Source organism: Hermetia illucens, chromosome 4 (genome assembly GCF_905115235.1).
Source record: "Hermetia illucens chromosome 4, iHerIll2.2.curated.20191125, whole genome shotgun sequence".
NCBI lineage: Eukaryota > Metazoa > Arthropoda > Insecta > Diptera > Stratiomyidae > Hermetia > Hermetia illucens.
Window position 1 is genome coordinate 118,955,445 of NC_051852.1, and position 281,417 is coordinate 119,236,861.

General features: G+C 41.5%; 12 protein-coding genes and 1 long non-coding RNA gene across 18 annotated transcripts in view; 8 read left to right on the forward strand and 5 right to left on the reverse strand.

Annotated features, from left to right (window-relative positions):
* Positions 1-7,592, forward strand: part of LOC119655276 (procathepsin L-like) — a 14,535-nt gene extending 6,943 nt beyond the window's left edge. The window contains exons 2-4 of the mRNA XM_038061092.1: positions 747-952; positions 1,004-1,125; positions 6,966-7,592. Of these exons, the coding sequence (XP_037917020.1) occupies positions 747-952; positions 1,004-1,125; positions 6,966-7,588 (951 nt within the window). The 3' untranslated portion in view covers positions 7,589-7,592. The remainder of the gene's footprint in view (positions 1-746; positions 953-1,003; positions 1,126-6,965) is intronic.
* A 44,295-nt stretch (positions 7,593-51,887) lies between these two features.
* LOC119653456 (glycerol-3-phosphate acyltransferase 3-like) lies at positions 51,888-142,771 on the forward strand. 3 transcript variants are annotated; one of them, XM_038058065.1, is made up of 7 exons: positions 51,888-52,797; positions 121,745-122,056; positions 128,689-128,934; positions 129,113-129,349; positions 130,574-130,807; positions 141,551-141,807; positions 141,956-142,771. In XM_038058065.1, the coding sequence occupies exons 1-7, from the start codon at positions 52,681-52,683 to the stop codon at positions 142,251-142,253; spliced, it is 1,701 nt and encodes a 566-aa protein (XP_037913993.1). In that variant the 5' UTR covers positions 51,888-52,680; the 3' UTR covers positions 142,254-142,771. The 3 variants fall into 3 exon arrangements, with proteins under 3 accessions (XP_037913993.1, XP_037913995.1, XP_037913996.1); XM_038058067.1 differs by lacking the exon at positions 130,574-130,807; XM_038058068.1 differs by lacking the exon at positions 129,113-129,349.
* Positions 107,351-112,145, reverse strand: LOC119653457. Its single transcript, XR_005249699.1, has 3 exons — positions 112,033-112,145; positions 111,734-111,945; positions 107,351-107,826 (listed from the first exon to the last, which is right to left on the reverse strand). It is a non-coding gene; the product is annotated as an uncharacterized LOC119653457 (long non-coding RNA).
* Positions 142,772-149,733: 6,962 nt separating the features above from the next.
* On the reverse strand, positions 149,734-150,708 carry LOC119655193 (39S ribosomal protein L43, mitochondrial). The gene is made up of 3 exons (XM_038060962.1): positions 150,457-150,708; positions 150,293-150,399; positions 149,734-150,131 (listed from the first exon to the last, which is right to left on the reverse strand). The coding sequence occupies exons 1-3, from the start codon at positions 150,591-150,593 to the stop codon at positions 149,812-149,814; spliced, it is 564 nt and encodes a 187-aa protein (XP_037916890.1). The 5' UTR covers positions 150,594-150,708; the 3' UTR covers positions 149,734-149,811.
* Positions 150,709-150,759: 51 nt separating this feature from the next.
* Positions 150,760-162,825, forward strand: LOC119655192 (eukaryotic translation initiation factor 2-alpha kinase 1-like). Its single transcript, XM_038060961.1, has 5 exons — positions 150,760-150,983; positions 160,462-160,911; positions 160,987-161,870; positions 161,976-162,121; positions 162,292-162,825. Exons 1-5 carry the CDS (start codon positions 150,911-150,913, stop codon positions 162,626-162,628), a joined length of 1,890 nt encoding a protein of 629 aa, XP_037916889.1. The 5' UTR covers positions 150,760-150,910; the 3' UTR covers positions 162,629-162,825.
* Positions 162,826-172,435: 9,610 nt separating this feature from the next.
* On the forward strand, positions 172,436-179,879 carry LOC119654592 (probable oligoribonuclease). Of its 2 annotated transcripts, none has more exons than XM_038060055.1 (3): positions 172,436-172,643; positions 178,781-178,995; positions 179,054-179,877. In XM_038060055.1, the coding sequence occupies exons 1-3, from the start codon at positions 172,583-172,585 to the stop codon at positions 179,420-179,422; spliced, it is 645 nt and encodes a 214-aa protein (XP_037915983.1). In that variant the 5' UTR covers positions 172,436-172,582; the 3' UTR covers positions 179,423-179,877. The 2 variants fall into 2 exon arrangements, with proteins under 2 accessions (XP_037915983.1, XP_037915984.1); XM_038060056.1 differs by having other exon boundaries at positions 172,514-172,643; positions 178,748-178,995; positions 179,054-179,879.
* A 5,155-nt stretch (positions 179,880-185,034) lies between these two features.
* LOC119654198 (E3 ubiquitin-protein ligase RMND5A) lies at positions 185,035-203,235 on the forward strand. 3 transcript variants are annotated; one of them, XM_038059400.1, is made up of 6 exons: positions 185,035-185,426; positions 192,449-192,732; positions 192,798-192,995; positions 193,055-193,411; positions 202,476-202,630; positions 202,698-203,235. In XM_038059400.1, the coding sequence occupies exons 1-6, from the start codon at positions 185,291-185,293 to the stop codon at positions 202,765-202,767; spliced, it is 1,200 nt and encodes a 399-aa protein (XP_037915328.1). In that variant the 5' UTR covers positions 185,035-185,290; the 3' UTR covers positions 202,768-203,235. The 3 variants fall into 3 exon arrangements, with proteins under 3 accessions (XP_037915328.1, XP_037915331.1, XP_037915330.1); XM_038059403.1 differs by having other exon boundaries at positions 185,036-185,426; positions 202,704-203,235; XM_038059402.1 differs by lacking the exons at positions 202,476-202,630; positions 202,698-203,235 and adding exons at positions 200,886-201,040; positions 201,114-201,643 and having other exon boundaries at positions 185,040-185,426.
* Positions 203,236-210,145: 6,910 nt separating this feature from the next.
* Positions 210,146-216,413, reverse strand: LOC119654541 (eukaryotic translation initiation factor 2D). The gene is made up of 2 exons (XM_038059986.1): positions 215,943-216,413; positions 210,146-211,575 (listed from the first exon to the last, which is right to left on the reverse strand). The coding sequence occupies exons 1-2, from the start codon at positions 216,289-216,291 to the stop codon at positions 210,209-210,211; spliced, it is 1,716 nt and encodes a 571-aa protein (XP_037915914.1). The 5' UTR covers positions 216,292-216,413; the 3' UTR covers positions 210,146-210,208.
* An 80-nt stretch (positions 216,414-216,493) lies between these two features.
* On the forward strand, positions 216,494-223,292 carry LOC119654542 (succinate dehydrogenase cytochrome b560 subunit, mitochondrial-like). Its single transcript, XM_038059987.1, has 3 exons — positions 216,494-216,649; positions 222,525-222,748; positions 222,808-223,292. The coding sequence occupies exons 1-3, from the start codon at positions 216,630-216,632 to the stop codon at positions 223,092-223,094; spliced, it is 531 nt and encodes a 176-aa protein (XP_037915915.1). The 5' UTR covers positions 216,494-216,629; the 3' UTR covers positions 223,095-223,292.
* A 7,653-nt stretch (positions 223,293-230,945) lies between these two features.
* On the forward strand, positions 230,946-240,774 carry LOC119654804 (NHL repeat-containing protein 2). The gene is made up of 3 exons (XM_038060358.1): positions 230,946-231,273; positions 238,465-239,702; positions 239,767-240,774. Exons 1-3 carry the CDS (start codon positions 231,069-231,071, stop codon positions 240,514-240,516), a joined length of 2,193 nt encoding a protein of 730 aa, XP_037916286.1. The 5' UTR covers positions 230,946-231,068; the 3' UTR covers positions 240,517-240,774.
* An 18,737-nt stretch (positions 240,775-259,511) lies between these two features.
* Positions 259,512-261,780, forward strand: LOC119653821 (tubulin alpha-1 chain). The gene is made up of 2 exons (XM_038058855.1): positions 259,512-259,682; positions 260,328-261,780. The coding sequence occupies exons 1-2, from the start codon at positions 259,680-259,682 to the stop codon at positions 261,675-261,677; spliced, it is 1,353 nt and encodes a 450-aa protein (XP_037914783.1). The 5' UTR covers positions 259,512-259,679; the 3' UTR covers positions 261,678-261,780.
* An 8,897-nt stretch (positions 261,781-270,677) lies between these two features.
* Positions 270,678-271,329, reverse strand: LOC119654868 (ATP synthase subunit e, mitochondrial). The gene is made up of 3 exons (XM_038060463.1): positions 271,169-271,329; positions 270,871-271,027; positions 270,678-270,802 (listed from the first exon to the last, which is right to left on the reverse strand). The coding sequence occupies exons 1-3, from the start codon at positions 271,211-271,213 to the stop codon at positions 270,756-270,758; spliced, it is 249 nt and encodes an 82-aa protein (XP_037916391.1). The 5' UTR covers positions 271,214-271,329; the 3' UTR covers positions 270,678-270,755.
* A 3,998-nt stretch (positions 271,330-275,327) lies between these two features.
* LOC119655371 (succinate dehydrogenase cytochrome b560 subunit, mitochondrial-like) lies at positions 275,328-276,181 on the reverse strand. Its single transcript, XM_038061235.1, has 3 exons — positions 276,042-276,181; positions 275,741-275,970; positions 275,328-275,684 (listed from the first exon to the last, which is right to left on the reverse strand). Exons 1-3 carry the CDS (start codon positions 276,053-276,055, stop codon positions 275,374-275,376), a joined length of 555 nt encoding a protein of 184 aa, XP_037917163.1. The 5' UTR covers positions 276,056-276,181; the 3' UTR covers positions 275,328-275,373.
* Positions 276,182-281,417: the final 5,236 nt, after the last annotated feature.

The window sequence follows — 281,417 nt, forward strand, 5'->3', positions numbered from 1 at the left end:
CCAACCTACCCGACTTCGCATCCTCAATCTCCCTTTCTTGTAACATCACCGCATCTTCATTGATATGTGTACCCTTTTCAAACTCTATATTTCCCTGATGGACTGCTCTGCCTCCTGGGATATTATATTCTCCAATTCCTCTCAAAGTACATGTAGTGCGGACATTTTCAAAGTTCTCTTAGCGGAGCCCGACATTTACATTTTCCCCCTTAGTTTTAATCGTAAGTTAAGGCACCTCCTTCTGAGGCCAAAATCGTTTCCTCTTCTTCCTCAGCCTCCCTAGTAAGCTTTCCAGGTCCCCCTTCTTAATATGGACATTAGAAATGCCACTCTAGACAGCTCGGGCTTTTTCACAAAGATCCTCATAACTAGGCCTCTTCATTTCAAGCGTTGTTTGAGTGGCTCGGTACCTACATCAGGCATGTTTTGTTCAGTTGGCCAAGTTTCAGCGGCTACTACTGACAGCTCCACGTCATCTTACTATTGAGTGCTAATAACACTGCCTTTTTATCGCAACAAATTCGAATGATGCAACTCCGCCATTCTTGTCGCAAGCATATGGTGAATTTTCCGGAAACACCCCTAAACGATCCCACGACTGACCCATCTAAGAAGATTATGAGACTTGTAATCCCAGAAGGCCAGAGGCAGTGTCCTCCTGGCGCTGATATAGGACAGCCATCACGCTATCTAGTTTCTACTGATTTCATAATGACACAGATTCACAATTTAGGTCTTCATTCCAGCAAATCCACCGACCCCACTATGAGAGTCCAAAAATCGAAGCGATTCGCAAACAAATCTTCAAAAATAACTTAGCAAAAATTGTTCAGCATAATAAGGAATACGAACTAGGACTTCATACATATCGAAAAGGGGTCAACCAATTCTCCGACATGACCGAAGATGAAGCGCTGAAATTCGCATCCTGTTTTCAGACACCATCAGTGGAGTATGAACTGCAGCATCCTTCTAAGCAATTTTAAATCGGCTTTGATTTCAGGGAACTGGTGAAGATGACCGAGATGATACCAGCAAACGATTTCAAGTTTTCAAATGCTGCAAAGGTGCCAGATGCAATTGATTACAGGGATCAAGGAGCGGTGACTAGAGTGAAAAATCAAGGTAAGTATTACATACCTAATTGGTCATAGTGCTCGGTTGTTCCTCAACTCACTGAAACTGGCTGTGTAGCATTCCTGGTTGGGCAGTCTAGAGGGAGAAGGGGCCAACCTTGAAGAAAGGTCATTCTCATAAAGTCGAACGAAGGTATATCTTTCGCAGAAGTTGCTCGAGAAATCAACAACAACGTCAAACTAGAAGATGCTGGGGTGGGCGTCAACCTATCCAGCCGAGTCAAACTAGCGGCATACTTGTATAATTTACTTCGAACACTGTCAACAAGGATACGTTCTCCATGGCAGTCTAGAGTGCTCTAGGCGAACTAAAAAAAACTAAAAAGAGGTGAAGGAAGCAATTAAAAGTAATTACCCAGACGTGAGTAATCCCAAGTTGAAAGTTACATCTGTCAACTCCAGAGAATAAACATTGGTAATTGGTCGTCGGTTCAAATCTCACTGGTGGCAGTGGAATTTGCATCGTGATTTGACGTCGGATACCAGTCGACTCAGCTGTGAATGAGTACCTGAGTCAAATCAGGGTAATAATCTCGGGCGAGCGCAATGCTGACCACATTGCCTCCTAGTGTACCGTTACGGTCTTGAATGAAGTGCTCTAACACACTTCAAGGCCCTGATCCAATATGGATTGTTGCGCCAACGATTATTATTATAATTGGTCGTCCGTGAGAAGACAGTTAAGCCCGTAGTAGAGCGGGCAGCCTATTTGTTCCCGAACATTCTTAATAATCGGTGTGGGAACGCCGATAGTAAAGAAAGATCCCGGCCTATCGACTAGCAGCCCCCAGGTGATGGTGTTAATATTATTTTGGAAACCAAGTTGTTACATAATCTCAGCATCATTACGCTCCTTTTCTAAAAACCAGAGAAAACACTCTTGCCCCAGACGCCCTATTTCGTTCGATCTTGGCTTAACCGGAGGGGTCCTAGAGGTGGCAGTTATGGTGTGTATCAGGAGCCAGCCCCTTCGGCACCCTGGCCGAGTAGTGTACATTGAACCGTTATTAGTAAACCGTGCTCCCCCGGGCGAGCGATGAGCGTCCGTAAGTTCCGGGATCAGCTACGCGTTGGTCAGACCTGAGGGAACTAGTGTAGGACCTTTGTTCCCGAGTGAATACTCGTCCCTGAATATTGTGGTCCGCCCCTTTCCGCACGATGCGCTAGTAAAAACTCTGATGAAGAACAAAAACAACGTAAATAGTGAGACAATGGAAATGGGTCGCCCCAGCGTCCAGCAAAGGTGGCAGCAAGGGCTGAAATACCCCACGAGACATTAAAATGCGCGAATAAAAAATAAAACAAGCAAACTGATGCGGCACCTGGAACGGAGACTATACCATGCAGTGCTGTTGTTGCGGAAAGAGGCACAGTAGAATCTACTTCTAATATAAGCCAAATGTAAACGCAGTCGATCTTTCTTCTTGCAGAAGCGCATCAGCAATAGCGTAGGAAGGCTGGTGGAGCTGAAGAAACCCCTTAATGTATTCTCATACTACAGGCAGTCATGGAGACCAAAAGAAGATGCGCAAAAAGCAGAAACCACCGCGGTCCCTGGCTGAGAATACTACCAGCGCCAAACGGTTCACAGTTAGCCCATTGCGGAGCGAACTGAAAAAAACACAAAGAAGAAGGAGTATCTGAAGGAGACTTCACTCAGGTTCTTTGCAGGGCTCGAAAGAGGAAGGCGAAAAGGGAGAAGAGGCAACAAAACGTCGCATCGTCAGAAAAACCGCTGCCTAAAATTAAAAGTGGGGAGACGAAGAAGGACTTGAATGCAGCGGAATCCGTTATAGGAAGATAGCGAAGCGGAAGTGTCTTCTATCCGGAAAACGATGGGATGGTGGAGTCCTAGTCAAATTAGGACGCATTAGGACAACGTCCTGTTAAGCGATCTAGGGGCTACTAGGAAACAAAACTTCGGTTTCTAACCAAGGACCCAGGTGCTCTCTGGAAATTCGAGATCTTGACTGCCTCACAGAAAACTCACTCACTAGAAGAGGCCATCAAGTCGAATATTCAGAGGTAGTCAATCCCCGAATTGGTATCATCTTTACCAACTGTTGAGGTCAAAAATTTGCTGTGCAAGAAGCGAAGAAACTTCTTAACAACGGGAAATTGAAATTGGATGGATAATATGTAGGATACAAATCCAGACCGCCTAACCAAATATTAAAGATGTTTAGTTTATGGCCATAAGGCTGCAACCTGCCTGGTACATAACAGGAGGGCAGCATAGAGTGAATACCTTCAACGATACGTAGAGTTACGTTCTATACAGCGAGCGTTGCGCACACTACAGACTCGGGACGGTGTCCAGTTTTAAAAGCAGAACTGGGAAGCGCTAAGATGCAGTTAACATAATTCGCATCCTACGGATCAATACGCACCGGAATGCAACCGCTCATGAGTTGCTAGCGGAGATCAAAACTGATCTAGTTCTCATCAGTGAACAATACCAAAACAAGGACCCAGCTTCATGGCACCCCGATGCATTAGGTATAGTTGCCATCTGGGTTCGGGACGGCAGCAGCCCAAGGCCGAGAGGGCAGCTTTTTCCGGATTCGATGTTTAGAAATGAGAGGATGCCAGACTTACGGCACAGGCTTGATGATCTAGAGGACGCTATCTTGGGCACGGAAGGACAGGTACTGCTCGGGGGTGATGTCACTGCCAGGGCACTTAAATGGGGCGTGCCGCACCCAGACTCCAAGCGAAACGAATTCTCGAAATGGCAGTGAGAACTCGTAGCTTTAAGCACCGAATCCACCCCAATGTTCTAGCGCCCACACCGCGAAGGAAGCATTCTTGGTTTAATCTTCGAGTCGAAATCACTGGTGCTGCTGGTGGACAGTTGACGAGTTCTGGAAGACTTTTCGTTTGACACAACCTCTCGGTATACGCGACCGCTGTTCACTTAAGACCGAACTATCATTATCCCGTACGAGCAGGGCAATTTCCCTTCTCGTTGAAAGATGGCGAGGATTGCGCTGGTCAGTAAAAGGAATACCAACCGTGAGCTGCCGTTTCATACCAACCACTTTGTATACTTGACGCTGCCAGGAAAGTGCTCAAAACGTCATTAAAAATAGAATCACTGACGCAATACGTGGTGCCGGGGACTTATTGCCACGGCAGCTGAATGATTCACAGTTGATGGTGTCATGCAAGTCGTAGCTGCCGTTCGCCGAGCGGAGACACACAGCTGCCGAGCTTGACAGATGGTGCTTCTCGTAACGCTTTACGTCAAAAATGCCTTTAATTGCAGAGAATGCAAAGACATTCTAGGCACAATGTACAATACTTTCCACGTTCCAAGCTATCTCTGACCCTTCTATATGAGACACTAGAGGGACAGAGGAACATGGAGGTCAGGTTGGGGGTAGCGCAGGGTTCCATCATCGGGCGGGACCTCTAGAACGCTTCCTATGATAGTCTGCTTAGACATGCCAGAAGAATCGCATCTGTTTGGTTGTGCAGATGAAGTTGCAGCACTTGTTGCCGGACGCAGTGTTGAACAGACGAAAAACAAACTTTGCCTATTCATGCGACGGGAAATCGGATGGATGATTGCGCATGATTTCGACCTTGCACTGGTAAAATTCGAAGTAGCCATCCTGACTAAAAAGAGAGTCCCGACCCTGCGTACCATATCAATCAACGAGTCGAAAATCGCGTCAAAGCTAACGGTTAGGTACCTTAAGGCGACATCTCCTGATGAGTTCAATGTAGTCTGCTCTACGATGCTGTTGTGTGCACTGACTCTTTTGGCAAGGAGATATATTGTAAGCGACAGGCGCAAGTACGAAGACGATGAGCTTGGTGTACTATACTGTCTCTGAACTGGCGGTGATGATTGCAGGAGCGATTCTCTTTGCTCCTCTTGCTAAGGAGCGTAAATCTATATACAATATAAGCACAAAAGAGAAGAGCCAAGAGTGGTGGATATTCGCAAAAAATTGCAACGTACACTAAATGAGTGACAACCTTCTTGGCAAAATGAGACAAAAAGCAGATGGACTGTGCAGCTCATTGGCAACTTAGGTGCGTGGCTGAATCGGAAACATGGAGAGACTGACGACATCCTGACGCAGCTCCCAAGTAGGCAAGATTGGAAAGGCACGATTTCCGGGTTGTGTGTTTTGCAATGGAGTTGTGGACGACGGTCATCACACTTTTTTTCCTTACGGAAAGTGGGAGGGGATTCGCCAGCAACTCTCTCTCTAGACAACCTTGCCAAGGAGTGCTGACAGAAGGAACGGTGTTGCGCATTATATTAGAGTTCTTCTCGTTACAAAGAAAATAGAACTTGAAAGGTGGAAGAGGCGAATGGCGGGAGGTTGCTTGAACTAACAGTTCCTTTCTTCTTTTCCGCTCCCGTCGGTGAAAGACATTCCCTGATTTGAAGGCTCGCCGAGGCGAAAGAGCTCGAAGGCTAGCCCCAAGTTATGTGACAAACAGTTTCAAGCTAGCTCTGTGACGGTTGAGAGGTCTTTAGTTGGTAGTCCGATGGCGTACCCTCGCGGGAGTGCAATACAGACACAACGCGCCTGTTTCGCCTCTTCCGTTACGGGATCCCAGTTGGATTGATTCCCACTTGGATAAGTGGAGAGTCTGTATCTAGACCACACTGTCAAGTTGGTTACGACACGGACAATGAGGCAGGCCAGGCCTTCTGGATAATTAAAAATTCTTGGAGGGAGATGTACAAGGAGAATTGAAATGGCCAGGAATCATGATAATAATTGCAATATTGCTGCAATGATTATTTGACCAATCTTACCACAGTGGTTTTCCTGAAATATGGAGATTTTTATAAGAAACTAATAAAGTGATTACAAATATTTATATATAGCATGTAGATAAGGTAAACCCTACTGTAAACACCAAGGTTAAGGAAAAAACTTCAGTGTTGGATTAAGTGCAGTTCCGGGAATACGTGTCGGCTTCTCTGATTATCTAGACGTTGCAGTTACCCCAGAATAAGGTGAGGTATGAGCGGCAACCAACGGCTCTGTAGTGAAGATTGTAACATGGTTCCACTAGTTTTCCTTAAGGTGTACACTGCCGCCAAATGCAGTGTTTGGCCCTCCCTCATGACGTCTACATTTGACCACATAAACTGACAAATGTATCTTTCCCGGCCCTTGCAATGAATGTTCTTAGCACCTTTAAATCACCTGCTTTTCATAGTGAGTATCTAGTCGACAACCATTCTTATCAACATGTGGGCGTTTTTTTCACCTTCCCGGCCTACACATAACTTTGGCAGATGCATGTATGCGCTGGTTCATACACCGAGGATTCGGTTATCCGCATGAAGGGACTCGATTTCCATATCAACGAAGATTGATTGTCTACCTGTCTGTTACACACAATTATATCTATTATCAGAAAGTTTAGTGTACTGTAACATCACACGGATAAAGTAGGTGGAATGAGATTGCGGGGAGCGTAAGAACGGGGGTTCCCAATGTAAGCGCAAACGGGATATATACTTTTTTCTCCGAATATAATCGTTAGAGATCCCAAATGAAAGGTACTTTATCAAAAAGGTAATAAGTTTGGTATCAGTTGCAAAAGGTAAAATTTAGACCAACCGAATCTCACCCCGAACTCTGCCCGATGCTGGAAAGTTTGATGGAAATCGCATTATTAGTAACAAAGCTGTATTAAATAAAATTTATGTCTTTACTGTGAATCCACTGCAGCCTAAACTGTAAATTGTCAATATTACATTAAAGTGGAACAGTCATGCATCCCAAAATTGTTGCATAAGAAAAATATACACAAAAACTTGAAAATAATAAAGAACGTTTCAACTTACAGGTAAATGCGGTTCCTGCTGGGCATTCGCAACTACAGGAGTCCTAGAATCACATCATTTCCTTAAAAAAAAGAAACTCTTGGAACTCTCTGAACAGCAATTGATCGATTGTTCAGAGCGAAACCGCGGCTGCAATGGTGGCCACCCGTATCTAGCAATGAAATATGTTAAAAAGAACGGTATTTCAACTGCGGAATCCTACCCATATATGATGATGCAGTCCTCTTGTCAATACAAGCCCAGCATGAAAGTACCGTCTCTAAAAGTTGTGACATTCACATATACTTCTCCATCCGACGGTTTTCCACCCGACGAACACTATTTGAAGCAACTTGTCGGATACTTTGGACCTATGGTCGTTGCTATTGAAGTAGGAAAGGACTTCATTAATTATTCAGAAGGAATTTTTTTTAGTGATGATTGCAAAAAAAGTTCCTCGGCTATTAACCACGCCGTGCTTGTTGTTGGTTACGGCACGGATAAAAAAACAGGCCAGGACTTCTGGATAGTTAAAAACTCTTGGGGAGAGGAGTACGGGGAGAAGGGTTATATACGAATGGCCAGGAATCGCAATAACAATTGCAATATTGCTTCAATAATTGTTCGCCCAGTCTTACAAAATTAATTTTCCTGAATTATAAATCTTTGTATGAGAAACTAATAAAGTGATTATAAATACGAAAATCAGAGTCAAGGTAAGGTAAAACCCTGCTCCAAACGACGAGGTTCAGGATGGTGTTTCCACCACAGTTATTTTCAAGGTGATGTAAACTGAACTAATATTGAGATAAATATAATTCAAAATTTTGGACCTAGTATTAAAGACAGTTGGTAATGCGTCAAACTACATCTTAGACTTAGACATAGATTTGACCCTTTTTGTGTTTGGGCACTGAGTGTTGGATACGCGTAACGATAAGGTTTGGGGCCAAGCAGTGAACTGCTGGAAAGACTGATTCTGGGAGCCAACCCATTTTTCTCTAAGATTGATATGTGGCTCCCCGGCAGACAAACCTCTTGTCTTCCAAGACCATTAATGGATAGTGACCACATCCTTAACCCGGGGACCTTACTATTAATAAAATGCTGCGGAGAGTATTATTCGAACCGTTCCCATTGGATAGTTTGCAGTTGGAGGTAACTGACTGTATTCGAAAGTGCCTCACTGATACCTGGTCACCTCATTGAATGAGCCTGACCTTACCGTGCTACGGAGGGCAATCGTACGACGGACCTCCTAACCCCCATACTCGTAGGATTCAAATAAATGCAAAAAATAAACACACAAAAAACACATATAATAAACTAGCGGCACCCCCATACCGCACACAAACTGGCCCATCAGGAGGAGGCAAATCTCCACAACATTGAGAAACTGGTGACTACATCCAAGAAGGGAGAAATTGCAGCAGAGCGATATTAACGTTGGACTAGTGTGAAGACTGCAACCTACAAAGACACAGGTGCTAAATGGTATCCTTGCTATCTAAAAGAAGGTCTAAAACCAGAAGAGGCCCTCAAGAAGGTTCAGAACAGACCTAAGCTTTCAGTATCAGAGTCAATAAAGCAAGGAGCAGCGAAAATCAGCCCGCAAAAGAGAAATGCTCCCAAAAAAACCTAAATTCGAACCCAAGATTTCGAGGCGATCAGGGTTTAAAACAGGAGAGCCAGGAGTCCCGCCGTTAGCTATGCTAATGCGGTAAAGAGTATTCGACTAACCATTCTGCCGAAAGTTTTCCCGGAGCAGCTACTCGTAATGAGCAGGAAATAATTGAGAACCTCATCGTCATAGAGGTGTGTGACGAATGGAACAAGAAGCTTGTGTTTACCAACACACGCTTTCGACCAGGTCTTATACTGGTAGACTGCATGCAGGATTACAGTTCCTAAATTACCAGGATGGAAGGAAGCGGAAATATCAACATGTACTGCTCACGATTGAAATAGAAAACCGACCCCTGCAGGCAATTAAACATCGTAACTTTCTGCGCACTTGCACAGGGAGAAACAAAGGAGAGATACTTCGGAGAACACATCGGGTGAAAATCCTACCAAGGTCCCCGAAGGAATCGATGAGGCCATAGAGGCTGAAAGGGCGGGACCGAGGAAGACGAAGAGGAGAAGCTGTACGACCTTGATCTAGACCTAGGGCTCAAGTCGGACCGCGAAACACAAGAAAGTGACATCTCGAAGGAGAAAAACAATACTCCAACATTGGAGAAAAGCTCCAAGCACAACCGGAGGCGATGGCCAGCACTAAAATAGCGAAGGTAAACTCCCACCATGCAAAAACTGGATATGCGGTAATTGCAAAAGTAAGTTCCCAGAACAATACGGGGCATGTTCGCCGTCTTCAAGGGGAAAGTATGCAGGTAATTTGGGATTCCTTTTTTGAAAAACCAAGACCTCGTACCATTCTCAAAAGAGACTTAAGATATATATACCTTTCAGAGTTTCTAACAGGAGACCTCATTGCTGTCCAAGTCCCAGTGGAATCCGAGAGATGAACTCGAGAGATAATCGTAGCATCAAGAAACTTTCCTGGAGACGACACCCAAATCCAACCGGAATTAGTGACTACACCGGCAAAGTTCTGCAAAGGCAGACGCTACCACTTCTTATCGGTTGCGCTGCCAATGTTCACCATCAGGTCTGGGGAAGCAGCGATATTAATCGAAAAATGAATACCTTCTGGAGTTCATCAGCAACAAATTCGAAATGCATAACGTGGGGAACACTGAAACATTCATGACCAGCACTAGGCAAGAGGTACTAGACATAACTCTAGAGAACTCTCTGAAGAGCGGCTTGGTCAAGAATTGGGGGATGTCGGATGAGCCTTCTGTATCGGATCGCAAACCAGATTTGACACTTACAGCAACTCGGAAATAAAAAGAAAAAGAATAAGGGATCCCACAATAACAGATTCCTATGTAACGCGCCTAAGTGACAAGTAGACGAGCCACAGATGAGCTGTAAAATCAGGGGCGAAATAGAGCTAGAAACAGTAATTGAAGGCCTCGACAAAGTCATCCAACTTAGACAATCAAGTCATCAAGGGACGTACCCTGGTGTAACAAGAACCTTACCAGAATAAGGACACACATCCAAAAGCCCTAGGGATATCTAATTGGTGGACCTCGGCGCAAAACCGGGATGTCTGGAGTTCCGTTTTAAGGCAGGCCTAGACCAGATACCGGTTATTGCGCCGTTGATGATGATGATCCAAAAGCCCTTCATCCAGGCACTATGCCACCAGGACTGACAGAGGTTCAAAAAACCACTGACGACGTACAGCAACGTGATCAGGGAAGCTAAACGAAACAACTTTAGAGAATTCTGTGAAGGGATCGACCAAACCACAGAAGCAGTAGCCAAGGACAAGATAATATCTTATGTCTGTCTGAAAAACGAGGATGGAACATTTACCCAGAATAAGAAGGACAAAATTCATCTGCTCCTCACAACTCATTTCCAGGGGTCCTATCCCACAGCGGAAGGCGATAGCATTCTGCGTGACACCCTAACAGGGAACAAAAGCGAAGAAAGGAAAACTGAAAACTAGCGAAAGAGGTATGCTCGAAAGTTAAAGTAAGATCGGTTGTGGCAAATTTTAAGCCACTGAAATCGCCGACGTAGACGCCATTTTCCCAGCACTACACCAAAGGGGCCCTCAAATAATCTTAAAATCTCTCCTAAAAGTGGCAAGGGGCAGAATAGCTTTGGGATATATAATATACCAAAGGCATGGAGACGGGCAAGAGTAATCTTTCTTCCGAAAGCAGGTAAAAAGGATCGTTTTCAACCTAAATTTTTCATACAAATTTCCCTGACATCGTTCGTACTTAAAACGGTGGAGCAGATCGTAGACAATTATATTAGAATTATGGGTCGAATGCGTAATTCCCTACATCCACGTAAGAACGCTTACCGAGCAGGACGGTCAATCGAAACTGTGCTGCATCAGCTGACAGATGTAGTACGGGATGCCATAGAAATAAAGGAAATAGCACTGTGTGCGTTTTTTGCACATCGAAGCAGCGTTCGATAACACAGAGATACAGATACCCATACAGAGATACAGATACCCTAATCCCTAAATGAGTGGGAAATACTCTGGCCTTCTAGATGGGCAGAATGTTAGATAGCAGAGAAATGGAAATGCCGGGGGGCATGGGGGCAAATATGAGGATACCCCATGTGACAGATTCCAAACAGGGCTGCGAATCACTAGTAGCTGATGTATGAAGGCAGGGCTGCGAATCAATCCAGCCAAGGCGAATATCGTACTACTCACTAGCAAACGTAAGCTTGATCGCCTAAAAACTATTAGATTACATAGCATGGAGGTGAAACGAGTAAAAGAGGTCAAATATTTGGGAGTCTCTAGACCAAAAACCACTCTGGAAGATACATGTTAAAAGGATATGTCGGAAAGCCACAAGGGCTCAAAAGACTTTCAGGTCCATAGCAGGGGAAAAACGGAAATGCACCCCGAGAATGCTGCACTGGATATACACGGCAATAATAAGGCCAATGATTACCTATGGGGCGATAATCTGGGCAGGTAAAACAGAAGACAACCACCACGGAGTCACCAAAACTTCAAAGACTGGCTTGCGTGTGTATCAATGCGGCAATTAGGACCTGCCCAACAGAATCCCTAGAGGTCCCTTCTGGGATTGACTCTTCTCCATCTGCACATACAGATGGAGTCAAGAAGGACCATCTTCAGAATGTCCAGCAATGAAGAGTGAGGCAGAGAGCTGCCTAAATCGAAGGAAAATTGATATTGTTTCGAAGCGGCATCCCAAATTACTGACACAAAGGGATAGCATGGCACGTTTCACTTCAGTAAAAAGTTTGAAACACGTTAGAGAAACAGACAAACTGGGAAAACGTGGCATTGACATATGACTTAAACCAGCAACTGATTACCTGGTACACTGATGGATCCCTTACAGTAGAGGTAGCAGGTGCCGAGGTCATTGATCCAAGGAAAACACACTTTGAACCAATGCGTAACACACCAGAATATTGCAGTTGGAAATATACGCCATAGACAGATGTGCCTACTTCAAAATGAACTATAGGAGCAGAACATTGCTATTGCAGCCAAGAACCAAGTGGCTATCAAGGCACTTAGGTCTTATCAGGAGAATTCCAAACTGGTATGGGAATGCCTGAACAAACTGAATATGGTCGACTGTTTCAATAAGGGCTGGATATGGCAATGAGGCAGCGGATTAGCTGGCTAGGAAAGGAACAACGACACTCCTATACGGGCCAGAGCCATTCTGTGGAGTCGGAAGTGCGTTCGCGACAACGGCATTGAAAAACGAAGAGAAACGGCTAAGGGAACTTTACTTCGTGAACTTTCCAGGAATGGAACAGTCCAAGGTGCTCATGGGGGCTAAACTATAACCTGGGAAAGCTACTGTCTGTAGATTTTGCGTGGAGAGTGATGAAACCTCCACAGATGTTCAGGGACAATGTTCGGTGCTTGTTTAAAGTAGTTTCCGGCACGTGACACAATATTTGATACCAGATACCAGGTTGGAATAATTGTAAGTAGGGAACATAATAAAACTTCTGTCGGTTATAGGTTTAAACGATATACTTTAATTTATAGGTACACTATAACCAGTAAAGTGGCACAATAGTTGTTTTAGGACGTAGGGCGATTTCCCTTGACAATATTATTATTATTATAACGATAAGTCTTCGAGTACCATTAAACACTTTCCGCCTTCAGCCTTCAGGTTATTCCTCCTGCTCTCCCACCCCAGATTTGCCACTTATTCAAATATTGAGCCAATATTGTAAATGGAAATAAAATCTTGCAGTTTCTCTAACAAGTTGAATTGGAACCATCCAATCGCAAACAGAAAGCTCAGGAAACGCACCAAATTTACAATCTACGTTATTTTCTCCATCGAAAAATTACTATCGAAGTACCTCGGAAAAATAGGCCCACCCCAGTGTCAACATTACCAGGAGTTCGGCGACACAAAAACTTATTGCAAACTGCCAAGCGTTTGCGTGATCAGCGGCCATTTGCACTCAACATCAAGCTGTATAACGAGGAAAGATGAAGCAAGCATAAAGAAAGGTAGAAACTGTGATGGAAAACATAATGCCAACTATCGGGGATGTCCAGTATACGCAATAGTGAAACAAAAAAGCAATTTACCCAATCAATCTCGAGCTACATATCCAAAGGTATTAAAATCAAACTTTCAAAAAGAAGATTACGACAATAAATAGCAGCAGGATGAGGTACTGAAGGTAAGGCTCATGGTGGTACATGCATGTCTCAAGCATTATGTCTTTGGAAACTATTGTACCCATAGGATATCTATTCGAGTAACAGAGATATCTGATGGAATAACTACATATATATCATCAATTTACTGCCCTCCAAAATTCAAGATTAGCTCCAAACAATTTCGCTACTTTTTCTCGACTCCGGGTGATAGATTCAACGCGAAATATCCACACTGGGGCTCCGGACTAATCAATCCAAAAGGTAAGTATTCTAAAATGTTCTGAGCGGTACAAAGAAATACCAATTCGTTTCATCTGGCAATCCAACTCATTGGCCGATCGACAGCCGCAAAAGACCCGATCTCATCGATGTCGGAATTAGGAAAAATATTCGTGGGGAAACGATTTCAGTTCAACTATATTATCAACTCTCATCCGATCACTCACATGAGTAAAACAAAAATAAAATGCTGAGATCAAGGAAAGAGATAAATAAAGTATAGTTGGAGTTATTCCACTATGTTAAATCCTACCTGATCTCTCTTGGTCTCGCAATAGGCTGACCAAGAAAATGCATCCAATGTTGCTAGAAACAACATGATCGGATCGAGTAACAAGCCTCGGAAAAATGCCACCGCGTCCACTTCAGTCGACGGAGCAGGACGGGCCCAGGTTCTGTCGAGAAATGGGCAAGGGTTCTTTATGAATGGATGGCGTCAGGACGTAAGTAAGTTAGCCCGAGCAAAACAAATACGTGCCTGCACGTTTAATATTGGCACCCTAACTGGAAAAACCGAGGAACTCGCAAGAGCCTTTCGGAAAAGGCCCATTAATATCTGCGCTCTACAGAAAACTGGACGGTCTGGTGCCAAAAGCTGCGAGATAGAAAGCGAACGCTGTAAAAATAGCTGTAAACTTCTCTATTTTAGTAGCCCACACACTCAATACGGTGTTGGCATCGCCATCTCAGAGGAATTCCGTGATGCCATTAAAGAAGTCGAACGATTTGACTGATCGGCTGATGAAGCTCATCATTATATCAGCTGATCACACTATTCACTTCTTCACCGTGTATGCACCACAATCACACCACAAATCAACTATGTTCTCATAAAACACCGACATTTTACCACCGTCACTGATTTCAAAGACGTTCCCTATGAAACCATCGCGGTTCAACATCGGTCGTTGATTGCCGTGCTGCGAATTAACCCACCGAGAAAACAACGTGAGGAATGCACTGGCCCGCCACACATTAAATGGGGGCGATTTCGTGAGAGAAGGGAAGAAATGACCTCACTTACCCGATTACCAACCATTACAAATGTGGAAGAATCGTGGAATCAAATGAAAGACATGATTCACAACGCGGCCTCTTCGACCCTCGAGGTCACCAAGCCAGGTAAGCGGTACATCAACCGCGATACTTGGCTTTGGAATGATGATGAAATGAAGTTCGGTGGAAAGTAACCCCTCTACCACAAGTTTCTCGACGATAAATCGCCGGCCAATTGGCTAATTTATAAGAATATCAACCGGGAAGCAATGAAAGCAATCGCTGTCAGCCGAGCGCCCCATTACAAAAACCTTTACGGTAAATTCGACATTCGGGATGGCGAGAGACATCTGTATCGACTTGTCAAAAGCCGAAATGAACGCACGCAAAATATCGACCACTTCTGTGGTGTTCATGACAAGAACGGTACTTTGCTTATAACCATCGAGTCGCAACAAATAGATAGCGAATATATTTGGAATATTTCGAGCAGATTTCAGCTGAAGAATTCGCTCATCCTCCACTTCCACAATCATTGCCAACATTTGGACCAGTTCCATCCATCAGCGCAACTGAAGTCGAGGTAGCCATAAAACGAATCAAGTGGGGGAAAGCAACTGGACCTGACGACATCGCATCTGAACTCTGGAAGGCGAAGAGCAAGGACGCAACAGCGGAATGTTCAAATTACTGTCCGGTCCGGCCACTTTCCCGAACCATGAAAATTTTTGAACACATTCTTAACAATCGTATTCGAGAAATCGTTGAAATAACCGAATCCAGTCGGATTTGTCAAGAACTACGGAACTATTGACGCAATACACGCTGCGCAGTTACTTACGGAGAAACACCGTGTGAAGCATCGTCTTCTTTACATTGCGTTTCTGGATCTGAAGAAACCGTTTGACCGTGTGCAACACGAACTCATCTGGTATGCTCTACGACAAAATCTAGTGCCAGAAGAACTCGTTCGCTGAGTTCAATTGCTCTACCACGCTCCGAAAAGTAAAGTTCGAAGTGTGTCGGGTGTATCAAAACTGCTTCTTGTCTCTGTTGGTGTTCATCAAAGAAGCACCCTCTCACCACTCCTCTTTGTTCTTGTTATGGACACTGTCACACGGGACATCTAGCGTCCTACACACTGCTTTATGCAGATGATGTTTTCCTAGGATCTAATAACAAAAATGATCTCGAGCAACTTGTTCAAAAATTGAATAATCGTCTCATGCAACACGATCTCAAATTGAATTTGAAAAGAACTGAATTTTTGACGACCGATCCCCATGAAGCAGGCACAATCACTATCAGCGGCAGTGACCTGCCCAGAACTGAGCGATTTAAACACCTCGGGTCAACGCTATCAGCCAGTGGAGAACTGCGCTCTGAAATTGCTTCACGCATTAACGCAACCTGGAACGAACGTCTCAATTCTGAAATTTACCGCAATGTCGTCTGTCCTATCGCTCCCTATGGTTCTGGGTGTTGGATGGCTATAAAAGACAATGAACGCCGTCTTGCGGGAATGGAAACGTGACGTGGCGTTAGGTTGGCATTGGGTGGGGCTGACAACCCTGCACAGAAAACTGACATTACGAAGCCACAAAAGGAGCTTTGAATATACTGGAGTTTACAACGACGAGCTCAGGAACTCAGGACAACGGAATAACGATTTGTGTATTTTCTCACGGAACGTGTGCTCCCTGTACAGACCGAATACTGCTCAGCAGCAAGCCGATACCCTGTCCCAATATAAGGCTGATGTAAAAGCGTTTCAAGAGATACGCTGCACACGGACCGGCTTCCTGGACAAGAGCCACTACACCATGTATTAGCGGCCATTCAATAAACAATGTGCTCGGAGTAGGTTTCTTAGTCAGCCAAAAAATGAGACGTCCTGTTATCGGCTTTGAAAACATAAGCGAAAGCCTATGCACTCTGCGTTTGCGAGGCAAATTTAGAAATATAAGCCTCATTAACGTTCACGGCCCTACAGAGGTGACTGCAGAGTTGGAGAAGGACACCTTTTACGAGAAGGTGACCCTCGAAGCCTGTCCCAAGTATGATATAAAAATCAAACTTGGAGATTTCGAATCAGCAACAGATCAAATTTTCTCTCTGCGGCAAGTGATGGAAAAACTGTTGGAATGTGGATATCAGTTGCACCATCTTTTGGTCGAGTTGAAAACCGCACATGATAGCATAGCCAGGGTAAAACTGCATACGGCCATGTGAGAATTCGGTATCCCGACGATTTATGAAACTGATTGGGCTGACAATAGCCAATTTAAAGGGCCAGATAAAAGAAGCAGGATCCCACTCGAGGCCATTCGACATCAACAACAGGCTCAGACAAGGGAATGCCCTATCAAGCGTACTTTTTAAAGTGGCCCTGGAGAAAGTGATCCGTGATGCAAATGTCAATGCAAGAGGCCCCACCCTCTTCAAGTCCACACAATTACTGGCCTGACGATATCGACGTTATGGGAAGAACAACCCGAGATATACAGTCTACCTTCATCCAGAACGAGCAGGCGGCGTGAGATCTTGGGCTGCACATTAATGAAGGCAAGATGAAATACACGGTGGCAACGTCAGCGCCAAAACCAACCGAAAGAACGAACAACATCCAATCGCACTGGTCAAACGAAAGGAATGAAGATAGGAAAAACCTTTGAAAATTTCTCCTATCTAGGGTCGAAAATCATAACCGATAACAGCTACGATGATGAAATCCGCGCACGGTTGTTGGCAACCAACGGAGACTATTTCAGCTTACAAAAACTGTTCCGCTCGAAACACCTGAGGGGGAGCGATGGCGTAGGCCAGAACGCCAGATAACTTTTAGGGATATCTAACTGGTGGACCTCGGCGCAAAACCGGGATATCTGGAGTTCCTATATTGAGGCAGATGTAGACCGGATACCGGTTATTGCGCCGTTGATGATGATGAAACCTTTCATACCGAAAGTGTCCAGCTTGCGGTTTCGCCACTTGTTATTCTTATGTCTAAAATGCAAATGAATTCGAACAGTGAACAGTGCTAAGACTATCCTTTCCTGTTCCGTACTTAAAAAGGAGTAGCAGTACTTTGTCGAAAAGAGCCTAGCCAAATTTTAAACTGTAAGGGATTTCATTTCTTTCAAGTATTTGCTCGGAACAATTCTAATTCTTGAATGCTGACAAACTTTCCGAAAAGTACAATTAGTTTTTCGCTCATAAAAAGAGTCATAGTTCTTCTATAAACTCATGGAGCTCATATGTCCTGACGAAACAATTTCGAAACATAATTCCATCCAAAACAACTCACCTGTCCATTACTAACCATCTTCAAGTTCACTCGTAAACTTTTCAACATCAAATTTCCCTTTCATGAATCAATTTGAATTTCCAACCATCTATGGACTCTTTTGACTTCTTAAAAGATCATAAAATAGAAGTCCTGCATGACTTCCAAATGTGTCACTAAAACTTGTAACTCTTTCGTCTCAATTCATCCATACCAACCCCATTTTGAGTGTTGCATAACGAAAACAACATACTTATGGATACAAAGCCCTGTAAAAACGTTTTCAAGTCTCCATACGTTTTCTCTACCTTCCACCCGCATCCTTTCATGTAACACACCTGAACACAAACAGGCTTGCAACGTACTCCTACATTTGAATCAGGAGGACATTCAGCTGGATGGAAATGTGGAAAAGAAGAGAAACCATAAAGAACCCCCATTTTACTCTTTTTTGTCTATTCAGGCCCCAGACGAAAGTTATTCCTGCATTAATGGAAGAACTACTGTTGGCTCCCTGAACAACGATATTAAAGTGAGGCCCTGGCTAAGTGCATGACTATGTGGAGCACATGGTTCTAGGATAAGTAGAAAAACATATAGCAAACGTGGTCCTCATGTAAAGTGCAGGACAATATAGTGTCTGTGCCGTATCTGTGCCAAGTTCTGTGCTTTTTGTCCTGAATATGTTTACATTGTTCTATGACGAAAAGTCTGTGTCTATTTCAGTAAGTTCCTAGAGAAAAGATTGTGAATTGAAACACTTTTTGTATAAAAAGTTGGCAGAAGGATGCAGGTCTGAATACCTCATTTAAATTCAACGAGAAAGGGTAGGTTTGTATTTATGCTCTAAAAAGTTCAGTGGCAGTTACAGGAACCTTGAACTTTTTTGAAAAGGGAACGGTCGTATTTGCATGTCACGTATCTGTTGCCCAAATAAAATTGCGCTTTTCTTGTTATTTGGAGCGGAACAAGTGCTTGCAAAAATAGAATGCCTTCGGTTAGTGAAGAAGTTCTACATGCTTAATGGAAAAAGGACGTGAGCACCAAAAATTCACATCAGATTAAAGTTCGTTTCCTCAATTTGTCCTTTGGTTCACATGATTGCAAACCAAGCTGCTAAGGATATGTCCTATGAAAATTTTTACGTATTGTAACTTTGTTAATAATAGAAAGATTTGTAACAAACTTTCCAGTATAGTATTCCACACCAAGGGCTATAATATTATTTTATTATTATCGTATATATATAATTGCAGTGCCAACGGTTTTCGCGTCCAACACCAAGGTTTCTGTATCCCATTCGACCGCGTATAATATCTAGTTGTCCGCTGGCGTTTGAAGCCCAGGAGCTTTCCGAGCTCCGTGCAAAGAGCAAATTCTGCATTCCCTGGTCTATAACGATCACTCTCTCAGAGTATCAGCATGGAAACTGTTCAATGATCGTAAGCTAATACTTGTAGCCGTGTAAGTCTCACAAAGGGCCTATAATGTCGAGGTTTGATGCCGTTTTTTCGACTTAGGGAATACTCCTAGTTCCTCTCTAACATGCCTAGTGACCTTACACTGGGGAAGGGGAGAATTAATGTCCTTGTTCGTTCATCATCATCAACAGCGCAACAACCGGTATCTGGTCTAGACCTGTCTTAGTAATGAATTCCAGACACCCCGGTTTTACGCCAAAAGCTGTCTGGCGTCCTAACCTACGCCGTCCCTCTATCTCAAGCAGGGTCTGCCCCGTCTTCTTTTTCGATCATAGATATTGCCCTTATTGACTTTTCGGGTGGGATCTTCCTCATCCATACGGATTAAGTGACCCGCCCACCGTAACCTGTTGAGCCGGATTTTATCCACAACCAGACGGTCGTGGTATCGCTCATAGATTTCGTCGCTATGTAGGCTGCGGATTCGTCCATCCTCTTGTAGAGGACCAAAAATTCTTCAGTGGATTCTTCTCTCGAACGCGCCCGTCCTTTTTCATTAACGGCCAAAAATACTTACTTGCTAGCCGGTTCGTTGTTCGAATGTCGGGGCACCTTCTGGACTATACAGCCTCCCGCAACTCCTTCGTTTTAGGACCACATTCTATCTTCATCGGATGCTAGAGAAATCTGCATTTTTCAATGTTGAGAACTAGGCTGTTGTCAAGGAGGCATTCAAAAGTGCACTCTAAATGTGGCAAATGTTCGACCTCAGTGAAAAAAGCAACTGGAAGATCATCCAAGCATACGAAATCCAAGCTTCGTAGTACGGTCATCCGTGTGAACCCGAAGAGTCCGAAAAGTGTGCAAATTGCTGTCTATTCAATATCTTCGGGAACTACAAGGATTTACTGATAAGCAAAGCCTTACATGAGAGAAATGAAGTATCGATCCGGAATCGTCTGGGCATTCAAGCGTCTGTAGTCTCCAAAAAGTCGCCTTTCGCCATTAAGCCTGGTGACCAGATGGAGTGCAGATGGCCAACTGCTGTTGGAAAACCTACATATACTCTGCAAAAGTAAATTTTGTAACTCGCGCAACAGCAGACTTCTGAGGTGGCAAAAGATGCACCTTCGAGATGATTACATTCTTTAGTAATATTGCAGTATTTTTGAAGGAGTGCGCTAATACGTAGATTGGCCGTATCCTTAAAAATAATGGAAAGGGCGTTGTTGTTCGAATAGGTTGAAATGTTTCCTGGAGACCGAATGCGCACCGCAGCGTGCGACTATCCAGCCAACCATTTCTTGAGGTGGATGTCGAACATGTTTTAATACGTCCTCTCAAATACATGGCATTCACCGCTGATGTCAGCAATCACGGGGGATGCATACAGCTCGTGTGTTTTATCGGCTTTCACTGCTAACTCCTCCAGGGAGCTACCATCAGCACACACTAGTACGGCCTGCTGGTCCTCCGGCAGTCGCCACAAAGACTTTAGAAGATCCGTGTCAACCTTACCCCCACCCAGCTGCTCCATTTCTCACGGCTGGCTGGTGGGTACGCTGGTCAAGCGTCAAATCCCTCAGGGAGTAATTCAGCTTTCCTGTTTCACTTACCACCAGGCGCTTGATAAGCTGCTCTTTGAGGGCATGGTTGACTCTTCATCTAGGTCGACGAGCAGTGGTTGTATCTGGTGGCGTCCGTAGTGGTCTTTATTTGGCAGAATCAGCCCTTCAGACTCCACCGCCAGCACGGTGACACCATTACTGCAAGGACAGTTATGGACGCAGGAGGTCCCGAGGTATCCCTTCTACCTTGAGACATTTCTTAATAAAATATTATATATTTATATTATACTTCAGGTATCGCTCCTCCACTCCGGTATGATCAGAAAAAATTAGACGGACATTTTTTGGAGGTAGCATGATTTAAACAATCATTGTGAGTTGAGGCTTAGAACATATTCAAAATCTCTCTCAAAGAGGTGACAAAAAGGAATAGAAATTTGTGAATTCGCAACCTGTAAATTTTGAAATTATATTGCTACCGAAACTTCAACAACGTTTCAGATAGAGATTTACCTCACGCCAAAGACCTTTGCCTATCGGATTATGATTGATTTCTGGAATATGCGTACGCTTCTCGACAATAGTAGCGAGGGTCCTCCGAATGCTTCTCCAACTCGAGCGTAAATTCCAACGATATAAGCTGAATATCTTGGGTCTAAATAAGATAGTGGGTCCCTGGGGAGTACTCCTCTCCCCATTGCCACACTAATGGCAATGTGCTTTTGTACTCTGGAACGCGAATCGGATTGTTTCTGACAGCTACCCCAAGGCCCACTCTCATTTCTGACAGTAAGATTCCGGTCCAATTTAAGGAACATCTACAGTGCCATGCACTACCCAACAAGTTATCACACAGTTTAGGGAAGGCTTCCTAAAAGTTACATTCTGATCGTGATTGCTGTTCTGAATGCTAAGATGGGATCTGACGACACCTTGCTCTGAAATGTGATGGGCAAGCATGGTATTGGCGGCCTCAACGATAATGGTGGGAGGTTCGTGGATTTCTGCAGCTTCCACCGCCTCATCATTGGTGGCACATTGTTCGAGCGAAAAGAATGCCATAGGACCAGTTGGGTTTCAACTAACCGATACCGTATGAGCAATCAGATTGACCACTTCGCGACCAGCAGTAGATTTAGGAATTGTCTCTTGGATGTGCATAATAAGTGAGGCACCGACGTCGGCATCGAAAGGGATCACCATCTAATGGTCGCTTAGATGTTGCTTCTGCCCCTTCTCGCAGGGTTGGAGAAGCGCCATCCCCCAGTTCAATATCGATCGTTTATATGATGCACCTGACAACAGTGGGAAACTATCTTGCCGATCGAACAGCAGATATACTGAGTAACCCGCCTGAGCATTGGGCTGCCATCAAAAATGCTCCTTTCTCGGGTTCTGGACATATCACGAAAGGGCGTCATAAGATCTACCTGACTGCAGAATCATGCAAGCGGATCGATTAAGGCAAAAGGTTGAAGGCTCTGTTGACTGCTCCGAATGATGGCGGGCGTGATACGCTCGAACTCCGATACCGAACGAAATCCCCAGAAGTTCAATGTAGCGTACGCCGTGACAAAAGGGAACTTATTATTGCGCTGGACGGGTACGCGGAAGATATCATAAAATGCTATGATTTCAGACTTGCATACCGCATTACAAAAGAGTTTGTTTGTGGTCCCAAATTTTCCGATAATCTTGCAAAGGACGCTAACGGTCGACTTCTCATCCACGATGACGACTAACTGAGGAGGTGGAAAGAACACTTCACAGCGCTTCTTAACCATACTACATCCAGTGAGGTTCCTCCTCTCGTGAATAAAATGGCTAATCATTATTATTCCCCCAAGCAGAAGGGAGATCATTTCGGCCATCAATGCACTCACACTTAATAAAATCTCAGGGCTTGCCAGTCTCCCCGCAGAGTTCTTCTTCTTTTACTAATCCGTAATTCCTGGAAATCTGAGATCTTTCCCAAAGAGTGGGAGAAGGAGATTATTGATGAGGTTTTTAGATACTACCGGCCATGACAAACTCATGGAACGTATCAAAGAACACCTGAAAAGCTTGATCGACAGGGGACGGACCGGTTTACACTTCGGATTCCCCTGCAATGACCACATCAAAACCCGCTCCGTTTCACCTGTGTAACTGGAATTCTCCGCGCACGATGAACACTCCGAACTATATATGATTCACGTTGTCTTATAGGGAGGAGGTGGAGGAGTTCAGTGGAAGATATACAGGGTGCGGCAGCATAACTTCCTTTTTTCAAAACTCAATAAAAACTATTGTATGCATCGGAGCATATTTATTTATTTTTTATAATGTAGGTACATGTCTAAAGTTTTTATATATTTTTATTTTATTTGAAGATCAAATCTGTTAGGTGACGTCCCCCATTCTCCATACATTGCGTAAACCGATTTCTGGCGTTTGTCATGACTCTTGTTAGCATAACAGGTGTTATGTTGGCAATTTCTTCTTTAATGTTGGCCTTCAAATCTTGTAGGCTTCTCGGATGGTTCACATAAACAGGGGATTTCAAAAAACCCCATAGAAAAAAATCACAAGGGGGCAGATCGGGAGAGCGTGCCGGCCATTCCAAATCGCCTCTAATTGAGATAAGGCGCTCTGGGAAGTGTTCCCTCAAAACAGCCATCGATGCTCTTGAAGTGTGTGCTGTTGCACCGTCTTGTTGGAACCAAGTGTCCCCCAAATCCAAATTTTCCAGCCGTGGGAAAAAAAAATTCTGTAGCATGTTTACATACGAGTCCGAATTCACTGTCACTGTAACCGCATTTTCCTCAAATGCTGCTTCAATGTCCTCAGGTGATCTAACAGGCCGAGGGACTCCAGTTCTTCCTTTTGTCGCACTTGCAGTTTGTCTGAATATAGTGACCCATGTAGCAATTGATTTGCGGTCTGGGACGGTAGCCAACGGGGTTAAATTAAAGCGATTCCGAAATGCACGCTGTGTTGCAATAACCGAACATCCGCTTGAAAAGTAAACCTTCACGGCAAAGGCACGCTCCTCACTATTCCAACGCATGATGGCGACTGAACCGTGTCGGGACAAAACTTTACAATATCCCCTCTTGAACGAGACCACTAGCGCTCCGCTATGACATCAACTAACTGAGTGGCGCGCATTTTAAAAAAGGAAGTTATGCTGCCGCTCCCTGTATTTCTCCAAACATGAAACATGCTGATGACATTCACTTGGCTCTGATGTTATACAAAAACTGCACATGGAGAGTGGCCGCTTCGTTAATATCCATTTCCGCCGTTTCAGCGGTGTACTCTTCGTCAACAATTTCAAACGAAGAGCCATGTTGGCGCGCGGGCTAGGTCCCAGGGAATATGTTGAATAGGAAGCGGAGGTTGCAATTGGTGGGTAACACTTTAAGAAAGGGTTATCTATCCACTATCTTAGAGAAGCTAGCGAATTGTCCCAGAAACACATAGCGCAGAACACTAAAGCAAGAACGTAGATTTCTCGGGAAATTTCGACGAACCGAGAACGTATTGCGTATTCGTAATAGTCGCGCTATTTCCCATTTAAAGGATATTGCAATCATATATTTGAAGTCTGCCACTTTTCTGACAATCTGACAATGAGTGAATTAAATTTTATTGCTTGCTTCCTCTGATCATGTAGTCCGTCTAATTAACAAAATTGGTTCCCGGAGGAAGCAGCCTTACAGGACACTACAATACTCAGGTTTTAAGTGGAGTATGCTCAGAAAATGTTCAACATATAGTCAACGCCTCAGCTGAGTAACACTAATCTTTAGAAAAATTAAATATTTAGATCTGACATCCAATGGTCAAGGAATTGCGTCTTCTTGGCAGCTTCGCTATCAATCGAATGCGGATCCTTTTTTTAAGTAATTTTGGGCCCCTTTTCTGCTATAATAAAACTTATTAAAAGTTCATAAGGAAGAACTTTCATAACATATTACCTATGCTAACCAATCATCAACGAAACCAATTGAAATCTATGAAGAGGCAATCTCAGCGAGAAGCTTAAGTACCCTCTTTTCAAACTGAGAGGGCTAATTATTGATACTCGTTCATATAAGATTGCCACCACGTGCCTCAGATTTAGGCATTCATATCGCAAATAACTCCCAAACAACCATCCCGAATTCAATCCCCGCTCGAATACAATTCCTTTCACCCTCACCAGCTGTTTCCCAGTGACAACCGATTGTACATACGATTTCCAATTGACAACAAAATTTCAATAAATTCGAGTCCCTTCGACAGCAAGGATCCACTTATTGCTCACCCTCACGCTATTTATTCTGCCAGTCAATTACTCATGGAAACCGAGAAATGAAATTCCCCGAGCAGTAAAAAACGCGATTGTCAATTCAATTAACATTCGTACAATCCTAACAAATTGAATGTCAAGGAAATGCCTGTCGTTTCATATTGGACGCTCAAAGATACACACAAGTATGTTTGTACTAGTGCCCACATATCCTCCCCTAGCACTTGATTCACAATCAATTTCTCAATAGATGACGAAAGTAAAAGCATAAGACCTTTGCCAGGATATTTCGAGTCGAGATCCTTTAAATCAAGTTACAAATTTGCAGCACGTTCAAGAGCTTTAACTTTTGCCCACACCTCCCTCATCGGCAGCTTGGAATTCGTATGAGACAAAAATATGCAGGATTACAGGAGTCCATCGCTCCTGTGGAAAAAAGGACCCACCTCCAATGGCTCCGTAGCTCCGTTTGTATACGGATTCCTGCCGTATTATTGTCATGATAGACTTCTGATTCCACTTTCACTTTACTTATGGGAAAGTATGTGCATGTCCCAGGTCCGGGTTCAGGCCACAATGGAAGCACAGGCGGAGGCGAAAGAATCCCCTAAAGTAAAGAGAAGACGAGCTTACAGCGAATAATATCATGACAAGTTATCACCCCAATCGACATTGATTCAAATGCGATCGGAATGTTAACGTATTTCGATTATTTTTGGAGAGGCATTATCTGCAGGCTGATGGCATTGTGTTATATATAGAGAAGAGCTACCATTCCTGTTCGGGACTCGGAAGAGATTATGGAAATATTTCCAGGAATTTTATCCGGAAAGGTTTTTGTCCTAAAAGCAGGAGATTTGTTTTCTGAATAATGTGTGTCAATGAGATTCACCTGACCGTATGAGAAGGTTTTTTAGCTTAGTGGCAGGAGACGGGTGAACTTACCCCCCTACTCATCCCATAATAGAAAGGAAATAATATGGACGTGGGTCTAATATGATGAAACATTCAATTTTCGGAAGTTTGGCTACTTCGAATTTGTGCATCAAAACACATCACCGAATACAGAAAGATTCAAGGGGCTAAACTTGCTACTTTCTCCTTCTTCTGGGGCAATATTTAACTGGATTATCTCCATTTATGGTCCTCCCCCCCGGCAACGTAGTTGCCGGCGGACTCCGCTTTCATCATCATCATCATCAACGGTGCAACAACCGGTATCTGGTCTACATCTGCCTTAATAAGGAACTCTAATCATCCCGGTTTTACGTCGAGGTTCACCAATTCGATATACCTAAAAGCCTACGCCATCACTCCATCTCAGGCAGGGTATGCCTCATCTTAATTTTCTACCATAGATATTGCCCTTATAGACTTTCCGGGTTGGATCATCCTCATCCATACGGATTAATTGACCCGCCCACCGTAACCTAATGAGCCGGATTTTATCCACAACCGGACGGTCATGGTATCGCTCATAGATTTCTTCGTTATGTAGGCTACAGAATCGTCCATCCTCATGTACGGGGCCAAAAATTCTTCGTAGGATTCTTCTCTCGAACGCGACCAAGACTTCGCTATGTTTCTTGCTAAGAACCCAAGTTTCCGAGGAATACTTGAGGACTGGCAAGATCATTGTCTTTTACAATAAGAGCTTTGTTCCTATGGTGAGACGTTTCGAGCGTTTGTGTAAGCTGAAATAGGCTCTGTTGGCAGCCAACAACCGTGCGCGAATTTCGGTTGTGATTTTCGACCCTAGATAGGAGAAATTATCAACGGTCTCAAAGTTGTATTCTCCTATTTTTATTCTTCCCGTTTAACCAGTGCGGTTTGATGTTGTTGGTTGGTTGGTTTTCGGTGCTGAAATTGCCACAATGTACTTCGTCTTGCCTTCATTGATGTGCAGCCCAAGATCTCGAGCCGCCAGCTCGATCTGAATGAAGGCAGTTTGTACGTCTCGGGCCGTTCTTCCCATGATGTCAATATAGTCAGCATAAGCCAGTAGTTGGATGGACTTAAAGAGGCTATCCGGCCTAGTAAGGTGGATGGTACTCAGCAACGTTATACCTCTATAATTGTTGCACTGGGTGATATCTCCCTTTTTATATATGAGACAGATAACGCCTCTTTGCCAGTTGTCAGGCATTGATTCGCTGTCTCACACCATGAACGGTGTAATTGGTCGCCTCCATATTTAACCAATTCGGCTATAATTCCAACGGTTCCTGGTGACTTATGATTTTTAAGCCGATGAATTGCACGGACTGTTTCTTCTATACGTTGTGGTGGAGGTTTTTGTCCGTCGTCTTCAGTTGGCGGACCTCCAACTCACCGATATTTTGGTTGTTGAGCAGTTCCTCGAAGAACTCAACCCATCACTCCAATATGCCCATTCTTTCGGAAATCAGATTTCCCACTTTGTCTCGGCAGGATAAACATCGAGTTGTGTAAGGTTTCATCCCTCTGACTTGTTAGTAAAACTTCCACGCCTGGTGCGGTTGCTCCCTGTACTTTTCGAGTTCACCGACCTGTTTGGTTCTCCTAGGCTTTCTTTTCCGTCTGTCAAGTCGCTTCTCCGCTCGCTGAAGTTCGTGATAAGCCTCCGTGCGTGCCCGCATCCTTCGAGAATGCAACATTAGTTGGTATGCAGCATTCTTCCGTTCCGTTGCTAGCTTATATTCATTGTCAAACCAGCCGTTCCGACTCTTTTTACGGCTGAGGCCAAGTATGTTTGTGGCCGTATTTATAATAAGGTTCTTCAGATAATTTGATAAAATGATCCTCGATTGTTGATGCTTCATCTCCAGGATCTCTGTTGGCTGCAGTTATTGCGGCATCCGTTTCGCCCCTATAAGTGTTATGGAGGGCTGTGCTGTGGATGGCTACAGTATTAACTCTGACCTGATTGTTAGAGAGAAATTCTGGGTAGCGTTGTTATCCGAGCCCGGAACACCATGCTAACGATATAGTGATCCGAGTCTATATTGGCTCCCCTTATACATTCTAACATTCATCAAGGCTGAGAGGTGGCGGCGTTCTATCAACACGTGGTAAATTTGTTTAAAAGTGGTCCCGTCTTGAGGGGCCCATGTATGGTGGTGGACCACTTACCGTGCAAATCAGGTACTTCCAACAACCATTCCGTGTGACACTGCTAACTGAATAATCTTCAGTTCGTTATCATTTGTATTTTGATGTAAGCTGTGGGAGCCAACGTATCGCCTGAATACGGGCTCCGTCCCTACTTGGCTGTTAAAATCCCCAAGTATGATTTTGATATCATATCTGGGACAGGCTTCGAAAGTTCGTTCTACTGCCTCGTAGAAGGTATCCTTCTCCGACTCTGCAGTCTCCCATGTAGAGCTGTGAACGCTTATGAGGTTTATAATTGTAAATTTGCCTCGCTAGGGCAGAATGCATAGCCATTGGCTTATGTTTTCAAAGACGATAACAGCAGGTTTCATTTTTTGGCTGACTGAGAAACCTACTCCCACCACATGACTTACTGGATGGCCACTACAATATATGGTGTAGTGGTTCTTCTCCAGGAAACCGATCCATGTCCAACACATCTCCTGTAACAATGTTAGAATAGGGTATCGGCTTGCTGCTTGGCAGCTCCTTCTCTGTAAAGGAGAGCACGTTCCATGAGAAAATGAGCAAATCATTATTCCGTTTTCGTTGCCGCGTTCATCATTGTGTTATCAGTCCAGTCCGAGGCTTTTTTTATGGCTTCCTCATGAGTTGTTTTCCATGTAGGGTTGTTAGCCGTAACCAATCCCCAACCTGGGGGACCAGTTGGAACAATTTGTCCCATTTTTAGACGCTGGAGACTCACCTTCATCCTTCCCTGTCTGCAGTTTTTCATTAAGAAAGAACTCCCAACGGTCACCACGTGGAGGTAGAGATAGAGTTTGGTAGGAGGGCTGTTGGTGTCGATTCAACAGTCTTTTCCTAGGTTTTATGCTTCATCGTATATACCAATCCACATTTCGCCCTGGGACCTATACTATCCTTTGACCAACCCCCATTCAGCATTATTCCTGGCACAAAAAACGATAGCTAAGAAAGAAATCGGAGAAGTGTAGATTTGAGTATCGGAATTTGGAAGACCTGGAGGCCAGCTCAAAACTTTAGACTTACATGTTCGAAGTTGTTATCCATATTCGCAAACGTGAGTACGTCTTTTCCCGCAACATTACTAATATGGCCCGATAAATTCTAATGAAACCCTAAGATCAAATCAAATCATGAAGATGAGATGTGTATCACCTTTAAAAAACAGACAGACAAACAGTTGGACAGACAAATAGACAGACAGGTCAAACAAATTTTCAGTGAATACCTACCAGAATGGCGTAGCTTCACGGCTCATTAAAATGTTTATTATTGGGAAGGGGAGACATTCACGCGCGCCCTTCCATCTTAATGTCAAGTATAGACTTGACATTCATACAAGTGAGCTATACCGTCTTTAGGACCAGCACCCAGTTGAAAAGAAACGCTACTCCACGCCGAATTCAATGAGCTCTCCTCCGCGATTCACGGTACCAACAACGCAAACACCAAAATCCCATAAGGGGTCAAAAGCTAACAACCGAACTGAAAGGGACTTTCCACAAAGAGAGAGAGCTACCGCAGTGCTCATGCTACCAAATCAAGCTTCTGGTCAGGCATCAATCGGAGTAGGTACTCTTCAAAGACTTCCCTGGAATTGGTCATGACATTTTTCGACCAATGGGAACCCCTTTGTGGCCAAATGCACAGCGTTTCCCAACTTTACACCGAACTCTCCTCTGGTCACGTAGAACTCACTCAGTAAACAAGATTATTGTCCAATCCACTACTTCACTACCTTTAAGTACCAAGCAGCCATAGTCTTGATTATCTAATGACTCAATCAAACATCTCTGTTGACGTAGAGAATCCACTCTTCATCGTTCATCTCAATATAACTAAGGAACAGTCCTTTTTTGCAAAAGAAGAACTGGAAAAAAATGCAAAAACCCCTTTACCTATTATTTTTCGACCAGCCCTTGCGACATCTACTTCGCCCATACTGGCCGATGACCTGACAGGTGCCACCGATTAGGACACTAACGGGTAGAGGGTACAAAACATCTAAATGACTGTCGGATTGACTGGGCTGCCTGTGGTGAATGCCATATGGCGCTGATACATTTTTAGGACATATGATGCCAGCAAGTCCCTTCCAAAGAAAGGATAGGGGTGTGTACTACCTGCCTCATCACCCAGTCTTAAAAAAGGAAGTGCCACGAAAGTGATTGATGATTCAATGAAGGATTCATCCAGAATTAGTTTGAATGACCGACTTCATACGATTATCACGAGATGGAGGATGGACAGGTATGCATTTTCATCGGATGTCTAAAACGTGTCCCACATTATTAACATGCAACCAGGTCATTGGGATTTTCAGTGGGTACTGTATAGACCAACAAAGATTACGCCAGTTCAGGAGTTTATCCTCACGACAGTTACATTTGGTAAAACTCCTGCCACAGTCCTCTCTGTTAAGACATTGTAACTGCTGACAATAAATGACAGGAATAGGTTCCCTATTACAGCGGAGAAGTTAAAGAAAGTTTTTTGGTTGATAATTTATTAAACGGAGCTGCGAAAACGTCTGAAGCAGCCATGCTTATCAAATAAATGAATGCAGGCGGGTTTAATCTGAGAAAGTAACCTGCGCATGACTCAGAATTGCTACAAATCGAAGGAATTTGGACTGCATGAGATAATGAGATACTGAACCATTGCCAAACTACGATTACTGTGGAAGCCACTGATGAATAACCTCAGATTCTTGTCTTCACGTCCTGCCCGGCAGATGCTCTCAATGTACTCCTGCATCTCCTCCCCCTTGACCTCCACATCAAATATGTTGCAGCGTGCAGTGCCGTCAGACTACGTGAGTCCGGATGCTGGACAGCGAAGTCCTACGGCCACAGCAACATTCTAGATGAAATACCTCGAGAAATTTGGGCATCCCCCACGGACTATGTCACACGCAAGCTGAACTTCACGAGAAACTTTGCTGTGGACCTTCCAACCAGGGCAAAGTGGTCAGTCGGTAAGATATAGTCCTGCTGAAAGCCTAACCGAGCGGAAAATATAACTGAGATTTATGATTCATTATAATTTCTTGTACCAATCACGATAGAAATGAAAACCCTCATGCAGACGATTTAGCAATCAAAAGTTGCCTGGGACGACTCTCCGCCGGAAGATATTTTGACGCACTGGCGCGGTATGAGATCGGGGCTCCAGAGCTGGAATCTGTTTCGATGCCGTTTCATGGTTTTTGTGATGCCTCGCAAGCAGCCTATGCGGCGGTCACCTATATCAAAGTAGAAGATAGTTATGATAAAATGTCTATATCCTTGCTACGTACGAAGGCTCGTGTGAAACCATTGAAAAGGAAGTTTGCCCTTCCAAGGTTAGAGTTGATAAAAAGGGTAATTTCTACAAACAGTGGATTGCTGGTGCAATTCAACGACAGCTTTGGATTGAATTTAAAAGAATCCGGAAAAGCTGGATAGTGATGTCAAAAAAGGAAGTGACCCAGTTACAAGCTCTCAACTTCCTTCCAGAGGTATAAATTCTCGCCGTTCGGTGAATCAAAGGAAAGGAGATCACTCAGGTGGTTGTCAGTTTCATTACTGTCAATGCCGACTTTGATTTGTTGTAACGATTCTCAAGTTTGTCGATGCTGATTAGGGTTGTAGCTTAAGCTCTTCGGTTCAATACCCAACTGAGAACTCGAATTTCTCCCAAAGAATATAAACAGAGTTGACTTCGGGTTATCTGATTGGTACTAAAGAACTCGAAGATATCATACCGTAGAATTTCAATTCCACACAAAAGAGGGTACGAAACTTGCATCCGTTCATCCGCGAACAAAGATTGCTAAGATTCGGAGGTAGACTGTGAAATGCTGTCGCCATGAATGGCCACAAGCACCAAATCGGGCAAAACAACTGCCGAATTATTCGAGAATGCGGTATTCGATGCTGAACGATCAAAAGATGATTCGAAGCGAACTCCACCATTGTTTGATAAGTGTTAGTATGCGAACCTGCGAACTCAACAACTGATGAGGGATATTTGTGTGCTTTGCATGATCCCAAACCCACCGTTTTCAGATCGCAGAGTAGGCTAAGGAGGTTCATTCAGGACACAGATATCCAAGGGCCGGTCTCCTCTCCTAAAGGGATATGTTTGTCTTTTCATATACATGATGTCCGAAGCTTGCCTGAACTGCAGACCTGTGATTCCAATCTTGCACAATCCTGACGAATTCGAAACCTTGATGCGAGGCCATTTTCTGGTGCAACGATCATTAATGGCTGTTGCAGGGGTTGATAAGACTCATCAGAGTCTGTTCGAGCGATAGCAGCAATTGAAAGTGAAACATCAGATGTTTTGGGGGAGGTGGACTCGAGAATATCTACATCATTTACAGGCCAGAACAAAGCGGATTGTTGAGGCTCCTAATGCAAAAATCGGAGAGCTTCTACGAGAATGCGATACCTTGCCGACAAAGTAGTCATTGGCAAGAATCCTGAAGATCCATCCAGGAGATGACAAGAGAGCTCGAACCATCATTGTCCGTTAGTATGGTTGCCAGAAGCAATGGGTTGGCTTTATTAATCTTTGTCTTTTGCTGATCGAGCTTGCAAGTGATCCGGGAATCATCCTGGCGTCAAAGGAAACGGATGCTGAAGCAGCAAAGGCGATTGCTGGTGCCATCATGTACATCACACCAAGCTATCGAGGTACCGAGATTGCAATCTGATGCTGGTACAAATGGTCCAACAAGGTATAGGTGGCTCCATAGATTAAGCTGCATAATTCGGCAAGTCCTCACACCACCTTCTCGCGGTGGGGGTGGACGGGGGAGTGTGTAGGGACGGGCTGGGACCTGGCGGGGGAATGAGAGATCGTCCTCGCCGCACTGGAGAAGATGCCAACAGTACCCCAAGCCAAGGTGGACTGCATACGATTAGGGCTGCCAAGCTAATATGGAGATTGGTCTTTAGTATGCGAGCTCTGAATATCTTGAGCACCTTTACTTTCAAATAAGACCCTTACCCTCATGCTGGGCACATTCTTCCCAGACTGCTTGTGGAACAAGGCCTGGATTCAAATAAGAAACGCAAAAAACAGACGTTAAAAGAAGAGGTGGTGATACCAGGCGCATCATCGGAGCACGAGCTGCTGGTATCCAGCCAGGAGACAGTAGCCATCGAGGAGAATACAATCGATGCCATCCGTATCGTTGCTGTGTTGAAACCAACCACAGGGACCTTCCAGAGCGAGTTGGCCGACAGACTACTGGTTTCCAGCTTGTAATCCACTACTGTCGACCTGTGTGTAGCGAGTACCAGCTATAGTACTCCTAACCAGAAACCGTCAGCGTCAGAGGCCCCCTCAAAAGGAACGGCTGACAAAAATGTTAATCATCGGCAACCGGCTGAGAGGCGGAAGTCTACTTGAGTCCTACTCAAGAGTCAGAACCAGAAGACCGTACACATTCTGAGCAAGATTGCGAATAATAAAGAGGCTGGTTGTATCGACGAGCGGGATGAAAAGGACTTCGTTAAATTCCAGCCGAAAAATATAATAACAAATGCCTGAGAGATGAGCAGAAGGGTAAGTCCACTGCTTTCAAACGCAATCGATTTCAAGACGAGGTCGAACAAAAACACAAGGGCTTGGCCACTAAGCAACCTCTGGAAACAAGTAAGCAGCAACAGTCGACCAAAGAACTCCGAACTGCGAAAGCCTTCAGCGACGTGCCTCGGAGTCACTGACATGTGACACTGACGGATGGCAATTCCGCTGGCGGCAAACTAGCGTCACAGGTGTGGAGCAGGCTGTCCAAGATGGCGAACACACGGGATTCGTCCCCTACTTCGAGTACTCTCAGGTGGTCTGTGGATTCCAAGCTCAAAATCATCCCCAACGAGATCCCCAGGAGACTGATCTAGTTGCCAAAGATCCGCATGAAGGAGGCCATTCTTGTCCAATCCATGCGACTGCAAAATCACAGGATTCTGCTCCATATAATCGGAGAGCGAAAAAGGCAGACTACTAAGTATTGTTCGGAATGGGGAGCGCAAAGCTGAAAGTATTCCGCTCTATGAAATCGGACGTCGACCCGGATCCAGTCTACGCCGGCAACAAGCTGTTGGAGGAAATGCAGCAGGGGCGATCAGAGTTTCAGCGGCCAAGTCGTGGTCAAACTGGAACAATTGGGAATGGAAAACGTATATATTTTCTTATCTTACATGACTCACGACAGATCAACTCCGCAAGAAGAACTCCAACATTTAACGTCCACAATAGCAGCAAAGAACGCGAGCCTGTTGATAGGCTGCGATGCCCATGCAAGACATATGCTTTGGGGCAGCTCGGAAATCAACGAAAGCGGTGAGTCATTCTTTGATTTTACCATTAGCACCAATCTATCTGTGTGTAACAGGGGCAGCTTACTCGCCTTCCAATTTCCGAGCTCGGAGAACTGTGAGGGTTGGGAAATGTACTTGACATAACCTTACTAACCAATAATGGGATTCTTCTCTCAGATCACAGTTGGATACTTTTCCTTTCGGAGACCCCAAGAGGTTTGACTGGGGATGTTTGGTCAATTTATCATCAACAAACTCTGGGATGCTCAAACTGGCAAGCTTGGCATGACAGATAGACAGAGTGAAAAGTTGAGGCTCTGGAAAAAGCATTCGAAACCCTCTTTGAAGTCTCGTACCCTAATAAATACAGCTAGAAAACATTGCTACCGTTGTGGAATGAAGACCTGTCCATCCTCAGGAAGCTGACCAGCGAGATCTTCAACATCAATTGCAGCCAAACATTGGCAGTCATAAAAGGACAACCTAAAGAAGTGCAAGTCGGCCATCCAGACTACCAAGAGGCGATCCTAGTTGGAATATTGTCAGAAAACAACAACGAATCTGCGATACTCAACAAGATTCTGTCCAAGGAACAGGCTACTGGGCGGAATCTTCTGGTGAAACCCTGGAGCTGCTGTGCCAGACGCATTTCCCCGCCAACAAGGAGCACTGTGAATCAGAGCCTTGTTTGGAGGGCATGCTACCCTAGTTGTGCGAGTCTATCAAATCGGTAATTACCGAGGAGAAAATCGGCTAGGCTAAAAACATATATAGTAAATCTTCAAACCCAGATGGCATAATAGCAATCATACAACAGAAGCACCAAGAAAGGATTGTGCCGTGGTTTGTCGAGATTTACCGAATCTGTACATCTTTGGGATAGTTATCACAGTCTTGAAAACGCGCACGATCGGTTTGCATACCGAAAGCAGCCAGGCGCAGCCATGAGTCCGCGACCAATCAGCCATCTTTCGTGTTAAAGACCCTAGAGCGCGTTCTGGACATCCACTTAAAAACGATTATGAAGAGAACACTTTTCTGTAAGTTTCAGCACGCCTACCTTAAAGGAAAATCCACAGAAACCAAGACCAAGCCATCAAGCTAGCCTTGACCAGTATTGGAGTGGAGGGGTATCTTACAGAGTGGATAATATACATGCCAAGAACAAGGATAATCCAGTCGGATCTGCGAGGTAGCCACTTAACCAGAGCTGTGAGCAAAGGCACGTTCCAGGGTGGCACCATCTCTCCGATGCTCTAATTAATAGTGATAAACGAAATTTTACGGATATTGGTGATATTGGTATCAGGGATGTTTTCCTCCATTATTAGTGACATCATGGAAGGAGCGTTAAGAAAAGTGTGCTTGTGGGCCGTAAGATACAGACGCGGCATTAATCCAACCAAAACGGAACTGGTACTACTGACCACCAAGACAAGGGTATCCGAATTCCACCTCCCGCGAATTAATGAGCGAGAACTCTTGTGCCAGACGCGTGCAAGTGTATACATTCTATGGCCCCAGACGCCGCATACCCTTTAGTTCGCATTGCGAAAGCTGCGGAGAAGAGGGGAACCCTTGGGCATTTCCTTTGCGATTGCCCAAATTTAGCTGGAGCCAGGCAGGGTGGGAGAGCTGCTTTCATTCGTGAGTGCTACGGGCTGGCTCTGAACATCTGAGCCGGTAGGATTCTGCCTCCTTGCTCTTATGATAGTAATCATGGTCATAGGAGTTTGTGGCATCAAAGCGGCGCACCAAAGTGCTAATACCTACTTACCTCCCTGATCCGAGCTAATCCGAGATTGCAGGTAAACTTTACAGTTGTGGCTACGTTGAATACGTTGCCATAGCTTTGTTAAGCATCACCTTCAAGCTTATGTTTTACCATAAACAAACCACATCGACCTTGGGTCTCGTAATAACTCAAGGTACTCTGGTGTCTTTCCGAGAATAGACCATCTAGGAATGGAATTTATAACCAATCATTTCTAGGAAGCTCTTTTTACAGATGTTTGAGGCTCAAGATCAATTTTTTTCTAAAAAAAATCTTGGATATTATGGAATTGCATAAAGAAGTGATTTCAGGACAGTACATTAAATCCATGATTATTGACCAAAATATTGTATTTCAAGGTCTTCCCTGTTTGAAGGATACTTGCCTTTATTTTCACTTTAAGGACACAATTTGAGTCTTTTGATTTCATAAATGAATTAACAGCAAAAAACTTGAACAAGGTTTTCCTAGAAATTTCACTGGCAATTTCAGATCTTCTTTTGAAACTCCTTGGGCTTTCTGTTTTTCAGATTTTTGTAAATTGTTACAATAAATTCATCACATCGCCAACTCTGCTCTTGATTCCATATTTTCCCTTATCAATTCATCAAGCCAAATACTAGGATCCTGGCCCTCAAATGTCAGAAGCATTTGAAATTCCATTTTGATCCTGAAATGCTCTGCGGATTCTTTTGCTCGTACAGGCCGAGAGCAAGATTTGATGGACCGAATGATTAGCTATATGGCCCCGGAATGGTTCCTATGATTATTGCGAGCATTGTGACGTGATTATCGGTAAATAAGTTCGGCGGCCAGGAAGAGGGGGTGAGCCAGCAAATCAAAATTGCCAAGGGAGACCGAAGCAAAATGGAGCAGACGATGAAGATAAGAATGATAAAATGGGCGCAATATCTTGGGAGAACTGCACAGCATTATCAGATATCAAGAAGATGGTGTGAACTCCTAAGGACCAAGAGACGAGTCTCTTAATGGACTAGGCTGTGGGAAAATCGCTGCGTTTCCCTTCATCCTGTTCATGAATTTCCTATGAAGATGTTGTCGTCATCCAAGACATTATCGACGAGGGGATGCAAGGCATCCCGTTATGGATGTGGAGACCTTAATCAGCACTAAGAGCCGTTTTTAGCGTCGATAATAAATCCAATTTATGTCCCATTACTTTCGCAGAAAACACTTCACTTGTACTCTCCCGTAACACTTCACTTTATCCCTCAACCATCCATAATTCCCATTGTATCCTAATGGAAGCAGAACGTGCTGTGATTTAATTTTAATTTGAAGGAGAAAGAATTTCGGTGAGAAGTGAGAGCTTATCGCATTTGCGGAGTTATTTGCCATACATATTAATTACGGCGATGTTTTGATAAGGGATGGAAAATAAATTTTTTCGCCAGCTGGAAGTGATTGAGAAGGATTGAAGCGATGTGCTTAGTCCTTAATGTAATTTCACGTAAATTTCAAAGCCAGATTAGTACCGAGCATAAGGTCTGGATAACGAGTGCTTCTCCCTTAACGAAATTTCCCAGAGATTTATTCAAAGGCAAAGATAACATTTAGGCAGGTGGAGATTTTTCATATTTTCCTCAAGCTTGAATGAGATGTTTCAATGAGAAATAATTTTTCAAATATGTTTATACGAAACAATTATTAAATGCAAAGGAATCAAAATAAAAATCATTAGGAACAAAAAAGCTGGTAATCAGTTGTAACTAACCCACCCTTATAAACCTCCCACTAAATCAGGTATATCAATAATCACTGGGCAATTTTTGGAGCAGCATCCTGAATAACACTTTCAAAAGAACTATCTCTCGGTTCTCCCAAAACTGGGTTAGGTTGCGGCTATAAAAGAACCCTTTACAAGTACGGTAGTGCAATACCATAATAACTACCATATGTATACAGTTGTCACATAATTCTTAGTGGGAATAGCGCCTCAACACCACCTACGCGCCGTCGTTCGCGGTTACTTTTAATGCGCTTCATCTTCCCCCATGATTTCCCGAGATCCCTACACTCCTTCTCTACTGTTCTGCGTTCTGTTCCTTAGGGCGACCCATCCGTCTGCCATCTTAGGAGAGTGGATTCCACTGCATGGCGCAGCCATCAACTCAATTGCCGCCCTGCTTGTATGACCTATCCACTGCCACTACAGCCTTCCAATCACAGTGCGTACGAGTGCTTGACCCGTACGCCGACCAAGTTCTTCGTTAGTGACAATATCACGCCAACGTACTCGGATGATACGATTCAGACAGACATTAACGAATGCTTGGAACAATAGAGATCACTTTCCAAATGCTACTCCCATATAACAACATGAGATAACTGTATTTCCAGATTTTAGACAAAACAGCAAAAGTGGATATAACGCTGTTAATACGTCGGGTAACATCCAGTTCGGTGCCACCGCCGCGTCGGCAAAAATCACGCTTTCTTGATATTCAAATAGATCACCGCCTTCGATACCCTGCCCATTAATGCAGACAGGGAGAGTGCGATGACCCGTCAGACTAAGATCCTTGGCTTTGTTGGTGTTTATCTTTAGTCCAACTCTACTTGAGTCTCCTTGCAAATAAAGAGCCATTTGGTCAAGGTCCATTACCCAATGAAAAAGACAAACGCAGATGGCATTTTGATCTGTGTAGTGGAGGTATTTCAGAAAAGATGTCGTAGTCCATTGAACTCCTCCACGTCCTTCGGATAAAGCAACATGAAGAACTTCACCGATAGCAAGAAGAAATAATATAGGGGAGAAGATGCAACCCTGGCGCACTCCGCTTTGGACTTCAAAATCCTCTGAGATTTTACTTCGGAGCAACACCGGACAGGGGGTCAAGCAGTGCACTGCAGGATAGACTGATGCGGAACATAGCTCCCTGAGGCCAACCTATCTCTTTCTAGGGATGAGTTGTCTCTCCTCTGGGACGGTGTGTGCCTTTTCAGGGGCCAAGCCTCTCGTCTGCCAAGACCGTTAGTGAGTGGTGATAGCCACACCCTGTACAAGGTGACCCTAATATTAACAAAAGGCTACGGATTTAGACTGGGGAGTCGAAAAACACCTCCCCCAATCCAGGGTGTCAAGCGAACCGTGCCCCTTGGATAGTTTGCAGTCGGGGGTAATTGACTGTATTCGAACGGAGCCTCACTGATACCTGGTCGCCTCAGTGAGTAAGTTAAACCTTACCGTGCTACGGGGGGCTATGGCACGGCGGACCTCTTAACCCCCATACTCGTGGGAATCAAATGAGTACAAAAAAAGAAAAGAAAACAAGAACCAAAAAAGCGGGGCCCCGTACCGCACCAAAACTGGTTAATCAGGCGGAGGCACGTCTCCGAATTACTGAGAGCCAGGTGACTACACCCAAGAAGGGAGAAGTTGGGACGTCAAGCAGTGGATCCAAGGTAAGCATTGGTATACTGCGTGGACTACAGCCAACGAACACCACTGCTTAAAGAGCAGGGACCAGCAAAAGCACGTCTGAGATAAATATAACAGACGTCAGGACGGAGACAGGTCTCAGTGGCGCCGGGGTTAAATGGTACTTGCGCTATCTGAAGGAAGTCCTGAAATCAGAAGAGGCCCTTAAGAAGGCTCAGGACAGACCTAAGCCATCTCTACCGGAGCCGAGAAAGCGGGGAGCAGCAGAGATCAGCCCGCATGAAGGGAATGCTCCCAAAAAATCCAGACCTGAACCCACGGGAGGAGAAAACCCGGGCAGGTCAGGAGTGAAGGCAGGACCCAGGAAGCCCACCATTAGCTATGCTAGTGCGATCAAGGGCATTCGACTGGCCATACTGCCAAAAGGGTTTCCCGGGCAAATACTCACTCGGGAGGAACAGAAAATCATTGAGGAACTTGTCGTCAAGCAGATGATCAAGGGTTGGACGTCGAAATTGGTGTTCACCGGGATACGCTTTCGACCATGCCTTATACTGGTGGACTGCGCGACGGAAGGCACCGCAGAATGGGATAGAACCATAATTCCTAGATTGCGAGGCTGGGAAGGGGTAGAACTGTCAATATGTGCTGGGGATGATATACCAGGAACCCACATGGTGACAGTTTTTCTGCCAAAGGCCGCGGCAATAGAAACAGAAGACCTTATGAGACTCCTAATTGCTCAGAATGAAGATCTCCATACTCGACTATGGAGAGTCTTCAGAAGCAAGGTGGAGGGAAAGAGTAAACTCCTCACGATCACGATCCTCACGGGTAGAGGACCGATCCCTGGAGGCAATTAAACGTTGGAGTTGTCATATCAACTACCGATTTGGCAACATACCTGTGCATGTGCACAATGGCCAGCACTAGGATAGCCCAGATAAACCTCCACCATGCGAGAGCTGCACCTGCAGTGATTGCAAGGGCAAATTCTAAGCAGAACATAGGAATAGTGCTGGCTCAGGAGCCCTGGGTGTACCGGGAGCAGATTCGCGGTCTGCAAGGAGGAGACATGCAGGTAATTTGGGACTCCTCTTGTGAAAAACCAAGAGCTTGCATAATGCTCAAACGTAATTTAAAATACATATGTCTTTCCGAGTTCTTAACCAGGGACCTTGTGGCTATCCAAGTCTCATTGGAAGCCGGGAGGAGCACTCGAGAGGCAGTTACTTCCCAGGAGACGAGAGCCGGGCTCCACCGGAACAAGTCGCAAAGCTGACGGAGTATTGCGAGGAGAGGGGGTTACCACTTCTTCTCGGCTGCGATGCCAACGCCCACCACGAAGTGTGGGAAAGCAGCGACACTAATCGTAGAGGTGAGTACCTTCTCGAATTTATTCTTAGTAATAAGTTAGAAATATACAACGTAGGGAACACTCCAACATTTGTGACCAGCACCAGACAAGAGGTACTAGATATAACTCTAGGAAATACCCTAATGAACGGGATGGTCAGGAATTGGAGGGTGTCGGATGAACCCTCAATGTCTGATCACAGGATAATCAGATTCGCCATTGAGGGTAACTCCGAAATAAAAAGAATAATAAGGAATCCCCAGAGAACGGATTGGGAATCCTACACAACGCACCTGAGCAAGAACATTTCCCACCTTCAAGGGGGCGGTGACATCAGGAGCGAAGTGGAATTGGAAACGGTGGTGGAAAACCTCAACACAATCGTCATTGACACATATGAGGCCAGCTGTCCGGCCAAGACAGTCAAGTCATCAAGGGATGTACCATGGTGGAACAAGAACCTAGCCAGAATGAGAACGGAGGTACGAAAACTCTTTAACCGGGCAAAACAAACCGGGGACTGACGGAGGTATAAAAATGCACTGACTGCGTATAGCAACGCGATCAGGGAAGCGAAACGGAACAGCTTTAGGGAATTCTGTGAAGGGATTGAACAGATCACAGAAGCAACCAGGCTGTACAAGGCTGTAGCCAAAGACTCTGTCTGCTTGAAAAAGGAAGATGGGACATTCACCGAGAATGAGGAGGACAGGGTACACCTGCTTCTCAGAACTCATTTCCCGGGGTCCTACTTCTCGGCGGCAGGCGACAACAATCTGCCTGACACCCCAACAACGAATAAAAGGGGAAGGAAAGAGAGCTGGAAACTAGCAAAAGAGGTATGCTCAGAAGTTAGGCTAAGATGGGCAATGGGAACTTTTAAACCAATGAAATCTCCCGGAGTAGATGGCATTTTCCCAGCACTTATCCAGAGAGGCCTAGGAATTATCTTAGAGTCTCTTCTGAGGGTGGTAAGGGGGAGCATAGCACTGGGTTACATACCAAGGGCATGGAGACAGGCAAAAGTGGTCTTTATTCCGAAAGCGGGTAAAAAGGATCCTTTTCACCCTAAATCTTTCAGACCAATCTGCCTAACATCATTCGTACTCAAAACGGTGGAGAAGGTCATAGACAATTATATTAGAACTAACGTTCTAAAGCGTAATCCCCTACATCACTGCCAACACGCTTACCGGGCAGGACGGTCAACTGAAACTACTCTGTATCAGCTAACAGAGGTACTACGGGACGCCATCGAAACAAAAGAAATTGCACTGTACGCGTTTTTGGATATCGAAGGAGCATTCGACAACACATCGCACACAGAGATACAGGATGCCCTGAGCCGCAAAGGAGTGGGAAACACCCTGGCACTCTGGATGGGCAAAATGCTAGAAAGCAGACAAATAGAGGTACAAACAAGTACAAATTCTATTATCATGAACACCACTCAAGGCTGTCCACAGGGTGGAGTACTATCGCCGCTGATGTGGAGTATGGTAGTGGATGAACTCCTGGACGTGTTAACTAATACTGGAATACAAGTCCAGGGCTACGCGGACGACACTGTTCTAATCTGTAGGGACAAATATGAAGAAACCCTATGTGATAGAACCCAAACTGGATTAAGGGTTACTAGTGCCTGGTGCAGGAAGATGGGACTACGGATCAACCCAACCAAAACCACCATAGTACCATTCACTAGGAGGCGTAAGCTGGATCACCTGAAAGCCATAACATTACATGATATGGAGGTGAAACGAGAAACAGAGGTCAAATATTTGGGAATCACGCTAGACCAAAAATTACTCTGGAAGACACATGTCGGAAACACTTGTCGGAAAGCCACGAGGACTCTGATGACTTGCAGATCCATAGCAGGAAAAAAATGGGGTTGCAGCCCGAAGATACTACTTTGGATATATACTGCAATAGTAAGGCCAATGATTACCTATGGAGCGGTAATCTGGGCAGAAAGAACCCAACTCAGCACACAAGCCAGGGAATTACATAACCTCCAAAGGCTGGCTTGCGTGTGTATCAGTGGGTCAATGAGGACATGCCCAACGGCATCCCTGGAGGTCCTTCTGGGATTAACCCCTCTCCATCTGCACATACAGATGCAGGCAATATTCAGGATGGCCGGTAGTATGAGTGAGGCGGGGAGCTGCCTAAATCGAAGGAAGATTGATATCCTTTCTAGGCGGTATCCCGAATTACTGATACCGAGGGACAACATGACAACGAGGTTTCACTTCGATAAGAAGTTTGAAACATGTTGGAGTAACAAGGCAAACTGGGAGAGCGTGGCTGCGACATACGGCTTAAACCAGCAACTGATTACTTGGTACACTGACGGATCCCTCACAGCAGAGGGAGCGGGTGCCGATGTCATTGGTCCAAGGAAAATGTACTTTGAGCCAATGGGCAAGTACACTAGCATATTCCAGGCGGAAATCTACGCCATAGACAAATGTGCCTCCTTTAATCTGCAAAGGAACTACAGGGGGCAGAACATAGCTATTCTCACCGATAGCCAAGCAGCGATCAAGGCACTTAGGTCCAACCAGGTGAACTCTAAACTGGTATGGGAATGCCTTGAGAGACTGAAGAGACTCGGCTCGTCCAACAAGGTCTGGATACTTTGGGTTCCAGGCCATGCTGGGTTGGAAGGCAATGAGGCAGCGGATGAACTAGCCAAGAAGGGAGCAGGGATGCCTTTACACGGGCCAGAACCCTTCTGTGGAATCGGAAACGGTTTCATGGCTATGAATCTATGAAACGAAGAAAAACGGTTGAGGGAACTATATTGGGCGGGCCTACCAGGGATGGAGCAATCCAGGGTGCTTATCGGGGGATACGAACCCATGCGTACAGAGGATTGCTTAAACCTCACCAAAAAGAACCTCCGAATCATAGTGGGAATTCTCACTGGTCATTGCCGGCTGGACTATCACCTTGGGAAGCTAGGGATATCTACGGACACTGCCTGCAGGTTCTGTGAGGAGGAGGACGAAACCTCTATGCACGTTCTGGGACAGTGTCCGGCACTTGTGCAAAGTAGGTCGATACATCTGGGAGAACACTTAATACCAGATGCAAAGCTGAAACTGCTGGAAGTGGGGAACATACTCAAGTTCCTAACGGTTGAGATACTATGATCAACAGGTACGCTATAACCAGTAAAAGGGGCACAATAGTTCTTCAAGGACGCGGTGCGACTTTCCCTTAACAGAATAATAATAACACCGGACATTTTGCACCATCATATGTAGTTCTGGTAATAGCTGTTAGTTTTCTGGAATGCTCCCCCTGCGTCGACCACGCCAGATACACTCTCTGTTCACACTACCGAAAGCTTTCTCGAAATCGATGAAGAACAGGTACAGCGAAGGTCTAAACTCCGTGCACTGTTCCACAATGATCCGTAGGGTGTTGATGTGCTCAACGCAACAGGATCCGGAGCTGAAACCAGTCTGCTCTCTGTCCATTAAGCTTTCGAGATGTTATTTATTACTTTCCAGATTTATTTTATCGATAATCTTTGCAACAGCAGGAAGCACGAAATACCCCTCCAATTGTTAGGGTGACCTCCTTCGGAATCTTTACTATCATCCCCTTCTTCCAATCTCTGGGAAAGGTCTCAGATTCCCAAGATTTCCTCATTAGTGGAAAGAGGAGGAGCAGGTCTGCAGTAACTGTAGGAGCGACGGTAAATAAATCTGCGGGGAACTATCAAGTCCAGCAGCTTTACTCGGGTTGAGTACAATGATGCCCGAATTGACTTTTCTTCTGCTTGAAAAAACAATTCATATCCATATATTACGGCGAAAAGCTATTCCATCCAAGAGAGAAGGGAGCTCCCCATATGTGATACGGTTAGGAACCGTAGTGAATTGTTCTTTCCACCTCTATCATCGTGGATGATAAATGGACCGTTAATGCAAGCTATTTAATATTGTGGTATACATGTCTGAAATCATCTTCCGTTCCCTGACCAGCGCAATAACAAATTCCCTTTTGTCACGGCGCACACTACGTTGAACCTCTCGGAGTTTCGCTTAGTATCGGAGTTCGAGTTCGTCACGCCCACCATCAATCGAGGCGGTCAATAAAGTTTTCAACCCCTTCCATTCGTTGATCCGCTCCAAGATTCTGCAATCAGGTAGATCTTATGACGTCCCTTCGGGACATGATCGACAACCTGTGCAGCATTTTTTATGGCGGTCCAATCTACATCGAGATTCTCAAGCGAATTACTCAGTGCAACTGCCGTTCGATCAGCGAGATAGCTCTCCCACTGTCGAGCGACAGCTGGATCATAAAAGTAGTAGATGTTGAACTTGGACGTTCACAGCTCCCCAACCCTGCGAGAAGTGGTAGACACAACAGTCAAGCAAACGTAAACGACCATCAGTTGATGATCCCTTTCGAGGCCATTCAGGAGACAACTCCTAAATCTACTGCTGATGGCGAAGTGGTCAATCTGATTGCTCGTACACTGTCAGTCAGTTGAAACCCAACTATCCTTATGGCAGGTTCTGTGCTTGAACAATGTGCCACCAATGCCGAGTCAGGAGAAGTTGCAGAAATCCACCAATCCATTCCACCACTATCGTTACTTCCCCATCACATGTCCGAGCAAAGTGCTGTTATAGCCCACCGTGTCACCTTTAGGGAGCCTGCCTTGAACTACATGTAACCGCTCGTAGAAGACATCCTTCTCCACTATATAGGAAGTCTACTTTGATTCACAGCAGAATTGTGATAGTTCTAAGCCTAGACCGGAATCTTACAGATAAAAGTCTGGTTGAAAACCGGCTCCGAAGTCAAGAAATCACGCCTTGCGATAGCCGTCAGAAACAACCCGACACCGGAATCGCCTCTGCTACCACTTGGCTTTCCAGAGTACAAATGCCATTGTCATCAGTGGAACAATAAAGAAAGGAGTACTCTCTAGACTCCCACTCCGCTCGAGTTGGAGAAAGCGAACATTCTGAGGACCCTCACTACTGTCCTCGAGGAGCGTCCGCACATTCGAGAAACAAATCATAGTCCGTTTTCAAGGTCAATTCGACGCGTTGGTGTTGACGTTTCGATAGCAATAACGTTTCAAAATTAGTAGGTTCCTAACCCACAAATGTCTATCCCTCTTAGTCGTCTCTTACGACAAACAGAAAAGACTTTGTATTCTAAAACCCCAACTCAGAACAAATGCACAGAGGGATAACGGTGGGCGTCAAAAGCCGTAATGACACCAACTGCATCCAAGCGTAAGGGGATAGGGAAGGCTCCTCAAGGTCGGGAGCTGGATCCATTTGCGAGAAGCTCAACGATTATGAGATCTCCTCCAACATCCAAGGCGTCCCAAAGTTTACAAAAAAAGAATGAAGATTACTCTGGAGAAAAAGGCCGATGAACGGAAGTTCGACCTGGAATCCTTTACTTTACTTGAAGCGAAAAATACTGAGTTGTCGAAATTTATCAAAGACAAACACGTACACAGCGTATGGTGAGAGCCATCAGGGTTCTACACAACAAATCGCAGGAAATTGCAAATTCGAAAAAATTAAGGAAACCAGCAGATTCCGAAAAAAAAACAAATAGGTGTACCGCGTACTTCGAGAATGGAGCCTAAAACCTCGGTAGAAAGGAAAATAGTGCATAAAACACTAATGCCGCCAAGGAAATGTCTGATCAAAAAGTACGCGACGGGTAGACTAAAGCCTAAAAAGCAGACGGAGAGAATGAGGATCAGTCTTGAAGTGATCATCATTTCAAGCAAGGGTATTATGTCCTACGCAGCCATACTAAACCAAGTGAAAGCTAATCTCAAAGACTTGGAGGGAAAATGTAAGCAGGGCCCGTAGGAACCAAAAGAGAGATCTCATGCTGTAGTTGAAAAGGGTCCGAAAAGAGCAAAGCCGAAGGCTTCCACAGTCACGTCAAAATTTTACTTGAGGAAAGTGCTGCGATGGATATTCCAAAGCATGAGGTCGCTATACAGTGCAAGGGCGTAGACGGTGTTAGTTCTAAGCAGAAATCCACCCTGCCTTAGTAGAGCAATTCAAGCTGCATGACTTGCAGGAAGCATCTTTTGTAGGCCTCAGAAAGGCGTATGGAGACACACAGAGAGCGAGCATTCGGCTACCAGCAGAAGCAACGCGTAAGTTGTTGGCTGTCGGGAAGGTCTGTTTTGGATTGGTAGTCTCTCACCTTACAGAGTAAATCTCTTTGAAGATATCAGGTGTCTCTTGCCTGACCGATACAAACATCGTTGTGAAACGGGTCACATTGCCCGGGTATGTAACAAGGATCCCAAATACATCTTTCGCGATGAAAAGGCGGGCCTGGACAATGAGCATATTGCCAGAAGCAACAAGTACCCTGAGTTCAAAAAGGCATTAAATGGAGTAAATAAATGTGGCTGATTTAAATCAACTTCAATCACTGTAGGGTGGCTCAAGCCCACTTATAGATATTCTAACAATCATCTCTGCCTTCCAATTCCTTGCAACAACCTCTCCCACTCTACTCACTTCTTTTATGAACACTTGTTCTGCCCTGAATTTTAACACCACCACAAACTTCTTTTACCACACTCTCGATCTTTTCTCTTCCAAACACCCCGAAAGTCACCACTCTTGATTTTCTTACATATCCCCGTATGTCAAAATTGAAGCGGAGCTTCCCTGTTCAAAGTCCAAAACTGCACTTAGCTCTACTAAGTTCAACTTCCCCTAAGCCAACTTTGACGGTCTCAACTCAGCCTCGGCTTCAATCAACTGAGATCACATATTATTAAACTCAACTTTGGATCAAGCTCTTAACCCCTTTTACAATATCTTGTCCGATCTCCTCGCCTATTATATCCCTTCTTCTCCTACTTGTCTGCGTTCTTACCACAGAGATCCTTAATAACATCCGCTTGAAACATGCATTGCGGAAGGAGTTTCCGGCTCCTAGGAATGATCTCGACGTTGCTTCCCTTGCCTTCTCTGCTCTTACTTCTCTTCCAAGTTTATTCCCTCAACCGCTTCGCCCTTTACGCCTCTTCTAGATGCAGACTGCTCGAAATATCTCGAAATCCACGCTCCAAAATCCACGAAAGATACGTCAACGGCTGACCGCGCATTTCAGTCACCTCGTTGTCAAAGGGCACCCTGATTTCGTGAAATATCGATCTCTAATCTTTACCAATTTCGTTACTAAATGTTTTAATTCACGTCGGGAGGTACACGCTATTTGTACTGATTTCTCCGAGGCCGTAGATACCATTGACCACAATATTCTCCTCTCCGATCCCTCTCTCTACGCAACTCCCCCCCCCCCCTTTCTTCTATGGTTACACACTCCGTTCCTTCTGACCTGCTCAATCAAGAATAAGCAGAGCGTCAGGTTGGTTTACAGAAGCTATTTACGAGCGAATATCCATAGATGTGTGGTTGGACCAGGACACTATACCAAGACGTTAAACTTTCTCCTGTTGTAGGCCCAACTGATGGAGGAAAAGTGAACTGTCTGATCTTCCGTCGGCGTGTCATCGGGCTCAGCCTAAAAAGCAGGAAATGAAGCAGGCTGTTTAGAAGGAAGCTCGAACAAACCTGTAGCTTGCTATACAGCAAAGCAAGAGGGACTGATTCAAAACACTCTGCACAGAGACAGAAATAGACCTATGGTTAAGCACCTATAGAGTTGTAACGGGAATCGCTCCATCTTAGGCAGGGTCTGCCTCGTCTTCTTTTTCTACCATAAATATTGCCCTTATAGACTGTCCGGGTGGGATAATCCTCATCCATACGGATTAAGTGACCCGCCCACCGTAACCTATTGAGCCGGATTTTATCCACAACCGGACGATCATGGTATCGCTCTCCTTCCTCATGTGGGGGGCCAAAAATTCTTCGGAGGATTCTTCTCTCGAACGCGGCCAAGAGCTCGCAATTTTTCTTGCTAAGAATCCAAATCTCCGAGGAATACATAAGGACTGGCAAGATCATAGTCTTGTACAGTAAGAGCTTTGACCCTATGGTGAGACGTTTCGAGCGGAACAGTTTTTGTAAGCTGAAATAGGCTCTGTTGGCTAACAACAACCGTGCGCGGATTTCATCATCGTAGCTGTTATCGGTTGTGATTTTCGACCCTAGATAGGAGAAATTGTCAACGGTCTCAAAGTTGTATTCTCCTATCCTTATTCTTCCTGTTTGACCAGTGCAGTTTGATGTTGTTGGTTAGTTCGTCTTCGATGCTGACGTTGCCCCCATATGTTTGGTCTTGCCTTCATTGATGTGCAGCCCAAGATCTCGCGCCGCCTACTCGATCTGGATGAAGGCAGTTTGTACGTCTCAGGTGGTTCTTCCCATGATGTCGATATCGTCAGCATAGGCCAGTAGTTGGGTGGACTTGAAGAGGATCGTACCTCTTGCATTTACTCAGCATCACGGATCACTTTCTCGAGGGTCATGTTAAAGAGGACGCATCCCCTTGTCGTAGACCGTTGTTGATGTCGAATGGCCTTGAAAGTGATCCTGCTGCGTTTATCTGGCCTCGAACATTGGTCAGGGTCAGCCTTGTCAGTCTTATTAGTTTCGACGGGATACCGAATTCTCTCATGGCCGTGTACAGTTTTACCCTGGCTATGCTATCATAGGCGGCTTTAAAGTCGATGAAGAGATGGTGCAACTGATGTCCATATTCCAACAGTTTTTCCATCGCTTGCCGCAGAGAGAAACTCTGATCTGTTGCTGATTTGCCTGGAGTGAAGCCTCTTTGGTATGGGCTAATGATGTTCTGGGCCTATGGGGCTATCCGGCCTAGCAAGATAGCGGAAAATATTTTATAGATGGTACTGAGCAACGTGATACCTCTATAATTGCTGCACTGCGTCATATTTCCCTTTTTATGTATGAGACAGATAATGCCTCTTTACTAGTCGTCAGGCATTGATTCGTTGTCCCATACCTTGAGCACAAGTTGATGAACCACGTGGTGTAATTGGCCGCCTCCATATTTAACCAATTCGGTTGTAATTCCATCGGCTTCTGGCGACTTATGATTTTTAAGCCGATGAATTGCACGGACTGTTTCTTTTACACTTGGTATTTGTCCGTCGTCTTCCGTTGGCGGGACCTCCAACTCGCCGATGTTCTGGTTGTTCAGTAGTTCATCAGGGATTCTGGGTGGTGTTGTTATTCGAACTCGGAGCATCATGCCAACGAGATAGTGATTCGAGTCTATATTGGCCCCCTCATTCATCAAGGCTGAGAGGCGGGGGCGTTCGATCAACACGTGGTCAATTTGGTTGAAAGTGGTCCCGTCTGGAGAGGCCCACGTTTATTTGTGGATCGCTTTCCGCGCAAACCAGGTACTTCCAACAACCATTTCGTGTGACACTCCTAATTGAATAATCCGCAGTCCGTTATTATTTGTATTTTTATGTAAACTGTTGGAGCCAACGTATCGCCTGAATACAGGATCCGTCCCTTCTTGACTGTTAAAATCCCCAAGTATGATTTTGATATCATATCTGGAACAGGCTTCGAGGGTTCGTTCTACTGCTTCGTAGTAGGTATCCTTCTCCGACTCTGCAGTCTCCACTGTAAGGGCGTGAACGTTAATGAGGCTTATGTTTCTAAACTTGCCTCACAAGCGCAGAGTGCATAGCCGTTCGCTTATGTTTTCAAAGCCGATAACAGAAGGTTTCATTTTTTGGCTGACTAAGAAACCTACCCCGAGCACATGGTTTACTGGATGGCCACTATAACATATGGTGTAGCGGCTCTTCTCCAGGAAACTGGTCCCTGTCCAACGCATCTCTTGTAGCCCTGTTACATCAGCCCTATATTGGGACATGGTATCGGCTCAGCATTTGTTTTCAGCAATTGTTTTCCCTGTAGGTTTATCAGCCCTACCCAACATCTAACCTGGAGGACCAGTTGGTATAATTCGTTTCGTTTTTAGGCACGGGAGACTCGCCTTCATCCTTCTCCGTCTGCAGCTTTTCGTTAAAAAAGAGCTCCCGGAGGTCTCCACGTGGAGGTGAAGATAAGGTTTGGTAGTAGAGCTGTTGGTATTGGTTCAGCAGGCGTTTCCCATGTTTTGTGCTCCATCGTGAGTATCAATTCACGTTTCGCCCTGGGACCTATACTACGCTCTGAGCACTGTCTATGCTATCCCGGAATAGATTCGTCGGCTGATAGAGGACAGTTTCGGTTGACTTTCCCGCTCGGTGAGCGTGTTAACTGCTGGCAAAATGCCATCTACTGCGCAAAACGCAGAAATCCCAGTCTTTATCTAACTAAAGCCTTTTTGTTGTGAGAACAAACGCACTGATGATAACCACGAATTTTCAAAAGAACTAAACATCCCAAAGAGTTGATCAGGCGAAAGTTGTGTACATGAAATGCAACTACGCAATAGAAGACATTAAGTGCATATCCCAACTGAGTAAACAATCGATCACAAGTAGAAAAGAACAGACATTGGCCTTTATCAGTTTCCACGAATCACTATACTTCCAATTATCAAGGATTTTTTAACTTTACTACAGGAAATTCTGAGAAGGAAGAGAAAAGTTCAAACTGTCCATGACATCGAATTATCGAGTTTCGAATATGGTTGAATTTTTGAATATTGAAATTAAACTATTTTGAGAAACTGTGTGAATATGGTGAGTATCTCTACTGGAAGAATTTCCTAATACCAAAACCATGGATAATATTTCCCAAATAAAGGCATTATTAACGGTACTATATAGCCATCTCGATCTCTCCAACGCAATCAGACCAAAATACGTCATAAATATTTTATCTATCTCAAATTCTCTCGCCACTGGCAGCTGCTATGGACAAATGTCATCGCACGCTGTCATTTCGCAGGTTGAGAAGGACGGGGACGGCTCGTTGTGCGTTGTCTCGTCGAGGAATTTTGGTGTTATCCGGATTTTCATTGGCTTTACTGAGCCACCGTCATCAGAACAGTGTAACGGTAGACATAGTGCTCCCAACTATACACGAAACGCGCAAGAAAAGCTCCAGACAATAAGATCTAAACCGTCTGGAAAACCATCTATGCACCTGCGGGTTCGCGTTCAATGAGAAATTCCCATTCCCTTGCAATTCCTACGACCCGCGACGTTGAAACGCAATAAGAACGGCGACAACAGACAGAAAAGTTAAAACTCGGATTGGCTGGAACGTGAACGCGGCGTGAAGGTGTTGCGCGAAAGGTGTCTGATCGCTTGAGCGGGGCCAGTTGGCTCACCGCGGAAAGTTTTTCTCGTGTAACCGTTCGTGGTGTTACGTCGACAGAATATTGTGTGTCAATCAATTATTGAAGGCGGTTGAACGGCGAGCAGACTCACGTGTCTACTCGCGGATGGTCCGCGGGGCATGACTGCTTGTTTGTACACAAGAATCGTTTGTGTCTCGTACGGGCGACAGTGAAAATTTACGGCTTTCCGTGTCCTGGCACGGTATTGCGTTGCTGGCTAACAACTGACACCCCTGACAACCGGGTTCGCCGCGCACTACCCTCGGCAGCAAAGAAGTTATTCCACGTCAAGGACGACGACTGGGAAACGCACTCCCACCCCGACCCAATCCAACTGGAATTGCGTGTGACTGCCTCGTACGCTTCCTTTGACTGGAACTCATCATGGCCATCCTCACCTTATTCTTGTGTTTCCTGTTCTCGGTCGTCATGTTGGCCGGAATAAACAAATCGGTCGGCGTACGACGAGCCTACGTTAAACTCCTGTTGAAGATTTTCGAGGTAAGTGCCTGCAATCAATATTTCATACAAAGAAACTTGTGTGTCATTTACACCCTCAATCCTTTATGAAATAAGGACTGAGTGGGAAATCCGAATAGATCAGATGAAACTGGCAGACCATGTGCACGCAGCCACGCCGGCTGGACTGACTTCTTTATTCCATTCCCGTTATTGAAATCGATACGAATTCAGCATGAGACCGGCCTTCGTTGCCCCATTCGCTCTAAGTTGGCCATAGTCGGGCACTGCGCTAACCGGTTCCAAGTTCCCTGCCTGCAACTTGCCGTTCGCATTGTGGTCCCAAGTGCATGTGCGACTCGAGTGCAATAGACCCCGATGGAGCCGCATTCACAGAAGTGACTGCAAATGCGCTTCGGTGCATGATTTGCACTCGCGACGTGTGTGCGTTGCCCTTGAGGCCTTGCCCTTCCTATTCCGGTCAGATGTTGCGAAGACAGATATTCACTCGCGTGAGTGGTATTGAATGGAGATTAGAAGTTATTTTGCTAATTTCACGCATGGCTGGCGTCAGCAAGAGGTCTTTTGGTTGTATTGATGTTCGAAGTTCGGATTAGTTGGGTATTGGGCGGTGACCGCAAATTGCTATTGATTCTGGTAAATTAGTTCACATGAACTCTACTATTAAAGCTGAAATAATTGCGTCGATAATAATTGCACTATGGTACCTCATTTTGATACCACAAACTCCCTAAGAGCGTAATTGCTGTGGGAAGAACATGTGGAGCAGAATTTAGTCGGCTAAGACCAGAGCCAGTCCTTAGTGTTCACGAAGGATAGCAGCTCCCTCACCCTATAACCAGAGATATCTTTGAGGTCGCCAGAGAATTGTTTGTTTAATATGCGGCTCTAATTATAGGTGGTATCCCGAGTCTGGCGGCACGCTGACCTATAGACCAGTGCTCGTGCAAACCGCCCTGATCTTGTACGCATTTGGTAGATATCCTATGCACATTTGCGTGTGTCTGGCCTAAAAGTTCTCTTGTTCGTCTATTGTTTTAGGAGTGCCAGACCTTCCTCCACTTAGCGCACCTTGTCAACCAGACGGTTCTGCGCGTCTCTACACTGCCCCACCAACCTAGGGGATGTCGCTACTGAGTACAATGCCTTGATCTGGATGAAAGCAGTTTGTACGTCTCGGGTGGTTCTTTCCATGATGTCGATATCGTCAGCATAGGCCAGTAGTAGGGTGGACTTAAAGAGGATCGTACCTCTTGCATTTACATCAGCATCACGAATCACTTTCTCGAGGGCCGGGTTAAAGAGGACGCATGATAGGGCATCCCCTTGTCGTAGACCGTTGCTGATGTCGAATGGTCTTGAGAGTGATCCTGCTGCTTTTATCTGGCCTCGCACATTGGTCAGGGTCAGTCTAGTCAGTCTTATTAATTTCGTCGGGATACCGAATTCTCTCATGGCCGTGTACAGGTTTACCTTGGCTATGCTATCATAGGCGGCTTTAAAGTCGATGAAGAGATGGTGCAACTCTTGTCCATACTCCAACAGTTTTTCCATCGCTTGCCGCAGAGAGAAACTCTGATCTGTTGCTGATTTGCCTGGAGTGAAGCCTCTTTGGTATGGGCCAATGATGTTCTGGGCGTATGGGGCTATCCGGCCTAGCACGATAGCGGAGAATATCTTATAGATTGTACTCAGCAACGTGATACCTCTATAATTGCTACACTGTGTGATATCTCCCTTTTTATGTATGAGACAGATAATGCCTCGTTGCCAATCGTCTGCGCGTGCCCGCATTCTTTGAGAATGCAACATTACTCGGTTTGCGGCATTCTTCCGTTCCGTTGCTAGCTTACATTCATCGTCAAACCAGGCGTTCCGACTCTTTTTGTGACTGGGGCCAAGTATGTTTGTGGCCGTATCCATGATAACGTTCTTCAGGTGGTTGTGAAGATCATTTGTTGATGCTTCATCTCCAGGTCCTCTGTTGACTGCAGTTATTGCGGCATCCATTTCCCTCTTATAGGTGTCGCGGAGGGCTGTGTTATGGATGGCTTCAGTGTTAACTCTGACCTGATTGTCAGAGGGGATTCTAGGTGGTATTGTTATTCGAGCTCAGAGCACCATGCCAACGAGATAGTGATCCGAGTCTATATTGGCCCCCCTATATGTTCTGACATTCATCAAGACTGGGAGATGGCGGCGTTCGATCAACACGTGGTCAATTTGGTTGAAAGTGGTCCCGTCTGGAGAGGCCCACGTATGTTTTTGGACCGCTTTCCTTGCAAACCAGATACTTGCAACAACCATTTCGTGTGACCCTGCTAATTGAATAATTTGCAGTCCGTTATCATTTGTGTTTTCGTGTAAGCTATGAGAGCCAACGTATCGCCTGAATACGGGTTCCTTCTCTACTTGGCTGTTAAAATCCCCAAGTATGATTTTGATATCATATCTGGGACAGGCTTTGAGGGTTCGTTCTACTGCCTCGTAGAAGGTATCCTTCTCCGACTCTGCAGTCTCCTCTGTAGGGGCGTGAACATTAATGAGGCTTATATTTCTAAACTTGCCTCGGAAGTGCAGAGTGCATAGCCGTTCGCTTATGTTTTCAAAGCCGATAACAGCAGGTTTCATTTTTTGGCTGACTAAGAAACCTACTCCGAGCACATGGTTTACTGGATGGCCACTATAATATATGGTGTAGCGGCTCTTCTCCAGGAAACCGGTCCCTGTCCAACGCATCTCCTGTAACGCTGTTACATCAGCCCTATATTGGGACAGGGTATCGGCTAGCTGCTTATCAGCTTCATCTCTGTACAGAGAGCGCACGTTCCATGAGAAAATGCGCAAATCGTTATTCCGTTGTCGTTGCCGGGTTCATCGTTGTATAATCCGTCCAGTCCGAGGCTCCTGTTGTGGCTTCGTAACAAGTTGTTTTCCATGTAGGGTTGTCAACCCTACCCAACCCCCAACCTGGAGGACCAGTTGGTACAATTTGCCCCGTTTTTAGGCGCGGGAGACTCGCCTTCATCCTTCTCCGTCTGCAGCTTTTCGTTAAGAAAGAGCTCCCAGCGGTCACCACGTGGAGGTGGAGATACGGTTTGGTAGTAGAGCTGTTGGTGTTGGTTCAGCAGGCATTTCCCAGGTTTTATGCTCCATCATGGGTACCAATCCACGTTTCGTCCTGGGATCTATACTACCCTTTGACCACCATGTTCCGTTTGGGGCTCGAAATTTTCCCCAGCTATCGATAGGCTCTCAGTATCACGAAGTATTTCGTCTTGGATATTACTATCCGGACTGAGAGGGCCTGGCAGTTATGAAATTCTGATATTCTTGCTTTGGTGGTATATGACATCAGCTGTTTCGATTGGATTTATTCTGAGTCCTCATCTTGCAGACCAAAGATACATCTGACCCAGCATGCATACCCGTTGCGTTAGATGCCCTTCTAATCCTATTTTGGCTAGAACTTTGTTGACGCCCACGTTGTTTAATGCTTCCTCTATATCCAGGAAAGCCGCTAAGGTATGCTGTTTACAATGTAACAACCATGCTTATCACCCCGTCAAGACCGGTCTAAGTGAATTTACCTTTCAGGTGGGTATACTAAAGGAGGATAAAAGAAAAGCCAAATTATTTACCAAACTAGCGGCGGCATGTATGTCAGAAAATTATTTTCGAAATAAATTTTATAAGAGACCAAAGGGATAGCGATGGGTAACCCCTTATCCCCACTATTAAGTGACATTTTCATGACAAGCCTAGAAAAATTCACGATGGAAAAGGAATCAAAAGGTGGCATCCCCTTCCTCAACATTAAAGTGTTAAAGAGGAATAACGGCCTCGAATTCGATATATATAGGAAGCCACCGAGTACACAATGTACCATTGTCAGGACGTCTAATCACTCACATCAGGATAAAGTGGCCGCATACCGATCCATGGTGCACAGACTTTTGTCTATACCACTTACTAAAGAAAGGTTCGAAAAATAAAAGGCATACATTGTATATTGTTCGAACAAGGGAGGATGAAGATGGACACAACGAGCCAGCATAACATACTGAACGGAAATGTTCCCAGCTTTGCAACGAATCTTGGCCAAAGAAGGCATCAAAGCAGAAGGATCAAGCAGGATTCACACGCTCAAAACGCCATTAGGCAAGGAAAAAGACTCGAAGAAGGAAAAGCAAAAAGCCGCATTTACAGGTTGTCTTGTCAAGATTACCCTTGTACATACGTGGGGAAAACTAAACGACTAGTCAACACTCGGGTCAAGGAACATTTAAAATAAGCTGAGCTAATAAAACGAGGCAGAAAAACACATAATAATTCTGCAGTCGCCCTGCATATTGTAGAACATGACCATAGAATGGATAGGGTAATGGTGCTGAAAGAGGTCAAGCGCAACAAGTTGGACCCTTACGAGAGGTTTTTCATTGGAAGAGAGCCTATTGAGGAGAGGATATTGTTGTTGTTGAAATATGTATTCGGGGAAATAAACTAAACTAAAATCATTGACAAAAAGGAAAGTAGAATTACTTTGTTTGCTCGGACATGAATTCGGTCAATGTAAATAGGCCGGGCCAATACCAATGGGTATACTAACATTTGGAGAAAGACAACCTCTCCATAATCGTGCTTAAGTAGCTGTCTAGGACGCACTATAAGATCTTCAATACGAAAGAAGTGAGGCTAATTGGCAGAAAGTCCTTCACGAATCCATGACCGCCTCTGCCCATTTTCGTTTGAAAATCATACACACGTCTCCAGTGATGCGATACATCTCCAAACGAAATACAGCTCCGATAAATCTATGCAAGCCACAGAACAGTTCTTTCTTCTTTCTGGAGACTGGGATTATACTGTCTAAGTTCGACTGTTTATATGTAGAAGCATCGTTTATATCCCAACTGATTTGAAGTGCGTCCGGACTAGCAATTCCAGGGCTTTACCAAACTATTCTGCCAGCAGTCCTCCGATTTTGCAAAGAAAGGATGGGTTTCTATACCCCTTGGGCCAAGTCTTACTATCTATTTTCGATGTTCTCGACAATATTCCACCCAAGAGCCGAATTCCCGCGTTCCTCTACTGTCCGGTGTCAGTGCTCTTGGGGCGACCCACCCGTTGGTCATCTTCGGACAGCAGGTTCCACTACATACCGTTCCCAACAATGTCGCCCCCTCTTAAAGTGTGACCTATCCACCACTTCTGCCTTCCGATCGCATTGCATAAGGGTGACAGGAATGTGCGCCCATCGAGTCCTACATTTCAAATAATATCAGACCATCGTACTCCGATACATATATCACATACAGGTGTTCAGGCAGGTTTGGAGCATTCGAATGACAGTGGGGATAATTTTCTATGCACTACTCGCAGTCTCAATTGGATCTTAGTGTTAAGACAATTGCATTTCTTTCGTTCCCTGAGAAAGGTCTCAGATCCCCATGATTTCCGTACGAGTGGAAGTAGCAAATATGCAGAAACTGGAGATGGAACGATAAATAAGTCTGCTGAAAGATCGTAGAGCTTAGCGGCTTTACTCCGTATGAGTGTATTGATGGCCAAGATAATTTCTTTTCTGCTTGGAGGAACAATCTGTATCCGTATGTTACAGTGACTGAGGATGGGATACGGTTAAGACCCGTGAAGTGGCTTTTCCACCTCTTCTGTTGCTCATCATCGTGGATGAGAAGTCAACCGTTGACGTCCTTCACAGGACTATCGAAAGATTTACGACCACATGCAAGCTCTTTAGTGATGCGTAGTACCCGAGAAAAGAACATTTTTGATAATAGCCCAATGCTCATCGATACTCAGGTGAGTCACTGACTGCATCTCCCATCCAATCAGGAAGATAGCTCTCCCACTGATTAACGAAAGCTACATCATACAAGCGGCCGATGTTAAACTTGGGGGTTGCAGCTCTCCAACGCTGCGAGAGGTGGCGGGCACAACACGTAAACGAACGCAAGAGGCCGGTGTCAACACCTCTCTTGTTACGCACATCCAGGAAACAAATCTAGTGCTGCTCGCAAAGTGATCAATCTGATTGCTCGTACGATGTCGGTCAGTTGAAACCAAACTGACGTTATGACAAGCCCTGTGCTCGAACAATGTGCCAATGTGAGGCTGCAAAAATCCACAAACATCCCATCATCATCGTTATGATTGATAATAGCTTACTCCCCATCACATACTCCACAGCAAAATTTCGTCAGAACCCACTTTGGCATTCGGATCACCCATCATGATCACAATGTCACCTTTGGGAAGCCTACCGTTGTCGAAGAACGTCCCCCGTCCCAAAAACCAATCATAGTCCGTTCTCGATATTCAAAGGTCTTTCGCGTAAGGTCAATCCCTAGCCGAGGCATGGAAGTTGCTAGACCACAAATTTGGCAATGCGAGTTGTAGGGTACGCCGAGTCTGGCGCCATGGTCCTCTGTAGGTCAGTATCCCGTGCAAATCGCCGAAATCTTATATAGAGTTACGTGCGTCCTACCCAAAAGCTCTCGCTATCAAGTTACGTTCTAGAAGGATCAAGTGCTCCTTAACTGAGTGAAGGTGGTGAGCCTTCGCCACTTGAAGTCAGCGACTATCAATACAATTAAATGCCATCCTTCAAAATCACCAGCGAAACGCAGACTGAGCCCACCGAGAGACTATCATGATCATTGCTCTCTGTGTTCCTATGATAGAGAATCCAGGGAAGAGTAACTTTGAGCGCCGCCAAGACTCTTCAACTTCTCTTGATGTTGCACCACTTGCTCGGAGGATGTTGCCGCTAAGTACGGACATGACGACAACCTGGGTCAATGACTATGTTATGTTTGGAGCTCGGATCATGCCCCAGGTATTGATAGGCCTCCTGTGTTTCCGCCTGCAATACACTGGTGTATCTTGGAAAGCCGTACGACTCGACTACACTGTGCATATCTAAGAATACTCCCGTTTCGTCCTGCACTCTGCTCTGGTTGGAAAGACCACCGACTAATTTCTCTATAAGCTGCGTTTGTAACGCCTAGAGTTCCGGAAATATTTCGTCGTGACCTTGGCTGCCCACTATCAGAACTAACGCCAATATTGCAAAGCCCCAGAAATAGATGCGGTTCTTTGTATCTTATTAAACTTGGTCCTATTGCATTTCCTGCGCTGCGCCGGCCACCACCCAATAGAGCCCTACGTTAGAACCGAATCGACGATGGCTCTGTACATCCCAAGAACTATCTTCGGAGGGAAACCTCATGTTCTCAGTAAGATCTTAAAGGCATTGAAGGTTATACAAACCTTCTTAATCCTCAATTCTATATTTAGCCTCTAATTAAAACCCAGGATTCTGGATCACACCCAGATACTTTACATTGGAGGAAAATGACAATTCTCGTCCATTTAGCCAGGATAATTGAAATTCTGGTATCCTTTTCTTAGTGGTAAATATTATAGCCTCAGCTTCGTTTTTGTTGGATTTATTTCTCATGCAAAGCATCCCTGACTCCAATGTCACCAAATCGACAGCATACGTTTTTACCTCACCCTTGTCCAATATTTCGTAGAATTTCGTCAAACACTTTTAACCAGAGCATCAAATTGATGATGCTTTCCTGAGGCATTCCTCTGCCCACAGTTTTTATCAAGTGGCTACCTCTCCGATTAGACCACAGTTAGATACTAGACAGCTACCTCACTCCCCCTTGCCCCTCAAGGGGGGAAATCAGTGCGAGTACACACGATTTCAAATAGTTTTGCCCTTGAGCATGAGCGAGATGTATCGAAAATCCGATCAGCTGTGTTTGACATACCGCCCGGACTTGCCAATGTATTGGTGAGATTGGCAAGTTTTTGCTTATATATAAGTGAATACGTGAAACAACTTTTTGCTATATGGGTGAGCACGCCGTAGTACCAGAATAGCAAAAGCTCACCGATCTCTCTCTTACCAATACGATTTGACGAAGATTATGCCTTTTCCTTGTTTAGCGTCTCTGATGTGTACAGATAAGCTTCTGCACGAACATTCGCAAGTGGGGTCATTTTTGTAAGGGTACTGCCTATAATAGATCTACTGTGGATTAGACTAGATTATCGTGATTCTTAACATGGATACCATCCGTTGCGAAAGGCACGCCTCAAATCCTATTCTGGTCAGAAGTTTTGCTTCCCACGTTGTAGAAAGCTTCTTTCATATATATGGAAGAAAGCAATTGTAAGCCAATTAGCTTCACTTGTTTCGTGTTGAAGACCCTAGATAGCGTCACGGGCGCCATCTAGGGTCTGAAGCTATTTGGCCGGAAAACCTCAATCGCACTTTGGTGTAAAAACCACGAACGCACGTTTCCGGAGAAGCCGTTTATAGCTCGGCTAATTCTATCCTCAATGGTAATCGATTCAATATTCCCCAACCAACGGAGTAACATAAATTCCACGCGAGTTTTTCTTCGGCCGCTTGGTTTTGGTTTGGCCGACAGACTGGCTGCCCCGTCTGCCTCCTCACCACCGCTGAGCACCCATCCACGAGAGGCGCAACTTCACGGATGTGAAATGATTGTAATCACCATGGCTTATTGCTATCTATTGTTTCTACGGTGTTTCCGTCAGTGGCTATTAAAAACCGAAGCGATCATCCTTTGCTTAATTAGCAGCTCAGAAAGACAATGACATAAACTTACTTATCATTATCCTGGAAGTATACCACCCGTGATAGAAGTGGCAGGGGGAGAGTTGACGGTTTTTCAACCCCTTCAACATGCAACTGCTGCAAGGGGAAAACGGTTGTTACCCATGAAAACGTGAGAGCTGCCATGCTGTCCTTTGAACATTTCAAAGCACCTGGCATGGATGGCATCTATCCGGCAATGCTAAAGGAGGGTATGGAGCACTTAGAGCAACCTCTAAGAAATATTTTTCGAGGATGTCTTGCACTGGGCTTCCTCTTGACAAAAGGTTAAGGTTATCTTCATACCGAAACCTGGGAAAGATTACTATTCTAATCCAAAAAACTTCAGACAGATCAACTTGACTTCATTCTTGCTAAAAGGTTCGGAGGGACTGGTGGAGCCTCACATTGGTGGAAACACACTTAGGTCGCAAATATACAACGTGCCGTTGATTTGATAGAGAGCTGGTGCCTCAGGCATGACCTTTCAGTTAATCCAAATAAAACCACAATGGTATTATTCACAAAAAGGAGAAAACTGGATGGGCAAAGTCCATGATATGAGGGGAACTATCCTTCAACTCTCCGAAGAAGTGAAATATTTGGGAGTCACTCTAGATATGGGGACTCAGGCCTCATGTGGTAATGTGAATATACGTTGCCATCATTAGGCCGATGTTCGTTTATGCATCCGTAGTGTGGTGGGTTAAGCTGAGACAAAAATGTTTTCACCGTAAACTAGCCGCACTGCAAAGAACTGTGGGGCTGGATATCATTGGTGCCATGAGCACGACATCCGGCGCAGCGCTAACTGCACTACTCAATTTGCAGCCCCTGGATATATTTATTCAAAGCACTGCAATCATAGCAGTTAAGAGTCTAATTCGATTAGATCTATGGGGAAACAACGAATGTAGGGGGCACAGAGCATTGGAAGAGTTACTGGGAGTACTGAATCCAGTTCTTACAATGCCTTCCGATTCTCGTATCCCCATACATCATCCCAGAGGAATGCGTGGCGGGATATGTGGAAGTCTTCTACACCGATGGCTCAAAAACAGAACAGGGTTCGGGAGCCGGAGTCTACCTCTCGAATAAAAACGAGAAGTGAGCTTTTGCTTTGGGACAATATGCAACGGTTTTTCAAGCCAAAGTTTAAGGGCGGCAAACTGGGTGATTGAGGCGTATCACAATCTGCAGTGATAGCCAAGCTGCATTGAGGGCGTTGAGTAGTCCTTTGATCACCTCGTTCAGGAGTGCAGAAACCGTTTGAACTCTTACCTCTAGATTCAATACGGTGGAACTACTCTGGGTATCTGCTCATTGTGGCGTAGAGGGAAATGAAATCTCGGATGCTTTAGCGAAAGAGGGATCAATCTTCCCGATGACGGGACCGCAACCAGCAATAGGAGTATCAGTAGCATTGGCTGTCTGTCTTCAAAAACTGGGAACAAGCTTCCCACAATGACAGGTGGCAGAGCATAAATGCTGCTTTCCCTGCCAGAACCAGGCATGTGTACCGCAAAGTTTATCCTGTCGAATAACAGGAGGACTTGCAGGAGTATTGTGGAGATTCAGACAGGTCACAACTTACTATCTGGCCATATGTTCAGAATAGGAATTATTTAAGCTGATACGTGTCCCTCCTGTAATAAGGAAGCGGAATCCACGGAGCATTTCCTATGTGAATGCCCCGCCTATGGACGCATCAGGCATCAGATCTTTGGTGCCGATGTTCTCCAGTTGGGACGGGTAGCATCACCTCCACTAACGAAAAACCTGCGATACGTTAACGAATCCGAAATATTCCGTTAGATGGGGGTGGCGAGTACAATGGGCCAACACGGCCTGAGTGCTCAGAAGCTGTAGCTTCTCCCCCACCACACACACATAGCAGTGGATCTGGCGGCCAGTAGTCTCAAATAAATGTTCACCCAATGCTTTAGGATCCTACATCGGGTGAGGTTGGTAGAAGCGTATGATGGTAAGACATTGAGATGCCTTTCTTTGAACAATGTGTGGTTATAACGTGTAAGCAGTAGTTCAAGCGAAAGTATAATATTCCAGAGGATTTTGTACGCGGAAAAGTTTGGGAGCAAAATATTTTTTGTTATGGTCGTTTTGGTGTAAGGCAAAGCTTGTCTGTCTGTTCGAAATAAGCTTATGGCGATAATGAAAATTAATTTCATATATGAATGCTATTTGCTCATAAAAGAAGAGCTCAAACTCGTCTGTACTACCTCGATCGTGGTTGAATGTTAGTTCATTGACCACTGCATGAAACATCTGCACGGTTGTCTGACGATTTGACACTCCTTTTTATTTTTAAAACAAGTCGGGAAACCGAAAGCTTGACGCTTCAGGTATAAAAGGTTTTGTGTTTCCCTATGTGAGGAGCATAACGTAGTTCTCCATTGGCTTATAGCATTGACCCGAGATATTGAAATCGCTCAGTTCTGGGCAGGTTACTGCCATTGCCAGAACTGACCGATTTAAATATCTCGAGTCAATGCTATCAGCCAATGGAGAACTGCGTAATGAAATTGTTTCACGCATTAATGCAACCTGGATGAACTGGCATTCCCCAACTGGTGTTCTTTGTGATCGACGTATCAGCGCACGTCTCAAATCTAAAATTTACTGCAATGTCGTCCGTCTGCCGCTCTCTATAGTTCTGAGTGTTGGCCGACTAAAAAGAACAATGAACGGCGTCTTGCGGTAATGGGGACGAAGATGTTGCATTGCACTGGTGGCGTGACACGTTTTGATTACGTATGAAATGAGAATATCCGCGATCGATATGGGTTTGCACCGATCGTGGAAAAACTGCAAGAGAGACGTTTTCGATGGTGTGGTTACTTAATTCACGCTAACGAGAATTCAACAACCAGTATTGGTCAGAACATCGAAAGCAATGGTAAGCAACCCAAAAGTCGGCCAAAACAATGGGGGCTTGGATGAGGATTTAAAGGTCTCGAGATTACATCCTGATCAGGCATTTGATAAAATAAAATGACGAAACCGATCACCACGAGCCGACTCCGCTTGTGAACTGAAGGCTGAAGAAAAAAAAAAGATGTAAGGAGCGACGAGTGCATGACACCTCCCTGTAATATAGCTAAAAATTCCATTGCCCTCTATTTTCTAGAAAGCGATTTAAATAAATCATTTAATGAGGGCAATATCTGGTAGAAAAAGAAGACTAGGCAGACCCTGCCTAAGATGGAGCGATGGCGTAGGTCAGGACGCCAGACAGCTTTTAGGGGTATCGAATTAGTGGACCTCGGCGCAAAACCGGGATGTCTGGAGTTCCTCATTAAGACAGGCCTAGACCGGATACCGGTTGTTGCGCCGTTGATGACGATGATGATGATTTGATGGAAAGCCTTGTGTTGATAATGGTCAACCTCATACGCTTCACACTCTGAATTTAATATTATTAGCAAATGCCAACAATTTAACCAACATCAAATATAAACAAGTCGGGAAACCGGAAGCTGGACGCTTCAGGTACGAAAGGTTTTGTGTATTTCTTAGTACGTAGCAGGTGATATATGCATATATTATGTGAGAATATCCACTTTCGGATGATATTGACATTCATAGTCTTGAATTTGCGAAGAAGCCACAACTTTGACGTATTATAACTTTGTTAGTAATGGTACGATTTCCACCAAACTTAAGGTAAGGTCATGCTCTATATTGTTGTGAAATTTCGTCGTGCTAGCATGAACTTAAGGGGGGTTTTGCAGTCAATTACTAAAAATTATAGTAATATACTATTATTAACTTTATTTGTACAGATATCACTATGGAAGGTATTTCGGAGCCCAGGCACCATATAGTGGCAGCCTTCAGATTTTTTTCAGATTTTTCGGTTGGGTAGTTTCTGAGAATGGCCCCCTTAAAGGAATGATCACTTTCAACCCCCCGCACTCCCCACCTTTCCAGCAAATGTGAAAACTAAGGCCAGCTTCGAAAAGTACTAACCGAGACCTTTAATTTGATACCCCACATGACTATATTTGATAAAAAAAAATTTACACCCCTTTTTTGCATGTATGGGGACCCCCCCTTAAATTCGTCGTAAAAGGATGTAACTCACTGTATGCGTGAGCGTTCACAGTTCCCACCTTTCTACCAAATTTAGTGTCAATCGCTACAACCATCTCCGAGAAAAATGCGTGTGACGGACAGACAGACAGACAGTAAACCGATTTTAATAACCTTAACAAGTCGGGAAACCGGAAGCTGGACGCTTCAGGTACGAAAGGTTTTGTGTATTTCTTAGTACGTAGCAGGTGATATATGCATATATTACGTGAGAATATCCACTTTCGGATGATATTGACATTCACAGTCTTGAATTTGCAAAGAAGCGACAACTTTGATGTATTATAACTTTGTTAGTAATAGTGTGATTTCCACCAAACTTGGTAAGATTATGCTCTATGTTATACTCTATATTGCTGCGAAATTTCGTGGTCCTAGTATGAACTTAAGGGGGGTTTTGAAGCGAATTACTGAAAATTATAGTAATATACTATTATTAACTTTATTTGTACAGATATCAGTGTGGAAGGTATTTCGGAGCCCAGGCACCATATAGTGGCAGCCTCTTGATTTTTTTCAGATTTTTCAGTTGGGTGGTTTCTGAGAATGGCCCCCGTAAAGGAATGGTCACTTTCAACCCCCCGCACTCTCCACCTTTCCAACAAATGTCAAAACTAAGACCAGCTTCGAAAAGTACTAACCGAGACCTTTAATTTGATACCCCACATGACTATATTTGATGAAAAAAAAATTTACACCCCTCTTTTGCATGTATGGGGACCCCCCCTTAAATTCGTTGTAAAAGGATGTAATTCACTGTATGCGTGAGCGTTCACAGTTCCCACCTTTCCACCAAATTTGATGTCAATCGCTGCAACCGTCTCCGAGAAAAATGCGTGTGACGGACAGACAGACAGACATCTCCGCATCTTCTGCTCGATATCGTGACGGCGCTCTTCCCCCCGGATAAAGGGGAGCGCAAACAACACAAGCGAGCACTCGACGTCTACACCATACCTGCGGTAACTGAGGAGGAACTTATGCAAATTTGCCGGAGAATTGGTGATAACAAAGCACCCGGTCTGGATGCTGTTCCCAATAGAGCCCTTAAACTCGCTGTTAAGACCAGACCCGACTGGTTTATCAGCGTGTTTGAGACATGCATGATAGAAGGAATTTTCCCCGATCGGTGGAAGAGGCAAAAACTAGTTTTGCTCCCGAAGCCGAATAAACACCCAGGACACCCTTCATCATACCGACCGATTTGCCTTATCGACACGGCAGAAAAGATGCTCGAAAGGGTCATCTACAACAGACTGCTCCCTATCATCGAATACAAGGATGGACTATCGGAGCGACAATTTGGATTTCGTCAAGCCCACTCAACGATCGACGCCGTAGACGTTGTTTTGAAGCTGGCTCGAGACGCGATGTCGTCTAAAAAATGCTGTGCCGTAGTGACATTGGACATCAAAAATGCGTTCAATTCCGCAAGCTGGGAGTGGATAAAAAGTTCACTGGCTAACACGGGTGTCCCTAGTTACTTGACTAAGCTCCTCAACAGTTACCTTTCGGAGAGGACACTTTGGTACGACACGGATGAGGGATCCAAGCAGTACACCGTCACCGCAGGAGTACCACAGGGCTCAGTGTTGGGTCCTCTCCTGTGGAACGTCATGTACAATGGGGTCCTTGTCCTTCCCGTGCCAAAGGAGGCCACGATAATCGGTTTCGCAGATGATCTAGCTGTGGTTGTCGTCGCGAAAGAACCTGAAGACGTCGAAATGTACGCTAACGAAACCATTAGCGCCATAAAAGCGTGGCTGGAGATGGTTCAGCTTGACCTTGCGGAACAAAAGACGGAGGCGGTCTTGATTACCAATCGTAGGAAGAGAAATACGATTAATATTCGCGTTGGTGGTCACGTCATCACTTCGAAGCCGGTTATCAAATACCTGGGGGTGATGATTGACGCTAAGATCAATTTCAGGGGACATCTGGACTATGCCTGTGAGAAAGCGGCAAATACCAGCGTATCATTAGCGCGGATGATGCCTAACATTGGAGGTCCAAGGTATAGTCGCAGATTACTTGTGGCCGGAGTGGTTCGCTCCACACTATTATACGCGGCACCAGTTTGGGAGGAAGCATTAGCGTGTGAGAGTAATCGTAGGAGAGTAAATATGACTTACCGCTTAGTGGCGCTAAGGGTGTGCAGCGCCTTCAGAACAATATCAGGCGAGGCAGCGTGTGTTATTGCGGGAATGATCCCGATAGACATTCTGGCAAATGAGACACGCTGCCTGTACAAGACAAGGAAAATGAATCCTCTTGAAAAGGATGCAGAACGCCGAAAGGCGGCAAGGCGAGAGTCGCTGGAAAAGTGGCAGAAACGGTGGGATGACTCGCAGAGGGGTCGCTGGACCCACGCTTTGATTCCCCGTATTGAAGAGTGGATCCAGCGACGACACGGTGAGATTAACTACCATCTGACGCAATTCCTGTCAGGACATGGCGGTTACAGGAAGTACCTGCACCAATTCAGGCTGGATGATTCTCCCTTGTGTCCTGAATGTGGTTGCACACCTGAGGACCCGGAGCATGTTATGTTCCACTGTCCACGATTTCTCTCAGAAAGGAGGAGTCTGGAAGACTCCCTGAAAACCACTCTAAGCCCGCAGAACATCGTCGGGGAAATGTTGAAATCGGAGGAAAACTGGTGTGCGGTGAACACCGCCATCAAACGAATACAAGAGGAACTGGCAAGAGCGGAGCCCGCAAGGAGGACGCGAAGAACGGAAGGCGTGGTCGCGTAAAGCACAGTCCACCCCGCGAAGTAATGCTTTGCGGCGGTCCCGCGGGGAAGGAAAAAGGAGAAAGTGGGGGTGGTTTTAGTGGGTGAGAATCCCACACGCTGCTGCAACCTGGCGCGGCAGTGTCTTTCTAAGATTTCCACCTCCATCCATAAAAAAAAAAAAAAAAAAAAAAAGACAGACAGTAAACCGATTTTAATAAGGTTTTGTGTTTACACAAAACCTTAAAAAGGGCTAGGGAGAATTAGATTCTTCTTGAATGGAATTTTAATATTTCACTGGAATTTCAATTATTCTCGTTAATTATGACGTCAGCATCTTATTTGTATGGCTTAGGATGCTGTTAATTAGCACGAAATTGATAAGTTTGAACTTCTATAACTTTGACACTTATAGTTGGATTTTCATGGAACTTGGCATGTGTATGGGCGAGACTGTCCTCTATGTCGGTGCAACTAGGATGAACTTAAGGGGAGTTTTTTTGCCAATTTCTAAAAGTTGATAATATACTCTTAGTAAATTTATTTGAGCACATACCGGAATGGGACATCTCTCGAAGATTAGATTTCACATAAGTGTTTTACACAAAACCTTAAAAAAGGCTGCAGATAAATAGATTCTTCATAAATGCGACTTTAATATTTCACGCGAATGTCAATTATTCCGGGTAATTATGACTTCAGCATCTGATTTGCATGGCTTTGGAAGCGGTAAATTCGTGCGAAATTGCTAAGTTTGAACTGCTATAACTTTGGTGTTAATGGCCAGATTTCCACGAAATTTAGGACGTATATACGAAATATCCTCTATGCTGATACAAAATTCGGAAGTCCTAGGATGAATTTAAGGGGGGTTTTTCAGTAAATTTCTAAAAAGGAGTAATATATTAGTTTATTTGAGCAGATATCGGAATGGGACATATTTTGAAGCCTTCATCTAGGCGCACCACCCTGACTTTTTTCGGATTTTTAGGTTGGGTAGTTTCCGAAAATGAGTCCTGTCTCACTTCAAGTGCGTACATTTTGACTCCTTACTCACGCACTTTGCGATTTATGCCAAAACTAATGTCAGTTTCGGAAAGTACAAATCGAGACCTTTCATTTTATACCCTACACAACTATATCCGGTGAAAAAAATTTTTGAATCACCCCTTTGCATGTATGGGGAGCCCCCCTTTAAACTCCACCTAAATTTATGCCACTCGCTGTATGCGTGGGATTTCATAGCTCCCATCTGTCCACCAAATTTCGTTCGGATGGGTTTAGCCGTTTTGGAGAAAAATCCGTGTGACAGACAGGCAGACAGACATTGAATCGATTTTAATAAGGTTGTGTTTTACACTAAACCTTAAAAACCAATAGCTCTGATTCTAATGGCTCATCCAGTCTCCTTAATCACAGCACGTGGTTTTCATGGTGACTTTCAATGGTGTTATCTAATCTAGTTTCATGAAATACTTTCAGTTCTTCTCACTTATCAATATGTGAAATTCCTTCTAAACGTGGAAAAGTTAGGGTCGAACTCTCCTTCGGAGTCTAAACGAACCTAAGCATCCAAGCGCAGTCACTTCATCAAGTGATGAATGCTGATAGGTTCTAAATTTTTATTACATGAATAATCATCTTTTCCACGCATGATCTCTACTTACAACATTCGCGAAGGGTTACCCACTAGTACAAAAAAATATATGCCAACAATTTAACGTCGTTTTATATATAATAATAAGGTCAATCATATCATTTCAATGCTAACAAAAATCCCGAGCTATTTCAAATTTTGAAGTTTGTGTGAAAAGCTGATGTAATCATTGAATTCCTCTGAATGAGTATTAACATTCTCTGGAAGGTCGCAAACTATGCTTCCGAACTGATCTACACGTATCAGTCATTTCTTATGAAAAGCAACTTCAACTTTGTTGCATTGTCACTATGAGATTGTTTTATTGGTAAAGTATGAAGTCCAAACTATAACTTGTCCGGGGACTTTGAACCATTCTCAAGTTGCACTTATAAAAGGCAGAATTCAAGTCAAAAACATTCTCATTTTAGCAATCGCCTCCAATAATATGTAGGACTGAGTGCACAACGCATTTAGAACGACAATTTTGCACCTCGACGTAACCATACGCTCATGAGCAACTCATCTGCGTCCACAATTCCATTGATGGTCGTCAAGCTATCGATGATTCAGCAGCTAACGACTGTGCTAATTACAACTGAATGGAGTCGAGAAAAAAAGATACATTGATTATTCCATAAATGTCGAACATCGCGTGGTTGGGTCATTGCCGCAAGCTCTAAGCCACTCTTAAGGCACTTGGGACCATTCCTAATCTTAGAAATAGTCATACTACATACTGGGACATGTGTGTCTAATTTACTTCAATCTTTATCACCGTTTTCGGGATAGGTTTTCAAAGTTGCGGAACCCATTCATAGCCTGGTCCCATTACAATTGTTTTGATGGAAGAACACGTTTCTATTGATCCACCTGAAATATAATGATAATTTGCGAGATATACGGCGTTGGGCGAACCGGAATTAATCGTAGCACTCGACACCATTATATCCTTGAAATAAAGTCCGGAATGAATGCAACGCAAAACGCTGATATCTAGCAATTCAGAGAGCTCGGAACAGATGATCCAATGCAATCATTTAATATTCTATAGATGAACTCCGCTGCATTCTCCATGAGCTCATGGGCTATTCTCATAGTCACAGAGCTTTGCAGTTTATTTATAAATGCCAAGGTGTAGAGATATATATATATAAACTTTGTAATAGGTAACAGAAATCTATTCAGTATTTAAATGCGTTTATTAACACCTGATCTTTTTAGAAAAGATTCTATCAATTAGCAATAATCGTTAAATTAGCTGCTGTTTCTATATAAATTTCTCTACTACTCGTTTGAGAGTTTTTCTGGGCTTATTAGGCTGCTGTAAGCTGCCAGCACATTTTCGTGATATTCTTATTTCTGTCGTTTAAATCGTCAAAAACTAATCTTCATGATCACGACTTTTGTTAAGATGTTGGAAAGCAGATTTTTTACTGCATCTGTATGAACTAGATCGTCCGAACAGGTACACAATCTTCTGTAACTGAATATGTTTCCATCATATACTAATATGCATAGATCTGTTATGATCCGAACACCGAAGTTATTGATCAATTCTGCCAAGTTTTGCCGAATGATAAATACGTAAAGTTGCTGCTTCATCCGGACCCGGAATTTCTTTAGGAATCTTAAAAATATTGATATTGAATAATAATTACAATTATCACTGGGGGTCCGGAATTTTTCTCTACGATTCTGATTGCCGGTCTACGTGAGAGTAAACATTTATGGCTGCCATTTACTCTTAGGTGGGGAGTAATGTATCAACCACACCTACGCGCCATTGCTCGCGCTTACCTGAAATCCGCTTCAGCTCCCCGTCGAGACGACCGCACCTCCATTTCTACTGCTCGGTGTCAAGTTCTCTTTGGGAAACCCATTCGTCGGCTATCTTGGGAGAGTGGATTCCATTGCATGGCGCAACCAGCAATGTAATTGTCACCCCTCCTTAATGGGTGACTACTTCCGTCTCCGGAACACATTGATCACATTGCATACGGGTGCCAGGCCTGTGCGTCGACCAAGTTTCTTCGTTTGTAATAGTACCAGGCCAGCGTACTCCGATGAAACGCCGCAGACAGATGTTGACAAAGCTTGAAGCCTTCGAGTAACAGTAAAGGTCACTTTCTATGTGCTACTCCCATATAGCAACACAGAAAGAATGCTAGCACCGAACAGTCTGAACTTGATCTTGGTATTGAGATAGCTAATAATACGTCTCAGAACATCCACCTCGGTGCCAACGGTGCCAGAAACCACGCTGGCGGTAAAAAAATAACAGTGCGACATTACACTTTACTTTCCTCTCAACATAATTTCTTATAATCAATTTTTTTTTTTGGTGGTAAAAATAATAGCATTGGGGAGTTTAACACATTTTTTTAAGATTTTGTTTGCGAAACTCCCTCCTCAGCAGATTGTGGATCGCCTTCATTAATTTTTCCACCGCCCTCCAAGATGTTTCAGAGGCTAGCATGTGGTCCATAATATTCTCGGGTGTTAACCGTGCCCCGGCATCAATTTCCGCTTCCGCTCTGTGTACGGTTAACCGCGGGCAGTTAAAAAAAACATGCTCCGCATCCTCCGGAATCATCACCAATGTCGGGCAATACGCGGAGTATCGCCCGAAGCGATAAAGGTATGCACGGTACCCTCCGCGTCCGCTTAGGAATTGAGTTAGGTGGTAACTAACCTCACCGTGCCTTTGTTTCATCCATTTAGAGACATTGTAATGAACTTAAGTGGGTAGGATGATCAGAGCGATCATCCTAAGTGGCCGACAACGACCTAGAGGGCGGAGCTATCGCAGAAACCTAAAAAAATTGGCGAAGTTGACCGTGAAGGTCCGCTCGCAAAGATTGAAGCTCCATCAAAGTGTTCGGTCGACACGTTCTTGCACGCCTCTGTGCTAGCCAGGCTCGGGAATGTGGGGGGGGGGGGGGGGGGGGGTTCTTTGAGCGGTTTGATCCCTCACGTCACGTGTCTATTCCGATGCGTGGGTCCGCACCGGATTCAAGACAATACTAGGGAATTCGCGACGGCCTATCGAATAACAACCAGAACGCGAACTAAAATTGAAAAATAAAAAAAAAAATAATTTTCTACTGTTAATATTAATTTAAACCACGACACGGCTAGTTTTCGAAGTAGTGCCGGAGGTTTGTTTTGTTTGGAACGAAGACGATAAAGGGTTTGCGCTGTTTACGTCCTTTATTTTTCAACTTTCCCTGATTCGACTGTCTTTACAAATATTAATTGATTCCTCGCAACGGTTCCGCTCCAATTCACGCTGCCAAAATCACCCGCCAAAAATCAAATAAAACTCCACTCTTCAGAAATTCCTCCTCCATAAAAAATATCCAGCTCGAATCCATGCTGCCAAAATCAAACTTCACTCATCACTCATGCTATCCAAGAAAAAACCATCTCCCAACTCTCCGGCATCTCCCGCCAAAAAATACTGTCATCCCATCCCTACCCCTCTTTGGACTGTAGTAAAAGTTCCTGTAAGGCGATTCCCCTTGAAAGGTGTCAAAAGCTATTAGACTCGATGAAACATCGTCGCGAAGCACTTATTAAGATCAAAGGACACACAACCGAACATCTAAACTTCACGCACTGTTCCAAAACGATCCGTAGGATGTTGAAAGCGGAAATCAGCCTGCTCTGTGGCGATCAAGCTTATGAGATGTTCCTTGATGCGTTCCAGGATTATTTAAGCTATTATCTTTGCGAAGGCAGGAAACACGCAGATACCCCTCCAATTGTCACACTCAAAACCGGTGCTTTTCTTTAGGAGCTTAACGATCATCCTCTTCTTCCATTTTTTGCTCGTTATCGTGGACGAGTAGTGAACCGTTAACGTCCATCACAGGAACATTCCTGAAATCACTGCAATCTGCGACATCTTCCGCTTCCCTAAACGCAGCAGTCAATATAGCTAAGTTTCAAAATTGGCAAGTTTCTAGTTCAAAAATGTATATCCCTTTTAGTCGCTACTTACGACAAGTAGGGGAGATTTTGAGTGTGTCAGCATAGATTTCGGGAAATCTCGGTAAACAGATTTTTGCCCTGTAATCGATCACGGCAAAGAACTCAGCTGGCACCATCTAATTATTAATATAAAAGGAAAATAAATTGGATAATTAGCTACTTGTTGACGTGACCGCAACAGGGGGAATAATCCAAATATTCCTCCTAGTCGCCCTTCCCGACTCGATGTCAATGATGAAGACGAATAAATTGAAAGTTAACTTCTCTGCCATAATCGGGTGGAGAGCGTTTAGTTATGAAAGATAAAAAAGCCCTATCCCATACCCCATCGTTGTGCTGATTGATTTTTATCTATTAAATCTGCTGCTGATTCAACTCAGCGCATGCACGGCAAGGATATTTGCTCCTGCTAGGAAATTACCTAAAATTCTGACAATTCGGAAGGTGCCACACAGAATCTAGTGTTACCCTCCAACATTGCATCAGTTTTCTAGTGAAAGATGTAACCTATGTGTTACATAGGATTTGATAGATTATGCACATCAATAAACGTAAGTATGAATTATAGGCATTAAGTCCTGGTAGTGAGTACCTGCGATGTAGACTTAACGCCACGTTTTTCTACTACGACGACACGGATTAATTTTATGCCTGGTACCCGTTTATACTACATGCTGGATGCAAGACCTATCCAAATCCCTACCGAACTAAGAAATAACGACATCTGAGTAGAATCACAACTCCACGTTTGAAGCCTGAAGGTCTCTTATCCGCTTGGACGTAACTACATCCCCCATAATACTCCCAGAAGGGGGCCAACCACAAACAACCGGGCTGAAAGTACATAAACCAGAAATTCTCCTGAGACATGTAAATTCAGTTCCCATGATACCGGTATACCCCTGATGAAGTTTCGTTGCCGAAGCCGCCTCTAACAAGTCCCCGTGTAGACTCGGATCTAATCGCCAATATAAGTTTTAAAGCATTCGCCTACTGCAACTCATCAGACGCTACCTAACTTCTGCCCTGGGAACAACGTGATCAACAGTGGTAACCACTCTTTTGTACTTGATGATGAACTGGGCCAATTGGGAAGAAATTTTCTGGCACCAGTTTTGCTCCGGGGATCACTATGTTTTGGGCTAGGATCCTATTTTCGATTGCCCTTGCCCTATTTATTCCCCAACGTGGTGACTCTACTCTAACTATACACTATCTCCCTATTTCACTCCTCTCCTTTCAAAATCCTCAAGATATATGTGAACGACCGGTTCGCTGCGCACTTCCACCATCTCATAGCGGCAGATCAGCGCGACTTCGGGAAGCGTTGGTCTACTGCCTTCAACCTCGAATAGATTAGAAGCTTTATCATCTTTGTCGCTAACGTCTTAATTAACGGCAAGATTTACGCGTTATTTGGTTCGCTGATGCTATGTAAGCGAATTAACATTAAACGCCAGTGAATAGCCCGCGACGTGTTACCCTTTTCAAGTTCTTCTTTACAAATAGCCTTGAATATTGCTTTGGTCTATTTGTCACAATTCTGATTTCCTCGCTTTTCAAACTGTACAAAGCAAATTCATCCGATTCTCGCTTCTTAGGAAGGAACTTTTTCCTTGCAGACTACCTTTTCCAAACCCCTTAATCTCCCTTACCTATAGCAACCCCGAATCTATACTAATTCTAATTGTACATTTTTTTGACATAGCGATGGCACCTATAAGCAAGTCAAAATTAATTCCAGTCATATTGATCCAAATTCCCCTATAAACCTTTTGTTCTTTGTACCAATTTATCCTTTAATTATTGAGTGACCCTCGCATGTTATTATGTAAGAAAACCACACTATTTTCATCAGAGTTGCTCCCAACTTCTGGTCTCCGAGTTTTCGTCTGCCATGTTTCTTACAAATTTCTTAAAGTAATGCAAACACCTGGTTCAAGGTTTGACCTTATTTTCGTAACGAAATTGACTCCTCTATATACATCCAACTGCAAGTATTCCCGAAAAATTATAGGGGCGCAAAAACAATGACGTTTATTCAGAGAAATTTAATTTCAAACGAGGAGCTTTCATGTTTAAATTCGATGTGTTATGCACATACATACGTTAAGTGACGCGTTATTGTTCCTACCAATTCTATTTTTAGGTGACCGTGAACTGGGTTTTATTTATCACTCAATTGGAAAAATGGCTATTAGCGTCGTGATCTTCTATTAATTTGTATTTTTATATCGTAACGAATAATTCGTGCTTTATTAACACCGACAGCGTTTTATAACTTAATTTTCCTTATAAGCTTATATGTACAGGTCTACAATATCTACTAAATATGCATCGAATAAACTCGAGTGACGCAAATTCGCCTAAACAAAATATTAAACGTTTTGAGAATGAAGGGGGTCCTAAGTCCGCATCAACTTAATGCAGGACCGGACCAATTGAGGAGCAACTTACTCCTTCTTTTCTGGTCCACGGACCCCTCGCTAGGGCTTGCACCCAAACTTTTTTAAAAAAAGTCAAGCGACGACGGCTTTAGCAGGCATTCTGCTACTAAAAGGACCTGTGTGTGTGTGTGTGGATGGTGGGGAAGAAGCTTCTGAGCACTCAGACAGTGTTGGCTCATTGTACTCGCCGCTCCCGTCTAACGGAATATTCCGGATTCGTTAACGTATTGTAGGATTTCCGTTAGTGGATGTGATGCTACCCGTCGCAACTGGAGAACATCGGCACCAAAAATCTGATGCCTAATGCGTCCATAGGCGGAGCATTCACATAGGAAATGCTCCGTGGATTCCGCTTCCTCATTACAGAGGGGACACGTATCATCTTGAGTAATTCCTATTCTGAACATATGTCCAGCTAGTTAATTATGACCTATCAGAATGCCCACAATACACCTGCAAGTCCTCCTGCTTTTCGGTACGTATGTTCGGTTCTGGCAGGAAAAGTTTGTTGTGTCGAGCAGCATTTAGGCTCTGCCACCTGTCATTGTGGAAAGCTTGTTCTCAGTTTTTGAAAACAGGCTTAGCCAATGCATAGGGGAGATTGACCCTTCTTTCACTAAAGCATCCGAGATTTCATTTCCCTCTACGCCACAGTGACCAGGTACCCAGAGTAGTTCCACCGTATTGAATCTAGAGATAGAGTTCAAACGGTTTCTGCATTCCTGAACGATTTTCGAGGTAATGAAAGGACTATTCAACGCCCTCAATGCACCTTGGCTATTACTGCAGATTGCGATGCGCCTGCCCTTCAACCGCTCGTCAATCACCCAGTTGGCCGGCTTGGAAACCCGTTGCATATTGTAACAAAGGAAAAGCCCACTTCTGGTTTTTATTTGAAAAGTAGACTCCGGCTCTAGAACCCTCTTCTGTTTTTGAGCCATCGGTGTAGAAGACTTCCGTACATCCCGCCACGCATTTCTCTGGGATTTCCCAGTTCTCTCTACGCTTCAGGATAACTTCATATCTTATACCAAACAGATGTACGGAGACAAGAGAATCGGAAGGCATTGTAAGAAATGGATTCAGTCCTCCCAGTAACTTTTCCAATACTCCGTGCCTCCCAAACCGTTGTTTCCCCATAGATCTAATCGAATTAGTCTATGAGCTGCGCAGTGCTTTGAATAAATAGGGCTGCAAATTGAGTAGTGCATTTAGAGCTGCGCCGGATGTCGTGCTCATGGCGCCAGTGATACCCAGACACACAGTTCCTTACAGTGCGGCTAGTTTACGGTGAAAACCTCTTTGTCCCAGCTTAACCCACCACACTACGGATGCATATACGAACATCGGCCTAATGATGGCAACGTATATCCACATTACCACATGAGGCCTGAGTCCCCATGTCGCGGTAAAGGTCCGTCTGCACAGCCCATAAGCTGTGAGAGCTCGTTTCATCTTTACCTCTACATGTTTGTGCCAAAGAAGTTTTTTATCTAGAGTGATTCCCAGATATTTCACTTCTTCGGAGAGTTGAAGGGTAGTACCCCTCACCTCAGGGAGGCAAAGTCCATCCAGTTTTCTCCTTTTTGGAATAATATCATTGTGGTTTTATTTGGATTAACTGAAAGACCATGCCTGAGGGACCAGCTGTCTATCAAATCAACGGCACGTTGTATATTCCTACACACCGTTCCAAGATCCCGATCAACAGCAAGCACACGTGGCTGAATAAGCTTGAGCGTGTATCGGCAAATTTTGCAGTTCGCATAGTAGTGAGTCGATCAGCATACTCCACAGAAGTGACGAAAGCATACCTCCTTGGAGGCAGCCCTTCGTTGCTTCTGCAGTCAGATAGCGATCGGCACCCACCTCAGCGCACAGCAATCTCTCCGTTAGCATAGCATGGATCCACTTAATTAAAGCATCATCAACACCATGCGCTCTGGCGACATCACAAAGTTTTTGAAAAGGCGCACAGTCAAAAGCCCCTTCAATGTCCACAAACACCCCATCGCGTTCTCACCATTCAAAGTTGCATCCTCTATCTTTGTGACTAAAGAATGAAGAGCAGACTCACAGGACTTCCCACGCTGGTAAGCATGTTGTTAAGTGGGTGCGACCTAAGTGCATTTTCACGAATGTGAGGCTCCACCAGTGTCTCCAAACCTTTCAGCAAGAATGAAGTCAAGCTGATCTGTCTGAAGTTCTTTGGATTAGAATAGTCATCTTTCCCAGGTTTCGGTATGAAGACAACCTTAACCTTTAAAGGACTTACTAGCAAGTAAAGTTAACCATTTTAATAAAGTATGTCCATAACCTACACGTCGTCGATCCTGGGATAATGGGTTCCTTTGTATGGTACAATGGGATTATCGCCTTTTGCCAATGCCATTACCTCATGCAATGGAACCCATTATAACAGGACGGGCGATGTGTAGGCTACCATAGAGCACCACATTGCGTAGAAAAGTGGAGGAAGAATGCAAATTTCCCAAAGATCGGAAGGGGGAGGGAGCGGCTGAAGCACATTTCCAGAAGCCGTCAACAACGGCGCATAGACGTGATTGACGCGATATGCCTAATAAAGGGGGGTTTTTAGTAACTATAGGCAATTTGGAGCAATTAAGATGGGTCCAAACTGGAGTAATGTAAAACAAGTCGAGACACCGAAAGCTAGAACCTTCAAGTATTAAAGGTTTTGCGTTTCCATATGTGAGGACGATGACTGCATGAGAGTTCCGTGTGTTATAGTTAAGAACTCTATTTCCCTCTATTTTTAAAAAAGCCATTTACACAAATAATTTGATTTAGAAAGCACTGCATTGATAACAGTCAACCTAATACGCTTCACACTAGGAGTTCAATATTATTAGCAAATGTGAAGAAGTTAACCTACAACAGATACAAAGAAGTCGAAATACCGTAAAGATGTAAGGGTTTTGTATTCTTCTTGCGTAAGAAATTTCTCATTCGCATACCGGTACCAATTCAAAATATTCCTTGATATACATATGTATTCCCAAACTTCAACTGAATTGAGTTTATTTTATATGATGATGACGTCATACACGTCTCAGAATACGATAAGTTCAAGTGAAATACGCAATTTTGGCTTTCCATAACTGTTCCAAAATTATGCATTATGTTATTGCTTATAATCGTACTCAATTTTATACTTTTGCGATAAACTTAAAGGGGATTTTCGGGTAAATTTTTTAAAATATGATATTGACTTTATTTAAAGGGGTCATCCTTCGCTTTTTTTAGAAATCCGTTCACATGTATGGGAAGCCCTCCGTAAACCCAGTGCAAAACCATGCCACCCGCTCTATGTAAAGGGATTCACAGCCCACAAGCTCTCATCAAATTTCGTGACAATTGATTTAGCCGTTTCGAAGTAATTCGGGTGTGACAGACAGACAGACATCGAATCGATTCTAATAAGGATTTGTTTTACACAAAACAACCTAAGGTAGCAGAATGCAGTGGTATTATTCACTCTGAAATATGATGCAAATTTCATCATGAAATGTTGATGTTGATGTTGTACTTATGAAACGCACTTTATATAAATGAATGCACTTCAAATTAAATGCATCTAATCTGCATAAAATTCTCCTCTATATTCCTTTGGGGGTATATTTTCAATATTTTCAATGTAAATTATCAGTCACGCAATCAGTTCCACATTCAGCTACATAATTCCAAAGATTGCCCAATATGAAAAATAGTTATTTATAATAGACATGCTGATCTCGCTTGGCGGCAGGCCCCGCAACAGATCTACTGAGAAAATGTATTCAATGGACTTAAAAACAAAAATTATGGGGTTGAATTCAAAGTCTCGGAGAAATGCTAGGTCGTTCACTTCAGCAGGACGGGCCCCGGTCCTTTCGAGAAATGGACAAAGATTCTTGACGCGTGGGCGACGTCAAAACGTAAGTAAATTAGTCCGAGCGAAACAAATACGTATCAGGACGCTAAATATTAATACCCTCTCTGGAAAGACGGAGGAACTCGCAAGAGCCCTTCAGAAAAGGCGAATCGATATTTACGCTCTACAAGATACTCGATGGTGTGGTGCCGAAAGCTGCGACATAGAACGCGAACGCGGTAACAGTGGGTAACATATATGTTAAGCTTCTCTATTCTGGTAACCCATATGGTGTTAGCATTGCGATCTATGAGGGTTTCCGTGTTGCCATTAAAGAAGTCGAGTGATTTGATGACCGGCTATTGAAGCTGTCGATTATATCAGTTGATTGCACGATTCACTTCTTCACCTCATATGCACGCAGAAAAATACCTGGCCGATTGGCAAATTTACAAGAATGTCAACTAGGAAGTAAAGAAAGCGATCGCTTTTTTTATTACAAATATCTATACGATAAGCTGGACACTCGGGATGACGACAGAGATATGTATCGATTTGTCAAAAGCCGACATCAACGCATACAGGATATTGAACATTTCTGTAACGTAAATAGCAAGAACGGTACTTTGCTGACCGATCGACAAGCGGCGACGGTTAGATGGGGGAAATATTTCAGGCAGATTTCAATAGAAGGATTTGTCCATCCTTCACTTCCACACTGCCGACATTTGAAGTAGTTCCACCTGTCAGTGGTACAAGTCGAGGAAGCATAGAATCTGGAAAGAGGACATGCCGTCATCGCAGCTGAGTCCTGGAATATAAAATGCTGGGACCCAATACTGGATCAATTGGGTTATTGATCAATCGGGTTATTCTAGCAGTGGCGCAACACGTCATAATCACATCCGAAATAAGGAATATCAAGTTAGATGAGGCCGTCCGAACCAACGGTGGCTTGATACGCTGGATATTGATTTAATAGCCCCGCGTCTACCTCTAGATCAATCATTTGATCGAGCAAAATGGCGCAATCGGTTAAGACGAGCCAACCCCGCTTCAAAACGACACAAAAGCTGAAGAAAAAGAAGATGTTTATTTCATGATCATCGACGGTGTAGCGATCGGTATTAGGTCTAGGCCTGCCATAATAAGAAACTCCAGACATCCCGGTTTCAAGCCGAGGTCCACCAATTCGATATCCCTAAACGCTGTCTGGCGTCCTGACCTACGCCATCGCTCCATCTTAGGCAGGGTCTGCCTCGTTTTCTTTTTCTACCATAGATATTGCCCTTATAGACTTTCCGAGCTGGATCATCCTTATCCTTATGTGATCCGCCCACCATAACCTATCGAGCCGGATTTTATCCACAACCTGACGGTCATGGTATCGCTCATAGATTTCGTCGTTATGTAGGCCACGGAATCGTCCATCCTCATGTAGGCGGCCAAAAATTCTTCGGAGGATTCTTCTCTCAAACGCGGTCAAGAATTCGCATTTTTTCTTGCTAAGAACCCAAGTCTCCGAGGAATACATGAGCACTGGCAAGATCATTCTCTCGTACATTAAGAGCTTTGGCCCTATGGTGAGACGTTTCGAGCGGAACAGTTTTTGTTAGCTGAAATAGGCTCTGTTGGCTGCGAACAACCTTGCGCGGATTTCATCATCGTAGTTGTTATCGGTTGTGATTTTCGACCCTAGGTCGGAAAAATTATCAACGGTCTCAAAGTTGTATTCTCCTATCTTTATTCTTCCCGTTTGACCAGTGCGGTTTGATGTTGTTGGTTAGTTGGTTTTCGGTGCTGACGTTGCCATCATATACTTTGTCTTCATTGGTGTACAGCCCAAGATCTCGCGACGCCAGCTCGATGTGGTGGAAGGCAGTTTGTGCTTCTCGGGTCGTTCATCCCATGATATCGATATCTTCAGCATAGGCCAGTAGCTGGGGGGACTTAAAGAAGATCGTACCTCTTGCATTTATCTCAGCATCACGGATCACTTTCTCGAGGGCCAGGTTAAAGAGGACGCATGATAGCGCATCCCCTTTTCGTAGACCGTTGTTGATGTCGAATGGTCTGCCCTCACAACGGTCAGGGTCAGCCTAGTAAGCCTTATCAATTTCGTCGGGATACCGAATTCTCTACAGTTTTACCCTGACTATGCTATCATAGGCAGCTTTAAAGTCGATGAAGAGATGGTGCAACTGATGTCCATATTCCAACAGTTTTTTCATCGCTTGCTGCACAGAGAAAATCTCATCTGCTGTGAAGCTTCTTTGGTATGGACCGATGATGTTCTGGGCGTATGGGGCTATCCGGCCTAGGAAGATAACGGAGAATATAGAGAAGATAACGGAGAAAATATTTTATAGATGGTACTCAGCAACGTGATACCTCTATAATTGCTGCACTGTGTGATATCTCCCTTTTTATGTATGAGACAGATAACGCCTCGTTGCCAATCGTCAGTAGTCGGCGGTTATGTTTAATTGCTTGGTTTTTTATAACTTTACTAACCAACTGTACTTTCAGTTCCCTATGCAGATTCTCATTACGAATGAACCAGGGAGCATCTACTATGTTTCTAAGCACTTTATTTTGGAAATTAGCAGCGATGACCAGCTGGGAATTCCTCCCCAGTACCCAGTACATCTGTCTGGATCTGGCAGTTAGGTCGTCCTTCTTTCTTCGAAAGTGTCTTTTCTAGTTGAACTGTGTCATACCTAAATGTTCGACGTCACTCGCCTGTGGTACATCGTTTCCATTTCTTGGTTCATTTTACAATGTTGTCAATAGCTGTTTGGGACTTTATTTTTGCTTCTTCCATAGTTACCCCTGGTAAGGTTAGCAGCCAAAGAACAAAGAATGAACAACATCGAATCACACTGGTCAAACGAAAACAATAAAGGTAGGACAATAAAACTTTGAGACCGTTGAAAATTTCTCCTATCTAAGGTCCAAAATCACAACCGATACCAGCTATGACGAAGAAATCCGCGCACGGTTGTTGGCTGCCAACAGAGCCTATTTCAGCCTACAAGTCTGTTTCACAAGAAACGTCTACTACTATTTTGCCAGTCTTATGTATTCCTCGGAAACCTGGGTTCTTAGCGAGAAAAATTACGAACTCTTGGCCGCGTTCAAGGGAAGAATCCTCCGAAGAATTGTTGGCCCCCTACATGCGGATTTACGATTTCGTAACCTACATAACAACGAAATTTATGAGCGATACAACGACCCTCTAGTTGTGGATAAAGTTCGGCTCAACAGGCTGTGGTGAGTGGGTCACCTAATATATGGATGAGGATGATCCAGCCCGGAAAGTCTATAAGGGTAATATCTATTGTAGAAAAAGAATATGAGGCCTGAGATAGAGCGATGGGGCAGTTCAGGACACCAGACAACTTTTAGGGATATCGAATTGGTGAACCTCGACCCAAAAACGGGGTGTCTGGAGTTCCTTACTAACGCAGGCCTAGACCAACTATCGGCTATTGCGCCGTTAATCATGATGAAGGATAGCAGTGCCGTCCGCAAATGTCACTATTTTGGCTTCTTTACAGCAAGGTATATCATTGGTGTACAGGAGAAACAGTGCTGGGCCCTGCGGTACACCAGCTACAATTTTTTTCAGTTCAGAGTAGGTCCCTTCGTATTTCATTCAGGTATGATTTTAAGATACCTAAAAATTCTTCCGAGAGGTCCCTATGCAATTGATACAACATACCTTGATCCACATCATATCAAACGCCTGGGTGACATCGAGAAAAATGATACCTGCTTTTTTTCCATTGCATTTTCCATCCGATTCGTGATCCTGCGCACCTCTTGTATTTTGGAATGCTTTTCGCGGAAACCCAATTAGTGAGGTGGTAGTAGATATCGATCCAAATGGCTTGGCTGTAGTAGGGAGTAGCGATATTGGTCGATACAGTTCGACCCTACTTGAGTCCTTCCCTAGTTTTATAACTTCGGCCACTTTCCATTGTCGAGTAATGGTCCACTTTACTGACTGGGGTTAAACCTGTAGACGCTTGTTTATCCAGAGGCTGGATACTTTCTAGATGCTTTGCGAACAGATCCTGTGCAGAACGAACCCGTTGCCGGTTTTCCTGTTTAATAGGTGGAATTTGTTGTCTGGGTCTTTTTAGATATTTCGCGGCCTGCCACAGAGAAGAGCCTGTGTCTTTTTATGCTGGTATCCAGACAGATAACCGCGAAAAAGTGCCCATAGGCGTTTTTCACGTCTTTAAAATTTCCATATATTGGGCTGGGGAAAAATAAATGTCGTATTTTGTCTATAGATTACGACACTTAAACATATCTTGTGTTATACTTATCGCATCGGGTCACACTATACAGTGATTTGAAGACAACAATCTGTGCTGCAAGTCTCTCTTTGACAATGTTCTGATCGTTCAGTCTCAAGTTATAACGCGTCAAAGATGGAGTTCACCAAGCAAGAAATTCATCATATTTTACGTTTTTACTACCTGAGAGGTAAAAATGGATCGAAGGCGGCCGAAAAAATTTGTGAAGTTTATTGGCCCGTTACTGTAACAATTCGCATAGGACAGCGTTGGTTCGATCGATTTCATTCTGGTGTAGTGGATGTCGAAGGTACACCCCGTACTGGTAGGTAGAAACCGATAAAATCATCGAAATCATCCAAGTGGACCGGCATGTGAGCATTTGCTCGATTGGCCAGGAACTGGGTATAGACCATAAAACCGTTTGGAACCATTTGCAGAAGATTGGATTCCAAAAAAAGCTGGATGTTTGGGTGCCGCACGAGTTGACGCAAAAAATCTCTTGGACGGAATCAACGCCTCGGATGTACTACTGAAATGGAACGAATTCGACCCATTTTTGAAGCGGATGGTGAATGGTGATGAAAAGTGAATCACGTACGATAACGTCAAGTGAAAAAGATCATGGTCGAAGCGCGACGAGCTGGCCCAAACCATCGCCAACCCCGGATTGAGGGCCAGGCAGGTTTTTCTGTGTGTTTGGTGGGATTCGAAGGGAATCATCCACTATGAGCTGCTCATCTATGGCCAGACCCTCAATTCGGTCCTCTACTGTGAGCAACTCGACCGTTTGAAGCAGGCGATTAACCAGAAGCGGCCAGAATGGTCTTGTGTTCCACCAGGACAACGCTTGGCCTCACACATTTTTGATGACTCGCCAGAAGCTACGGGAGCTCAGATGACATATCCTATCGCACCTGCCGTATAGTCCGGGCCGGACCGGAAGTGATTACCATCTCTTCCGGTCCATGCAAAACGCTCTTGGTGCTACTAAGTTGGCCTCAAAAGAGGCTTGAGAAAACTGGCTGTCTGAGTTTTTTGCAAATAAGGAGGGGGGGTTTTATAAGAGGGGATAATGAGGTTGCCTTCTAAATGGCAACAAGTTTGCGAACAAAACGGCGCATATTTGATTTAAATCGGATAATTCTACGTATGTTAAATAAAGCGTCAAATTTCGATCACAAATACGACATTTCTTTTTCCCCAACTCAATATATATGCATATATAGTATCTATTACGCTATCCGCTCCATAATCGTGGAGATTAAATTCTCGAAAAAAAATTGGAATGTTGAATTTGTATTAGATACCGCGAATACCGAAATGAATGTTCCAAGATGCTTTTATTCTAGATGTTTTATGGGGCATCTTTTCTTCACATTCTGGTTCACTGTGAAACTGTCAACTATTAAATTTTTTTCTGCGCAAGGCCTTACGTAATTTGACACTCACAACATAGGAACCATGTATGATCTATCATCTCCACCGGAAGCCTAATCAATTTATTAATGAGCACAGCTAAAATGCATTCGTTGCATTAGGAATATTAGGAAAAGAAAAGTGAATGAATTGACTCCAACAAACAAGCAAGGCAAATTCCAGTGAAGCTCTACGTAACGTAAATGCAGTCTAAAACGCCGTTCCGTGTAGCTTATTTCACAACTGAAAATAAGACTCAAATTCAATAATGCACAGCTAATTGGCACAAGGTTTCCTCTATATGTGTAATTCTCAACAACTTCATACCATCTTTGTGGTACAATTCACAACTGAAAATCACAAAAAAAGATATTACAATAGAGAAAAAGTCGGCTCCGAGGTAATTTCTCATACATTATCTCAACTTTTTCCTTTCACTAATCGCTTTTGGAGCTAGAAGTACTAAATCTGAGCATCAAGATTGGAATGCAATAAAGCAATGATCGGTTAGATGGAAAAGAAAAAAGATACATACATAAACGCTTACGTGCTAGTAGTTGCAATTTGCAAATGAGTTACCAAACTTACAACATAGTTTGGACGAACTAATTTGTTTCAGTGGTTCCCTTTCTCTGAGGGTTGGGTCGAAAGTACTCTCGGAGCTCAAGCCAAAAGGTCGTGTTAGTGCCATCCGTCTTTAGTTTACGGTGTAAACATACATCTGAATTACATAAATGTTATAATGGAAAAGCCCCATCACTTAAAGTCATTTGAAACTGCATTTCGCCGCAATTTTCAATATAACAATATTATGTGATAGACAATTGACGCCAGTAGTTTGCTCTTGATAGTGAAGATAGGAGTTCATATACCACGGACTCCTTATCTACGTGTGTGAGCATTTTACACCACCTCATTACACAAATAAAACTTTGTGGCCCTATTTACGAATGTACATTTGCATACTAGACTCAGGGTCATACCTACTCTGCACTTGCTGCTCCCCTTTCGGGTTGGAATCGTTTCACTTTAATTTGAAAGTTAAAATAATGAATAACATTCGCTTGCATGAAAGTAATTTATTTAGAAATGGACGCGCATGTTAGTAAACAAAAATTGAGAGCAAAGCATTTAGTAATGGAATGGTTAGTCATCAAATCGAATCATATTGTTTGAAGAAAAAAATGGAAAATATATTTTATTCAAAAGCGTACTTATAGCTAATATCACAAGAGCGTGTGCGCTGGGAAAGATAACCGAACTACTATGACAAATTGATTTTTCTTTTATTAGCTTATATAACGGTGAGACGAATTCACGTTATACTAATAGCAAATTCCCATCGCCACTGTTTTAACGCAACAGCTTTTCGCCCAATGTCGCTAGGAGCCCTTTCCAAATACGATATCCACAGCACCGAAACGTGGTGGGTACAAAAAAAGATTGGATAATGCAGAGAACAACAAAAAATTCATAAAAACGCATATTATTTACATCTACGTGTTTATTAACAAAGTATGCACTTACTAACTTACCTATATAAAGGGAAAATTAGGCAAAATCTTATAAAAAAAATTTGTGTTGGCAGATACATCCTTCCATTTTTTAATGCACAGCGTATCCATCGGCATTACGTTTGCTCGGTGTATCTCATTGCAATTTCAGAAGCCGCCGGAAATATTCCCTTAAACATGCACGCTTCGAACAACTCAACGAACAGCTCCGATTTGAATTTCATAACAAACTTAAAGATCGTATTCGGTAAGCCATTCAAACCAGGGGCTCTGCTGGCACCTACTCTATTGCGAATCTCCAGCAGCTCATCTCTTTTGAAATTGCTGTCCCATTCAGAGGTCAATGGAAGTTGTCAGTGCCCTTCCCTTGCTGGGGAAATAACCCCTGAATGATTTTTAACAAGAGGGTAGGGGACGTAATCGTCGAGATGAATAACCTCTGGATCGTTCCATCACGATTGTCTTTTCGGCTCCACCTCACCCTAGTAATTGGTCCTGCCTGGCGCGTTTTGAGTAGTTCGTATGGCTCGCTGGCAGACTTCAATCAGCCTGGCCAGTTTCCTATTCCAGCAATAGTTGAGTCTTCTACTGGGGAATGATCACCTCCTAACCATCTCATCTCATACTTTGGAGATGCGTGTAGTGCTCTGCAATGTAGCCCCACAGATAGCTGAAAGAAGATTTTCCGGGGATCCGGGGATCTCTGGCGAACTAGAACATACTAGTGCAGGACTGAAGAAGGTATGAAAAACGATTTAGCCGCACCGTCCTTTCCGAAAGATGTTAACATCAACTTGGTTGGCCAGAAGAACTATATCCAACTACCCAAAAGCATCTAATAGGCTGCGCCCCTTTGCATTTATTTCTCTGGTACCCCACTCAAGGACCCGAGCATCGAAGTCATCGACAATCATCTTTGGACTACATTCCCATACTTCGAGCACAAGATTGACAAAGATTTCTTCGAATTCAGACAGTGTCGGACTTGGTGGGGCATAGCAGCTGTTGTAACTGTGAACCATCACACATGCGGTGATAAACCTACCTAAAAAAAGGTGCGATATACTCATGTGGGGTACTAAATGAAAGGAGTCGAAGCAAATATTAGTTTAAACATCGGTTTTAAAGGAAAGGACTGCGAGTGTCCGAAAGGAGTCAATTGATTCCAGGAGCTATTTGTAGAAACTATCTAACCGAAGAAAAGTATGGTGGTGCATGCACATGGTATCTAGGCCTCAAAAATACCCTACGTTATGATATCTGGTTATTATATTTTAAAAATTTACTGCGAACCCCCTTAAGTTCATCCTAGGTCCTCAAAATTATGAAGCATGGACTGGAAACCTTGGTGGAAAATTGTTAACGAAGTTATAGTTAGTCAAAGTTGCCTCTTTTGTATGAAATTACTTTTCCCTAACAGATAAAATGTCAGCATCACATCGAATTGAATATCCGGAATGTTCAACGTATATACACTACGGGCTATATATAAATGGGACCCTCATATACCCAAATGTTCTTACATAAAAAATCAGTACAAAGCCAACTTTGTACTGATGAAAGGGGTAAGTTGCTCCCGAAATATATATCTACACTGTAAAATAAAAACTGGTCTGTCAATTTTAGGCTTGACTACAAAGAGAAGACAATATCTAACCTCCCATAAAAAATCAAGAAAACCTTTCATACCCGAAACGCCGAACATCCGGTTTCCGACTTGTTACTATTGCGTGTTGCTAATAAGGCAATTGTTGTTTGATTCGCTGGAAAACGTGATCGCTAAGCGACTGTAGAGCGGTTGGCAGTCAAAGATCAAGGATAAGTGAGATAATTATTCGCTTCCACAAGCCGAAACCTGCTTTCATGGGTCGTTCGCAAAATCCAGAGCAAACAGTTGCCTGCAGTTGACCAACGGCTTCAAGTGCGAAATAAATCGGTTAATTTTTCGGTTATTCAAATCGCATTGCTGTTTCTTCACGGTTGCAGTAGATTCAGGGTTTTGAGATTCAGAGACAGGGACGGATACTTCTGTAGCATAGGTGAACGAAACATTACCTTAGCAAGCATGTGTGATGTGATATCATATCACTTTTTGAGAAAAGGTCTCCTCGCAAATATTGAAACTCCACTGAAATATCCCATGGCGTTTGTACACTTCTATGCTAGCCAGACTCGGAAATGGGGGGGGTGATGTCCTTTTGAATACTTCACTCCCACACATATCGTTGCGCGAGAAGTCACATGTCCTTAAACCAATGCGTAGGAAAAGATGCGAACTAAACTTGGAAAATAAAAAAAATAAAGGCTCCACTACCTCGAGCCATGAAATTCGCGACCCGAGTGCCGCGATTAGGAGATCCATGACAGATTACATCCTCAATGCTTCTCCTGCCTCAGATATTCAGCAGGAGCCTTTTGGATTCCCACCCTGCCTTGGCATTCTCAGGCTATAAAGATGAAAGATACCCCTTATATATTGTGAGTTTCGCGAATTAGAGAGGAGAACGGAAAGAGTTAGTCCCCAAGCTTAGTTCAAAAGATGAAGTTACTATTACGGAACTAAAAATTAATATAAGGAAATATATTAAAAAAACAGAACTTCAAGAAAAGGGAAAGAATCTAATAGAACCAAATAAGGAAAAACAGGAAAAATAAATGAATATTGTTTAAAATTTAATCCATAATCATAACGTTCATTAATAAAGGAGGCAAATTATGCTTGTGGAAGTTTAAAGAAGTAGAACGGGTCACCCTCCTCTAAAGCTCTACAGGTTGGTTTTACGCTGATGATCTTATTCGAGCAGCGAATAGTGATTTTTGCCTCTGTATAAAGTGTCCAATGCACACAAAATATCTTTTCTGGTTATTCTCCCATTAAACTTAAACAAATTGCAAGAGGAAATATGTGCCTAAAATGTAATGATGTAGTGGATTAATCACGCACATAACTTCTTCAATACTTAATTTTCAAAAATTACCTCTCTTACAAAATTGTCACTGGCAACGGGTTAGCTATTTTCCCTCCGACATTCCAGACTCCTTTCACAAAACCTAAAAGAATTTCAGCCAATCTCAGACAGAAATAACTTCTTCCCTTTACTTTAAGGTTTTGAAAACTGAGAAATCACGCTGCCTATCTCACTTCAGTAACCGATCCGGACAAAGTTTCTTGCATAAAATTGCTTCAATTTACTCCAAACTCAAAACCGTTAAAATTGCACAAATTCAAAAAAAGAGTATATTTGATATTTTAATTTCAGTTAAGAGCAAGTTTCGCACCAAAAACACTTCTTCTAGCCTGCTTTCTGCTTCAATTCCCGATTTTTCTAAAACTTCGAAATCACGAATACCATATTACTCCGGGAACAGACCCGAACAAAATCTTCTAGTCAGCCGACTTGCCGGTTGGCCTACACTCAACTGCCCACTGTCCTCGCATTTTTCGGTGCAGACAATTAATCGTCAGCTGGGATAACAACAAAAACTACTAACAAAATCAGCTCTTTCCAAAAATGAAATCCTTGCAATTGTATTTGAAGGCACAGGATTTCGCATTAGCCTGAAACAAACGCTAAAAATGCGTTTGATAGTATGCAGCATTATCTGACCTATGGTAAAAACAACAGCAAAAAAGTTTAAAAATTTCTTTGGCATAATTTGAAATATTTAAATGAATTTTAAAGTTTCGGAAAGTTTAAGAGGTAAGAGGGTTTTGTGAATAAAATTGTGGAAAAAAAATCTGATACAGAGTTAGTTTTCTTTAATTTGTCTCCCGATAAGTGGTAATCCCGATATTGTGTACCCAGTCGTGGAGCGATTACCACCTTCGGTCACGTTGCTGTCAGGGCAGAGGTGAGGCAGCGTCTGAGGAGTTGCCTCTGCCTTGGACGAAACCGTCATTAAGACAGTTAGATATGTTTACATACAAAGAACAGGAAATCATGATTTTTGTGAACGAGCATTACTTCACTTAGAAATATATGAATTTTCTGTTACTTTCCTCGGCATTGGAAAGAATGCCCATAATTAAAAATGTCCTCATAAAACCCACAATAATAATTGGTCCACATCGAAAACAGACTCGCAAGCGATACTAGGCATCGGCTCGGCACTCGAAAATCGCCACCACCACTTGTATTAGGAAGAACGATGATACTGATTATTACTAAAGTAATATCACCATCACTTCTTTATAAGGTGGTGATTCGGTGATATTAATTGGTGTGGTATTTGCTAATATTTGGATCCCGCTCATTGATAGTAATGTGATATTACACTTTAAGGTGATATTGCATACATAGATCACCTACCCATTTCTATTCTGTAGCGTTATACTTAAATACTGGCGAATATACTCGGTCACTTTTGTTAACGATTGTGAATTACTGCTTTGTTCTCGCACTTGATGATCAGTCGTGTACTCAAACAACAACGCATGCTATTGTGGACCTGTTCTTTGATGTTAAGTCTTAGTTCCACGTCCTCATTCGAAATTAGGTTTGAAATCTCATCAAACATTACCTTTTTCTAGCTCAGTGCTTTGAACTCGTTTATAATTTTTACTTCACATTGTTCTTGCAAATTTTGCACAACTATTTTCTTAACAGCAAATCAGAGACCAAGCAATTCACGAGATCATGAATAGTCGTTAAATTTATCCTCTAAGAGATTCCACGGTTTGTTATAAGGCAGTTGTATTAAATTAGCCTTCCAGAGCGTGGTACACCTTCAGCATTAAAATTACCAGAATGAAACCAGTTTCGGCACTGGTGTTCTGCCAAAACATCTTTTCCAGAAACATCAACTAATTTTTATCCTTGCTTGAATAACAATCTTAACATACCTATTCGACAGTAGAAAAATAAAATAAGGCGAAAATGCCGCTTTCAAATTTCCATATTCGTTAATGTACCAAACGAAAACGATCGCAGAGCTTCGAATAAACTGTTATATCTATTTACTCCTGTATGAACTATAGGGCGTTAACTTTTTTGGCATGGGTGCCTATAAAGCTAAATAAATTGAAAGTCAGATAAAAAACTGAATCTTACCTTTTAAATTGTGAATAAACTTAAACGCGATATTTTTACTTAAGGGCCTCTTTCCTTCCCCTGACCTCCGATCACTAACAATTGTTCTTTTAAGTTTGGAATATCTGTTAACATAGTGATCAAGATACAAGAAGGATGTGTGAGAGTCCCACAAGTCACGCCTTAATCCGTCAAGGATTTCCCTCGACAGCGGCTCCAAATTCTCGAGTTTCCCGGTTCCATATGCGCGGTCGAGCCTTCGTTATATTATTATTACCAATTTCACGTTTCTCCGGGTAATGGTGCGAACTTTCCCCTTTTGATTTACATTTTTTTCATCTTTAAGAACACTGAAAGTTTTCGTAGATGGCATGTGAGGAGCTGAAGTCTTCAAAACAACCTGACACGGCACTTCAGTGGAACTGCAGACTTGACCTACACAGACAATTTTTTCCACTTTTCTTTTAAGTTTTTGGGATAGCTCTGTCCTTGTGGTTGATCGTAATCAACCCGGATGATCATTCTGGTCACCCCACATCGACGCTCATTATAACTACCTTGAAAAAAATTTCTGAAATTACCATCATGTGGTAGTCCTATTTACTCAGTTTACGCCTTTTGAAGGTTTTGTTTTTAAAACAAAACCTTATTAAAATCGATTCAATTTCTGTCTGTCTGTCGGTCTGTCCGTCTGTCTGTCACAGGCACTTTTCTCAGAAACGGCTATACCGATTGACATGAAATGGAAGATGGAACCTGTGTACCCCCAGACATGCAGTGAGTGATATCGTCCTACGTTGAGATTTAGGGGGGTTTCCATACATATAAAGGGAGGGTGTAAAAATTTTTTTCACCAAATATAGGCATGTGGGGTATCAAATGAAAGGTCTCGATTAGTACTTCGAAGCCGGTCTTAGTTTTGAGATTGGTTAAAAAGGCGGGGAGTGGGAGGGGTGCAAAGTGATGATTTCTTTAACGAAACCATTCTCAGAAACTACCCAACCGAAAAATCATGAAGCTGCCTCTATATGGTACCCAGGCCTCAAAATACTGTCCATATCGATATCTGTTCAAATTATGTTAATAATAGTATATTACCATAGTTTTGGGAAAATTGAGTAAAACCCCCCTTAAGTTTATCCTAGAGTTATAAAAATGTGTAGTAGTATACAATATAATATGAAGCAAAGTTACAGTAGCTCAAAGTTGACTTTACCCTGTAAATTTTCTGCAACTTAATATCAATATCACACTAAAGTGAGTAGGCTGACATGCTAAACGAATATACATAACGGGCTACGTGCAAATGGCAAAGTTCTGCACTCAAATATACTCACAGAAGAAGCAAACAAAACCTTTTATACCTGAAGCGCCGAGCTTCCAGTTTCCCGACAAGTAATCTGTAATCGAAAAAAGTGCAATTGGCAAACTACCCATGGATATGTACTACAATAACTCAACGTCGTACAATGGCGCCATTATCCGCTACGAATATCCTTCAACAGTCACCAAATTCACTGATTCAGTGATTCCCTGCGATTTCCTCCTCTCTAATCAATTCAAAAAACCACTACGGGAGACAAGTTTCAGAAACCGAATGGAAGGCATGGAAAAATCGAAGCGGGCTCTAATGGATATACCAAGCACCGAGTATAAGACTTATAAGACTTAAGGATTAGATCAAGTGCTGTCTTAAGGGCATTGTTATCGATCGATTTCGAACTTTAAATGTTCTGGAGAAATTCCAGGAACTTATTGATCATTGCATTACGACCTATGAAAACTACAGCAATGAATCAGTTTTTCAGACAAATAAAGATTGTCAACCGGACTCCCAAAACTTGTTTCATTATAAAGTTTGTTTTAGTAGAATTGCTTAAAGCTCGTTGACAAATTGTATCCAAATGTAACAAAGCAAAAGTTGTAAGAATTTATTCTTAATGCTCACCTTCATGAATGTCTAGACAAGCAAATCAAGGACAATGATAGCGATATTTATTATATTTATTTTTTCAATTATTGACCATTGACCTATTCAGCTCGCGCCAGAAATCGCGTGACAAAAATCTTACGACTTTTCCCATTCTATTGATAATTGCCTTTCACTTTACTCTACATGAGAAGATTCGGTTATCAATTTATGAAAAGAAATGCTCGAGGCAATTTACTTTATGGGTTCAGTAGTTTATTCCAGTCGTTTGCAACGGTCAATAGATTGATTATGCAATCAAGAGTCATGAGGTGGTTGTATGTATGTGTCTATTAATTTCATTAGCAACACAAAATTTCACGAGCTTCTTGTCATTACATGGTTGCATGGTTACAGATAATGAATCCTGGGTACTATGAAATTAAAAGATTTATTCAGTTCTAAAGGTATTAGCAAACGAGTTTTCTATAACCAGCTATAATATGAATAAATAACTCTGCTTGGTTTGTTGTTAATAAATAATTCTTTCCATTTCAGGTAAGCGATGAAAATAAAATGTGGAGTTCATTGTAAGTTATTTGACTATTATACTTTCCTATTATAAGTCATTCAGCAGCAGCAAATACCAAATTTCGTAGTATGAAAATTCAATTAAAGTGGTGACAGCGCATTTACAAACCATGCGGTCATGGATCAGGTGAATTCAACATGTTAACTTTAAAAACCACCACAGATGAGTCAGTTTCATACAATACTCTAGTGACTGCGCTGTGGGACATGATATTTTTAGCTTTGGGATCGCTGTGTGTAAGGTAGGTCTAACCGATAGCAGGAGGCACCCAATCTTCGTATAAATATCCAACTTACCAATAGTTCCAGTAAATCAAATTCGACCTGAAAATATGCGAACTCACCGGGTGAGCTGGAAGATTGTTTTAAGTCCCTTCGCAACTTCCAAACCATAATAGCTACAAAATGTATAATTTTCCTTTATACGTCGAACCTCAATTTAAAACGCAGAAATTTGACCAATATGTCTTCGTTCAATTATACAACGTACAATTTCATCGGATCTGACGTCATAATGGCGAATAGTCATTCATCTGCCGATGGTCATGTTCATTTTTATCGTCATATCCGTATGCCATATGCGCTACATCAGTTAACTCAGGCTGCTGTTGTGATGCCTGAGAAATAGTCTCCGAATCTGAATTCCTGATAAATTGTCTCCGTGTTTAAATCTGGGGTCAATTGTCACTGCTTTCTCAAAGGAAGGGTCATCCCAACCAACAGGAAGGAAAGCGGTGTCAGCGTAGAAAGAGGAATGATCACAATTGCCATATATAATAGAGGCTCCTAAACTCATAATATAAATCCAAATAAAGTAGCCGAAAAGACAAAGAATTAAGCGGAATTCAAAGTTGTCTAATCGAAATCGAACTATAACTTAAAAGAGGATATTAATAGTCAAAATCCCAAATTGTCCTATTAGAAACTCAGGTAAGACCCAGTTTGATGCCACAAACTCCTAAGACCCTGACTGCTGTAAGAAGTGCAAGGGATCCAGAATCCAGCCGACTCAGATCTTCAGAGCCAGGATATCAGCTCCCTTACCTTATGACCAGGGATCTCTTTGAGTTTACTAAACGCCCGCAGCCTGTTTCTGGCTAGAACTGGGCAATCGCAAAAGAGGTGCTCATAGGTTTCTCCCTTCTCTCCACGACTTCGGCAATACGATTTGTTATTACACCGAGTCTGGCTCTATTAAATGTTATTTAACACGAATTCATCACCCCAAAATGCTCTATCTTAAAAAAGTATTTCTAAACATGCGTTAAGGGCATGTTTAAATTAGGAAAAACACTTCATGAATACATATACGTAGTCAAGAACGCGCATACCGGATTTCTACTAGCGTGAATCTTGTTGTTGGCCTTCTTCAGCCTTTGTCCCATTCAGAAGCAGATCGGCTAGTATTGATCGGTTGTGCTATTTTGTCCCAAGGCCTGGTCTAGATGCAGTCACGAAGCTTTCAAATCACGGTCCAGCGTATCAAGCCATCGTTGCTTCCGCCGGCCTTTTGGTCTTTTCCCATCTATTACTTCAGACCAATCTTGGCAAATGAATTCCTGTTAGTGTTAATTACGTGAGATACCATCGAAAGCGCCTCTTGTCATTTTTTGACGATCGGTGGAATCCCGAGATGATTATGGCGTGTTACGTCGCTGGTCCAAAATAATATTTTCGTCTTCATTACTGCGAGACTAAGAATCCATAGTAACATCTCGAGGTTTGTCTATATTGTTATCCAACATCTTCTAATATGCCTACACACGTGGAACAGTATGGTAAATTATCCAAATTAGATTGATAAAATCGTTAGGCCGTAGTTCACCCCGCCTTGGCTTCAATCATGTTAAAGTTTAACGTTCTTATCGCCATGAACTTTTCGATGGAATGCTTTACAGTCACAACCGAACATCATTTCCCTTCATCTAAGATTGTAAAATGGTCGCTGATGTTGGAGGTTGTAAGAACGACCATCCGGATTGACTACGGTCAATCACAAAGACAGAGCTATCCCAAAAACATAAAAAGAAGCTCTGAAGAGGATTATAGCCAGGCCTTGTTTCAGAATTGCGTAAGGCAGCGCAGACACGCCAGACATTTTCATCTTACCTTTGATGGCGTCGTGTCTTACGAAGAAATGTTTCGACGAGGTTCTTGAAGATAAATGTTTTGTGTTCACCGTGGCATCGCTGGATCGTCGGCCTCAGTTGCTGGAAATTGTGACGCAGCTCGATGATGAAGGAAGATAAACGATAAAGATAAAAGATGATTGTTGATATTTGATGGACTAAGCAGTTCACCAGAAAGTCGGAGAGGTTGGCCATAAACAAGGTCAACCCCAGTCGTTTTTAAATCCTCACACCGGATTACGCGAATGCCAAGAAGAACCGTTGGCAAAACGCACGTCCATTACGCATTCTCGTGGCATCGGATAGCAGCTTTAAGTTATCGATGTTAACGCTCCACAAGTCCGTTGGCCTGAGCATAGCGTTGTAGCAGATGAATCATACCTGTCAACTGGCTAAGTGATTTGAACAGGTGTAATTTCAAGTGTCTTCTTTGATCAGTTACCAAGAGGAGTGCCAAACCGACATATCCAGCCATATTAGAATACCTAAGAAACGGTGTCAGCTTCTTGGTCTGATATCAGGAACATTTCGGGGAACCGAGAGAATCTGTCTACACACCCTTGTCCTCTGAGCATGGTATAACAATTATGTCGTGAGAAGTGTGTGGTGATAAGCTACCCACAGGTGAGCGTATATGTCTCGTGACTTTCGAAAGCTAGAACTAGATACACGGATGAAGTGTCTGCCGACAGCCTGTGCCGTTGTCTTGACGCCTGAATGACATAGTCGATGATTAGATTCGAAAACCGCTCGTCTGAAAGTTGGAGGCATGTATGGTCGAGCAGCTTGTGTGAAAATATCGCAGTATATTCGAACGTTCACGCCTTGAATATATATTTCCTTCAGCTGGAATGAAGACGCAAATAGTTGCTTCGGCTCCTCTTCATCTCATTGCTTTCATGCAATCGCTGCATAGTCGCGCCACGATGTTTTCCTTTCCAGCTACGTGTCGAATGCCCGTGGAAAACTGGGCGATGAAGTTCAGGTGCCGAGCTTGGCGAAGTGAAGCCTCGTCGAGTTTTTGATGGAAGGGGAAAGTAAGGGCCTTGTGATCTGTCAAAATCACAAAGTCACGATCCTCGAGCATCTATCTAAACTGCTTGACACCCAGGTAACCAACGAGCAGCTCTCAGTCGAAAGCACTGTAGCAATTCTGTGCAAGGCTAAATTTCTTCGTAAAAGGCTTGGGGTTCCCAGATTCAGTTAACTTGCTGTTGAAAGGCCACGCCATGGCTGAAATCGGAGGTATCCAACCTAAAGATAAGCGAGCAATGCAGCCTGCGCAAAGTCATCTTGTGCCTTCTGAAAAATCGCTTCAACTTCAGGAGTCCATCGAATTTCGGCCTTTCCTTTGATGTTGTCGACAAGAAGGCCCTTGAGTGGTGCTTGGGTCCTAGCACAGTCCGGCATACAGCTCTTGTAAAAGTTGATGACGACAACCAACCGACGATAGCTCCTTGGCGGTGTTCGGATTGAGATAGCTGCGGACGGCTTCGACCTTCTCAGATGGTTGGCGAACATCGTAACCGTTGACCAGATGGCCAAAAATGTATACTTCAGGCACACCGAAAACACATTTTTAAGGTTTTATGTTAAACGAAACCTTTTTTAAAATCGGTTTACTGTTTGTCGGTCTATCCGTCTGTCTGCCTATCACACCTCACATCTCAGAAAGGGTTACCTATATTGATACGAAATTTGGATAAAAGATGGGACCTGTAAATCTCGCTCCATGCATGGAGTAACATAATTCCACCTTGAATTTTAGGGGGTCCCCATATATGCAAAAAGGTGGTGAACATTTTTTTTCATCTAATGTAGTCGTGTTGGGTATCAAATGAAAGTCTTGATTAGTGCTTTACGAAGCTTTACGATAATAGTTTTGACATTGGTTGCAAAGGCGAGGCGAGGGTCCGAAAGGGGTCACCTTTGCAATAATATAGGCTATACTTTAGAGCAAGATACTACCAAGTTTGATGGAAATCTCATCATTACTAATGGAGTTATAATAAGCCAAAATTGTCACTTTTGTTCAATTTTCTTGCATTCTAAAACTTTGAATGTCAATGTCATTCTTAGTGAATGGTCTGATAAACTAAATGCATAAACATGGTCAAATGGTGGTGGTGGCTGTCTTCTCAATGGCCTTCCCTACTGTCGATAATCTCCGTATGGTCGCCAGTCTCCATTGTCCTTGGGAATCATATAAAGCGGAGCTGTCTATGAACACCTCGCGCCTAGTTGCCTCATCGTTTCGAACTGCTTCCGTGCAGCGGTAAAGCGATCTGTTGCTAGCTGTCAAGATTTGAGTCCTTTCGATGTAATGTTTCGTAGCATTTTTGACTACTCGAGTACGTCCGTCGGGACGAGTAATCTCCGGGAACTCGGCTAAAAGCTGGTGGAAAGCCGGTTCATATAAGGTAACGCTCGGAACGTCGCACCTGGAAACACGTCCGCGAGGTATACAATCTGTCTCTGCATCGATGAGCTGGCTGTCTTCAAGGCCACAAATAAGCCGCAATTTGCGAGGAAATCTGCCCTGAAGCCCCAAAAAAAGTAGCGACGAGGGTCTACCACTTTTGGACTTCCTCGCTTTGGAGCCATAGACGTGATGATACCAGGACGTATCTGCTGGTGGCTCACTGCAAAATCAGAAGCTAGATCGAGGTTTGAAACCGCTTCGTCAACGATTGTTGCTCTCTGGACGGTCGCGCAGAGAGTTAATTTCTGGACGAATTTCAACGCCATTGCTTGTTGATTGGTACTAGTTTGCACTAGCTGGCGTTGCATCGAATAGTTTTGCTACTCTATCGATTGCCACGTCCTTCTGTGTCGCGAGGATTGCTTGCACTGATTGTGTTCGTCAAAGAAGTTGTTCTATTTCAGCATAAGTACGCTAATATTTGGAACGGTTCTCGGTGGCCGTCCTCGTTTGCTGTCCGCAAAGAAGATGGGAACCATGCCCTACATTCCACTGGAAGGGTCCGTCGAGGGTTGCCCGATGGCGGAAAATTCGAGATATGGCACGAAATCAAATTGTGCCACATATGCTTTTGCCACTTGCACTCTGTGCAGAATAACCATTCTTTTTAACAAGCTGTAAATACCTGAGCAAACATCTAGTTTTGTCTTCATTCCTTTTAGGGCCATATTGGGAATTCTATCTAAACCGGCGGCTACGTTCTCTTGATCCCTTTTTGTTTTGTGCAAAATTTAATCTTTAGTGCCGATGGGCTTTTTTCTTAGAAACGGTTACACTTCTTGTCTCATAATTTGGTGGAGGGATTGAAATTGTGAACACCCACGTTCTATGTTCAGTTTATGGAGGTTCTCCATACATCCAAAAGGTGGGTGCAAATTTTATTCACCAAGCATTGTCTCTATTAATACTTTCCGAATCAGGTTTTCGTTTTGGTACCAGTTTCAAACTTGGGGAGTGAGGAGGCCGGAAAATGATCACTTAAAACCATTTTCCGAAACTACCCAGCCGAAAACTAAAATAAAATCATGATAATGCCTGTATATAATATCTAAATCTGAAAATATTCTCCAGCCTACAAACTGTCATACAATTAATAATAGTTATTAAGATATTAAATCTTCTGATAATTTTGTTTCATATAAATGTCAAAATGATCCCTTTTCTTTGGGGTCTACAGAAATCAACCCAGCCACACAAAGAACGCTTCCGGAAAGTTCATACCTTGCCCGCTCTCAAAAAAATAGTACGATTCCATGATATTCACAATGTCCCAGTCCCAGTAAAGAGGAGAAAAATCTTGTGGCAAAAGCGACTAAAAGGAAGGTGCACAAGCTCCTCGACAAAAGGGTATCGAAGTGAGATGGTGAGCCTCTGGAGAGTACTCATCTCCCTCTTTCGGCACTGTTCTGCTGTACTCTTAGAAGCCTAGTGATAGCAAATGGGAATCAGGTGTTGAGCAATTGCAAACAGGACCTACCACAAGATAATTTGGGTTTTGGCTCACCAGCAACGATCATTTAATCAAATCGATCAAAATACAATCAGCAGTAAATTTAGGACTTTAGGGAGGTGAATCCAAGTAACAGAAGAGATGGTGACATCGTCACAGAACAAGTCTAACAACCAGAACGTTGAAACGGATCGATGAACGTACCCTACCACTGAGCTGATCAAGAAACCAAAAGGTGCTGCAAAAACTAACGATTTCGATGCTGTATACCGCATCCCCGAAGGTCATAAGGCTTTCAATGGTCCTTTGAGAGATGTTGACGGTATGCTTCGGATCCACGAGCAGCTGAGAAGGCGGAAGGAACACATCGCCATGATTCTGAATCATATAGCTTTCATTGAAGTTCCACTTCTTGTGGATGACTGCTCCCTCCAATAAGAACGAAATTATCTTGGCTATCAACGCGTTCAAACGGAATAAACTACGTTTAACCCTTCTAACTGTTGGAAAGACCACATCAAACTTTTTCATTCATATTTTTGATATTGATACTGAACATCGATTACCCCTATTATCACAAAGTACATAACCGAAATGTTTATTAAGTCCAAGTACATTCACTTCCTGTTTGCTTGTCATCCTCAAGTACATCATTTCACGTATTACATGCAGGCTATCATTATGCATTCGTGTGCCTGAGATATCACCGTTTTTATCGTTCATAATCCATTCATATAAATCAATTTCTCATCGAACATTTTATCATTTTATTATGTTACGATTAATTTCATATGGGAGTTTGATAAGCTTTTTTGTTGCTTCCCGTCTCGTCTGAATTCGATAAAAACCTGTTATCGTATTCCTGATAAAAACAATCTGTCAAGGCGAAGGTGCTTTCCTAGCAACCTTTTCACATTTGATTCAAATCAGCTTAATTAAAAAACATGACGCAATATTTTTCACCTGTATGAAAGTTGAAAGTTCTGATACCTAAATTAAAAAGTAGCACGTGAACAGATAAGAGGCAAGATTACGTAGTATGATATAGCAGATGGTTATCCATACTCGTAGGAAGGAAAAGGTAAAGCACGACTGCAACTTCATGTTCCCTTTTGGAAACAAAGGGTGCAATGTTATCTAAACACATGTTTTCAGAACGAGCGGATGTTACAGTGTAAGCCCTTGGATATTGACTGCAATAATTTGTTCAAACAGTAAAAACCAAATTACGAACGAGTTTACGTACCTTTGATCACAGAACTTTGTACTGATAAATGGGGGAACGTTTTAGCTTATGAGCCCATGTGATAATTTATCAATTTTTATATGGCGGGGGGCGATTTCAATTCTGGCTTAACCTGCTGCAATCAGGGCGCAAGTGGTTCATCTAAATATGTTTTCCGGTTTATCAGTAAATCAAAACTGGTTCGAAGTGCAATTAATGAAAATCAAACGTTGATACCATTTTTTCTTTTCAGATTTCCAGATAAATATTCTTAGAAATAGTTACAGTATAAATACAGATATTGTATCTGCAATAAAATGATTTACAAGAAAGCTTGGATACGACTTTATTTTTTCTTTTATTAAAAGAAAATGTTTGTTATCGTGGCTATTGATAAAATACTCAATCTATCGCTACAATACACCCAAAGAGCCGAACATAAGATTTCCCTCTTTGTATCAGCAGGATAAGCAAAAGGAAAACTGAAACGTCCCGATGGGCCCCGTTATTCATATAAGTTCACTTGATATGAAGATGACGTCATGCATGTCTCCATCATCACCAACGGCACAACAACGGATATCCGGTCTAAGCCTGCCTTAATAAGGAACTCCATACATCCCGGTTTTGCGCCGAGGCCCACCAATTCGATATCCCTAAAAGCTGTCTGGCATCCTGACCTACACCATCGCTCCATCTCAGACAGGGTCTGCCTCGTCTTCTTTTTCTACCATAGATATTGCCCTTATAGACTTTCCGGGTTGGATCATCCTCATCCATACAGATTAAGTGGCCCGCCCAACGTAACCTATTGAGCTGGATTTTGTCCATAATCTAACGGTCATAGTATCGCTCATAGATTTCTTCGTTATGTAGGCTACGGAATCGTCCATCCTCATGTAAGGGGCCAAAAATTCTTCGGAGGATTCGTCTCTCGAACGCGGCCAAGAGTTCGCAATTCTTCTTGCTAAGAACCCAAGTCTCCCAGGAATACAGGACTGGCAAGATCATTCTCTTGTACACTAAGAGCTTTGGCCCTATGGCGAGACGTTTCGAGCGGAACAGCTTTTGTAACCTGAAATAGGCTCTGTTGGCTGACAACAACCGTGCGTGAATTTCATCATCGTAGCCGTTATCGGTGGTGATTTTCGACCCTAGATAAAAGAAATTATCAACGGTCTCAAAGTTGTATTCTCCTATCTTTATTCTTCCCGTTTGACCAGTGCGGTTTGATGTTGGTTGGTTGGTTTTCGGTGCTGACGTTGCCACCATATACTTTGTCTTGCCTTCATTGATGTGCACCCCAAAATCTCAGCACCTACCTCAGCATCACAAATCACTTTCTCGAGGGCTAGGTTAAAGAGAACGCATGATAGGGTATCCCCTTGTCGTAGATCGTTGTTGATGTCGAATGGTCTTGAGAGTGATCCTGCTGCTTTTATCTGGCCTCGCACATTGGTCAGGGTCAACCTAGTCAGTCTTATCAATTTCGTCGGGATACCGAATTCTCTCATGGCCGTGTACCGTTTTACCCTGGTTATGCTGTCATAGGCGCCTTTAAATGGTGCTGAATAAATTGTGCAACTGTTGTCCATATTCCAACAGTTTTTCCATCGCTTGCCGCACAGAGAAAATCTGATCTGTTGCTGATTTGCCTGGAGTGAAGCCTCTTTGGTTTGGGCCAATGACGGTGTGGACGTATGAAGCTATCCTGCCTAGCAAAATAGAGGAGCATATCTTATAGATGGTACTCAGCAACGTGATACCTCTATAATTGCTGCACTGTGTGATATCTCCCTTTTTATGTATAAGACAGATAATGCCTCGTTGCCAATCGTCAGGCATTGATTCGCTGTCCCATACCTTGAGCACAAGTGGATGAACCACTTGGTGTAACTGGTCGCCTCCATATTTAACTAATTCGGCTGTAATTCCATCGTCTCCTGGCGACTTATGATTTTTTAGCCGATGAATTGCACGGACTGTTTCTCCTATACTTGGTAGTGACAGTAATTGTCCGTCTTCAGTTGGCGGGACCTCCAACTCGCCGATGTTCTGGTTGTTCAGTAGCTCATCAAAGTGTCCAACCCATCGCTCCAATATGCCCATTCTGTCGGAAATCAGATTTCCCTCTTTGTCTCGGCAGGATGAGCATCGAGGTGTATATGGCTTCATTTTGCTGACTTGTTGGTAAAACTTCCGCGCCTAGTGCGTTTGCTCCCCGTACTTTTCTAGTTGACAGACTTGTTGGTTCTCCCAGGTTTCCTTTTTCCGTCTGTTAAGTCACTTCTCCTCTTGACGGAGTTCGTGATAAGTCCCTGCGCGTGCCCGCGTTCTTTGAGAATGTAACATTACTCGGTATGCGGCATTCTTCTGTTCCGTAGCTAGCTTACATTCATCGTCAAACCAGCCTAAACAAATATTGTCTTTTCTTTGGGAGTAGTACGCTGTCGGACTACCAACTAAACACCTCCTTGTCATCAGAGAGATAGCCTGGAATCGTTGGACATATTACTTCGGGCTAGCACTCTCGCTCTCCCGACTTTGGGAGCCTTCAAGTCAGGGAATTCCTTTCATGGACGGAAGGGGAAGGGATTTGTCAGTTCAGGGAACCCATTGCCATCCGGTCCCTCCGACGTTCGAGTTCAATCTTCTTCGCAATAAAAAGAGCCCAAATATAATGCGCAACACGATTCCAGCTCTCTTCAGCATCTCTCTGACTATGTTGTCTGGAGAGAGCTCCCCTATGTCTGCATAAAGCTGCTGAAGAAAGCCGTCCTTAGTTCAGTTAGTTTTTAGAAACCGCAATTGCTTGCGAAGTAAATTTTCTCTTCGTTCGAAGCCAAAAGTTTGCTTCTCATTCCTTGAAATGTAGATCATGCGCCTTGAAACATATTTAAACCTGCTCTAATGTAAATATTAAAATTTTTACAGTTACGACTGTTTTTATATTTCTTTGAAAATAATTCGCAAGTATTTTGAACTAATCGAAGTGTTGTAAGTGTCGCCAGATGAGACAACTATTTGTATTTCAGCTCAGGGGGCATCTACTAGCGGCGGGGCGAGTTGTTCCTCAAATTAGTGCAACCAAATAACGATGACGAGCTCAAAATCATTGGATTACAATGAATTCACGTAGAATACAGAATGTTGACCTTCTATTACTTTGTTAGTAATAGTTGAATTGCCTTCAAACTTTCCAGAATTGTGTCTTATATTGCCAAATTTCATATTTCTAACATACACTTAAGGGGGGTTTTCGGGAATATTTCTAAAATATAGTTATATGTTATCATTAACTTTATTTGTACAGATATCGTGATGGAATATATTTTGAGGCCTAGATTTTATAGAGATGCATTGCTGTGATTTTTTCTGATTCTTCGGTTCTATAAGTTCTGAGAACGAGACGTGTTTCACCTCACTCCGCTGTATTTCATCCAATAATAGAAAGAAGATCGAAAAGTACTAACTGACCCCTTTCGTTTGATATTCTAAATGACCATATTCTGTGAAAATATGTATATACGAGATCTGTTCAAAAAGTAAAGTGAATTTTTATTTTTACAAAAAAATGTTTATTTATTAATCAATATTTATATTGTCTCCTTCAAAGTCATCCCCTCCGCTATAATACCCTTGTGCAAGCGTTTTTTCCAGTCCTTGAAGCATTGCTGATAAGCACTTGTTGGTATAGCTTTGAGTTCTTCCAGCGATGCAGCCTTTATCTCGTCATCCCTTTCATAGGTTTCTTCAGTTTTGGGAACAGGAATGATGACCATTTTGAGCATATCTGGATCGTCGTTGACGTCATTCAGCAACTAATGAGCAATGCTCCTGCGAACGGTTCTTTTGGTCAAAATTTTGCAGTTTGGGGACAAACTTCGTTGCTACACGTCTCATGCCCAAAATATCGGAAAACAATTTTTTGACACGAACCAACTGATATGCCAACATCCTCAGCAACTTCTCTATTAGTAATTCGACGATTTCCCAAAACAATTTTCTTCACAGCTTCGACGTTATCATAGGTTATTGATGTGCTGGGACGTTCAGAGCGAGGTTCACCATTGATATCTTCTCGGCCATCTTGGAAGAGCTTGTCCCATTTGTAAACATTTTTTGTACTTAGAGGTAACTCATCATATACCACTGTCAACGTCTTAAGTGTTTCAGGGCGCTTGATTCCATTTATTACACAAAATTTAATGCAAATTCTTTGCTCCATTTTTTGTAATAATAGAAACGTCTACACGTCTAACTTTGCTATCTGCCAAAAACAAACTAAGTATACTATCTACTTGAAACTGCGCACATATGTTACGGACATGTATATCAATGCACAACAACAAAAAATTTCGATACTCGAATATACGTTGGCCGCGTAATTTGAAAATTCACCTTACTACTTAAGAATTTTTATGAAGTTTCCGAAAATGGTATCAGATCTTGGTTCAAATGATTGAGGGAGTGGGAAATTGTGATTTTTTGGGATGGTCAAGCTCTTTAACACTATTCACGAAAAACGCTATAATTCTGTAACGGTGAAAGAGAGTGTTTATTCCATCCAATTTTCCTCCACCATTGAAATTTCTACCGTCATGAAGCGAAACCCCTGTATAGTTCCGAGTGCTAGCCGACTCTCAAAGACAATGCTTTTCCCTGGATCAGTGACATCTTGGGATCGCACGGTTTGTGAAAGAAAACGCGAGCGAGGCGTCTACGATGGTTTGCACATGTAATTCGCGCCTCGAGACCTCAAACAATAGTTTGGCACGTTGAATATTGATTTGAGAGCCACTGGGCTCCACTCGGCCCAAACGTATAATCAAGAATTCGACCCACTAGAACTAACCTAGCTACGAAAAGGGACAAAAGCTAACGAAGAAAAGTACTATTTGCAATTTAAATTCAGGCTAAAATAAACTTCAAACGGCAATGCACAAATTGTTACTTTTATAATTATGTCTTACACAGAAGGCATTAAATTTTCAATTGGAGAAACTTAAGGAGATCAGTAGAAAGCGGAATTATCGTATCCTTCAATTCAATACGACCGGATACAAAAGTAAATTCAATCCATTCCAAAATTGTCAACAAAGCATTAATTAATTCACACAACACTTTCAATCTAAACAAACAAAAATTCCATCTATTATGCATACTTCTATGTACTCGTACTTGTACACTTGTACCTTCATTTGCTTTTTACCCACATGAAATTCGACTTTGCCCATTTCAATGAGGTAAACTTTACTGCTGCCTCGAAACCAAAGGTTGTCAGGTATACCAAGATTTGATTTTGTAGTTGCTTCACACTCTTTTTCTCTGATAACTCGGTTATCTAACTGCTGGAAATTTCGTTGGATACGACTATTCATGAATACCGCGTGAAGTACTATTGATACTTTAAATATGTTGAAAGAGGTGCGGTTACGTCATCGTAATCTTGTATTTTGTAGCTAATGTTGACCTTTTGATTGTTTACTTTGCAATTGATTGCATTAATCGATTTGAAGATTAGTCTCGAAATACCTAGAAGTGTAGTTAATGCAATTTAAAACCACTCATGCAATTGCGTAAATTATGCACTTTTATTGATGACACAGTAATTTAACATATACGCATGCCGCTTTGTAAGTTGTAAGTATGAGCTTAGCAATTCGACACAAATGGAATTCAGACAAAAGAATTACCCAAACGTTAGATACCCTTGAAACATCTAGAATCACCACAGAAACTTATGAATGGAAAATACTGGTATCCGCTTTATCGTTAGATGAGAATTCGATATCCCGAGAAAATTATAATAGTAATATTGGCTAAGGTAACCCTGACTCCTAGCGTTCAAGACACTATTCTGGTCAAAATCCACCCAACTGCTGAGCTTTTTCTTTAGCCTTTATCCCGCTCAGCAGTGAAGTCAGCTAGTATAAATCCCATTAGCTATTTTCCGGGTGGAGTTGACAAATTTTGAAATCACATCTATCGAATTAAGCCGTACCTTAGCTAATGAGTTGCCCCCAATGCGGATTACATGGCCATACCATCTAAGACGCCTCTCGTGATTTTTCCACGATGAGTGCAACCCCGTATGAAACGCGGCTATTTTTATTTCAGATATGATCGTAACCCGGTATACCATTGACACAACGCAACATCTTTGCCTCCATTGCCATGAGGCGGAATTCATATTTTCGGGTAGCTGGCTGGTACTCAGGACAGGGCGAACGGCAATGCGAAACATTTTAGATTTGAGACGTTCATTGATCCCTCGTTCGCAGTGAATTCAATTCTCGAGCAGAGCCGTGTTCATTTTTTCCATTGCCTCTTCACGGCTGCTGAGACACATTCCCCGTAGTGAATTTTTGACTCAACTGAACAGAAAGAGAGACACTATTCGGTATAAAAATCACCGATAAGAACTGCATTTTGCCTCGGTGCCCCACATATATGGGTCATTCTTAGCACGCCATTCATTTATGTGAATAAATCCACGCCACAATTAAGCAAAAGTCACACCCTAAACAGCGATTTCAATGCACCGAGACAAATATCACCACTAGCAGCACATCTACAGTTGAAGACTCCAAAGACATAGCCTAGCTCAGCAGGACGTAGGTTATGCTATCGTTTTAAAGTTTAAGTTAGCTTCTCACTACTACCGCTGGGGACTCTAATGCTATCCATGCTAATTGGGAATTCAGATTGATAATTTCCAAGATAAGAAAATTGTGAGATGCGCTAGCCCATGATATAAGAGTAGACATCGCCTCTTCTGGACAACCTACTTATTAGCCAACAGATCAACGAAAAATCCCGAGCCTGTTTTATTAAGGTTTTGTTTGCAAAACCTAACCTTATTAAAATCGGTTCAATGTCTGTCTGTCTGTCTCTCTGTCCGTTTGTCTGTCTGTCTGTCTTTGTCTGTCACAAGGACTTTTCTCATAAACGGCTATACCGATTGACACGAAATTTGGGGAGAAGGTGGGAACTGTGGACTCCCGGACATGCAGTGAGTGATATCCTTCTACGTTGAGATTTAGGGGGGGTCCCCATACATGTAAAAGAGGGGTGTACAAATTTTTTTCACTGAATATAGTTATATGGGGTATCAAATGAAAGGTCTCGATCAGTACTTTTCGGAGCTGGTCTTAGTTTTGCGATGTATTGGAAAGGCAGGGAGTGGGAGGGGGGGAAAGTGATGATTTCTTTAACGAACCCATTCTCAGAAACTACCCAACCGAAAAATCTGAAAAAAATAATGAAGCTGCCTCTATATGGTGCCCAGGCCTTAAAATACTCTCCATATCGATGTCTGTTCAAATTAAGTTAATAATAGTATATTACCATGTTTTTGGGAAAATTGAGTAAAACCTTCCTTAAGTTTATCTCAGAGTGATAAAAGTTGGTAGTAGTATAAAATATAATATGAAGCATATTATCTCCAAGTTTGATCAAAATCATACTATTAGTAACAAAGTTACAGTAGTTCAAAGTTGACTTTATCCTGTAAATTTACTGCAAATAAATATCAATATCATACTAAAGTGGGTAGTCAGACATGCTAAATGCATATACATAACGGGCTACGTACAAATGGGATAGTTCATACCTGAAGCGCCCAGCTTCCGGTTTCCCGACTTGTTTTGGTTTTACTTAAAATGTTAAGCATGAGCAAATAACATGAGAGCCTTGTTATGAACATTCTCATACCACTAGCCCGTTATTATGAAACTTTGCGTGCGTACCTATAAGAAGTAATGAAAGTGGGACGCAAACAGCAAATCAAGCAACTAGTTGGATTTATGAATGCACCTAAGTCCTCATTTATAAATCAGGTTCCCCTTGACAACAAAAGCCGAAGTAGACAAAGTCCTGTTAAAATTGAAGGAAACAATGATTTTGCCTATTCAACTCTCGATTCCACGCCCATGTGTTACCTATCTTCCAAAAAATAGTACACCGTATAGAAAAGAATAGGTCCAAGCAAAACGTAAGTTAGAATAAGTGGCGTACAAATCTCCAGACTTATAAAACAATTAGCCAGAGTAAGTTAACCGATCCATGAAGCTTCCCCCACTACATCAACTGGCTTTTCCCTGTAGAAAGCTACTAAGAGGATGAGGAAACCTGTTCCATGCGAATCGCCACTAAGATCAGTAGACGGCAGCTGGACAAAATTTCGTACCCAGTTTACCGCAAATGAAAATTAGACTTCCAAATGTATTTATGGTTATACGAAAAAAAAGCTTCTTATCTCAAACCAGGGAACTCGAATCATCAAAGAACAAGTGGAAAGCTCCAAGGAATATTGTCATCACGGTTAAAAAACATTGAAGGGACATTCGGGGATCCCAATTACCTACGTGACCTATATATTTAGCGTAATGCTGTATCTACTCCAACGTTTGGAAATTTACAGAAATTACAATGATGGCCCATAAGTCTGCTCCGCATTTCCTCAAACGTGTTCGAAAAATTCCAATTCAAGATCATACCATTTTAGTGGAAAAGAAAGTGACTCCTCAGCACCAGTTTGGCTTTCAAGAGCAGCACCGAGCAATCGAGCAAGTTCACAGGATCCTCTGTGAGATAAGGAATGCACTCGAGGATAGAAAACATTGCTAACTGGTCTTTTTTGACGCGATGCATCTGAATTTGATTTGGAAATTTAAAAAAGTGGACAGAGCGAGAGCTATATCGTTATTGAAATGTTCAATAGTAGCAAATTGAATTAGTTTTTGTCCTTTTTTAAGCAATAATCAATGAATAGGATATCCTTTGAATGAAGTCTTAGGTCACAGGGTTAAAGAATGGCACGATTGGTCACTGGGTCTTGGTATCCATCTGACATCATGACAAATTCGTCTCCGGGGTATTTTCAATGCATATGCGTATATATAGCGAAGTGTAACGAGTATATCAAAACAGCTTCGTGTCCCTATTGGTATTTATCAAGGAAGTGTCCTCTCAGTACTCTTCTTTGTTATTGTAATGGACACAGTTATACGGAACATCCAAAGTACAGCGTCTTATACGCTGCTCTATGCGGAGGATGTTTTGCTAACATTTCATAGCTAAACTGATCTCGGGTGGCAATGACCTGCCCAAAACTGGGCAATTTAAATATCTCGGATCAATGCTATCTACCACTGGTGAACTGCGTTATGAAATTACTTCACGCGTTGGCGCTACCTGGAGAAAGTGTCAGTCACCCTGTATGGTGCTGAATGTTAGCCAACTAAAAAAGCTAATAAACCGCGCCCCGAGGTAATGGAAACGAAGATGTTGCATTGGACTAGTGACATAACACGGCATGATCAAATCCGAAATGAGGATAACTACGATAGATATGAGGCTGCACGGATCGTGAAAAAATTGCAAGAGGGGCGTGTTCGATGGTATGGTTACGTAATTCGCGATACGAGAGTTCACTTACCAAGATTGGTCTGCCCTAGACCCCTACAATTTCCACTCCGGACCCCATCTTTCCCCATAGTTTACACCCTGAACATCGAAATCGATGGGAAACGGCCGAAATTACGGTGGCTTGATACGCTGGATGGTGATTTGGAAGCCTCGCAACTACATGGAAATCAGGCCTTTGACAGGGCATAATAGAGTCGACTCCGCTTCCGAACGGGAGAAAGCCTGAAAAGGTAAAAGAGGCGTATACATATAGCGAATCATTTCAGACAAGGTAAGATGATTGTCAAACCATTGGTGAATATTACGTACATATAATAGAGCTTTCAAGCACGGCATGTTTCTGACAACGATTTTCTCGAGAAAGATATTTTAGCATTGTCACTGATGACATTTCAACTACACTTTCAAAACGAAGTGATAAAAATAAGCCGAATAACAATTTTTGAAGTAACCTATCAAAATGTTGGAGATAGAGGAAAATAGTGATATTAGGCGGTAGTTTTCATCTAATATAACTTCACCTTTTCTACGTGAGAGAACACAAACCTGCAAAAATACCTTCGGACGAACTCTTGTTCGAAATGATAGTTAATAGGAGAGAAATGTACCATTTTTTTCGGAACTTAAGGAAAGATAAGCATTGATTTTAAGACAATATCTATTCCTAGGAAAGAAAAGGGATTGTCGGTTAAATCAATATTAACTCGAGGATATGGTTATCCTCATCGGTACTACGGTTGATTTCTAATACGGAGCTGGTATTCATGAAGACAAATATAAAGGAGTAACTTTTATTGGAGTTAGTTTTCAGAATGAATTACCTCCAGTCCTCTCAATTCAGTGATCATATCCACCAGTTGCTTATACATGGTTATCGAAGATACGCTGTCGGAATCGGATGAGTCCTTCCATCATTTTTCTCTAGATTTTCGATTTGAATACCATACCCTTTTGAATATTCCCAAGTCGTTCATTTATTAAACAATGCCAGCCAATTGAAGCATGCGCAATTTTATCTCCGTAGAGATTTACGGGTCGGTTATATCATTTGTTATACCTAATTCGCTATCCATCATCGTCCCAAACTGCTAAAAAGATTTTTCTTAACATCTTCCTTTCGTAGGTGCTTGGTATTTTTCCAGAAACGTGAGTCGAAAACGTAAATTTCCCATCTGTACACAAAACCTTATTAAAATCGATTCAATGTGTGTCTGGCTGTCACACCCGATTTACTCGGGAACTGCTGAATCGATTATCAAGAAATTTGGTGAGACTATGTGGTCTGTATGCCCCTTTACATGCAGCGAGTGACGCCATTTTGTGTTAAGTTTGAAGGGGGATCCCCATACATGCGAAAGGGGGGCTGGTCTTAATTCTAATATTGGGTAAAACATAGGGAAGATAAGGGTCAAAATGAGTGCTCCAAAAAGTGAAACAGCTCTCGTTCTCAGAACCTATCCAACTGGAAAATCTGAAAAAAAAATCACAGTGATGCATCTTTATGAAATCTTGATCTCAAAATACACACAGTTTTGATATCTGCACAAATAAAGTTAATAATAGTATATTGCTATGTTTTAGAAATATACCGGATAACCTCCTTAAGTTCATCCCAGCAGCAGTATAAGCGATAATATAGGATATAATTCTGAAAAGTTTGAAGGCAATCCAACAATTATTAACAAAGTTATAGAAGGTCAAAATTTCGCATTTCAGGTAAATTTATTACATTTATGACGTCATCATCATATGAAGTGAACAGTGGGTCTATGAGGATATTTTAATTTCCCTTTTTGGCTTTTTTTAGTTATTTGAAGTTATTTGTCAAGAGAGACATGTGCGGGTAGTAACCAATATAATAGACATGGTCGACACTGGTCGCCAGAGGGTTTTAATTTACCTACGTGCTTTTGTGCACGGATAAAGTGGAAATGCGTGGAGATGTGTTAGATCAATTTATCAATGCAATAATAGACAATGTTTGTTTATTTAGGATGAAAACAGTATTTATGTCGTTGATATTGTACATATGTATATCTAAGAGATTATATTCTTAGCTATGTACGAATGGAAAATCGTGCATAGAGAGTTCGCACATAAGATGAACATAAAACTTATTACCTGAAGCGCCAAGCTTCCGGTATTCCGACTTGTTTTTTCATTGGTCCGTAATCCTTCCACCTTAGATATGGTCGAGTTTCAGGAAGATTTCTTTGGCACAGAGGGCGGAACGATAAGTTATTGATGTTATTGTCATACGCTACAAGTTGCATTGCAACTGGGAATTTCCTGACAATGTGCTCAAAGGCCTAGTTGAAGAGCATTGCGACCAGCTCCTGCCTGAGCCCATTCCATATTAAAACAAGTCGGAATACCGGAAGCTCGCGCTTCGAGTATAAAGGTTTTGTGTTCATCTTATGGAAGAAACTTCAACGCACATTTTTCTGTCCGTATATAGCTACAAATCCAACATAATCCTTCATATTTTTCCAAACTACGAGACATACGTACATATTGCAGCCATAGATATCACGCTCACCCTAAACAAACAAACTGCCTATTACCGAATACTGTACACATATATGCACGTATATATTATAAATTGATCGTACCCATATTTCCGATTTACTTCTTATATCTATTTGAATTAGCCACTACCCGCAAAGTTCATTAGCACGCATATATTATATACCTACATACACACATGTCTGGCTGACAAATAACTAAAAAACTAAAACAAAATAATTCTCTGCGACCCAATTCATAAGAACTCATTTCGTTGTGGTACTGACGAATTGATATGTCATGATGACGTCATGCAGGTTGTAGAGTGCACGAAATTCACGAAAAATTGTAAAGTTTCACCCCCTATAACCGACCAAACTGTGCATTATATTCTTCGTTACAGGCATGCCAAAGTTTGTACTTCTGTGATGAACAGAAGGGGGGGTGCCGGGTAAATTTCTAAAATGTGGAAATATACTATTATTAACTTTATTTGTGTAGATATCGGAACCGGATATATTTTGAGGCCTAGATTTCGTAGGGATGCACCACTGTGATTTTTTTTAGATTTTTCGGTTGGATAGGTTCTGAGAACGAGACCTGTTACACTTTTTGTCGGTCATATTTTGAACCCTCATTCCCCTATGTTTCATCTAATATCAAATATTGAACCAGATTCGAAAAGTACTAATTGAGACCTTTCATTTGATACCCTACATGGCTACATTCTGTGAAAAAAAAATTTGCATCCTCCATTCACATGTACGGGGAGCCCCCCCCTTAAACTTAACGCAAAATGGCGTCAGTTGCTGCATGTAAAGGGAACGGCGGATTACACACTTCTACTAATTTTCGTGACAATCGGTTCAGACGTTTCCGAATAAATCGGGTGTGACAGACAGACAGACGGGCAGACAGACACCGTCTCGATTCTAATAAGGTTTTGTTTCACACAAAACCTTAAAAAGATAAATCAGACTGTTTTGAACTGAGTCCGTCGATGAATATTTAGTTGGTTGGTTTCCATGTAAGACTACATTGTCTTTTTCAAGATTTTGGCGAATAATGAATACTCCGTGATTGTGACACCGATCTTTTCATATTTACTAGATAAGTATGTATATGGCCTTTTTCACGAATTGTTGTTGCTTTTAAATAGTTTAATAACTCCGCGGGTGTAAATGGCCTTTTTCACTAATTATTGTTGCTTTTGAATAGCTCAATGACTCCGCAGGTGCATCATCGATTTCCGACCTTTTATTGGTGCATCAATCTCCTGTAGGGATGGTGAATCGACTATAATATTAGTGACTTCTAGTTCCAGGATAACCAGCTCACTCGTTGATATCGAGTCGGAAAAGTAGAGGAAATCGATAAATTTTTTTCTTTATCTATTCTACTCTTTCAACGCTCTGATCTTGCCAGCACTCGCTCCACGAGATGGCACCTGGAGGCGCTTTACTCACTTTGGCTTGCTGGCCTTGATGCAGTAGGCGAAGGGTTCAAGGCTTATATAGGCGAACAGACCCGAACCTGCACGGAAGTTCATCTGAAGTGGCTTCGGCTGCAAATTCTTGCTAGGGGAATGCTGGTACCATGGGAATCCGAATAGCCCCCTGAATTTACATATCTCAAGAGAATTCCTGCTCCATGTACTTTCAGCTCGATTGTAGCGGTTGGCCCCTTAGTGGAAGTTTCATGGGGGCTGTGGTTACGTCCAAGCGGGCAAAGAGATCTTCGAGCCTCAAACGTGAAGTTACATTCGTTAGAGATTTAGGTAGATCTTGCATCCATCAGTATGAATGATGAGCCATGCATTCAATATAGACTGGTACCCTTGTGGCTTGTCACAGCGAGGCTCTGATTGTAGTCACAAAATCAATCGGTGTCTTAAGAAGATCCAAGGGATAATTCTACGCGACAGGTACTCACGTAAAACCACCAAAGACATAACTGCCTACATGTCTAAATCTCGAAAACTGATGTATGTTTGTCCGGCACGTAGACCAATTGCTTCTCTATTTAGTAAACTCAGAAAAAAAATATGACTAAAACAATCGTTTCGATAACATTCATTCGAGTCAATGACAACATTGCACCCAATTATCGAAACTGAGACGTATTCAAGATTTTCTCTGACGACAATTCAATTCAATAGTAGACAAAGAACAAATATTTACAGAATTAATCAAATTTACTTATGTAGTCACCTCATTCATTCATATTGCGATTTCGAAAATTCCAACAAAAGATACAGTTCATGTCGAAGAAAATGCAAACAAAATCTTAGCATTTTTCACGGAAATATCTGAACATGTTGTAAGTACTTATTCAAAGTACCTCAGTCATTGTGAAAAGGACTATTTTTCTTTTGTTTGTTGAATGAATACTCTACCTGGACGCAGGAATCCCCCCGATAACATTCAAGAGATAAAGCTCGCTGAATACACCTAAGAAATTTTGTAATAAAATGAAGTGAAAACTCGAAATGAATAAGAAACAACTGATTCCAGAAATACTGGATATGCAAAAGAGAAATACAATTTTTAGGCAGAAAACAAAGTACAAATCTTCTTTAATTTTACTTTCGAAGTTGAAACATTGACTTACAATCTCACTTCTTAGATTAATCTTAATATAGTAAAGGTTAAATAAAGAAGCACGTGTGCCAAACCTCTATTTATAGGGAAGCCTTTAAATAAATTAATAAATAACTATTCTAAAAATAAAATCAGAACACGCATGCTATGATGAAATAATAAATATAAAGACAAACCTATTGAAGTCTGCAGACATGATTGACGGAATGATAAGCTGGAATCGAATCCTTCAAGAGAATCGAGAAATATCAAGGTCGATTTTTAGTTGATATGTGGAGTAATTTTTCTGCTAATATTTCAATATATTATTCTAAAAATAATGGTCGTCTTTTCCTTGTTTTGTCATGTGTACAATCTGAACCCTATTAAATTAATGAAACTTATTTGGATGTATTACGTGCAATCTAACAGGTAACTAACTGTTTAAGAGGAAGTTTTTTTTTTAGATTTTGAAAAATTTGTAGAAACTCTTCCAAAAGTTACAATTTAAGCATTTTCATCCACAAATAATTATTTCGAAAGTCAGAAGTGCAGATGAGCTGCTGATGAACTCGAAAAGATCACAGAAAAATCATACCAATATGCATTCCATAGAAACGCAGAAGAGAAATTTCAATTTCACTAAAAATTTTACTAAAGGGAAAAATACCATATTTTAAATAATTAAGACTTGTAGGACTGGTTAGCACTGATGAAGGGAACAAATGGCTTCCGAAATATCAGGATTTGCAAGACCAATAAATAACACCAGTGAATAGAAAGAAGCAACTCTTAATTATTTCAAATAATTTAATCGCTAGAAACACCGCGAAATTACGCTTAGAAAAATCCCATAGTTTTTATTGCGGCGAATTTTCACTTAATTTTATGGCAATTACTGTTTGTACGCAAACATGTCTTTATATTTTTTAGATAAGTACATACATATGTGTGCAAATTTAGACATTTTTCAGATTAGATATAACGAACCATGATGACAACACATTCCGGGCTTTCGCTTGCAGATGGCAGAATAAATCTTTTTGAATTGGAAAATATTTCATTTATTCATAATTGAATTCGATTACTGATAACATTTTGATAACAATTCAAGGTTACCAACTAGTGTTTCTATGCGCATTCTAAACATATAAACACTATTGGTAACAGCGTAGATAAATTTCTTCTAAATATACACATATTACTGGTAAACAACACAGATGAACTTCGTTTTTTGAATTTATTCTCTGGAAATGAATTTATTCATAAATAAAAAGGTGCAAACAACTCTGACGACCGCAGAAAGCTGCCTTTGAGTAATTTATAGTAGAAAGCAATTAATTAGATTATTTTTATGTCGCTATGATAAAATGTTTTCATGATAACTTACACTAGATTTTACCAGTTTGAAAAAATAAAGGAGTAAAATCGGTTTACTAGATTGTCTGTCTGTCTATCAAACACACTTTGCTTGGAAACGAGAAATTTGGTGGAAATATTGAAACTGATGGATGAAGGAAGTAACATCATTCTACATTGAGTTTAAGGGGATACATGCAAAAGAGGGGTATAAAAATGAGAAATCTTGATTAGTCCTTCAAGAAGTTAATATCGATTTTGAAGTTGATAGTAAAGGGAAGAGTGGGGGGAATTAGAAAGTGCACACTTAAATCAAGCGCTTGTTCTCAAAAAGTATCCATCCAACAAATCTAAAAAGTTCTTAGTATTCTCTCTATTGGCATATCAATAAGTGCTCAAATAAAGTTGATAATAGTATAGTACTACATTCCAGAATTTTACTCACCTAAAAGGGGCCATCCCGTGTGAAGGCCGTTTTTTTTTCGCTTTTTTAAAAAAAAAATTTGTGAAGAACTGGATAAAAATATAAATACGAATTTTTCACCATATATTTTATATTATCTTGAGCATGCGTAATAATTTTTCCAGCACGATAACATAGTTCATTATTGAAATACAGAACAATCTATACGCCCATCTCCAAAAATATGTTTTTCTGCTGCTACGCTAGAGGGCGCTGCGATCATCTTAAAGAAAAAAGTAAACGGCATTTTAACTTAACTACAGTTCGCAAAGTAGGATTATTAAAAAATATCAAAAGTTAAATTTTTGGTGCCGTGTTAAACTTTTGTTTGTGTATTTTGGTGTTTTTTCTAGGCTTGTTTAATGAATAAAAAGAAAACTACCGAATGAATCGCAATTATCCTAGTTTGCCGACCGTAGAAATATGTTCTGAACAAGCCGTGAAAATTTCAAAGAATTTCGTTTGATAGATTTTGGGCTATGGTGGCAGCAGATTTTCAATATGCAGTTTGTGATTTTTAGCCATAAAATCTTAACTGACCATTAATCTGCTATACCTAATCCATAAACCTTAAGTTTTTTTAAGAAACACATGTACAGCCTTGGCTTCAATTCTTGTCCTTTTAGCGAAGTCATTAGGTAATTCAGACCGATAAATGCGAGATTTATTACGGCGATCGACATAAACCTGGCATGTGACATTTTACTTGTTTAACACTGTAATTTCCAAACAACTTCGAATATCCAAAAATCACTTTGCCCATGATGGCATCAGTTGTATCTAGATATGGTGTAGAATATATGGGCAAAGTGATTTTTGGATATTCGGAGTCGTTCGGAAAGTCAAGTGTTGAACAAGCAAAATGTCAATCAGAGACCGTGTTGCATGAGGCGATCATTCCTTTTTTGGACATGCTTGAGATCATTTTTGCTGATATATCCAGAAAAACATCTACATAAAGCCGTATATAGAGCGCTGGCCTTTAGATATCCTGGTAACGGTGTCCATAACAAAAACAAAAAGGAATGCTGAGAGGACATTTACTTAATGAACACCGGCAGAGACACGGTATTTTCTTGCCGATTGAAGAATTCACAGAGCCACAGTGTTGGGTCCCAGCTTGTCGCTTTCTAGAGCTCAAGTGTGGCTTTCTCCGATTTCATTCATTTTGTTGCACTGACAGGTGGAAGGCTTGTTGACCTCGAGGGTTACAGAAACCGCTTTGTGAATCGTGTCTTTAATTTGGTTATACGATTCTTCCAAATTCGTAATGGTTGGTAATCGCGTTCTTTCTTTTCATGAAATCGCCAACATTTAATGCGCGGCAGGCAAGCCCGTTCCTCATGCTGTTCTATCGGTGGCTTGATTCGCAAGACGGCAATCAACCGCCGATGTTGAGATGTGATGGTCTCATAGCGAACGGCTTTATAATCAGTGACAGTGGTAAAATGTCGGCGTCTTATGAGAATATTGTCAATTTGCGCTTTACTTTTCCCACTATAAAGTGTAGGAAGATGAGACAATCGTTTGATGAACCATATATTCATAAGTGCAAAATCATAGCTGTCCGGAAAATTGATTATACGCTCGCTATCCTCATTGCGCGCTCCAAACCCGTTACCCCTCTTGCACCTGTTATCAGTGACGGTGGTAAAATATGGATGTCTTGTGAGAATATAGCCGATTTGCGTTTTACTGTTCCCACTATAAAATGTAGAAAGATGAGAGAGTCGTTTGATGAACCATCCCCTCGCCAACCTCATGGCACGGTTCAAATCCTTTCGCCCCGTGCCACTTGTTTGCCTTTTCAGCCAAATAGCCATTAAGGTCGCCGGCAATGATGATATAGTTATCAGCAGACACATTATAGGTCTTTGTATCGAGAAGTTGCCAGAAGGCGTCTTTATCGGCATCAGGTCGACTTACCTGTGGTGCATACGCGATGAAGAAGTGAATAGGGCGATCTGCTGATATACTGGTGGGCTTCATCAGCCGGTCATCAAATTGTTCAACTTCTTTAATGGCATCACCGAAACCTTTAGAGATGGCAATGCCCGCGTTCGCGTTCTTCCTGCACTAGACCATCGGGATTCTCGTACAGCCTAAATACGCTTTTTCAGAAGGGCTCTTGCGAGTTCCTCGGTTTTTCCAGTGAGGGTGCTAATATTTAGATTTCCATGTTTCCATAGTTGTCTAGCTTCTTGGCATCCATGGCTTCTTTCGGCACAGTCAATTTTTTTCTGGAAATATGGTAGCTTCCGTTCAGGGTGTACTTTGCTATCATCTATCGCATTTTCGTCTTTCTCTCTCTCTCTCTCTCTTGGCGACTGCTCCTGCTTTTTGCAGATGTTCTCTCAACCTCGCATGCATGAGACTTTTCATTTGTCCTATTTGAACACATTGCGAACAGAGCAAGCGAGCCGATGGATCTCACTTTTTTCTCAGAATTCTTTCTTATTCTTAACCTGGGGCTAACCAGTTCTTTAGTTGGCTACTGGCTGTGTTGGAATCATTGGTGATTGTTCGCCTAGCGTGTGGATTTTCTATACACATCAGATCTTAGCAAACCCAGGTTGCTAATGAAAGAAGAATCAAGGAAGGGGAGTTTTTGTCCTCTGCCTACATGGTGAACTTCTCTTATGCTCCCATTTCAGTCGTTCCAAGGTGTCTTCTAGTTCGTATTTGTTATCCAACCCTTTGGTAAGTGATTGTCTCCTCCAATCACAAAGCGTTCCATATGCACCTCACAAACGAAAAGGGCGAAATGTTTCCCATGGACCCTCCTGATGTGTTTCCCCCTTTGTTACGCTAATTACACGTTGATTTACCTAGTAAGATGGCCAGGTGATATATTACTGAATATTATATATTGATATTGTATATATACGATGCTAAAATGTTCTGAAAAGGATTGGAGCATTTTATGATAAATTGCTCTAACACCTGAAGGTTATCAATCATCTCTTAAACAACCTCGAATTTCCATTTTCAACCAAACCTTCTACATTTCTTTTTAAATTATTTTCATAAATCATTTTTCTAATCCTTTCCTGAATCCTGTCATTAACAAATGCTTGGCCTCACTAAAATGTTTCTTCCTTTCGTTTCATTTCAGTATGGTCGACAGAATATTGAATCAGCTAAAAAACGTACACGTCCACAACAAGACGATTCAGATGAAGATGATGATTCAAGCAATTCACAAGATGGACAGTCACAAAGTGAATCAGGTGAAACCGAATCACAAAAGAAGAAATTAATACCAAATGGCAATGGATATTTGCCAGAACATCATCATTCCAATGGAAATACTTTAATATCTCGTGATACGCTCATCCTTCTGCCCAATGGTGACACAAAAAATAAATCAGCTGCCAAAGAAAATAATGAAAATAAAAAAGAAAATTCAGATGATGAAACAAAGAAGGTGAGGCTATATTTTATTTTGTAGTAAATAATCTCAAGATTTTCATTGTAAATTTCATATTTCAAGGTAATTAGTTGCAGGGAGTTTTTCGGGGGAAGAAAAAGTATGAATTTTCAATTCCAATGACCAAGTTCCATTATTGTATTCAATAATGCATACCCATAAAAAACACTTTTGTAGCTCTATAATGCGAATTCTAGAAATGAGCTTCTAAAGGTCAGGTGTCCAGTCTCTTAAATGGAGCAACCATTCGGAATTTTTCTGTCCCTTTATATATGAGGAATGGGAGGATGAGGAATTTCTAGATCATACTCTACCGAAGTAAAAACTACTGCTGATCCCACTTTTCTTAAATGTACCAAAGGTGTAAATATAGTATAAAACCGGAATTGAAAAATAGACATTAATATACTCCCAGAATGGTGTGAGGAGTTGGCAGATCTCCCAAGTGGCGGATAGGGGCATACCTATTGATGTGTAAATATGTGTTCATGTAGTTTCTTCTCTCTCTGTGCTTGGGCACGCGTTTGCCCATGTCTGGAGCATGGACTTAAATGCCTAAACCCAGAGAATAAAACCAACATGGAAGGTGATTGAAACTTTAAAGTTACAGTGCATTGGCTCGGGACCCCAGTTCCGGTGACTTTTGGGATTGAGCAAGCTGGTTCCCGACCATCGATATTCCTCGACCGCAGTACCTCGGTGGTGGTTAACTTGGCCATCGTGGCATCTAATGTTACAAGTGGTTTAGATTTCGAGAAAGGTATTCAAGCTAAGCAAGACATCGCAGGATCACCAATAGCGAAGGCGAAAAATGATGAGCTCAAAGGACATCGCTAACCCACCAAGGCGCTTTCGATACCCACCGCAGTTGTCAAAGAAAGACAACCACAAGAAATAGTCCGAGATCAATGGATTGACCCATTCCGGAGAAGGACTTCAATTCTCCGATCTCCACCACGGAGTGTTTAAAAACGGTGATCCGGCCAGGGCTCATAAAGAATAAATCCCTGGAATGGATTAATTACACTTCATTAAGCTTGGAGCAAAAATAGTTGAGTTGTCTGAGTTTATCAAGGTACAACGTGCACGAAGCTATGAAAAACATGGTGAGAACCTTTAAAGTACTCTATAATAAGTCGCAAGGGGAGGAAAGAGCACCCAAGCAAACCGGAAACCGGCCGTCCAAACAGTGCCAAAACCAACCCAGTTGGCATCTAACTATAGCGCCTCGACCTGCCACCAAATAAAAGAATGCGGGAGGAAGATGGCAATCAGCAAATACCTAAAAGGAAAAAAGGTGCGTTAGTAGTTCTGAAGAACAGAACTAAAAGTTCAGAAAGAAGGAAACGTGAATGCTTAGTGCGATCATCAGCAACCGAAGCGAAACCTAAGGAAGCCGAAAATGGTGGATGGACCAAAGTCACTCACAAAAAGGCGAAAAAGAAGTTTGGGAGTACGAACTCGACCAGAGGCAACTGTTATCTTCAGCAAGAGCGATCTCGTATGCGGAGATAATAAAAAAAATCAAAGCTGACCCAGAATTAAAAGACCTAAGCGAGAAAATTAGCAAAATCCGAAGGACTCAGAAAGGCGATCTCATATTAAAGTCGAAAAAATCGAACTTGACCAAAACTAGCAGCTTTCGTAACCGAGTCTAGAACTCACTTGGAGAAAATGCCACAATACGGACCCAAAAACATGAGATCTATGTACAATATAGGACATCGACGCAGTACATCTTCTTTTTCTTAAGCTTTTGTCCCGTTCACAAGCGGAGTCGGCTCATCATGATCGATTGCGTAATTTTATTTCATCAAGGCCTGATCTCGATGTAGTCGCGAGGTCTTCAAATCGCCATTCAGCGTATCAAGCTACCGTTGTTTAGGCTGGTCTTTTGGTCGCTTGCCATCGACTTCGATGTTCAGATCAATCTTAGCAAGTGACCTCTCGTTAGCGCAAATTACATGACCATACCATCGTAGACGTCAACTCTCGCAATATTTCCACGATCAGTGCAAACCCATATCGATCCCAGATATCATTCTGGATGTGATCAAGGCGTATCACGCCACTAGTCCAACGTAACATCTTCGTCTCCATTACCGCAAGACACCGTTCATTGTCTTTTATAGTCGGCCAAGACTCACAACCAAACGAAGTAAAATCCAGAGGAGAAATTCACACTTCGTTGAAGAGTAATTTAAGTTGGTGGTAGTGGGCGAAGAATCTGAGGAAAGCTTATAGTAGTACTCAAATGGCCACAATGTGAATATTTAGTTGATCTTCTGCGTGTCTTTGTTTTGTTTGTGTTACAGTTTTTAAATACAATTTAAATTCTGTTGTATTCTTCCAATATCGATCGCCTATTTTTTACTTTACCTTTTAACCACTTAGTCTTTTTCTTTAAAATAAATTATAACCCGTTTTCTTCTTATTTACAAAAGCATTTATCTAAAAACAATGCACCACATTTTGTTACTATTTCACACTGCCTATTTCTCCTATTTTTTTATGAGCGAGCCGAAGTGTTCGGAGCCGCGGTTGGATACAGAAGAGACCGACTTATTTCCATGCGGTCCTTACTGTCCCAACCAACGGCATTTTTTTACCGCTGGTTCTCCACTTCCCCGGTGCGTTCTGAAAACGAGTGAGTGGAGAGTTTCCGCGTTCAGCGCCATCTACCCGTCCGCATCCGCAACATCCGAAATAAATTTCGAATGCTGCAGATCCTGCCGCGCCACAAATACCAATGGATTCAGCGCAGAAAATATTAGGGAAAGTTCTTATCGGATGTGTTGTGTGTCGTCTGAGAGAGCAAGTGCCTTATGTTTGGACACTTTTCAAAGACATGCACCAACGGCATCGATTGGTTCGATCGATGCAGAAGATGCGGGAAAAAAGATCAGATTGCCAAGGAATGTAATAGGGACCCGAAACGCCTATTGTGATGAAACAAAATAGTCGAGGTAACCGGCATATTGCTGGAAGTAGTAAATGCGCGGAATTCAGGAAGGCGTTGGCAGCGCTGAAAAAATGAGGTTTATTCAAATAGGGCGGGGGGAGGGGGTATGGGTCAAAGACTCGACTGGTGGAGCGGCGTTTTGGGCTTGATGTAGGCAAACTATATAATGCACCATAAGTCAGTCGACCAGTGGCTTTGTGTGGGCAAGAATAAGCGGGGTGTACATGTGCAGCTGCTACGCCCCAGTCAGTCTGGTCAACCAAATTAATGTAAGTACCTTTCGAGAATCGTAGACCTGACCTTTGTTAGTCCTGCATTGCCGCGTTGTGGGTACTGCCACGTTACCGAGGGCTATACCCACAGCTATCATCAAGCAATTATCTTCGAATTAAGGATACAGTCACGTGATAGACAAATAACATACCCAAAGCTGAGAGGGACATCAGGCTAGTCCACAAAAGCACTGGATGAAACGTGTGGCTAGCCCAACCTACTCAAGCTGGCGGCCCCGCAGAGAAAGTTGTCCATTTCGCACAATACATCTCCAAGGTATGTAGCACGTCCATGCCTTGGAGATGCATATTTCCCAATGGAAGTGTGGAAGTGGTGGAATAGTGAACTATCCGGCCTTCGATCAGCCTGCCTCTGAGCTAGACGAACGGCTCAGAGGGCAGTAAGATCGATCAAAGGAAAAAGAGCGTGTATACATACGCTAAAACGCATGCAAATCTCAAGCTGATCATCCAGCGGAGCAAAAGGTAATGCTGTAAGGAACTCCGCTCTGAAGTGAATGTAAACCCGTTCTGGAGCGCTTATAGAGTTGTGATGAACGATTCAGAGGTAGGTCATTTTCGCAGATCACGTGTGTGTTGAAAATCCTCCAGGATTTATTCCCCTGGCAAGAGAGGGCCACTGACAGTTTTCAGAGATTTCTGAATTCGATTGCAATTCGAGCAGCATTCGAGGTGACAACAAATCTCCGGGGGCTCGCCGTGAAATCTAGACGAAACATGTTCGCCAAGTTGTTCGAAAGGTGCCTGTCCGAGGAGATGTTCTCTACAGCATGGAAACGGCAGAAGTTGGTCCCGTTATCTAAGGCTGGCAACCTCCTGAGTGAATCATCCTCCTATAGACCCATATATCTTCTAGACTCTATGGGAAAAATGCTGGAGCGGGTAATCTATAATAGATTGCTCCCGGTTGTTGAGAGCCAAGGACACCTTTTATAGTATGGGTTTCGTAAACCCAGATCAACCATTGATGACATCAAATTAATTCCTGGCTTAGCAGAAAATGCAATTTATGAAAAGGGTAGTACCAGCAAATATTTCGAGGTAGTAACTTGATGTGAAAAATGCGTTCAATTCGGTCAATTGGAGCCATTCCCACCTATCTCGCCGTCATTGTGAACAGCTACTTGCATGAGCGAACGTTCTGGTATGACATCGATTACCGATCTCAGGAGTACGTTGTGTTTGCGAGTGTAACGCAAGGCTTCGCCCTGGGCCTACTACTGTGGAACATCATGTACAACAATGTTCTTAATCTTTCTGCTCCAGAGAAGGCCGGTTGCAGACATCTCGAAGATGCTGAGTTGTCCTTGTTGTATCTCGACTCCAAAATTACTTCTCGTTACGATATCTTGACATACATTTATGTTTACTATGCCACACAAAAACGTTTTGCTTAGGAGAGTAACTGTCTCAAGTTGAAGGGCGGATGGCTCAATGGTTAAAGAAAAAGGTCGAGATTCAAATGTCACAAAAGTCAATTGTTATAATCGAATTGATAGTAACACTTATATCAGCTAAAATGATTGATTAAAATCTATCACTAAGTAGGCAAAATATTATAAACAACCGCAAAAGTCACTTTTTCATTTAGGTGTTTACGCCGCCGCGGTTGGAAACAGAAGAGACCGACTTATTTCCATGCGTTCCTTACTGTCCCAACCAACGGCATTTTTCCACCGCTAATTCTCCACTCCCCCGGTGCGTTCAGAAAATCAGTGAGTGGAGAGTTCCGCGCCATCTACCCGTCCGCATCCGCAACATTCGAAATAAATTTCGAATGCTGCAGATCCTGCCGCGGCTTGATTGAACAGCGCTGGACTTGCACCCGCAAAGCAAAAGATCGAAGCGGTCCTCATCACATAGCGAAGGAAAAGAAATTCCGCTCGCATTAGAATTGGAGGTCATATCAAAATTTCCAAGCAACTCATCAAATACTTGGGAATGATGATAGCAGCACGTAGAGTATATTTGCCAAAAGACATACACCAGTATGGCTCTGGCAAGAATAATATCGAATGTAGGAGCTTCGCGGCATGCTTACAAACTGCTTGTAGCATGGTGGTGAGTTCCATTTTGCTATATGGATTCGCGCTGCATATCTTCCCTAGCCCATATAAAATGAGTGCGGTCTACAGAAGAACAGACCTATGGGGGTATTCTGCCTCCCATGCCGTCTCAGGTGATACGGCGTTCGTCATCTCAGGAAAGGTGCCGATTGGTATCCTAACAGATGAGATGACGAACATATATAACATCAAGTCCATCTCTCGTTTATCGGAAGTGAAAGAAAGCCAAAAGAGAGGGATCGTTAATTAGATGGCAACAGCGATGGGACTGCTGAAAAAGTGTCGTAGATCGCATGGATTGATCCCTAACATAAGGGAGTGACTGGAGAGAACACATGAGGAGGGGTCTAAAGTAAAGTCAGACATTTGTCTGACTAATGTCTGAGGCAGATGGAAACATTTGTCTGTCTGATGTCTGATACAGACACAGCGTTTGCCCAACACAAGGACGGATGTTTGTCTGGCACAGAAGTTTATCTGAGGCAGCCGACCCCGCTTGTAAACGGGACAAAGGCTAAAGAAAAAGAACCCATTCACTCAACTTCGAGACAAACATTTGGTTATCACCGACAAACAAATTCGTTCGATGTCTGAAGCAGGCACAGATATTTGTCTGTCTGTTGTCTGAGGCAAACGGAGACATTTGCCCACACCAGATATAAGTTACTAATAGTGTTTTCAATATATATATCTTGCAAATATACTAGGCAATATTGTCTTGTGCCGTTCCCGGTGTGTGCGCTTCTTTACTCTTGACTTGTATTGTAGTTGGTGAATCGGGTCCCTCTTACACTTGCCTCCATCGCGGCGGTGATGATTCTTTCGTTCCCAGTGAAAATCAATTTCTTTGTATTTTTTTAAGAGTCAGAAGAAAACGTTGGAATAGAATATTAAGAAAATTAATTTTGATCAAAGTTCGATTTTTTACTATTTTGTGGACACTAATTCATACAATTTTGAAATGAATTAAGTGGTGGCACAATTCTTCTTAAGAGATTGTGTTCAGACTTTAGATACCAGTCAGAATTCCAGCTCAAGTTTACCTACAGTTACGCAGCTTTGAATATATTTGCAGTTGGAAGATTATTTAATCTAATTGTAATTCTCCACGAGAGACAGGTTTCAGTATGAAATTGCAGTGAGAAAAAAAACATACTAAACATGTGTTGCAGTATCGATTTATAAGATAACATTCAATAAAGTTTCCAAATTCCTAATAAAACTCTTCAAAGTCAATATCAAGCTGAAATCCATTTACTTTTCTCTATCTTTCCACGACGTCTAATCTAATCTCCATTTTCATTTCAGGACGAAGAAATCAGTTTCAATCTAGCCAAATGTCTAGATTATATAAAAACTGGCGTCGAAGCGATTATTGAAGATGAAGTCACATCAAGATTCGAGGCGGAAGAACTTAAGAATTGGAACCTTCTAACACGGACAAATCAAAATTATGAATTCATTTCCTGGCGACTTTCGGTCATATGGATTTGTGGCTTTGTGATACGTTACTTAATTTTAATGCCAATTCGTGTGTTTATATGTTTCGTCGGTGTAAGTATCAGACCATAAACATCAGACTAAAAACAGATGGTAATACATGATTTCAGAGAACATTTTGCAGACAATAATTTTACATATTCAGTTGATTATATTTTGTAGAAATATTAGTTTTGTATGTTAAATCTTTTATTTTGAATCAAAAATGACATAATACCCTTGCGTCGTATAGGTTTACACATCCGTTGTTTCCAATGCACTTGTTGCGTTGATTCCATTCCGTCGGATTCGTAGGCCATTAGCTGAGCTAGCCTACATGATGACTTTCCGGTTTCTAACCCGATCACTATCGGCCGTTATTACTGTTCACAATCCAGAAAATAAGCCGAAAAATTGTGGATTTTGCGTAGCTAATCATACGACGCCTATTGATATAGCGATCCTATCAACTGACTGTACATTCTCGTTGGTGAGCATTTTCTTAATGAGAAAATTCGATGAAAAATGTTTGTTGGGCCTAGAACTATGTTTTGAAGAACATTTGAATGATTGCTGTCGTTTCAATTTTAAAACTTATATCATGCCATGTTTCATGTCAAACAATTGCTTGAATACTAGAAATGAAGGACAGCTACTTTGTCTGGATCTAATTTGACATGATTCGTAGAATGATGTAGCGGGTGAAATAACGCAGATAGTTTTCATCTAAATGATTTCACTCAGGGATCAAATAAGGGTAATGTTAGTGCTGTTATGTGATTTGTCAAGCGGCATTGTGATTGTCTCAGATTTTGAAATGTATGTAACTTGTTCACTAGAATAGAATTAGCATTGGAATCACCATTTTGATCAATGAAATGTTCACTAACACCACATTGTGTTGTCTATCCTAATTTACATGATACCTACCTTAACATTTTCAGCACTTACAGACGTGAGGAGTAACAAACCATTTAAAAACAAAGCTTTAACTAAGTTTTGCTATATTTAATGAACATGAAGAAACTTCCTGCCCCCAAACTAAATAAAATACCCGTATTAATCAGATCTTGCATCTAAATACTAATACCTGACTCTAAAGCTTTTCGCTTAGCTGCCACATTAAATTAATTGAACTACTCTTTGAAACTAAACTAATTCCTTCTATGCTTTAATGAATCTTTGACCTTATACGTTACATTTATTTCCGTTAATTTGAGACCGATGTTTTGTCTATTACCAAACAGCATAATATTAGTGGTCCTTGACAATTTTTTCGATTAGGCTTCAGAACTTTGTATATCCCATCGGCCCCTCCACTTCTTGTTATTGCTCCACTGAGTTGATAAATTCACATATTTTTCTTCGAGAAATTTCAAGTGGATATCCTTGTAACCGTATTCAAAATGCAGGATTGGAATATGTTCCTTACATCACCTCCCCTTACATTAGAGCATTCTTGCACAGGATTTTTGTATATTTTTTAATCTATGTTTTGGCATCATTAGTTTTTCAGTTTAATTTAAATTGGAATATTGCTTCAAATATTCTCTAAAACAAACTTTCAGTTAGAATTCGACACACACTAGAAAATTCAACATACAAAAGATAAAATTTAGAAATCAAATTATTTTCTTAGAATGAAAAATTCAGCATAAAAAAAATATATTTTCTCCCTGACAAAAAAAAACCGAACATTGTATACAATTGATAGGTAATATGGCTAACAATTTGTACAGCCCTAGTTGGTTCTATGCCTGATGGAGAGAAAAAACGGCAATGGGTTAAAGCCGTGAGTGGTCACTGTTTTAGCGTCTTATCGAGTGCAATTTCAGCCGTTATCACGTATCATAATATGGAAAATCGACCGAAGAAAGGGATCTGCGTAGCAAATCATACTAGTCCAATTGATGTTCTAGTCCTCATGTGTGACAATACATATTCACTGGTGAGTTTTAACGTTACAATAGAGTCCTCGCGTGCTTTTATAGAAGTTTATTAGTTGATTGATTAAAACTTGACGCCTTTGTTATTAATATCTATATTTCTTTGCTTTCAGTAGATAATATCTGTCCAATATTTTTTAGTTGATGCTTAAAGGTCGCTTTAGTAACTAACAATGATTTTATTGTTAACTTTGTTTCCAATTTAATTTCCATGAGTGATTTTCTTTAATAACATTCACTAATACAAGTTTTTTATTGTTGATATAACCACCAAGTCGAAGGCAATGGTAGCTATAGGTACATTAAGAATAACTTCAAATCTTATTGTTAATATGCATTCGTAGAGACAAGCGGTACGCTTTTTCTTCTAAGTTTACTAAAATCTTGATTTTTTACCATTTGAAGAAGAATAGTCGTCGAAATATGCGAAGTTGCAAAGAAAACCTTGGGGTTTTAATCTTTTTTTTACAAATTTACTTAAACGCTCACTATAGATTTCCCTTATTTTGTCCACGCGGTTTTCTGTCTTGGATGCTTCTTTATCTTATTTAGCCTTTTCTTTGTAGTTTATAATAATATGGGAGGTTGTCTCACATGTTTTTCGCAGCTGCGGTTTAGCTGATTCTGAGCGTAGGCTCTAGAATCGTTTCCTTGCAAGTTCTTTATGACCCGCCATCCAGTCCAAAGTTATTTCATTTTCGGTAGCCAGGGTTTTTAGCTATGAATGAATAGTGCGTTCGCCATTCCTATATAAATTTTCCTGTCGCACCTGGCGTTTATTCCCTATATATCTCAACACCAGTCCCGTTTTCTTTTTTAGAATTTTTTCAATAATGCCAGTACTCCCTAATTATTGTGGTCTCGACTTTGTCACAAGCGTCCATATATCGGCATAGTATAGCCATAAGTTCTCCCAGTCAAACAAATCTTTATTTCTCACGAAGTAATAAACCAAATCAATCGAAAAACGCACCATTAGATAAAAGAAACATAAAGCTTTCAAACGAAAAAAAAATATTCAAAATGGCTGCCGCTAGCAGCTATACAGGCCCGAAGTCTGTGAGGCCATGTATCGATCGTTTCACGCACGGTATGAAGCACATTTCTCGAGCGCACGATGCTGGCTTTCAAACTCTCCAAATCGGTGTAAGTTCGATCGCAGGCAGTCTCCTCTAATTATAGCCCAAAGGCTGTAGTCCAAAGGATTCAAGACGAAGACGCTCACGCACAGCATGCACGATATTCGGGCGACGTACTGAGGCGCGGGCGCCCATCCAACGACCTGTCAACCACATCAGCTGTTTCGCGGTATCGAGCTAATCTCCTAAAAACGAATCGTTCGTTTACCGGCAGCTTTTTTTTAACAAACTATGAATCTTTTTCGGCGTATTCCCACATTGGTGCAACGAAATAATCGCGATTCTTTTTTCGTAGTTACCGAACTTCATCGTGTTGTCGTCCACGTGCTACTGACGGAGTCCCACAGAAGTGAGATATGGTTAGGTACTCTCCGTACGAAGTGTTACCAGTTTCGGCGGCCTAATATTTCTCGCTATACGCATCGACTGGCAGAACTTGGCTATACTATGTACACCGCAAACCTCATCTATCCTTTTATTGCGAAATCCATGGATGGCAATGCAATATCGTCTACAGAACAAGGGCGAGAGTGCTCTTCATTGCGCCTGTAATGTGAGGGTAGGCAAGTTTTTGTAGCAAGACAAAAAAAGATGTTTAGAATGGCAGAGTTTTATCGACGATTAACTTATGGTAGGGACGTTTCTTCCAATTGATGTAACAAAAACAAAAAAGTCGACTTCTCGAATCGTTTAATCAATTTTTCTAATGCCTTGACAAACGAGAAAGTGAGACTTATTTTCCTATAGGCTGTTTAACCTCGTCCTGACTTTCCTAGAAAGATCTTTCTACCTGATCTCCAAATCGTCGGCATATACTTTAGTTCTAGCTCTATAGATTTTAACTGAATACTATTTCAGCGATGCAATTCCCTGCTACAAGAGGATGTGGTAGATTCTATCTGAACCAGATCGTTTATATGGTTCAAATTAGTTTATCAGTCCATTTCACCTTATTCAATGCCACGTTGTCCCTTTTCGCGATATTGTTCAGAATCGTTGCATCAGTTGTTATTCATGTTCCAGTAGTGTTGCAGCAATTAGCTAGCTCTGGAAGCGCATTCTGCCTAGAATCCATTTCCTCACAGAATGCCCTGTAAAAATCCCTCTTAACTTCATCGATTTCTTTGTTTTACTTGGCGAGCGTTCAGTTATATTCCTCTTACACCTCTGTCCTCTTTGCCCTATTGAATAATCAGCGTGTCTTCAATCATAGGTCTGCCAGATTTTAATTCCACCAACTACAAACTGTATGCTGTTTTTTTTTCTTTTTTCAACCTACGGCTATTCTCATACAAGGTACTAATTGTCCTATTCAACTATGGCGTGTGTGTTTTAACCACCCTTGCGCTTCTCATTTCCATTGCCAAGTTTAGCTTGGCTAACCCTCTCAGTTTATGTTACGTGGATTACTATATACCGATATGCCGTTTTACCAATTTCCATATGAATATATCTGTGCTCTGGGGGTAAACCTCGTCAAATACTATTCGAATAGTAGGTAAGGGAAAATCAATGACCACCACCTTGTAACAAAGAACGGTTCAGTGTCCCTATTGCATATTATTAAATTATACCTAATAGTATATTAAGAAAGGTACTCATCCTTCCCGTTGTGGTGGGTTGCGTTGGCACAAACAATTGCCTGGCGGCTGTATGCTCGCAATAATGGACCGGGTCCTCCTGTTCTGTTGGTGGCACTGTCTGTGATTCATTAACCAAAATTCCTGGATTAACACTATGTTTCCCCTTTCCAACTTTACTATGCTAGAAGTTTATTTGGATTACCTTCGGCATTTGTTGGCCACTTGTTTTTAAAAGTTAGCCAAGATAAGCTAAAGTTGTTCTTTTGTCATCGATTCATAGTACCCGAACCCATCCATTCTGCGCTTTTGAGACCCATATTCTGAGTCCGAGCAGTAGCGAACAGTTTCTCTGAACCGTAAACATCTAAAATATTTGAATTCGTTATCGCTTCTTCCCTCTCACTGAACTCTCAAACCCTAACATATTCTTAGCAATCCTTTTAATTATCATTCTTCGCTACCCAAATTGTGATCATTACTTCAGAAGCACCTTTGCAGATGCAAATTTATTTTCTCAACTTTGGATGCATAGTTATCATTTTTTTCGATTTAGTACAAGGCTTTGTGCGCGATGTCTAAAAGCTTCATCTTTCTTATCCAGTAGATTAGAATGTTCTTCGCTATCAGATGTATAATTTCTTGATGATAATCTGTCTTTCGCTGGTTTCTCATTTCATTCCAAAATCTACTCAATTCATAAAAAAATTAATGAATATTAGCCTAAACTCATCTATTATTTTATGCACAACGTGTTGCAGAAAGCATGGCGCGCTTCCAAATTTAGCTGTGTATGCAATTGAACCTTATCAGTGACTCTAATACACTAAGCGAAATATAATTCGACTGATGTTTCTTATAAGGCCTTTTTATTATTTTGTAGCTAACATCTCACTGCGCATATTAATAGCAATCGGATTAATCAAAACTCCTAGTGTATGAAAAGTGTTGTTTTTCACTTAAAATGAGATCCTCTGCAAATACAAACGTTACCTTATCCTATTAAGACGGCCACTTTTCCCATTAGGTAACGCATGAACTATTCCTATTGAAGGGGTGACTAAAGTGTACACAAATTTAAGGGGTGGTCGCTTTCAGATTTTATAATTGTCTTTCCTGCTGCACCTCAGATATGCTGACAAGCTTTCTATCAATGAAACAGTGACAGTAATCGATTTACGAAATGCCAGTACAATAATGCCTCGAGTTTGAGTAAGGTGAGGCTATGCCGGGAACTCCTTTTGTTCTTGCAATATTTTGCGTTGTCCTACGAAAACGATCACAAATTCCGTTTAAAAATAACAAAAAAAACAATAAATATCGATTACAAGGAGGTCTCTAATCGCTCAGGAACCTAAAATGTCACCACAACATTTGTACCATTGCGGAACGTGAAATTCGAAAAACGACTGTTAGGGGGTGGTCACGAGCATCATGCGCAATGTAACCAGTTTCGGAAAAATATGCTTGCCAGAAATTTGCAAAAATCGTAAATAGGAATAAATTCGATTCTATATAACCGCGCCTAAAAAGACATCTTCAGATGACTTTATGGTTAGAACACTAGGCTGTCATAAAGGAAGATTTCAATTAAAAATCTCGCTGGTGGCAAAGTGACTTATCTCGAGACTGGATGTCGAACTCCAGTCGACTAAGCTGTGGATAAACACTGATCAGGTTAATAAGCCCAGGCTAGCGCAATGCTGACCGGGAGTCGAGAAATGAAGTGCTCTAACTCACGCTTTTCGCCTGCAGTATACACCTCTTGCAATTTTGGAATATCCTGATATCCACAGAGTATCGTGTTATTTTCAAATTTTACCATTTGGTAGCTTCCCGAATAACCTCCTCGTATAATTTTCCTTCTGCATTTCGCTCATATTGGCGCTTCACTTTCCTTCGACCGATTTTAAACTTATCGTACGACCTTTCTTTGCCACTTTACACTTTCCATGAGATATTTTGCGGTTCTAGAATTTCAATTCCAGCATTTGCTTTATTTTCCTAAATTTCTAGCATAAGCTTGCTCCAATACTCCAGAGTTCACTCGCGAGTTGCAATTTCTTTCTGCTCCTTTATGATTTCCTTTCTTCTTGTCGTTGTACTCCTTCTATTTTTTCTTTCTGTCATCTTGCAACTACATGGGTACCGGCTTTCCTTCTGCCCATTGGCAAGTTCCTTCGACTTTTCCTCGCAGCACCTTTCCTTTCCTCTTCCTACTATAAGATTAAACTTTACAGTGGAGCTAACACACTGTTATCATTTATTGTGGCTGACACTACATGTGCTTCCTCATGACCATCGATAGGTGGATATGGGATTATTTTGAAAGGCCTGTTTCCCAACATTGACCCCGAGCAATTCTATGGCTTTACGAAATCTCTTCTATTCATATAATTCTGTTTTTGTGCTCGTTGTAGCAAGCTCCAGTGGTACGCCGATTTTAAGCTAATGCAACTAAAATCACAAGCATTACCATCTTTACAGCTTATACGACCCCACCGCCGTCCGGATGGTAAATAGTACCGAAACTTCCATACACATACTGACAATTGTTACCTATAACCCTAAAACTTGCCCCAGTTGCTACGCAGGTCAAAAAATTTCCCGATTTAAGGAAGAAAAAAAACAGCTTTGTTGCTGGGATTTCGTTCTATTCTTCCACATATTTTTTTTAAGAGTGATACCAGAAGTCTAACTACATCTTTCTGGTAGAATAATCCGCCTTGCTCTTCAAATCTTTTTCCCTGAAACGTTGTCTTGAGTCTTGTTTGGGAATGAAATGGTCCTGGAACTGCTTAATCACGGACCGCACTTATTTTGTGGAGCAGCGGACTCCTGTTTCCTAATGCACAGACCACTCCTTTTTTAGACGAATATCTATAACTATCAAAAAAATTGCTGACGATTTCTTTCGTCGATCGATCGTCGTCGCTTATGGATGTTATTAGCTCCGAATATACAATTTTAAATAAGGGACCGTGTATGTTGGTTCAAGCAGTGTTATAACGACATCGGTTCGAAAAAATATGTGGAGTCTTTAAAGTAATACGGAACTAGTTTAAAGTGATATGCTGTTGGTTTCTATAAAGTCCTCGCATGTGCTGATAACATTTTAGTATAAATTGCTTGAACTTGAACTCGAAGCTCTCCCGAAAAAGATCCAAGAGGTTGTCATAGATTATTTAAAAGTTGCTCGAGTACGGTTCCTCTTCTGATATCGTATGCATCAGTCGATAAGCGAAGTAATGCGCCTTCGCGTTGATGAGTTAGAACAGCTCTGTTTGCTAGTGGAGTTTTCCAGTTGACTCTAGCGACCAAGGAACTAGCTACTTATAATTTTGCTTGGTAGAGTCCACCAATACATTTAACGTTTCGTGGATTTAGTTGCACAAGGAATCTTCGCAGGTCAAAATCACAATACAAATCTTTTAAGATTTGGCTTGAATTCAAGATGGTAGTGGCGTTACTACGTTGGCAGAAACTTGATGGTCGAGAAAATCAGCTATGGTTTTGCCGAATTGACATTTTCCGGCGTTTATAGTAAAACCTAGTTCCCTGATTCGGGCCAAGATGGTTCCTATGTGATGTAGATGTTCTTCGTAATCTTTCGACATCATGATTATATCGTCGGCCTCCCCAAATTATAGTCCTTTCAAAACTTCGTTCATGAAACGCTGGAGAATATATTGTGGAGGCCGAATGCCATCATGAAATATTCGGATAGGCCGAAAGGCGTGTTTTGGGAACGTCTGATTATATTCCCTAGACATTTTTGCGAATAGTACAGCATCTCACACCGACAGAATGTCGTGGCCCGTGGATAGTCATCGCAAATGCATCATCCTCCAAATTTTTCTCAAATCGGCTCTGACAATGCGAAATGTATCCATTGAGAACCGAGGCGATTTTACGATATGGTGCTGAGTAGCATGCTTGACTACAACGTTATATAAATAAATCTGTATATGCAGTAGCTGACTACTAATCTCTTAAGAAATATCGAATGGTTTAATTTCGAGCATGTCCACTTTTGCCGCAAATATTCGGCTTTCGCCCATTCGTTTCTTTTGCCATCCTGAAAACGTGTATGACTATGTTAAAATGCTTAAAAAATCTGCGCCTGTGATCAGGTTTTCACGTTGGCAATGTATAATTACTGCATCGGTAATTATACGCCCGAATCCTAAGTGTCAAACTTTTCGAGTGGTGGGTGTTAAATAAGGAAGCGAAGGTTTCGTTTCGCGCAATTCACTCTCAAGAAGGCACCGGTAACTAATGTCGATGTTCGTCCAAAACATGTATGATTTTTGCCTTTATGGCACTAAATTTGTTTTCGTTTGACTAATTATGAATCGGTTTGGTAACAAAAGCAGAACGCCTAGCTTAAGATGGGCAAAAATATGCATAATTTTCAAAGTCCGCGATAATTGGACCACGCTTATACAATCCATAACTCTAGATTTTGACGTAAAAACGGTAGTACCTTAACGACGACGACTTAGAGTGGAGAAACTCTTGTTGCTTTGTCATAGCTTTGTAACGCATCATGTTGGGGTCACCACTTCGGAGTCATTAGTACCGTACGTATTTTTATTACGCTGGCCAGTCGACAAATTTACAAGACTACCAACCACGAAGCAAAAAAATTGATCGCTGTTACGATAAACTCGAGACTCGGAACAACGAGAGAAAACTGTATCAACTTGTCAAAAGCTGACATCACGATATCGAACACTTATGTTACGTCAATGATAAGAACAGTACTTTGCTTACCGATCGACGAGCCGCGACGGATAGATGGCGGAATATTTGGAGCAGATTTCAACGACATTTGGAGCAATTCTGCCCCACTAAACTCGAGGAAGCAATAAAACGAACGAAATCGAGGAAAGCAACAGGGCTTACCGACATCGCATCTGAGCTCTGAAGAACAAAGAGCTGTGATCTAACACTCAGTGAGTTCCTCATTCCTCCGCGTGAAGCATCGCCCCTCTTTACATTGCATTTCCGGATCTAGTGAAGGTATTTGATCGTCTCCCACACGAACTCATCTGGTATGCTCTGCGACAACACATAACGCCAGAAGAACTAGTGCGCTAGATTAAATTGCTCTACCACGATCCGAAAAGTAAAGTTCGAAGTATGGCAGACATATCAAAACCGCTTGGTATGTCTGTCGGTGTTCATCAAGGTAGTGCCCTCTCACTATTCCTCTTTGTTATGGATATGGACACCGTTACACAGGACATCCAACGTTCAGCGCCCTACACACTGCTTTATGCAGAGGATGTTTTCCTATCGTCTCATAGCAAAGCTAATTTCGGACAACTTGTACAAAAATGAAATGACCCCTTCAGTGACATTGTCTCAGACTGAATCTAAATAAATCAGAGTTTTTGAAAACCGATCCCAATGAAACAGACATCATCACTCTCAATGGCAGTGATCTGCCCCCAACTGAGCGATTTAAATATCTCGGATTAATGCTATTAGCCAATGGCTGAACTGCGTTGGAAATTGCTTCACACATTAGCGCAACATAGATGGCGGTCTTCGTGATCGATATATCAACGAACGTCTCAAATTCAAAATTTACCGCAGTGTCATCCTCCCTGTCGCACTCTTTGGTTCTGAGTGTTAACCGACTATAAACGACAATGAACCGCATCTCGCGACAATAGAAGCGAAGATGTTGCATTGGACCAGTGGTGTAATACACCATGGTTATATCCAAAATAAGTATATAATAAGGGGGGGGGGGCATCTTTGATGGTATGGTCATATAATTCGCACTAATGGGAATTCGCTTGCCAAAATTGGCCTAAAAATCGAAATCGATGGGAAACAATCAAAAGGTCGGCCGAAACAACAATGCATTATATGGGAATGCCTTTTCCCCTACAGGTGTTGTTACTAGAATCGTTGTCCAGGTATGAAATCGGAGAATTTTTGATCCATATAGGGCGTAAAACCCGCAGAATTATATCAATTTTTATTTGCACATATTCCCAAACACTTGCGCGTTCTAACGAATAACACACGCAATTACCATAGATCTGTCTCATTGGAATTTGTAGCGCACTAACTAACTTAATAAGTTCCCGGGATGGAGGGAATAGCGGCAGGTTCTTGCACTAATAAAGGGACTCACTAAGAACAATTTACCAAGTTATGTGCAGATCGTATATTTAATCAATGAATGATGGTCCATCAGATAAAGCAATCCGGTAGGAGAGTGCAGGTATTGTAAAACCATTTTTCACACCGTGATTAATTTCTTACCAAAGAAGAAAAAACTTCTATAGCTACTTTGAAAAATATATCATCTGTTTAGAAGACGCTTACGAGTTGAAAATTGGCGCGAGTTTTGAACCTCTTTAATGAAAACACAAAAAACATTTTAAATCAATAGTTACTACAGATGAAACTTGTCTTCATTATTGTAAACCCGAATCTAAACAAGACATCAGTAATGACGCCAGAAGGACACATTACGCCCAAATAGGTACTAACCTATGCTTACAGTTTTTTGGGATTGACAAGGAATCGTATTGAACGACTACAAAGAAAAAAATGTCCCCATAACAACGAAATACTATGCTATGCCACTCCAAATTAAAAGTGAATGATTAATGCTTATTTTAAAGCCAAAAAAAATAATTTTTTCTCCCGAATTTTTCAAATGCAAAGTAGATTAGGGTCACCCCATGGACTACGCCACACGCAAGCCGAATTTCACCAGAGACTTTGCCGTGAACTTTCCAACCAAGGTAGGGGGACAGACCGGCAGCGAGTTGTAAGGCTATGACAGATCAAAGATAGTCTATTTAGTTGGTGAGCTAATTTTCTCGAATACACAGTGTATTTGAGTCGTACAATCTCCCAGGATTCGCAGCGGGTTCCAAGCAACTGGGGCATAATGTGAGCTCTAAGTGTAACATAGCCATTTTGGCCGACAGCCAGGCGGCCATTTCTGAAAGAGCTGCTTTCCTTCGTGAATGCTACGGGTTGGCTCTGAAGGTCTGAGCCGGTTGGGCTCTGTCCCCTCGCTCTTACCACAGCAATCATGGTCTTAGGGAGTTTGTGCCGCACCACAGCGCTAATTGGGCTCCTCGTAGCGGCCACTGATATCTACCATATTAGGAAAAAATAATTGCTAATTGTATTTCATTTTCCCTAGTCCCCATTCCGCCAAACTCATTAAAACGTCCGGTTCTTCAAACTTTTCGTTGGATTCGATTAATTGAAATGGGTTGACGTTTGGTAAGGATTTTTCTATTTTTTTTTTTTTTCTTAATAATCATAAAAGTCGGTTTCTGAGATTTTTCTAGGCCATATTTTGTAGCGCCTGTATCCTTGCAGTTAGGAATATCGAGGAGCAGAGTCTAATTGATCAATGAAAATGTTTAGTTTCCTGCATTTTTCTGGTTATGCATTTTGAAGGTCCACTCCATTGAATAAAAGAATAATCGACTCAATAATTAACATTACTGTGGAACATGAAGTCCATGCAGGTTTATTTGCTATTTGAAATGCAGGTATTTCATCAGGAAGTTGCATTCATTTTTTCTCGAGAAAGTAAAATAGGAATATGATTCATTTTTACTGAATTTCATAGTCATTTGTGAAGCTATCGATTTCTCGTTTGAATTACTTTCAATTAAATTCTTAAACACGCCAAGCAATTCCATTCAATTAATATTTTACAAGTGATACGCATATTGCAGTGAGCACGAATCAATTTTTGGAAAATTTGCTATTATTGAAAAGGTTTGAACAATTTAAATGCATTCAAAAGTGCACAACGAAACGTAGCACTTAACTTCCTTACAAGTTTTACGTAAGTATTATGCATGCTGCATGTTATTTTAAAAACAACGTTATTTATTTCATTAACCCCCTCCTTAGCACGTATACCTTGGAATGTCTGTTTGATGCTTTTGTTTGCTTGTACTGTTTCGACTTCAGTGTACGCGAAAAATACTTTTTCAATATCTTCCTAAATACAAACTTTCAAACTTAGATCGGCCAAAGACATGGAGGATTCTTGGGGATTCTCCAGCGTGCTCTGGGACGAGCATCACCCCACATTTGGTTCGAACGTGCTGAAGCCAAGGATCGTCACGCTGTAGCGCAAAGATTACGTCAACATGTTTCCGATCCAAATAATCCACCGATTCTAATTTTCCCAGAAGGAACATGTATTAACAATACGTCTGTGATGCAATTCAAGAAAGGCAGCTTTGAAGTTGGAGGAGTGATTTATCCTGTAGCTATAAAGTAAATTGAATTATATTTTTTTGTCTAACATGACTCCCTAATTTTTCAATAAATACTCACAAATCTATACACTTAAATACTTCAATCTCCCCATAACACCGAAATTGCAAATGCTGTAACTGACTATTAACGTTAATCTACCTTTCAGATACGACCCGAGGTTCGGTGATGCATTCTGGAACAGCTCAAAATATTCAATGATGCAATATCTCTACATGATGATGACCTCGTGGGCAATTGTCTGTGATGTATGGTATTTACCACCAATGTATCGTGGCGAGGATGAATCCGCTATTGATTTCGCAAATCGGGTAAAAGCTGTTATAGCAAAGCAGGGAGGGCTTGTCGATCTTGATTGGGATGGCCAATTGAAGCGAATGAAGCCAAAGAAGGAATGGAAGGAAAAACAACAAATCGAGTTCACAAAAAGATTAAAAGGAGAATAAGTACTAGCCACTCATATATACATATTTATAATACAAGTGTATTGCAAAACAACAATGAAAATCAGCCAATTCAAAATTGACCCCGGCAAGCTTCCGGCTGATGAAGAGCCCATGAAATCAATTTATCGTAAAACATGTGTTATCATAGCATAAAAAAAATCATAATTTAGACTTAAAATTTTCAGCCGACATTTGTGATTAGTTAGGAGACTTTTTGTAAATACGTTTTTCCAGGCAATATTTGTTTTCCAAATGTTTCTTTCTTTCTACTTAATTGTAAGTGTGTAAGTTAAGTGAGCTCTTAATGTTAAATTTTAATGATAGTTTTCAGTTAAAGAGTACCAGAAGGATGAGAATGTGTAAAAAATGTTTTCCAAGAAATTTCCTAAACGTGCTCAGCTCATTTCGCATATGGAACAACATCCCTACATAAACAATGTTAAAATAATCTTAATGCATTTGTGTTCCATTAAAGAAGCGAAGGAAAAACGATCCTTTTTTCTAAGTCTAATTTGTTACACATTGTTTTGTTTTCCTTGTTTGATTACTTTTCTAAAGTTTCTGTATGAAAATATTTCCATAATATTTTTTGCTAAATGATAAATACAGAATTGAGTAAATTTTTCAATTTGCTGTTGATGTTTCACTTACAATAATCCACAAAGATTTATTTCCTTAACAAAGCTGTGCCGAGTTGTCAAATCTTGGATCAATTGCGGCCTTGCGTGCGAGTAAGGAAAGGTTCTGCGAATGCTTTATGAACATGCATATATCCGTAAAATTTGCGCGCATAGATATGCTTATCCACAGGCCTGATAGATGGAAACAAAACGCCCACCCGTAGATCAAAGTTGACAACAGGTAGAGTACCAAGAAAATAAACAAAATATTAAGGAGGGGAAAGGATTCGAAAACCCAGTTTTTTGGGAGTAGGCAAACGAATCCCAATCGGCGACTATTGCCTCAACAATGAAAGCCCTTCCTAACCCAAAACCTGGAGGACCAGTTGATACAATTTGTCCCGTTTTTAGGCGCTGGAGACTCGCTTTCATTCTCCGTCTACAGCTTTTCGTTAAAAAAGAACATCCAGCGATTACCACGTGGAGGTGGAGATAGAGTTTGTAAGTAGAGCTGTTAATGTTGGTTCAGCAGGCATTTCCCACGTTTTATGTTCCATCGTCGGTTCCAATCCACGTTTACATCCTGGGGCCATATTACCCTTTCACCTTGAGATAAGAATGGAACGGGAATTAGATCCACATCGGATTATCTTAAGGTTGGCCAGTTACCGCCGAAGACAACAATGACCTTCGGCAGTCGAACCGGCCAAAACACACACGAAAGTAAACAGTTTCTCGACCTCGGCCTTAGCATCTACAATAGTGGAAGGATCAAATACTTGCCAGTAGGAAGAATGGATTAGAATGCGCAGCAAAAGGGAAAAAAATATAGGGGAAAGATCCGCCTGGAAATAATATTTATTTCCAAGGAAGATAAAAACGAACCCGGAATTGACAAACTCGGGTGATAGTGTGAACCGTATAAAGCGAACACAGAAAGGAGATCTGTGCCCAATTGGGGAATTGTCTTAGCGATATAGGATAGATCGCCATAAAAAGGATGAGGAAAACATATGGTACGCAGCCGCTATTATTATATTACTGGTGGAAGTAGTGGATAAATTGATCACCACGAAAAAAAGAAGAATAGGTTTGATCAAGTGCAGACTCAGAGAGAAAGTATCTCTAAAAACATGCTTCAGATGCATTGATTTCAGCCACAACAACGTGAACTAACCAACATGATAGTTGGAAAAAGTGCTGAACGAAATCCCTCAAGGCTTGAACTGGAGACCGACGATGCTTGTTTTGCAAGGATAAACAGGGTGTAGATGACCGGTACGTGTCGAGTATATAGGAGAAAGATGAACCACGTATGTAAATGGGGTTAATATAAATCAATTTCAATTATTGGAGTAATTTGTGAACCGTACAAAAATTATCACTTGGGTGAAAGATACGTCTGGAAACGCCACGATGTGGCAAGTGGGAAACAAGCCATACAGGACACAATGGAATTCTCGGAAACTCTAATACAACGATAGACAGTTTAATGTTGGACGCTAAAGCCCTTAAAACAATCAACGCCAACAACCGAATCCTAATTGAGACCGAAGCGGAGTTGGACACAGTACTATTAAACGTTGCCTTCCGCCAATTTTCCGAGGTTGAAAGTAAGTCTCGATTTTCGATCTGATATACCTCAATACCTCGGTAATAAGGGGAGGAGGCAGGCCTAAAATAGCGGTAGTTGCACTGTTGATGATGATGAAGTGACAGAGCTACAAAAGCCAGACGATTTTTAATTTACTATATATCATTTTACTTGAAGGAAAAAGCGAAAAATAATTTTACATTCGGTTTCGGATTAATGTTTATTATAGCCCGGCCCTCATGTTCTGGAAAAAGGTATCATACAAAATGTTGACTGCTAGATTCCGGTACAATGTGAAACATCTCAATAGTGCGATATTACGCACCCACAGAGAGGAACGAGGGAGGAGCTTGCGGGTGCAGAGTTTTCTAGCTGGCCCAAATGAAAATTTCAATGAAAGCGGGGAAAATAAGGAGGCCCGAATAATTTCCACCCCAGCTATACGAAGCAATTACCTGAGCGACATATGAAAGCACAAAATATCACGTGCAATATCGATTACCGATTACCCCTTTTTGGGTTAAAGCTCGTCAACCACGCCTACGCACCATTGCTCGTGGTTACCCGAAACACGCTTTAGTTCCCCCTAGAACTTCTCGAAACGCTCGCACTCCTTTCTATTGTTCCGCGCTAAGTTCCCTTGGGACGACCCACTCGTCGATCATTTTTGAAGGTGGATTCCACTGCATGTCGTAGCCAGCAATGCTTAATGTTTGACCTATCCACTGCCACTTCCTCCCTCCGATCACAACGCTCGCGGGTGCCAGGCCTGTGCTCCAACCAAATTCTTTATTTGAAATAGTATCAGACCGGTGTTTCGGCGATATCCTAGACGGCCTCATCCATGGGCTATTCTGCTTGAGCGTTGGTCAAGCTCGCGCACTAGCTCCTGGATTTAAGTTTGATGGCCGGGGTTGCTCTCGTTCCGGGCTGCCGAAACTTAACTGCGGAACTATGGGGTATTCAAAACTTCTGAAAAAGAAAAAGCTAAAGCGTTAATACTATACTTACGTTGATTCTCAACTCTTATACACTTGGATTTATTAAAAACACTCGCGTTTCCACTTCTAAAAACTTTTATTTCCAAAAAACAACATTCTACTTTTGACAATTTCTAAATAAACCTAAAAAGCGAATTAAAGAGTGACTGCGCCCAATAAAGTGTTCTCGATTAGAACACTTTAGCTCTTTCCAGAGACTTCTTGAATACTAAAAATCAAAAGTAATGTCATTCTTTAATTCACCTATCTTTGACCCTTCCGTGTTTACATATTAGTTCGAAAGTGTTCTTGTACACAACACAATAACACTTGTTTATTATTATGTATTTTGTTGTTTGTGGCAAATCGACACCTGCTGTTGTGTTGCGAAGTGATGACACGGAAGAGAGCCATGTCGAGGCCAAATACACCATTTGGTAGGTAACATGCTGATGCAATGACGGAAAAGAATCTCGCTATGTCCAAACAGGCCATTTGCATAGCATATGATGTAACGACGGAAGAGGTTAAATGCGCAAGCAGATTTGTTTTCATTGGGCTGGCTCCAAAGATGCGGCTGTTGGTGAAAACTTGGCCAAATCGCTTAAACACCGGATTATTCTGATGATACGATGCAGACATGTGTTCACGAAGTCTTGGAGTCTTCGAGTGACAGTGGCGGTTACTTTTCATGTACTACTCCCATATAGCATCTACCAGGGTTCTTTGCAATGACGATGTTCAAATGAAGGTCCGTGAAAAGAAATGTCTCTACCATAGATTTCTTGACGATAAAACGCGGGCCAAATGGCAAATTTACAAGAATGCCAACCGAGAAGCAAAGCATGCGGTGGCTCTTACCAGAGCAGTCCATTACAAACATCTTTACGATAAACTGGAGACTCGGGATGGCGAGAAACACTTGCCAAAAGCCGACAACAACACACACAGGATATTGGACACTTCTGTTGCGTTAATGACAAGAACAGTACTGTGGCTCTTTGAGTTCTTCAATTGGGTCATTAAGGAAGGTAGAACACCATCTGACTGGCAAGAAAGCACCACAGTTTCAATATAGAAAATTAAAAGTAGTCCACTAGAATGTTCAAATTGCGTCTCGATCTGGTTGGTATCCCATATCATGGTTGTGAGTGTTAGTCGCCTATAAAAGGCAATGAAGAGCGTCTCGCGGCAATAGAGAGCAGATGCTGCGTTGGACAAGTGACGTCCAATGACTTGATCACATCTGAAATGAGGATATCCGGGATCGACACAGGGTTACACTAATCGTGGAAAAATTGTACGAGGGGGATCTTCGATGGTGACATAATTCGCTCTAACGAAAATTCACTTGCTAAGATTGATATGAACATCGACGTCGGTGAGGAACAACCAAAAGACCGTTCGAAACAACGGTGGCTCACGACGATCCGATCCCACTTCGGAACGGGACAAAGGCTAAAAAAAATTCACCCATGTAACAACGCAGAAAAAACATTAGCACAGAGCAGTCTCACCTTTACCTTGGTGTTCAAATAACTACATTTTAAGATTTTAGACAAAGCAGAGTAAGCGGATCTAGCGCTGTTACCGCACCGGGCAAATTCCTGTCCGTTGTCGCTGTCAGCAGAAAGTACGCTTATTAAATCGATGCTCTGTGACTGGTTGACTTTGCTGGTGTTTATCTTCAACCGAACTCTCTTTCCAAATCTAGAACCATTTGGCTAAGGTCCTGCAAAATCTGCAAAGGAACTACAGGTTGCAGAACATAGCTATTCTCACCGATAGCCAAGCAGCGATCAAGTCTGCAAAGGAACTGCAGGGGGCAGAACATAGCTATTCTCACCGATAGCCAAGCAGCGATCAAGTCTGCAAAGGAACTGCAGGGGGCAGAACATAGCCATTCTCACCGATAGTCAAGCAGCGATCAAGGCACTTAGGTCCAACCAGGTGAACTCTAAACTGGTGTGGGAATGCCTTGAGAGACTGAATACACTCGGCTCATCCAACAAGGTCTGGATACTTTGGATTCCAGGCCATGCTGAGTTGGAAGGCAATGAGGCAGCGGATGAACTAGCCAAGAAGGGAGCAGGGATGCCTTTACACGGGCCAGAACCCTTCTGTGGAATCGGAAAAGGTTTCATGGCTATGAATCTAAGAAACGAAGAGAAACGGTTGAGGGAACTATATTGGGCGGGCCTACCAGGGATGGAGCAGTCCAGGGTGTTTATTGGGGGATACGAACCCATGAGCGCAAAGGATTGCTTAAACCTCACCAAAAAGAACCTCCGAATCATAGTGGGAATTCTAGGGACGCTAGGGATATCTACGAACACTGCCTGCAGGTTTCGTGCGGAGTATGACCAAACCTCTATACACGTCCTGGGAGAGTGTCCGGCACTTGTGCAAAGTAGGTCGAGGCATCTGGGAGAACACTTAATATCAGATGCAAAGCTGAAAGATCTGGAAGTAGGGAACATACCTAAATTCCTGACGGTTATAAGCCTGCTTGAGATGCTATGATCAATAGGTACACTATAACCAGTAAAAGGGGCACAATAGTTCTTTAAGGACTTAACAGAATAATAATAATGTCCTAGATGTCATCAGTTTAGGCAAGGCATTTGAGGAAAGCTGTCATCGTCCATTGAACTCCTCCATGTCTTGCGGACAAAAAGTCTGCATAAAAATCGATACCAGTAACTGAAAGAAGTAATATCGGAGACAAGATGCAACCTGGCGCACTCCGCTTTATACCTCAAATTGCTCTGAAGCTTGTGAGGTTTCTCGCCATCATATGCCACTCCGATAAAAGCTATTAGTTTCTCCGGAATTCGCCCCACCTCCTTGAAGCACGCCAGATAAATTTACTATTCCCGCCGTCGAAAGTCATCTCCAAGTCAACGAAGAGCAGGTGAAGCGAAGATGTGAACTCCGCGCACTGTTCTAAAATGATACGTAGGGTGTTGATGTGGTCAATGCAGGAAGATCCGGAGCAAAAGCCAGCCTGTTCTCTGTCGATCAAGCTTTCGAAATATTCTTTGATGCGTTACAGGATTATTTCAGCTCATCTTTACGACAAGAGGACGGACGCAGATACCCCTCCGATTTTCACATTCAAAACGAGCGCGCTACTTTGGAATCTTTACGGTTATTATTCTCTGAAAAAAGTCTACGATTCCCAAGATTTCCGTACGAGTGAGAATAGTAGATCTGCAGTAATAGCAAGTGCAACGATGAATAATTCGGCGGGGAGATCAGGCCCAGTGGCTTTAATTCGTTTGAGTGCATTCATGATCGAAATGATTTCTCTTCTGCTTGTAAGCATAGTCCGTATCCGCATATTACGCTGACTGGCCATTTCGTCCATAAGAGGATATGATACGGTAGAGAACCATGTGGAAGTGTTCTCTCCATCTCGTCAGTTGTTTGTCATCGTGGATGAGAAGACGATCGTTATCATCCTTCATAGGACCATCAAAAGATTTGCGATCAGATGCAAGCTATTTCGTGATGCAGTATACACTTCTGATATCATTATATCCTGTGGTATCTTCCGCTTCCCTGACTATCAAAATAACAAATTCTCTTGTCACGGTCCACACTACGCTGAACTTCTAAAGAATTCGCTCGGTATCAGAGTTCAAGCGAGCGAGTTTAACCTTCCATTAATCGATCCGTTTCCAGGACTCCGCAGTTACCATATCCTGCCCAATGCTCATCGATATTCTCCGGGGAGTTATTCAGTATATCTGCCGTCCAGTCCGCAGGATAGAACTCTCACTGTCGAGCGACAGTTAGAACATAAAAACGGTCAATGTTGAACTAGTGGGGATGCAGCTCTCCAACTTTGGGAGCAGTAGCACACGCAAGCGAACATAAGCAACCATCAGATAGTGATCCGAGGCTGATGTTACCTACTTACACATCGAAAATTTTTCTGATATTGTATGTGCCAAAGATATCATTTCCGAAAGCATTCCCTTATATAAAGTGAAACTTTCTTTCTTTAGGTAATTATGCTAGGTACTTGAACTGGATATTTTATCATTGAAATCCCGCGAATGAAATAATAAGATTATTTAAATTGATTTTTAAATAATTAAATATTCACTGTACTTCAGGAATAACGCGTCTCAGACAATTAGGCTTACAGACGTTCACATTTGATTTAGTTTTATTGCGTTCAGAAAACAAGTATAGCAAAGTTGGCTCATTTCTTGCCAAGCAGAATTGTTTCCTAGGATGAAGGCTGAGACATTTTTTTCTTTCAATAAAACAAAATCTAGAAATTATTCTGTTCATTTTTATTTTCTACATTTTTAAAGCATTAACAATATTTACACTACTTTTACCGAACAATATCACTTCGCTCGATTTTTATCCAAATCTCCATCTTCCAGTTTTTGTTTCTGGAAAAGTTCTATGAGTTTTTCCGTAGCTGATTTTTCTACGAATAATGGCTTAGAATGTTCCTCGCTTGGGAATACAACCAAGTTTGTCTCGGGGCTCTTTAATGTGAAAGGGGTCCACGGTCCTTGAATTGAAGGGACATCTGTGTGCCACATTTTCCGTAATCTCAATGCGCCAGAAGGACCACTCTGTGTTCGCATTAGTTCTAGCCACTTAGTTACTTCTTCTTTTGTAAAATTTCGGCAATTAATCCATTCCCGTGTTCCGTTTACTGGAATTAAATTAAGTTTTTATTTAAAAAACTTATCAATTAATACAAATGATCAGAAATAAATGAGTAAGAATTAAAAGAACACAGATCTATGCAAGGTCATGAGAACGATAGTCAGGATAACCAGAAAAGGCTTATTCGTTATTATCTAAGAAACTTACGATATTCTCCCACTAGGACAGGAGTCCGATGTCTTCTTGGTTTGACGTACACTACCACACCAGGATTTTCTTTTGCGAAATCCACTAATTCTCTTTCAATAAAATCCCTGTAATAATGTATGTTAGAAAGCAATCATTGATAACGTTTTGATATAAAAACAAACCTCATTCCACGACTAGCTCCGCTTTCCTTACAGAATTTTAACGTAACCCGTTTCAGTTGTCCAATATACCTTCCCAAACCATTTTGTAATGGAGCTTTTGGGAACCCTGACTTTAAAAACAAGTGGCTATTCGACATAATAAATAAATTATTTGATTATTTATTTGGTAGCAGAAAAACTCAAGGAGGACACCGAGAGGTTATATCGACTCAGAGCCGTCAGGCAATCGCACCGCTATAAATAATCCGTAGTCGCATTTTGACAAACGAAACTCCAAATAAACTGCATTACCTACCACGAAATTTGACGTGATATCAATCGGCATAAAAACAAGTCAAAGTCAACATTCAGTTCCCACTTTTCTTTTCCATCGATTTATTTTGAATAAAGCCAGTTTGAAAATTACGTGCAACTTAAAAACATCACGAAAACAATATAGAATAATTTTAAGAGTATGAAAGTCATTGACATAGGCGATGCGGACATGAATTGGGATAATATAAAAACGATTACGGAATTCGATGGTGGTGAGTTGAAATAGTCTTATCTCTCGTAACTTGTGTTTTTGTGTTAAAAAAAAAGACAGCTTGTGGTTTTATGGTTTTGTTTATGAGGTACCTGGTTCGGGCGACATTACTTTGAAAAAATTCGAAACCACGATACGCTGAAGCTTCTGAATTGAAATTTTTCTGGAAGTTTCCTATTAATTAGTTCAAGGATTATATTCTTATTGGAAACTTTCACTGCAGGCAATTTATGCTTGGCTGAAATTAGTTTTCTAAATAACTGGTTCAGTCACATGTGTATGCATATATTTAAAGTCAGTGAATCGGTTAAAGCATAAAAAGCTAAAATAAAGTTCGTTAACCTCCCAAACCAATATCTTAGACAGAAACCCTAAAAATTGAGAGAGCGTCAGAGAATCACTAAAAACTGTGGTATGATATCCTAAAAGGAAAAAAATATACTTCAGATTCAAGGAAATTATTCATTAAATATTAAATATGCGTCAACTTCAATTTTCATGACCAATTCTAACAGATTTCATCAATGGTGTGATTGATTGATTAGCCTTCGCTAATGTAATAAAGACCATTATCCCGAAAAATAACTTATCAACTGCTGGCCCACAAGTTTTCTCAATAATTAATCGATTGGTTGGAAGAAAAAAATCTTCTATTAACTTCAACCAAATCCCGATAAAAATAGGTAATCTCCAGTGTCACTCCCCTGAGAAAAAAATATCCGCCTGCGTAGACTATTTCAGCTAATTATTCAGAGCCAAATCGCCAGCGGACCCCATCTGGAACTCGGTGGTCACCAATACTGTCAGAGATAAAAGGTTGAGCTTGGAAGGGTCTTACCTTTGCCCCTTTTCTCCCAGATGCCCGGCTTATATAGTCAGAACAGGCCCGTTCGCCTCCTTCTTTACCTCCCTAGAAGAGGTCGAACTCGCAACCTCCCGGTGCAACAAAAAAAATCTTCGGGCCCCGATGGCATCTCTAACTTTGTTCTAAGGAAGTGTGCGCCTACCATCAGTGAACGTCTCGCCATCCTCCAACAACTGCCTGAACAACGGCCACTTCCCGGTATCTTTGAAATCAACTCTCCTCATACCTATCCCTAAGAAAAGGTGCTCGGGCGATCTCAAAGATATGAGGCCTATCTCTCTTCTTTCCAATATTGGAAAAATCTTCGAACGTATCCTACTAAGTCACCTCAATAGACACTACTCCAATATCATTCCACTTAATCAATTCGGCTTCGAAAACCTCAGATCCACCGAGCAGGCAACCCTGTACCTGCAAAATCATATCCTCAATCAACACACAGGCATTGCACCGTAGCCTGCGCCTTAGATCTTGAAAAGGCATTTAATTCATTTTGGAAAGAGGGATTGCTCTACAAACTAATTCAGTCAAATTGCCCCCTCCTCTTATTCAGAATTCTCGCAGATTTCATCTCCAACAGAACTTGCCACGTGCGCTTCGATGGACTTCGGTCCATCGACTTTCCGATAAATTCTGGATTCCCTCAGGGATCTATTCTAGGCCCCAAACTTTTTAATATCTTCCTCCACGATATTCCCCTCCCTCCCGTAAACGTATTCCCTACGCCAACGGCAACTCAGGCAGCTCTTCACCCACCCTTTTCCACTAACGACAATGATTCTCCCGCCAATCTCCTAACCAATAGGGTCATCGCTTATTTCAACCGGTGGGCCCTTACCGTTGATTCCCTTAAGTCTGAGGTTAAAGGTAGCCCTTTCTCAGATTACTACCACCATAGAGAAAGTACTGCGCTTTACCCAAAATCCGTCGATCAATCCTGTCCACCGGGGCCTTTTCCCCGTTTTCCAGTACGGAGTACTATTTTGCGTTGTTTTGTGTTATGTTTGTTTAGTTGTAAGTTATAAATTATTCTTAGGTTTAAGCACATGTTATATCAAATGAGCTTTGACATGCACCACCTTTGCAGCAGCCCCTTAACGATTGCGAATATCCTCATTTCGGATGTGATCAAAACGTGTCACGCCACTAAACCAACGCAACATCGTCTCCATTCCCGCAAGATGCCGTTCATTGTCTTTTATAGTTGGCCAACACTCAGAACCATAGACGTCGACAAGACGGACGACTTGCGGTGAATTTTAGATTTGGGACGTTCCTTGATACGTAGATCACAAAGAACACCAGGTGTGGAACGCTAATTTACCCAGGTTGCGTTAATGCGTAAAGCAATTAAAATAACGCAGTCCTCCATTGGCTGATAGTGTTCACCCGAGATATTTAAATCGCTCAGTTCTGGACAGACCACTGCCGCTGACAGTGATTGTGCCTGTTTCTTGGGGATCGGTCATCAAAAATTCAGTTTTGTTTAAATTCAATCTGAGATCGTGTTGCATGAGGCGATCATTCCATTTTTGGACAAGATGCTCGAGATCATTTTTGCTATCAGATGCTAGGAAAACATCGTCTGCATAAAGCAGTGTGTAGGATGCTGGACGTTGGATATCCCGTGTGATGGTGTCCATAACAAGAACAAAGAGGAGTGGTGAGAGGGCGCTTCCTTGATGAACACCAACAGAGACACGAAGCGGTTTTGATACACCCGCCATACTTCGAACTTTACTTTTCGGATCGAGGTAGAGCAATTGAACCCAGCGCACCAGTTCTTCTGGCACTAAGTATTGTCGTAAAGCATACCAGATAAGTTCATGTGAGACACGGTCAAACGCTTTCTCTAGATCCAGAAATGCAATGTAAAGAGGGTGATGCTTCTCGCCATCCCAAGTGTCTAGATTATCGTAAAGATTTTTGTAATGGTCCACTCGGGTGGCAGCGACTGCTTTCTTTAATTCCCGATTGGTATTCTTATAAAATTGCCAATTGGCCAGCGCTTTATCGTCGAGAAGTTTGTGGTAAAGGCGTTTCTTTTCACGGCCCTTCATTTCAACATCATCGTTCCAAAGCCAAGTATCTCGGTTGATGTACCGTTTACCCAACTTGGTGACCCCGCGGGTTTCAGAGGCCGCTTTGTGGATCGTGTCTTTTATTTGGTTACACGATTCTTCCACATTCGTAATGGTCGGTAATCGCGTAAGTGAAATCATTTCTTCTTTCTTCGCACGAAATCGCCACCATTTAATGCGCCGCGGGCTATTGCGTTTCTCACTCTGTTTTATCGGTGGCTTAATTCGCAATACGGCAGTCAAAGGCCAATGTTGAGGTGCGATGGTCTCATAGGGAACGGCTTTGCAATCAGTGACAGTGATAAAATGAATATAGTTGATTTGCGTTTTACCGTTCCCACTATAAAATGTAAGAAGATGAGACAATCGTTTGATGAACCATGTATTCATAAATGCAAAGTCACGGGTGGCCGCAAAATCGTTTATACGCTCGCCACCCTCATTGCGCGCTCCGAACCGCTTTCCTCCATGGCACTTGTTACTGTCCGCCTTTTCACCCACATGACCATTAAGGTCGCCAGCAATGATGATATAGTCGTCAGCAAGCACGTGACAAGTCTTTTCATCGAGAAGTTTCCAGAAGGCAGGTGAAGAAGGGAATAGTGCGATCAGTTGATATAATGGTGAGCTTCATCAGCCAATCATCAAATTGTTCGACTTTAATGGCATCACGAAAACCTTCTGAGATGGGCTACCAAAAAAGAGAAGAGTTTATAGACATTTTTACCGCTTTCGCGTTCAATGTTGCAGCTTTTGGCACCAGACCATCGGGTTTCTTGCAGATTGCAGATATCAAGCGCCTTTTTCAAAGGGCTCTTACGAGTTCCTCGGTCTTTCCAGTTAGGATACCAAAATTTAGCGTGCAGATACGTATTTGTTTTGTTCGGACTAACTTGCAAACGTCGCGATGCTGCCCATGCGTCAAGAACCCTCGCCCATTTCTCGATAGGACCGGGGCCCGTCCTGCCGCGTCGACTGATGTAGACGCCCTAGCTTTCCTCCGAGGCTTGTGACTCAATCCAAACAATCTTGGTCGACCTGTCGCGGGACCTATCACCAAGAGAGATCAGGTAGGATTTAGCATAGTGGTATAACTCCAACTATACTCTATTTATCTCTGAGGATAGTACAGAGTACGTTTCATCAAACCCTCCTCCTTTACCTGGGCTTGGGACCAGCATAATATATAATATTTTTTGTTAAGGATGCTGGGAGTCCTAGGTCCGCACCCACGTAGTGACGGACCGAACCACTTGGAGAGCAACTTACTCCCTCTTTTGCAGTTCTGGGACTCCTCTTTTTTGAGTAAAACCCAATGTTTGCAGAAAAAGACAAAAAGTTGACAGATGGTTTCGTCCAGGGCAGAGGCAACTCATCAGACGCTGCCTCACCTCTGCTACCCACCGAGCCCTATCTAACATCTCTGCCGCAACTGAGGAGTGTGGCCCTGAAGTTGTACAACATAACTCTACAGTTTAGCCCACATACGGACACAGCCATAACCGCCATGGAACTCCCATAAGGGAGTCAACTGCAAATAACCGAGCCGAGAGTACATCCTCCAGGAATTCTTGTGGAGCATATGTTTTCAGAATTCCATCCGGTTCTCGTAGTACCAGATAAGCTCCGGTGATATTTCGTGTTGAGAGCCTCTTCAGATGAGTTCCATTGCACAGTCGGGTCTGTTCGACCTCCTCGATTACGTGAGAACGTCGTCACTCACCAACAGCTTTGAGAAGCGTGACAGTAACGCAAAGTTGTTCACCGACAGGAATCTAAACAAGTCGGGAAACCGGAAGCTGGACGCTTCAGGTACGAAAGGATTTGTGTATTTCTTGGTCCGTAAGACGTAATATATCCATATATTATGTGAGAGTATCCACTATCGGGTGATATTGACATTCATAGTCTTCAATTTTCAAAGAAGCAACAAATTTGAGGTATTGTAACTTTGTTAGTAATAGTGCGATTTCCACCAAACTTGGTAAGATCATGCTCTATATTATAGCCTATATCACTGCAAAATTTCATGGTACTAGGGTGAACTTAAGGGGGGTTTCCAACCAATTACAAAAAATTGTAGTAATATACTATTATTAACTTTATTTAAACAGATATCGGCATGGAAGGTATTTCGGAGCCCAGGCACCGTATAGTGGTAGCCTCCTGATTTTTTTCAGATTTTTCGGTTTGGTAGTTTCTGAGAATGGCCCCCTTAAAGAAGTGATCACTTTTAACCCCCCGCGCTCCCGACCCTTCCAACGAATGTAAAAACTAAGATCGGCTTTGAAAAGTACTAATCAAGACCTTTAATTTGATACCCCACATGACTACATTTGATGAAAAAAAATTTTACACCCCCCTTTTGCATGTATGGGAACCCCCCCTTAAATTCGACGTAAAAGGATGTAATTCACTGTATGCGTGAGTGTTCACAGTTCCCACCTTTCTACCAAATTTGGCGTCAATCGCTATAACCGTCTCCGAGAAAAATGCGTGTGACAGACAGACAGACAGACGGACAGACAGTAAACCGATTTTAATAAGGTTTTGTGTTTACACAAAACCTTTAAAAGGCCTCCTGACAAGGGTTGTGCAATTCGAACAAAAAATATTTAACATCAATGTGCCATTGACAGGTGCAGTGGTCGAGTTGGATGAGTACTAACCTCGTAATTGCCTTACCTCGGGTCCGAATCCCGATCATTGTGGATGTTTGTGTTTAAATTTGTGCCTTCTCGCTGCTATAAGTTCACCATTTACACAGCATTAACTCTTGTGTTACCACCCAAAATTTTATTTTTTTATTTGTACTGAAAAAGTCGTAGGCTAACGTAGAAAAAAAAAGTTCGATAAAATACGATCCAACAATGATACATACAATTTATCGATAGTATTTTTATAGTATCACTTATCTTTATTCTCAACATAGGTGTCAATTTCAACGATTACCTCTTCATCGGCGCTAAATTTCTTTCCAGCGAGCATTCTCTTGAGGTCTAAGAACAGGAAAAAGTCGTTGGGCGGCAGAGAATATGGTGAATGCGGAAGCAATTCGAAGCCCATTTCATCCAATTTGTTTTGATTAATTTGAGACACGGTGCATTGTCCTGATGACACAGAACTTTCTTTTTCTTCAAATGGGATCGTTTTTCCGCGATTCCATCCTTCAAACGCTATGTAATAGTCGCTGTTGATGGTTTTCCCCTTCTCAAGATAATTAATGAATATTATACTATGCGCTTCGCAAAACACTGATGTCATAGCCTTACAAGCCACCTGTGCGTCTTTGCACGCTTTGAAGTCGGTTCACCACGTGGAGTCCACTCGGATGACGGTCGTTTTGATTGATGTGAAATAATGGACCCATATTTCATCGATTTTCATATATCGCCGCAAAAAAGTTCGAGTTTTTGGTTGTTGTTGCGTGAGCTCGCGTAACACCCATTTTGAACAGAGTTTTCGTATACCCAAAAATACATGCACGATATGCCAACTATGAAGGAACTTTTTCCTCTTCAAAATTTTCTTAGTTAAAAAAATTAAATTAAATTGTGCGTTTCGAAGGGTCCATGGGTGGTTCCACAAAGGTTAAGTCTGATGATAATGTAACTAAAATAAAGTCTCATTGAGAACTGAGGTTGTGAATAGCCTATACTCCACAGAAAGAGAACAGGAAACATACAGTTTCTATCCTCTAAAAAGCGATAAGATAATGACTAATTAAGATTAAGATTTCACTCAAAATATTCCTGCTTATTGTACAGTGACTTAAGGGAATAGAAATTTGTGGGCTAGCAACGGTTTCGGTTGGCCTCTGAGTCATTTCTCATCAACTTCAATTATCATCATCACCGGCGCAGCAACGGTATTCGGTCTATGTCTACCTTATTAAGGAACGCCAGACTTCTGGATCTTGGAATCGCTCAGAAATTTCGTTGTTATATAGGCTATAGAATTGTCCATCCTCATGTAGAGGGTCAAAAACTCTTCTCTTGGACTCGTCTGCATTTTTTCTTGCTAAGAAGTAATCGTACAGCGTAGTGTCAGTAGTTCCACAGTTCTTAATAAAGTTGGGGTGCCTTTGTAATGTGAACAATTCTATTTATGTTACCGGAGCGCTTTTGGATACATGGTATTTCCGGCTTCTGTTGGAAGGAAATCCTTTAAAATACTGTTTCTGCGGATAGATAATTTTCCCTTCCCTTTTAGTATGTTAATAATAGTTTTCACGATAATCGAATATGGTGCTTTTCATGGTTTGCACTTGATAATGTGTAACTGTTCCAAAAAAAAGTAATTGTTTTTTTGCAACAGGTTAGTATAGTTTGGCGCCATATGTTATATGTCTTGTGACGGTTGACTGTTTAAGCTCCGTTCTTTAGAAAAAATGAAATGAAAATGGAAAACTAAATTGTGCATTCTCACCATATTTTGATTTTTTAGTTCCATGATGTGGAGGATACGAATGAAGCCCATTGTGTGACATTTACAGTGACAATTTTTCAAAGAAGAAATTCAGTGTCGAAACTGATTTAAGAAACTCCACACTGGGAATTTTGATATTAAGGAAGGATGACAAAGATACCTAGAGACAAGTTCTGTATTTGGATTACTCATGAATTCAGTTTACTTGACGGCGCATCGCAGACGTTACGAAAAGAAAATTATCCTTTCTTGAGAGGATGATAGCTGGTGATAAGAAACGGATCGTTTAAAACAATGAACAAAGTAAACGGTCTAGGCTGCTACCGCATCAAACGACTTCAAAAACAGACCTTCGTCAAATAAGGATGATATTCGAAGGGTGTAATGTTTTCAGAGCCCCAATTAAGGAGCCGAACGAATTCGCAAGCATATTGTCGGTAATTGAACAGTTTGAACGCATCTTTCACCCAGAAACGGTCAGAGTGCGTAAGGAAGTTGTGTTCTATCACAATAACGCGAGACCACCCACATCTTCGGCGACCTTTCAAAAATTATTGGAGCTTGAGTGAATTGTGTCGCCTTACCTATCAGATCTAATTGTTTCGCTTAAAACTCCTTTAATAGACTAACATTAAACTCAGATGAGGCGGTTAATCAGCACCTTCTTCATTTTTTCGCCAGTAAAGATAAGTCCTTCTATACATGAGGTGGGAACTATAAAGCTTATTGGAAAATGGTAAAAGTTCATCAAAAAAACGGAAAATATGATTATGATTGTCCTTGTTTCTATATAGAAATAAATGACAAGAAAAGACCATAAAGTTACCGCTGCAATATTCTTGCCCAGAACACATCCCATAGTAAAACACCAACCAAATCACTCGAATCAAAGCGGAGTCCTTTGTGCATGCTCAACCGGGAGCATGTATTAGTAACTGAGCAGTCGCTTCGCGTCGAACATATAGCAAAGCACAGCATATATAACCTTCGAATCTGACTGAGCTTAGTCGAACGACTACCTAGTGCCGATACCAAGCTGCCGAGCAGCCCGCCTGGCTTCGGGTGGCAGCGCCTATTTATAACAGTGTACCCAGCCCTCAAATCAAATTATTGGATAAAACTGCTTTCTTTGGTAGCGTTAAGACTTTGTGACAATAGCCACAATTAAATTATGTGTCAGGGGCAAACAGATTGACTTACAGGAATTCAGCCGAAAAGCGTTTGTTTTGCACCACAAAGCCTTGTCTTGAATTTGTACAACTTTCGAAAGTACAATTTCAACCAACAACCGAAGCATACCTCTACCGATTGCAACTAATCGACCAATCCACCACTGAACATGACTCTAATTACGGTGATTTCATATGATTGCGTAATTATGATTACAGTAATTGACGAACTCACGATTACATGATTACAATCGTAATGCAATATAGAGAGGGCGATGCTTCTCTTGGTGTTTTTTTTTTCAGGAGTAACCGCGCAACGTGTATCGTTTCAGTAGTTGCACAGTTCTTGACAAGCCCGGTTCGTTCACTGTAATTTCAACGGCGTCACGAATGCGATTTTCAAGAATATGTTCATAATGTGGGTGAGCAATCAAATTAAGCGGCGATTTCAACATTCTGCAATAACGCGATAAAAGAACTCAATGAGTCAGCTCGTGGAGGTAGAAATTGCACTTTCCAAAGTTTAGTTACGATGACGTCAGCTCCTGTTGCATTCCCCGATTTCATTCGTTTGATTGCCTCTCTGTGGTATTGACAAATGGGATTCGAAATCCGAGCTCTTCCGGTGAAATCTACTCGAAAGTAGTCCCACCATTTAACCGCCTGTGTATGCTGGTCTCGGCTTTAAACAAGTTGACACAGACCTCTTTCTTTCTAATTTAACTTATGATAGAAGCGTTGCTTCTCACGAACTTTCAATTTATTATTTATTTATTTATTAACCTAATTGTTGGTATTAGAGATTGATGAGCCTTAGATGCTCCGACAATAATTTTTTGTTCTCGTATGTATCGCATCCGTTCATCTATATTAACTTCGTCACTTTGTCAGACTTACTGCTCTATGATTCTGATACTCATACATATATCATTTCAGATTTGAGCTTACATGATGCACCAACAATATCTGTACGCAGTCAAGATGGCAGTGGCGATGGCACACCATCATCACCGCGCTACACGGATCAAAAAAATATAAGCGAGTTAACAGCTGGCAAACCCACAACATCAACTAGTCTCCTCATCGAGAGCCTCGTTCACTTGCTTTGCGTTTGCCTCGAAAATGATCCACAGGTATCCAATCAGTCATACCATGCAATATGCGAGCAATTGGCTAAGATAAACCTCATCGATGACTCGTATTCAATGAAAGAGTTCGAAGAAATGCGCAGTGAATATCAAATGCAAATCTATAAAATAATTCGCGCTGTCGGCGGACATGAAATTCCCACTTCTTTGCCAACCATGATAGCGGGCAATTCTTATCCAATTGAAACATGTTGGTCGCGGTATCATCGAGAATTTGATGAGGTGGAATTCATTGCAGGTATGTAATGGAACCATTCTGGTTAACAAAAACCTATGAATGGAGTTGGGACACTGATTTATTTCCATCTTACAGGAGGTGGATTCGGAAAGGTTTTCAAAGCTCGACACAAACTCGACTGTATTGAATACGCCATTAAGCAAATAAAAATTCATTCAACCACTATCAAGCTTTGCCATTTGGCCGAAGTGAAAACCATCGCTAGCCTAAATCATCCCAACGTAGTTCAGTATAAAGCTGCTTGGTTAGAACCATATGTCATTGATAAGAATCGTTTTAACATGATCGAATCTGAGGGCCATGATTTTAGTGAATTTGACACAAATAATTCGACATCCACAAGAACGAATTCCTCCAATAGTGACTCGAGCTACTCGAGTTTACGGCGTCCAACAATCCATCGATCAACAATAGACGACTCATCAAGTTTTATCCAGTTTGAACACTCGCATGAGCTTACCGTTGAACATTCGCATGAACTTACGAATGATAATGATTTTACAACAAGTTCATGCCACCAAGTAATGTGTAAATATGAAAGCAATTCAATAGAAGAGACCACAAGGAAAAAGCAGAAATTGGCAATTCTTTACATACAAATGTCTTTGTGCCAAATAACGCTTCGACAATGGTTGGATGATCGAAATGCTCGTGATTCCATGGAAGAGTACTACTGTGAATTCTTTAAAAAACGTACCGACATCTGCCATTTAGATATTGTTTACGACTTGTTCTACCAACTACTATCAGGATTGAATTATATACACTCCAGAAATATCATTCATCACGACATAAAACCAAGCAACATATTTCTTGAGATGGAGAGTGATGGGCGGTTGATAGCTCAGCTTGGAGATTTTGGCCTGGCCTGTCCGCTTCAAAATGGACATCAGGGAATGGTACTGGGCACACCACTATATGCAGCACCAGAACAGCTAGAAGGAGAATGTAACCCGAAGGTATGTTAAAGCATTATCAGAAACAAATTTATTTGCTCGATTGCGTCCTTCTCGTTAGTTGACATTATGGGATCTCAAATCAAATTATCCTTCTATCGTTTCCAGAGCGATATCTACAGTTTAGGAGTGGTACTTATAGAACTTTTAATAAAATTTGGCACGGATATGGAGCGTGTGCGGACAATTGAAAATGCGCGCAAAGGTATTTTGCCTACCATTTTGAACAAGAGATCATCAAAACTAATACAAAGGTGAGGATAAGAGGACGCAAATATTTGCATTCTTCGTGACTATTTAAAATATTTTGTTAGTTATATTCATCTCAATACCCTTTTTGTTCTCCATTGCTACCTTCCTTCCCCCTCTTCCGTTATCACATTTCAAATAAAATACTGAACATCCAATTGTCTTTCCCCTACAGTCTACTGAGTCATGAGCGGATTCGTCCTACAACAAAAGACCTTATGGAAGTTTTCCGCAAAATTAATCTGGAACAAAATGTGCGTGCATTCCGAGCATCTGAAAGTAATCGGCCTACAAGGAACGATAAAAAGGTTACGGAACTTTACAATGAAATTAATGTACTTCGTGAAAATACAGAAACCATTAGTAGTAAAATGCATGACTTGCAGAGGCAGGTGGATGAGCAAAACAAGGAAATTCTCGAATTGAAAACCTCTGTTGCGGAAAAAGACAATGAAATTGCATTGCTACGGACACAATTGTTGCAATATCAAATGGTAAACCTAAAATGTTGAGACTGTTCATGCAAATTTAGACATCATTTTCATTAGTTTTCTTTTTCGGGTCATTCGAATTTCACCACCATTTACGCAATTCTTTTTAAGTTTTATTTATAAACACACAATGCACCGCAGTGAACAACATTTCAGTTTCTTTTATGGACTAAAATTTCATTATTTCTAAGTAAATTTCGGTTGAGAAAAAGTGAAAATGTGTTTTATTGGGAAATTCTCCAATCAAGTAATGAGTTACTGACTTAAATCAATCGCCCACGTTATGCTATGAGTTTCGATCAGGTAGTTTGATAAGGCGTTTGCCAGTGAGGAAATGTGCACGTGTTAGGGTATTAAGATCGTGCGCAGCAGTGTAAACGAATGTCCGTGATCTTGAGAGAGGCTTCGATTTATCTACATTCCCAACATGTTCATTAGATGAATGCCGATCATTTCCGTTAAGTGTCATTTCATGGACTTCATGACTGCTTCCAACATCAATCCAAAATGTAGACTTCCCTGTGGCGGGAATTTCCCGCTATGTTATTCGTCGCAAGTGCCTCTTGTGCCTCCTAAATCATCTGTTTAGCAGTTTATCATTTTCCATTGTCACTTAACAACACGTCGCCCATCCCTTTTGCCGTGATAAACCTTTTAATTGCTGGGATGAGCGCTTCCATTAGAAATGCTTACTGTTGTGCTAACCCTAGGCACAAGGTCTTCGAATCTATCAGTTCCATTCATGTAAAGGAGGGTGTTGTTAGTTTTTAAGATTTTGTGTAAAACAAAACCTTATTAAAATCGATTTACTGTCTGTCTGTCGTACGCATTTTTCTCGGAGACTATAGCAACGATTGACACCAAATTTGGTGGAAAGATGGGAATTGTGAACGCTCACGCATACAGAGTTACATCCTTTTACGTCGAATTTAAGGGGAGGTCCCCATACATGCAAAACAGGGGTGTACATTTTTTTTCACCAAATATAGTCATGTGGGGTATCAAATGAAAGGTCTTGGTTAGTACTTTCGGTAGCTAGTCTTGGTTTTCACATTATTTGGAAAGGCGGGGAGCTCGGAGGGTCGAAAGTGATCATTTATTTAACGGGGCCATTCTCAGAAACTGCCCAACCGCAAAATCTGAAAAAAAAAATCAAGAGGCTGCCACTATATGGTGGCTAGGCTCCGAAATACTTTCCAAACCGATATCCCCTCACATAAAGTTAATAATAGTATATTACTATAATTTTCAGTAATTGGCTGCAGAACCCCTCTTAAGTTCATCCTAGCATCACAGCAATGTAGGCTATAATATAGAGCTTGATCCTACCGCGTTTAGTGGAAATCGCACTATTACTAACAAAGTTATAATAAGTCAAAGTTGTCACTTTGCAAAATCCAAGATTTTGAATGTCAATACAACCCGAAAGTGAATATTCTCACATAATATATGCGTATATTACGTGTTACTTACTTATGGGACAAATTCACACTCAAATGTCTTTATAAAAGAAATATACAAAACCTTTCATACCTTCCAGCTTGCGGTTTCCCGACTTGTTTTTTGCCACGACACGTAAGAATCTTGTGAAGAATGAGAATCTTTCTAAGATGTTCACTTTGGTCTCACGTCCGATCCTGACGAAGCATATACTGCTGGGCCGTTGCTCCATGTTTGTTTCAACATTAGCAGCCGTCCGATCTGTCGAAGGCCATTCTTGCTCTGCTCGATAATACACTCTAAGCCGTTCCGCCATAACTTGTTGCTGACCAGTGTTTGTGAAAGTGTTCCGCAGTATGCGTAAATATATTCATTGACGTGTATCTAAATTGAACTGTATTTGAATAACTCTGTCAGAGTCAATCCGATAGTAAAATGTGAGATGGCTCCAACTGTGTTCCTCAAGAGCATTTTTTATCAAGTCGGTTAGTAGTATTGCTGGTCCTTAACACACTGACTCTATCTTCAATGCAGCGATCTTGGATTTCGATGTGGTGAGCCTAACACCTAACGAAGTACGCCGATAAAATCCAGAAAACCCCACCCCAGTCAATAGTCGAGGGGGGGGACCTTAAATAAATGCAAGAACTGACGCCTTCATGGGTAGGTTAGAGCAAAATCAACCCAATTAATTCATAATTACTTTTATATACTTAAATTATTTTGGAAGAAATCCATGGTTGTTTTTTTCTATAATATTAAAAAAAATTTCGTTAACAATCTAACTGCCAACTAAGCGAAATTTCAATTCTCGATAAATATCAATATAAATTTACTTTCAATTGCAATTTCATGAACAACTTAGTTGTTACAATATTGGTGTGAATGTGGATCACTCATGTCGGTCTATTCCTGCACATGGTGATCGTTCATGAAATGATTCCTCACTTCACGGACTCCCGGGAATAAACATAATCCGGGTATCCGGTGAAAAAAAACTTCGTTCCTGTCGATGCTCGTGGACTTCGGCTGCAATATCCGACAATGAAGAGTCTGGTGGACCGGAGTCGGGAACATGGACGTTTCTATCGACTGCGCGCTTGGCAAACTTTCCGCGTCTCTCTGACGCCTGTCTACACAAAGTCGAAACCTATTCCCGGTAGTTAGTTTGAGATTCAGTGAACGATGCTTTTGCGTGTTGAGACGAGCGCCAGCCAAAATACGAAAATAATTAGCCGCGCAAATAGGCAAGATGCTCGCAACTTTTCATTGTCGCTGCTGCGTGACCCGCAGCTCAAAGTTATTTACGATTTCCGCCAGTCAGCACCGCACCAAACAACACTTAATTTTCTCTCTCTCTTTTTCTTCAGCATTTGTCTCGTTCACAAGCGGGGTCGGCTCGTCATGATCGGTTTTGCCATTTGGCTCTATCGAATGCCTGATCTGGGTGCAATCTCGAGGCTTTTTAAATCCCTGCCTTTTGGTCGTTTACCATCGACTTAGATGTTCAGACCAATCTTCGCAAGTGAATTCTTGTTAGCGCGAATTGCGTCAGCATACCATCGAAGACGCCTCTCTCGCAATTTTTCTACGATCGGTGCAACTCTATAACGATCGCGGATATCCTCATTTCGGATGTGATCAAAACGTGTCACGCCACTAGTCCAACGCAGCATCTTCGTCTCCATTACCGCAAGATGCCGTTCATTGTCTTTTATAGTTGGCCAACACTCAGAACCATAGACGTTGACATGACGGACGACTTGCGGCAATGTTTAGATTTGAGACGTTCCTTGATACGTCGATCACAAAGAACACCAGTTGTGGAACGCCAATTTATCCAGGTTGCGTTAATGCGTAAAGCAATTAAAATAACCCAGTCCTCCATTGGCTGATAGTGTTCACCTGAGATATTTAAATCGCTCAGTTCAGGGCAGACCTCTGCCGCTGACAGTGATTGTGCCTGTTTCTTGGGGATCGGTAGTCAAAAATTCAGTTTCGTCTAAATTCAATCTGAGACCGTGTTGCATGAGGCGATCATTCCATTTTTGAACAAATTGCTCGAGATCATTTTTGCTATCAGATGCTAGGATATCATCTGCATAAAGCAGTATGTAGGGCGCTGGACGTTGGATATCCCGTGTGACGGTGTCCATAACAAGAACAAAGAGTGGTGAGAGGGCGCTTCCTTGATGAATACCAACAGAGACACGAAGCGGTTTTGATACACCCACTATACTTCGAACTTTACTTTTCGGATCGTGGTAGAGCAATTGAACCCAGCGCACGAGTTCTTCTGGCACTAAGTGTTGTCGTAAAGCATACCAGATGAGTTCGTGTGGCACACTGTCAAACGCTTTCTCTAGATCCATAAATGCAATGTAAAGAGGGCGATGCTTCTCACGTTGTTTCTCCACGAGTAACCGCGCAGCGTGTAATGCGTCAATAGTTCCGCAGTTTTTGACAAATCCGGCTTGATTCACGGTTATTTCAACGATTTCGCGAATACAGTTGTCAAGAATGCGTTCAAAAATCTTCATAGTATGGGAAAGTAATCGGATCGGACTTTCCCATACCATGAAGATTTTTGAACGAAAACCAAAAAAAAAAGGTTTTCCCTCCGTTCTCACGATTCCTCGCGTTAATCACGAAAGACGATGCGAAGACGTTCCGTGTCTTCAAGGAAAATTATACTCGCGAAAACGAGCAGTGGAAAAAGGGTCAAATTTGTAATTTTGAGCCATTTGATCGTTGTTGTCTCGAAACAAAGGCACATGTCTCTTGCCTCGAATCGCGTCGACATACTCCCCCAATCCCTCCTCTTTTTTCCCTGTCAAGAACAAAATTCCCCAGCCATGTAGCGTGGCAAAGCAGAGCAATTCAGCCATAACGATAAATTTCCGTTCCGTGGTCAAGGCTTGACGACTCAAATTTGAATATCCAAACCTCGAAAGCGATCAGGAAAATTATATCGACGTAACAATACATTGCGTCTCATGAGGCAGCATTGGACCTAATGACAAGGCTCAGAGAAGCTATCGGAGAATTTAAAAAAAAGGACCGATCTCCTAAAAAGACTTGCTCAATCACCTGACTCCATACGTCGAATTGAAATTGCAAAATTTGAGGATGACTATCTGAAGTGGGAAGTCTTCCATAAACTTTTTCGAGCGCTTGTTCATAAAAACTCGCAATTAAAAACTATCTGGAAATTGCAGTCCCTTCGCTCATCGCTTGGAGGAGGATTAAACGGGTTTAACCTGATTATGGCTGACTCCAACTGCGCACAGCAACTTCTACAAGATAGTTACAATATATGCGAATCATGTTTGCAGCATACCCCTGCAAGTAATAATTGACAGTATTGGCACAGAAATATACATAAACAGTACATACAATTTCAAACAATATTGAACCGAGGCTTCCAAAGTCTTTCCATAACTGAGGAAACAGCAAAGCTATCGGGAATTAAACAAGACTACAATTCTCAATTCCAATCAAAGAAAAGGGGTCAAATAAAACTGTAAGTACCAACGGCTTAATATATTATTATCCTTAACGACGATCAATCACATCCATTACAGTACTGATGAGCTGGTTGGTCCTAACTATTCCATTAGTGTGAAATCATTCAAGCGATTGCAATGAGTACAATGGAACTTAATCAACTTCCACAATTTTGGAAACAGAAAGAACCTCAACGAAAAGTTTCCCGATTGAAGAAGAAGAGAAAATAGACGATCACTATCGTAAAACCACTCAATGCCTTGAAAAGATTTGAAATTAAGTTGTCATTTAAGGGGGTCATCCCGTGTGTGTCGGGTTGGAGAAATCGATTTTTTTGCATGAATTGTATCTATATATAGTGGAGAATATGTGGGCAAAGGGATTTTCCGATATTCCGAGTTGTTCAGAAATTACAGTGTAAAACAGGCAAGCCGTTTGCAACCGCGGCTAGAGTACTCGATGAGAAAGAGCATCGAATCTTTTTTTACCTGAGCCTTATAAATTCGACCACAGGTATAAATATAGAAAAATGGAAAACCAATCAATTGTCTAAACTTATTTGCTGTTTGGAATAAAAAGATAATCCAGTCTAGAGTGAGCACTGAAAGGCTTTCAAGCTATACTCAGTTATATTTTGTTGTAAATATTGTGCTCTTTGTGTGTTCAGTGATTTTTTTAATTGGATCGTACGAAGGGAGATCGCTTTAACGTTCAACGTCATGCTCGCACTAAAAAACGAGTATTTCATGGGAATCGATACTTATCAGAGAAGAAAAAGGACTTCGCATCAATATCAGCAAAGAAACTTTTAGCAAGCATGAACATGGATGTTCCAATTCGGACAATATGTATATATATATCCAGTTCGGACAATATATATATATATATATATATATATATATATATATATATATATATATAATATATACGTAGTAGCAAAAAAGGAATGCGTAGGACATGTCGAGAAAAGAATGGGAACGCGGCTTAGAAATGCGAAGAAGAATAACAAAGGCATTGGTGGTAAAAGGGCTGGAAAACTTACTGATAAGCAGAGTGAAATTATGCGGTGTTTCCAACGATTAATTAATTGAAATAATAAAAACTTGTTGTTTCTTTTTCGTTGATGTGGGTATTTATTCTTGCAAATACCGATATTTCGGGAACCACTTGTTCCCTTCATCAGTGCAAACAAGTTTGCTCATCTGTACACATTAAGGTTCTATTTATACTATTCTATACTATGATATTATAATTATGACTAAAAACTTATATCTAGGTCCTGAAAAAGAAAATAAATATTTAATTTAACTACCTAATAGCTAATTTATCTTAAAACTTATATCTAGGTCCTGAAAAAGAAATAAATATTTAATTCACTTCCTAATAGCTAATTTATCAATCCTAAAACAAGACGAGATTATTTTACTTTAAGAGTTTTCTAAACAATGGGGAATAGCAGTTACCCAAATCTGAGTTCAACCTAGTGTCAACCGGTTGTTTGTTGATGAACCAGCTTTCGTAAGCATCCAGCTGGTTAGTCTTTCTTACTTGCTTTAGGACTTTCAAGTCGTCAGCGCTTACTTTATGGCCGCATTCAACCATATGTTTTGCCACCATAGATTTAGTGGGTTTTCGGGAGTGCTTTACAGCCAGCTCTGCCTCTTTCATGTGCTCCCTAAATCTAGTGGTTGCCAATCTTTTTGTCTGCCCGATATACACCTTCGGGCAATCCGAGCAGGCGATTTTATAGATGCCGCTCATCTCTTCCACCGTTTTTGGATCTTTTTCCCCCGCCAGCTGGGTTTTTAGCTGGTAGATACGGCTTGATCCTACCAGCTGTATGTCAAACCTTTTCAATGTCCTTTGTATGTGTTTGGACAAGTTTGAGAAGGTGACACTTGATCTTTTCTGAGCAGTTAAGGTTAATTGTTGGCTATAGAGTGTAGTAAGATTACTACGTTCTAACCTTCGGGTGTGTTTCTTAATCATTGTTTCTATGGTGGCGCTGGGGTACCCGTTCTTCATAGCCGTGTCCAAGATATAGAGTTTTTCGCTCCGGTAGTCTTCCTCAGTGAGCGGAATTGTTAAGAGGCGGTGGATCATGGTGCCATAAGCAGCCATTTTATGTTGGTAGCTGTAAAACGAAGTGGCCGGGATTGTGCGTTGAGTGCTGGTCGGTTTCCTGAAAATAGAAAAGGTAACTTGTCCGTTTTGACGTTTGATTGCCAAATCTAGGAAAGCCAATTGATTATTTGCTTCAATCTCGTGGCTGAAGGTTATTTTAGGGTGCAGCGTGTTGATTTTATCCAGCATATTTTGGATATTTGTGTCCGGGATCACTGCCAAAATGTCGTCCACGTACCTGAACCATTTATTTGGCAATAATCCATCCTCCTCCATTTTTTCCTCTAGTGATGCCATGAAAATTTCACTAAGGAGTGGGGAGAGGGGATTGCCCATCGCTACACCTGAGGTCGTTTTGAAATATTTACCCCTGAATGTGAAATAGTTCTCACTCATGCAGAGGGAAGCCAACCTCGCATATTGTTTAGCCTTTTTCCTCCATTCTGGGGTCGAGCCAAACCGTAATAGCCACTCTTCAAATTTTGCTATGGCTTCTTTTACAGGCGTGCTTGGGAATAGAGCTTTGACGTCAAATGACACTAGTCGTTCATTATCCGCCAAAGCCCCCACTGCACTCAATCTATCAATCAATTCTTTCGAGTTTTTTACGGATTGGTTTCCGTTAATGGATCCCAATTTTTGGCATTCATCGACCAACCATTTAGCGATATAGTACGTAGGGGAGTTTGAATCTGCAATGATCTCCCTCATCTCATTGCCTGGTTTATGAATTTTTGGTTGGCATCTAATTGTAGGTAACGAGGGGTTTGGCATCCGCAGCCTGGTGGGATTACCAACCACTAGAGAGCATTCTTTGAGGGCCTTCTCTACTCTTTTTATAGAGCCTGGTAGCGGGTCATTCCTTAGTTCGAAATAGTTTCCACCAGTCAACTTTTCCATAACAAGGTTATCGTTTGCACTGATGAAGGGAACAAGTGGTTCCCGAAAAACCAACGAAAAAGAAACAACAAGTTTTTATTATTTCAATTACTGATAAGGTTATTAACGACCCCACTACATTTTTTGGGCTAGCTATTCGTCGACACGCAAATTCTATAGAAGGAATGAAGCAAGAAATTTGGGCAACTTTCTTCCATAAATGTTCTGCAGACGAAAATCCTCAGCATCAAAATTGTCCAGCAGGCGAGTTCAGTTGGTGTAAATGCGCAAAGCAGAAGCTAAAGGAGAACTGGATAATTTCCACCACGAGAAGGCGCCTTTGACTGAAAAAGTTCAAACAATCATCAAACCAATCTATGAAGATTTGTCACGCGATGATCTCTTGAACAGATGTTTAGGAGCAGAGACCCAGAATAACAATGAGTCGTTAAATGCATTGATCTGGACTTTCGCTCCTAAACACTGCCATTCTAGGGCCAAGGTCGTAGAAATAGCCACTTTTCTGGCTGTAATTATTTTCAATGAAGGATTCAATAGCATTCTCAAAATCCTAGTGACAATGGGATGTCAAGTTGGTCACATATGTCAGGTTTATGCCGACCGTCGTAATGAAGCGCGAATTTGGCGGTCCGAACGACGATGGACTGACCTCGCTAAAAGAGCCAAAATTGAAACCAGAGATCAACAATCGGCCTTACAAGACCTTTTTGAAGAAACGGAGGGTGCTCTCTATGGACCAGGTATAGCAGATTAATGGTGAGTTAAAATTTTACTGTTGATAATCACATTTAAATTTTCAAATGCGTTTTTTTTCGAAACTGCATCTTGAAAATCGGCTGCCAAAATCTATCCAACCAAATTCTTTGAAATTTTCACGAATTCTAGGATAATTGCAATCGGACGGGTCGTTTTTTTTAATTCATAAAAAAAGTTTAAAAGCCTACCAAAAATTCACCTTTTAATATCTTCTAATTATCCTAGTTTGCGGACCGTGGAATATTGTCCACATTAAAACGCCATTTAGTTTTTCTTCCTCAGATGAACACAGCGCCCTCAAGCGTGGCAGCAGAAAAACACCTTTTTTTGGAGATGGGTGCATAAATTGACATGTATTCTGAAAACTGGCTACGATATCAAGCTGAACCCACATATACTAGAGATATCAATAAACATATGGTGAAAAAATCACGTTTCTATCTTTATCCAGTCCTTCAAAATAATTTTTCAAAAAAAGGCAAAAAAAAACTGCCTTCACACGGGATGACCCCCTTAAAAGCAACATCTGTACACAATTAATAGCATTGCATAAAACCGCAATATAAAAATACTGTACAATAAAAAGCAATCGAGCCACATGGAAGAAATACGGAAAAATAAAGTCAATAAGTCGTCTTACAAGTCTTTAAATCACATATTTTTACAATCATTTGGAACACTATGCCAAAAGTCAACTTACCCCTAGAGGAGCTATTTAGAATTCTATTTATCTTTTATTATTAACCACTTTCGTACTGGATTCCTAGACATTTGGTGGCACTACATCTATTGGCCACTATGGGTAAAGATATTTCTCTGTGAAAAAGGTCTATCGTCTACTTTTGCCGCTTTCTATTAGAAAATTCACATTTAATACTGAATTTGAAATAAATTTGGGGATTGGTTGAAAATTCCGTGTTGAACACAGAACAAAATTGCAAATAACAATTAAATTTTAGGTTCGAAATCATGAACAAATTCTGTCTCAGAGATAATAATCCAACTCTTTCAACTTTCAGAGTACAATAAAAATATTCGCTGAATATGCTGTATGGCGCGAAAACTTGAATTCAGCACGGAAAGAAAGATTGTTATGCCACTAGTCGCAGATACTTGGCTGCTTTCCATAACCTCTGAATCACGGCTGGACGAGAACGCGCTGCACCCCGAATGTCAAACAGTTCAGGTATTTGGATCTGCTGAAGGGTGAGAACATATTTTGGGAAAACGAGTTTTTTAAGAAGCCGCATGCTACGCAGAGCATTAGTTGATGTGAGGAGACGTGGAGTGTTGTTCTCGCAGTTAAGAGGTAAATGTCTTCTCTCCAACACTATAGGATTAATCTATTAGTTTTCCTTCTCAGAAATTAATTTTAAATGAAATTTTAATAGAAAATATACAAAACGTGTTTGCATACGAAATTTATATTCACATGTGTTGTCAGTAGACCAATAGGAATAGCACTTAGGGAAACCGAGTACAAAAATCGACTTCAATGCTCTCACTTCACATACATGAAATGCCTGCTTTTCAACTTTTTAGGTTCTGCAGTCCTTTCCTAGCTTAACGATATTGTTGCCAATTAACTTTGGTTCTAGAAATCTTCAGGTGCATATTCGAAATCTTGTACATTTGTTAGGAGCTTCGGGAAAGTCAGGAAGTCGGAACTTAGTCACATTGTGTCAAACGTTTTTCTCCAGCAGTTTTGAAGAGAAAAGTGTATATAATGAGTTTTTTTCTAAATAGAAAGCATAGAATATTATATATAGTTGTGGGTTCTAAATGTATGCACCACTTAAAAAGATATGGTGCAATAATAGCTTTCAATATTTTCTGAAAGAAATTTAATGAATATTTTGAAAATATTTCAACTAGTAATACTTAATACCAGTTTAACAATTTATATTGACAAGTTTTGCTTTGCCTTAGCGTATGGAGTATTTTAATTGCTTATAACATTCCACGCAATGGGGTACAACGGACATAGTCACGCGTTTTAACGCAGACTAATTAAAGTGCTTGTCCAAAATCGTCGGATTTTGGCGGTTCCCACAATCGCCTGCGAGAATTTTGACACAGTGATCTTTATCTCGAATAAATTCATTTATGAATTTTTATTGTACATTGATTTGCGTACGCAGAGCGGTAGTTAGCTGGTGAAAGGTTCCGTTGCGGTTCTCCGCCCCGGGCTGATTCCAGTTAACCCGTTGGGGAGTTCCGTCCCCACGTACTCGAGAAGGGCGATCAGACCCGAGTCTGCAAGGGACTCATCTGAAGTGGCTCTTGCCATGAAGCCTCATCGGTGGTTATTTGGTACCATAGGAACCGGGATGGCCCTCTGAGAGCATATGCTCCAGGAGAATTCTTGGCGGATGTGTTCTCCGCCCGGTTATTTCCGGTTGACCCCCTAGTGGGAGTTTCATGGTGGTTGTGATTATGCCTACATAGCGGGCAGAGCTCCTCGGAGCTCAAGCATGGAGTTGCGCTGTACAACTCGGGTGCCGTACTCCTTAGTTGCGGCAGAGGTGTTAGATAGGCCTCGCATCCACTGGTATGAATGCTGCGCCTGCACTCAGTATAAACCAGGACCGCTGTGCTTGCATGGCGGGGCTCTGATTGTGGTCCCAAAATCAATCCGTGTCCGAAGAGGACCGTGGAATTATGCCTTCACGGCCGGTACTCACGTTTTTCATGTACATTGATTTGCATAAGCATTATTTTTACTGTAAATGTTGAATAATGAATTTATTTCGAACAGATAAATGGACAAACCAAATTTTCGGAAGTTGAAGGGATAGTTAATCCTGATTTTGTGAGGATGAAAAGATAGAATAATATTCGTCAGAACATGATCCTAAGTCGGGTGTTTGCTGATTTGCAGCTGGATCTTTTATTTCTTTTAAAATTCAGGAAGTGCTTTCTTCTGTGAATATATATGATGACTTAACTGATAATCGAGTCAAACAGTAGCAATAATAAATAAAAATATCTTGATTTGTGTGAATTCTTGAATCGTCTCTAGTCCTCTATTACCTTACATATTTTACCCGGAATGTAGGTTTATAATAAATAGTTTTATTATAAATATGTGGTAATATTAGTACATATTAGATGTAACCAAGCTATTTAATTTTTTTAATAGCTGGGTTAGAAATCTTTTTTGGTATTTAATTGTTATTTGTGTGTGTGTGTATCGTGGGGGAGAAGCTACAGCTACAGGTCGGGTTGGCCCATTGTACTCGCCACCCTCGTCTAACGGAATATTCCGGATCACCCAGTTTGCCACCCTTAGGATCGCATAAAGTCCTCTCTACGCTTCAGGGTAACTTCATATCTTTTACCAAACAGATGCATGGGGACAAGAGAATCGGAAGGCATTGTAAGTCCTCAAAGTAACGCTTCCAATGCTCTGTGCCCCCCACATTATTAGTCTATGAACTGCTCTCATTGCAGTGCTTTGAATAAATATATCCAGGGGCTGCAAATTGAGTAGTGCATTCAGAGCTGCGCCGGATGTGCTCATGGCACCAGTGATACCCAGACACACAGTTCTTTGCAGTGCGGCTAGTTTACGGTGAAAACCTTTTTGTATCACCTTAACCCACCACACGACGGATGCATATACGAACATCGGTCTAATGATGGCAACGTATATCCACATTACCACATGAAGCCTGAGTCCCCATGTCGAGGCAAGGATCCGTCTGCACAGCCCATAAGCTGTGAGAACTCGTTTCATCTTTACCTCTACATGTTTGTTCCAAAGAAGTTTTTTATCTAAAGTGACTCCCAGATATTTCACTTCTTCGGAGAGTTGAAGGGTAGTACCCCTCATCTCAGGGAGGCAAAATCCATCCAGTTTTCTCCTTTTTGTGAATAATAATGGATTAACTGACAGATCATATCTGAGGCACCAGCTGTCTATCAAACCAACGGCGCGTTGCATATTCCTATACACCGTTCAAAGATCCCGATCAACAAAAAGCATAGCCACGTCATCAGCATAAGCTTGAGCGTGTATTGGCAAATTTTGCAGTTCGCATAGTAGTGAGTCAATCAGCATACTCCACAGAAGTGGCGAAAGCACACCTCCTTGAGGGCAGCCCTTCGTTGCTTCTGCAGTCAGATAGCGATCGACACCCACCTCAGCGCACAGAAATCTCTGCGTTACCATAGCATGGATCCACTTAAAGCACCGTCAACACCATGCTCTCTGGCGGCATCACAAAGTTTTTGAAAAGGCGCACAATCAAAAGCCCCTTCAATGTCCACGAACACCCCCATCGCGTACTCACCATTCAAAGTTGCATCCTCTATCTTTGTGACCAAGGAACGAAGAGCAGACTCACAGGACTTTCCACGCTGATAAGCATGTTGGTTTTCGCTAAGTGGGTATGACCTATGTGCGTTTCCACGAATGTGACGCTCCACCAGTCTCTCCAAACCTTTCAGCAAAAATGAAGTCAAGCTGATCTGTCTGAAGTTCTTTGGATTAGAATAGTCATCTTTCCCAGGTTTCGGTATGAAGACTACCTTAACCTTTTGCCAAGAGGAAGCCACGTAGCCCAGAGCAAGACATCCTGGAGAAATATTTCTTAGAGGTCGCTCTATGTGCTTTATACCCTCCTTTAGCATTGCCGGATAGATGCCATCCATCCCAGGTGCTTTGAAATGTTCAAAGGACAGTATGGCACCTTTCACCTTTTCATGGGTAACAACCGCTTTCGCAGTGTTCCAGTTCCCATTGCAGCACTTGCGTGTTGAAGGGGTTGCAAGAACCGTCAACTCTCCCCCTGCCATTTCTTTCACCCGTTCTCCCGAGTGGTGTACTTCCAGGAGGGTCTGTACTGAATCTAGTCTGGAGCTCGTGAAAGTACCGTCGGGTTTTCTAAGGGAGTCCAACTTGGCCGACTCATCGCTTTTTAGAACTCTGCACAGCCTTGAAGTCTCTCTTGCGCCTTCCAGTTCCTCACAGTACGCTCTAAAGGAGTCTCGTTCCGAACACCTAACGAGCCTCTTATATTCACGCTGTGAGTTCCTGAAATTTAACCAGTCTCCGGTCTTGATACTTTTGCAATCACGGTTTAGAAGTTGCCTGGTTGATTTCCTGAGTTTTTGCGGTTTCCGGTTCCACCAAGGAACGCGCGTGGTTGTTGGAAGTATCTGGCATAGGCATATTGGAGTGATGGGTTGAATATTTTGATGAACTGCTCAACAACCAAAATATCGGCGAGTTGGAGGTTCCACCAACTGAAGACAACGGTTGTCCGTCTGTGCTGCCACCACCAAGGATAGAAGAAACAGTCCGTGCTAACCACTGTGATTCGCGATGTAGAAGTCAATGCGAGAGGCACCATCCGCGTCAAGTCCGCCCAACTACTGGCCTACGCTGACGATATTGACATTATGGGAAGAACAACCCGAGATGTACAGTCTACCTTCATCCAGATCGAGCAGGAGGCGCGAGATCTCGGGCTGCACATTAAGGCAAGACGAAGAATATGGTGTCAACGTCAGCGCCAAAAAGCAAAGAACTTACAACATCGAATCGTAATGGTTAAACGAAAACAATAAAAATAGGGATTACAACTTTGAGACCGTTGAAAATTTCTCCTGCCTAGGGTCGAAAATCACAGCTGATAACAGCTATGACGATGAAATCCGCGCACGGTTGTTGGTAGCCAACAGAGCCTATTACAACTATTTTATATTTTACTGGAAACGTCTCATCATAGGGTCGCACAATTTGTCCCGTTTTTAGGCGCGGGAGATTCGCCTTCATCCTTTTCCGTCTGCAGCTTTTCGTTAAGAAAGAGCTCCCAGCGGTCTCAACTTGGAGGTGGAGGTAGGGTTTGGTGGTGGAGCTGTTGGGGATGCCCTATCATGCGTCCTCTTTAATCTGGCCCTCGAAAAAGTCATCCATGATGCTGAGGTAAATGCAAGAGATACGATCCTCTTTAAGTCCACCCGACTACTGGCCTGTGCTGACGATATCGACATCATGGGAAGAACGACCCGAGACCTGCCTTCATCCAGATCGAGCAGGCGGCGCGAGATCTTGGGCTGCACATCAATGAAGGCAAGACAAAATATATGGTGGCAACGTCAGCACTAAGAACCAACCAGCTAACACCATCAAACCGCACTGGTCAAACGGGAAAAATAAAGATACTAGACTAGAATTTTGAGACCGTTAATAATTTCTCCAATCTAGGGTCGAAAATCACAACCGATAACAGTTACGATGAAGAAATCCGAGCCTATTTCAGCTTACAAAAAATGATACAGCCCGGAAAGTCTATAAGTGCAATATCTATGGTAGAAAAAGAAGACGAGGCAGACCCTGCCTGAGATGAAGCGATGGCGTAGGTCAGGACGTCAGACAGCTTTTAGGGATATCGAATTGGTGGGCCTCGGCGCAAAACCGGGATGTCTGGAGTTCTTTATTAAGGCAGGCCTAGACGGGATACTGGTTGTTGCGCCGTTGATGATGAGTAGAGTTGTTGGTGTTGGTTCAGCAGGCATTTTCCGGGTTTTATACTGCATCGTAGGTACCAATCCACGTTTCGCCCCGGGATCTATACTACCCTTTAACCGCCCATTATTGAACAATATATATATATATAGTTGCAACACACCTTGGGGCATAGGACGTCAACCACACCTATGCACTACGGTACACGGTCCACAATTCGAAGACTATTTCCCACTAAGCGCTCTTGGGGCGACTCACAGTAAGTTCCACTGCATGACATAGTCAGCAATTATCGCTCCTCCTTGATGTGTGACCTACCATTGCCATTTCTGATCACTTCGTCTACGGGTACTACCCTGTACGCCGACCAAATTCTTCTTTTGAAATAGTATGTTTTAAAATACTCGAGATAACGTCGCAAGTAGTTGTTTATAAGGGCTTGAAGCTTTCGAGTGACAGTGGTAGTCACTTTCCATGTACTACTCCCATACTGCAACACAGAAAGAACATTGACATTGAACAGTCAATGATGATACCCCTTTACTCTCTAGGAAAGGTATCGGATTTCCATGATACAGAAACTGCAGGAGAGCTCTCATGATTTTTCCGTCAGTCGCAGTCCGGTACGACGACTTGAACAGCGCCCAAGAGGCGTAAGCCGTCTTCGTCCCTCTCTCAATAATTTTTAATATTTGGTTTTTTTTTCAAAGGGTATTAAGATTATCAGATTCCACACATCGTTTAAATGTTTGGTTAGTACTCCGAAATGGGTTGAAAGATGCGGGAAACGTTTTATTCTGTTTTCTGAAATTGTCTCTTCTCCAGTTCCACACTTGTATTATTTTATAAAACTGGCAGTTCTATTCTACTGATAAAATAGGATTTGTAATCACAGTGTCTGGTTTTCAATTTTCGCTTCAATACAAAATATTTTTCAGGAATGCAATAAAAATATTTAAACTTAATTCCAGCCTACACCATGCCGTCAGATAAAAACAAGAACTGTATAGTTTGGATGGACTTAGAAATGACTGGACTTGAAGAGAAGGATACAATTTTGGAGGCTAGCTGTATTCTAACAGATGAAAATCTTAACATTGTAGCCGAAGGTCCGAATATCGTTATACACCAACCAGATTCAGTTCTAAATTCTATGAATGATTGGTGTAAAAAGCATCATCAGGAGGTATTTTAGCTTTCTACCATATTTAAACAACTCCATAACTATTATGATATATTTTTAGACTGGCTTAACCGATCAATCAAGAAATTCTAAAATTTCGACGGAGGAAGCAGAGAAAGCCTTGCTGAAGTTCGTCGAAGAATACATTCCACCTAAGACTTGCCCTCTCGCAGGAAATAGTGTGTACATGGATCGGTTGTTCTTGCGAAAATATATGCCACAATTAAATGACTACTTGCACTATCGAATCATCGACGTATCGTCCGTGAAAGAATTATGTAAACGCTGGAATCCAACTTTATTTTCTCAGGCCCCCCAGAAAAAATTAGTTCATCGTAGTTTAGACGATATTAAAGAAAGTATAGAAGAACTAAAATATTATAAACGGTACATGTTTTTAAATGATCCAGAAGTGCACAAAACGTCATAAGATTTTATTTATAAATTTATCGTAATAGTTCAAAGTATAATAAAAAGATATGAATGCTGCTTTGAGAAAAAGCCAATTAACAAAAAGTCGATTTTTTGCAACCATGAGTAAGTCTATGTAAAAGCAAGTCATTATCAACGAAAGTAATAAATTCACTCATTCATTCATTCAAAGTTATTGTTTTACCGAATGGTTTCGAAATATTGAAGAAATCGATGTCGCAAATATGTTCTAAGTTTCTAGAATCGGTTGTCCCCAAACCTTGCTCTCCTTCTCTCTGGTTTCAATAATCACTGAATAGTTTTAAAATTGGAACTCGATGCAAGTAACTTTCCGCTAATGTTTCTCGATACACATGATTCCTCAACATGTTGATAATTGTATTAAATAGTAAATTATTTTTATTTAAAATAAATTACGTAATTGTTCAATTTGCACATCCAACAAAAAACGGGGGCACGCCGTATATTAGCCTAGTTGATAGCGCGGGTGATAGCCGTTGATTTTCCACATCATTCCACCACATTTCGTAATATTGTTGGCTAAGAGCCAAGGAATGTGAATCAAGCGCTAGGGCAGACTCACCGCTAGCTTTAAACAAACAAAAGTCTTGCTTGATGAATATTAAAACATTACTTTATTGAACAGTACGTTTATACATAAATTTTCCTTACGTTGTTAAATTCTTACTTTACTAAGCTCATCACACATTCTGCAAATGCCCCGGTTAATGTTCTCCATACGCAAGCAATAATAGATGCAAGAATGTTAACCTTTCTTATACAATACAAAAAGAATTCAAATTATTCCTGAACGATAAATGAAATATGAAAAGCTAATTTTTGTTTGCAGTACTCCTGAATGCAACCTGTTTACATGATCAAGTCTAATATTGCTGTGAGTGAGCTTTATACTACAGGTGACCTGCATCAATCGTACTCCTAGCTAATTCCTCTTACTTATGATACTTAATCCTAAACATCCAGCCACGAGTTGCATCCACACGAAAGACGGGACAACTAGTCCATCGTGAAGTTAACATAAATCATTAGGCTTTATTCCTTGTTTTCCCTTTGTTTGTGTGTACTTTTGCGTGGCCGGATTAGTTTAGCTTATTGGCTAAGCTCTATCATATTCACCGCTTTATAATTTCTGTATTATCCCAATGGATTTTTGATCCTGGGTTATAGAAACATACATAACAACACGTTCACGATCGTTTTTCCCACCTAACCGTAGCAAGGGTCGACGAACCTAGAGATGGACGGAAAGTAGCATGCGAAGGACCACATCACAACGGGAAAAAGCTTTATGGGAAAATATGTGGCATCATGCGAAAGCGTATTGCTATATCCCCGATTGTCGCACACTCAAGCAGTGACGCGATGTTTGACATCTTCAGAGACAGGTACGTGGCATATTCGAGACAGTAGAAATTACGGATTGAAAACAGAGCCCGCTGGACCAGACTGTTAGTGGGCAGAACTCCTTCAGATTGAGTGTCTTGAGTACATCATGTAAATCTTTCAAGACTAATCCCGGCCCAGAAATCACAAATGGGAATGCTTAGGTTTTCTCTAGTCTCCATTCTTGCTTTATATCGTCGGCGAAGGGATTTTTCTTCTCTGTTATTCAACAATGTTCCGGTCTAACGATACCACTGCATCGATAAGTACGCACATTATATCTTGAAAAGCAGTCATGCCCTTGCCATATTGGACGGTGGCAATAGTGTGGTCCCACATTTCTTTGACCCTGATTTCAAATTAGTCCAAAATTCTCCGTGGAGTATATTTATAAAACGGATCATATTTTAGCACTGGATCATACTTCAACACAAGGTTTTGATGGCGAATTTTGGCAGAGCTATGACGACTAGTGTACTCGCAACTGGCCAGCATCCTGTAAGCATATGTATGGTCTCCTCCTCGTAGTTGTATAAGTTACAACTCGAGTTAGCAATTGAGAAGTCATGAAGGAAAACAGTATTTCTCAACTTTTCCGCAGTTCTATTGTGTATGCTGTTGTTTAGAAGAACTACCCTTACCCGTCTGACTCTAAATCCGTATTATTCACATAGAATGTCGAGAATGACGAAGGTGTTAATTGCCATGATTTTATTTCCTCGAAAAAGCAGTTTTTCGGACAAGATCCCGACATCGCACAGATTCCTCCAGCAAATGTTGTTTTTTGGAATATGTCCAGGTATTCGTATACGTCATCCGAATCGATTCCTTCAATGTAGATGACATTGTAGCTGTATTCTTCATTGTTGGAGTGTGTCCCCAAACATGCCATGCCATGTTTCTCCAAACAGCACTGCAGGCCGATATCCATCCAAAACCGGATGGTGATATCCGTCAAATAGCGAAGTTGATTTTGGTCTTTGACATACAATTGAACGTCGTCAATATGTTTGATTTGGAATCTGTATTTGTTTCATGTAAAGGATGGGATAAAGACTAAAGAAAACCACAACGGACTTTGAGAGTTGCTTTGGCAGATTCTCCGCCTGATTGGAATCTCTTCTGATTTTTTGTTCTGTTTGTGAAGACACCGATAATACTAACGCTCCAATTTTTCATCACTGTTCTTCGGAGAAGTACCACATTCGGGTTGTTTTGTACAAATGTATTATAAATCTTGTAGTAACGACGAATATAGTGTAAAGCTATCCCGTGTGTCGGATTCGAGGAATCGATTTTTTTTTGCATCAATTGTACCTAGATATAGTGCAAAATATATGGCCTAAGTAATTTTTTGATATTCGGAGCCGTTCGGAAATTACAGTGTTAAACAGGTAAAATATCACATGCCAGGTTTATGTCTATTGCCGTAATAAAGGGCTCCGAATGACTTCGCTAAAATCATAAGAAATGAAGCCAAGGCCTTACTTGTCTTTCTTTGAGAAACCTAAGTTTATGGACTAGGTATAGCAGATTAATACTCAGTTAAGATTTTGTTGTTAAAAATCGCATTCTATTATTTAAATGTGCCAATCTATCCAACGAAATCCTCTGAAATTTTCACAACTTATTCAGAACATATTTCTACGGTCCGCAAACTAGGATAATTGCGATTCAGCCGATAGATTTTTTTTATTCATTAAAGAAGTCTTGGAAAAACACCAAAAACTACAATAAAAAAATTTAGCAATGCACCAAAAATTTAGCTTCCAACATTTTTTAATAATCCTCGTTTGCGGACTGTAGTTTAGTCCGCACGGTAAAATTCCGTTTACATTTTTGCTTTAAGATGATCACAGTGGCCTCTAGCGCGATAGCAGAAAATCACCTTTTTTTGCAGATGGGTGTATAAGTTGTATTTCAATAATGAACTATGTTATAGAGCTGAAATTACTACGCATGCTGAAGATATTGATAAATATCTGGTGAAAAATTTTTATTTGTACCTTCATCCAGTTCTTCACAAAAAAATACACACAAGTTGACATCCTTAAAGATGGTGGGCAGCCTGTTTCACAGCTACTGCATCGATTACAAGCTGTTATTTGCAGCCTCTGTAGCCTTTTGTGCATCCTTTCTGCTCATCAGCTGTCAACTTATTAATATCAAGATGTTTTGTGACGTTCGCATAAAGAACTGAAGAGAAAAATATGTAAATAGTGAACACTTAAGTAATGGGTTGAAATTCTGAAAGGTAAGAGACAACTTCTGGCATCTTCTGATTACCTCTTTTCCGACGTCAGTTTCCATTATATCAGTCGTATTCATTGTGGGGAGGACCTCGCGAGGAATAGAAAGCATAAACTGTAGAACCTAGATTGACTCCAAACACTATAGTGATGCGATTAGAACATACCGTAAGTTGTTGCCTCACTAGCTCGAGGATTTCAGCGTATCATTGGACAGATGGTCGTTTCCAATGGCATTCGCAATATATCTATGAACCCTTGGAGCTGAATTTCGAAGGTGTGCTTGCTTAACGTGGCCAGTTTCTTTTCTCAACTTTTCAACTCTTTTGTCGAGTCAATGGCAATGAAGATATTGTCAATGGCCGTAGAAAATTTTAGTTTTGAGATATTTGGTCTAGGGTCTGAGATACTTGCAGGACGTTTTTCAAATGTCATAAGAACTCATGGCTGCTTATGGCACCATGATCCACCGCCTCTTAACAATTCCGCTCACTGAGGAAGACTACCTGAGCGAAAAACTTTATATCTTGGACACGGCTATGAAGAACGGGTACCCCAGCTCCACCATAGAAACAATGATTAAGAAACACACCCGAAGGTTAGAACGTAGTAATCTTACTACACTCTATAGCCAACAATCAACCTCAACTGCTCAGAAAAGATCAAGTGTCACCTTCTCAAACTTGTCCAAACACATACAAAGGACATTGAAAAGGTTTGACATACAGCTGGTAGGATCAAGCCGTATCTACCAGCTAAAAACCCAGCTGGCGGGGGAAAAAGATCCAAAAACGGTGGAAGAGATGAGCGGCATCTATAAAATCGCCTGCTCGGATTGCCCGAAGGTATATATCGGGCAGACAAAAAGATTGGCAACCACTAGATTTAGGGAGCACATGAAAGAGGCAGAGCTGGCTGTAAAGCACTCCCGAAAACCCACTAAATCTATGGTGGCAAAACATATGGTCGAATGCGGCCATAAAGTAAGCGCTGATGACTTGAAAGTCCTAAAGCAAGTAAGAAAGACTAACCAACTGGATGCTTACGAAAGCTGGTTCATCAACAAACAACCGGTTGACACTAGGTTGAACTCAGATTTGGGTAACTGCTATTCCCCATTGTTTAGAAATCTCTTAAAGTGAAATAATCTCGTCTTGTTTTAGGATTGATAAATTAGCTATTAGGAAGTGAATTAAATATTCTTTTTCAGGACCTAGATATAAGTTTTAAGATACATTAGCTATTAGGTAGTTAAATTAAATATTTATTTTCTTTTTCAGGACCTAGATATAAGTTTTTAGTCGTAATTATAATATCATAGTATAGAGTAGTATAAATAGAACATAATGTCTATAGATGAGCAAACTTGTTTGCACTGATGAAGGGAACAAGTGGTTCCCGAAATATCGGTATTTGCAAGAATAAATACCCACACCAACGAAAAAGAAACAACAAGTTTTATTATTTCAATTGACTTATTCTTTCTTTCTGGTACATGGACCACTTTTTGCTAACGGTTGGCTTCGACAAGTTTGAGGTAAACCCATACAAATTTATGTGTATAGTTTCTCCTAGATTAGATTCCTTGCATTCCTATGTTTTACATTGTTTATCGCCCTAGAATACTACGAAAGATATATTGTTATAACACACACTAACGCTTTACTAAAATGGTACGCTACTCAATCCAAAAAATATATATCCATAATTTATTTTCTGATTTATGCGGTTCCTAGCAAAGCTTGTTACAAAACTGTCTCCACAATTATCTAAATTTCCATAAACATATAACAGTAATTTAGAACCGCGAAAAGTTTAAACTGCATTCCCGCTCAAAACGATTAAAATCCTTCTATGTTCCATTCCCTATCATGCCGGCTTTCAGGCTCTTAACTGCTCTCAACAATTGTCATTCTGGTATTCAGCCACAATTGTCAGCAATATCACGATCTAATGACGTTTTTCTGTCGGCTGTCACCAATCGTCTTCGCATTTTCTGACGTCCGAGATAAATGTTTTATCCTCGTTCGACGCAATTGACCACGACAGTGCGGGAAAAACTTATTTTCATTAACTCCATTCGTCGGGTGACAGCGTGACTGCAAAGTGTTTATATTCCATGAACGTTATATGATTGATTTGTCTCTCGCTTTCGCAAAATATCAGTGTCCGTTTCGTGTGCTAAGTCGCCAAGTGAAAGAACGTAGTGAATTATGGAATCGTGCTCGGCGGTCGAAAGAGAATTAGATCGCGTTATAGCAAAGTTCACAGATATCCGTGAGGATTCTGAAAATGTCATCTCAGATGTGACGAATCTCTTCGATTCGTTGAAAGACACCCTTACAGATGGTATGTACAGTATTTTGTAAAGTTTTCATTCGACGTTCCCACGACCGCTTTCCTTTGTTTCCATGAAAATTGCCCGTCCATTATGTGCCTAGGTATACTGTACGCATTTCCACACCGTGTCAAGTGCCTTTTCCATTTCTTGCAAGATGCACGAAAAACAGTCGGAAAGAGTGGTCGGGAGGGAAGTCTGCAAGTTGCATGTTAGTCAACAAGGCTTGTCGGGGGTGGCTGGCGGAAAGGAGAATGCTTTATTATCATCGTTCGATTTGTTTTCGTTTCGCAGACGCTTGTTTGCGGACTGTGTTTGTTTCGCATTAATTTGCTACTTTCCTAAGTGTGCGCTCGGCCGGCTATCGGTTTTTCTATCGTACCGCCAAGAGACGAGACAGCGATGAATTGTGGTTTTCGTTTCTTGGGGAGAATCTCAGCCATGCAATCAGTTGCAGAGAGCTTTGACCCTGGCACCATCAAAATAGATTCATGTGGGTTACAATGGGAGGACTTTGTTCATTTTTTAATTGTTTTCAAGCCTTTGGACGAAAAGTAGATTGTGTGCTATTCTAGCTATTCAATTCCTTACAGATGCATTTTAGAGAGTCTTTAAACATAAGAACCAGTCTCTTATGCTCTTCCAGAATTAATTTAGAATGGGCTAGTTAATTATAATATTCTCAGCGCAATTGATGCTCTATCCCTTCTAAGAAACCTACAGGAACCATATCTAATTAATACCATCGCAATAATGGTACGTTGATCATATAACTGAACATCTATTCCACTATATGTTCATCAGTAATCCGCTAACAATTCGAATTTACCTCTCTATCGTTGTCAATTGAAAAAAATCCCGCTTACCTGGAGCCGTTGTTATACGAAAGTTTTCTAACGGGGTAGCTTATCTTATAACGTACCGCATGTTTCCAAATCAAATTTCAAATTCTCCAACGGCAAATTGAAAACATTATCCACTCTCCAGAAACTTTCTTCTACTCCCGAGAATTAGTATTTAGTTAAAGAACATAATTTTTGAACCTTTTTGACCGATTTTGGAACAAAGCAAACACAACTTTCGTCACTTATCTTCTTAAAAGATGCAACAAACCGATATGTCGTCTGGACCTACATAATCGCCTCAGATGGAGGCTGGGTCTGCCGAATCTTATTTTTTACACTAAGAGATTAGGGGACTTGGCCACCACAACCTATTGAGGATAGGATATCAAGCAACAAACGGTCGTAATATCACTCATAGGTTTCTGCGTGGTGGAAATTACGGAATCGTCAATCCACTTGTAGAAACCCAAAAATCCTTCGGAGAATTTTCCTCTAATTTTCTTCGTTTTCAATTTCATTATTGAGTGTTGTTTTTGCTGCTGATGTTGATATCAAGTACTCCTTGCCTTCTTGCGCTGTCTGTTCGAACTGGATGAATGATTACTTTTCCCCTTATGTTGATATTCGTGTACAGTTCCACCCTGACTATGCTATCATATCATCATCAACGGAACCGGTATCCGGACTAGGCCTGCCTTAATAAGGAAACCAGACACCCAGGTTTTGCGAGGTCCACCAATTTGATATCCCTAAAAGCTGCCTGGCGTCCTGATCTACGCCATCACTCCATCTCAGGCAGGGTCTGCCTCGTCTTCTTTTTCTACCATAGATACTGCCCTTACAGACTTTCCGGGTGGGATCATCCTCCTCCATACGGATTACGTGACCCGCCCACCGCAACCTGTTAAGCCTGATTTTATCCCCAATCAGACGGTCGGTATCGCCCATAGTTTTCGTCGTTATGTAGGCCACGGAATCGCCCATCCTCATATAGGCGGCCAAAAATTCTTCTCTCGAACGCAGCCAAGATTTCGCCATTTTTTTGCTAAGAACCCAGGTTTCCGAGGAAACATAAGGACTGGCAAGATCGTAGTCTTGTACAGAAAGAGCTTTGCCCCTATGGTGAAACGTTTCGAACGGAACAGTTTTTATAAGCTGAAATAGGCTCTGTTGACAGCCAACAACCGTGCGCGAATTTCATCGTTGTAGTTGTTATCGGTTTTGATTTTCGACCCTAGATAGGAGAAATTTTCAACGGTTGTAGCCTCCTATCTTTATTGTTTTCGTTTGACCAGTGCGATTCGATGTTGTTCGTTCCTTGGTTTTTGGTGCTGACGCTATCATATGCGACTTAAAAGCCGATGATCTGATCGTTGAGCTGATGATCATATTCCAACAGTTTTTCCATTGATTGCCGCAAAGAGAACATTTGAGCTGCGCCTGGTTAGTTTAAAGTGAAGCCTGACGACGGACACGGACCATTTTTTCAATGCTTTGTGGTGGTGGTTGGGGTTGGGCTTTCAGCTTGCCGGTATTCTGATTGTATGACAATTCATCAAGATGCTCAACCTATCGCTTCAATATGCCCGTACATTCGGAATTCAGGTTTCCCATTTTGCTTGAGTAGGACGAGTATTGATGTTGGCTTCACCTTGCTGACTAGTTTGTCAAACTGCCGTGCCTTGTGCGGCTGTTCCTTGCACTTTTTGATTTCACAGACTTGTTGATTTTCCCAAGTTTCCTTCTTTTGTCTGGAATATCCCGTCTTTGCGGAGTTCATGATAAGTTTCTGCATCTCTGTCCGTTTCTGGTGTCATTATTTTGATAATCGCAGTTCTTCGATTAAACTCGATATTTAGTACCAACATTGCAACTATTATTTTTCGTGATTATAATGGTTTAGTACAAGGACTAGTATCGCTGTCAATAACTAGCTTTAAAAAGTGGAACTACTCCGAATTTCATACAAAGAACGCTTTGATTACTTCAATATTTAAATTTTCCACATCAATTCAATGAATCGAAATAAATTTGTCAAAATTCGTTCAATAGTTGCTTACAACGTTAACTGTTTTCAAAGGCTTGCTATCGGCAAAGCATATACAACTAACAATGCGTTCATTCAAGCTTCGCTACCTTAAATCGGCCTAGATGATTCCGCCAAAGACGGTCCCGAACTCTTTTGAGAAAGAAGGAGGAACGAGTCATTAACATCCAGGAGCCTCAGGGAGGAACTGGAGCCTTCAATAGTATTCTTTCGTGAATTCTACCATTACAGGCTGGACATTTTCTTGCTCCTTGAAATATGAGTTTGTTTGTATTGTATATAAATATAACGTCAGTATAACCCTCGTATTAAAATGTATTATTCTCTCTATTCATCTTACATACACATACACTAAAGTTCCACATATAGCTATGAATTACTGAACGGACCATTACCCTAAAACCTCGATCAAACGGAGCTAATTTATTGAGCACTATCAAGTATAAACATAAATGACGTAATTCATATGTTTACCATAAACCCTTATGTAGGGCATAGAGCGTCAACTACATGCCGCATCTCTCCAGTTCATGCCAAAGCTCTTTAGTTCTTCTCACGACTTTTCTAGAAGCTTAGACTTCTTCACTGTTCTGCGCCATGTTTCTCTAGAGCTACCCACTCGTCGTCCGTCTAGGAATAGTGGATACTATTGCTTGGCATAGGCAGCCTTCAACGCTTTCTTAATGCGTAACCTATTCGCTACCTGTTCCGCCTTCTGATTAAGGGGGGGGGGGGGGGGGGGGGTAAGGTCAAATCGTACAAAAAAAGCCATGTTTTTGTGATTTTTTTTCTAACGACACAGTTAAAATTTATTTACTCAACCAATGGTACATTAAAGTATGACATTCGAAGAATGTTTCATCAAATTTTTACAAAGAAATATTAAAAAATACGGCAATGGCAGCAATTGTTCGGACGTGTCTCGAAAAAAAGTTGAATTGCGGTGCCCCTCATAACTTGGTGCTGGATCATTTGAAATCAAAAAATCAAAGTTCATTTGTTAGATAATAGTTTTCCCCAGGTAACGCTGTCGAGTTTTTTTTTCCCAATTTTTTTTCATTTTTTCGAACACTTTAAAGTGAAAAACACAATTTTGTGGAAAAAAATCGGCTAATTTGTTATTGCAAAATCAAAATTATGAATAAAAAAAAAAAAAACTCGACAGCGTTACCTCGTAAATGATGTACAGAAATAGTGTTTAAAATTTCAAAAGGATCGGTGCAGTAGTTTTGGAGTTATCAGGGGCACCGACTTTGAAAACGTGAGTGGTGGGAAAAACGCTTTAAACTTTTAATCACAAAAAAATCTAGTTAAAACGTTTATAAGCGAATTTTATCGACATACCTCACACCGAGTCATCAATGCCAGGTCCATAAAGGATGTTGCTATCATCGATGATGTCTAATGCATCTTTTTGCTCCTGCCTACGAAGAATCCTGCCTTTTTTGGTTTGTCGTTCAGCTTCAGCTCGGGGCGTTGGGGTTGGTTCGGGTATAGGTACAAAAATCCGGCAGGTATAAAAATACTCATAACTTCGTCAATTTTGCTCCAATTGACTTGAAAACTTAACACAATATTCTTCAGATATTACGGATTGAATTTCGAAAATAAAAAAAAAATGAAAAAAAAAATTAAATACCTTACCCCCCCCTTAACAAGCCCACGTGTGTCTGGCCTGCAAGGTGATGAGATGGTTTGTTCGAAATTTTATGGAACCAGAATACTTCGATGGAACGACGCCAAACAAGTGTCAAAAGATCTCAGGATTTTTGAATAAGTGGAAATAGTAGCTACCCAAAAATTGCAGGGGATGAATGATTTCGTGTGGGGCTGACACAGAGTTGCAGGGGGAAAAGTAGAACCAAACTTTTTTATAAAGTATGCAACTCAATCTTTCATTCGAAAGACAAGATGTCGATGTATTCGATGCATTCGAGTAAGATAATGATGGATATGTTCGAAAACGTAAGAAAACCAGTGGAAATAAGCTTTGATCGAAGCTGGTACAAGATTCCGGGAAGAAAAATAGAGGAAGCCTATTACCTACCTACCTCGAACTTTCATCTAATGACATCGGTATATTCAATATATTCAAAGAAAAAAACCAATTACAACCGATAAAAGTATGAGAACCATTGAAAAAAATTCGGCCGGGTGTGGCATTTGCCACGCAAAATGTTCTATACATCGAAACCTATAATTTGAGATATGGCTTCTCCATTATTCGATGACTTAACTTCAGAATGTCTAACCTGTACAACTAAGACTCTCGTGCAAGTTGGAGAAAGCGACCATTCTGAGGGCCCTCGATACAGGTGTCCAAGAGCGTACGCGCATCCCAAAAACCAGTTTGTATTCTGGTACGATAATCCAATGTCATAGTGGTACATAACATTACATTGTATTGCATTATATTAAAAATCATTGAAAATTGTTTCAAAGCAAAGTTGGACGAAATCATCATCATGATTACGAATTTCATGATTACATAATTGTAATCATAATTGAAATTTCGTGATTACAATTCACTTTTGGTCACGCTGCTCCCAGGGCAGAGGTGAGGCAGCATCTGAAGAGTTGCCTCTGCCCTGGGCGAAACCGTCAGTCAATTTTTTACCTTTTTTTTAAACAAGAATGGTACTCTGTTTACCAAAAATATTTCGACGGAAGAATTTGTTCATCCTCCCAATTCCAAAAGCATTGCCTACATTTGGAGTACTTCCACCTGTCTGCTCGATTGAAGCCGAGAAGCAATAAAACGAGTGAAATCGGGGAAAACATCAGGACCGCATCTGAGCCTTGGAAAGCGGAGCGCTGAGATCCAAGGCTCAGTGAGGAGGTCAGTGAATTCTTCAATCCGGTTATTGAATAGATTAGAAAATCATCTGGCAAGAAAGCGCTACCGTTTCAATATGGAAAAGACCGATAGTGCAGAATAGTGTTCAAATTAATGTCCGATCCGGTTGCTTTCCCATCCCATGAGGGTTTTTGACCGCATTCTTGACAACCGTATTCGCGACATCGTTCAAATAACCGTGAATCTAGCGGGGTTTATCATGAACTTCGGATCTACTGACGCAATACACGCTGCGCGGTTACTCAGGGAGAAACATCTTCAGAAACATCGCCCTCTCTACATTGCAATTCTGGATCTAGAGATTGCGTTTGACCGTGTGCCACACAAACTTATCTGGTATACTCTTCGGCAACATCTAGTATCAGAAGAACTGATGCGCTGGGTTAAATTTTTCTACAACGATCTGAAAAGTAAAGTGTGACACGTATATCAAAACCGTTTTATGTCTCTTTTGGTGTACATAATCACCACTCCTCTTTGTTCTTGTTACGAGGATTGTCACACGGGACATCCAACTTTACTATACAACTATACGCTGCTCTGTGTAGATGATGTTTTCCTAGCGTTTCATAACAAAACTGATCTCGATCAACTTATTCAAAAATGTAATGATCGCCTCATGCAACACGGTCTCAAAATGAATCTGAATAAAGCTGAATTTTTGACGCCCGATCCCCATGAAATGTGAATGGCAATGGCCTGCCTAGAACTGAGCGATTTAAATATCTCGAATCAACGATATCGCATTAGCGCAACCTGAATTAAGTGGCGTTCCTTATAACCGACGTATCTCAAATACAGAATTTACCGCTGTGCCGTCCCCTATTGTTCTGAGTATTAGCCGACTGCAAAAGACAATGAATGGCGCCTGGGCTAGTGACGTAACACGCCATGAACACATCCGAAATGAGGATTGATCGTGGAAAAATTGCGAGAGGTGGTATGGTCACGTAATTCGCTCTAACGAGAATTCATTTACCAAAATTGGTCTGAACATCGGAGGTCGATGTGAAAATATCAAAAGGCCAGTCGAAGCAACGTTTTCTTGATATGCTGGTTTGGCGACTGCATGCAGATCAGGCCTTAGACAGAGGGAAATAGCGCAACGAGAAAAAAAATGTTCACGACTACCCTATCGGCTGTGATCTCATTATAACAGCTTTCTTATTCGTTCGTATTGGTGAAATAATTCTAATTTCAATAGCCTCCAACAGTAAATAGATCTCACTTTTTTTAAATCAAATTATTTTTCCGTCAACATTTACATTCTTTATATACTTTCAGACGAAGCGTCTTCACAAATTTCAGAGAATCAAGTGACAATTTTGAATGAAGCCTTCGCGAAAATGAGAGAAAAATTACATCGGATTACAACAGAACATAGAGAAATTCACGGCACAGTAAGCAAAGTGGGAAAGGTGATTGACAGAAATTTTGTATCGGATTTTCAAGCGACAGCCCGGAGTGATGCATTAGTAGAAGACCGTAATATGCAAATGCTGAACAAACTTGTAGCAGAACACTATATTAGACAAGGCATGGATGATGTGGCTGAAGCACTGATTAGGGTACGTCTACAACAATCTACTGCATCTCACTGAATTCTGATTAATAGAATATACTTTTCGCACAGGAAGCGGAAATTCGGACAGAATTCTCACCCAAAGTACGTGAGCAGTCTCAACAGTTTGCAGAAGTGTATCATATTTGGGAATGTATAACAAATCACAATCTTTCACCTGCTTTGGAATGGTCAGCTAAATATTCAGAAGAGTTGGACGCAAAGAATAGCCCTTTAGAATTCAAGTTACATCGTTTAGCATTTATTCAGGTTTGTAATATTTAAGTTGCTTATCAAGTTCTGCCACTAACGCCACCGTTTCCCTTTAGATTCTCTCCCTAGGTGTAGGCGCACAGAGCGAGGCAATCACATATGCCCGAACAAATTTTGGAAAATTCGTAAATCGCTACGAAAAAGAAATACAAAATTTGATGGGGTCATTAATTTATTTACCAACTGGTATTCACAACTCCCCATATAAACATTTAATGTCGCCAGAATTATGGACTGAGGCGGCATACATATTTTTAAAAGATTGTTGTAATGTATTAGGTATAAGTAAGGATTCGCCACTTTCAGTTGTAGTGAACGCTGGTTGCACTGCGTTGCCAGCATTGTTGAATTTGAAGCAAGTTATGCAATCACGACAAGTTTTGGGTATATGGAGCGGGCGAGATGAATTGCCGGTAAGTACAAAATTTAATTTTGGTATGATCGTGGAGAGCATGGATGAATGTAGAATCAGGACTAGTAAGCTAGGAATTAATTTTCAGATTTCTTAAATCATTTCATTCAAAACTAAGAAGCTCAAAATAGTAACATTCATTTAAGGGTCGTTTTTCATGTGAAGGCAGCAAAGTTTCATTAACACATTGCAATTAATAATATGAGGGATATCTTGCTCATTGGTGAGAAATTTTGAGTTTGGTATTCAATATTACATTCTCACCGATTGTTAATCTCGACTCTCTCACCGATTGTTAATCTCGACTCTCTCACCGATTGTTAATCTCTAAAATTGTGTGTTTGTGAGTCTTTTGTGCTTGTCCTACTTACCACATTTGAATGTGAAGATAATGTTCTCAACTCATTGATGCTAAATTAAGGCTTTGTCGTGTGGGGACAATACTTAAACAATAGATGCATGAGGCAACGCCGCATATAAAGGGGGTAATAAACGATTTTCATGGGTACAGCTGCTACAATCATTCCAGAACAATTAATAGTACATTAGGGAGATATAAGTTAATTTATTATTAGAAGCAAAAGGGTACCTACTAAAACAACATTTGAGGCAGACACTTTTCATATTTCTGAATTCATAAGAAGGTATAACTGAAGATCTAAAAATACATTGGTGGGCGCAAATAATTGGGAATGGTTGGGATTTCTAGCAGAGCTCCTGAGTAGTTCATTAACTCCATTCCCAAATAGCTGATTTATGTCTTTACATTTTAAAGGTTGGATAGACCAAACCACACAGGCAGACCAATACATTATAAAAATTATCTAATTTTTGAATATAATTAGGAGCTGTTTGGGTGAAAACAGGACTTATATGATGTGGGTTACATCGAATGTCAAAAATGTTTGGCGATTTAGATTAACCGCTCTTAGTTGAAACACAATTTTGCTAAAAGAATGATTACCAATACAGTGAACAGGAGAAATACTATGCCTACCTTCTTGAATTGCTCTGATAGTGTATACAAGATGAAATAAAACAAGTCGGGAAACCGGAAGCTGGACGCTTCAGGTACGAAAGGTTTTGTCTATTTCTTAGTACGTAGCACGTAATATATGCATATGTCCACTTTCGGGTGATATTGACATTGATAGTCTTCAATTTTCAAAGAAGCAACAACTTCGACGTATTATAAATTTGTTAGTAATAGTGCGATTTCCATCAAACTTGGTATGATTATGCTCTACATTATAGCCTACATCGCTGCAGAATTTCGTGCCGCTAGGATGAATTTAAGGGGGGTTTCTAGCCAATTACAAAAAATTATAGGAATATACTATTATTAACTTTCTTTGAAGAGATATTGGTATGAAAGGTATTTCGGAGCCAAGGCACCATATAGTGGCAGCCTCCTGATTTTTTTCAGATTTTTCGGTTTGACAGTTTCTGAGAATGGCCCCCTTAAAGAAATGATCACTTTCAACCCCCCGCACTCCCCACGTTTCCAAGAAATGTCAAAACTAAGACCGGCTTCGAAAAGTACTAATCGAGACCTTTAATTTGATGCCCCACATGACTATATTTGATGAAAAAAAATTTTACACCCCCCTTTTGCATGTATGGGGACCCCCCCTTAAATTCAACGTAAAAGGATGTAACTCACTGTATGTGTGAGCGTTCACAGTTCCCACCTTTCTACCAAATTTGGTGTCAATCGCTATAGCCGTCTCCGAGAAAAATGCGTGTGACGGACAGACAGACAGACAGACAGACAGACAGACAGACAGACGGACAGACAGACAGACAGACAGACGGTAAACCGATTTTAATAAGGTTTTGTGTTTACACAAAACCTTAAAAATGTTGGTAGGATTTTTTCTATCAAACTTTTTTTCCTTTTAAAATACAATATTACCTCCTTGGGGGTTACACATTAGCAAAGTCGTCACTTTAAACTCAACTCAACCCAACCAATCGTAAGACATTTTGTAATTTGGAGAAAGGAATGCCACATTAACAGTGCTAAATCTTCCCTGGTTGTTTTTTAAAATCTGGAAATTCAGAGACCTAATCACCAAGTTGAGTTTATTCTACGCCAATATTTCTTCTGTGTTGCTATATAATAATAATAATCGTTGACGCAACAATCAGGACCTTGAATTGTGCTAAAGCACTTCATTCAAGATCGTAACGGCACACTACAGGATTACGGTACCTTATAGGAGGCAATGTGTTCAGCATTGCGCTCGCTCGAGATTGTAGCCCTGATTTGACTCAGGTACTCATTCACAGCTGAGTCGACTGGTATCCGACGTCAAATCACGATACAAATCCCACTGCCACCAGTGAGATTTGAACTGCGACCTTCCGTACGACAGCTTTGTGCTCTAACCACTTAGCTGTCAAAAACTTTCTGTCGAGGAAGAGCAAGCGAATCTGAACTCTGCGAACTGATCTACCACGATCCACACGATGTTGGCGTGGTCAATGTAAGAAAGTCCAGAATAGAAACAGGCTGTTCTCTGTGGAGCCTTCGAGGTGTTTATTTATGTGACGTCAGGGAGCACGCAAATACTCTCCAGTTCTGAAGCTCAAGACGGGTGCCCTTCTTCGGAATCTTAATGATCATATTCTTCCACTTTCTGGGTGGTTCACTCTCTCTGCTCCTTCCACTCTTTGGAAAAGATCTCGGATCCTCAGGATTTCCGTATAAGTGGAAGTATGAGCTCCGCAGAATCTGCAGGAGCAGTGATGAATAGCTTTGCAGGGAGACTATCACTCCATTTGGATACATTAGGATATGAGTTCTCTTCTATTTGGAGGAATAGTTCGTATCCGCATGTTACGGTGACTAACCGTTTCATTCGCATGGGATAGAATTTCACCGGACGTGATACGTTTGAGAATTGTAGTAAAGTGTTCCGTCCACCTGTTCAGCTGCTCGTCATCCTGGATGAGTAGTCGACGATGTGCGACCACTTGCAAGTTGTTTCGTGATGCGGTTATGAAGTCGTTATCTGCGACAGGTTCTGCTTCATTGATATAATAAACATAACAAATTCTCATTTTCACGGCGAGCACCACGCACAACTTCCCGAGATTTCGTCCGGTATCGCAGTTCGAGCGCGTCACGACCACCATCATTCGATTAATAGAACCTTCAATCCCTTACGTTCATCGGTCCGCCTCCTCCTGCGCAGTCAGCCAGATCTTGTGACGCCCCTTCGGGACGTGGCCGACGACCTGAGTAGCTCCAGAGAAAAGAGCAGTTTTAATGGCCGCTGCTATATAGAAGCAACAAATTGATCACCATTTTTGTTTGAAAGCTATGTTTCTGGCTTTCCGGGTTGATAGTCACGTGAATATTTTCTTACCTTATCTTTCTCACTGTATATTCCACCTCCTATCGGGTACGATGGGGATAGTCTGTTTGACCCAAACAGGCGACTGTGAACGAGACATTCTAGGCTCCAACGCGCGGTCGCGCAACCTCCGTCGCGTTCGAATGTGTGCAAGACTCTTCCCTTTCCATGAAATTTCAAAGAATGTGCTGGAAGTTGAATCTCCTGTGTTTAGTCTTCTTGCGTTGATCCTATTCCACTATACTATTTTGCGTGTCATATTACAAAAGCATAAATCTATGGGACAAAACGCCTCAAACGCACCAAACGCCATCGCTGTCAGTTCCTGATAATGTGCTTCAGCTGTCTCTATATTTTCCTGGGAAGCTTGTACTCTTCCTCCAAAAGTAGTTCTAGGGCCACGTCAGTCTCTTAAGATAGAGGGTTCCATTACATGCTTAAACAGCTCTGATAAAAACTATTATTTTCTCTGGAATGTCCCTCCTGCTTGAAGCAAGTCAAATATACTCCTTTCTCATCCTATCGCAATCTTTTTCGAAGTCGACGAAGAGCAGGTGGAGCGGTGATTTAAAGTAACAAACAATGCTCTACAATGATCTGAAGAGTGTTAATGTGGTCGGTACAGAAGGATCCAGAACGAAAATCAACACAATCTCTGTAGATTAAGTTTTCCGAGTACTCCTTGATTCGTTCCAGGATATATTTAGATAATATTTTCACGGCGGCGGGAAGCACACAAATATCCCTCCAAGTGTCGCACCCAAGACTAGTGCCCTTCTTCGAAATCTTAACGATCTTCAACTTCTGCCATCGTTTGGAAAATATCTTAGGTTTCCAACATTTACCCTGAAAAGACTGCAGAAACTGCCTGAAAAACGTTTGCAGGAGGCTGTCAAGGTCGGCGGTACTACTTCCTATAAGCGCGGTAATTTCGCTTCTGTTTGAAGAAGCATTTGCTCTCCGCATGTTTGTTAAAGTGGCTTGCTATATCATCCTAAAGAGGTGGAACTTCATCGGATGTTATACGATTCCGAATCGCGGTGAAAAGCTTCTTCCGATTCTTTAGCTGTTCATCATCGTAAATGAGAAACCTACCGTTAACCGTCATCTATTGGGTTCCACATTTTCACAATCGGTCACATCTTGTAACATCTTTTAAGTACGTGACCGATATCATTATCCACATCAGAGTTAAATCACTTTTGATGGCGGCGCAGTGCTCATCAATATTCTGGAGCATGTTATTTACAGTTTTGCTCGTTTGCGCAGTAAAAATGTTTTCCAATTATCCTTCTCCACTATATCGGAAAACTCCGTTAGTGTATACCATTGTATAGTTGTACTTCACCTTAACCTACAATTGAATCTTGCAGACAAGATCCTGTTAATTTGTGGGGCGCAACCTGCAAATTTCAGAACTCTACTCCCTCTCTCGGATAGGGACTGATTTCACAGTTACGACCTTCAGCTATTGGAAACGGCAGATGATTATGCGCACGCTCCTCGGGGGCCTTCAAAATGTTACAGCATTTCATTTCGAGACCGTGAACGCACACATAGCCATGTGTCTAGCATTGCGATCACTCAAGATTATTAGCCTGATTTAAATCAGTTGCTTGAGTGACTGATATACGACAGCTAGCCTAAGGTTTGAATCGCTCTACCACCAATAAGTACGGTGTTCCGTTGTGGTAGCAAAAAATGACACTGCGATAGGGCACAGTAGCTAATAGATTTTAGTTTTGTGATAATTAATAACTTATGAAAGAATTTTTAGAACACAATGTAGGTATGAAAAACCATACGGTAAGCAAACAGGCTGCAGTACGCGGTATGGGCAAAACAAAAAGACTATACACAAGAGGAGCACCTCTAGGGGCAAAGAGGCACCTATTCTCATTGTACACCTTTCGAGTAGGGGCGAGGTAGATAAATAAATAGCCCGAGGCCTATGTGACTAATGTACTGGTGTGTCGGTGTGTCGATGTCACTTAGATGGTTTTCTTATGTGTGTATCCTTATCTTATCGTAGGGGGAAACGGATGCATCTGAAAGTTTGATCTTGTATGCATCTACTTATTGGCTCCTCACTTCCTAGGAAAACAAACATGGGTCTATTGCCGATGCCCTTAAGATCCGTTACCATTAATCAGAAATGAATGTTTAAGGAAGCTCTGCCTTAGGTTCCCAATGGGATGCGAGAAGCCACAAACAGCAGTGCAATGTCTATTTTTATGACAGATGCTGGCTAGTGCACGCAGCAACTTGCATCACATACACGGCACTAGCACCAGCCTTTATGCGTGGAATTTTGATCGCGTAACTCCTATCGCGGTCGAAGATGTGCAAGAATTTTCCGTCTTCTGTTACTCAATCCTACACAGGTATGGAAAACAACAACTTCAATAGTAACGGTAGCAACTTTTAGTTCTTTTAAAATCATGGCAGATAAATCCATAAAAAATTGTAACATGCTCAAATAACCGTTGGTCGTACCGTCTCCAAACAAGACTAGGTGGTGTGCGAACAACTCTTTAAGGCGCTACCATGCAATCTCGTGTTGCATGCAAAATTGCCCCGTTGTGCTATTGCCATCCAGCTTATCGTTCGTGGATGAATCGCTTACCAAGCTTAATGGCGCCAAGGGTTACATAGGCCGTTTTGTGTATTCGCGACGCTTGCAATGATCGACAGTCCGGTGAGTGAACTCAGTTCTTCTCTTCTCTCGCGACATCGACTCGCCAGTGCACTCTTCGCATTGTTTCAACGGGGCTTGGTTCGCTGGTCAGCAATTAACGGCTAAAGTTGAAGTGCGATGGTCTCGTAGAAAATGGCTTTCCCAATTTGTGCCTTACTATCCTCACTATGAAATGTAGGAAGATGAGGTAGCCATTTAAAACCCATGTATTGACAAGTATATGGTCGCGAATGTCTGCAATATCAACGATACGCTTGCCACCCTCATTGTATATGTCAAAGTTTTTAATCCCACGCCACCGGTTGCAGTCTGTCGTTTAGCTTTTGGCTGACAAAATCATTGAGATCATCTTCATCAGCGATTAGCTTAGATGAAAGTGATCTTACCTTCATCAATCGGTCGTCAAATCGTTCGGGATATCTCAAAGATGAATATGCCGACTTTGAATGGGATACTACCAAAGTACAGAATCTTATGAACAAAGCGCCTCTTGCAAGTTCCTTTGTTATATCATTGAGGGTACCAATATTTAGGGCGCGGATTTGTATGACTCGGACTAATTCGTTTACATTGTAACCCCACTTTGTCCATTTCTCGGCAGAAACGAGGCCCACCTTGCCGCGTCGATTGAAGTGGGAGGCCTAGTATTTTTTCGAGACTTGATATTGTTAATTGGCATGATCTGTTTTTTTTTTATTGAATTTAAAGCTATTTCTTGGTCGATTTGTCGTGATCTGTCAGCAGGAGAGTTCAGGAATTTAACATCGTGGAATAAATCCCTCCTCCTCCCAAGGACAAAGTCAGTCAGTTGGCAATAATCTCATCAATCACATATTTCTCATATTTGTGAAAACATTTACTCAATTAGTACGTTTCCATTCGTGTAGGCATTTGAAAGTTGAAGTGCGCTTAATCTTATTACTCATGAATGATAGAATGTTTCAGTGATCGTCTAAAACTTCTTTTGATTTCTATAACGAATTCTCGAGTTACTGCCTAGAAGCAAAACTTCCACTGCATTTCAAATAGCTCACATATCGAACATTATCTGGGTCAGCAGTTTTAATTAACTTCAACAATAAATAAGCTAATCGGGTAAATCTTATCTGAAGGTGTTTTTTTTCTTGGGAGTCATAAAAATGCTGGCGCCACTAATATTTGAAGCGGTTAGAAGTGGTCATATTCATCTCATCATAAATTTTCAAAGTAGAAGAAATGCAATCTCATCACATATTCCTAATTTTCGCTCCAAACCAATTCAATTTCTCACGTTAATTAAAATCCCATCGAACAAAATTCATGCTGAAAGAAAAGGTTTAGTGGTGACAATTAGATAGAACTCGGAGAAGAAATATCGCCAAGAACGTTCGAAATGCATTCAAAATTTCACTTAGGTTATGCAAATACCATTTCAGATCGAAATTGATTTGGATCCAGATCACAGATACCATTCAGTGTTTGCTTGCCCAATTCTACGACAGCAAACATCCGAAGATAATCCTCCAATGAAACTGTCTTGTGGTCACGTCATATCACGAGATGCTTTGAATAAACTGAGCAATGGTCTACTGTAAGTAATCGTGAACAACGCCACTGCAGACGAAAGTCAATGCTAATGTAAATATTCTCTTCAAACATTTCAGACTGAAATGCCCGTACTGTCCGATTGAGCAGAGTCCAGAAGACGCAAAATATATTTACTTTTAGACCTGCAACAGCCTTTCCGTCAATTTCGATAACTTTGTTGCTAACTTGTTTCTATAATGTTCGAAAAGGGGACAACTTTCAAACGACACAATACGATTGCGATTGATTTTCAAAAGAAACATTGATTTCAAACTCATCACGATTTGATGGGATTTGGTCATTTTTAGCTTATCACATACTTAGAAATAGTGCGATCAGCATAATGAGTACGAGAAGTTGTTATTTAAACAAAGCATACAATGTAATCTAGTTTCAATATTTTACTCGATCCATAAATTAGACCGGAATAATCCCTAGGGGAATAAGTGATATAAGCCAAAATATGTTGTTGGTTTTTATAAATAGATCACGTTTTTTTGTGTTCTTTTCTAAAATATTTGTTCATTATTCCAAGTGAAATTCATACGAATAGAATTATATTTACACACACATTATTAATTAAATAAAGCGGTAATCTTATAAGTTACGCAGCGAGTTGTAAATTGTTCCAACGAAGACATATTAACTTTAGGTTGCGACGTTCTGTACTCTCCATGTTAAGTATGGAACACTCAATTAATGTCGCCAAAGCGACTCTGCAGCATGATTTCCAACAGAAAAAGGCATCAGAGGAATTATGGCAAACTGTATGAAAGCTCAATTCTCAAGGGGTCTTGTAGGTAGGACAACACTCTTCACATTGCTCTGCAACTCCTATACGATTCTATTGTTCGATGGATTTTCATCATTCTTCCTCGACTTCGGGAAGTAACAAACGAGCAAGGGTAGGGAAATTTCACTGCACTTTTCAAATAATCATAACACTTGACATAGGGGCCCAACCATGTAATTTCCCATGTGGCAAAATTGCTTTTTTTCTATTGTTAACAGATGTTAATTGAAAGTTATCTCATATACTCATTGATCGTTTTTAAAAAGATACGAACAAAACGGTTCCTCACCAAGTTACATGGCATTGGGCTCTAATGTGAGGTGACGATTACATATTTTACAATTTTAGGTATTCGAATTTTCTTTGCATTGTCCAAATTTAGGTCAATGATTGCCTAACACTTCATGATATCCTACTTGGAGCACACTATCTAGCCATAATTTATAATCATACGTATGAGCAGAATGGATAAATTGTTTTAATATGAGTCATCTTAAAAGAAACAAGGTTCAGGTTCTTCTACCGGAACCAAATAAAACGTAGACAAGCGAATTATGATTTAAATATTTCTGGAATTACATGAAATTTGATTTAATTTATAGAAAAAACAACTTCCTTCGTCTCATTTGCAACTTTTCCATTTCAGATCGAAATTGCTTTAGATCCAGAATTCCGATTTCATTCAGTATTTGCTTGTCCAATTCTACGGCAGCAAACATCCGATGAAAATCCGCCAATGAAACTATCCTGTGGTCATGTGATATCACGAGATGCATTAAATAAACTGAGCAACGGACCATTGTAAGTACATAATTTTAACAATCGCCCAAACTTCAGCAATTACTGATTCAATTTTCCCACCCTATCGTACCAGGGTAAAATGTCCGTATTGCCCAATTGAGCGGAGTCCAGATGAAGCGAAACATATTTTCTTCTAAATCAGCTCGTCATCCTCGATTGGATGTTGACTTGACAACTTTTCTTTCATGGAATGTTTATATCCCAACAAGGGGCTTACACGACGAAGCCGCGATCTAAAGGGGTCTGGCAGATAGTGAGAGAATTTTAATAGAGAGATGGCTTGTTCCGTCGTTTCTGTTTTATCACACATTTAGAGATCATAAGATGCTGATTATTATATATTTGACGTGTAAACGCCGTTAATCAGAACGGAAAGTGGTAAACTAGTTTTTAGTACTATGTGTCTTTCTTTTCTTGAAATATAAAGAAATAGTCCCTACGGGAATAAGTGATATGAGCCAAAAATCTATTGGTTTTCTTGTATAGTCTGTGTTTTGTGTTCTCTATTTCATTATTGATTTGCGAGATCAGTTTCTAACTTCAAAAATAGCCCATAAAATTAAGGAAACATTTAAATAAAATAAAAATCTTACAAATAAGGAAAATATTTACTTTATTATGCTTAGTTCCACTAATTATTCTAGGTTCTTACCGCGGATCATTGCACTCTTTAAGCTAAAAGCAGTTAAGCGTTTCCTTCAAAACTGGTGCCTATTTTCATAGATAACGGAATTAACATTTCGTCCAGTGTTGTATATCCGATTGTCCTTTAAGTTCGGTTTGCGGCCTTTTTTGTCATATTCGACTTATTTAGAAATGTAATAAGGTGAATTTGTGGAGACTGTGCAATCCAACTCATGTAGTGAATAGTATGATTTGGTGCTCTTAATACATGTGAAAGAAGAGGGATTTGCTTCTTCAAATATGTAATGGTCAAGTAAAAGTAGTAGATGGTTAGCATTAACAACCAAAATAGCGTATAGGACGTCATCCACAACTACGCGTCATCGCTATCGGTTTGTTGGAATGTGTTTCAGCTCGCTGTAGGTTTGCCTGAGAAGCCCTCTATTGTTCCGCACCATGAGGCTTCTATGCCCCGGAGGAGTCCCAGCCGCGACAAGCCTTCTATGTACTGATGGACAGCAGAAATTGCCGACCTACGGAGGGAGTTTCATAAACTCCGCCGTTTGGCACAACGTTTTGCACGCCAACGAGGAGGCATGCGCCATAAAGGCACAGTATAGATTAGCAAAAAGGAGACTCCGCAATGCTATAAATGAAAGTCAAGCTCGCGGCTGGCAGAACTTTATCAGCGAGGTAAGTGAGGACCCGCGGGGACCGCTGTCACCCGAAAAATCGGGACTCTGGGAAGGCCCTGCATACTAAGTACCGGCCACATGGACCGCATTGTACGGGCATTGTTCCCCGAACATCCTGTACGGGTTGATGTCAATAGTACGGAAAGCGTCGAGGATTGCCCTCTTTTCACAATGAGAATAGTATGAAAAACAAGAAAGCGCCAATTCCTGATGGCATCCCGGTGGAAGTTTACAAACTGCTGTTCCGCCAACAGCCAGACTTGCTGCTTGAGGTGTTCAACGCTTGCTTGAAGGAGGGCATTTTTTCTTGTCGTTGGAAAGTGGGCAAACTCGCGCTGATCAGAAGAGGTAAAGGGCACCCGGAGCACCTTGCTCAAGTGCAGAGACGGTAAGCTTTGCGAGTGGCGTCTGCTTATCGCACTGTCTCCAAACCGGCCGTGATGGTGATCGCGGGAGTGATCCCTGTTGCCCTTGTCAAGGAGGGTAAAGCTATCTATCGCTGTAAGGGCGAGAACTTAAGAGAGGTGGTTGCCCGTGAGGATCGTCAACGCACCCTTACCGAGTGGCAACTTTCTTGTCAAAAGGAGCCAAACTTAAAAGATCGGTTTTCGATCTTCGTTTTGAAAGAAAAGATTTGGTTCTTTCTCGAGTACAATTTTAATACCGAATCAGGTAAAAATTTCTTCTTAGGTTTACACTTACGTTTCTAATACATATTCTTATCTTTTGTGGGATTTTCCACATCCTCCTATCTTATCCTTCTAAAATAACATCCCTCGTATTTGTTATTTCAACGACCTTCGTACATTTCATTACCTTATACCCTAATTATCTACGGATTTCGTATTTCATTATCTTATACCCTAATCGCCTATGGATTTCCCATGTCTTTATGACCGTCTTGCATTTTTGCGACAAACACCCCAATTAGGTTTTACAACCTGAATGGTATTGATGACGCATTATGATATTGTGGTGCGTCATCGAGACATAACTCCACGAGGCAGATGGAACCGAACGCACGGTGAGATTGATTACTTCGTTACCCAACTTCTGTGCAGGCATGGAGGTTCTTACCTGCACATGATTGGGAAGGCGCGATCTCCTCATTGTGTGTTCTGCAATGGAGCGGCGGACGAACATACCTGCTTCTCTTGCGAGAGGTGGGAGGCGAGCTTTCTCCATACAACATTGTCAGAGGGATGCTGAAGAGCGCTGGAATCGTATTGCTCATTATGTTCGGACTCTTTTTATTGCGAAGAAGATTGAACTCGACCGGCGGAGGTGAAAGATGGTAAGGGGTTCTCTGGGAGTCCAACACTATGCCGAAACGCATTCATCTACCTTCTCCAAAAAAAAAAATATTCTGCACCAAGTGTTGCTAGGGCCCAACAACTCTGGGATAGTGGATTCCGATTCATAACCAGCAATGGAGTTGTCGTCCTTTCTTAAAATGTGACCTATTTATCCACTTCCGCCTTTTGATGAACACGAATCCGCATATCTGTCTCGTACACCGATACCAGAGACAGTATTAACTGATTAGAGCTTTCAGGTAAATTATGGGCCTTTTTCTGTGTGCATATAGCAGCTGATATTGGTTAGTGCTTTTTAAAAGGAATATGATTCTTTAACAATGGTGAAGAAGAATAAGGAAGGTGGTGGTCCGGTCTACCATCATGTGGATGTGGATTTAGAATCCCGCATATCCTAAACAAGGAAGGCGGAGTTCGTGAATTACAGACTGAATGTTTTAGCCATATAAACCGCCCAATTAAGAATTTAAGGAAAGTCATCAAGTTGCAGAAGATCTAAAACATACGTACTGGTCGTGTGAGTGTTTGGAGAACGCTACATTCAAGTAGCACTCGGTAACACTCGCTGTAATGTCTAAGCCGCAAAAAATCAGTAGAGTTTGATAATTTGAAAGTGGAGTTCCGTACAACGAGAACAAAAGTGGAATTACCGAAGAGGCTTCGTGAAGTGAAGGAAACTAAAAAGCGTTGACACGAGGCAATATAGAAAATTGAAGAACTGATGGAGTATCTGGAAAAACTCTGTGAAGGCAAGGAAAAATTGTAATGTAGCGGGAAAGACTACAATATCTATCTTATATCTTACATTTCGATTCTGTTCCAATGACGTCGCTTTTTATGATTCGCTTTATTCCAAATTTCTTATTTTCTGATTTTGTAAATCTATAAACATAATTTCGTTTATTCATATTTTGTTTTTAAATTAATTCTAAAGATGTGTTTTATTTAGGACATTAATTTCAAATTAATAATAATCGTTGGCGCAACAATCCATATTGGATCAGGGCCTTGAAGTGTGTTAGAGCACTTCATTCAAATTAGTTCTAGTAAAAATACCCAACATTATTTTCATCCGAAGCCCATTCATTCTGGATTTGTCATAAAAAAATGCTTCCCTTTTGTTGTTGCATGTCTCCCGCTCTTTCCTTTGTGGAATATGACGAAATGAAAAAAAAATTGAACAATTGATACGATAGTTCGTTTACCAAGAATCACCTTATGCGAAGCTGACATCTGAGAAGTTGTTTACTCCTCACGATTATTTTGTTTCGACCATTTTAAAGACGAAGTTATTAGACCTGAGGCAGTGTGCTTGATGAATGCCCACATCTACTTTCCGAAACCTCCTGGTTTCAAAATTAGGGATAGGGATTCTGATATGGTCAAGTTGCCAGGATCTTCTGAACCGATAAAGGAGCACAGGTCAATATACCTTCTAGTTCCTGAGCATCAAAAAAGCCTTTAAGTAGCTCCAATTTGGGAGGAAATTACATGTGTTATCCTTCTGTACTCTGCCCACAGCGCCCATTAATTTAAGTCTTTTGAACAGCAGAGCAAATCATTAAAGATACTTCCAGAATGATTCGAATCACATCTGAAAAGACGAGGGTACATTCCAGAACCCGTGCTTTTGAAAGGACAGCCTGATAAACATTGGCTAGCAACTCAACTTGTTTGGGTCATTTTTATACGGCGCGATCCATTTAAGCTTCCTTGCAGTCACCTGCTGCACACTTTAACAACGAGAAGCTTCGCCTGAATGACATCGTTCAACGCTTCTGGCTGGCGGGTTCGCTGACCGAATTTCTGCATTCAGGATAGCAGCTATGCTGTCCAGAGTATTTTTAAACAAAAGTCCCCGATTTTCAAATCTCAAGCGATGCTAGATTTCTAGCTCTCCGGAGAAAAAAAGTGACTTACATATAAGAATACGAGACCCTTCGACGCATGCTGCGCATCAATCTATTTCCAGAGTATGCCCTTGGTTATTACATTTCACACCATGCTGAAGTTCCAGATTGTTTCCGGGGGAAATATGGCGTGTAGATACATGCTGTGTGTTGTTTTTTTCAAAGTTGGTTTTTGGCTACTGCATTCCACATAATGCTGCGTTGTGGATGGTCCAGAATGTGTCAGTTCAAAGTGGCATGGAGATGTTCGATAAATTTGGACAGATTGATAAGACCATCCGGAACATACCCTTGGTCATTATCAACTAGTATCAGTCTTCTGTAAGTATACAGAATGATGACGGCGCGATGGCTGGGGAGTTGAACTTTAACCTCTCAATCTCAAAATAAAGGATTGCTTTGGAAGATACTTGTCTTTTTTATCGGCTTAAAAGTATCTAATCTATACAAATACGTATTTCGGGGATTAACTGTCCCCTTGTTCAGTCTTTTATCTTTTTGATACAAGATAAAACACTGAAGAAGGGGACAGTTGGTCTCCGAAATACGTATGTGTATAGATTAGATACATTTTAGGCAATAAAAAGGAAAAATATCTTCCAAGGCAATCTTTCATTTTAAGACTTCGGCTAACAAACTACCTCCTAGTTCAAATCTACTTGTGCGCCGAGCACCTTTTTCTGAATTTCAATATAAACCAGCTGGCAATGCAGGTGTCACGCGATGTTAGCTATCCTCTCTTGGGTGGATATTTTTCGTTACGTAAATGAAATCGAATGATGCAAACTGTGGCGTTCCTGCTTTATTCACCGAGGTAACCATCAACCAATCCACAACATGCTTGTCTTGCGATGGAGTCAAGCTTTTTTTTAGACTTAAATTACTACTCGCAGTTTCGTCCTCAGTGAAGCAGCTAGACCCGTTGCCTTTATAATGCCCATTAGAGTCCGGGGTAAGATTTTCATTGTCTATTTCAAACACTACGAATCATACATGGTGCGCGAAATGCGCCGCTGGATGACATCAACTGCGTTCGCATTCAATGGTAATGATAACGTCACATCTCCACATGGCAGGGCTACGACCCCTAAAAGCGCACCGCAGCACTGTTACTGCCCTTGACAGCACTATATTCCGATTCCTAGGTTGTGTTCCGTTAATTACAAGGGCACCTTGTTGAGCTAAAGTCTTATGTGGCTAATCGTGATGTTATTACACGAAAACGGTCTGTCTACAATTCTGTTGACTGCACCACTCTTGGCCTCTTTGCCGCAGAACTTTGGACTTTTTTCCCAGAAGGCTCAATTCTACCAATAATCGATATGTACTGAGCAATCGGCCACAATAAGTAGTTGGCGCTCTAAAATTGATACGGTCATTGCACCGGATTTAAGCACCCCATAGCATCACTTCATTGGTGGATACCTGGACAGCAAGTTTGCTTTATATGGGAGAACAACTTCGACACGGGAAGCAGGTTGGCCAAGCAATTTGTTCATCGGGCTCATTTTCCGCCTACCACAGTGAGACGCAGCTCATGCTACAAGCGTTACATACCCGTACCTGAATTTTTTAAGCAGATGGTGAATCCTTGTAATGCGTATTGCGTAATATGTCGTCATCAAAAGAAGTTTACCGAGTGGCAAATGATTCTGCTCCCAGCAACACATTTCATAGACCACTTTCCCGTTTTCGTTTCGATTATCAGTTACTGCAGTTTATTCAGGGTACGCATTGGTAATAAGTGCTCACACAATATACTACGATGCTTATTTGGCTATTTTCGTTTTTATGGTTATTAGACCCGTCGACATTAAAGTCATCGAAAATTTTGTCTTCCACACTAAGTTTGTGCCCTTTGTAGATTGACGAGGCCACATATCGGTCCGTACAGCGGCAAAGTTACTGCCTGCTGGCAGATCGCATCCTCAGGCACTTTGCCGTTCCCGCATGCTCCCCGAAACGGAGGATGCCAAAAACTACTCACCGCGCGCATCGAGGACTGCCTCAATTCCCAGCCTTTCACTCATCTACGAAGCAACCCAAAGGGAAAATTGACCGTCTTTTCAACCCGACTAACTACTCTTCACGTTGATAGACAAGTAGCTTCCTCCAAACTCTTCTTAACATTTCCGAAACCCGCAGTCATGGATATACCCTTCAACAGCCATAGCCATTTAAAGTGCCCGTAAGCCGTTATAGCAACGTTGGTACCACTAATACGTGGTCACCCTTCAGATGCATAGCAAGTGGCGATGATAACGTCCCGAAATACATGTCGGAGATTTGTCATTAGTAACGAGGACAATTCACCGCTCACTCAATGGTGTATAGCCTGAGTGGTGGATATGGTACTTATTCAGGCAATGCCGAAGTAGCTCACAATATCACTTTGAGGACTAGGAAGACACTTATTTTGCGGACACGTAACAGCCCTCTCTTTTCACCTTATAATCTATCTGCCTATCTCTTTTTCGACATATCTGCCTAATTACCGACTTGTTTGTAGGTCTGCCTACCAACCTACAAAATCAATCCCTATAAATTACATTTGTATCATTGCTTAGTGGGAAACATGGCTTCTACTGCCGAAATTTTGCCTTTCAGTATCCATTTATTGAAATCAGAATTCTCTGTCCGCTTGCCTTTTTCGACGCTATCTCCATCTCGATTCCAACCCGCTGCATAACGAGACCGCGAAACTAACGCCCCGCCCATTGCACAGTCTCTCACCAATATAAAGAAACCACAATGCACTTACAATAATCATCCTCCGTTTTAATCACCGCTCTGTTCTCATGGATTTGGGGCTTTAAAATTCCAAAAGACATAGAAATCATGATTTTTATATATAAGGTGCCAATAATTCGTTCACTTCAGTTGGCTCTACAAAATATTCCGTGAACCAAAGCAACAACATCAGTTTTTTGCAATACTTACAGCATATTACAAAGAATAAAACAATGAAAATTAACTCGAAAACAATTCGCTCTTCGATCATTTATTTTTGTTGCATAATCCAATACATCACAATTATTTTTTCTTCTTTTCTTTTTTAGCCAAATCAAGTCCTTGAATTTGTCTCGGGGGAATTTTATACGTTTCCGTCAACAAATTGTGTAAAAAGCGTATTTGATTGCCTTGAACTTGAAGCTGGTCCTGTTTTTGATGTGGTAATCTCACTACTGCCGTGCTCGCCGCAGCACCTACTTTGCATGCCTTCGCAAATTCGGATATAATAATCCCATAGGCTTCCAAATTACTTACTAATGTTACCTTCTTATTGCCTGATCGCGTTGCCAATGTCATTTGTATCGGCGGTTTGTTACTCGATAATTGGTTTTTGCCACGCATTTCATATGTGTGATGCATCTTGGCAAGTACTGTGTGATAGACATCGTCAAACATTGCTGCTTCCAGCTTACAAATTTCACTCAGTGTAACATCTAAGCGGATTTGTTTACTGTTCCCTACATAGGGCAACTGATTTTTGCTTATGTATTCTTTGAGCATTTTCTTAATCTGGGTACTTGCAATGCCATCTCCTTTCTTGAAATTCAACTTGGTGAAGAATGGAACTGTTTCGTCTGTGACTGTATACAATTCGGTCATGGCTACGTGGAAAAGCTGTGCTTTAGAGTCATCCTTTTCAGCCGATGTGCTGTTCGGAATAAAGTTCACCAAGTCGGGATGTTCGAAGTCTATTGAAAAGATCTTTTCTACTCCTTTACTTTCTTCGCGAACAACCAAAAAACCTTTGTCAACCATCTCCGCCAAAAATTTTGAAAATTTCTTGTAGCTCGTTTGTTTGAGATCGATTTGTTGTTCAGCCGCAGGTAAAACATGAACCCGGTAGAAATTACTCGTCAGAAGAGGTAATGTAAGATTTTTCCCATCCATTTTCAAGGCGGTCAAAAACGCTCTCCTAAGGACAGAATCCATGTCAACGACTTCTGGCACAGTTGAAGTGGATGGCTCTTGCTCCTCAACATCTACACTTACTTCATTTCGTTCTGTACTTATTTCCAAATCTTCTGTTTTATTGATAATTTCCTGTTCGTTGTCCTCTTTTTCTTTATTTGGAACTTCTATACTAGCTGCTTTCTTTTTTGTGGGTGCACCTAGAGCCGGAAAATCATCATCTTTCGGAATTTCCATCACAGCCTCGCATTGAGGTATCTGAAGCGTTACGGAGGGTTCAATTCCCCATAACTTGTCACCGAACACATGAAGAATGTTAACGCATGCACCATGGCCCCCACACATGTACAGATCTTCACTGGAACGAACTAGTCGCCCTATTGCCACAGCAGATTGGTTTGATGTTAAGTTAACCGCCACAAGTTGGTCTTTTTTGTAGTGTCCATATGCCGCCATGCCGGTTCCTTGCCTGATAACTCCTGTAAGAAAAAATAACAATATTGAGGTCAATATGCGCTTTGTACAGTACTCTTATGGAACGGAAAAAATCACGAACCCGTTTCTTATATCGGAAAAAATTCATCAAATTCATCTTCGCCTCAATGTCCAATATTCAACATAGCTAACTGCATGCAGAGTGTGACCATTGTATAAAAATAATAAAGTGACAAAGAGCAGACAAAGAAAACATGCCTCTCTATAAGCATTTCAGCCAGTCCAAAAGGGATTTACACCAAGGGCGACTGATCGGTACTTATCGATGACGCACGCTGGTGATAATTGCTTTTTTTATTTAGTTCAATCCCTGGAACAAGCAAAAACACTCAATTTCTCAAAAATAAAACAAGGATTGGATTGGAAGTTAAAGGGCACCCTCATCAAGCGACTGTCGGTGAGTGAGCAAAGCTGAATCATATGCTGACGGAGCTCATCTTAGGCGACAGGCACGGGCGCAGACATATCAATTCTCTCGGTTTCGCGGAATCGCAAACTAATTCCACATCAAGTCAAACTAACAACGGCAAATTCTTCAACCATATATATTATATGATACATACGGCCACAGGCAAGTGGTCGTAAGTCTGGGATTTCGACGAACGTTCTCATGGCGTTTCGTAGCAGCAGACGTCAGTTGTCCCATATTAGGCGCATACTTTCTTTTTCAGCGTGGATTGCTAGTGTATCTGCAGAATAGATCGTCTCTTATAGATCCCGTAACTTCGCTCACGTCTTCAAGAAAATCTGCCACCTGCTCTACTGTTAGTCTTTCGACATTTTTGAAGAGGTAGCCGACCCTCGCATTCGTGCGCTTCTTCAAAAGTACAGCAACATAATTACCGAGGAGTAGACTCTCGCAGCTAGCATAATGTACAGCACCAAATCCGCACTACTGGCTCTCATATCCTATCGAAGGTGCGTCCATTTCCAGCCCAGAAACTCGCTGCTGCTAAGAAACAATTTGACACACTTTTGAAGCAGGGTATTTGCAGGCCATCAAATAGCTGCTGGTCCTCTCCACTACACATGGTCCCAAAGTCCGACGGCGATTGGAGATCATGTGACGATTACAGACGTCAGAATGCTCAGACCATTCAAGGCTGCTATCCCATATCACTCAACCACAACTTTGCGCAAAATCTCGCTAACTGCCGTGTTTTCACCATGAAATCCCTGCAACTCCAGAAGATATTCCGAAAATGATAATATACACACCCTTCGGAACCTCAATTTCATACGGATGGCTTTTGCTCTGTACAACGGAGCGCAAACTTTTTAGAGATTCATCCACTCTGTTCTGCGAAGCCTTAACTTTTGTTTCGTGTACTTGGACGATGTTTTGGCCGCTTCTTCAGAGTCTGAGCATTTGAAACACCTCGAATGCATTTTTCAACGTCTCCTTGAGGCCGGTCTTGTATTCAACGGTGAAAAGTGCAAATTCCTTCAACAGCAGATGAAGTTTTTAAGCCACATTATTTCCCTTGAGGAAATTCAATCAGATCCAGACAAAATTCAAGCCTTCTCACAACTTAAGACGTTCAAGGATCTGCGAAGTTTTTGGGCATGTTACACTTCTATCGTCGTTTCTTGCCCAAAGCCGCACAACATCAAGCGATTCTCAATACCTACTTGTCTGGACCCAACACTAAAGACTTACGCGAGATTGCGTGGTCTACAGAGGCCTTCCAGGCTTCTAAACTAACCCATCGACACTACACTCCTGTCATTTCCTCAAACAGGTGGACTCGTAGCCGTATTCGTCGATGCCTCAGACATCACAGTAGGTGCTGCCCGTTACCAACAGTTGACCCAAATCTGGCAACCGTTGAGCTTCTTTTCGAAGAAATTGAAAACAACTCAACAAAACTGCAGCACCTATGATCGTGAGTTATTAGCCGCATATATAGCAATAAAGTACTGTCGATGCTCCCTAGAAGGCAGGCCGTTCACAGTGTTCACGGACCACAAGCCTCTTATCTTGTCGTTTGAACAAAAGCACGACAAAGCGTCCCCTCGCCAACTTCGGCACCTGAGTTTCATAAGCCAGCGTTTACTCCGGACATCCAACATGTATCCGGCAAGGGTAATGTAGTTGCAGGTACTTTGCCCTGCGTTTCAGAGGTTAAAATCCCTACCACGGTCAATTTTTCGGCAATCGCCGAGACACAGCAGAATGACGCAGTGCTTCAGAGCCTCAGGGACAACTCCAAATACAAATTTCGAGAGTGCCTTTTTCGGTTCAACCTGCGAGACTTCTGGAAAGGGACCACCTAGACCTAGGATGTATTCCATGCAGTACACGATCTTGCGCACCCAGGCATTCGGACAACGAATCGGCTTGGCACTAGTAGATATTTCTGGGCATCAATGAATAAGGATGTTAGCTCCTGGGCCAGACAGTGCATCGCGTGCCAGAAGTGTAAAGTCACCAAACATGCACAGAAATAGGTAGACTCATTTCCTCAGTCTACAAAGCGTTTTCACACAATCCACATCGACATAATTGGCCCCTTGCGAGATTTGCATGGCTTCAAATATTGCCTCACAATTATCGATAGGTTCACGCGGTGGTCTGAAGCAATACCTTTGGCCGACATTTTCGCACAATCGTGCTGTTCTCGGAGTTGGACAAATTCCTGGGCTTCAAACGTCACCAGACGACTGCGTACCACCCGCAATCCATTGAGATGCTGGAACCTTGGCATAGGACACTGAAAGTCACTATAATGGCACACGATGGTTCCTCGTGAACGCAAGTCCTGGCTTTCGTTTTACTTGGTCAACGTACAGTCCATCGTGAAGAGTTTGCCGCCAGTTCCGCCGAGTTGTTATTAATATTATTATTCTGTTAAGGGAAAGTCGCACCGCGTCCTTGAAGAACTATTGTGCCCCTTTTACTGGTTATAGTGTACCTGTTGATCATAGTATCTCAAGCAGGCCTGTAACCGTTAGGAACTTTAGTATGTTCCCCACTTCCAGAAGTTTCAGCTTTGCATCTGGTATTAAGTGTTCTCCCAGATGTATCGACCTACTTTGCACAAGTGCCGGACACTGTCCCAGGACGTGCATAGAGGTTTTGTCCTCCTCCTCACAGAAGCTGCACGCCGAGTTGTTATACGGGGAGCTCCCCAGCGACCTGGTATCGAAGGTCGGCCCCTTCCACCACTGGGTTTTGCGTTAGCTCCAGAACACCATGACAAGATTTAAATCAAGGGCCTGAATGTCTGCACAGACGTCTTGGTACGCGTGGATGCTTCCCGAAGGCCCTTGCAGCCACCATATGAAGTGCTGAATCGAGTGGAGCACTTCTTTAGGGTCGGTGGCAGGCCCAAGAATGTCTCCTTGTCCAGGTAAAAGCCTTTTGTCCCCGGAGCTGAGGTTTCGGGGAGAAGGGGTGCACAGCGCGTGGGATTTGATCCGCACCCCTAAAGTTGGCGGGCCAAGAGTCGGATTTGTCGCTGAACCACGGTATCAGCTGGGGATGAGGTAGTGGGGAAACAAAAATTTATTAGCGAGGATTCTCCCGGCCTCCGCACGAGAATGATGCAATTTACCATCGAATGAAAGTCACCCGCCTGAGTAGCTCGCCTACCTGTGGGTACCGAAGTGAAAGTCACCAGGCGGGCGAAGCAATTGAATATTAGCGATTAGTGATGTGTGAAAAATAGTTGAGATAAGTTTCTCTCGTTTCGAAATAAAAAAATACAAAAATTACGTTGCTTTATAATTGTTTTCTAATAATCAATAAACGTTCTTAAATTATCATAAGTCATCAACGTTTATAATGGTGTTTTCTCTTATAAGTAATAAATGATTTAAATTTATTGGATGAAACAGCCGAACTTTGAATGTGAACCATTTCACCACAACGCGCCACTAGACTACTCATTTGAAATTGCTGCATACAACGCACTACGAGTGATTGCGACATGCCCGTAATTATCTGGTAAAACTATCTTCAACTTCTTTTCTTTTGCAAAATGAAACCATGACTCACAGGAGTAAAATTCTACTCAAAGAGAGGCCATCGATGAAACCAAAGATAATTCGCAAAGGTTGCTAGAAACGGCAGGAACTTCGCAATAAACAATGTGTGTTAAGAGCGGTCAAATTATTATGAATTAATATGTTTGCTGCAAAGGATCTTCAGAGAAGCCAAATGAGAGGCGAATGACTAAATAAAAAACAAATGGGAATGGCTAACTTCATCACCTTAAGCAATTCTCAAATAATTTTTAAAAAATAGTACGTGCTTGAATAACAATGCCAGGCAACAACATTATTCGCATTGCGAAATTGCAAATGGTTCGATAGAATTAAAAATAGTCTTAAGGATTTCACCACGTACCTGGAAGCATCAGATCAGCTCCATTTCCTAATTTCGGAAGCACCGCAGGATGTGTGGTGAAATATGGGACGAGCGTAGGCACCAGCCACAATGCATACAACGTCGGAATCAGCTTCTCATTCTCATCTTCGAAAAAGACCGGCCTTTTTTCCACCGCATATACCACACAATTACTCCCGGCGTATACTATTAATTTCACCAAAGTTATCGTCGCCTTATTCGGCACCAACGTATTCAGGTCAGCATCAGTAACATGCGGGAAATCACGCTGTATTTTGTTGCGTAGCTTCTTCCCATCGGATCCCTTCAATTGCACGTTGCTTTTAATTTTAAAGGGTTTGATAAACATGATGAATCTTCTTAAGTCCGACGCCTCGTAGCACAAATTCCACAAGCCACTCTGGCCACAACTACTTGATAGGTTACTTTCGACAAAAGTCAGGTAACATCTGTGCGGTCTGTCAACGTATGTACCCGCTTCCCGCTTTTGTTAAAAGCTGAATATGCTCCAGGAGAAAAATGTAAACAAAACATTGAGCTGAAATGCTGAATGAAAATTGTCATTGGGGTGTTGAGAATAATGAAGATGTTGCGCATTTACCATTGATAAGAAGAAGATACGTCAAAGTTGGAGTTGCCTGGTTTTTGGTTCGTGGCTGCGGCAAATTAAAATAAATACAAGTGAAAATGGCGATGAATTTCAGCAGGTAATTTTACGTATTTAGCAAGTTTTGTTAAGCCTAATCTAGAGCAAGGAATATGCTGCGAAGTAAGAAAGCATATTGTGCCGCTCCTGAATCGTGGAATGTGCATTACGACCGATTACATAAACTTATTGGTGAAGGATCCGTCAGAAGTTTTCAGTGAACTTTATAGCTAAATGCCATCATATTTTTCACGCTAGGAATGCTTACACATAATTTGGTAAATAAAAGCAGATCGATTGCGGTTGCGGTCTCGATTGTTGAGGAGATGACACGATGATAGGGCATCTTCAGTATTCCGAAGTAAGTCATAATCCTCTTTTGACATTATCTCTGAGTATATAAGGATATGATCGCCGCTGACCTCCTTTCCAACCACGTAATGAATACTCTAGTGTTCATCTTTTCTGTCGACATCAAAACGCGTGAACAACTTGTCTTTTTCAGAAGGGGCCATTGAAAGGCTCCCTCTTACTAAGTCTCAGTAATACTTCTACTTTTCAGCGAGGAGTGTCTTATATTTGATTACGGGAAGGGAACCTCAAAAGCCGTGCCTTACTTCGGTTGAACGGTCCTTCTTTAGTTGAAGCTAAAGTGAATCAGTTCTGCAACATGGTTGTCAACCAGATTTCAAATTTACCTGACACAAATCAGGCAATTTGACAAGCAATTACATTAGGTTTTTAGATTGGGAAGAGGACAGATCGCTATGAGGCTCTACACTGGTTTCAATGAACAATTGTTGGTGTTATAGCATACTAACTACAAACCACCTTAGAGACAGTGCAATACGATTGCCAACATGAAACTCGTCTCATAAAATGTGATTTTTTTGGATTTTGCTACAACTTAAACTAACTTCAACGGCCTGGCAATCGTACTGCAGGTCTATAAGACGCTTAAGGTGTTAGAATGGTTTTTTTCTTCTTCCCTTTTTGCCAGTATAATCTAGTCGATTAACGTCGCGGTTGTTGTTGTTCTAAAGCCTTCTATGCCCTTTTTGGCAAAATTAGGAGGTAGCAACATTAAGATACATAATATATGTATAAATAATAATCTATGAGGGATAGAAATTGCATAGAACTTCGCCCACACTCATCGGGCCGTCCCTTAGAAGAGCGAAGTAAAATGGCGATACTATGGAAAGCATTCCTTTCCCTCTTGTGCACTGTGCTTTTCTTCTCTGGAAAGTCTAACGATTATTGACATGAATCTGGTGTCGGACTGTTATTGGCGGTTACCACACCCTACCCTAAGGAAGGCGAGAAGCAGTCGCTGAAATATGCATATTTGCAAAAGGTTACCGGAAACGGTGTTGGACTTTTTATTTATATTGCTAAGAGGCGCACTCTGGTGATCTGTGAGCCCGTTTCTGACAGGATCTTCTCTACGAGATTCCGATTCAAGCTAAAGATCATAATTGTGCAGTACTACATACCAACGGAGAGGAGGCTTTCTAAGAGCAACTACGCAAAAACGCTAAGGAAAAGATAACATTGTGATCGTGATGGGTGATTTGAATGCCAATATAGGATCTGACAACCCCTTATTCGGGCGTCTGGTAGGAATACACGGTGTTGTTGAACTACAATAAGCGAAGCCGGGGACCGGTTTGTGACAGTATTTTAACTGCGAAATTGGATTCAGAATGAGGAACATTTCAATACTGCAGTGCTACCTAAGAAAAGAGGGACAGAAAAGGATAATGCTTTTATGGGCAACTGCACCCAATTCAAGACTTCTAAACGTGACAGCGTGATGGCTGATCTGAATGTCAAAGTAGGTTCTGGGGACCATTACACCACCGATAGATATACAGTAGTGGTCAAAACTTTGGAACTTCTCTGTGAAGAGAATCAAATGCTTTTAACATTTTTAATTTCTTGATGATTTTTTTCAAAATTTATTTTTTTATACTGATGCTTCTACTAAAATACTCAAATGAGATAGAGGAGGCAATGATAAGTGAAATTGAGAATCATCATCAACAGCGCAACAACCAGTATCCGGTCTAGGCCTGCCTTAACAAAGAACTCCAGACATCCCGGTTTTGCGCCGAGGTCCACCAATTCGATATCCCTAAACGCTGTCTGGCGTCCTGACCTACGCCATCGCTCCATCTCAGGCAGGGTCTGCCTCGTTTTCTATTTCTACCATAGATATTGCCCTTATAGACTTTCCGGGCTTGATCATCCTCATCCATACGGATTAAGTGACCCGCCCACCGTAACCTATTGAGCCGGATTTTATCCACAACTTGACGGTCATGCTGTCGCTCATAGATTTCGTCGTTATATAGGCTACGCAATCATCCATCCTCATGTAGGGAGCCAAAAATTCTTCGGAGGATTCTTCTCTCGAACGCGGCGAGGAGTTCGCAATTCTTCTTGCTAAGAACCCAAGTCTCCGAGGAATACATGAGAACTGGCAAGATCATTGTCTTGTACAGTAAGAGCTTTGACCCTATGGTGAGACATTTCGACCGGAACAGTTTTTGTAAACTGAAATAGGCTCTGTCGGCTGACAACAACCGTGCGCGGATTCCATCATCGTAACTGTCATCGAGAATGGTAACACTTTATGAGAAGTCGAAAGTCGGCTTTTTGGTGTCACAAAATTTGCGGCATGGAGAGTCCATAAAAAACGGAAGGAAAGTGGTACGGTAGATCGTTCAAGAGACGGTGGGTGCCTAACTAACTTAATAAAATCAATGCGCTGCGCGAGACAATCTGCACAAAAGTAGCACACATGTTCGAAAGAAGCTGCTGAATTTTACAATGTTCAAATATCGACACCAGCTGCTGCTCAGCGTCTTTTGAGGTTGTGAAACAATTGATTTTTACTAATATGGCCTAATTATAATAACTTTTAGTAAAAACAGACTAAAGGGCTAAATCCTGAATTTCGAAAAAAAATATGAATGATCCCAAGTACCAAATACCCATAAAGAAGCATAATGATCTGGGGCTGATATCAATTTTGTGTAAAATTTCCGAATCTAACCACATTTATTATAGATGTTGGTCCATTGATTCAAGTTGAAGTAGTTATGAGATCGTCAATGTATTGTGACGTTTTGGGAAAGCACATTTTATTACATGCTCACGATAAAATGGGACAACACTGGGTCTTCTCACAGAATAGCGTTCCCAAGCACACGTCCAAGCTTGTTCAGAAGTAGCCAAATGACAACCAAGTTGCAAAATAACCTGGCCTTTTCAAAGTCCTGACTGAACTCTTATGGAGCATCTTTGAGAAGAGTTATATTGACGTATTTGAGATCACAACTTTTCTAAAACAGCTGAACTAATGGCTGCTCTTCAAAAAATAGTTATTGTTGTAAAGTGCTTCTAAAACAAAAGTTTCCAAAGTTGTGAGGGGTTGGGAAAATGGCCACTTTAGTTTTTTAATCAAAAGTTTTTTTTTTATTTTAAATTAACAGCAATCATATTTACTTTTAGAAGGATAAAATAAAACCCCAAATGTTTAAAAAAAACCTGAAATTAAAAATTTTACAAGGGTTTAATTGATTTTAAATGAAACTTTCCCAAGTTTTGACCACTACTGTATATATCGGTATTTTCACCCTGCCATCAACGGCTCGCTGTTGAAACACAAGACCTGTCATATGAGCTCGAACTGACCGCCAAAGAGCATTTAACCAGATCACCATACCGTAGCTCTGATGTAGCCAAGACAACTTCACGTAATGTCGGGTTTATTTTAAATATTCATTTTGTCGTTTTCTTTTAGTCTAAGTTTAAAAGTTTAACAAGTCATGCCGCCAACAATTATCCAAGCAGCTCCACTATATCTCCACCAACAGTAGGTATAAAATTGTCTTTTGAATGTACCTAATAAGAGAAGTGAAGCCGATAGGAGTCGTCATCTGAGGCGTGTGCTATCAGGGGAGCAAAACTTCTACCCCCCAAATTCACAAAGAGTCGGCTCCGCGGGCTGACTGTCGTCCAATAGTCGGAAGTCTTTCTTGTTGCGCGGACGGCAGAAAATTTGAACAACCCCCTCGAGGATAGTGTCTTTATCCTTCGTATAAGTGAACTTATCGCCCACATCCAAAAGTATGTAACACCTGGGCATGGCTGACTACCAAAGCTAAATTTATGGTTGCGAACGAGGGTAACCGCGACGCACTGGAGTTCCTTTATTGCGAAACAGTACGGGAAGTATAGCGTAGCATGCTTCGTGACATAGGAGGCAGACATTACCGTGACTTACAAAGGCTTTGTACTACAAAACAGGTTGACGTAAGTCTTTTGATGGTCCTGTGAGTACGTCAGGCCTCTCGTTCATGATGATGAACAGCTTAATGTTTTCAGTGACACTTGGAAGTAGAACACCATGGCGGGGAAGAATTTTTTTCCTCCTAATTCTTTTCGTTAAATATATTAGATAAGGTAATGATAAATACAGGCACAGCCCCAGTAATGCCAGCACATGTGGTCCTTTGAATCCCATTACGCTTGGTTCTACTTTTTGATCAGCGTCCACCACATGATAGAACCGTACGGTGGAATGGGACCAACGGCATCGAAGTAAAATCTCAAAGAAATTTGAAATACAAAGTATAGGCCTTCAAATTTAGATTTTGTCATCAATAGTTTTTCTTCTCGCTTTTGTAACGTCTTTTATACTATTTAGGCCGCAGAGCGTGAAGGCATTCAATAGACCATGTCGTCCTTTCTTAAACATTTCTACTTCGCTAATGTTTGACTCTGGATGTAGAGAAAGAAATAGATATCAACAAAAACAAGGTTTTTAGTCTGACAATTCATCGCAATTTTCCTCTTTGCATCAATGCAGAATATGATATCTATTTGGAAAGTGTTTATTTTGTCAACGGCGACATCGAACTTAATGTCGCTGGAAACATTAACGGTGCTAGGTGTGCTTCTATAGGGAAACACATGGGAAATGAGGACCAGGCTTTCAGCATGTCTAAGAATTTGTGTATGGGCCCGATACGCATAGAGATCACAAAGTGAAAGTGGCAGTAGAGAGACTACATATTAAGGAAGGGCGGCAAGTCCATTGCGGGCTATGTCATGCAAGGACATTCGTTATTCTTCCGTCATCCTAGAACTAAATGACGTAGAACAGTTGAGGAAGAATATATATCACCCACAATTCAATGGAGTAATGGAACGTCGAAATAAAACTATGAAGACACCTATTGTGTTCCATGGTAATTGTCCTGAAGTTCCATCTTTGGTACTACTAGAACACCGAACAGTACATCGCGAAAAGGTTGTTGCCAGCACGATGAAGTTTATACAGAGAGGAGGAAAACTCAACGGGGAACTAATTGTTTAAAATTGCTTTAACGAATTCCACTAACCTAAAATCCCTTAAAAATAATCCAGACTTTGCTTCAGCACACTAAAAAGTATTGTAAAATCTCATAAGGAGAAAGTGCAGAAGGTGAACTCGAGGAAGGATACAGAAATGTAATTGTGGCAATCTATGAAATCATATGACAAATTAACAGTATTTGCAACCAATAAACAAAAGGTAAAGGCCTAGACTAATAAACAACAAGGTAGAAGGGAGAAATAAAACGATGTCCAAGGACAATTGGCCTCACAATCTAGAACGAAGGAAGCGAAACTTCTTAAAGCATCGCTCGTAAGAACACTTCAACTGATTTAAATGTAAAGCAAAAGACTCCTCTTATCGGGTTTGCACCATTATAGTAGTAATGTTCACCATAGTTAACTTCCAAATGCACATTGTGTAGTTGAAGAAGTGTTCCATTTTCTTTAAGTGCTTTCAGTATTTTCAAAATCGCGAGACTTTCCAATAATAAAGGAAAAATGCATGAATACATACATTCTGTAAATTCAATTCAATTTCTTTCCAGGGCCTTATGCAGTCGGGGTGTTTTCTCTCAAATCAGTGCTTTCCGTACAGCCAACCAATTCCCAGGCGTACGATGTATCACCATGAAAATCGTTCAGAAACCAGTGGAACCAGATGAGACTCCCGATGAAAGAAATATGCGTTTGAACCGTGAGCTGTCTCCACATTTATCCATCTACAAACCTCAACTGACCACCGTACTGTCCATCTCACACAGAATTACAGGTACAATAGCTTCTAATATCATTGAACATTGCAGTGGAAGACATCTGTCTCTTTTCCAGGTATGATGCTGACTGGATACGTCTCAGTTTTCGGATTGGGTGCTCTAGTCCTCCCGCACGATTTCTCGCATTACATTACGATGATCGAAGGTCTTCAATTGAGCTCTGCTAGTTTAGTTGTTCTGAAAATGATTCTCGCCTTCCCTGCTTCCTACCACTTGTGCAACGGAGTTCGCCATTTGCTATGGGATTCGGGCAAAATGCTTAAGTTGAAAGAGGTCTACTCATCTGGCTATGCAATGCTCGGTGCATCTGTTGGCTTGACCGTTTTGCTTGCTCTTTTGTAAAAAGAAGGGCAACTAAATGTTTTGTACAGTTTCTTTTTGTAAATTCGCAAAGCACATGTAAGTTATTTTTCGAATTTGTTTCTCAGCAGCAATAATTTCATTGGAATTTGAAATAAAGATCAGGTGTTCTCTTGTGTATTGATTTCACTGTATAAGATAACGAAATTGGAACAAGAATGTCGTGAATCGAATGAAAAATAAAGAAATTTATTAGAAAGAAGTCATCTTTTACTGTACATTTACTATATGTTAGTACGTATGTTGGTAAGCTTGATGAAAATGAAACAATTTTAAGCAAGTTTTAGAATATTTGTATTGAAAAAGTTTCACGAAGACTGTCTTTTCGATGGTAAAACTGTACCAGCTGTTTTTAAGGTTTTGTGTAAACACAAAACCTTATTAAAATCGGTTTACTGTCTGTCTGTCTGTCTGTCTGTCTGTCTGTCTGTCTTTTTTTTTTTTTTCGGCGTTGGAAGGTGGAAAGGTTCAAAACCTACTGCTGGCTCCTGCCACGCAGTTATGTGAGACTTCTACTCACTAAAACCACCTCCTTCTCATTCCACTCTCCCCACGGAACTCCTATCAAGTATTGCATCGCGGGGCTGGATCAGCTTTTAACTGCGGCTCATTATGGTTCTCTCCCTTCCTTGTTTTCGTCGTAGTTCTTCCTGCCTAAGCTGTTGGTGAATAGCTTGCAGTTCCCTTACAACCTGGTTCCAGGCATCCGTTGACTCCAGCATAAACTCCACAATGTTTTCGGGTGTTAAACGCCTGTCTGCGACCGCTTCCATTCTTGCTCGGTGCGCGGTGAACCTGGGGCAATCAAATATGACATGCTCCGCATTCTCAGCCACGTTACCACATCTTGGGCAGCATGGTGATTCGTCGTGACCAAATCGATGTAAATAGGCACGATAACCTCCATGTCCACTCAAGAATTGTGTTAACTCGTGGCTTAATTCCCCATGGTTTCGTTCAAACCATCTCCGAATATCCGGAATGATGCGGTATGTCCAACGACCAGTTTGGGACTCGTCCCATCGCTGTTGCCACCGTTCGATAGATTCCCACCGTGCCAGCTGCCGTCGAAATGCGCTAGACTCTCCAGCTGCATACGTTTTGTCATAGAGTCGCCGACTTTCCTTCGCCAAGATGTCTATGGGGAGCATCCCTGCTAGTACATATGCCGCTTCTCCTGATGTTGTCCGATATGCACTGCATACCCGGAGTGCACTTAATCGATATGCCATTCCCAATTTTCGGCAGTTCACTTTGTTATTCAGAGCAGTTGCCCAAACTGGAGCTGCGTAGAGTAGCACGGAGCTGACTACCCTGGAGAGCAGAAGACGTCGACTTTGTCTTGGCCCACCAATGTTCGGTAGTATCCTCGAGATCGTTGTAGCGATGGAAGACGCTTTAGTTGCGGCGTACTCAATGTGTCTTTTGAAGTTGAGTCTTCTGTCAATAATTACTCCCAAGTATTTGAGCGATCGTTGGGAGTAAATTGTTTTTCCACCAACTTTGATTTTCACAGTTGTGTTCTTTCTTCTCTTGCTAATGAGAACTACTTCTGTTTTATGCTCGGCAAGTGAAAGGCCAGAATTTCTCAACCAGGAATTGATCTCCCATATCGCTTCATTTGCATAGATCTCGATCTCGTCTTGGTGCTTTGCGACCACCGTTATTCCGATATCATCGGCGAAGCCAATAGTTGTCACGTTGTCCGGTAGGCGTAGCGTCAACACTCCATCGTACATAACTAGCCACAGCAAGGGACCCAGGACAGAACCCTGTGGCACTCCGCAAGTTGTCGGGAATATTTTTAGCCCATCGTCCGAGTCGCAGTAAAGTCTTCTCCCAAGGAGAAACTCGACCACAATGCGTACAATGTACTTCGGGGCTTGTATCTTTTCGAGTGCCTCGATGCTGTCTGTCTGTCCGTCTGTCTGTCTGTCTGTCTGTCCGTCACACGCATTTTTCTCGGAGACTGTTATAGCGATTGACACCAAATTTGGTAGAAAGGTGGGAACTGTGAACGCTCACGCATACAGTGAATTACATCCTTTTACGGCGAATTTAAGGGGGGGTCCCCATACATGCAAAAGGGGGGTGTAAAATTTTTTTTCATGAAATATAGTCATGTGGGGTATCAAATTAAAGGTCTCGATTAGTACTTTTAAAAGCCGATCTTGGTTTTGACATTCGTTGGAAGGGTGGGGAGCGCGGGGGGTGGAAAGTGATCACTTCTTTAAGGGAGCCATTCCCAGAAACTACCAAACCGAAAAATCTGAAAAAAAATCAGGGGGCTGCCACGATATGGTGCCTGGGCTCCGAAATACCTTCCATGCCGATATCTATTTAAATAAAGTTAATAATAGTATATTACTACAATTTTTTGTAATTGGTTAGAAACCCCCCTTAAGTTCATCCTAGAACAATGAAATTTTGCAGTGATATAGGCTGTAATATAAAGCATGATCTTACCAAGTTTGGTGGAAATCGCACTATTATTAACAAAGTTATAATACCTCAAATTTGGTGCTTCTTTGAAAATTGAAGACTATGAATGTTAATATCTCCCGAAAGTGGATACTCTCACATAATATATGGATATATTACGTGTTACGTACTAAGAAATACACAAAACCTTTCGTACCTGAAGCGTCCAGCTTCCGGTTTCCCGACTTGTTTCATTTAAAAATAGACAGAACTTTATTTTTTTGAAGAATAGAGAATATTCGGCATGGTAAACGAAACTTTTCTGAATAATCGATCGCCATATAGCCAAGAGTTGAAATAAAGAAGATACAAACAAACGGTTTAGTACATTGCGATTTTATTGAATTTTGAGGCAAGATTTTGTATTGACTTGAATTAGAATACTCATTAATGGGGACTTATTTAGACAGAAAGTTAGTATAATTGGAAATGGTTTTTTTGGGGTCAAGAAACACAAGCGCTGGCTGCATGATTTCTTAACTAAGCGTGTAAATTTGTAAAAACCGATCTCGTTTTGTTAGATCATCGTTCCCTTTAGGCGATATTTAAATTTTTAACAAGAAATTAGTTATTTCCTCTGTTTAGCTGCTAGTATGTAGTAGTAGCAGCTGTTAGTATGTAGTAAGATAGTTGACACATTCACGTTGGGAATACATTGGTTTTCTATGAAAACAAGTGGACGTTCTGAGGCTCAAATATAACAATTTCTTCTTTGTTACATAGATTGTGATAGAAATATGCCATATTACCTTGCTCTAAAGCCCAAATTGAATTGAGTAATTAAAAAATAATCATGCTTTTTTTTTGGTAAAATATTCCTGAGGCCGGCACAATAAATTCTAAATTATTGAGATTTATATTGAAATGAATGAATGTTTGCGTTATATTACTTGCGCAGCATTGTAAATCAAATAGAGGAAAAAATATTGCGAAAAATAGGCTGTGGGTGTCCTATACTTCCCAAAGGGTAAATAGGAGGCAAATACTATTGTGCTCGAACGATATACTACCATTCTCATAATGATTTTCAACTCTGAGAATGCATAATCTATGTTTGTTGAAGTTCCTCTATTCCAACCTCCGAAATAACTTCTGCCCCCTGCAGATCATTCATCACGTTCACATACAATGTCACCCTTGGGAAGTTCTCTCTTGGACTAGTGAGATGTTCTTCATTCTAGGCCAGCATCTCGCAGTCAATATTTTGCCTGACTGATTAACAGGATTTAAGCGCGCGCCAAACAGTAAGCATTAATCTAACATCAATTGGAATAAGCGACCATTCTGAGAAACTTTGGTACATTTCGGAGTCTAGTTATAAAGCAAAAGGTCGTAACTGATAAATTAGTTTGCCTATGAGGCGTAGTAGCCATCTCTCCAGCATTTATAAATAAGGTTCATATATTCAAAAAAGATTCAAGATTTTCTAGCCCAGAAATCTACGCCTTCTAGTCGTGTTTTCCGACAAACAGGAAATACTTTGAGTGAATTCTCAGTCCCCAGCTCGCAGGGGTCTCACTATCTCGGTAGGGCTTCATAAGATGTACCCTAAGATGATTTGCCATTTTTCCTTGCGTTTTGCAGTTCCTGCTTTTTTGGTATTTAATGGTACTTTGAGTAGATTTTCTTGAGGATTGCATTCGTTTAAATGGGATTAAAAGTGTTCTAGCCATCGAACAAATGTCTTATCTTTTCCCTGAAAGAATTAACCTTTTTTCTCATTACCTTTACCATCTTTTGTCGGGAGTTTTTTTCTCTTCTCAATTTCTTGTACGCTCCGCCGCTGATCGTGTTCCTGATTGTAGGATTTTTAAATATACTTTATACAAATGTATACAACTGAATTGGAATTGAGAGTAAATTTAACTTGGTGATTTCTCTCTCCAAACCAATGAGCTGCTCGAAGAGGTATATAGTATTAAATTCTGCTATTCTGCTATTGATAAATAAGTGGGAATACCGGGAGCTGGGCACTTCGGCTATAAAGGTTTTGACTTTATTTTATATAAAGAACCTTCTATGCACTTTTCTATTCGTACATAGCTGAAAGTTCGAAATATATATCCTAAACAGGCTAGTTGCCCACCATGCTGTAATTCGTTTGGCACAGACCAACTTGATTAGAAAACAAAGTCTTTCAGTGTCAAAATGTAGAAATCCTTTGATGTCAATGAATATGTGAGAAAAGGGCATGTAAGCTCTTATCCAAAGCATATCAAAAGAGAAGAAAATCACGGAACACTGATGTAAGAAACAAAATAAAAAAAAACAAATAATTATAATGGCATTTCATCAACTTTTGTCACCATCAAGATTTTGCCAAGAGAGTTATCACCAAAAAATCTACAAATAGGAGGAGCAAATCAAGTCCTAGTCGGCACGGAATGTCATTGCATAAACACGATATAGGTACGAGGTAGCTTGTTATGTTATGCTATGTCACATGCTGCCACGTACTCGTAGCCATGTGTTCGCAACCACGTAGAATCACGCCAATGCATTACATCACATATGCGACGCTAACACGAGAAGAAAAATGTATGGAATTCTTCGCATGCATAAAAATTCAAGCAATGCGCCGGAAGACGAATCTCTTGTATGTAATCTTCTTGGTAGCTACTCATTTAGTGTACGTTGCCTTTCTTCACGAGCTCCCAGCGTTTATATGTTAGATGTCTTTACGTTCTTTGGCAATCATAATCACAGCTGGTTCTGAGACCGTTCAATAGGTAGACACCACCTGCAAAGCTCCGTCTCTGCACTTAGGCTAGACGCTTACGATACATCTCCTAGCCAAGGGTATCAATCCATACCTCTGCGCCGTAGAGCCGAATGAACTGCGTTGCACTTCTAAGAAGACATCTCCTGGTAGTAGCCAAATTAAGACTGCAACTCCAGTTGCTGCCAAGTCCGCAGCTGCTTTGATATACGCAAAAAAGCTTATCTCCGCACGTTAATCCAAGGTGCTTAACCGTTGGTTTCGACTATATAGTCAACTCGCAGAAGATTTAGGACGCAGGGTCCCGACTCTTTCTTTTTGATTAATTTTCAATCAATTTCGATTTTTTCCATTGTAAAGTGGAAAACATGAGCAGCTTGCGCTTATCCGCTGCTTTAATGTGCCAAGTCTACTTTGCGTCTATTATTCAACAGTGCGTTTTGGAGCACGTGTCACGATATCATCCGCATAACCGACCAATAATGACTCTTCTGGCATGTCGAGATTTAGTAGTCTACTGCAGGAAGGATTCCAAAGGTCCTAAGCTAGACCTCTGAGTTACCCCTGACGACCACAATATCGGCTAGCTAGCTCTCCACGTGAAATGAATTTTCTAGTGTGCCTTGCATATTTATCTATTTTACGGAATTGAAGGCATTTCTGACATCAAGCTTTTAGAGGAGCATTACGCATCGAGATCGACGGCTGTGTGCCTCAGCCCGATGAAACGCAACCACGACATCCATAACAGCAGCCGCCGTCGATCTGCCTGCTCTAAAAACAACCCGTATTCCGGATAAATCCCTGGTAGCACATATCGCAACAGCGAGTTTACTCCTGATGAGGTTTTTAAGTACTTCTCCGGCCGTGTCAATCACACACAGTGGTCGCTATGCAGACGGCAATTCAGGGTCTCCTTTCCCATTGCTGATCATCGCAAGCTTTGCCACTTTCCAGTGGGAAGGAAAAATACTCTGCTTCAGACAAGCGTTGAATGCAGTGAGTAGTAGGTCCAAACGATGGTGAAACACCAGTTTACATACTTTTGCAAGATACCATCAGGACCTGGAGCCTATTTATTTTTCATAGTAAGAATCACCTCTTTAAGCTCTTTCATGGTGAAAAGCGGGCAGCCTAGATTTTCCGAGTGACAAGTTTATAACCCAGTCTCCACGGATCCTTCCATATCGTTGTCGGCTAGGTCCTAGTAGCAGCCAGCGTTCCTTTTGTTTATCGCGTTGCGGGGTATCCTTTTAGCTGTTACTACGTTGTGCAAATGATGAGCTTACAGCAACCGCGCAACATAAAACAACAAATGAACATAAACATCGCTGGTCAATCAGGATAGAACCCAGAGCTTGATAAGCTGACACAATAAACTTAGTATTGCATCATCGTTTATAAAATATTCCTTGGTTTTAAACAAGTTTTGGGTCATATAGGTCATAATAAACTCTACAAATTCATGCCTCAGTTTCGTATTGCAAAAAAGTTCATTCTACAAAATCAACAATAAAGAAGTGTAAACATTTCTTGTTAATTTGAGCAAAGTCTGGTGAGCTTCGCAATGGCAACAAGGGAGGAAGAACTACGGGTTCCCATTATAAGAAAGGTCGTGCCAAATATTTTTGGAGCAGTGTGAGAAGATAATATACAGTATATGGCAATTTAGGAGCAATACAATACGATAAAGCTTTCAACACTCCAGTGGGCCGGCCTTATTTACTGAATGGGGGTCTCAAATAAACTCCAAAGGAAACAAGCAAGTCGGCAACTCGGGGAAACATTTGGAAGACTTTTTTTTAAGATAATTGTTTCAAGATATTTCTACCTTCCTAAAGAAAAAGTGAGTTAGAGAGGAACGTTTTCAATTAATGTTAATTATATAATTTTTTTTATATCAAAGTAGGACAAAGAAATAAAAATGGTTGTCAAAACGGTTACTAATTTATTTCCAGTAGATCTCCACTAGATGACGTCGAAAATGGACAAAGCGCGACTAATCTTAAGAAACATACAACTAGCATAGAAGCCAAATCAAATCGAATGGAGGACAAAAGATGAGGAGAACTGCTCTCGGGCAGAATTCTTAAATATTTTTCCCTTGAATCAAATATTTAATAACACTTTATTTCAGATAATGGGTCTATTCTAATTCACAGAAATTCAAATATTTATAATTCACAGGGAACATTTTGCAGTCATGAATTTAAGGAAAAAATATTTTTGTTACTTCCAGTGGCAGTTTAAGGGAAAACGGGAAAATGACAGAATACATCAATACAATAACTAGACCTGCATAAAACTCACTTAAGTATTTCATCTTTTCACTTTCAGTAATTAGTGTAATGTTTGTCATAATATAAACAACAATGGATTGACTACAACTGAACAATAACTAAATAAATAGAGATTTTCAAAATAAATTGGTCTTATTTTTTTGTCATAATTTATTTCATTATTATTATATATCACTTAATTTCCACTTATTCAACACGAGTAATCTAATCTCACAATATTGAACAAACTTCCATTTCAAAAATGCCGCTCAACATTCTCTAAACTTTCATATCACTCCAGAGATTCCGGAAGACCTTTTATTTAAACATTTCGTAATCAAACAACAACAAACTGCTCGAACGACAGTTGTCAAGTGTATCCAAGATACGAGGGTGCTCATATCATTATCTGGATCGGTGGATGTTTCGTAGTTTGTCTTTTGTTTTGATTGTCCTGTGTTTTTTAAGCAGTATTTTATGTTGAGATTCTTCAAGAACCTATTCCGGACAACAATGGAAACGGAGGAGGAATACGATATGCTCGATCTGCTCGCCTACAACTGCACAAATCTAAGTGAAAATCTTGGACTAGCGAAAACGACTGAAGAAACTGACGAAATCTTGAGAAAATACCTTGAGAAAGCGGATACCGAGACAAAGTCAACACCTGAATTTAAAGAAGGTAAGATTGTATTTAAGTAGGCCCAAAAGGTGAGTTATAATTCTAAATTGTGCAGCCATTTACCCGGTGTAAGGATTCGAATTAGAATCTGATTCATGCGGGCGGATATTATGAAAGAATGAAATCATGTCATGGATCGTCATCCAAAAATGGAGTAAACACAGCGGGATGAGTAAATAAGGTCGATAATTTAATTACACTTTCAATTTACCGGCGAAAGCTTGAGCAATCCAGAAGCGAACGCATTTGTGCGTGACTGCGGTGATGACATCCACGCATTAGGATCGGCACAATAGGTGTTGGGTGAAAATTTGGCGAAGGGCACGTGAAGGCAGTAGATACTGCATTATTCTTACACTTGTGTAATCTGTGGTCTAGAAGACTAGCAAGAAAAATATTCCCCACGAGATGTACAAGTTGTGACAGTAAATCTCAGTGGAAAGATCTTATTATACATTTCAGTTTATCCCAAAAACAAGCTACCTAGAAGTACGTGTACCTTTGCTTTCATAATATTTCTCATTTCTCTGGATAATATGTACTCGTACATCCTAGTTTGCTGGTGATAAGAAAGTTCATAATGCGCTCCATTGCTTACTACGTATAGGCATCGCTGGTATGAAGATGAGCCGTGTTGCCAATGCGTTCACTATGCTAATTCCCGCCCTGGGTCGTGGTTAAGAATTGTAAAGTATCGCCTATGTGATTGGAATTTGGAATAAGATTTAAATTCCTGCCATTGACTACCCAGAATTTCTCAGAAAAAGGTGCGTTTAAGTTGCTTGACCTCCTGCTTACGAATATTAGTCAGGCACGGTGTTATTTGCATCCTTCGATGTTTTGTCAAATTGCCGATAACATAAGTAGAAGTTAATGTTAGTAGTTAAGGTTATCAGTATCCGTTTTCATTCGATTAAATACGTCTCAACCGCCACACAGACCGCCACAGAATGACAAATTTAGATGGGAAAAATGATTTGATTAGCCTACTCTGCAGTAAATTTTACGCCGATCACGAATATACTCCACATGCTGGGTTACAAATGTAACGATAAAAAGTTATTGGTAAAAGCAACTATTTTGCCGAGTGTGTGAATAGTTTGCATAAATTAAGTGCAGTTTTTGCAAAATCATTTTGCTCTGTTACCGAAACCGAAAGTTGGCTGGGATTATCCACTATCAACCAGCCTCCTTTCTGAATTTTATCTTAATCTTTAACATTCTGTTTTTCCGGTTGCTGTTTTCTTGTTTGTGTAAAACCAAGCGTTAAAATTGATTTAGTGTTCATTATACATATGTCGGTGCGGTCAAAGGGTAGTATAGGTCCCAGGGCGAAAGTTGGATTGGTCCCACGATGGAACCTGGGAAACGCCTGCTGAGCCAACACCAACAGCTCTTCTACTAAACCCTATCCCAAACCCCCGTGGTGACCGCTGGGACCTCTTTCTTAACGAAAAACTGCAGACGGAGAAGGATGAAGGCGAGTCTCCCGCGCCTAAAAACGGGACAAACCGTACCAACTGATCCTCCAGGATGGGGGTTGGGTAGGGCTGACAACCCTACATCGAAGTTACGAAACCACAACAGGAGCCTCGGACTGGACGGATAACACAACGACGGACGGACAACATTTTCTCATGGAACGTGCGCTCCCTGTGCAGAGATGAAGCTGCTGAGCAGCTAACCGATACGCTGTTCCAATATAAGGCTGATGTAACAGCGTTGCAAGAGATTCGATGGACAGAGATTGGTTTTCTTGAGAAGAACCGCCTCACCATATATTATAGCGGCCATCCAGTAAACCATGTTCTCGGAGTAGGTTTCTTAGTCAGCCAAAAAATGAAGCCTGCTGTTATCGGCTTTGAAAATATAAGTGAAAGGCTATGCACTCTGCGTTTGCGAGGCAAGTTTAGAAATATAAACCTCATAAACGTTCACAGAGGAGACTGCATAGTCGGAGAAGGATACCTTCTACAAGGCAGTTGAGCGGACCCTCGAAGCCTGTCCCAAGTATGATACCAAAATCATACTTGGAGATTTCAACAGTCAAGTACGTACGGAGTCGTATTCAGGCAATACATTGGCTCCCATAGCTTACATAGGGATACCAATAATAACGGACTGCGGATTATTCAGTCAGAAGTATCGCACGAAATGGTTGTTGGAAGTACCTGGTTTGCGCGGAAAGCGGTCCACAAACATACGTGGGCCTCTACAGACGAGACCACTTTCAACCAAATTGACCATGTGCTGATTGAACACCGCCACCTCTCAGCCTTGATGAATATCAGAACACATAGGGGGGCCAGTATAGACTTGGACCACTATCTCGTTGGCGTGGTGCTCCGAGCTCAAATTACAACACCACCTACAATCCCATCTGACAATCAGGTGAGAGTGAATACTGAAGCCATCCACAACACAGCCCTCCCACCTATAAGCGCAAAATGTATGCCGCAATAACCGCAGTCAACAAAGATCCTGGAGATGAAGCATCAATAAATGAGCTTGACAAACACCTGAAGAACGATTATGATTGACACGGCCACAAAGATTCTTGGCCCCAGCCGCAAAAAAAGTCCGACCGGCTGGTTTGACGATGAATGTAAGCTAGCAACGGAACGAAAGAATGCTGCATACCGAGTAATGTTGCATTCTCAAAGAACGCGGGCACGCGCAGAGACTTATCACGAACTCCGTCGAGCGAAAAAGCAACTTCACAGACGGAAGAAATAAACCTGGGAAAACCAACAGGTCTGTGAACTCGAAAAGTACAGGGAGCAACCGCACCAGGCGCTCAAGTTTTACCAAGTCAGCAGGATGCCTTACACACCTCGATGTTCATCCTGCCGAGGCAAAGAGGGAAATCTGATTTCTGACAGAATGGGCATCCCGCCAACTGAAGACGACGGACAAATACTGGTACCACCAAGTATAGAAGAAACAGTCCGTGCAATTCACCGGCTTAAAAACCATAAGTCGCCAGGAGCCGATAGAATTACAGCCGAATTAGTTAAATATGGAGGCGACCAGTTACACCAAGTGGTTCATCAATTTGTGCTCAAAGTATGGGACAGTGAATCAATGGCTGACGATTGGCAACGAGGCATTATCTGTCTCATATATAAAAAGGGCGATATCACACAATGCAGTAATTATAGAGGTATCACTTTGCTGAGTACCATCTATAAGATATTCTACGCTATCTTGCTAGGTCGGGTAGTCCTGTACGCCTAGAACATCACCGGGTCAGATAGCTCCATACGCCCAGAACATCATTGGCCCATACATGCATTCGGGAGGAGAAAATGAATTTAAGCGAACGGCAGCATGGTAAGGAATTCATAATGTTATGGAGTGGTATCTGGCTTATCGTTTATCAGTGAGAAAATATTGGATCAGCAGATTTTTTCAAGAGAACAATATGTCTGCGCATACAACCAGGAAAGAGAAATCGTTTCTCCAGGAGAAAGAAATCGAATGTGAATAAGCCAAAAGGAAAATACAGGTCGGTTGAAAATATTGAATAGGTGTGGTCTATTAACTAGTAGAGGAATCATGTCAATTCAAAGGAATGGAAATATTAAAGAAATATGATCCCTCATTTCCAACTGTGAATCAACGAGTTTTTGAGTTTAAACGCGGTCGTGCAAGCGTTGAAGGTGAATCACTCATTGAACTTCCAAAAAGTCTGCAATGATAGCAGAAATCATTGAGCAAGTATATTATATTGTTTGTGAAGATGCAATTTTGGCTGGTGGTGACATTGCTGACACCATAGACTCTCAGATGACCGAGTATGTGTTCCATATTTTTAAGAATTTCCTATGAAAGACTGTCTGGAAAGTTAGTACTGCATTTGTTAACAATTCAAGAAAAACCGAATCGAAAGAAAAATTGTCAGCGTAGTTTAGAACATTTTAAGCAGAATAAAAGATTTTTTTACATCGTGTTATATACGAGTAACTATGGATGAGACTTAGATCTCCTACAATGACCCTCAACTGAAACAAAAGGGATTTTGTCGTTTGATTGTGTTCAGAAAAATAAGACAATAGAAAATGAGAAAATTTTCTGGTTTTTCGAAGAAAACAAGTCAATACAAGTGTTCTGACGATGACTAAATTGAATGAAATAGTTTACGAATTACTCATGCACCCATTCTATTCAAGAGATTTGACTCCCAGCGATTCTAAATCCCAGCGTTTCTCGGAGGAGCTATTGCTTCTACGGAGCAGTATTTTGAAGAGCTTCCGGGAAATGATTATAAAGAAGTAATAGCTTATTCGCTTAGCTTATTCATTAAGAAAAGAGTATGAGTTGAGGAAAAAATTCTTTCATATTTGCTTTCAATACTTTTTAAAAAACCTGTAATAACCTGTAAACCTATAACTGTCAGATTTTGAAATGAAATTACCTGAACAAACTTTAAAAAAAATATACAGAAACCTTCCCTCCTTGGTTTAAAGTAGCGGAGCTTCATTGGTGTTACCAACGATTATTATTTCGCTTTTAAGGCAAAGTAAATCTGTGTTTAGCTATAGATAAACCAAATTGTTCTTTTCTGTAGCAGAAATTTCCTTTGATACTTAACATTTGATTTCTATAAAGTTCCTCAGCCCAAATCGGAGTTTCTGATTTGATGCTCTGTTTGAAAATGATTTCTAAGGTTTTGGATAAAACAAAACCTTATTAGAATCGCTTCGATGTCCGTCTGCCTGTGACACCCGATTTTCTCGGATACAACTAAACCAAATTTAGTGAGAAGATGGGCTCTGTGAATCTCTTAGTCAGTGGCGCCATTTTTTGTTGAGTTTGAGGAGAGCTCTCCATATATGTGAAATAATAATAATAGTTGGCGCAACAATCCATATTGAATCAGGGCTTTGAAATTTGTTAGAGCACTTCACTCAAGAGCGTAACGGTACACCACAGTACACTGTAGGAGAGAATGTAGTCAGCATTGCGCTCGCCCCAGATTATTACCCTAACTAGAATCATGTACTCAGTCACAGCTGAGTGGACTGGTACCCGGCATTCAATGACGATAACAAATCTGTCACCAGTGAGAATTGAAACGCGCTCTAATCACTTGAGCCATCCAGACACGTGAATTTGTGAAAGAGCGGTGTACATTTTTTTCATCGAATATGATCGTCCAGGGTGTCAAATAAAAGGGCTCAGTTAGTTATTTTCAGAACAGATGATATTTTTGATACTGGGTGAAACGTAGGGTAGTGAGGGCTCAAAATGTGTGCCCCAAAAATTGTAACAGGTCTCGTTCTCAGAAACTATTCATCCGAAAAATCAGAAACAAAAAAACACAATCATGCATCTATATGAATTCTAGGCTTCCCAATCCATCCCATTCCGATATCTACTTAAATAAAGTTAATAATAGCCATATTACTATATTTTAAAAATTTACCCAAAAAGCGCCCCTAAATTCATCTTAGAAGTACAAAATTTGGTACAGTATATAACTAATAACATAATGTATAATTTTTTGGAAAGTTTGGCAAAAATCTAACTATTATTAACAAAGTTTCAAAATTGTGTATTTCACGTGTCCGTGTATCGCGCACGCAATGTTGACCACATTGCCGCCTACAGGGTACTGTAATCCTGTAGTGTACCGTTACGGTCTTAAATGAAGTGCTGAAGTAAGCCTTGAAGTGTGTTACTTCAAGGTCCTGATCCAATTGGATTGTTGCGCCGATTATTATTATATGGAAACCTGAATAGTAATTTACCATCAACACGCTCAAAGGGAGTAAAATTACCGGTCTCGGCGGTCTCCCCTGAAAACTGTTTCTTGCAGTGCATGTAGTCTCCGCGTTCCTACTTCTCCTTCGTAAATCGCGAGAATCTGAAATTTGTTCAGATAAGGTGAAAATTCCGGAAAGGGGCATCCATTCGAGTACACAGCTGGGGAGTATTTGCGTCTCAAAGATCATAGTTAAACTCATCTTTGAATGCATGTTTTGTTTTGGATCTTCTGTGTCGCTGCATCAACACCCTTCGGATCATTGTGGAGTAGTTTGCGAAGGCTAGATCCCTGTCCCATCGGGTTTTCAACCATTCCGAAAAACTGAGATGTTTTAAGCACCGAGCACGTTCCGGAAATGTATAGCATTTTGCTACTGATACTTTTTCGTTATCGGTAACATTATTCATGTTACTTTGGCTGGAGGATGTGGAGGATTCAACAGAGTATTCGATCTTTCGTTATCGGTAACATTATTCATGTTACTTTGGCTGGAGGATGTGGAGGATTCAACAGAGTATGCGATCTTTCGGACAAGATAAGGACAACCAAAATCAAGGTTCTCAGCCTGACAGGTCGTCATACTCTGCCTATTTGTATTATTGCGCCTTATAATCAATCTCGCTCGACGCATGAACAGGCGCTTTTGCTGCTTTGTCCAAAATCTGGAAATACAGATATTTTAACATCAATATCATGTTAGATGTTTCGCGCCGTTGTTCCCTCTGAGCTAGTGTATGAAAGTAGCACTAGGAAAGGGACCAATATTTGTTCTTCAAAAGTTGCAAGCTTTCATTAATTCATATCTGGGTCGTGTCGTGTAAGTACCTCTTGCTTGAGGCCAAAAAACAAATGAAGAACATCGTCAGGGTACGGGCCAGATGTTCGCGAACATTTGATGGGCAATGGGGGTTCGGGGGTTGGTTCACACCGGGTGTAATTGACCGCGCTAAACTCCACATAGGAGTTTATGGCAACCATATATAGAATCTTGGAATATGTAGGAAGTATCGGAACTCACAGGCTTACAAACTCTATCATTTGTAATTAACTGCTAGAAAGACTCACTCCATTTTTCAGAACCATTCGGATTACTGTAAATTTTGTACCACTCCTTTGATTTTTTTTAACCAAAATTTGTAAAATACAATACCCTTATTTTTTGGGTAATTCCTGCTATCGTAAAAATAATCGCAACAGCACCAGCTTTGTTTATCAGTGTGATATATCCACCATCGTTTACGATAAAATGTTTATATTCCATAAAAAGAGGTTTCTTAAGAAATGGATAATATCTAATGTTATTTCTACTTTACAACGTAGTGTAATTTGTAAGTTGCGTGTGATAACACGATTCACATTTCCACAACTACCCAAATACACAATCACCATAAAAATTTATCTCAATCCACTTCTTATTTCAGATCTTGACTGGTTCAATGTCACCGAACCGCTTACATTCTCAGAGTCGCTAAAAGGAAAGATAGTGGTTCTTGATTTTTTCACATACTGTTGCATAAATTGCATGCACATATTGCCTGATTTGAAGAAACTAGAAAAAGAGTACACAGTCGAAGATGGTCTAGTGGTAGTTGGTGTCCACAGTGCTAAATTTGACAACGAGAAAGACTCAGCGAACATTCTCTCGGCTGTACAACGCTACGACATAACACATCCAGTCGTGAACGATTCAACGTCATCCATGTGGATTGATTTGAAAATTAAATGTTGGCCCACCCTCCTTATATTAGGCCCTAACGCCAATCCAATTTTTGTAATAATGGGGGAAGGACATTATGATTTACTAGAAAAGTATGTTGGAGCTGCACTGAAATTTTATAGGGGACAAGGGAAATTACATAACAACTCTTTACCACTCAATCCATCAACAGAGCTTTTGATGTCGCCTAATTTGAAGTTTCCTGGTAAAATTACTTGTTCCAAGTGGTCTCTAGATAGCGACTGTGCAGAATTATACGCTATTTCGGATTCTGGTAATCATAGAATACTCATCATAAACCCCTCAGGAGATGTTCTGCAAAAGATTGGAGGAAAAGAGAGTGGTTTTGTCGATGGTGACTTCAAAACTGCTCGATTCAATTCACCTCAGGGGATAACATTCCTTAATGTCCATACCTTATTTGTAGCTGATACAGAAAACCATGCCATAAGAAAAGTCGACTTGAAGAATCACATAGTCGAAACTGTAGCGGGAACTGGAGTACAAGGAAACGACCGCGTTGGTGGTAAGATTGGCAGAGCACAAGCCATCTCTTCACCATGGGATGTTGTTTGCCATAAGACTCGTGACATGGATATGTCTTTCCACATGGACGAAAGCACTGTTCCTGAAAAGGATATCCTTTTGATCGCAGCTGCAGGAACTCATCAAATTTGGGCCTTATTCTTAGATGATGTGATATTTTGGAAATATAAACAATATCCAACAATGTCCTGCGCCGCGATAGTTGGCACAGGGCACGAGGAGAATCGAAATAATTCATATCCAAACAATGCATCATTCGCTCAACCATCAGGGCTGGCACTATCACGGGAGACAAAGGAACTGTACATTGCAGATAGCGAAAGTTCTTGTGTGCGGAAAATCTCATTGTCGGATGGAAAAGTCATGCCAGTTGTTGGCGGCGATAGGAACCCACTGGTAAGAAAATTGCGTAAATAAATAAATTTCTAAAGAATATAATCAAATTTCATATCCTATCCAGAATCTATTCGCATTTGGCGACGTGGATGGTAAACAATATGCAGCAAAACTACAACATCCGTTGGGCGTAGCATTCAACCCTTACGATGGCCATGTGTACGTTGCAGATACCTACAATCACAAAATTAAACAAATCAACGTTTCACAGAATACAGCGACAACATGTAGGATAATAGACATGACAGGTGCCGAGTATCAGTTCAATGAACCAGGTGGTTTGTGCCTTAGTCCTAACGGCGAGCAGCTATACGTAGCTGATACCAATAATCACACAATCGAAGTTATCAACTTGAGTACCATGACTACGAAGCAACTTAAACTGAACTTCAACGTTAAAGCCGATATTGATCGCGCTGATTACGTTCTCGCATTAACAACGCTTAAAATCAAGCCGAACGGGGGAAAGATCAAGCTATCGATTACACTCAATTGCGTTGACGGTGCAAAACTTACTGAAGGAGCTCCACAATCTTGGAATGTATACCTGCCAAGCGAGTTGTACTTTGTTGATCGACAGAACGGCACATTAAAGGCAGACGGCAAAATTGATATTGATATCACAGCTCCGGTTTCTCAGGTGGATTCACAAGATATTGTTACCATTTATTGTAAATTGAATTTGTGCAAAAACAATCTGTGTTTTTCTAAATTAATCTCACTCAGGATTCCAGTTAGTTTTCACAATGATGGTCTTGATTGCATAATTGAAGATATTAATGTTTATGTGTCTGATTCGGGTATCCGAGTTTAACAAAATCATTTAGCAGCACTTGGCTGCTCTCTGACAGTGCGAAGTTGAGAGTTGTGAAAACACAAACATATGCGGCGATGCCTTATTTTTGAAGTATTTGTGAAACGTTTTCTGCTTAATTTTTAACGAGGGATTCACCAGCTTGTTATTGTAGACGACAAAGTCTATGTTTACTTTTTGTTAGCTGCATTTAAGAGTTGAATATTTTTCTTTTAAAGATGTTTTTATGCAATAAAAGGATATTTGATATCAGCAGAATTTTATATTTTATTTAAAAATTGGACGTGCCAAAGAGAAGCAAAATTTCACCAAATAGGTATCCTTATTTCAATGAGATTCATAGGAAGTACATAACTTGTATTTCAGGCACATTGGAATGTTCTCGGTTTGGGAATGGACGATCAAATGTTACCGGCCCAGACCATCTTATCCGGGGCGAACGCATATTTGATAACAAGAAGAGATCTGAGGCTAGAAATTATACTTTATTCTTATCAGACTACAGCCGACCTTGCGAACTTGTCTGGATTTGAACTTGGGTAAAGGGTTTTAACGTTATATATGCATATACGGTTGCCAGTATCTAATAAATGGAACATAGCGCGTCCACTAAGCTTACACGCCATCAGATCCGACCCCTTAATGGAGAAGACCTGAAACAGTATCCACAAACGCTCTCCTCTGGATGGATACAGATATGTAGAGGCCATCTCGGTGTACGTTTGACTTTATTAAATTGAAATTGAAATTGTTTTTCGTTCAATGCTGGTAGCCACAAATTCTGCCTCCTAGTGGTGGGTTAGTTATTGTCCCCAGAATTCTCCTACCGGCTGATCTTGATTCTCTCGGTTAGCACTTTTAAAGTGTATTCCTGTCGTTATGCAGGCTTCACAATCATTCAACTTCGGCTAGGGAGATAAGGTTTTCGAATGTTCATTTTCACCCACTTGAACGAAAATCCGTACACTATCGGCTGGACATTCTAGGTCTAAGCAAAATGAGATGGTGAGTCCGAGTCTTCTTTTTGCAACGCTCTATTTTTGTTTCTAATAAGCCTTAAGTAGTCGGGACGTCATAAGACTTGACCTTATGCGGAAATATAGAGTCAGTTAACCTAAGAAGTCTCTGCGGGTATGGGTGAGTGCGATACCCTGGCGCTCCATTACTGTGACAACAAAATGCGAAAAGAGCAGCCTAAAATGCATCATGCCAAAAGAAAGTCCGTGCGTTAGACCCTAAAATGCTTGATTTGGTTAAAATATATCACACACAGCTCTTTGAATTTCTTCAAGAACTGGAGTACCTCGATTGATAATAGATGAAATAGTTCTGAACGCATCCAAGAGTATTTCGAAAGCTTGGTCGACGAGAAGCAAACTAGTTCTCATTCATATCTTTCATTACCTTCCATATTATTCCTTTTCAAATTATTATGGAGCAGTATGTGGAATTTAGACCCAGTTCTACTTGTTCTTCGTTGATTTAGGCAAGGCTTTCAAAAACATGAACAGAGAGTGTATTTGGAATGCTCTACTCTGGAGAAGTAGAAACCGGGTGGACTTTGAAGTCAAAAACAAGATTTGCAATCATCTACACTTTTTCTTCCCGTCATCAGTAACATCCTTCATACTGCCTTATCCATATCCCCTTCCCTCAAATACCTTAACTAGGTTGATAGCTGCTTGCTGTCTCACTGGGTCATAGACCTTGGTTACGTGGCTCTGGATTGAAGAAGGCAGAATTAGACTGAAAATACATACCAACAAAATTGCGGTGATCAATTGGATGGAAAAAATCCTATTTGCATTAATGTGAAAGTTGTCGAAAGTTATCGTACTCTTCGTATCCGCACAAATAGGCTGGTCTTTGAAGGTGTCAAAATTTGTTAACTTGCTAGTGTTGTCTCCGCCGATGGGGGCACCGAACTAGTTGTAACTCCACGCATTAACAGCGTTAGATACATATTTTCTACTTTGTCTAAAATCTAAAAATGCAGACACCTCAACACTAACGAGGTTAGGTTGTTCCGCGCCAATCAGTGCTGCTATATAGGAACAACTCATTGAAAATGACCACCACTGCTATTCAAAAGCACCCAACTTTCCTGAAAAAAGGTCTTAGCCATGTCTAGTTCATAAATTAAACAAGTCTGAATACCGGAAGCACGGCGCTGCATCTTCTGTGGGCAGGTTTTGTGTTCATCTTATGTTTCCATTCTTACATATGTAGCTAAGAATACAAAATATTCAGCAAATTTGTCTAAATTCTAAGCCACACATATATACATATCAACGACAGAAATACTGCGTTTCTCCTAAATTAACAAAGATTGTTTATTACCACATTGATAGATTGATCTAACACATGTTCACGCCTTTCCACTTTACTCCGTGTACAAAAGCACGTACGTAAATTAAGAACGGCTGGTAACCAGGTACAACATGTCTATTGTACTGATCACAGTATATCTAATAGTCAGTACCCACACAAAATGGTCCAGACTTGCGAATGTATTGGAAAAGCTTATCCGTCCACACATAAGGGTCTACCTTAACATCTAGCAGTATCCACATGTAGTGTAGTGCCTACGGTGTGTACGGATAAGCTTCCCCAATACATTCGCAAGTCGGGTCCATTGAGTGTGGGTACTACTTACTAAATGTACTGTGTTACTGGTTACTACGCACAAGCTTTATTACACATACACATGTCTCCCTGGAGTAATTGACACTGATGTGCAAATAACTAAAAAAGCCAAAAAAGGAAAACTAAAACGTCCTCATGGACCCCGCCGTTCATATAAGTTCACTTTATATGATGATGACATACATACACCTCTTAGGGTGCAATAAATTTACCTGAAATGCGAAACGTTGACCGTATATAACTTTGTTAATAATAGTTGGATTGCCTTCAAACTTTTCAGAATTATGTCCTATATCATCGCCTATGTTGTTGCCATTTCGTATTTCTAGGATCAACTTAAGGGAGTTTTCCGGTAAATTTCTAAAACATGGTAACATACTATTATTAACTTTATTTGTGCAGGCCTAGATTTCATATAGATGTATCACTGTCATTTTTTTTCAGATTTTCCGGTTAGATGGGTTCTGAGAACTAGACCTGTTTCACTTTTTGGGACACACATTTTGAGCCCTATCTCCCCTATGTTTTATCCAATATCAGAAATAAGACCAGTTTCGCAAACTGCTATTCGAGCCCTTTCGTTTCAAATTTACACCCCCCTTTCGCATGTATGAGGAGCCTCCTTCGCCACTCGCTGCAGATAAAGGAGAACACAGACCACATATTCTCACCAAATTTCGTGGTAATCGGTTCAGCCGTTTCCAAGTTAATCGTTCTGACTGACAAACGGACAGACAGATATTCAATTGATTTTAATAAGGTTTACTGGCTATTTCATGGAATGGAATCCACTATCCGTAGCTAAAAAAAAAGAACTTCTTGAGGAGGCTGAAATACATTCTCAAAAAACAACAACGTTTAAGTCTCTAGACCAGTTTCTATTGTTCAAATAGTTGTTGCTTGACCCGTATAATTCGAGACTGTATCCTGAGTTTGTAGACAATGTTTTTTCTAGGGGGTGTCGTCAGGATGCTGCCCAACTTCGAATGGTGAGGGCGGTTGGTTTTTCCTTTTGCGAATGAAAGCGTTGCCTTCACGTTCCTCCGCCCGCCATTTCAACAACAAAACTCCCAGCAAAAAAGTGTCGATACTGTGATAAACACAGAGAATAAAATCTTGTGGTGGCCGATCAAAGTGTACTTTGTCATTTTCAAGGAGCAACAATTACCACAAATAAAAACGATTTCGGTTTGATATGTTAGCATACAAAATTTGTAGGTGGATCCTTCAACAATCGATTGGCTGTATAATTTGATTCATTAAATTGAACAATTTGAGAGATAAACAGAAGCATTTCATTACAATCAAAGATTGAATCTCATCCAGCGAAGTTCAAACCCTCTTTCATGTAATAGGTAATCATCTAAAACAGGGATTTAAACTACACCCCTTAAAAAGTGCATTGTTCTCGTGCCATATATAAGTACGTATAGGCAGAATAAGAGGATCAGTTCCTCAGCACTCAGAACGTAATGGTCCATTTTACTCGCTTGCGTTCTCGGTTAAGAAGCATCACAATCACAATGGTGGAAGAGGATGGTTTATACGAGCAACTACAAGCATTTCAGGGGAGTCTTCCTAAAAGTGACATTGTGATCGTAATGGTTGATCTGAATGCCAAATTGGCTTCCACCGCTTCGTCATTCATTGGTGGCAAATTACTTGAGCCTCCCATAAGGCCGGTTGGGTTTCAACTGGCCGAGCCGTACGAGCAATCAGACGGTTTCAATGGTCCTGTGAAAAACTTTAACGGTCGACTTCTCATCATCCATGACGAGCAACTGAAGAGGTGAAAAGAATACTTCACCACTATTCTTAGCCGTATAACATCTGATGAGGTTCCTCTTTTTGTGGATTAAATAGTGAGTCACCGTAACATATAGATATGGACTATTCCTCCTAGCAGAAGAGAAACCATTTCGGCCATCAATGCATTCAAATGGAGTAAAGAAACTGGGCATGACCTCCTACTGCAGATCTGCTACTTCCTCTCGTATGCAAATCTGCGGAATTCGAGACCTTTCCCATAGAGTAGAAGAAGTGGATGATTTTTAAGATTCCAAAGAAGGGAACCCGTTTTGAGCGTGACAATTGGAGGAGTATCTCCGTGCTCCCTGCCTTTACAAAGATAATAGCTAAAATAATCCTGGAACACTTTAAAGAGCATCTTGAAAGCTTGATCGATAGAGAGTAGGCTGGTTTTCACTCCGATTTCTCCTGAATTAACCACATCAACATCCTACGAATGATTTTGGAGCAGTACCTGGAGTTTAGATCTCTTTTCATCTATGTTGAAAAAAGCAGCAGCAGGCATTCCGAACAAACTAATAGCTATTATCAGAGCGACATATGATGGCGTAAAATATCACGCCCTACACCGAGGTAAACTCTCAGAGAATTTTGAGGTTCAAAGCGGAGTTCGCCAGGGTGACGTTCTTAATTCTGCTTTGACCGGAGGACATGAAGAAGTTCTATGACGTATTTGAAATTTTTCTTTTCCACTAGTGTTATTTCGTATATTTGCATACACCGATATCTGGGGAACAACAGTGCTACAAGCACTGTAGCACTTGTAACACTGATGAAGGGAACAAGTTGTTCCCGAAATATCGGTATATGCTATATTTGCATATATATACCATAAATAACACTAGCGGAAAAACAAAAACGGTCTAATTATTTCAAATAATTTAATCGCTAGATACATCGCAGGATTACACTTAGTTATGACATCTTTTGTCAAACAAATCGACTACGCTGATGACATCTGTTTGCTTTCTCACCGGGACATGGACCTTGGCTCAATGGAAACAAGCAGGTAGAGTTGGTCAGAATATAAACACCAACAAAACTAAACTAAGGCCGGTTATCCTACTTTCCCTATCTACATTAATGGGCAGAGCATCGAAAGGAGCGACCAATTTGGGTATCTAGAAAGTATGGTTTCTGCCGATGATGGCATCAAACTGGATGTTGCTCGACACATTAACATCACTAGATCCCTTTTTGGATGCCTAGTCTAAAATCTGGAAATGTAGTTATCTCAGCAGCACGATCAAGTTGAAACTATTCTGTGCTAGTGTTTTTTGTTCTGTGTTGCTATATGGGAGTAGCACATGGAAAATGAACCGCACTGTTACTCACAAGCTCCAAGCCTTCATCAACACCTGTTTGGGTCGTATCATCGAAGTACGCTTGTCTGACACTATCTCAAACGAAGAACTTGTTCCGAACACACGCCTGGCACTCGTACATACCGTGATTGGAAGGCGGAATACCAGGCCACAATTGCATTTCAGGCTGTGCCAAGATGACCGACGTGCCTCAAGGGCACTTGGCGCAGACCAGTAGAGGACGAATGCTGGCGTCTCGGGAAATCCTGAGCGGAGCTGAAATGCATTTCAGGTAACAGCAAATGATGGCGCGTATGTATGGTTGACACACTATATCACACTAAGGGATAAAGGACTTCTTCTTTTTCTTTAGCCTTTGTCCCGTTCACAAGTGGGGTCGGCTCGTCGTGATCGGTTTCGCCATTTAGCTCTATCGAATACCTGATCTGGGTGCAATCTCGAGGCTATTAAATCCCCATCCAGCGTATCAAGCCACCGTTGTTTTGGCCCGCCTTTTGGTCGTTCACCATCGACTTCGATGTTCAGACTAATCTTGGCAAGTGAATTCTCGTTAGCACGAATTGCGTGACCAGATCATCGAAGACGCTTCTCTCGCAACTTTTCCACGATCGGTGCAACCCCATAACGACCGCGGATATCCTCATTTCGGATGTGATCAAAACGTGTCACGCCACTAGTCCAACGTAACACATTCGTCTCCATTACCGCAAGACGTCATTCATTGTCTTTTATAGTCGGCCAACACTCAGAACCAGAGAGAGCGACAGGACGGAGAACATTGCGGTAAATTTTAGATTTGAGACGTTCGTTGATATGTCAATCACAAAGAACACCAATTGTGGAACGCCACTTTATCCAGGTTGCGTTAATGCGTGAAGCAATTTCATAACGTAGTTCTACACTGGCTGATAGCGTTGACCCGAAGTATTTAAAACACTCAGTTCTGGGCAGATCACTGCCGCTGACAGTGATTTTGCCTGTTTCATGGGAATCGGTAGTCAAAAATTCAGTTTTGTTTAAATTCAATCTGAGACCGTGTTGCATGAGGCGATAATTCCATTTTTGGACAAGTTGCTCGAGATCATTTTTGCTATTGGCCGCTAGTGAAACATCACTTTCATAAAAGAGTGTATAGGGCACTGGACGTTCGATGTCCCGTGTAACGGTGTTCACAACACAAAGAGGAGTGGTAAGAGAGCACTACCTTGATGAGCACCAACAGAGACACGAAGCGGTTTTGATACACCGGCACACTTTGAACTTTACTTTTCGGATCGTGGTAGAGCAATCGAATCCAGCGCACAAGTTCTTCTGGTACTAAGTGTTGTCGTAAAGCATACCAGATGAGTTCGTGTGGCACACAGGCAAACGCTTTCTCTAGATCCAGAAATGCAATGTAAAGAGAGCGATGCTTCTCACGGTGTTTCTCCATGAGTAACCGCGTATATTGCGCCAGTAGTTCTGCAGTTCTTGCTAAATCCAGCTTGATTCACGGTTATTTCAACGATTTCGCGAATAGGGTTGTCAAGAATGCGTTCAAAAATCTTCATAGTATGGGAAAGTAACCGGATCGGACGGTAATTGGAACATTCTGCGTGGTACTTTCTTACCAGTCAGATGCTGTTCTTCCTTCTTGAATAACCTGATTAGAGAATTCACTGAGCCACAGTGTTGTGTCCCTCTTCGCTTTCCAGAGCTCAGATGCGATGTCGTCAGGTCCTGCGACAGGTGGAACTGCTCCAAATGTCGGCAATGATTGTGGAAGTGGAGGATGAGCAAATTCTTCAGTTGAAATCTGTTCGTTTCGGACCTTCATTTCAACATCATTATTCCAAAGCCAAGTACCGCTTACCCGGCTTAGTGTCCCCGAGGATTGCAAAGGTCGCTTTGTGGATCGTGTCTTTTATTTGGTTCCATGATTCTTCCACATTCGTAATGGTCGGCAATCATATGAGTGAGATCGTTTCTTCTTTCTTCTCACCAAACCGCCACCATTTAATGCGTCGCGGGCCAGTGCGTTCCTCACGCTGTTTTATCGGTGGCTTAATTCGCAAGGCGGCAAGCAACGGCCGATGTTGAGGTGCGATGGTCTCATAGGGAACGACTTTGTAATCAGTGACAGTGGTAAAATGTTGGCGTCTTATAAGAAGAATATAGTCGATCTGCGTTTTACTGTTCGCACTGTAAAATGTAGGAAGATGAGACAATCGTTTGATGACCAATGTATTCATAAGCACAATGTCATGGGTGTCTGCAAAATAGATCATACGCTCGCCATCCTCATTGCGCACTCCGAACCCCTTTCCTCCATGGCACCTGTTACCGTCTGCCTTTTCACCCATATGACCATTAAGATCGCCGGCAATGATAATATAGTCGTCAGTAGCCACGTGACAAGTCTTTTCATCGAGAAGTTGCCAGAAGGCATCTTTCTCGGCATCAGGTCGACCTGTCTGTGGTGCGTACGCGGTGAAGAAGTGAATAGCGATCAGCTGATATAATGGTGAGCTTCATCAGCCGATCATCAAATCGTTCGACTTCTTTAATGGCATCACGGAAACCCTCTGAGATGGCAATGCTAACACTATATTGAGTGTATGGGTTACCAAAATAAAGAAGTTTATAGCCATTTTTACCGCGTTCGCGTTCAATGTCGCAGCTTTTGACACCAGACCATCGGGTTTCTTGTAGAGCGCAGATATCAATGCGCCTTTTCCGAAGGGCTCTTGTGGGTTCCTCGGTGTTTCCAGTTAGGGTACAAGCATTTAGCGGGCAGACACGTATTTGTTTTGTTCGTTTTGTTCGGACTAACTTGCTCATGTCCTGACGCCGCCATGCGTCAAGAACCCTTGCCCATTTCTCGACAGGACCGGGGCCCATCCTGCCGCGTTGACTGAGGTGGACGCCCTAGCATTTCTCCGAGGCTTGTGACTCAATCCTATCATCTTGTTTGTAACGACATTGCATGCATTTTCTTGGTCGGCCTGTCCCGGGACCTGTCACCAAGAGAGATCAGGTAGGATTTAATATAGTGGAATAACTCCAACTATTCTCTATTTATATCTTTCCCTGATCTCAGCATTTTATTTTTGTTTTACTGAGGATAGTACAGAGTACGTTGCCTCAAACCCTCCTCCTTTACCTGGGCTTGGGACCAGCATACTATGTTAATAGCATGGCGAAGTTCTAACGGATAAATGACCATATAATATAGGCTTTCTCATAAGTATCTAACTAAAGAGCTCTGATTTAATGTGTTTCGACCGCCAATGTCACCCAATAACTTTCATCAACTTATGCCTAAAGTGTATCTTCAATACATTGCAGCCCGACATAATTTCAAAGGAGGGCAAGGAGTAAGTCATACATACATTATGAAATAGTAGGAGTTCGATTATCGATCGCACTATGCAATAGAACCTGACCCAACAAGGCCAATCGTTAAATAGAAGTGTAAACTTTCTGGAAGTCCTGAGAAGACTTATAGCATATTGTTAAGAGCCCGCAGAAATAGTGCACAGACTGAACAAGGAGTGCGTCAACCATGAACATATTTCAACTTCTTTATATTATGTATTTCCTTGAATTTTGACTTGACGCATGAACCCGCGGGAACTCTTCTTTATTTTCATAAAATACGGGTTTAGAATTGCAAATACGAAGTTAAATTATTCTTTGGTGTTTTTACGATTACTCCAACATTTGACCAAAACCGGTTACTCCGTATCTTTCAATCTAAAATGCTAATTTTAATAAGTTGAGCATATTTTTCGCGAAGTCTAAATAATATAAACATCAGGAAACATATAATGAATGGAGAATGTTAATTTGCTCGGGAACTGAGTTTATCTTTCTTGAATAAAATATTTCTCTCAATTTTCATCTGAAAGGAGAATATATGAAATGCACTCCACCCCTTATGCCTGCCAATAAACTTTCTCCTAAATACGGACTATCTAGCCACCGTTCTCGTCACTATTATTCCAATTGTTAACCATATTTGAGTGGGCGGCCTGGAGTGTGGGGGCTAAAATTTTGTCGCCATTTGCCAGATGGTGATTCAGTTGTGCCCACTTGGAGGCGACGAGATAAATAATTCCTAAAATAAACAATTATTACCAGAATTCAAGCTCGACCTCCAGCCATGTTCAATCAAAGTGATTGCAATTTACAGATGGAGTCAAGCATTCGAGCCAATTTCATCTCCGAATTTGGTCAAGACGAGATTTTCCTCGCGGTTTCTGACCGGTGACTCTCTCCAGCCTCGTATACGTAAGCATCGAGTTCTATCTGCGAGTAGGTCATACATGGCCACAAGAAAACAAGTTTTTTATGTTGATGACATCATGCTCGCTGTGAATTAATGGATTAATCGATAGTCATTTACCTTGCTCACTCCCGGTACACTTGTTCTGCCTCGTAGTTAAGTGGAGTACGAGTGTTGGGATTGTCTATTTTCTGCCCCCTTTTCCGAAGGGCAATTGCTCGGCTATTGTTGTTTCCTGCATGCGAGTTACCATCGGCAGATGTTCAAACGCGATAGGCCTTCGGAAGCGGTACTTTCATCGACCAAACCGAACAGCCGTTACTTTGCTGTTATGTATTATGCACGGCTTACCTGAAGAAAGTTCATTCCAGTCTCGATTCCATAAATAAACGTCTTGAGATTGCTCGAGGTGTACTCGTATCAGCGGCCGACGGGCTGTCGACGACGAGAGGAACGGGAAGGGGCCCTTTTTATGGCGCTACCACTCGGAATGAATGCGCATGAATGACGACACCGCAACGCAGTGTATGTGATGCATAAACTGGTGCATTCTAAAAACGTCTGATGGAAAAATGCATATCTCATGTGGAAACCTATCTTGTTCGGGACTACATATGCCGGTCCCGGTGCCCGGTCAACACTCTATCGATGGAAAACGTGCCGTTTGCCGCATTGAATCTGTATTATTTGGCGGCAGGGTGTCCGAGAAGAAAACTGGGGAATGGGTGAATGGAAGCATTGCACAGATCAGTTTAGTGGAATTTCTATTTTAAGACTTCATCTTCATAAAGTGTTCAAGTGTCCAAATTGATACATATATGGGTAAGAGCCCTAAATAGCGTAACATTGCAGGGACACAGAAGAACAATTCCCTAGTATGTAGTTACTAGACTTATAAGATGTAAAAGTAAATGCTTGCCATTGGATTTATAATTGTATTCCAATCCAATCATTTAGATCTGGATTTAAGTTTTGATAACTCAAGCTACATTGTTTCCTTCCTGTACATGGAAAAAGAATGGTTAGTCGATCTTTGGACCTTTTTAATTGATATTTGCATGTAGGAATTTAAAGCTAGAACTCAAAATATATAATAAAATGACGGTTAATCACTTGGTGAAAACAGTTACTCCATCCAGTACAAGCTACACTTGTGCGCAATCTTTATTGTGGAATTATTAACATTTAATTATAATTGCTATTTCACACAAATTGTTGTTCGCTGTAATACTAACATAACATATACATAGAGCACATCATTCTGGTAATAAATAACTTGAAAATAAATCCAAGTAATGGTCAAATTCCTCCTGTAGACAATATGTAATGAACAAGAAAAGTAGATTTAGGGGAATTTTCCTTTCTCGAAGTACAGTATTTATCATTTCCAACGAGCCAATAAAGAAAAATTCAGCTCAATCAATTCCTTTCCTTTAACCGCTACCTAACAAATAATCTCCAGACTTCAGCTACAATATGTATGCAATATAGTAATTCCTGAGGATAGAGGCTGTAAATATTATTACGAGGATGCCGATACTTCAGCTCTCGGGCTGGTTATGGCCACGTAAACGGGTATAGATCACCTTTTGAAGGTTTTGTGTAAACACAAAACTTTATTAAAATCGGTTTACTGTCTGTTTGTCAGTCTTTTTTTTCTGTGAGGAGGGGAAATCTTCAAAAGACACCGGTCTGGACACACCAGCATGTGGGATTTTTACCCACTAAAACCACCCCCGACTCCCTCCCTGCCCGGCGGAACCACCATAAGGTATTACATCACGGAGCAGAGTCAGCTCACTCTAGCTTAGTCACTTTTCTTCTATACGCGGCGCACGTGTCCGTGTTTTTCTCCTCTCCTCTGCTTTTCGCAGTTTATTTTGGATAGATGCGATCATGGAGTTGACCGCATCCCAATTCTCTTGATGTGCTAGCATTTTCGGCACCAGATTTTCTGGTACCAGCACCTCTCCTAGAGTCTCTTCTAGATTCCTTCTTTCTTTCACAAATCTCGGACAGTGAAAGAATACATGCTCTGGGTCCTCTGGGACTCCATCACAATTGGGACAGTCGGGTGAGGTCTCCAATTTAAACCTGTGAAGGTGTCGGAGATATCCTCCATATCCAGTGAGAAACTGGGTGAGATTATAATTAATCTCACCGTGTCGTCTCTCCAATCACTCTTTGATGGCAGGAATCAGGCAGGACCCTTTCCCGAGCGTTCCCACTGCTCTTGCCATCTATTTATGGATCTCTCCCTCTCAGTCTTCTTCGTCCGCGATGAGGAAGAGGTTGGCTTGGCATTGTATATGTTCGCCATCTCATCCGCCAAGATGTCAATCGGCATCATTCCAGAGATGACGAATGCTGCATCATCTGAGACAGTCCTGAAGGCAGAACATACCCTCAGGGCTATCCTCCTGTAGACTGAACTCATTTTGGTAGCGTTCCCTGACATCCACAACGCCTCCCTCCAAACTGGGGTTGCATAGACCATGATCGAGGTCACCACCCTTGCTATAAGCAACCTAGAGGTATGCCGTGGCCGTCCCATGTTTGGCATCATCCTTGCCAGGGCCATACTAGCAGTTGATGATTTGTGGCAAACATATCGCATATGTTGCTTATAGCTAAGCTTCCTGTCTATCACCATCCCCAAGTATTTGATAGTCGACTTGGAAGTGATGATATGATTCCCGACTCCAATATAGGCATAATTTCTCTTCCGGCGCTTAGTGATGAGGACTGCTTCTGTTTTTTCCTCCGCAAGTGTCAGACCAGAGCTCTTTAGCCAACTTTTAACAGCACTGATTGCTTCGCTTGAGTATAACTCAGCATCTTCGAGATGCTTTGCGACAGCAATCAGCGCTATGTCATTAGCGTAACCCACCACTACGGCTTTCCTCGGAAGGGGGAGATTAAGTACATCGTTGTACATGATGTTCCACAGTAGTGGGCCCGATACGGAACCCTGCGGGACACCCGCGGAGACAACATACTCCTGGGGTCCTACTAACTATCGACGATAGCAGCGAGATAGGCGGGAATACCAACCTTCGCTAAAGATTTCCGTATTAGCCGAATTGAATGCATTTTTCATATCCAGGGTTACTACCACGCAATATTTGCTGGTACCACCCTTTCCGTGAATTGCATTTTCGGCCAAGCCAGTAACCAATTTGATGGCATCAATGGTTGATCTGGCTTTACGGAACCCATACTGCTGAACTGAAGGGCCGCCTTGGCTCTCAACAACCGAGAGTAATCTATTATAGATTATCTGCTCTAACATTTTCCCCACAGTGTCCAAAAGACATATGGGTCGGTATGAGGATGGTTCACCTGGAGGTTTACCTGGCTTAGGCAGGAGTACCAACTTCTGCCGCTTCCATGCCGCTGGAAATATCTGTTTGTCTGTCCGTCACACACATTTTTCTCGGAGACGGTTACAGCGATTGACACCAAATTCGGTAGAAAGCTGGGAACTGTGAAGGCTCACGCATACAGTGATTTACAAATGGGTTATACAAATAAAGTTCATAATAGTATATTACTATAATTTTTAGTAATTGGCAGCAAAACCCCCCTTAAGTTTATGCTAGCACCACGAAATTTCGCAATAATATAGGGCATAACATAGAGCATGATCTCATCAAGTTTGGTGGAAATCGCACTATTACTAACAAAGTTATAATACGTCAAATTTGTCGCTTCTTTACAAATTCAAGACTATGAATGTCAATATCATCCGAAAGTGGATATTCTCACAATAAGAAATACACCAAACCTTTCGTACTTGAACCGTCCAGCTTCCGGTTTCCTGACTTGTTTATGTATAGGTACCAGTGGCCACTTCGATGGGCCCAATTAGCGCTGTGATGTACTGTTTTGATGCCAGTTAACACCGTGACTGCTGTGAGAAGGGCAAAGGAGCAGAAACTAACAGACTCAGATCTCCAAAGGTACGCACTCGAAAGATAGGAGCTCCCCCACCCTCCTAGCACATAGATCTCCCTGAGACCCTCAAAAAATTATTTATCTAATGTCCACAGCATGGCTCTAGCTAAAGCTGAACAATCGCAAAAGAAGTGGCTGAGTGCTTTCTCCATCCTCCTTGTAATTTCGGCAATGTGAATTGTAGGGAATGCTGAGTCTGGTGGTATAGTTCCGTATAGGCTAGTGCCCCGTACAAACCGCCGTAATCCTGTACGCATTTGCGGGTATTTGGTTCAAAAGCTCTCGCAATCGGGGTCCTGTTATAGGAGGGTCCAATCTAACTCGACTTGAAATAGGTGGGGAACATTCGTCATGTGAATTCGGCGGTTGTTAGATAGTGCAGGAAGATTCCAGCCTTCAAAGACGTCAGCGGAACACTAACTGCGCCTATTGCAGATTGTCAAGAGCGGAGCTCCACTTGGCCAGTTTGTGGGCTCGCCTATTCTCCTCTATTTTCCTATAACCGGGGACCAAAGGGAGTGTGACTTTGAGCGGGCCACCCAGTTTGTTCAGCGTGTCCTTGCATTGTGCTAACAACCTAGAGAAGGTCACCACGAAGTACACAGCCTAAATGGCCACCTGTTTTAGATTTCAAACTGCCTTACTTGTTTATTTTGCTTATAGTGTAATTTCACTAAAGTGTTTAATAACGTTTTAACCACAGTACCGCAAACTTTAAACCTCCAACAACATTTGGCTACACCAAACATCTCCATCCACACATTTGCCAGTGCGTTAGTGTTTTCTGAGTAATCAAGGGCAGGCAAACCTACACAAGCGAAACCAAACGCTCTATTCACATGCTGCGCTTGCAAGGGTTTGGCAATTATGGGGATGCCGCAACAAATGTACGGTGTTTTGACTGTCACGAGTTTCATAATATTATGCCGGAACCACATGTTCGTCACAGCTCGACAAGCCACCACAGATTTAAGCGTGTATATAGTGTTTGGCTTGGTTCCCCTATCAAGCCTTGTTTTTTCGGACAAATCAAAGGGAATTTCCTTGCCTGTTGAAAAAACATTAACGCATTTTCAAACGTGTGGATGGCGATATTTGATACGTCAAACTTTTGTGGAGGTTTGGAGTTTGCGGCAAATGCCAACTGAGTGGAGTCGGCATAAAAAGACCTAGACCCAAATAAAAAAATGCTTTGCAATAATATATCTGAACAAAAGCAGATATACCATACATACATAGCTCACTCGCAATAATTAATTTATCTTTCCTAGGTCAGACTTCACAGTTACAAAGTTCGCGGATTATTGTTCGTCGTGGGCTCGTCCTTAGATGCGTTGTATTCGTTTTTGGAAGATTGACAGGAAGCAGAGGTGGCAGATGAAGCTCGCTCGCCCCTGCACGGCGGGCGTCATGGAGAACATAGAAACCTTCGCCTCGGCGAGGCTGCTGAAAAAGCCTATTTCAAAAAACGTTGTTTTGAGAAAAACACGTTTAAAAATTTATTACAGTATTGATAGTAGTGACTTTTCAGTACACAATCCGAATCATAGGCGGTAAAAGCAGTTTCCAAAGCGTTCCTTTCTATTTATTCAACATGCTAACAAAGCGAGGATGTGTAGCATACCCATATAGAGGAGACGTTTTGAAGAGAAAGGCACGATACAAGAAGTAAGAGTCTCAAAATGCGACTTTGACCTACCTCACTATATATACTCGCTACTAATTTTTAAAATCGAATATGACTTTCAAATTTTTTCCACATATTTTCAAATATATTTTCAATTAAAATCAATAATGAATAATGAGGATACTGGTACGAATATTAATTAGTGATTATTCTCTACGGAAACACCTACACATGATGTAAATCTACCATGAAGACCAAAGTTGCAGATTTTGTAATAAAGAGGAAGGCCTCCCACATTTGTAACTAGATTGTCCCGCCGTCTAGTGGTGATAACATACCACCTTACTACCTAGGTGGTATGAAATATTAACCACATGCACAAAGCCATACCTACATACTCTACATATTCTATGTAACTATGTATGTGTACATATGTAAATGTAAATCTATTGGATTTCCAGTAATTTAACGCTGACTTACAAAAACCTTAAAAAAACTAGAATGTTCCCATTCGCTCGCCGAGAAATTGGAATAAATTGACAAAAAAAACTTTTACCTTCCATAATAAATAAAATAAAATTGTGTATTATGTTATCACTTATTCTATCCTCTAAATTATCCCTTATATTGGGACCAAATTGTGTATTTCTAGGTTGAATTTGGGGGTAGGTATTCGGGCAAATTTTTAAAATATGGTAATATACCATTATTAACTTTATTTGAGCAGATATCGGAATGGAATGTATTTTGAGGCTGAAGCCGGATAGCGTCTGAGAACGAGGCACTTTTAGTCCTCATTTGCCTACATTCCGCCTAGTATCAGAAATAAGATCAATCTCAAAAAGTGCTAACCTTGCTCTTTCATTTGATACCACACATGACCATATTCGCATGCATAAGGACCCCCCATTCCCTTAAATCCAATGCAAAATGATGCGAAAATAGCTCAGCCATTTCTGAGCAAATCCGGTGTGACAGACGGATAGACACCTGTGAGGAGTTCCAGATCTCCAATCAGGTGCCATGGGCATGGTTATACCCAGATCGGGTAGGTGGGAAGAAAACCCCCATCCGTGGACAGAAATGGCTATGGGAAAGATATACAAAACAGAAAACCAGTTGCTGCAGCAAGCTGCTGTATCGCTTTGTAAGCGGGCTTCCCACCCCGCATGAGCAATACGGCGAACGGGTGAGGTTGCGACTGTCCGGCTGAGGTGAACTTTTCCTGCTCCGTGCGGAATCCAATATGCCACTTTGTCCCAATCGACTGAACCGCGAGTTAGTTAGTCCAGCTAACTTAGGAATTATGCCGGAGAAACTATTACTGAAACCCTGAGGAACTTTCGACGACTGTTTGGTAGAGGGCAGAAGACAGCTGGATGACTACGATTTTCTATGGAGCACAGCGGTCCTTGAACGCGAGCCTGTACCTGAATTTGGGACAAATACCTGAACAAGAATATAGTTGCAAGAAACGAAAAATCATTAATATTGAAGGACAGAGAGGATATCAGCATCACTCTGGTTGATTATAGCAGAGCAGATATTTCAACAAGTCGAGCCGAAGCACAACGTTCACCACTATATTAAGGTGATTGTGGTTAAAGACACCTACGAAGAGGTCATGGCCGAATTAGATTTGCCGACCAAATGCATGGCGAATGAAGGACTATTACAAACTGCTATGGTGACTCCATTGTGGCAGGTACCCATTTCTACCAGAAAGATGAGACGAGCCACTCAAACAAGTCCAAAGTGAAAAGCTGTAGAGGGCATAAATAATAGCAAAGAAGGAACGGAGGATACTGGCGTAAAGCTTCCACCGCTGTCACTTGACTCAGTTTCCGACTCGGCATGGTGTAAAACGCCGGTATTTACATAATTTTGGATATGACGATTCTGCGTTGGATGTCTAAACGTTGTGTGCCCTAGACTTGCTAGTGAGAGGGAACACTTCCCTTGATGAGACCCTTACAAGTGGAGACGATCTTTTTGCAAATGCTCAAATCCCAAGAAGTGTGAAATGCAATTAGTGGCATCATAAACTGTATTCAGGAGGAGCTTCGAAGGTTAGAGCGATTACGAAAAAACGGCAGGGAAGGAACAATTCCCAAAGCAGAAGGAAACCTTTAGCGACTCTGTAGTAAGTAGTCCTCACAAGGGACTCCAGACATCCCTTTTTTGCGCCGAAGTTCACCAATTAGATATCCCTGAAGGTTGTCTAGCAACCTGGCCTACGCCACCGCTCCATCTGAAGCAGAGTCTGTCATGTCTTCTTCTTTTACCATAGATACTACCCTTATAGACTTCTTCTTCATTTATCGGACCGGTTATATGCTACGGTTGTTAAGTCCATATAGATGAGCCAGCCCGGAAAGTCTATAAGCATAATAATAAACGTGGCAGACTCTGCCTCAGATGGAGCGGTGGCGTAGGCCAGGACGCTAGACAACATTTAGGGATATCGAATTGGCAGACATTGGCGCAAAACTGCAAAATTTGGAGTTCCTTATTAAGGCAGACCTAAACCGGATACCAGTTGTTGTGCCGTTGATGATGATGAAAAAAGCAGATAGACGGACAGACATTGAATCGATCCTACTTAGGTTTTGTTCCATCTAAAGCCTTTAAAATAGATCCCTTCAGTAACTACAACGGTGGGCCATGTGTAGCGAGTCGAAAGTACTCATGTAATGTTTTAAGAAATGAAAATCGGCTTTCTCAGCAATTAGATATCAATTCTATGATGGAAATAACAAAGTGTTTTTCCTCCCCGTCACATTAGAACATCCCCTTTAACGATTATGTTCAAGTGCAGTCAAATAGAAGCGAAATTATCACTTAGAAATGTAATCATGTTTGGGAATGATAGAGAATCAACTTCCTTTTTACTGTTCTTATTGGAAGTTTCGACAAGAATCCTTGAATCGATTCAAAAACCCAAGTTTCGTAACTTAGTATAATTACTCGTTGCTCCCATCTACAGCACTAGAACAGAAAATATCAAATTTGGTATATTTCGTGACCGGCACCTAAAACCAATGATAAAAACTTGCCCCGCCCGTTATGGATAGCAACAGTCCAAAATCGTAACATGCCAACTCATAATGCACACCGAATTTCTTCCATTATAGTCGCTCCTTTCCAATTCCATACGGAACACCCTGTACACTCATCCAAACCACCTCATTGCTCTTTACTGTACTGCATCGCCTTCCCGCGCGCGCGCATTTCAAACCCATACAAAAAACGATTTTCCCATCTGCACTTGTGTAGGTCGTCTGCTCGACCGTTAACCAATCAAATTCAAGCAAGCTAGGCGTCAGCGCGATGACATCACCAAGGGTATAAATAAGACCGAATCGAGTCTCGATCTTCACTGTCTGTTTGGAAAGCTTCATAGCTGGCTGTTCTAAACGGTATTGCGTGCGCTTCGTGAAAACTCAGAACGTTGAAATCTCACATTTAATTTATTAAGTGTAATAACTTGCTTTTGTGCTTCGTGTTATAATTCAATTGTCACCAATTCAAAATGGTAAGTACGATTCCCGTGGCGAAGTTTCCAGTGTGGAAATGTGTGCATGTGATTTGGACTCGTGAGAAGAAAACTTGAATATTTCCGGCCAGGTCGCTTCGAGAGTCGATTGCGTGGCGTGGCATTTTCTCAAGTTCAGGAATTCAAATTTCCGTTGCGGTTTAATTTTATGATATGTGAGGAATGTGAAAGTCTGCTCCCAATATTCGAAGAAAACGCGTGAAAGATTGCTTTTCGGGGAACTCATATCGATTTTGCATTTGTTGCGATGACTCATCATGAGCTCATTGCCGGAATTCAAAATGCCGGCACGCCCTTGGAAGTTTTTCTCCGACGGGGAGTTAATTTCCATTTAGTTTCGAGGCTAGTTTTCCTTCGAATATATTTCTCTTAATTAGAGTCGACGTAATTATAGTCATCGAGCAATTTTTAATTCAAACTTTCACCAAGTTGGGCGCAAATTGCCCCCCAAGGAACGAAACAGGGGAGAGGTAGGCGTATCTCCTCAGTTCTATAATTTCTGACTTGAGAAAATTCCAAATGCTGGGCGAGTTCTCGTTATCTGTTGAAAATCGCACGCATAAATTGTTCTACATCTTCAAGTCGGAATAAATTGCTCATGTTCGCTTTTCTCTCTAATTACAGCGTGAATGTATCTCTATCCACGTTGGCCAAGCTGGTGTCCAGATCGGTAATGCCTGCTGGGAATTGTACTGCTTGGAACATGGGATCCAACCCGATGGACAGATGCCATCTGACAAGACCGTCGGAGGTGGAGACGACTCATTCAACACCTTCTTCAGTGAAACTGGTGCCGGCAAACATGTCCCACGAGCTGTATTCGTCGACTTGGAACCAACTGTCGTCGATGAAGTCCGTACTGGAACCTACAGGCAATTGTTCCATCCCGAACAATTGATCACTGGCAAGGAGGACGCCGCCAACAACTACGCTCGTGGTCACTACACAATCGGAAAGGAAATCGTCGACTTGGTCTTGGACCGCATCCGTAAATTGGCCGATCAATGCACTGGACTCCAAGGTTTCCTGATCTTCCACTCCTTCGGTGGTGGCACTGGATCCGGTTTCACCTCACTGTTGATGGAACGTCTCTCTGTCGATTACGGCAAGAAATCAAAATTGGAATTCGCCATCTACCCAGCCCCACAGGTCTCCACTGCTGTCGTCGAACCATACAACTCGATCTTGACCACCCACACGACCCTTGAGCACTCCGACTGCGCTTTCATGGTTGACAACGAGGCTATCTACGATATCTGCCGTCGCAACTTGGACATTGAACGCCCAACCTACACCAACTTGAACAGGTTGATCGGCCAAATCGTCTCCTCGATCACTGCCTCCCTGCGATTCGACGGTGCTCTCAACGTTGACTTGACTGAATTCCAGACCAACTTGGTACCATACCCACGTATCCATTTCCCATTGGTCACCTACGCCCCAGTCATCTCTGCCGAGAAGGCTTACCATGAACAGCTATCTGTTGCCGAAATCACGAATGCTTGCTTCGAGCCCGCCAACCAGATGGTCAAATGCGATCCTCGTCACGGCAAGTACATGGCCTGCTGCATGTTGTACCGAGGAGACGTCGTCCCCAAGGACGTGAACGCGGCCATTGCCACAATCAAGACCAAGCGTACCATCCAATTCGTCGACTGGTGTCCAACCGGCTTCAAGGTTGGTATCAACTACCAGCCACCAACTGTTGTCCCAGGTGGTGATTTGGCCAAGGTCCAACGTGCCGTCTGCATGTTGTCCAACACCACTGCCATCGCTGAAGCCTGGGCCCGTCTTGATCATAAATTCGACTTGATGTACGCCAAGCGCGCCTTCGTCCACTGGTACGTCGGTGAAGGTATGGAGGAAGGAGAATTCTCAGAGGCCCGTGAAGATTTGGCCGCTCTCGAGAAGGATTACGAAGAAGTTGGCATGGACTCTGGAGATGGAGAAGGCGAAGGAGTCGAGGAATATTAAGCGAGGACGAAATTCCAAATATTCTTTGGGAAGATTGCTCTAAGCATCTGAGCACAACAGCAAATTGATGTGTTGAAAATAAAAAAGAAACACTGAATCTAAATATTGTCTTTTAATTTCTATAAACAAGTTATTAACTTGGCCGGGACGAGCCCTTCGAGCGGACAAGGATCAGCTCTTGGGGAAATTGGGTTGATGTCTGGTGGGGGGAGATTAATTCGGGGATTACACTGACGTTTCGGGGAAGTATTAAAACATCCTATGTTAGTAGTTTGCTTAAGTAACCAAGGGTAAGGTGTAGTTACAGACTACTGCTCCCTAGATCGATTAGACCTGTCGGATGTACTGGATTTTGGGTGGGCTAAGAGGGAAACTACATTTACTGGTAAAGGGGTCCCCCCTCTTCCCCGTCAATTATTTTAATATTGTAGTGGGGAATGCCGAGTTAGTGGTAGTTCTTTATTTAGTCTGCCTCTTATCGTATATTTCAAGTCCAGCAAAGGTCACGGAACTGTCCAGCAAAATATTTAAACGAAGATTACTTCGACCTTATATCTACAGTGAGCGCAATTTCTATAGGCACACCCAATTTTTTTCAATTTTGAGATGAAATTCATGTTAAAACAAAATATTATATTTAAAGTAAAGTGGACACATTTATTTTAAATTATAATACAAACAAAAAATAACGAAATAAATATTATTCTTAAAAAAATTAACAAAAAATAGCATTTCAGTGCGCAATTTCCATAGGTGCACTTTCATTGTAACACTTTTACCAATCGAATAAAAGACATCAATCAAACTTTAGTATTTTGTTTTTGCACCATTATTTCTTATTATTTGAAATATTCTGTTTGGCATTGAATTAATAAGGGTTTTTAGTACATTATCATCGATTTCCCCCCAGCACTCTAATATTTTCTTTTTTAATTCAGCGACTGAGCTAAACTGCTGCCCATTTGCATAAACCCTTCTGGATAGTATTCCCCAAAGGTTTTCGATTGGGTTTATGTCGGGACTACGGGAGGGCCACTCCATTATTTTTATGTTTTTAGAATCTAGGTAAGATTTTGTGAATCGGGAAGCATGGACGGCGGCGTTATCTTGTTGGAAAATAAAATCTATGTTATTTTTCTCGTCTAAATATGGGACAAGAATAACCTCTAACAAATCGGTGTAAATGTCTGAGTTCATTTTTGTGGGTACTATCCCAAGACGAAGTTTTCCATGATAGGAGAAAGCACCCCAAATCATTAAACTTCCACCACCAAAGTTTCTGCTCATACGCGGAGGGTTATCTTTTCCTAGGTCGTGAAAGTAACAACTAAACCCATCGGGGCCATCTAAATTGAATTTCTTTTCATCAGAAAAGATAACTGTTTTCCATTCATCTTCCCATTTCATATGTTTCCGTGCAAAATCTAACCGGGCGGTTTTATGGCACTGTGTTAGGTGCGGAGCTTTCGCGGGTTTCTTGTATTTTAAATTGATATCGGCCTGCAAAATTTGCTGAACACGCCTCTTTTTGATGGGAAGATTCAGTTTGGAAACAATTTCAGCCGGACTTAATTTATTTTTCGTCGCTTCATCCTTAATTTGTGGGATGAACCTGTTTCCAACTTTTTTGTTTCCTTTCGGGTGCTTTCGGGCGGCGTATTTTTCCCCTAATTTGAAAAAATTTCGGATAACATTTAATGATCTGCCGATTTCCTTTGCTATAGCTCGCATACTGCATCCCAGATTCTTCATAGTGGCTGCTTTTACTCGTTCTGTTTCAGTTAATACTTTTCCACGTGGCATACTGTTGTTGCTATATAAAACAATAATATTAGACTATGGATTTTAACCTATATAACATTAAACAATACTATTACTAATAACACACCGTTTTTTGTACGAAAAGCCCCCTCTAAACAACACACTATACATTTTTTTTCGTATGCACTTATAGAAATTGCGCAGTTGAAAACGGATTTTCACCATAAAAACATAGAAATTAGCACAACTAATCAGCTGATCACATTGCAAATGTCAAAACGCCTTCCCAGCAAACCCGAGAACAGATATTAATGCAAGTGGTCATGATACAGCAAGCGTTCTTTGTGCCTTCCTTGAAAATTATTAAAAATGCCATAGCACCTATAGAAATTGCGCTCACTGTACATCTACATGGAATAAAGGTCGCACTGGAGGCAACTGAGAATTTTGAAAGAAAAAATGTTTATATAGAGGAAATCTAATCGATCATATCTAGTTCAGTTTACTTCGAATCGGCGCCGCGTTGTCCGAGTCAAGACATTTAAATCGTCATTGGAATTGATTTTTTTTTTCACTGGAGCACACTGCAAATGAACTATACAAAACTTAAGTTTAGACTATACACAGCACTAATAAAGGCGCTTTAAACGCACCCACGGATACTTGATTACACTCATGCTAAATTGCTGCAATCTTGCCCAGGCAATTGTGCAATTTCACTAGAATGTCTTCAATTGAAGATTACTTTTCCCATTCTCTGTATGAACGTTTGAAGTGTTTTTCACCATTGTATAATCATATTCTCGGTACAAATATCAGCTTATTTTCATATTTTCGTTATTGGCATCCTATTGCTTCATAAATCCTATTCGTTGAGGGAGGATATACAAGCTTCCTAAAAATTCGCTCTTTTAATTGATAACACATAGATCATTAAGTCCGAGACAAACATACACATCGCGCCGCGATTATCATACTATGTTTTACAGTAAAACCAACTTTTAGAGGATGCTGTGAAAGTTTCATGGCATCCGGTTTAGTAGTTCTTGAGATATTGAAGGCTAAGTGGCGATAGATTTGTAGCTTAAGTACTGAGGAAGAGAGTAAGTAGCTCTCCAAATACGTATTTACAAATTATAAAAATATGTTGTAGTAGGGGCTGTCAAAGGGTAGTATATGTCCCAGGGCAAAACGTGGATAGGTACCCACGATGGAGCATAAAACCTGGGAAACGCCTGCTGAACCAACACCAACAGCTTCACTACCAAAACCCTATTTCCACCTCCACGTGGTGACCGCTGGGAGCTCTTTCTTAACGAAAAGCTGCAGACGGAGAAGGATGAAGGGGGAGCCTTCCGCGCCTAAAAACGGGACAAAATTTACCAACTGGTCCTCCAGGTTAGGGGTTGGAAATACGGAAAATCAATGTTACGAAGCCACGGAAGGAGCCTCGGACAGGATTGATTTCAAAACGACGAACCCGGTAACGACAACGGATAAACGACTTGCCATTTTCTCATGGAGCCGATACGCTGCCCCAATATAAGGCTGATGTAACACCGTTGCAAGAGATGCGATGGACAGGAACGGGTTTCCTGAAGAAGAGCCGCTACACCATATATTATAGCGGCCATCCAGTAAACCGTGTGCTCGGCTTTGAAAATATAAACGAAAGGCTATGCACTCTGTGTTTGCGAGGCAAGTTTAGAAATATAAGCCTCATAAACGTTCACGTCCTTACAGAGGAGACTGCATAGTCGGAGAAGGATACCTTCTACAAGGCAGTTGAGCGGACCCTCGAAGCCTGTCCCAAGTATGATACCAAAATCATACTTGGAGATTTCAACAGTCAAGTAGGGGCGGAGTCGTATTCAGGCGATTCATTGGCTTCCATAGCCTACATAGGGATATCAATAATAACGGACTGCGGATTATTCAGTTAGCAGTATTGCACGAAATGGTTGTTAGAAGTACCTGGTTTGTGCGGAAAGCGGTCCACAAACATACGCAGGCCTCTCCAGACGGGACCACTTTCAACCAATTGACCACCGCCACCTCTCAGCCTTGATGAATGTCAGAACATATAGAGGGGCCAATATAAACTCGGATAACTATCTCGTTGCCATAGTTCTCCGAAGTCGAATTACAACACCACCTACAATACCCTCTGACAATCAGGTAAGAGTGAATACTGAAGCCATGCACACCACAGCCCTCCGCAACACCTATAAGAGCGAAATGGATGCCGCAATAACCGTAGTCAACAGAGATCCTGGAGATGAAGCATCAACAAATGATCTTCACAACCACCTGAAGAACGTTATCATTGATACAGCCATAAATATACTAGGCCCAGCCGCAGAAAATTCGGAACAGCTGGTTTGACAATGAATGTAAACTAGCTACGGAACGGAAGAATGCCGAGCTCGCGCAGAGACTTATCACGAATTTCGTCGAGCAGAGAAGCGACTTCACAGACGGAAAGTTTGGGAGAATCAACAAGTCTGTAAACTCGAAAAGTACAGGGAGCAACCGCACCAGGCGCGGACGTTTTACTAACAAGTCAGCAGGATGAAGCCTTATACACCTCGATGCTCATCCTGCCGAGACAAAGAGGGAAATTTGATTTACGACAAAATGGGCATATTGGAGCGATGGGTTGAGTACTTTGATGAGCTACTGAACAACCAGAACATCGGCGAGTTGGAGGTCCCGCCAACTGAAGACGACGGACAAATACTGCCACCACCAAGTTTAGGAGAAACAGTTCGTGCAATTCATTGGCTAAAAAATCATAATTCGCCAGGAGCCGATGGAATTACAGCCGAATTGGTTAAATATGGAGGCGACCAGTTACACCAAGTGGCTCATCAACTTGTGCTTAAGGTATGGGACAGCGAATCAATGCCTGACGATTGGCAAAGAGGCATTATCTGTCTCATACATAAAAATGGAGATATCACACAGTGCAGCAATTATAGAGCTATCACGTTACTGAGTACCATCTATAAGATATTCTCCGCTATCTTACTAGGTCGGATAGCCCCATACGCCCAGAAGATCATTGGCTCATACCAAAGAGGCTTCACTCCAGGCAAATCAGAAACAGATCAGAATTTGAACACCAGTTGCACCATCTATTCATCGACTTTGAAACCGCCTACGATAGCATAGTCAGAATTTGGTATCCCGACGAAATTGATAAGTCTAACTAGGCTGACCCTGACCAATGTGGGAGGCCAGATAAAAGCAGCAGGATCACTCTCGAGACCATTCGACATCAACAACGGTCGAAGACAAGGGGATGCCCTATCATGCGTCCTCTTTAACCTGGCCCTCGAGAAAGTGATCCGTAATGCTTAAGTAAATGCAAGAGGTACGATCCTCTTTAAGTCCACCCAACTACTGGCCTATGCTGACGATATCGACATCATGGGAAGAACCACCCGAGACGTACAAACTGTCTTCATCCAGATCGAGCAGGCGGCGATTAGCACGAGATCTTGAGCTGCAAATCAATGAAGGCAAGACAAAATATATGGTGGCAACGTCAGCACCGAAAACAAACCAACCAACATCAAACCGCACTGGTCAAACGGCAAGAATAAAGATAGGAGAATACAACTTTGAGACCGTTGATAATTTCTCCTATCTAGGGTCGAAAATCACAACCGATAACAGCTACGATTATAAAATCCGCGCACGGTTGTTGTCAGCCAACAGAGCCTATTTCAGCTTACAAAAACTGTTCCGCTCGAAACGTCTCACCATAGGGTCAAGGCTTTTACTGTACACGACATTGATCTTGCCAGTCCTCATGTATTCTTCGGAGACTTAGGTTCTTAACAAGAAGAATTGCGAACTCTTCGCCGCGTTCGAAAGAAGAATCCTCCGAGGAATTTTTGGCCCCCTACATAAGGATGGACGATTCCGTAGCCTACATAACGACGAAATCTATGAGCGATACCATGACCGTCTGGTTGTGGATAAAATCCGGCTCAATAGGTTACGGTGGGCGGGTCACTTAATCCGTATGGATGAGGATGATCCAGTCCGGAAAGTCTATAGGGGCAATATCTTTGGTAGAAAAAGAAGACGAGGCAGACCCTGCCTATGATGGAGCGATGGCGTAGGCCAGGACGCTAGACAGCTTTTAGGGATATCGAATTGTTGGACCTCGGCGCAAAGCCGTTGATGATGATGAAGATGATGATTACCCTTGACGTGCAAAATGCGTTCAACTCTACCAGTTGGAACCTTATAAGGAGATCATTGACGGCGATTGGTGTACCCAGCAACTTAACTGCGCTACTCGACAGCTACTTAACAGATAGAAGGCTATGATAAAACGCAGACAATGGAATCAAAGAATACATCGCCTCCGCGGGTCTTCTACAGGGCTCTGTACTGGGATCGCTGTTGTGGAACGTCCCAGGGTCTTAGCGAGGCCACAATAGTGGATTGTGCTGACGGCACAGTGGTGATTGTTATTGCAAAAGATCAGGCGGATGTGGAATTATATTCATCTGAAACAATCATTGCTATAAAGAAGTGGCTAAAAGAGGCAGTCCTGCACTCTCGGAGGATAAAACAGAGGCGGTGCTAACCATGAAACCGGTTCTGGAGGACCCGGAGCATGTTTTCTTCCATTGTCCTAGATTCGCTGAGGAAAGGAAGAGTCTAGAGGAGACATTGGGAGGAACATTAGCACTGGAAAATATAATTGGAAAAATGCAAACAAGCCAGGAGAGCTGGAATGCAGTGAACGACATGGTAGGGCGGATTCAGTGCAGATTAAGAGAGGCAGAGGAGGCGAGAAAGACGCGGTTACGAATGCAATCGATGGGCGAAGGGAGAGGTTAGAGTCATGTCCACTCCGCTACGAAATCCTTTGTGGTGGTTCCGGGGGAGGAGGACAGGGGTTAGGGACTGAGTTAGTGGGTAAAAACCCCACACGCTGGCGCATGTGTACCAGTGTCTTTGGAAGATTTCCGCCTCCGGAAAAAAAGACGGACAGACAGGTAGATATTAAACCGATTTTAATAAGGTTTTGTTTTGCAAACAAAACCTTAAAAATTATAAAGATTAAAGAAACGACTGGCAATACCCCCCTCCGCGAGCTCAGCACCATCAAAAACTCAACAGAAGAGCTTACAACCTAAAAGCTGGCAAATGCAACGCAATCATGAATAGAAGAGATTACGATGAACTAGTATTCCAGAAGTTAAGATCGGGAAACTTCTTCGAATTAAAGAACGATCAACTCCCAGAAATCATTAAGCGCGTAGAAAAGGTACTGAAATGGTGTAAACCCATTATCCCAAATCTTATGAAACTTAAAATGAATAATCCGTCACTTCCGCGAAGCCAACCGAAAATCCACAAACCAGACAATGAAATGAGGGAGATTATTGCCGACTCCAACTCAACCACATACAACATCGCCAAATGGGTAATTGATGAAATCAGTAAACTAGGAACGATCTATAGCGAAACATCAGTGAAGAATTCTAACGAAGTGGTCAATAAAATTAAGAATATAGAATTACGGAACGCCGAAGTAATTGTTTCGTATGACGTGATGGTAAACTGGCAGCTATATGCATGACAGAAAATTACTTCACCTTTAAGGGCCGCTTCTACAAAACAATCAAAGAGACAGCCATAGGTGGTGGTGATAAGTGAGATATTTATGACTAGCCTAGAGATGAAAATGGCAGCCAACAACATAAGGCCTAGGGTATGGATACGGTATGTGAACGATATACTTGCTATTTTTAAAGATAGCAAAAAGCTACATCCCAACATCAAATTCACCATGACGGTAGACGAAGGAGGAAAACTCCCATTTCTCGACCTCAAGGTAATTTATAACAACAACAAAATAGCATTTGATATCTTTAGGAAAGATAGCTCGACACAAAAAAATATTTTAAGTACATTGAACCGCTCATACCAACACAAGGCAGCCGCTGATCATTCAATGAAACACCGCCTGCTAACAGTGCCTCCAACCGAGGAAAGATTTAACAAGGGAAGAATGTTCATCAGAGATACGGCAGAAAAAACGGATTTAACCCCTAGACGATAGCTCAAATGATAAAGATAAAAAATAACTAGATTATCAAGAATCAAGTGCACAACCCTGTTCGAACAAGAAAAAGGTAAAAGCAAAGCATACAAGGTAGGTATTACCTACTCCCACAGAATTTTTCCACGAGATACGGACGAATTTGTCTAAAAATGATATCGAGGTAATTGGTTCTAGCAGGGAATAATACACTCAAATATCGGTTAACTATAGAGAAGGACCAAAAACAAAAAGGAAAGAGCGGTATATACCGGATGAAGTGCAATAACTGCCCTAAAGCATACCTTGGCCAGACAAAAAAACTGGTCCATGCCCGGGCCAGAGAGCACGTAAAGGAGATAGAATTAATTTAACGCCTCAAAAGGCAACACATAGGATCATCCTTTTTCTATTATCTGGAAGAAGGGCATATAATGGACGAGGTGGAAATACTCAACGAGATCAAGCAGGCGAAATTTGACCCTTACGAAAGTTTCTTTATAGATAGAGAAACGCAGAAAACCCGCCTAAACACGGATCCGATCCGAACACGACCGATGAAGGTAGAAAGTTGCTACTGAAATGCACATATGGGATAATAAATAACTCACTGACTCAAAGGAATAATTGTTCTTTAAAAAAAAATATATAATAAGACAGACAGCGCAAGCAAACCATTTCTACTTAGTATTAATGTCATTGTGTTGTTAATCGAAACATGACTTCCGAATGGCACGGATCTTTGATGCAACAAAAATGGGGTTTTGGAGTCTTGTTTATACTAAAGATTTTAGATGGATTGATTTAGGGCGGACTAATGAAATATTGATTGTGTAAAGTCAGCCATTGAGCTGCGAAGTTTCCAGCATAAGGACTTTCTCATTGACTATATAAGGACTTTTCGACACCTTATCCAAATGTCCTTAATCGGGACTTGTGCAGTAGTATAGAACGTATAACTAGGCTTATTCTTATTTGCAGACACCCTTGCTCCTCTCATCAATCAGCGTGACGACAACTTAACTTTTCTTCTGCATTGGAATCATCTAGCGCGAATATATGCATGTATGTATCTTCGTGAACCTAAAACGGAAACTTGGAACTAAAAAGTCGAATTTGCCTCAAGCTGGCTCAACAAAATTAAGCTATTTGAAATAAACAGGTCGACATTCATTCAAATGAATGTATATATTTTCAATTTATAAACACTATTTTCATATTTGACAAGGTATCGATTTGAGAATGATTTACTTGGGTGCGCTTCTTGTCAACTCCTCGAAAGCTCGTGCCTCAGCTGGAATACAACAATAAAGATATTAAGATTCTTGTCTGAATTCTACAAGCATTTTGGGGGTGATTTACCTTCGGCATTGCGTTTCTTCTCCTCCGCCAGTTTGGCATCACGGATGACTTTCTGTTGAGCTTCAATCTCACGAACCTTTGCCTCTTTTTTCGATAGTCGTGATTGATGCATTGCCCCATAAGCGATTCCAATAGTCAAGAGACTCCATCGGCCGAACTAGTGATGAAATGATTCAAAATTAGTGGAGAATTCAAGGAATTGACGCAGATCTTATAAGAATTATTACATAAGGTTGAGTTGAGGTTATTACTCAATACTGCCGAAAGAACATTAACTAATGTTCTCCACTAAACTTACTTTGATGAGTGGCGATACACGAACTGGAGGTGGTAAATCTGCCATTTTTCAAGCTGGAAATCTAAAAATATTTATTTCAACTCGGGAAACCTCTGCAACGGGTGACAAGAACAGAAAGTCGACGACAGGAATGTTAACTTCTTCTTTCAAGATGTCTTGCAACCATTGGTCATAGTTATTTGAAAGATTGGAGAGCATTTCTTTACAGCGGTGTGAAATAAGTATTTTTAGTTTTTAAATGTCGCAGGTACCTCTAATTGATTGTTTTGATTTGAATCTCCATTAATTATGATTGTTTGTAAGACAAGAAGAAGACAAGATTTTTGATTTTTCTATTATTTTCTAAGGCAACGGTACAATACAAGGACGAAACCAAATACCTATGGCACATGTTTGCACATCTAGTTCCTGAAGGTATTCCAGTAGTTCTTATACCTTTCATGGTATGTATTGAGATCATTAGAAATATAAATCAGTCAGGAATCTTAGCTGCCCGACTAGTTGCTAATATAGTCGCTGGTCAACTTTTATTAACCATCCTAGAGAGCACTGGACTTTCTATACCTTGCGGCATCGAGATCGAGAGGCTGTTGCTTAACCGATTCGGCCATCCCATCGTCCGTATTAAGTAGATTCTAACGAATTTTAGTTTTGACAATTATTTCTTTTTCGGCATTGATTAGATACGAAAAACTGCAAAAGGTCCTGGTCGATAAAGATACCATAAAATTTTCATTAAGTTAAGGGGGTCATCCCGTGTAGAGGCCGTTTTTTGGCTTTTTTTAGAAATTTTTTGTGAAGAACTGGATAAAGATACAAATACGAATTTTCCACTATAGAGTTATTAATATCTTGAGCATGTATAGTAATTTTTCCACCTCGATCGCAGAGTCGGTTATTGAAATACAGGGCTATTTATACACCCATGTCAAAAAACGGTATTTTTCTGCTGCCACGCTAGAGGGCGCTGTGATCATCTTAAAGAAAAAAAAAAGTAAACGGCATTTTAACGTACAGACTTAACTACAGTCCGCAAACTAGGATTATTAAAAAATATTAAAAGCTAAATTTTTGGTGCCTTGTTAAACTTTTGGTGTTTTTTCACGGCTTCTTCGATGAATAAAAAAAAACTACTGAACGAATGGCAATTATCCTAGTTTGCGGGCCGTAGAAATATGTTCTGAATAAGTCGTGAAAATTTCAAAGAATTTCGTTTGATCGATTTTGGGTTATGGTGGCAGCCAATTTCCAATATGTACTTTCGATAAAAACGCATTTAAAAAGTTGAATGCGATTTTTAGCCATAAAACCTTAACTGACCATTAATTTGCTATACCTAACCCCTTCCCTTGGCTTCAATTTTTGTCATTTTAGCGAAGTCATTCGAACGTCATTCGGATCGATAAATACGAGCTTTATGTGGCTTATTACGTATTTCACACTATAATTTAAAAACGACTCCGAATATCAAAAAATCACTTTGCCCCTATATTCTGCACTATATCTAGATATAATTGATGCCAAAATAAAATTCGATTCCGCGAATCCGACACACGGAATGAACCCCTCAAGGACTCAGTTGTTCCACTTATAGTCCTCCTTAGTTTTAGTCCAACGCCGGGGATAAAACAGATTATTATGTAAATGTGATATTTATCAACAAGTGCAACTGCCATTTGTTTTAACACAATTCTAGATTTATGAAAAATGTTCGTTCCTAAATGCTTGAGTCATATTGATCTACAGAACACGTAAATTTTCAGGTTTTGATCTGATGGAATTTCCGTCTGTTTAGTTAGACATTTTGAGAATATATTAAAAGAATGGAGATTGGCTGGAAATTTGTGTACAGGATGATAAGGACAAGTCGTAATTAATGCCTCGAATAAGATCTCAAAACTTTAGTCAAATATGTGGCATTCAAAAAATTATACATAAAAACTTTTGTTACTTTGGGCAAGGGTATACTTTGTAGTAAGATGCCTTTGTGATTTGAAGCTTTACCATGAGAGGGAGTTCTGTGGAGTACTGTGGAGGACATCTATTTTCGAAATTGAGATGAGGTTACAAGAATTCATAGCATTGAACGATAATAATAATAGCAATATAGTCAAGTGTTCTCCTAGAAGATCTACATGACAAGAATTTTAAGATTTTCCTTGCTTCCTGCCTGGCATCTGGTATTAAGTGTTCTCCCAAGAGTCTTATCTTCCTTTGAACAACTGCCGTGAACTGTTTGGCAACATGTATGAAGATTTCATCATTCTCCAGCAGAATCTGCAGGCGATGTCCGCAGGTATCCCTAGCTCCCCCAGGTGGTAATTTAGCCAGTGAATATTACTACTATGATCCAGAGGTTTTTCTTGTGAGCTTTCAACAATCCTGCGAACGCTTGGGTTCGTATTCCTCCATAAGCACCCTGGACTGTTCCATTCCTGGAAAGAGTCGCCAAGTATATATTTTGACCGCCTTTGTTGTTCTGTCCTTAGGGCTATTGCTATGAACTTCTTTCTGACTCCACTAAAGAGTTCTGATCCGTATAGCGGTCAACTCATTCGCTACCTCATTGTCTTCTAACTCAATATGGTCTGGAACCCAGGGTACCTGGCCCTAATTGTAGGAGCCGAGCGTATTTAATCTGTGAAGGCATTCCCATACTAGTTTAAGAGTTCGCCTAGTTATGCCTAAGTACTGTAATAACAATCACATATTCAGTTGCTGCGCTGCGCAAAGCCTAACGTTAAATGAATTCGTATTGATCGTCGAAAGATTAGTTTCCGAAGCAAGCCGCCAGAACACAATAATAATAGCTGGCGATTTTAACGCTTGGGCCGAGGATTGGAGTAGTCACAAAACAAACACAAAAGGCTGCATATTATTCGAAGTATGTTCACGGCTGAACGTCATTCTGGAAAATATCGGCGACGTCAATAGTTTTTGGAGATGGGATTGTTTCTTAGCGACACATGATCCAAGGATCTATAGTAGCAGCTGAGCGAGGAATATACGCACAGCGACCACCGTATCGTATCAATATAATATCCCCTGGTGTAAATTTTGTTTAAACTAGTTACCACGAAAACTTGTCCGCAAGGAGATCAGAATATATAGATTAGTGTATATCGTGAGACAAGGAGTAGTAATTATTTTGTAGGCGGTTGTAAGACTTTTATGATCCTAAAAATCAGGCGAGAGTAAACACTAAAGCGAACTAAAACGAAACCTTCTGTAGAACCCAAGGAGGAAAATCGATGCCATAATCACGCCCGTTATTATGTTAACAGGAGATGAAGCATCAACATTCGAACTTCAAAACTTATCATTCGTTTGACCACAAGAATAATTTTCTACAGTGCCAAACAAAGTCGAACCGTCTGGTGTGCTTATGAGCCAACAATGGAATAGAAGAACGCTTTATAGTGCTTCATAATAATAATAATCGTTGGCGCAACAATCCATATTGGCTCAGTCTCTTAAAGTGTGTTAGACCACTTCATTCAACGGTACACTACAGTAGACTGTAGGAGGCAATGTGGTCACCATTGCGCTTGCCCGAGATTATTACCCTGATTTGACTCAAGTACTCATTCACAGCTGAGCCGACTGGTATCCGACGCCAAATCACGGTACAAATTCCACTACCACCAGGGAGATTTGAACCGCGACCTTCAGTACGACAGTCTTGTGCTCTAACAACTCAGCTATCCGGACACCGCTTCATATTATGATATATCATGAAGTAAAGACGAAAATGATCGAATGATGATGAAATAGTATGGCAGCAGTTGCTCAAGACTTATTAAGACATTCTAAACCAGACCAAGGCATAAGCTTCCTATTTAAACGCAGGGACTCTGCCAAGAAAACTAAACACAGGAGATTCAACTGGGAGCGCATTGTTTGAAATTGTATGATGGTGAAAAATTATTGCGCTGGTTCGACGGTTTACGATTGCCAGGGTACATTTATCTCGATTAACATGATACCCTTGGACAATGTTCGTACTTTTACTTATGGAAGAAGCCAATCTGGATAAGAGGGAATTCTTTTAAGTCGTATTTACATGAGTTGCCATGAAAATCAAAATGACCTCTCATTTATAAAAATCTGATGTAATACTGAACGTTTTAATTCATATTTACAAAAAAAAAAAAAAAAACAACAACGAATATTACAACAAAATAATGCAAACAAAAATCTTGTCTTTATAAAGGAACACCTGTTTTAATCGATGCGAGCCATATGGCTGAAATGGTTCCCAATGCAAATACGGCATATCCAGCTATGTAAATGCTATCCATTTTCTTGAGGCATATTGGAGCCGCATCCCAAATAAGGTGTTTAACGCCCCCAACAAAGTGAATTGTGAATGGCCAAGCAATCATGAACTTCAAAAAGGCCAACAGATAGCAGTTCAAGTCCCATCCGTAAACCATATTCACATAATATGCAAAATCATTTGGAAGTACCAGAGCTCCAAGACCAAATATGACCAAGTAAGTGGAAAGCATGATTCCTGCGAATGAAATTCTTGATAAATTTCGAAGGAATTCACCCTAGCCAAAAGTATACCAGTGGTTCGATGAGCTAAGGATTGATGGGCAGGCATCTCCAACTTATAAATCGTAATATGCGGGGATAAGGCACGTTTGAGATTTTCGTTACGTTCTTCATAATCTTCCGGCAATTTGGGCGGCTTCGCTAACCTTTCTACGTTATATTTACTTCGGCGTGGGAGGATGAAAAAGAATGGAGGGCTTATATCTGGAAATGGCTTGAAGAGTGAAGCTATTGATCGCGACCTAGAATTTAGCAAAATAAAAGTAAAGAAAAGATTATCATCATGGACCATATTACTTCAAATTTTCATTACCTTAAACACAACATATTTAACCTAGCAAATTCACGGAAATATGTCAATAACTGACTCTCCCAAACGAAAAAGGGCAGAATATAAAGACGGGACTAAATGACGTTTAAGCACTATCATTTTAGTGAGGCTATAGTGATAAAAAATTCGTTGTACGTTACGGGTGCAAGTAGAACTCTATGTAGAAACCCAAAATAAGTTTAATAATTTTAGTTATTATATTTGAAAGCCTTTGCATCCATCCAATATTATGGTTGCCATAAACTTATGCATTTTCATTTGTTATTGTCTCAGGCCAAAGTATCTCGGTGAATGTAATGATGAGAAGTTATAACGTTTGAAAAACAATGATGGTCACTTTCCATGTACTATTCCCATTTAATAAAGAGAACATTGGCGCGGAACTGCCTCAACTTTTTGTTAGTGCTGAGATAGTTGCATTTCCAGAATTTTTATAAAACACTGAAAGTGGATTTTGTACTGTTAATTTGTTGAGCAACATCAAGTTTGTTGCCGTTGTCGGCAGAGGCTTAGTTTAGTTTGGTGACAGGAGTCGCAGCTCTATTCGACCAAGCCTTTTATAGCCTTTTGCAGTAATATGGAATATAGTATGAAGCTTGAAATCCCCAAGTTTGGTATTGTCTTTTCCGTATAAATTTACTGCAACCCAATATTAAATAATGTCACACAAAAGTAAATAATCTGACATGTTAAATATACATATATGATATATACCTCACGGGCTACGTACAAATGGGATAGTTCTGCACTGAAATATACTTACACAAGAAATAAAAAAAACCTTTCATACCTGAAACTATGAGCTTCCGGTTTTTGACTTGTTATAGATATTGTGCAGTCGCTGGATAAGTTCCGCTTGCGGATATCTACAAAGTCCTAGTATTGTGTCTTTTGTGGGTAAAAGATTAATTCCAAACATAACGACTTCAATTAACTTCAAGGCTGAAGTATTTATCTCAAGGTAGTGTGTTCGGCCCTTTGCAATGCCTATTACACACAGCAAACCTTCCTACCAACAGAAGTCGATTTACTTTTACCCTTGCTAATGACACAACTATACTAAATACACATTCAAAACTTGAGTTGAAATTGGGGAGTTTTCAAGAGTATTTGAAAGGTATAAAACAATGATTGGCAAGATGAAGATTTAAAGAACGAAGTCCCACCATATTATTTTTATACTAAACAAGCGCACATCCTTCTCTATCGAACTCAATGCTACATTCGCTCCGCATGGAAGGTTGACCTAGAGGAAACACATTGCAGCTGAAAGAGTCAGTATTTTTTCTAAACTGCAAATAATATGAAGTGTTGATCTATGAAATCACCTATTTGGACCTGCGTCATTCATTTTTTGGAATACGTGAGCTTTACAAATATCGAAATCCTACAACAAAGACAGTCGTAAATGTTAAGAACTATTAATTGTGCTATGTCGAAAAAATCCTATATTTAGTGAGACTTGTAAGTTGGGTTTGGATGTAAATCAGTCTTAAAATTTTATTAATACCCCATTTATTATTATTATATTATTATAATGTGGAAACGTGGAGGCTGATCCATAAACGTAAGGGGCTCAGAATTCTGTTGATGGCTGCAAGCGGATTTGAGTGCAGCACTATAGAGCGCTGCTGCACATAGCAACGATTTCGCTACCATACTTCCTATAAACCGTATAACCAAAAAGCTTGCCTTTCGATGGTTCTGTGAGGGACGTCAATGGTAGGCTTCTCATTCGCGGTAATGAGCAACTGTAAAGGTGGAAGGAACATTTCACCACCATTCTTAATTGTGAATATAGTATCCGCGAACTTTTACCCCTGGTGGAACAGTCCAAACAGAAGTGAAATTATTTTTGCCATCAATTCATTCAAACGGGGTTAAGCCGCCACCTTGACGGTCTTTTTTCCATGTAACTCCTGCAGTTTCTACATACTTGTTATTTCCACTTAGTCGTAAATGCTGAGATCTTGCCATGTAAGTGAAAGAAGTGGGTGATCGTTAAGTTTCCGAAAAAGGGCAACTGGAAGGATGTTTGAGTGTTTCCTTCTGTCGCGACGGTAGCAGCGACAATCATCCAGGAACACATTGAAAGCTTGATCGACAGAGAGTAGAATAGTTTCCGTTCTGGATCGTCCTGTATCAACCATATTAATATCCTTCGGATCTTTGTATCTGCGGTATGCAGAGTTTAGATTACCGTTCCATCCAAGATTTTGAGAAAACTTTCGAACGCAGGAACTGCGAATCTATCTAGAGTGTTCTTGCGGGGAGGGGGTGGGAGTTGGTGTGGCGTTCCGCAGAAGCTCATATATAGGTATCATCAGAGCGGCATATGGTGGCGTTAAATGCCATGTGTTGCATCAAGGTAAATTTTTAGAGCAATTTGAAGTCACAAGCGGAACCCAGTAGAATTGCATCTTGTCACTGACATTTCTTCGCTACGTTATCGGTAACGTTTTTCATGCTGCCTTGACTGGAGGACCTGAAGGGGTTCAATGAGCAGTATCACTTTCCTCGACTACTCTGATGATATCTACCTGCTGTATCACTTCTGAAAGAACATTAAAGGAAGAATGAAGAACTTCTTAAGCAAATGGGCCAGATGCCCCCAATGAACTGGAAATACTGGAATAAATACTGTAGAAATGTTTCACGCAGGTTTGTTCCTGAAATAAATAGAAAAAAGATTTTGAAGAATTTGATCAAAAATTTGTAAAAAATCCTTTGTAAATTTAATACAGAAAATTTAAAAATTAAAATTGATTAAAACATACCAACTGCTTCACTGATGGTATAATTTTAAAGGTTCCTTCGATTTTCAGTTGATTCCTAATGGGCGCCATATAAATACAATGAAAAGGGTATTGTTTCATTAGGGACAATCCTATTGTATTTGTTCGCAGGCAGTTGCTCCTGCTTCCCCAGTACTTACAATCTATAAGCAAATTGATCTGTAAGTAGATTGTAAGCACTGAGGAAGGGAGAACTGGCTCTCGAAATAACGATATTTGCAAATAAATGCAATAGGGGTCCTTTCGTTTTATTTAAACACTGAGGACAACCAATCAACCAAGTTCAATACCAAACACCACATCTCAATACAAAGCACTATTCGGCCCAATTCGTACTTTAAAAATTAACCTAAAGTAAAAATAGGATGTTGGTGGGCATTCCATAAAATTTTATATTTTGCAAATTAAAATTCGTTAAAATTGCTTTTATTTTACTTCGAAAATAAGTTGCTGGAATTATGAAATCTTTTAGTGGGAGTAGTAGGGGAGACTGGGTATAGTTGCCATAGATTTTGGTTTTCGACTTTTCTGTTTTTTACTATGATACTCACTATAAATTTGATTCCTGATAATTACAAACTAAATGCCGGCTGTCCATTTCTCTAAGAGTCATTATTTAATAAACGTGTTCTGTACTTCAAAAAGATATTTTCTCGAAGGTCTCTAACAATGCCAACTAACCCCAGGGGTTGGGCAAGTTGGCATAATTTAAAAAATGTGTGATTTAAAGGCAAAGAAAAGTAGACATAGTTCAAGAAAAAAACATTTCATTTCGAAATATAGTAAATAAAATCGAGAATTCAAGCGAATATTGAATATAATTAAAACACTGGTCTCTTCCTCTTATTTTCTACTGATCTTTTTGTTTTTTATTCCCTTCAGCCGGCAGTAAGCTTCTGATTGGGGTGTCCGTTAGAAGTTCAGCTTTTCTCCTTTTTCTTCCACGATTAGACTCCTTTCTTGGCCCTGCTTTTTGGTAATGGTCATACTTCTTCCGTAGACGTTGAAGGTATTGCAGGAAGAGGATCATGTACTGATATCACTAACAGATGAAGACAGAAACTCAGAGTCATCGAATATGTCTTGGTTGAAAGGACATATTTCACTAACACAAAATCCTGCAGTTATATTAGATGGAGTTAAAGCAAGTGGGAATGCAATGTTTTCTATTGACGGAGTATGATAAACAGCCATTGTTTGCCCTGGATTGTTCGTTATCCAAGAGTCACAGGAAGAGTTAATATATTTTTTTAGCGGCCCGAAAACACTCCTGTACAAAAGTTGTAATTTATGGCTGGAGTGTGTAGGAAATGATAAAACCAACCCCGTTCTCTTTGAGCAAATCAAGAGCCTCAATAGACAAGTAGGAGTTGTGGTTATCAAGGGGAAGAAGAACTTGTTTCTCTTTTGAACATCTCGTAAAATGAATGAAATATTTTACAAAGTTTATAAAATTAGTCTCCATCATTCAATCTGATTTGTTAGTATCTCCATTTGAGCCAGGTGGTGGACCTTCGAGAAAATGTTCCTTGAACTTAATTTGTGGAAAAACAAAGAAAGGGCGAATCGTAGTACTTCCCGCTGAAAGACATGCTGCGAGAGCCACCAGACATCCTATTTCAGCTGAGGTTATACGTCTTATTTGCTTGAATCCTTCTCGTTCAACTGCTCTGTCTAGTTTTTGCGCTGTTGTGATTCCTGTCTCGTCAACGTTGTATATATCTTCAGGCTCAAATTTATATTTATCTAATACAGATTTTAGTAAAGTAAAACATTTGTTCTGTTGGAACTTGTAGCTCTAGCCAAACTGGTTGTTTCTGGAGTGCGCAGGGATAAACATCGGTGTTTCTTCATGAAGTTATAAAACCAATCCGATCCTGCCACCTTGTTTACTCCCCATGACTGGAGTATTTTCGTCAAATTTGATTTCGCAAGCTGATAACGAAAAAATTTAGAAAAACAGAAAATTGGCCGTCCTTATTTGTTGGTAACTTCAGTCAGACTGAGACATTAGTGGATACTGTAACACAATGGGCTACTCAGAATAAAAAAATGACAACATTGTGGCAACTCCGTGGCAAAACTGAGCAGCTGAATGCTATCTTACCCCTTATGCCAACTAACCCCGGTCTCCCCTAGCCATTACACATATAGAACTCTTACTGTGAGAGACAAAATTGCGTTATGGAACCAATATTACGGAATGGATATCATTGAATTGATAGGAGGAATGAAGTGTAATGCCAGACACTTCGGAAGCTTAACTGATGATGTTGATATGATATATAGTAAGCCGGAGCTGAGAAAGAATTTGCCGCATTCGTTCATATTAAGTGCAGATTAAATAGTAATCTGTTTTCGCAATAATTGCCCTAATAATGCACGTTGATATAACATATACCTCTATGTCCTTCCCCCACCACAGTTTTGGTAAGGCATGGTAAAATAGCAGTTGAAAAAAGCTAGACTTCGACCATGTAACGGCCTACCTACTTGTTCTCCTATTGTGATGCAACTGGAAGTTAATCTTTGGATTGCGTCTGATCTACGACGATGACCACAA

Coding starts and splice junctions, on each gene's coding strand:
- LOC119654198 (XM_038059400.1), top strand. CDS start 185,291: ATGGAATCGTGCTCGGCGGTCGAAAGAGAATTAGATCGCGTTATAGCA. Junction 185,427..192,448: donor GAAAGACACCCTTACAGATG/GTATGTACAGTA, acceptor ATATACTTTCAG/ACGAAGCGTCTTCACAAATT. Junction 202,631..202,697: donor AAACTGAGCAACGGACCATT/GTAAGTACATAA, acceptor CCCACCCTATCG/TACCAGGGTAAAATGTCCGT.
- LOC119654542 (XM_038059987.1), top strand. CDS start 216,630: ATGGCGATGAATTTCAGCAG. Junction 216,650..222,524: donor ATGGCGATGAATTTCAGCAG/GTAATTTTACGT, acceptor ATTTCTTTCCAG/GGCCTTATGCAGTCGGGGTG. Junction 222,749..222,807: donor CATCTCACACAGAATTACAG/GTACAATAGCTT, acceptor TCTCTTTTCCAG/GTATGATGCTGACTGGATAC.
- LOC119655192 (XM_038060961.1), top strand. CDS start 150,911: ATGAAAGTCATTGACATAGGCGATGCGGACATGAATTGGGATAATATA. Junction 161,871..161,975: donor AAGGAGAATGTAACCCGAAG/GTATGTTAAAGC, acceptor TATCGTTTCCAG/AGCGATATCTACAGTTTAGG. Junction 162,122..162,291: donor TCATCAAAACTAATACAAAG/GTGAGGATAAGA, acceptor TTTCCCCTACAG/TCTACTGAGTCATGAGCGGA.
- LOC119654868 (XM_038060463.1), bottom strand. CDS start 271,213: ATGGCAGATTTACCACCTCCAGTTCGTGTATCGCCACTCATCAAA. Junction 271,028..271,168: donor GTGTATCGCCACTCATCAAA/GTAAGTTTAGTG, acceptor TTTCATCACTAG/TTCGGCCGATGGAGTCTCTT. Junction 270,803..270,870: donor GAAGAAACGCAATGCCGAAG/GTAAATCACCCC, acceptor GTTGTATTCCAG/CTGAGGCACGAGCTTTCGAG.
- LOC119655193 (XM_038060962.1), bottom strand. CDS start 150,593: ATGTCGAATAGCCACTTGTTTTTAAAGTCAGGGTTCCCAAAAGCTCCA. Junction 150,400..150,456: donor GGAGCTAGTCGTGGAATGAG/GTTTGTTTTTAT, acceptor ACATTATTACAG/GGATTTTATTGAAAGAGAAT. Junction 150,132..150,292: donor TGTCCTAGTGGGAGAATATC/GTAAGTTTCTTA, acceptor ATTTAATTCCAG/TAAACGGAACACGGGAATGG.
- LOC119654804 (XM_038060358.1), top strand. CDS start 231,069: ATGTTGAGATTCTTCAAGAACCTATTCCGGACAACAATGGAAACGGAG. Junction 231,274..238,464: donor AACACCTGAATTTAAAGAAG/GTAAGATTGTAT, acceptor TTCTTATTTCAG/ATCTTGACTGGTTCAATGTC. Junction 239,703..239,766: donor GCGGCGATAGGAACCCACTG/GTAAGAAAATTG, acceptor TATCCTATCCAG/AATCTATTCGCATTTGGCGA.
- LOC119654592 (XM_038060055.1), top strand. CDS start 172,583: ATGCTACGCAGAGCATTAGTTGATGTGAGGAGACGTGGAGTGTTGTTC. Junction 172,644..178,780: donor GTTGTTCTCGCAGTTAAGAG/GTAAATGTCTTC, acceptor ACTTAATTCCAG/CCTACACCATGCCGTCAGAT. Junction 178,996..179,053: donor GTAAAAAGCATCATCAGGAG/GTATTTTAGCTT, acceptor ATATATTTTTAG/ACTGGCTTAACCGATCAATC.
- LOC119655371 (XM_038061235.1), bottom strand. Junction 275,685..275,740: donor CTTAGCTCATCGAACCACTG/GTATACTTTTGG, acceptor TTTCATTCGCAG/GAATCATGCTTTCCACTTAC.
- LOC119654541 (XM_038059986.1), bottom strand. CDS start 216,291: ATGTTTATCAAACCCTTTAAAATTAAAAGCAACGTGCAATTGAAGGGA. Junction 211,576..215,942: donor AGCTGATCTGATGCTTCCAG/GTACGTGGTGAA, acceptor TTTTTCTTACAG/GAGTTATCAGGCAAGGAACC.
- LOC119653456 (XM_038058065.1), top strand. CDS start 52,681: ATGGCCATCCTCACCTTATTCTTGTGTTTCCTGTTCTCGGTCGTCATG. Junction 52,798..121,744: donor TCCTGTTGAAGATTTTCGAG/GTAAGTGCCTGC, acceptor GTTTCATTTCAG/TATGGTCGACAGAATATTGA. Junction 130,808..141,550: donor GTGACAATACATATTCACTG/GTGAGTTTTAAC, acceptor TTTCAAACTTAG/ATCGGCCAAAGACATGGAGG.